General features: G+C 30.6%; 23 protein-coding genes, 1 long non-coding RNA gene and 1 other non-coding gene across 41 annotated transcripts; 11 read left to right on the plus strand and 14 right to left on the minus strand.

Moving 5' to 3' along the window:
• The first annotated feature begins 10,512 nt into the window (after window positions 1-10,512).
• Window positions 10,513-13,039, plus strand: LOC112779808 (protein LURP-one-related 12). Of its 2 annotated transcripts, XM_025824156.3 has the most exons (3): window positions 10,630-10,993; window positions 11,642-11,987; window positions 12,715-13,039. In XM_025824156.3, the coding sequence occupies exons 1-3, from the start codon at window positions 10,769-10,771 to the stop codon at window positions 12,834-12,836; spliced, it is 693 nt and encodes a 230-aa protein (XP_025679941.1). In that variant the 5' UTR covers window positions 10,630-10,768; the 3' UTR covers window positions 12,837-13,039. The 2 variants fall into 2 exon arrangements, with proteins under 2 accessions (XP_025679942.1, XP_025679941.1); XM_025824157.3 differs by lacking the exon at window positions 12,715-13,039 and having other exon boundaries at window positions 10,513-10,993; window positions 11,642-12,214.
• Window positions 13,040-14,248: 1,209 nt separating this feature from the next.
• On the minus strand, window positions 14,249-21,281 carry LOC112775671 (pentatricopeptide repeat-containing protein At4g20770). 12 transcript variants are annotated; one of them, XR_011877429.1, is made up of 4 exons: window positions 20,804-21,281; window positions 16,251-20,486; window positions 14,948-15,239; window positions 14,249-14,829 (listed from the first exon to the last, which is right to left on the minus strand). XR_011877429.1 is itself a non-coding variant. In XM_025819472.3 (2 exons), the coding sequence occupies exon 2, from the start codon at window positions 20,424-20,426 to the stop codon at window positions 18,108-18,110; it is 2,319 nt and encodes a 772-aa protein (XP_025675257.1). In that variant the 5' UTR covers window positions 20,427-20,486; window positions 20,808-21,281; the 3' UTR covers window positions 14,249-18,107. The 12 variants fall into 12 exon arrangements, 2 of the variants coding, with proteins under 2 accessions (XP_025675257.1, XP_025675256.1); XR_011877430.1 differs by having other exon boundaries at window positions 14,948-15,242; XR_003189643.3 differs by having other exon boundaries at window positions 14,249-14,490; window positions 14,779-14,829; window positions 14,948-20,486.
• Window positions 16,654-17,133, plus strand: LOC140181892 (secreted RxLR effector protein 161-like). The gene has a single exon (XM_072227553.1). The coding sequence runs from the start codon at window positions 16,654-16,656 to the stop codon at window positions 17,131-17,133; it is 480 nt and encodes a 159-aa protein (XP_072083654.1).
• Window positions 21,282-23,321: 2,040 nt separating the features above from the next.
• LOC112777247 (uncharacterized) lies at window positions 23,322-25,313 on the minus strand. The gene is made up of 2 exons (XR_011877156.1): window positions 24,963-25,313; window positions 23,322-23,874 (listed from the first exon to the last, which is right to left on the minus strand). It is a non-coding gene; the product is annotated as an uncharacterized protein (transcript).
• Window positions 25,314-27,796: 2,483 nt separating this feature from the next.
• On the minus strand, window positions 27,797-33,632 carry LOC112776639 (uncharacterized). The gene is made up of 4 exons (XM_025820862.3): window positions 33,402-33,632; window positions 28,759-32,119; window positions 28,453-28,625; window positions 27,797-28,183 (listed from the first exon to the last, which is right to left on the minus strand). Exons 2-4 carry the CDS (start codon window positions 29,359-29,361, stop codon window positions 28,039-28,041), a joined length of 921 nt encoding a protein of 306 aa, XP_025676647.1. The 5' UTR covers window positions 29,362-32,119; window positions 33,402-33,632; the 3' UTR covers window positions 27,797-28,038.
• Window positions 33,633-55,629: 21,997 nt separating this feature from the next.
• On the minus strand, window positions 55,630-57,593 carry LOC112777350 (26.5 kDa heat shock protein, mitochondrial). Its single transcript, XM_025821702.3, has 2 exons — window positions 57,249-57,593; window positions 55,630-56,254 (listed from the first exon to the last, which is right to left on the minus strand). Exons 1-2 carry the CDS (start codon window positions 57,508-57,510, stop codon window positions 55,842-55,844), a joined length of 675 nt encoding a protein of 224 aa, XP_025677487.1. The 5' UTR covers window positions 57,511-57,593; the 3' UTR covers window positions 55,630-55,841.
• Window positions 57,594-58,785: 1,192 nt separating this feature from the next.
• LOC112779259 (uncharacterized) lies at window positions 58,786-61,465 on the minus strand. 2 transcript variants are annotated; one of them, XM_029295998.2, is made up of 6 exons: window positions 61,295-61,465; window positions 61,085-61,195; window positions 60,089-60,348; window positions 59,716-59,806; window positions 59,195-59,261; window positions 58,786-59,101 (listed from the first exon to the last, which is right to left on the minus strand). In XM_029295998.2, the coding sequence occupies exons 2-6, from the start codon at window positions 61,087-61,089 to the stop codon at window positions 59,048-59,050; spliced, it is 477 nt and encodes a 158-aa protein (XP_029151831.1). In that variant the 5' UTR covers window positions 61,090-61,195; window positions 61,295-61,465; the 3' UTR covers window positions 58,786-59,047. The 2 variants fall into 2 exon arrangements, with proteins under 2 accessions (XP_029151831.1, XP_072083785.1); XM_072227684.1 differs by having other exon boundaries at window positions 61,085-61,107; window positions 61,295-61,436.
• Window positions 61,466-65,723: 4,258 nt separating this feature from the next.
• On the plus strand, window positions 65,724-69,352 carry LOC112776708 (F-box/FBD/LRR-repeat protein At4g26340-like). The gene is made up of 4 exons (XM_025820936.2): window positions 65,724-66,133; window positions 66,930-67,395; window positions 68,202-68,360; window positions 68,977-69,352. The coding sequence occupies exons 1-4, from the start codon at window positions 65,736-65,738 to the stop codon at window positions 69,241-69,243; spliced, it is 1,290 nt and encodes a 429-aa protein (XP_025676721.2). The 5' UTR covers window positions 65,724-65,735; the 3' UTR covers window positions 69,244-69,352.
• Window positions 69,353-81,217: 11,865 nt separating this feature from the next.
• Window positions 81,218-85,330, minus strand: LOC112776219 (phospholipase D alpha 1). The gene is made up of 4 exons (XM_025820283.3): window positions 85,198-85,330; window positions 84,998-85,097; window positions 82,239-84,135; window positions 81,218-81,891 (listed from the first exon to the last, which is right to left on the minus strand). The coding sequence occupies exons 2-4, from the start codon at window positions 85,088-85,090 to the stop codon at window positions 81,458-81,460; spliced, it is 2,424 nt and encodes an 807-aa protein (XP_025676068.1). The 5' UTR covers window positions 85,091-85,097; window positions 85,198-85,330; the 3' UTR covers window positions 81,218-81,457.
• A 2,671-nt stretch (window positions 85,331-88,001) lies between these two features.
• Window positions 88,002-93,326, minus strand: LOC112776220 (uncharacterized). The gene is made up of 8 exons (XM_025820284.3): window positions 91,544-93,326; window positions 90,786-90,898; window positions 90,499-90,570; window positions 89,770-89,805; window positions 89,082-89,124; window positions 88,825-88,912; window positions 88,534-88,591; window positions 88,002-88,302 (listed from the first exon to the last, which is right to left on the minus strand). Exons 1-8 carry the CDS (start codon window positions 91,620-91,622, stop codon window positions 88,252-88,254), a joined length of 540 nt encoding a protein of 179 aa, XP_025676069.1. The 5' UTR covers window positions 91,623-93,326; the 3' UTR covers window positions 88,002-88,251.
• Window positions 93,327-94,351: 1,025 nt separating this feature from the next.
• On the minus strand, window positions 94,352-98,543 carry LOC112775765 (DEAD-box ATP-dependent RNA helicase 15). Of its 2 annotated transcripts, none has more exons than XM_025819601.3 (12): window positions 98,311-98,543; window positions 98,064-98,174; window positions 97,521-97,621; window positions 96,909-97,081; window positions 96,558-96,789; window positions 96,321-96,439; window positions 96,006-96,062; window positions 95,703-95,887; window positions 95,220-95,364; window positions 95,003-95,086; window positions 94,827-94,890; window positions 94,352-94,644 (listed from the first exon to the last, which is right to left on the minus strand). In XM_025819601.3, exons 1-12 carry the CDS (start codon window positions 98,514-98,516, stop codon window positions 94,634-94,636), a joined length of 1,488 nt encoding a protein of 495 aa, XP_025675386.2. In that variant the 5' UTR covers window positions 98,517-98,543; the 3' UTR covers window positions 94,352-94,633. The 2 variants fall into 2 exon arrangements, with proteins under 2 accessions (XP_025675386.2, XP_029151377.1); XM_029295544.2 differs by having other exon boundaries at window positions 96,909-97,212; window positions 98,311-98,542.
• Window positions 98,544-99,167: 624 nt separating this feature from the next.
• LOC112776837 (O-fucosyltransferase 13) lies at window positions 99,168-102,352 on the minus strand. 2 transcript variants are annotated; one of them, XM_025821101.3, is made up of 6 exons: window positions 102,103-102,352; window positions 101,630-101,709; window positions 101,112-101,182; window positions 100,916-101,004; window positions 100,534-100,755; window positions 99,168-100,174 (listed from the first exon to the last, which is right to left on the minus strand). In XM_025821101.3, exons 1-6 carry the CDS (start codon window positions 102,237-102,239, stop codon window positions 99,442-99,444), a joined length of 1,332 nt encoding a protein of 443 aa, XP_025676886.1. In that variant the 5' UTR covers window positions 102,240-102,352; the 3' UTR covers window positions 99,168-99,441. The 2 variants fall into 2 exon arrangements, with proteins under 2 accessions (XP_025676886.1, XP_025676887.1); XM_025821102.3 differs by lacking the exon at window positions 102,103-102,352 and having other exon boundaries at window positions 101,112-101,223.
• Window positions 102,353-106,399: 4,047 nt separating this feature from the next.
• Window positions 106,400-109,675, plus strand: LOC112775496 (uncharacterized). Its single transcript, XM_025819135.3, has 10 exons — window positions 106,400-106,545; window positions 106,753-106,851; window positions 106,954-107,019; window positions 107,126-107,231; window positions 107,622-107,664; window positions 107,818-107,890; window positions 108,673-108,760; window positions 108,890-108,946; window positions 109,033-109,111; window positions 109,314-109,675. The coding sequence occupies exons 2-10, from the start codon at window positions 106,781-106,783 to the stop codon at window positions 109,325-109,327; spliced, it is 597 nt and encodes a 198-aa protein (XP_025674920.1). The 5' UTR covers window positions 106,400-106,545; window positions 106,753-106,780; the 3' UTR covers window positions 109,328-109,675.
• A 6,683-nt stretch (window positions 109,676-116,358) lies between these two features.
• LOC112775497 (uncharacterized) lies at window positions 116,359-118,356 on the minus strand. The gene is made up of 5 exons (XM_025819136.2): window positions 118,149-118,356; window positions 117,595-117,729; window positions 117,366-117,473; window positions 117,100-117,270; window positions 116,359-116,638 (listed from the first exon to the last, which is right to left on the minus strand). Exons 1-5 carry the CDS (start codon window positions 118,251-118,253, stop codon window positions 116,636-116,638), a joined length of 522 nt encoding a protein of 173 aa, XP_025674921.1. The 5' UTR covers window positions 118,254-118,356; the 3' UTR covers window positions 116,359-116,635.
• LOC140182061 (uncharacterized) lies at window positions 118,069-122,423 on the plus strand. Its single transcript, XR_011877915.1, has 3 exons — window positions 118,069-118,204; window positions 118,284-118,429; window positions 122,112-122,423. It is a non-coding gene; the product is annotated as an uncharacterized lncRNA (long non-coding RNA).
• A 4,280-nt stretch (window positions 122,424-126,703) lies between these two features.
• On the plus strand, window positions 126,704-128,292 carry LOC112775952 (expansin-A23-like). Its single transcript, XM_025819874.2, has 2 exons — window positions 126,704-126,707; window positions 127,638-128,292. The coding sequence occupies exons 1-2, from the start codon at window positions 126,704-126,706 to the stop codon at window positions 128,261-128,263; spliced, it is 630 nt and encodes a 209-aa protein (XP_025675659.2). The 3' UTR covers window positions 128,264-128,292.
• A 7,513-nt stretch (window positions 128,293-135,805) lies between these two features.
• LOC112775498 (uncharacterized protein At2g34160) lies at window positions 135,806-137,823 on the minus strand. The gene is made up of 5 exons (XM_025819137.2): window positions 137,467-137,823; window positions 137,263-137,311; window positions 136,381-136,443; window positions 136,211-136,275; window positions 135,806-136,092 (listed from the first exon to the last, which is right to left on the minus strand). The coding sequence occupies exons 1-5, from the start codon at window positions 137,581-137,583 to the stop codon at window positions 135,991-135,993; spliced, it is 396 nt and encodes a 131-aa protein (XP_025674922.1). The 5' UTR covers window positions 137,584-137,823; the 3' UTR covers window positions 135,806-135,990.
• Window positions 137,824-138,596: 773 nt separating this feature from the next.
• Window positions 138,597-142,068, plus strand: LOC112775499 (uncharacterized). The gene is made up of 10 exons (XM_025819138.2): window positions 138,597-138,818; window positions 138,944-139,042; window positions 139,143-139,208; window positions 139,311-139,416; window positions 139,718-139,760; window positions 139,921-139,993; window positions 140,682-140,769; window positions 140,906-140,962; window positions 141,046-141,124; window positions 141,666-142,068. Exons 2-10 carry the CDS (start codon window positions 138,972-138,974, stop codon window positions 141,677-141,679), a joined length of 597 nt encoding a protein of 198 aa, XP_025674923.1. The 5' UTR covers window positions 138,597-138,818; window positions 138,944-138,971; the 3' UTR covers window positions 141,680-142,068.
• Window positions 142,069-144,526: 2,458 nt separating this feature from the next.
• On the minus strand, window positions 144,527-145,462 carry LOC112776730 (uncharacterized). The gene has a single exon (XM_025820966.3). The coding sequence runs from the start codon at window positions 145,370-145,372 to the stop codon at window positions 144,608-144,610; it is 765 nt and encodes a 254-aa protein (XP_025676751.1). The 5' UTR covers window positions 145,373-145,462; the 3' UTR covers window positions 144,527-144,607.
• Window positions 145,463-161,660: 16,198 nt separating this feature from the next.
• LOC140181893 (uncharacterized) lies at window positions 161,661-162,434 on the plus strand. Its single transcript, XM_072227558.1, has one exon. The coding sequence runs from the start codon at window positions 161,661-161,663 to the stop codon at window positions 162,432-162,434; it is 774 nt and encodes a 257-aa protein (XP_072083659.1).
• A 9,375-nt stretch (window positions 162,435-171,809) lies between these two features.
• On the minus strand, window positions 171,810-172,673 carry LOC140181895 (protein FAR1-RELATED SEQUENCE 5-like). Its single transcript, XM_072227559.1, has 2 exons — window positions 171,943-172,673; window positions 171,810-171,858 (listed from the first exon to the last, which is right to left on the minus strand). Exons 1-2 carry the CDS (start codon window positions 172,671-172,673, stop codon window positions 171,810-171,812), a joined length of 780 nt encoding a protein of 259 aa, XP_072083660.1.
• A 4,467-nt stretch (window positions 172,674-177,140) lies between these two features.
• On the plus strand, window positions 177,141-178,113 carry LOC112777484 (uncharacterized). Its single transcript, XM_025821867.3, has one exon. The coding sequence runs from the start codon at window positions 177,215-177,217 to the stop codon at window positions 177,980-177,982; it is 768 nt and encodes a 255-aa protein (XP_025677652.1). The 5' UTR covers window positions 177,141-177,214; the 3' UTR covers window positions 177,983-178,113.
• Window positions 178,114-185,560: 7,447 nt separating this feature from the next.
• Window positions 185,561-188,176, plus strand: LOC112777462 (glyoxylase I 4). The gene is made up of 3 exons (XM_025821835.3): window positions 185,561-185,968; window positions 186,041-186,146; window positions 187,550-188,176. Exons 1-3 carry the CDS (start codon window positions 185,814-185,816, stop codon window positions 187,817-187,819), a joined length of 531 nt encoding a protein of 176 aa, XP_025677620.1. The 5' UTR covers window positions 185,561-185,813; the 3' UTR covers window positions 187,820-188,176.
• An 8,594-nt stretch (window positions 188,177-196,770) lies between these two features.
• LOC112777693 (peptide deformylase 1A, chloroplastic) lies at window positions 196,771-199,938 on the plus strand. Of its 2 annotated transcripts, none has more exons than XM_025822086.3 (4): window positions 196,771-197,242; window positions 198,068-198,212; window positions 198,572-198,653; window positions 199,437-199,938. In XM_025822086.3, exons 1-4 carry the CDS (start codon window positions 196,844-196,846, stop codon window positions 199,675-199,677), a joined length of 867 nt encoding a protein of 288 aa, XP_025677871.1. In that variant the 5' UTR covers window positions 196,771-196,843; the 3' UTR covers window positions 199,678-199,938. The 2 variants fall into 2 exon arrangements, with proteins under 2 accessions (XP_025677871.1, XP_025677872.1); XM_025822087.3 differs by having other exon boundaries at window positions 198,068-198,157; window positions 198,586-198,653.
• A 4,511-nt stretch (window positions 199,939-204,449) lies between these two features.
• LOC112779314 (uncharacterized protein At1g15400) lies at window positions 204,450-205,374 on the minus strand. The gene has a single exon (XM_025823557.3). It carries the CDS (start codon window positions 205,248-205,250, stop codon window positions 204,900-204,902), a length of 351 nt encoding a protein of 116 aa, XP_025679342.1. The 5' UTR covers window positions 205,251-205,374; the 3' UTR covers window positions 204,450-204,899.
• Between the last annotated feature and the right edge of the window lie 11,636 nt (window positions 205,375-217,010).

Below are 217,010 nucleotides of genomic sequence, written 5' to 3' on the forward strand. Positions count from 1 at the left end.
AACCGACCTCTATATATATTCCGTTCGCATAAAGAGTGCCAAATATTTTTAGGATCCATGTGATAACGTAAAGTTATAACTTTATAAAGACTATTCATATATATAACGTAATTTTTTCCAAGCCTATAACTTAAAATGTGTTCTCTTGTAGGATGCCTATCTAATTAAAAATAAGAGAAGGTATGAGAAATTAATGTATGTATTGTATAATATGTACAATGGAAGTTAAATTATAATTAAAATTAAATTATAGTCAATTAATTAATTTTAAATTTGAAACAAATTAGAATTGCAATCAATTATACCAACACACAAACTCTTTTTGTACGATCTTACTCTCTCTCTCTCTTTCTTTTCGGTTCTCTCCGCCGTGTGCAGAGGTCATCCACCATCATTACCTTCCGATAGTGTGCGTTGTTCTCGCCGTACCGCACCATTACAGTGACTCCAACCAGCACCTTTCTCACCGCCGTGCGCAAAGGCCACCCGGCCACCACCGTTACATTACGATCGTGTGCGTTATTCTTGTTGCACCACAGCAACCATCGCAGCAACTCTAACCAGGACCATAACCGGATGTTCATTTCAGTATGTATTGGTTAATTTATTAAACAAAATAGATGGTCATTCTGCGTATATGATACTACTTATTGCTTACATGATTATCTTTACGCACAAATGTCGGATATTCTTATCTACTATAGCTGAATGTTCACGATTACTGTACGCGTGGATGGTTGGTTTTGGAACTCCACCCATAAATTGAGACGACGCGACCGAGGAGGTTCGGTTCTGCAGTTTGCGTGACGACGATCACTGTTCCAGTTCACGCGGTGCTGCAAAGGTCGGATGTTGTAACATCCCAACTTTTTGAATCAAGTCATTTTTTTAATAACTATATGATTTGAAAAAAAAAAGTTGGGATGTTACAGATGTTCAGCCACTTCAGGTGCGAAGCAGTTCCTTCCCGCGACAGGAGTAGGCGCGCGAAAGCTGGGCACTGCAGTTCGGGTCGGGGCTGAGGGACGCGCTAGGTCGCGCCGGTTCACAGCGATGGGATGCAGCTTGCAGCACACACGTCGGGGTGGGGATGGGGGGGGGGGGTTTGTGGAGCGAACCGGGGGTGGATTCAGGGGACTAGGGAAACGGTGTGGGTGCAGAAGGGTTAATGATGGATAAATTTGAATTAGGGGTAAATTGGTGGTCAATAATACAAAACTGAATAGGTCATTTGGGATTAAGGTAAATGCATGAGAGTTAATTTGCATTTTTAATTTAAATTGGAGCAAACAAACAGCCTATTGTATATATTGTATAAATATCTCATTGTCTTCTTAGTAAAATTCTAAAAATAAATAAATAAAGTCAAAAACTTCATTATAAGTTAACCTTTTTTATAAGACAACTGTTACAAAATGCGATGCATGTAGCCAATTTCAAAAAATATTTTAGGATTTAACTCGTTTTCGGCTTGAAAAAAATTGGATCTGAACTCTTAAGTTATTTACATGTCCCTATCATTTAATTTGGATAGTGAAGATCTTCTAATTTTAGTAATGGTAGTTATATATATTTCAAGTTTTGGAGAAGTTAGGAAAATATTTTGGGTTGTAAACCAAACTTCATCTAAATTGCTTATCTAATTTCATATTTTTCTATTGTGGGTCCCAAAGCCTGACTAACTTTATTCTGTAAATTTTGTTTAGCGTAAACAGTTATGATTAAATAATAAAATATGGTTATTTTCTCCTTCAAGGTATATATATAAACATGGCTTTTATACATTATTGTAAAGATCTTCACAAACTTTTATCTTCAAAGACATCTAGCTACATGTTGACAAATTAAAAGTTTTTTTTTGTTAAATCGGTGTAGAAGTAGATTGATATTTTCAACAAGAGTTGACTTATGAACAACAATAAAGGCAAGAGTTGACTTATGTGAAATTGTCTTTTCTCTTTTGGCTTTTTTCTTATTTGTTAGGGTGGGGAGATAATAATAATCACATGGCATGGTTGAATAACTCCTTTTTATTAAGATTTAATTACTGTATTGATTTCTATAGTTTTATCAAATTTTTAATTATATATATATTAATTGAGTTTTTATATTACTTTTAATTTTGTAATTACGTTCTTTTCATGTTAAAAATGTTAAAATTAACATAATATTTTTATCATTTATAAATACCTTCAATTTGCGAATAAATATTCAGTTAATTCTAATATTTTTTATACTATGAAGGATTTAATTACAAAATTAAAGTAGTATAAGGACCCAATTAAAGGAAAAAAAATATAGAGACCTAATTAAAAATTTGGTGAAACTATAGAGACCAATAGAGTAATTAATCCTTTTATTAACTAGTATATGTGTATTGGTATTATGTACAGAATAATATACAAAAATATATAATTTTTTTAAATAAAAACACACATAGTAATTTTTCTTATAAAAAATTTATAAATTTATCTAGAACGATTTTATATTTTAGTATCATATTCATTCTTGAAATTAAAATAATATGATCAATATTGTTACCTACTAAAATTTATCAATATATTTTATCTATTCTTGAATTAAAATAACTGTATTTGTATTTAAAAATAGTTTAATATTTTTTTGTTAGTTTAAATACCTATTAAAACTGATAAAGATAAGATAAATGTATAATATCTTATCTTAACTCTTGTGAAACGATAAAAGAAAATGAGTACAATAAAAATAATAATATTTTATAATTTATAAAAAAAAATTAAAGAGTAAAAATAATGCATCATAAGAGAAAAAAATATTACCAAATAGAAGAGCAATTAATAAAAAAAAATAAAACTCTCTTCTAACATATATAATTTTTTACCGTAAATAAGTTATACAATATAAAAATAAGTAAAATAAAAATTGAAAGAATAAAATTGTGTTCTTTTAATAAACTGAACAAAAATATTCACAATCATATAATTAATGGGGGGAAAAATAGATATTAGACAATAAATTACAAAAAAAATATTAATAAAAATATTATATTTGATATTAAAATAAAAAAGAAATATAAATAATAAATAAAAATCTAAAATTTAAAATTAAAATATTTAAAATCAAAGAAAAAAAATTAGTAAACAACAACTCAAATATTAACATGATAATAAATTGAATAAAATAATATATATTTAAATTAATTAATTAATTAATTAATTAATTAATTAATTAACATATTTAAATAAATCAAATAAAATAAATTAAAAAATACATTTAAGAACATGCTACGTCAATTATGCTATTAATTGAAGAAATATAATTTTAATCAATGAGAAATTTAAAAAATATTAGAAATATAATTATTTATAATTTTTTAAATTAGTTTAAATTTTAGAATAATATTGTTACGGTGGGTAACCAAAGATATGTGGGCCGGATGGCGTTGGTTGGCCCAAACACGTGAGGGAGGCGGCTATCGAAGGCACATGAAACTCGGTGTTCCTCCGTCCGACTTGTGCGTGTGGAAGAATGGGGGGTGGTACCTGCAATGACACTCCAATGCCTAAGTTAGCAAGAGTGTGAGCAAGTTGAGAATGTATTGGGACTTAGTGATACCTGAGGGATGTCAGGGTATTTATAGTGGTGAACCAATAACCACCGCTGAAGTAGTGCCACCTTTTTAGGTGGATAACCGTTCCCATATCTTAGGGAGGTTAAGATATGGCTCTATGAAGTGGTTAGAGAGTTTCTAGGGGCGGTTACTCATTCGAATGAGTGTTATCTGCCAGCTAACCCTCGTATCCGACTTCTTTGGAGTAGGTCGTGTTCAGTACCGACTTCTGGGGATGAAGGCCGGTACTGGGGGAGGGCCAACCCCTTTGGGTTGGGCTTCTTTGCTTGGATCCTGGGCCCTATTTATTGGGCCAGGGTATGAACAGTGCCCCTACTCGAGCCCAATTTATTTTTAAGAGTTGGGTTCGAGTATTCAACTCGGGGTCGTAGCCGATTTGTGAGGGGACCGACGTGATGGTTTGAGAACCGACGTGATTTTTCGTGACCTTTTGGTTCTGACAGTTACGTCCAATCAAGCGTCGTGTCCGTTAGGGGTGTGCGTAGGGATTTAATAGCCTTGGTAACGGTGCATCTTCATTAATGATTGCCCCGATTTTACCGTTATGCCCCTAACATTCTTATAAATATTTTCCCCCTCTTTCGTTGTTTCGTTTCTGCGATCTTTCAAATTTTCCTTGCCTTCGTTCGTGCTGCGTTCTTGCGTCTTCGAAGGCTTTTTGCTTCCAACCCTTATTTCCGGATAAAGGTTAGTTCTTTAATATGCCTTTGTAGATAAATTTGATTTGTAGACTTTAGTTTCGCATCCTCCTCCCTTTAGAGACCGTGTTGGTGACATTTCTTTTCCCCTTGTAGGTTTGTTACCCCCCTTTTTTATAAAAAGAAATGGCTTCTGTAGATGCTCTCTCTCACTGGGTCGATGTCACGGTCTTAGGGGAGGAGCCCTCAGTCGATTCTGAGTTCATTACCAACCTTCGCACTCATCACAGAATTTGTACTTCTGAGGATGACGAACCAAAATACGAATTGGTAGTCCCGGGTCCTGAAGACCGGGTTTGTTTTGGAAGAGTCGATGAGGCGGCCCCTCATTTTTTCTTTATGTATGAGTGCATGATCACCCGTTTGGGTATTTTTCTTCCTTTTTCGAATTTTGAGATATCTGTTTTGCGTCACTGTCGAGTCGCTCCCACCCAGCTTCACCCCAACTCTTGGGGTTTTTTGAAAATTTATCAATTTGTCAGCCAGGCTTTAGAGTTCCCGACTTCTTTAAAGATTTTCTTCCATCTTTTCCATATGACAAAACCCTTCAGTGGGCTAAACAATAAACAACAGTGGGTGTCGTTCCGAGCCATACAAGGTCGGAGACTTTTTACCCTTTTTGACGAGTCCTTTCATGACTTCAAGAACTACTTTTTCAAAGTGCAAGCTGTAGAGGGTCACCACCCCTTTTTCCTGGATGATCATTCTTCTCCCCGATTTCCTTTATATTGGCTGGAGGCCTCCCCTTGCGAGAAATATGGTCTGGATGACTTAACTGAGGTAGAAGCAGCCATTGTGGGGTTCCTCCGAGAAGCGTGGGGGAGGGCCCCATACTTGGATACTAAAAAATTTCTCCAGGGGTCGCCGACCTTTGTCCAGTCACAATTAGGTAGCTTTTTGTGTTTCTTGCTTGTTTCCGACTTGTAATTTCTTTTACCGACTTTGTCTGATTTTGGCTACCAATTTGTTTTTTGTAGAGATGGCAAAGAAAAACGCTCAAGAGTCTTACCAGAGGGTTCAGGAAGCCAAGGCAAAGTCTCGAGCTAGGTCTGGAGGTGTTAGGATGGTTGTCTCTCCTCCTCCTCCTCCTCGGAACGTTGGGACTCCTTCTCAGCCTATTGTAATTTCTTCCTCTGCTTCCTCTCTGCCACCCCCTTCCGTCCGACCTACTCCCGAACCAGAGCCAAAGAAGCGCAAGACCTTAGAGTCTGGCGCTTCTGGTGAGGCGGACGCTCTTGCGTTCGTCCGAAAGAACATCTATCCTCATGCTCGTATGAGTATGGATGATGTTTCTGTTCGGCATTACCTCACTACTGTGGTTGAGGAGAGTCTCAAGACGGCGGGGGTTTGTGGCAAACTCTTGGATATATTTGAGAAGACTCCCATCAGCTCTTTAGGGACGACCTCGAGGGTCGAGGAGCTGGAGGGCAAGCTTCGTATATATCAGGAGCATGAGAAGGAGTTGGAGGGGAAAGTCGCCAAACTGGAGGGGGAGAGGAATAGCCTCCGAGAGAAGGGGCAGAAATTGCAAGCCCAATGCAACATGGAGGTGGAGTTGAGGAAGGCAGCGCAAGCCAGCTACAATAGTTTATTTGCTGATCTTGTGTCTGTAAAGAACGACTTACTGAACGCTCGGAAGGCCTACACCGAGTTGGAGGATTCTATTGCGGATGGTGCTGATGAGGCCTGGAGGATTTTCAAGGAACAGGTCGGGGTTATTGCTCCTGACTTGGACCTTTCTCCTTTGGACCCTGATAAGGTTGTTATTGATGGTGCCATCGTGGATCCTCCTGCCCCCATAGTGGAATCTGAGTCTGATTTAAAGACTCGGGGGCAGAGGATCGTAGAGTCCCCTCCTCGCTCTAAGGACGCTCCGAGTTCTTCTACCGTTCCTCCGATTTCCTCTTCAACTCCTGCTCCTGGCGTTCCCCCTGACCTTGCTGGTGATCTAAAAAAGTGATTTTTGGCTATCGGGGCCCGGCTTGTGGGCCCCTCTTTCTTAAACTCTTTATATTTGGTGTTTTGAACAATTTTTTGGCCTTTTGAGGCCGTAAACGAAACAGTAATGCCCCTTTTTTAATAGGGGTTTAATTTATCGTTAAATAAATGCCCTTTTTGGATAAGGGTTTTGAGTTACCTTACGCGCGCATGCTTTTCGTGGTTCATTTGACTCTTTGATCTCTTGTGGAGAAAAACCTTTTCTTTGGGACTTGCTTGCTTTTCTGAATTTCCTTAATTCTCAAGGCAGCCTTTTTCTTAGTTTTTCCTTAACCGACCTCTATATATATTCCGTTCGCATAAAGAGTGCCAAATATTTTTAGGATCCATGTGATAACCTAAAGTTATAACTTTATAAAAAGCTATTCATACATATAACGTAATTTTTTCCAAGCCTATAACTTAAAATGTGTTCTCTTGTGAACTTTTTATTTTTAATATTGGAGTGGTAGTGGTGTTTTTTCTTAAATGTGGATTGTTGGGGTGTTATACTCAAATGTGGAATTGTTTAACTAGAGAAACAGAAATCGGACCGTCCGATTTATTACAGGTACAGAAATCGTACCATCCGATTTCTAGAGGTACACAAATCGAACCGTCCGATTTGTAGAGGTACAGAAATCGGACCGTTCGATTTCTAAGAGGTACACAAATCGGACCGTCCGATTTGTGTTAAAAATAAAAAATAAAAAAATTTTAAGTACAGAAATCGAACCCAGGGATGTGTGTACTTCCACAGTTTTAAAAAATACCAAAAATTACAATGTTAATGTATATCACCACTTTTACTTCCATAACAAAAAAATTTAGCCTTCTCTTATAGGATGCCTACCTAATTAAAAATAAATAAATAAGAGAGTCAAAAACTTTATTATAGGTTATTAGGTTAACCTTTTTTACGAGACAACTGTTACAAAATGCGAAATTTTAGATATTACTTTAATGCATGTAGCCAATTTCAAAAAATATTTTAGGATTTAACTCGTTTTCTGCTTGAAAAAAGTTGGATCTGAACTCTTAAGTTATTTACATGTCCCTATCATTTAATTTGGATAGTGAAGATCTTCTAATTTTAGTAATGGTAGTTATATATATTTCAAGTTTTGGAGAAGTTAGGAAAATATTTTGGGTTGTAAACCAAACTTCATCTAAATTGCTTATCTAATTTCATATTTTTCTATTGTGGGTCCCAAAGCCTGACTAACTTAATTCTGTAAATTTAGTTTAGCTTTAACAGTTATGATTAAATAATAAAATATGGTTATTTTCTCCTTCAAGGTATATATATAAACATGGCTTTTATACATTATTGAAAAGATCTTCGCAAACTTTTATCTTCAAAGACATCTAGCTACATGTTGACAAATTAAAAGTTTTTTTTTTTTTTTTTTGTTAAATCGGTGTAGAAGTAGATTGATATTTTCAACAAGAGTTGACTTATGAACAACAATAAAGGCAAGAGTTGACTTATGTGAAATTGTCTTTTCTCTTTTGGCTTTTTTCTTTTTTGTTAGGGTGGGGAGATAATAATCAGATGGCATGGTTGAATAACTTCTTTTTATTAACTAGTATATGTGTATTGGTATTATGTACAGAATAATATACAAAAAAAAAATATTTATTTTTTAAAATAAAAACACACATAACATTTTTTATTATAAAAAATTTATAAATTTAATTAAATTTAAAATTTAATTATTTTTAATATTAAAAATAATGAAATTAATGTGTGATGAAATAATAATTACTTATTAATAATAATATATAGTTTGTAATTAAATTAAAATATTTATATTAGAATTATATCTTTTTAAAGATTTCTCTTTAAATAACTTAGTGGTTGAATTTGTAAATTTTTTTCATAATTTATGAATAAAAATTTAAATTTTTTTTACTTTTATGTTAAAATTGATTTGAGCAAATACAATCTAACACTAGATAAAATTTGTCCATGAATTATCTTTTTTATTATCATAGCAAAAAAATTATCATAGAGAACTATTTTTTTAATCAATCTAGAACGATTTTATATTTTAGTATCATATTTATTCTTAAAATTAAAGTAATATGTGTTAAAATTTATCATTATATTTTGTCTATTTTTAAATTAAAATAGCTGTATTTGTATCTAAAAATAGTTCAATATTTTTTTTTGGTTAGTTTAAACACCTACCAAAACTGCTCAAGATAAGATGATTGTATAATATATTGTCTTAACTCTTGTAAAATAATAGAAGAGAATGAGTACAATAAAAAATAATAGTTTTATAGTTTATGAAAAAAAATCAAAGAATAAAAATAATGCATCATAAGAGAAAAAAAAGTATTACCAAATAAAAATTAAAAGTAATTAATAAAAAAATAAAATTTTCTTTTAACATATATGATTTTTTACCATAAATAAGTTATAAAATACAGAAATAAATAAAATAAAAAATGAAAAAATGAAATTATGTTCTTCTAATAAATTGAAGAAAAATATTCACGATCTTATAATTATAGTGGAAATATAGATATTAGACAATAAATCAAAGAAAAAAATAAAAAAATTTGTAAACAATAAATCAAATATTAGTGTGATAATAAATTGACTCAAATAATATATATTTAAATTAATTAAATTAAATAATTTATTAATTAATTAACATATTTAAATAAATCAAATAAAATAAATTAAGAAATACTTTTAAGAACATACTACGTCAATTATGCTATTAATTAAAGAAATATAATTTTAATAATATATAATAGATTAATAATTTTCTATAAAATTTTAATCAATTAAAAATTTAAAAAATATTAAAAATATAATTATCCATAATTATTTTAATTAGTTTAAATTTTAGAATAATATATTTTATAATATAATATTAAAAATGTTATAATAAAAAATCTAAAATTAAAAATCCGATCATTATTAATAATAAAATAACAACTTTAATATTTAGAATTTGATTATTGTTAAGAAATTTCTTATCGGACAAACTAAAAAAAAAAGATTATCCTTTTTACCTTATGCATAAATTACATTTCAGGAGTAAAAGAAATTTTTTATTTGAAGAGTCATAATATCTTATTATTAATTTAAAATTTTTGAATAAATAATTTTATAACAAATTATTTAACTAAGAAGGAATTCTAAAAAAATAATGAAAAAGAAAAACATCTATTTCCCTAACCAGCTGTTCTTTCTCCAAAACACCTGGAGTGTCCAGAAACCGCACAAGGTTAGTCAAAAGCCAAAACCAAACTATTTAATATTCATTATTAAGTTAACAGCCAAGTTAAAAGGCAACCAATCTATATTGAAGAATCAAAGGGGTGACTGATGAGTAAGTAACAACTAACCATTAACTAAACCCTGTCTCTATCGGTTGTGTTTATATATATATATATATATATATATATATATATAATTTAATTTTAATAATATAACATTATATAATTAAATATGTATATAAAATTATTTTATATATAAAAGTACGTTAAAATTAAATTCTCCATAAAAATTCGTGTAGATTTTCATCATTAGTAGTAGTACCTTCATGCCGCTTGGAAATCTTGTAATATAGTAAAACAATAAATAAAAAATATTACAAATTAACTTGAGTGTACTTATACACATATATAAAAAAATTTAAACTGAAATTTTATTAAATAATTTTTTGGATAAATTATTAATACCGGCTTTGATGATAAAGAATACATAGTAGTGTCAGTGAATGATAAAAAATTATTCTATAAAATATATTATAGTAAAATAATAACTTTGAGAAATCCGTTGATTAAAATGAAAAATTTTCCTTTTCAATTTGTCAAAAAAGTTCCACATAAGTATACACTAGAGTATCAATATCAATCCAAGCATCCATATCTGTAGGGCACACACGCAAACCCCACCTTTTGCAATAATATTCATTATTTAAAAAAAAAAAAGGGAAAATAGTGAAGATAGTAAGAGCACACACATAATCAGGAGTCACAAACATTATAAACACCTTTTTCTTAAAGTGAAAACTCATGTGCAGTTGACTTCACGTGAAGTTGATAGCTGAGAGTTTGTTAGATGATTTGACTGATTTAACTAAATTTTTATCTAATAATTTATCAACTTCACGTGAAATCAACTGCACCTGAATTTTCACCTTTTTTTTAATATCTTTTTTTTTTCAAGGTTTATACATGATAACCTTTTATATATTCCATATTTCTAATGAGAAACCAATACCTCCCACTTTACAGCACATGCCAAATATAAAAGGCTTATCAAATTCTCCGAGTAACACATTAAAGTGTTAATTCCCTTTCTTTTTCTCTCACAAACCATATACTATATATATATATGCACTCCTCTCAATAACTTACTCATTTCTTCATCGCTCATTTGAATTATCACCGGTTCTCATAGAAAAGAGAATTATTATTATTATTATTATTATTAAATAATATTATTATTAATATTATGAAGGAAGAGTTTGTTGTGCAAGAAGAGTACGTTTCAGGAGAAGAGAGGAATCTGACGGTGCTGAAAACTTCACGGTTCTTTGCTGGCGATGGCTTCACCGTCTACGATTGCAAGGGCCAACTCGTTTTCCGAGTTGACTCTTACGGTCCCGATGCACGTGACAAGGATGAGCTCGTCCTCATGGATCCACAAGGTCGATGTCTTCTCACCGTAAAACGAAAGGTACGTTATTCATCATCAGTTTCTTTTCTTCTTAATTTACTTTTTGTTTTCTGTTTCTTCTTCCATTCTGATCCCGAGTGAGTGAGTCAGCTCAGTGAGTTCGATCGAGTTAGCGAGTCAGGTTCATCAGTTCATGTGTTACTACTTACTAGACAACATAAAATATCTAAATCATTTTAATTTTCCGTTTGCTTTATAATAAAAGAATTTGATGCATTATCACTTTTTTTGGTCCATTGTCAATTCATATATCTATTTATGTATTATTATATCAAAAGAATAATTATTTAAATAACTATTTTAGTATATTATATTATTTACATGCATGGTAAAGGATCAAACCAATGTAAAATATTTTTTACAATAAAATGAGTTTAATTAAATAATTTTTTCTATTAAGATTATTGAATTCTTTGAAATTACTTTTTATCTTAAATTTTTAAATTTTACATTTTAAATACTAAATTTAAAATGCTGAATTGTAATCTTAAATACTGTAAAAAATAAAAATTAAAAGAATAATTTTACAATAAAAAATTTAGCTGATGTTATCAAGTTAAATTTGTAGTACCCTTTACTTGTTCCAATAAAATAGGATATTTATTCATTTATTCGAGTCGACTCACTGAGTTTCTATTTGTGATACAGAGGCCGAGTCTTCATCAACGGTGGGAAGGTTTCAAAGGAGAAAGAATCGACGGTGATAAAGCATTGTTCAGTATGAAGAGAACATCTTTAATCGGACGGTCACGAGCGAGTGTTATAGTGGAGGTATACGATAAGCCCGGTGTGGAGTATCACATCGAAGGGTGCTTTTCGCAGCGTTGTTGCAAGATCTATAACGCAGCGAAGAAATTAATGGCTGAGATTCGTCGAAAGGTGGACTCCACCACAAGTGTAATGCTTGGGAAAGAAGTCTTCTCGCTTTACGTGAAGCCTGGATTTGATGGTGCACTTGCCATGGGATTGGTCTTGGTCCTTGATCAGATCAACGGTGAGAATTACTTTGAAAGTGGAACCACGGAGTCTCCGGTGCACCCTACTACAGAAGATTAAGAATTTGCATTTTCTCTCCTTTTCTTTAAAAAAAGAAATATTTGTGTTTGATGTAATTGACTAATCTTTTTTTGAGGTGTACCTTTTAATGAGTTCCACCTTTGCCATCTTGTAAATTTAAATTTTATGTGAAAAGGAAATAAAGATGAAATATACTTGTATCAATTTTTTTAGTCAAAAGCATGAATATTTCAATATTTTCTAAAAAATAGTCTTGGATTCAAGTTTTAAGAATATATACAACATATTAGATGTTAATCTATTTCCATTTAGATAGTGATATGTGATCCTTTTTATATGTGAAGTTATCTATGTCACCACTTAATTTTAGAATTGCATTAAAAATCTTTACCATGATAAGAATTGATTTAAACCATCTTTTATGGGTTTAGTTAAATTGTATTGTTGTGCTTCAGGTGTTAAATATAAAAAAAATTTTGTTCGAAAGCTAAAAATTATACGTTTTTAAAGCAATTATTGGTGTTCCCATTTATTGTATAAAAAAAATAAAACGTTCTATCATAAATAACTTTAATTAGCAAAACCAAACTTTCATTCTTAAGAACTACAATTTTGAATTTTTGATGTAATGTGATAGGTCTTATAAACTAATTTGAGTTAATAATTATTTTTCATAGACTAATTTGAATTATTTATGATTTCAGGGACTGATGAAATACAACTTCAGAGATTCAATCACTATTTTTTAAATGTTAGGAATGAAATTGAACGACAATTACAATTTCAATGTCTAAATTGGGGCTTTATTTCAAGTGACTTCAATTAAATCACTAATATAGTTTACTTTGTGTTTTTTTCATTGGTATCCTGATAATATAAATGTATATTTAGAATTCGATTTGTGCTTCAGTTAAATAAATTGTTGTCTGCCAATGAGTTATAACTCAAATGACATAGTCTCCCCATACTCAAATAAGAGGTTGCGGGTTCGAGTTTCCTATCTTTGGTTAAAAAAAAAAAAAATTGTTGTCTCCCTTCTTTTATCTCCTTTTTCTCCCCAGGTACAATAAGTTTGGATGATATATGAAGGAGCTTGTGAGAGGAGATATTAGTAAGTTAGTAACTACTTGTGTTCATTATTGATATTGAAAAGAATTGATGAAAAATAATTTATTATTTTAATAAATTAAAAAAAGTAATTGCTACATGAAAAAAATTGCCATTATTTTTATTTTATTATAGTAACTAGTAACTAATTTTTCTCCCCATGCATTATATGTTCTTGAACTTTTTTTTGTCTAGGAAAACACAAAATCTTTATATATGTGCTTATGTTCTTTCGGTAATATTTATAATGAGGACTTTTCAGGTGATATTCTTTTCCTTTAATATTTATAATGAAAACTTCTATCCGGAGTATAGAATGGTCGCGAGGGAAATGTGCACATTATTGTTCAATTTATTATTCCACATTTTATTTCAATTTATTAATTAAAACGTTTGAGAGAACAGAGAAGGTAGTCCGCACGTATCTTATGTATATATATATATATAATATAAAATATTTCTTTATATAAATATACGTATCGCATATGCTTAAAATTTCAGTGTTCAGAAAAGAGATATTTAAACAACACACAACGCATCAAATTAAATATTTAAATCATATCAAGCCAGCAAAGAAAAGACTGAAGACTATAGTTGGTACATTACGGTGATGGTAAGAATAATTAGATATATAATTCATTTTAGTTGTTATGTCTGTTAATAACTCTAGTAGTTTCTATAAATCCAATACAAATTTTATAGACACACACAAATATTTTACATTTGATTTTTTAGGCAAACGCACACAAATATTTTACGCACACACACTCACTAGTGTATTAACCTGTAATATGCATGGGATTAAGGAAAAATATTTGAAATTTGAATTTAAGTATTTTTTTTTTTGGTGTCCAAATATCAATTTAAGTATGCTATTGAATTTAGATCTTGTGTTTAGGGATGAACGTGAATTGGATCGAATCAAATTGAATATGACCAAAATTTCGATTCAATCCACACTAAAATCATCCGATCGGATCGGATCCAATATCCGCCGTTTTTAAACTTCATATGCTACTTTTGTATGTACATTGAACAAATCTATTAATTGTGTGAACATGAATGATGGTATTCTTTCTTTTCATATATATAGATATAGATTATAAAGCATGCAACAACAGAATACGGTGGTTTGAGAAAATAAATATTATAGAGATAAAATACATGAGTTTACAAAAAATTACTTAGTAATGGATAAAACCTTCTTGAACCTAAACGCTAGGAGCCTCAAGGGACTAAAATCTGAATCACTGAAAAGAAAACAAAATTTAAGGTAAATACTCCCAACATGCAAATAGTAGTGCACCCACCTTACTCCCAAGCTGAGACAACATTTGTTGTACCCTCTTGCATTGATTCCAAACCAAAAAGTCCTAAAGCCACAAATACCTTACCCAATTCATAATTCATAATTAGCAAAAACACAACACCCTGACCAGATTTATTTGCTTGTTGTCTAAAGTGTTATCTGGGAAAACAATAATTATAGAACAATCTTAAAATATTACTATGACAACAATATTACTATGATAACTATGAAAATCAAGCTATGACATTGTGGCCGGATAACCAGCTACTTAAATACATATATCATAGTAATATTGTTGTCACTAGTTCCCTTTTTCCCAGATCTTTAAATCCCATGAATCCGTTCCTTTTACCTCATCATACACATGAACTTGAAAATTTGTATGTTTCATCTTCTGAAGTTGCTGCAAAACAGAAAACATAAACAATAAATTAAACTCTTGTATCTACTTTCCTAGTTAAATTCAATAATCAAGAACTGAAAGCATAATAATTATCAAAATGGAAAATTAGAATTTCCACTTTAGTCTCAACAGCAACAAAGAAGGGTTGAATCAAGCAATCCACTCCACTGCTTCCAACTCCTAAATTTCCACCAAATCCAATCATCCATTGAAAAAGAAGCCACCACAACTTCAGAGATTCAAACAACTTATGACTGACTCAAGTTGCTGCAGAACAAGCCTTCAGAAGCACACCCGAAAATCCGCGTTTATGCCCAAAAAAAATTACCAAGAGAATGAAGCGGTCACCCCAATTCCATGGTCTGTGAAATTCTCATGGCCAAACCAAGTCATGAAGATGCTGTCTGCTCCTGCTTCATAGGAAAAAAAATTACCCCACTTTATGAGCATATATATGATCATAGCTTTCCAACCAATCTAGCTTTCCTCTTATGTTCCACATCCATTGCACTTGATTTTTTAAAAATCATTCCTTTAAATCATGGGGTATACATTACAAAGTAAATAATAATAGCATAACAAAACTTATTTGGGAGATTGGATCATAAAAGGTTGGAAAGTACAAACATAGATATGCACATCAAAATATAGGGCTCATAAAGGGGTGTTCGGAATTTGCTTTGTATTCAATCAATTTTATATTCATACACTTCAGGTCATAATAACACAAACCATAATGCCAATTATAACTAGATGAGGGAAAGTCCAAATGGAAAGATACTCCTGATGTTATAATGTTCACAGCAAAAGCAGAGAGCACAAACTAAGCTCTTAAATTTGGACAAAGAACTAAAAGCTTAAGTTCATAAATCTCTGTCAAAAGACTAAAATAAAATGACACAACTATCACAAATACAAATAAACAACCAAAGCAAGTCATTGTCAACATATTATTCATAGAGTAAAGTGACAATTAGATCCATAAGAATTTCAACCCTGGACTTAATTAGTCCTTAAAGGGAAAAAAAAGTATCAATTAAGTCCTCTACGATAGCAAACGGTGAACATGTATGTCCTTTTGTCATTAGATAGTGCAAAACAAAACGAAGTTGTCAATGTATTTCGTTATCTATTATGGTGCGCGTACCGTTGCAGCCACATAAGCATGGAAATGATTTAGTTTTGGACAGTGAAGCATTTATTATCTTGAGTTTATATATAACCTTCATCAACTACTCTCTATTTACCACGAATCCTATCAAAACAGGTGAAATTTCGCTCCAAAAGTTATTATCTACGTGACGATTTTTTATAAATAGACACATCACATTAGCAAACGGTATATATAATCACTACTGTTAAGATTGGGGAGCAAAGCGGAGGTGGTTGGAGCAATTATGGAAGAAGGGGGCCATGAATACCTTTGAATCCCATTCCGCCATGGAAAAGGCGCCGCTCTGCTGCCATCAATGTCTCTATGGATGTTTCAGTTCGCTATGGTTACCAACCCCATAAACGAACTTTGCTATTAATAGGACAAGAAGCAGCTTGCAAAGCAAGCTTACTGCTTCCACTCCCACCGCTTGTACGCATCAATTGAAAAAGAAGCCACCAAATTGGGAAAGAACTGCACCACAAACCACATGCCCGCACCCAATTTCACTCTCTAAAGAATTTGCAGTGCGAAGAACTCATGGAGTGATGAACCACCCAATTATGGTGTGAGGTGCTGCCACCTCCTACTTCAAGGCCAACAAAATGAGTGAGCTTTACCTGTATATATAGGATTTCTAATGTAGAGAATAGAGATGGCATTGATTTTTCATGGATCTTTTAAAGGAGACAAGGTTCGAAGAGTGCAAGCCTGCGACTACACCTTTAGACTATACAGTGAAGCTGTCCGGAGAAAAGGGAGAGCCATTGAAGGATCACTCGGGCTACAGAAAGCTAGTTGGGAGGCTGTTGTACTTAGCCAATACCAGACCAGATATCAGCCATGCAGTGGGGAAACTCGGTCAATTTCTGGACTGTCCGACCACTCAACATATGCAGGCAGCACATCATGTGCTCAGGTACCTGAAAGGAGCACCGGCAGCAGGGTTGTTCTTCACTTCAGAGGTAGATTACAATCTGACTGGGTTCTCAGATTCAGATTGGGCAGCATGCCCAGACACAAGGAAGTCAATTTCGGCTTATTGCTTCTATCTGGAAAACTCACTCATATCGTGGAAGAGCAAAAAGCAATTGACAGTGGCGTCTTCATCCTCTGAGGCTGAGTATCGAGCATTGGCAAGTACCACTTGAGAAGCACAGTGAATTAGTTACATATTAAGAGACTTGCAGGTTCCTCTTTCCAAGGCTATTAACATCTTTTGTGATAGTCAATCGGCTATATACATTGCATCCAATCCTGTTTTCCATGAGAGAACAAAACACATAGAAATAGATTGTCATGTGGTAAGAAATAAACTTCAAGAAGGACTGATTCACTTACTGCCGATTTCGACTCATGAGCAAGTGGCTGATCTGCTCACTAAGGCACTTGCACCCACTGTGTTCAGTGGGCTATGAGACAAACTTGGAATGCTGAACATATGTGCTCCTAACTTAAGGGAGGGTGTCACTTGACCTTTATGTTTAGAGCTATAGGTTGTTAATATAGTGTAAGTCAGGAGCTATTATATATAGTGCATGTTAGTAGCTTAGTTAAATTTATCAGGTGAAAGGCTCACCAAGTTCACTACTGTTAGTTAGCTAAAAAGGCTTTGTTCTACTACAGCTGAGGTGCATTGTAGAGAGTATATATATGTGTGTATGTAGACTCTTCTAATAACAGAGATTCACCATTTTATCCTATCAAGTTTCACAATTTTATCTTTTTCTCTGAAGTTCTCTCTCGAAGGTACTGTTGCCCACACCATCAACACCTTTGAGAGAGAACTTCAGAGAGAGAGATAGAATTGTGAAACTTGATAGGATAAAATGGTGAATCTCTGTTATTAGAAGAGTCTACATACATATATATATATATATACTCTCTACAATGCACCTCAGCTGTAGTAGAACAAAGCCTTTCTAACTAACTAACAGTAGTGAACTTGGTGAGCCTTTCACCTGATAAATTTAACTAAGCTACTAACATGCACTATATATAATAGCTCCTGACTTACACTATATTAACAACCTATAGCTCTAAACATAAAGGTCGAGTGACAACTATCACAGTGATATCATATTTCTTAATTGAACTTCTTGCCAATCAGGTGGAAGATTATAGTCTATAGATTGTTTTCCATAATGTGCTGAATATCATTCTTGTACTCACTCCAGCTATAACCAGGATCCTTGCGGACCCTATTATCACTCATTAGATCCCTAACAGCCCTTGCATCCTCCCATCTTCCCAAAGAAGAGTACATGTTTGCTAGAAGCACGTAAGATGCCGAATTTAGAGGGTCCAACCGGAAGAGTTCCTCCGCTGCTCTTTTTGCTAAGCTCAAGTTAGTGTGAATGCGGCATGAGCTTAACACCACTTCCCAAACAACTGGATCATCCTTGCATGGCATAGTATCTAGGATCACTTCTACGTCCTGGAATCGCCCTGCTCGGCCGAGGCAATCTATGATGCAAGTGTAATGATCTGACTTTGGCACCACTCCAAATCTTTGCTGAATTGAATTGAATATCTCAACTCCTTCGTCAATCAATGCAGAGTGGCTACAACCAGTTAAGACGGCAACAAAAGTAATATCATCGGGTTTTTCACCAGATGTGATCATGTCCTTGTAAAGGGAAACAGCCTCGTCACCATATCCATTATGTGCATAACCATGTATCATTTCGTTCCAGGTAACAGTGTTTTTACTTGGCATTATATCGAAAAAGTATCTGGCTTGATCCACATTTCCACATTTACAATACATTTCTATAAGAGAACTGCCAACAAATATGTCATCTTCATAACCATCTTTTATTATCTGAGCATGAACCTGGCGTCCCTGGGATAATGAAGAGAGTTTTGCACAAGAGCTCACAATGGTAGTAAATGAAAACTCTGAAGGATAGAAGCCGCATTGGCGCATCTGCTTAAAGAAAGAGAAAGCTTCATTGTCCTGAGAATTTATTGAGAACCCTGCTATCATTGAGTTCCAACAAACAACATCTACTTTGGGCAGCTTATTAAATACATTCTTTGAAGACTCCATTTTCCCGCATTTTGAATACACATTGATAAGACCACTTGAAACATACTCATCCTTGTAGAACCCGAACTTCTGAGAGGCTGCATGAACCTGTTTTCCAGCCTCAAGAAGTCCAAGTTCCGCAGATGAACTAAGAATAACTGCTAATGTAGTTCGATCAGGAAGCTGATATTGGAATTGCATTTTTCTAAACATTTTTAGTGCCTCTTCATGATCTGCATTCTGGCTATAGGCTGAGAGTATAGCATTCCATGAACTCAAACTCGGGCAAGGCATGCTATCAAATATATCACGCCCGGTTTTAACATCCCCCGACTTGACACATGCTGCTAGCATATTGATATAAGTAACATCATCCGGTTCATATCCACAACATTGCATTCTCTGGAGATACTCCACAGCTTTCTCACTGTTGCATTTGTTGCCATACCCAGCTATCATCACATTCCAAGAAACAACACTATGCCGACTCATATTCGCGAAAACTTTTTCAGCGCTATCCATGTCCCCTATTTTCGAATACATATCCAGCTTCGAGTTGCTTAAATGGATGTCTCCCTCCAATCCCAGTTTAATTGAGAGTAGGTGCACTTGTTTTCCATGACTCTGATTGCATAGACCAATGTCCCTTTCATCAAATCCTCCTTTTGCGCACACACCCAATATACTGGACAAAGATACAGAATCAACATGAACCCCCTTTTGCAGCATGAGCCTAAACATCTCCAAAGCTTCCTTGACTTGATTCATGTGTGCTAATCCACCCATCATTGTAGTAAAGGTAACCTCATTAGGCTCATCAATGTCATCAAAGACACGAATTACATCCCCAGAAAGGCCACACTTAGCATACATGGACAAAAGGGCATTAACTACATAAATGTTACCGTCAAGACCAAGCTTGATCACAACCCCATGATTTTTCCTACCGCATCCTGCATCCAAAAGAGCACCACAAGCACTAAAAACAGTAGTAAAAGTTATATGGGAAGGTTTAACACCTTGTAGCATAATCAAATCATAGGTCTCCAATGCTTGTCGTTCATAGCCAGCACGTAGCATTGTACTGATCATGGTGTTCAACGAGATGGTGTTCCTTTCAGGCATTTCCAGGAACAAACAACACGCGTCTTGCAAGTTGCGGTTTTTGCAGTAGGCAGCCAAGATGGCGTTCCAAGAGAAGATGTTCCTTTGAGGCATTTTAGCAAACACTTGATGTGCAGAGACAATGTCACCACAGTTGGAGTACAATTGGACGAGGTTGTTGGAGAGAAAAGTGTCGGAGAAAAGGCCCACTCGGAGGATTATCGCATGGAGAACCTTGCCGGATGATAGAGCTTTGCTGGCAATGCACGACTGAAGTAGCTTTGCCAAATAGGTACTCTTGCTTTCCATCAATAACTTGCTTCACTTTGAACTTCCCAAGTCAGACTATATAATCTATTATTGGTAGCACTGAAAATTAAAAAAAGGACTATCTTGAAACTAAAAATACAACAAAATGAATTCAATTTAAAAAAAAAAAAACGGAGCTGAACCTGTATTTCATCGATTCATGACAATGAACTGAAACTGAGGCGGCAAGCAATGAATCAATTATCTAATTCTAATCAATAATAACTAATTACATCAAATTAAACCAATTATCTAAACCCACATCAAAATTTATAATTGAAAAACTGAAAAAATCAGTATAAAAAATTGATAGAATAAAAAACTGAAAAAAATAAATAAAAAAACAACTCAGCGAATAGTGAAGTCAGTGAACTCACGCACAATGCAGAAGCATAAGCACGGCAACGGGAACGAGCAGGAATCACGAGCAGAGGAAGCAGACGCACGGAAGAAGCAGAGGCAAACTAAGACAAGCGGCGCCGGGGACGAGGCAGAGGAGCCAACGGTGACGGCAAGCCGGCAGAGAGAGAGAGAGAGAGAGAGAGAGCTTCGACACGAGCAGAGCAGAGGAGGGCTTTCCAGAGAGAGACGACGAGGAGGAAGGTGAGGGACTGCGAGGTAAGCAGAGGCCGGAGACCGGAGAGGCAAGTCGGCGAGGTGAGCGACGGACGGCAAGGAGAGAAGTGGGAGTGACGTGAGCTCCGTAAGGGACAGCGGCGAGGTGAATGACGCGGGCGGTGGTGATGCAGACCCAGAGGCACAACCATGGCAGCAACAACACCACTGCTGGCGGCCATGAAGACCGGAGTTTGATTAAAAAAAAAAAAAAAAAAAAAACAGGGGCTGGAGTTTGACAAAAAAAAAAAAATAAACTTTTGTTTGGGTTAGAGTTAGAGTATTATTGTAATTTTAAATATTTTAGTTTTTATTTTTATTTTAAAACAAATACGATAAGGAGATATAAACATAATTATATTTTTACATTAAATATAATATTAAAATTTATTTTAGTCTTAATTTTTTAATTTTAGTCTTTTATTATTAGTCTCTCAGTCAGTCTCTGTTATTTTTACAAATGCTATCTAAATACTAAATCGATTTATTGATTCAATCAATTTAATTGTAATTTAAATGAAATAATTAAATTATAATAAAATAATATATAAAATATAAATAAATACACAAAAAATTAATAGCCAAATTATTATTTCTAAGTACTTTTCTATTTATACTATTATTTCTAGCTCTCCAAACATATAAAATACTCCAAAAGTAAATCAAGTTCAGACATAAAAGTCATTACAAGTTAATTACACTAAATGAAATACTTCACATGATTAAAAGTGACAAAGCAGTGTTTCAAAATCACAAGAGTTTAAGCATAGACTAATTTCCCGGACGAAGAAAGCAATTTTAAACCCATTAAGTTCCTCCAACCAAAAGAATCCATTAAGACCCGAATCCAACTTTAAATTCATTTTTTTAATAAAAAGAATAATTAGTATTATAAAAATTAATAATTATATGCTTTTTAAATATATTTTTTAAATTTTTTATTATTTATTTTATTTTATTTTACACTTTATATATATATATATATTTAAATTATGTGATTTATTTCATAAAATAAAAATAATTTTATTTCTAAATATTATTTTAAATAATTTTATTAAAATAAAAAATTTAAAAAATTATATAATAATTTAATTATTTTTTATTTATAGTTAATTTTTTAATTATTATTGTTTAGATTAATTTTAATTAAATTTACTAATTTTGTTTTTAAAAAGTTAAGGGAACTAGTTTGTTAGCCCACCAACTTACTATAAAACATAGTGGACTAGCATTTTAAGTCAGTTTTACTTGGCTCTCATTTTTTAGACAGATTTTAGTAGGATAGAAGAACTAGCCACTTTATCATCTCTATTTAAAAGTTAGAATGAGTTTAAAATAATATATAATTTATCTAAAAAAATTAAAAATTAAAAACACTTAAAATATTAATTTACATTTTAATAACATTAAAATATTAAAATATAATTTATCTAAAAAATACTTTATATTAAGGGATAAATACTTTTTTCGTCCTTGACCTTTTTTTTTTATTAAAATCATCCTCAACGTTCAAAAACGCTTTAAAATCATCATTTTCCAAATTTTTAGACTAAAATACTCTCATCATCGTCATTCTCCTCTTCACCTTCCTCACCAACACCAACACCAACACCTCACTCCCTCACCGTAACCCCCCCTCTCTCACCCCCTCCCTTACCGTAACCCTCCTTCATTGTAACCCTCCCCACCCCTTACTCCCTCATCCCTTCTTCATGGTCATCATCATCATTAACAGATTTCATCAACAATAAATTTCATCAACAACAAATTTCATCAAAAATTCAGTTCGAAGAAGAAGAAGAAAAAGAAGAAGAAGAAGCAGAAGGCAGAAAACAAAAGCAGAAAAGCAGGGACGGCGGCGGGATGGACGCGGGAAAGCGGCGGCGGCGGGGTGATGGAGTGAGGGTTTGGGGGTGGGTGTAGGAGGAAGGGAAATTGTGTGGGGTGGGGGAGAGGAGAGAGACCAAGAAATGCTGATGGGTGTAGGTGGGGGTGGAGTTTTAATTTAATAATTTTTTTTTAATTTTTAAGGGTAAGTTGGTCTAAAAAAATAGAAAATGATGATTTTATAACGTTTTATAACGTTGAGGATGATTTTAATAAAAAAAAAGTTCGGGAACGATTTTGATTTTGACCCCAGACCTTGGAGACGAAAAAAATACTTATCCCTTATATTAATATCTCCATGTATCACAAAAAATATTAAAATTAGTATATCTACTTATTCCGTATCGTATCATTTTCGTATTTATATAAATATATGTTTTATAACTTCAACAATTTTTACTAAGAAATTAGATTTTAAATCTATCAAATAAGTCCTCAAGATTACAACACACATTATAGAATGCAAAATGAACCATACATCAATCAAACAATTTAAACACCTCCCTAACTCCCCACCCCAAAAAATGAAAACACAAAAATTACAAAACCTATCATAGTTTAATTTATTTGGTCACATATAATACATACTCCCCAAACACATAAAATTGACTCTATAACATGCTACATGATATATATACCTAAAAACCCATAAATGCCAAGATGAAGATCAAAGTGAAAGTAGCAGCAGTAGTAACCACCGGCGGCGACCGAGACGGCTGTGGAGAAGGAGCCCCAGAGGAGGAGCTAGGGACAATAATGGACAACTTCTGTCCTTGAATGCAATGTGTGCCAAAGCTGCAAATATAGTAAAATTGACCTTCCTTGTTGAGGATGAAGTTGGCAGGGCTATTCATTGTTGTGTTGATTGCATTTTCTGGACTGCAAATATCGTAGGAATCTTTTGGCACTTCAACCACATCATGTTGGTTCATAGTGAAATCAAACACTACAAAACCATACGGATATTAATTAATAGAAGACAATAATTAAATTAAGGATGAAGGGAGAAAGGAAAAATATAAGGTACCAACATATTATCTGTCAATTTATTGTTAACAATAATTAATTATTATATTTTAAACACATATATAAAGAGATACATCCAAAAAATATATTTATAAAGAGTTAAAGACACTTCCATTAAACACAGCCATAAAAAATACATTTTTATTAGACACATTCACAAAGACATTCACAAAGACATTTCCATTAAACACAGTTATAAATAGGAGTTGGAAGAAGTTGACAAAAATGTTGTTGATAACGTAGCGGAATTGAAGAAGAAAAGATTGGACTAGTTTAATTAGCTTTCAACTTTTCATTAATGTATTGGGTGATATAAGAGAAATTTTCTTAGTTTTTTATTAAATATTAAATTGTATTTATTTTTACTAGCATCAAAATTTTTTAAGTACTAATTTAATAATTTATTCTACTGATATTTATAAATATATAAATATTTAATTTAAAAATATAAAAAATAATAAATTATAAATATTTAAAATTTATTATATAAAATAAATTCAACAAAATTTTAACGCCAAATAATAGGCAGAATAAAATTCTCACTATGAGGAAAATTTTTTCTTTGCAAGGATTGAGATGAGGAGAACAAAATCCTCTCCAACTCCACATGTTTTCTCTATAAAATCTCTCATAGTTAGCTTAGGATCGACTTTTAAGATTGATTTGATAAATATTTATTTTTTAAAATAGATTATTAAAATTGATTTTTGAAAGATAATTCTTAAAAATTATAATTTTTATATCTGATAAACCAAATTAAAAATTACGTTTAATAAATATAAGCAATAATAATTTATATTTAATAAAATAATTTTGAAAATTTAAATGACCACAACATATATAAATACTTTAAAAAATACAAGCAACATCATATAAAGAATGTGTACGTAGTTTTACAAATAGTTGAAATTTGCATGTAATAACATCATATAAAATCTCATAGGAAATAAGTATAATCTATCTATGATATATTTAATGATATAGTAATTAAATTTTAACCTTGCTTACCTAAGATATCTCCGAGGGAAAATCTCTGGTTATTTGCCCAATCTTGGTATTCAGAATCATTTGATGGAATCTTCCAACCTTCACTGCCTCCAACAACATGACGTGTCTGCCCTTCTGCGAATTGAAGAATAGCTAACATACCCAAAACTGCACAAATTACTACGTTATTATTATTTGATCCCATAATTTTATTCATCTTCAAATTATATATATACTAAATTCTAGTGAGTTGAGATGAGTGTAATAATGCTAAAGCTGTGGTTTATTGAGCATTTGTTAATATTGGAAGCTTTTGGTGGCTATAAATAGGGAAGAACAAAGTGATGATAATTAAGTGAATGGAAATTGAGTGCATGAAATTTATATTTGTCCATTGACTATATGGACCATAATATTAAAGTGTGTGTTCGAAATACGTTGTGTTTCAACTCATAATGAACGTAGGGTTTGCTTTGACAGCTATGCTTTTAAATTAAGAAAAGTAGGGTTTTGCTTGAATTATATATTATTGATGCGAAAAATTATTTTCTACACATATTTATATCTACAACTATATTAAGTGTATATTAAAATTAACTACTAAAATTAATTACTAATAAAAAAATATATATTTATACACAAATAAATACATAGTGCTGATTTTAGTGGCCGTTTTTAATATACAAATAGAAAAAAAGTTAGATACATGCCAGCATGCGATTATATTTTTTTGGTGACCAAAAAGAAAACAAACAACAATTAAGAAAGAAAAAACAAACAACAAACTGCTTAATAAAGATAGTCCCGCTGAATATTACTCTCAAACTCCTTCTAAGACAACGAAATGGTTCTTATTGCAGTCTTTGTTATAATATCTGCTACTGTGTTTGCATCTTTTAAGATCAACTGGAGATCAGCATATCATTTTTAAGACATCATTCATTGGATTTTGAACACCAAATGATCAATAAAACCAGGGCAATCTTGTAAATTATTGACAATAATAAATGCTTTCACACAGTCTATCTCACATATAATATCTATTTGTCGCGAGTCTCAGGTTAAAAAAAACTCTCCAAATAATAAACAACTCTCCTTACAGAATACTATGATTCTCAATTATTTTTAGACAGCCTCGTTGCCACCTTCCTTTCCAAAAAAGTAGTTTTCATTTTTTATTTTTGAAACAAAGTTCAGTAAATGTGTTTGACATATAAATATGTTAACTCAACTAAATACTTACATGAAATAATACTATTTTACTTCATCTGAAAATTGGCCTTAAAATACATGTTATATTTTTTGTTTTATAGGAAGTATCTATATTGTGATTGTCTTTTACTTTAAAAAATACTTAAGCTTATAAATTTATAATAATTGCTGACAAGAGATATTCAAAGAGGATAACAAAAGAAAGTCTATAGGGTAGTACGTTTATTCAACAAGGCAGTTCCAATATGTCCTTCAAAGTTTGTCAAATTAAAAGAGAGTAAGAGAGACTTTGTCAATTGACATAAATGTGATAACATTATTAGTATACTTTTGTTAACTATATTTATGATTGTCCCAAAAAGTAACGGTTAATAACCATACACAACCGGCCGGTGATAACATTATTATTATGCCGGTCTTTCTAATTCTTGAGCTAATTTAATTCTGTTTTCTATTTTATCGGTTTATCAATTTAATTATTTTCTTAGCACAAGTCAACGAGCTTCATTGGATCAAGGTAACTTATTAGGAAAAGTCAACAATCATATTACTATATGTAATATGTGGTAGTGATTAATTGCAGTTAGTTGAAATTGAACCTAGCTAACTTTCTTGATTTTCCACTTCTCAATTAATATCATCAGACTTAAGTACTTAACTGATGAAGTAGGACTCATTTAACTTGTATTCAGGGTTATGTTAGATTGAACAGATTAAAGATATCAGAGTGGAATAAAAAGTAATCTAAATTAGTTGAATAAAATAATATATAATAGGAGACCAAATCAATATGTCTAGTTTGTATTAAGTAGTAAGTGAGAACAGTTTAAAGAATTAGTCTCACATTAAAGAAAATAAAAAAGAGTAACGAGTTTATAAAATCAGAGACTCATTAATTTGGTCAATAGTTTTTGCCTATGGTGGCTCAATAATTTGCGTGGTTTTTACCTTTTTTTTTTCATATTTTTTAGGAGAAAATATAGAAAGAATAAGTGTCTTTTAAGTTGGAGACTATGTTTATAACAGAATTTGTTGCAAGTTGAAGAAAATATTTTACAAACTTTTCATAATGAGGAAAGATCCTTGTTTAAATAAAAGACAGAGTTAGAATGAACAATTGTTAACCAACTTGGGTTGGTCGAGTGGTCAGCTCACTCGTTCACTTAAGTAAGTGTCGGGGGTTCGAATCCCGTCTTGTGCATGCAGCAACCCATTGGTTAGCGGCAGACCCTTAAATGGAGCTCCGATCCGCGACGGATTAGTCCTTGGCCTGTCGGGCTGGTGGATACCGTGGGCAACCAAAAAAAGAATGAACGGTTGTTGTTTCCAATTGAATAATCAAAAGTTGCCAATTTTGTTCTTACATTATTGAAACAAGATGTATCTAAAGAATAATTATGACAAGACCAAATTTGAAAGTGACAAACACTAAAAACACGAAATCATGATCACCTTATCACTAAGTTTGTAAGGCGAAAAAGACAATGTCTATCGGAATATAGAACATGTTGAACTTTCAAGACCTTCGTACATTAGTGGCCATAGGTTTATCACTATAATTAAAATCTGTTATCACTTGTTGGAATATATGAATTTATGCATCATGGGGTGGCTGCAAATTAAACTTCTCTGATCTTTTGCAATGTTAGAATGGAAAAATTGTATTAAATTCAAATAAAAATGACATATTCAAATAAATCACATTATTCGAATCAACTGAACACACCAAGTGAATTATACATCACTTTGAATTGCTATTATTTTAATTTAACATATATCTCACAATTCAAATGTAAAATAATTAAACAACTCTCTCTTATTAAGGTCTAAGCTATTTACATTTTGCAATACAAAGTCGTCTCTATTAATTTTAAGCCAACAATAGTTATGAGGCAGCAGTTAAATGAGTGTGATGTTTAGTTCCTTGAAAGAGATCCGGTGAATGTGTATGGTTGTCCAACTCATTCCGGCCGTCGTCGTCATCGTCTTCAGCCTCCCAGAGGAACTTAGCATATGAAGCCATGACATAACTACCAATGAACATTAAGATTTATAAATTGGCTTTATTGCCAAAGAGAAACAAGGACAGCATTTTTCTTTTGGGATATAATACAAGTTTGAACTAATTGAGCAAAACTATTCCCAAATATTATAATTTTCTTGTATGCTAGAATATGAAGTAATTAACTAATTATAACATAGTTTAAATCTAACAAGACATAATGCTCTTCTATAAAGGAAACAAATAATAAAGAATAGAAACTATAATAATCAATGTTGATTTATATATATATCATACCAATCTCCTGGAGAAGTATTAATAGCTTGATGAAAATATGCTTCAGCACGATCAGAATTCTTCTCTGTTTGCCAAATTAAATCTGCATAGAGTGATAAAATATGACCATCACCAGGAGTAGCCAAAATTGCTCTTTCAAAAAACTCCTTTGCTCTAGGGTAATCTCCACGAACCTATTTGTAAAAAACACAAATATAAAATATGAACTTTTATATAAGTCATGATATGATGCAAATAATTCCTCTGTCTTAGCTTTTACATATACCAAGTTTAAAACTAATATGTTTTTTCTTTTAATTAAATTACCTCTTTCAAAAACTTTGCATAATTTCCCAACAGAAGAGAATCATTGGGGTTAGCTTCAATCATTTGTTGATAATAAGCATCAGTTCTATCCCCACCATTATTACTATTATTTCCTTCAAAGAATTCCCATCCTCCTCCATCACCATAGCCTACTCTTCCACTACCATTACTTCCCATACCACCATCCATCACTAAAGTTTGCAATTTAAGACTCTCTTGCTTCCCCTCGCCGGCGCCGGCGCATCCTTCATGATTAAGGACTACCTTATTATCTAATCCGGAGCTCGAAAACAATCCTTGAACCGAAGATTTAGCTTCCATGCACATCTTTTGTTCCCGATCTTTTGCTTCGTCTATTTCTTTGATCTTTGTACTATGTTGAGTTCTTAGAACTTTACTACGCGGCGATGGTGGGACAGAACATTTTTTCTTAGGACTTGGTGTGTTACTATGGAGTTCTGTCTCCACCAAGTGTTGGCTTAGACAAAAAACCGATGTTGCCCTAGGAAGATGGACAACCAGTTCGGCCGGGTCGGTGGAAGACTCCATAGAGTATGGTAGCAAGGAACTTAGAATTGGTGCTGAAGAACTTCTAAGTAACATGTTTGCAATTCAAAGAGACAATGAAAAAAAATAGGGAGTTGTTTAGGTAATAATACAAGCAAGATTGATGGAAGATATGATGGATGACAAAGAAATGGTGCAAGTTGAAGAATACCACCTTAGGAGACAGCTAAGAATTGAAAAGTGAGAGAAAAGTGGAATGAAAAGAAATAGAAACACTGAAAACAAAGTTATTGAGAGGGAGTGGTAGAAGAGAACTCTCCCATATATCGGGACATATAGAATAGAGTTTAAGAAGGAGTGTTAAGTCTTTATATAGAGCATGACCTAAGAGCTCTAGTCTTGGAAAAAAGAGTTTTTTTTTTTTTTTCCTATGTGATATTTAATAATTCAGTCTTTGCATTATAAAATATGATTAAAACAAAGTGATAATAATATTATAACTCCAAAAAAAAAAAGATGTTAACATCATTTTTTTTGGGGCATTTGCTTCGTTTTTGGTTGATATGAAATATTATCCTTTTTGTAAGATTTTTTATGAAACATTATCTAAATTCCCATTTAGATTAAATTCGCATTCAATCTAATAGTAAATGATAAATACAAGTAGGAAAGTATGACCTCTGCCAGAGAGACACGTTTGCTTGAAGGATGCATGGCATGAGATTAGGGTGGTGACCCACAACGCCGTTCTTGTGTTGCTTTCAAATGCAAAATTGAACGGACACAAATTGGTCCTTGCTAGTGACACAAGTTGAGTCACTATCTAGCCTTAGCCTCTCACCAATTGAACCAACTATGTATTGACAACACCTTAAGGGGAACCATGGGCACATTTTGTTGTCATATATGAGTGTTTTCTAATAATGTACCAATACCTTCTATTGAATACTATCTAGAATGGGAGAGATATATGATGTTCTTAACTTTTTATAATGTGCATCACATCATTCACGTGAACTTTCATCGTCTTTCGCAAATTAATCCCTACCAAGGAAAAAATGAAGGCTTTGATTAAGACTAGTTTCCTAGTAGATAGTTTAGGTTAGAAATTTTACATTATCGTATTGTCAATAAAGGCTAGTTGCGTCTTTTTGAGATATAGGATAACTCTATAACAACCTTGGTCACACTCTATTCACTTTTAAAAGGTCATTTTATAGGGACCTATCTAAAATTTTCAAACTAAATATACAAAAGTTCCTATTTAGAATAGTAAATAGTAAATTCATGATTAAATACGGATTTCTCATTCGTAAGAGATACTAAAATTCTTACAACTTAGGTTATTTTTAAAAAAGTTCTAATTAATTGTATATTGTTGTTATAATATGTAAATCACGAAATTTGAACCTCACAAAACAAACCATTGTTTTTATATTATATAATAGTATGTAATAAAATATAATTTATGTAACTAATGCCACAACATGGGTGATTTGATCTATCAATCTTATATTGGATTATTAGCATAAAGAATCTCTAAATGGGATCTCCATTTTCGGCTTTTACGCTGTTATGTGGTCCCAGAGTTTCAACACATTAGTATGGTATTGTGGTGATAAGACACTCAGATTAATTTGAGTCGTTGTTGGTTTATATCTCATTGGTATTATTCACACCACTAAGACAAAAGTGTGCAATGTATTGATAAGTGCTATCAAATCCTAGATCCAAGCCCAAGCACCAAGTTACACAATGTGCATCATAATGAAAACTTTTCTATAGTATTAGTTCTGATTTTCAACTCTCTCATCCACTACTCTCGTTTAATAAAGACATGACATGACATGAGGAAACAAACAATTTCAAGAGTAAAAAGTTATTTGAGAACCAAGATACCAGCATAAACAACAATGATATGTAATACTGAGAGTAGCTCAGTGCCTCGGTTTGGTTAGTCAACTTAGTCTACTCCCTCCTCTTAGGTCTTGGGCTGGAGACCCATTAGTAGTAGTAGTAGTAGTAGTAGTAGTTAGGAATATTGTACTATAGACCTAAATATAAACAACTATTATTGACAACTAAAAATATAAAGATGTGTACTATAGACCCTATAACTATAACAAGTGCAAAATACATAAATATTTTACTACCTTCCAAGTTGTCTCCTAATTCTTACCCTTTTAAGAATTAGAAGGATAATTAGAAAGATGAGTTAGGAATTCTAATCATTACTCTTTCCAAAAATAAGTGCTTTGTGATTAATATGCGCACAAGAAAGAGCGAAACTTTCCACAAGAAGGGAGCCGATGGGAACTGCTTAGTTGACTTGTGAGACTTGAAATGTTATGAAACTATGGTTACCAATGGTTTTAGTTCATAAACAAGTTAAAAATCTCAAATGTAAAGACTTTTGAAACAAACTACTAAGTCCTATGTTACCTCTTATCTATATGACTACAAGCTCCTTCAAGATTCAGTACTAACCCAAAGCATTTAAACATTGAATATATAAAGAAGGAAAATGAGACCAGAGTGATTAATCAGATATGGTGTTTAGCGTAAAATTAATGGAGAAACAGAACATTCATTCCACAAATTATAATTTTTTTTCTTTTTCCCTTTTGTTTTGTTTTACTGTTCCTGTAAAAAATTGTCCCCCTAGATTATGATATGCTATCTATACAAATTAAATGCTTACTATTTCTTTTTTTAAATCTTCTAGATATTGATCACTTGTTTGGTCTGTTTCTCCCATCCCAGGCAGAAGCCCAAAAGAATAGCGACATCCAGAAAAGAACAGCAAAGAAGATCTGTGCTCTGTCTTGAATTTTCGATAAAGATGCCGCAAGATCTGCTTCTCAAATAAACCATAGACATTTATCAACACCAAAAGCTAAACCTTTCTCATAGAAGCACAATTGCAAATGCAAAATCAAAGTATACATAACAGAATTTGCTCACATGCTAATGACACAAAATATAGACATAATTCAGCATAATCATACTTCAAACTAAGACGAATTAAATGTATAACCCCAATCAGCTCCTCTCACTGTGGAAGCATACAGAATAACTATTTAGACCAGAATGAATGGCTATCTTAATTAATTAGAAATTGTGCAGCTAAGGGAATTTCTTGTTGCGTTACTTGCTTTCTTAAAAACGAATAAACCTCAATTCATCATAGCAGTGAGTTATCATTCATACAAGAATTCAACATACAAGACTTCATGATGCAAAGTATATACTATGTATGTCCTTAGTCATGAAAACAAAGATACAAATACTGATGTTAAATCAAAAGAAGATAGAAGGAAGAACTACTTAAAAGTCTATGATAGCAATTTATAATAGGATCCTATAGTGTCACCAAATCTACGTAGTTGACCTCACTTAGCGGTGTAATGAGACAAGACTAAGTTTTGTTGTTCTTAATGAATACAGCAGTTAATCATCAAATGCCTTGAATGGTGACAGAATATCATCAACCGTTTCTATAAAGTCTAACATTGTCTAAAATTGAAAACCTGGTGGCCTTTACAAGTGTGAGGCAATCTTCACCTTTTAAGCTAGCTCTTGAGGTTGAGTTAGTTCCATTTAATTTCTTATACTTTCTTTCCTTAAAAGACAATAAATATGTGCCTTAAATATCAAATTGATTTCATGAACCTATGGTCCTAAACTACACAACCTCTTCGAATCGGTTGCTAACTCTACTAAAACATACTCTGAATTCACCAATAAATTTCTCACAATGTCTTGATCATAATAATAAAAATTCCTTATTTATCTCCATAATTCCTAACTAACCCTTAACAATCCCTAAATGTGCCTAAATCTCAATGAGCTACCACAAGTGTTAGGCCTTATGGTGTATCATACTTAATAAACTTCCCTTAAACTTTTTCATCTTATATCACTCAATTGGAACCAACACCAAACAAGATAGAAACAGCAACTACTAAACTATCTAATTCTTTTTTCAATTATACGGAACAATATATACATAAACATAGAATTCAGATGGTAATAGAACATAGAACCATGGTCACGAACTTCATATAAATAACTCCAAACAATAAAATTCCAGCTAAAACATGAAAGATGCAAAATCAGGCAATTAAAAATGAAACCTCGAAGCATGCCGGAATCGTTTCCGGGAGGAGGATCAGTCCGGGGAGCTGGAGGTGGGCCGGGGGAAGCGGCGCGGCAGCTGAAACGGCGTCGCCGGAGGAGGACGATGGTGGAGAGTGGGTGAATAGAAGGAGTGAGTGAAGGAGAGAAGAGAAGGAGGTTCACGGAAGAAGAAGAAGAAGAGAGAAGAGCCATGTGGATGCATTTCAACAACATTCGCGAGTCGTGACAGTTAGATTCTGTATTTGCGTTTTGTAGTGTTTAGGGAACATCTTTTGGGCCTTAAGTGGGCTTCTTCTTCATGCATAATGGGCTACATCTAGGCACAGTATATGACCTGCCAAGCGCCACAGGCCCACACACAGACTACAAATTGGTACCAAATAAAAATAGAAAAAAAAAGTTCCTAATAGAGATAAATATAAAAATAAAGATAAAGTATATTTTTTATTTCTAAAATTTGTTAAAATTTTTAAAAATATTCTTAAATTTTATTTTGTTTTAAATTTGTTTTTGAAATTTTTTATTTACATCAAATATACTCTTAATAGCTAAATTTTCAAAAATTTTAAGATCAATCCAGTAATAATATATGATAATTATGTCTAGTTTGTTTGTGTTAAAATTTGTTTTGGTAAAATTATTGTTGAATTAACGTATAACTAAATCCTTAATTAACAATTCACTTAACCTTAAATGTTAAATTAGCATATAATAATAAAATTCTAAATCAACATGTAACTAAGTCCAAAATTAATTTAAACGAAGAAAAAGAGTGACAATGGAACCTGAGGAGCGAAGAGGAAGAATAACTCATGAGAGAAAAATGCAATGGCGGTGCTGGACGGCGGCGGCGGAGAGAGAGAGAGAGAGAGAGAGAGAGAGAGAGAGAGAGAGAGAGAGAGAGAGAGAGAGAGAGAGAGAGAGAGAGAGAGAGAGAGAGAGAGAGAGATGTGACGACAGGAGGGGCCGGTGGCGACAGAGCTGACGGAGCGGCAGAAAGAGAAAAGGGTTAGAGAGAGAGGTAGAAGAGAGGTTAGATAGAGAGAGAGCGGAGATTTCAGGAGAAGAGGGTTCATGCTTTCAATTTTAAGGCTTGTTACTTTTGGATTTATCGGCGGATAAATTCGACCGTAACGCATTGCGGTCACCAAAACGTAGTATTCCACTAAAATGGGTTTACTGGCAGATTTTTTTGCTAGTAAATCCCACGATACATTTCGCGCTTATTTTTTCCGTTTTTCTTCCAACTATTACCAGCAAAATTACCGTTGGAATAAAAAATTCGCTGATAACTATTTGATATGACGAATTTCACATAAAAACTGTCTATAAATACGTCGATAAAACTGACGCTAAATCGGACGGCACTCAACATTTTTTATAATAAATTTATGTTAGAATAATTTACCAAAGCCTTCATACTTGAGGTATATGTTGTGCAAAGTTATTGGTTAGTATAGATTTCTTATATATAAGATTGTATTTGTCTTATGTTAGTGTAGAGTTGCTATAGATGATATATACTTTTAATTAGAATTTGTAATTAAATTAGTATTTGTCGCAAATTAGATTAGTTTTAAAATTTAATGGTTGAATGAAATATTTTTTATGGTTTGAATGGTTCTTGTAATTGGACTAATTACGTATGGGATATTGATTGTAAAAAAATTATTGTGTGATGTAGTCAACTTGTTGTATTAAGACTATTAAAAGATAATAGATTATGTCTCTTTACGACTGCATCATTCTCTACGTGAAAACTGTCGAACTATATTACTTATTAAAAATAATTTATGTAGAGGTTGAAACTCCTAGTAAATTAATTTAAGTAAAATCGAATTTTACAAATATAAAGTCTCTAATAAATTGGTTTAACATAAATCAAATTATAATAAAATATTATTTTCTTACTAAATCAATTTAATTTAAAATAATTTATATAATAAGATAAATTAATTTAACTTAAAATGATGTACATGAATACATATTAAATTGGTTCAATTTATATCGATTTTTACAAAAAAAATTAAAAAAAAAATCAAAATAAGATAATAAAATAATATTAAATGTAAAATAATTAAAAAAAGTGATTTACTCCTATAGATACTTTTAATAATTTTTAGCAAAATCAATCTTTATATATATGATAAAAATATTTGATGTAAAGAATAAAAATATAGATCTTTGTAAGGACAAAATCACAAAAATTCGTTAAAAGTGTAAAAAAACGAAACAAAAGATCACATCATTCTACCAACCAAGGTAGCTAGGTAGGCTAGAAGGCTAGGATGGAGTTGGGGCCCTGATGAGTACTGGAATTATTTGCAGTGCATATGCCAAAAAAAGTCATCACTATCGATGCAAGGTCTTATTATACCCTCTATTTGTTTGGGTCCAAATTTGCTAAACAAATTTATTTACACCCATTTGTATTTACTCTGTGTCTATTTGCTAAGGTCCCCTACCTCCATATCCGCTGAGCTATACAACCCCCTTTAATCAAGTACATGCACCCATTGCAAACCGACATATATATAAGGGTATTAAAAAAGAGTAATATTATATATATATTAAAATCAGCCATCAAAATTAGTTATTAGTATAAAATATATGTTAAAATATAAATATATATTAAAAATAAATTAAATTACATATGTATTTATACATAAATATATTAGTGACTGATTTTAATAATTAATTTTAATATATAAATAACATTTTTAATTAAAAAAATAGTTCGCTCAATACCAAAAGAAAACAAAATAGTTTTAGCTGAAATTAGGTTTAATTAGTCTGTTGGTCTCTATAGTTTTACAAAATTTTTAATTAGTTCTCTATACTTTTTTTCTCTTTAATTGGATCTCTGCACCATTTTTTTTTTCAATTAGGTCACTCTTAATAGACTTGGTTTGGTAAAGCTTTTCGAAGAGGTGTTTGTGCTTTTTAAAAGCTCAAGCTCCTCGTTTTGTGTTTGGTAAATAAAAAAGATAATGTGCTTGTGCTTGCAGCTTTTAAAAGATCGGAGTACTTTTGAAAGCACATAAGATAGAGCTTTTCAAAGTTGGCTTGTGCTTTTTAAAATTTAAAAGTCTAATATAACCTCATATGTTAACTAATTTTCAAATTTAATGCTTGCATTTATGTCTATTATAGTATTTTTAAATTTTAAAAGCTATTTTACCAAATGCAATTATTGTTGCTTGTGATTATTAAAAGCAATTTTTAATTTGATTTATCAAACATAAATGCTACAACTTTTAAAAAGCCATCTTTTAAAAGTTAGCTTTTATAAGCTACTTTTGAAAAATAAAACATTTACCAAACTAAGCCGTAGTAATTGGCTTCATTATAAAGAGACTCAATTAAAAAAAAAATTGGTGTAGGGACTCAAATAAAAGGAAAAAAAAATGTAGGGACTCAATTGAAAAAAAATTTGGTGCAGGGACTTAATTAAAAGGAAAAAAGTATAGGGACCTAATTAAAAATTTCGCGAAACTATAGAGACCAATAAAATAATTAAACCCTAAAATTATTTTAAGTAAACTATTTCTTCATAGTTAAACTCTAAAATAATCTTTTAGATTGACTATTTGTATGAAAAAAATTATCGAAATCTCAATTTTGTCATAATTATTTCTAAAATTGAAAAGATTATATCATATTAATCTTTCTTTTTTTTTTTAATAAGTTACTTCTTATCTGTTGTATATTTTTTTTATGTTGGATTAGATGAAAACGTCATTTTAGTTTTAAAACTAAATGTTTAATGAAATAATATCATTTAATCTTAATAGTTGTACGTTTGTTTTAAAAATAAACTGCTTTGTAGTTAAGATTAAACGGCGTCATTTTATTAAGCATTTAGTCCTAAAACTAAATTAATGTCATTTTATCTAATCCATCATAGAATAGTATTTGCTAAATCACTTATAACGTAAGGAGTAATTTAATAAAAAAGGGTGAGAGACTAATTGGTAAAGTACAATTTTTTCAATCTTGTAAATGCCTATTATATAATTGAAATCTCAAAAATCTTTTCAGTATAAATGATTAATAGATCTCAAAAATCACTTTAGAGTTTAACTCATTTCTTCAAGTTTTAAATTCACAATTCGACCTTGTCGGCCGATATTTAATTTGTTAAAAATGTCAATGGTGTCAGCCAACCATACGACCAATTAACTATCGGATTAAACTGGTTATTTGTTTATAAATCGATTAAGGGTCATTTTGGATTAGCTTTTGAAAATATTTATTTTATTTTTTTAAAATAATTTTTTTTAATAGACAAAAATTATTTTATATTTAGATCAATGTTTTAAAAAAGCTTTCAAATATTAAAAATGTCTTCTATTTCTACATTTTTTAAAAGTGAGGTATTGTTATCTTTAAAAAAAATAAATATTTTTCTTTTTTAATAAAAATATTTTGCTTAAAAGATAATAAAAATATTTTATTTTTGATAAAAAATATTTTTTTACTCAAATAAATCAATCTAAACTAAGACTAAATATTTTTTAATATGTTACAAATTAATTTTTTATATAAATCAGTTTAAACTAATTTTTAAAATTAATTTTTTTGAATTAATTAAAATACGTACGTGCACCATATTATATATTAATTTAAAATCAGTTTGTTACGTGAAAGAGCAATTTTGTACAATTTTAAAATAATTTAGAATAGTTTGATATAATTTCAATAAAAAAAAATTTAACATGAACACCTCTACACACAAGAAATTTTACATGAATAACGAATTATGTATTGTCACGTTAATAAAATAACTAATTTTTAAATACATAAATTTGAGTAAATGACTAAATTAGTGTCTCAAATTTATATATCTATATATATAATAATAAAAAGTGTATATATTGACTACCTTCTATTGATTCTTATGCACAAAATAAAATGATTAAATAAAATATTTCTTTCACGTATTAAAAGCAAGCATAATATTAGAATCCACAACAATAAGACAATAGTTAGAATGTATAATCAAATAATTATAAATTATCATTATTAACTAGCTAACTACACACACATATCATATTATAATGTATATCAATATTATTGAAGCTCTCGAAATACACATTATTCCTAGAGCACATAGATAGATTGACATAATATAATATAAGGTTTGATATCTTATGCTTTCACTAATCAATTTATAACATCTTAAACAAAAACATATCCAACTTGGCAAACAAGCTAGAGCTAAAACCAAAGTAGGGTTCCTCATCCCTTTTCTTTCAATAATAATAATAATAATACATATATAGGAAATTGAAAAAATAAAAATATATAATAATGGGAAGTAATTAATAATAATTAAAATGAATATAGATGAGAAATCATGGTTGATACAACTTGTTGCCACATCTGCATTTCCAATGAAGCAAGTAATAGGTATCATCATCCCCATGAGATGATTTGATGAAATGGTTCTTGTTCTTGTTCTTGTTCCCTCTTGGATCATTGTTATTGGAATTAACAAGTGTAGCCATGCAAGGCCTACACTTCATGCACTTGTTCACACATGCAGGAGGACTTGATCCTACCTTGCTTTCCACCATTATTGCTCTCTTCAATATCAACATTGATCCATCTAAGATCATCAACACATACATGTATATATATACATCAATGCATATTCAGTTCAAAACCATGAAAACATGCATTATTATATTGAATCAACCACCTTCAGAAGTCCATAAAAAAAAAATTAAAATTCAAACTACGCTAACAAACTAAGAGAATTTGAATTTTAGACTTTTTTTATAGACTTCTGAAGATGGTTGATTCAATAGTTTTAAAATAATTGTTAATTTTATTAATAAAATACTACTACTTAATTTGCTAAAATACATATTATTTATTTTAAATTAATAATTATTTTGAAACAAAGTCAAGGTTTTTAATTATTAGCTAGCCAACCCAAGAACACTAGAATAATAAAAGGAAGAAGACAAAAAGAATTAGAGATATATGTAGAGATAGAGATTATTATAATAAAATTAAAAAACCCTAGAAAAATAATTAATTAAAACCATATGAAAATTAAACAGGAATTATTATATATCAACAGAAGCACCACATACACATAACAGTTCTTATTAATAACTAGAAAATAGGGTATAATTATTAATTATTAATCATTATTATATAAGAGTGATGGAATGCTTTTTTTTTTTTTTTTACCTGATTTGGGAGGTAGAATGGAGAGGGAAAAGATGAAAAGCACAGTGAGAAATTTGATGAGTCCATGTAGTAGTAGAGAGTAGGATCTACATGCAGGTGGAGCCATGATCAGTGAAAATATAGTGAAGGGTTTTCTTTACTACTACTCTAGGGTGGAAGAGAGGGCTTTAATTATTTGACCAATGTGTTTGATGTAAGTAACAGTAGCTATGAATGAAGAAAGTTTAATGTGTTTGAGAATGAAAGAGTATGGAAGCAGTGAAAGGGAATTGGAGTGGTTGGGACTTGGGAGTGAATTGATGATATGACTAGTGAATGGAAATTGGAAGGTTATAAAAAAAATTAATAAAAAAATAAATGAGGTTTTAATAATGTTGTAATAATATTAATTAATTATTAAAAAAATGGGAGATGTGTTTCCTATTTGAGAGACAATGGTCTGAATTCATGGCTTATTCACCAATCAAAGTGGAAAATCATACAGTGAATAATTTCTTTCATTTTGGTCCTTTTTGGAATATGCAATGGTGATGAATAGATTTTCTTCATTGGATTCATATTGTGTGTGACTATTTTGAGTTTGACTGACTTATGGTGATGAAAACCAAATCTTTGCAAACCATGAATAACCCAGCCCCTTGTTATTATTTTTTCTTACGGTTTCGCTATGGTACCAACAGCATTTCTGTCAACTTATGCCAACTTTTATTTATAATTGTATTTAATGGAAGTGTCTTCGTGGATGCGTCTTATAAAAATATCTTTTTTATGGCTCTATTTAATAAAAATGTCTTTATAGATATATTTTTTAGATGTGTCTCTTTATATATGTGTTTAAAATATAATAATTAATTACTGTTGACAATAAGTTGACAGATAATATATTAGTACCCTATAAGCCTATACTTTTCCTTTTTCTTAAGATAAATAATGGTAATTATTTTTTTTTTACGGATTGTTGCATAATAGATGTGTTTTATATATTTTTAATATAAAAAATAATCATATATTCAAGAAATTTAATAATATAATTAAAATTTGGATGAAAATTAAATTTTAGAACGGTATTTGTTACGAGTACACACACAAGTATTTTTTAAGTTTATTTTATAGACTCCTAACAATAAAAATAATTAATTTACTAGTTCATAATTAAATATCTCATCAAGGTGTAACTTATAAACTATTTCATACACTTTCAAAATCACAATTTATTAATTTATTCTCTATATTTTACTAAAAACTTAATTTTGATATATTATTAGTATAAAATAATTTTATACCTACATCAAATATCAAACTACATCATGTATGTAAGTCATACTCATTTAAGTAAAAATAACTTTTTTTTTTTTGCATTAATTACATAAATGGTTGGTCGTTTTAAATAATAAATATGAATTAATTGTAAGACAGTATAAAATATTTTATATTTTTATTAAAATATTAAAATTAAACTTATTTTATAATACCAATTGTTTCAAATTTTTTAATATATTGAGAAAAAATTAAAATGTATAATAATATATATATATATTAATTAATAATAAGAAAGTAAAAATGCTACGGTAGATATTATAAACCGAAAAAATGTGATACTTATTTTGTTAAATAAACATTCAAATTAATAAAATTTATTGTTAATATTAATTGAGTTCAAGTCAACAAATAAACAACCTTGGAAAAAAGATAACATTAATTTATTATATTTCTATTTCTCATTTTCTCTATATTGGATTGATTCATACTTCATATAGCTTGGATCAAATTGCTCCATTAAAACCCTTATCTTGACATTGGTACCATATTAAGTCATTTGGGGTGACGAGAGAGGATGAAAGTTCTGACTTTTTATGTTCATAGATTGGTCTTTGTTGAAAAAGATAAAGCGTTGTATTCAGTGCATAAACATTGGCCATGGGACACAAAATACTTTTACATTACTTAACTTCACGTAAACATTATCCAACTTTGAAGCATAAAAATAAATTTGATTATTTCTCAGTAATTAAAATGTGAAAACCTCATGCTTCACTCTATTTTTTTTGTTACTAGTGCTATACCATAATAATAATAATAATAATTATTATTTATTTTTAATAACATCACATTAATAAAAAAAATAACTATTTTTTATATTGGTATTATATCTAAAAAGAATACTTTTGATAAAGATGTTATTGAATTCTTTGACAAGTTAATATTCGACAAGTTTATACTTCGATCATTGCCAAGTGCCAAAATAATATTTCGATCAACTTCTAAATACATGTTACAATTAACTTTGGATTGGAGCCAATTAGGTACTCCGTTAAGTACTCTCTATTAGTCGATTGATTCAAGTGTGGAAATCCAAGAGGCAGACTCGACAGAAATTAACTATGTCTAAGAAAAGGTCAGCAGGTATTGAGACATCGAAGTCAAGGCTGGATAAATACTTTTCGAAAAATATAGAAGAGTGATAAGTGAATATAATTAATGGCAGTTATTCACATTATACAAAGAGTGAGAACAGATTGATGGACGTGGGAAATAGTACCGAAGATGGTGGTTAGAAAACTGAATCGAAGACTAGGGGCGTGCATGGCCTGGCCCGACCCAAAGACCCGGTCCGGTCCCAAACACTCTAGGGGTTAATTTGGTATGATTTCACCGGGTCTAGGGCCGGGTAAGGGTCTCAAAAATAGACCCGGTCATTGTTTCGTGTCGGGTCCGAGCCATGGCTCGGGTCGTCCAAACTCGGCCCGGTAGCCCGGTCATCATACATAATTAATATTTTGTGTTATTAGTGATGGATGATGACTATTCTGGAATTTAAGTATTGTAAACTTTAATATTTTATTTTATTAGTTATTATAAGACTATAAGTTAATGTTTTATGTTTAAAATGCATAAGATTTTAGACTAATGCATAATATTGTGTTATTTGTATTGATTTTCACATGCTAGCTTATAAGAATGTATCAAGGTAATGTAATGTTAACGGTCCGGTTTTTACCCGGTATAATCGTGGCCTGAAAATGTATAGGTTTCATTGGGTTTATGGCCGAGTTCGGATCTAATAAATAGGCCCGGTATATATTTCGGGTCGGGTCTGAGTCTCATCAAATTCTGTTTCACCCGACCCATGCACACCCCTATCGAAGACAAAGTTTCGATCTCTAAAGTACGTGAACAGTTATTTAGCAAAGCTAACTGACAGAATGACGTACAAATAATTGGATGGATTGACCTATAAATTGACAAGACGCAGATGAAGAAAGGGTTAGAACTTTTCTTCAGAAATACTCAAGCACACTCACATTTTAAAGAATTCCTAAATCTGCATTCGAGTTCAATTTCTATAGAGTTTCTTCCATGTCTTTAATTTTCCATTTAAAATTTCTGCAAAGTTTACTTTTCTTGTTCGATTTATTCTCAAAGCACATTTAAATTTCATTGTTAGATTTACATTCAAAGTCTTCTTTACTTATTTGCTCAATTTATATTTCAGTATTTTTAAATTTTATGCCAAAAGCCCTTTGATCCAGTCGAAGACATTTTAATTGTTTTCTTTAAGATTCAATGCAAGTCATTTCAATTTTTAGTCAAGTTTTTTCTTTCAAAATCTTTATTTTATGCTTTTCAATCTTTACACTTTTCGAATTCAATTCCTTTTTTAATGCCTATTTAATTCGAGAACCTTTGATATATTTATAAAAAAAACTGGTACCTGCAAAAAGAAGTAGATTTTGCTCTCAGACCATTAGAATCGAACCACAATCAATTTGTTAAAAATCGACAAAACAATTAATTACATAAATAATTATCTAAAAAAAACAATTATAATTATACGACCATTAATACATCCAAATTAAACTCTAATAATCATTTCTTCATAGGACAATCAAATTCTATTTAGTTTACTATTTAGTTTACTATGATAAGTGACATCTCATTACATGCAAACAGGTGTACTTATTATATTATTAACTTCCTAAAAGAAATGAAAGCTTCGAAGTGGATTTTAAAAATAAAATAAAGTCTGCCTTTAAATAATGAGTTGAGAGTTGTAACTGTTACTGCTGACATAGGAAACTTTAAAAAGTTTGCTTAATGGAGGATATGGGATGATTCTATTTTCAGAATTTTACCCACCCCATTTGCACTTGCCGATGAAGCAACATTTTCGGTGATGCCATTCAACAATCTAAAGAAACTTCAACAAGGTTCATTTTGAAAACAACAACACCATCACCCATTTCCCGAAAAAAAAAATTAATAATAATAAAACAAAACAAACACAAACTGACGTGTACTATTGCTCAATAGTTTATATGGAAATAGTGAAAGTTAATAAGGCGTCAAATCTATCAGCACACTTTGCGGTAAAAAAATAAATCATTATAAAAAATATGGATTATTTTTTATTTTAACAAAGTAAATATATGATTTGTGTGTGTAGAAGTGATGGTTGAAAATAGATGAATGTAAAAACAAGAAAAAAAGTTTTTTTTTTTAATTTATTGAAAATTTTAAATATATTTTTAAATTTTATTTTAAATTTTTTTATTATATTAAGTATATTTTTTATAGTTAAATTTTTAAGAAGTTTAGGACCTATCCAATAATTATGCTTGATAACTGACAGAACTTTATGTTTGACTTGTTTATATTAAAGGTTATTTATGTAAAGTTATTGTTGAAATTATGTTAAATTCTTGAAAAATTAGTTGTCAGATATAGATATTTATTTGATATAAATTAAAAATTTTTAGAATAAAATTAAGATAAAACAAAATTTAAGAATATTTTTAAAATTAAAAAAATATTTTGTAAAAAAAGTTAGAATACCTATTTTTTCTTACTATTACGTTTACAGAAGAAGAGTGTAGGGATGATAATAGATAGGATAAGATAGGGTTTAGATTCTATTCTAAATCTATTTGTGAGTTGAAAATTTTTTTAAAATTCAACCCTATATCATATCCGTGAGTTAAGAATATCTCAACCTTAATTCTACCCGCACCCTAAAGTTCTCAACCCTACTCTAACTAACTCTATCTGCAGAAAAATCAAAATTTTTCAAGCAAATATAAATTTTAATCATTCCATATTTCATACATATTAATAAAATAAAAAATAAAAAATTAAATCTAAATTAAAATTAAAAATAATAAAATCTTAAAAAATTCAACATAAAATTATAAATAGCATGATAATCATGTTCTTAATAAAATTAAAATAACACAAATAAAAATAAATGTATTGTCACTCTTCTTCTAATTTCAAATTCTTGCAACATTATTCTTTAAATAACAAATATAATAAATTAGTAATTTAAATTATTAGTTTAGTAGTTACTTTGAATTTTATAAGAAAAAAACCGTAGGTTCAATACCCGCTTCTTTCATTATATATATTAAATACCCATTTTGGTTCCTGAGATTCACATGATTACTCAATTTGGTCTCTAAAATTTAAAATTATCTATATTAGTCTTTCAGATTCAAGTCCGGGTACCAATATGGTCCCTCGACTTTTTTTGCCGATAACTAGGCAAACGTAGTGCTGATATAGCACCCTCCTTACTACACTGGATAATGAGTAAACGACGTCGTTTACGCTTGTTGTCCAAACAAGTAATGAAGAATAGTGAAGGTAGAGAAGAAGAATAATACTTTATTTTAGGTCTCCATCATTTCTTCTCCCTTCATATACAAAGCGATGACATTTCTGACTTGTTTGGATGTCAAGGGTAAACGACGTCGTTTACTCATTATCCAGCGTGGTAGGGAGGGTATCATCTCAGCATTCTGTCTGTCTAGTTATCGCCGGAAAGAATCGAGGAACCACATTATTGGTACCGGGACTTGAATATGGAGGACCAGTATAAATAATTTTAAATTTTGATGACAAAAATGAATAATCGCGTGAATTTTAGGGACAAAAATTGGGATTTAGTCAAATTTTACCCTACTGGCAAGCAAACCTGCACTATACACTATCCTAAATTAATTGACATAATAATTTAGTAAGGCACATGGGTAAAATTTAATTAAGGATGTTTAAATTCAAACCGATTTTAAATTAAACTGTTCATCTAATCCAATTCAAAACTAAAAATTGATTAAAATCGTACTAATTTGAATTTGATTGGATTTTATTTTTTACAAATCGCTGGATCGGAATGGATTTCGGATCTATTTTTCATAACCGATCCAATCTAATTCAAACCGCACAATGTGCTATAATATTATTATTTTATTATTACATTTACAATCATACTTATAACATGTTTAATTTGTTATATATTTTTATATTATTCATGCATTATTATTATTTAATAAATATTTTATGTTGAAAATGTTATTTATTTATTTTAACTAACCTATAATTTTATTTCTATTGTTATGTTATCGTTGGTTTTTAAGATATTGTTGAGACTTGTTATGTTATTTTTGGTTATTTAAAATTTGATGTTGAGACTTGTTATATATATTTAATTTTTTTAAATTTACAAAACAACAAATCCAGTCCAATCCAAATCGCTTGAAACTGAATTGGATCAGATCGAATTTTAAAAAAAAAAATCATCTAATTCAAACTGCGCTGCAAGTAAAATCAATGTTCGGTAGAGGTGCTCATGACTCGGTCCAACCCGAAGACCCGGTCCAATTCCGAATATTTTAGGGACTAATTTGATGATGTGATTTCACCGGGTTTAGGGCTGGGTAAGTGTTTCAAAAATAGACTCGGTCATTATTTCGAGTAGGGTCGGGTCAATGTGAACCCGGCTTCACACGACCCACATGCACTCTAAGGAAACTAAAAAAAATATGTTTTAAATTAACTTCAATATTATGTTATATTAATTATAAATTTATTGCTTTATTTTTAATCACACCTGTTGAGTTAAAAAATAGATCAAAGAAGCATCAAATTATAATTTATGGACAAATTCAAGTTCAAATATGGATATGAATTTTTCGGTAACAAGTTTCTTCTTTATAAATAAGTGCATCATAAATAGGTTTCTTTATAAATTATCGTTAAAGTTTTAAAGACTCGGTTTTCATTCGGTAAGTTGTGGCCCGAAAATGTTTAAGTTTCACCGGTCTAAAGCCGAGTTAAGAGAAAATAGATCTAGTATATATTTAGGGTCGGATTTAGGTCAGAACAAATTCGGTTTCACCCGATCTATAAACATTCATAGTGTTCGAATCGAATAAATTTTTGATTCAAGAACGATCCAAATCACACCGCAAATATCCCTAAATTTAATACTCGTAATAAGATACATGTTGCTGTCCTATATGAAGGGAGTATTAATTGACATAATAATTTAGTAATCTAGTTTTTTATTTAATATATTTATTAAAAATAGTAAACAAATAAATATTAAATTAATCAATAATATTTTAACTAAGTAATTTTGAATGCTTAGCCATACAACTAGTTATATATTATATTGGCCAGCGGCAAACCCTTAAATGGAGCTCAGTACCGCGACGGATTAGTCCTTGACCTGCCGGGTTGGGGGATACCGTGGGAAACAAAAAAAAAAAAAAAAAAAAAAAGTTATATATTATTACACTAATTACCTGCCCTGGCAATAAATTAAAAGCCAATTATGGCTCTAGTTTAACAATATAATATAACGTACACACACCTTAGGTAGATTTATATTGGGTGTTTGAATCATTAATATATTTACAAAAATAAAACTGCGTTTTTTCCATTGGGTTACAATTATTTGTATAACAACACGAGATTATAAAGAACAAATAAAACATATACTGACTTGGTTAATTAACATGTTTGTTGTACTCATTAAGTCATTATCTAAAAACTATTAAAATTATTCAAATTAAAAGTGGGAAATACGGAATGAGATCGAACGGTTGGTGTTGTAAAGTGAGAGATGTACGGATAATAATGGAAGAAAGTGAAGAAATCAGAGACGCACGTAACTGTTCCCTGTTAAGTGTTCAGTGTTTGAGATGATAACAATCACGTCATTGCTGTCCGTACACTATTTCTTCCATTGTCTAGTCTTTTCATTCTTGCTTCCCACTTTCCCCTCTTTTTCTTTCTTAAATCTACTCACCACCCTCATCATATCTCTTATCATATACTACTATAGTACTAATGTACTATATTATACTCTCTTATGTATATATGTTTGGACAATTGTATTTTGTCTTCTATTTTTAATCTAAATAAAATATTATTATCATTAATTTTACAAATGTACAAACTTTTTGTTGTAATTTATCATTAAATTAGTAAATTTTGGTGTGCAAATAACCTTTTTTTTGTTCTTATACAACATACTCACTACATTAACACACTAAAAAAAATTGAGTGAATACATCATCCTACTCCTGACAATTATCTCGAAAGGACAATGAGATTCAAAAAAAAAAAATACCCAATTCGGTCCCTGATTTTTTTGGGACAGATTAACTCCTATACAAAAAAAAATGACATTGACTTTTTTTTTTGCACAAAAACCTCGTTATCCTTTCGAAATAATTGTTAGAGATTGAGTTAGGTTTTTTTTTTTTGCCAAAAACCTCGTTGTCTTTCAAAATAATTTGCAGAGACAGTTTTGAAATTTTCTATATATTGCACTTTCTAATTTCTAGAATTTAAAATTTGGTACAACTTAATAAAAGACTTACAAATCTTTTATCTGTGTTAAATCTCAGCTGATAAATAATTTCTTTTACAGGAGAATACAAAATAATATTTTGTAAAATATGAAGCTAAACCCAAAAGAGGAACTTTCTTTTTCAGTGTGACCTATTTTTTTTGGTAAATAGTGTAACCCTTTTTTATTTATATTGGTGTGTAGAAGGGCCAAAGGCCCAACAGTTTCACTAGGTTTTCAGCCTAGTTATTAGGGCTTAAGCCCCATCACTCATATTCACGATCACTTTTGTTTTTCTCCGTAAAAATTTATACTAAAATTATTAGTTAAAATTTTTTAGATAATTAAATATATTTAACTAAATTATTATTTAACAATCTTCGACTAATAATTTAATATAAAAATAATTACATTTTAATTTTTATTTTAATAATTAAATTATTAATTTATTTAAATAAATATTAAAAATTATTTATTAACTAACAACAAATTTATAAATAAAACTCAAATTTACGTCTTTAAATTCACAATAAATTAATTTTTTAATATTTAATCTGAATAAAAAATTATTGTTCTTTTGAAAAATTAAAAATAGAGAGATGTTGTGATATGGATGACCACGTAGACTCACCTTCTCAATATTGAAGGAATCATTCTCAAGAGAGAATGGATTTAATGAGGTTTGAAAAAGCTAGTTTTGTATGCCTATAAAAAGATGTACGGGCAAAAGGAATAAACAACAATAACAACAGAACAAAAATATTATTCTTCCTTCCTTTTCATACAAATAAATCAATCCTCTTTTATGCAATCAAATACCCTTCTCCTTATATTACTATTACAATTCTTTCTCTTCTTTTATTTTATAAGTATTTTAAATTCTATTTTCTATTACTCTTTACATATAATATTAATAGCAATATTAACCATCTTTATTATATTGAGATAGTATCAAATGCAAATCTCTCTCTTTATTTTTAATACTTTTTCTTATCTTTGTATATATATACACATTACAACATATAATATTATTATATATATATATATATATATATATATATATATAAATTATTATTGGGCTAATTATTTTAATACTAGAGTCTTCTATTTATACATCTCTATTATATATATCTTTATTTCACAACACGTTATCAGCACGAGACTCTGATCAAATTTTTAGGAAGACTCAGGTAACAAATTTTCATTATGTCGAAGCTCTCTCATCTTGAATTCAATGTTCTTGATATATCTGGAAACAATTATTTATCATGGATATTAGATGCTGAAATCCATCTTGATTCAATGGATCTTGGAGATACCATTAAGGCTGAAAATAATGCATCCCAGAAGGATAAAGCTAAAGCCATGATTTTTCTCCGTCGTCATCTTGACGAAGGATTGAAAAATGAATATCTTACATTAAAAGATCCTGCAGATCTTTGGAAAGACCTTGAAGAAAGGTACAATCATCAGAAAACGGTGATACTTCCTCAGGCCCGATATGAATGGACACATTTGCGTTTACAAGATTTTAAATCTATAAATGAATATAATTCTGCAATGTTTCGGATCACCTCACGAATGAAATTGTGTGGGGAAAAAATAACTGATCATGATATGTTGGAGAAAACTTTCTCAACCTTCCATGCCTCGAATGTGCTCCTGCAGCAGCAGTATCGAGAGAAAGGATTTAAAAAATATTCTGAGTTAATTTCTTGCCTTCTTGTTGCTGAACGCAACAATGAGTTGTTATTGAAAAATCATGAAGCGCGCCCAGCTGGCGCTGCCCCATTTCCTGAAGTAAATGTGGCAAATTACCCCAGAAGAGGTAAATGGCAAGGTTTTAACAATAAGAAAAATTATGGAAGGAAAAAGAATTATGTTCAAAAGAGAGGATCTCACCAGAAGTGGGACAAAGAAAGGAATATCGGGCAGAATAAATCAACCGAGGAGAAGTGTTTCCGTTGTGGTGGAAAGGGCCATTGGTCACGTACCTGTCGTACCTCAAGGCACCTAGTCGATCTTTACCAGGCATCTTTGAAAAAGAACGACAAAGGAAAGGAAACAAATTTTGTTTCAAATGATGCTGAGAACTCCACCACTCATTATGATGTATCTGATTTCTTTGAGGATCCTGAAGGAAATATTGGTCATTTGATCAATGATGGAATAGTTTAATCTGTGGGATTGTGAAGTATATATGTAAATAAATAATGTAAAGAACTTATTGTTAAGTTTTATTTTCTATGTATTTAAGTTTCAAATGTGATGTACATAAATAATGAAATATTAATATTTATAAATTTTGAAATTATTAATTGTGTCAAATTTTAAAATAAAATTTCAGTATATGACATTATTTTATGTACAGTGTTTCTTAGAAAAATAATTCTGATCAAGTATTCAATTTAACTATACATACTACTCATTTTATTATTATTTGTTTTTGAAGAATGGCAAGGATATGTAATGAAGATGTATGCCTTGCGGATAGTGCAAGTTCACACACTATTCTCAAAAGTGATATATATTTTACCCATCTTGTGCCAAAAGAGGAATATGTTAACACTATTATTGGCTCAGGCAATGTGATAGAAGGCTCCGGAAGAGCTATAATTTTGTTTCCTGGAGGAACAAAATTTATAATAAATAATGCACTATTATCTACCAAGTCTCTGAGAAACTTGTTGAGTTTCAAAGATATTCGCCGAAATGGATATCATGTTGAGACGATGAATGAGGGAAATCATGAGTATTTATGTATCACAACTCATGATTCAAATAAGAAAGTTATATTAGAAAAATTACCCTCACTTTCATCTGGGTTGTATTATACCAAGATTAGTGCAATTGAATCACATGCCACTGTAAACCAGAAGTTTACTAGCTCAAATGAGTTCATAACTTGGCACGACCGATTGGGTCATCCGGGAACAACCATGATGAGGAGAATTATTGAAAACTCTCATGGACATTCACTAAAAAACCAGAAGATTCTTAAATCTAGTGAATTTTGTTGTGCTGCATGTTCTCAAGGGAAGTTAATTTTAAGGCCATCACCAGTAAAGATTGGATTTGAGTCCCCTGAATTCCTAGAAAGGATTCAAGGTGATATATGTGGGCCTATTCATCCACCATGTGGATCTTTTAGATATTTTATGGTCCTAATAGACGCATCTTCGAGATGGTCACATGTGTGCTTATTATCTTCTCGCAACCTGGCGTTTGCGAGATTACTGGCTCAAATTATTCGATTAAAAGCACAATTTCCAGAAAATCCAATCAAAGCAATTCGTCTTGATAATGCTGGTGAATTTACTTCCCAAGCTTTTGATGCTTATTGTATGGCTAATGGAATAAGTGTTGAACATCCAGTAGCTTATGTTCACACACAAAATGGGTTAGCAGAATCACTTATTAAGCGCCTCCAATTAATTGCTAGACCCTTGCTTATGAGAACAAATCTCCCAACCTCGGTTTGGGGGCATGCAGTTTTACATGCTGCAGCACTTATTCGTTTGAGGCCAACGAGTTACCATCAGTTCTCTCCTATGCAATTAGCTTTTGGCCAGCAGCCAAATGTTTCCCATTTAAGAATATTTGGGTGTGCGATATATGTTCCCATTGCGCCACCTAATCGCACCAAAATGGGACCCCAAAGAGAATTGGGGATATATGTTGGATATGATTCTCCCTCTATAGTGAGGTATCTTGAGATACAAACTGGTGATGTGTTTAAAGCCCAATTTGCAGATTGTCATTTTGATGAATCAAAATTTCTAACATTAGGGGGAGAGAATAAGTTTCCTGAAAAGGAACTTAATTGGAATGCATCATCGTTGATGCATTTAGATCCTCGATCAGCGCAATGTGAACTAGAAGTTCAAAAGATTATACATTTGCAAAGAATAGCAAATGAATTGCCTGATGCATTTTCCGATACAAAGAGGATAACCAAATCTTATATACCAGCGGAAAATGCCCCAATTCGAATTGATGTCCCAGTAGGACAAGTAGCTACTGAAGCGAATTCACGCCAGAAGCGTGGCAGGGCGAAAAATGTCCCAATTCGAATTGATGTCCCAGTAGGAAAAATAGCCACTGAAGCAAATACACGCCAGAAGCGTGGCAGGCCTGTCGGTTCTAAAGATAGAAATCCTCGAAAGAGAAAAGAGGTAAATACTATTCCTGTTGAAAAAGACATAGTAGAGACACCCGCAGTTGTCCAAAATTCTGATATAACGCCAGAAGACGTTCAGGTACCTGAAAATTGTGAAAATGACGAGATCTCGATAAATTATGTCTTTACAGGAGAGAAATGGGACCGAAATAAGACAATTGTCAATGAAATATTTGCATATAATGTGGCATTAGATATCATGCATGAAAGTAAGGATCTTGAGCCAAGATCAGTCGAAGAATGTCGACAAAGAAGTGATTGGCCAAAATGGGAAGCAGCCATGAAGGCTGAATTAGACTCACTTGCAAAACGTGAAGTCTTTGGACCTGTAGTCCGTACACCTGCAGATGTAAAACCTGTTGGATACAAATGGGTATTTGTGAGAAAACGAAATGAGAAAAATGAAGTTGTGCGCTATAAAGCCCGACTTGTGGCACAATGTTTTTCACAAAGGCCCGGTATAGATTATGAAGAAACGTATTCCCCAGTAGTGGATGCGATAACATTGCGTTATTTGGTCAGTTTATCTGCATATCATAAACTGCATATGCATTTAATGGATGTGGTAACAGCCTATTTATACGGCTCATTAGATCGGGATATCTATATGAAAGTCCCCGAAGGACTAAAGATATCTAAACCATCCAATGAATATTCGCAAGGGTTATACTCAGTCAAATTGCAAAGATCTTTATATGGTCTAAAGCAATCTGGACGAATGTGGTATAATCGTCTTACTGAGTATCTGGCCAAAAACGGTTTCAAGAATGATGATATATGCCCGTGTGTTTTCATAAAGAAAACTGCTTCTGGATTCATTATAATTGCTGTGTACGTTGATGATTTAAATATCATTGGGACTCCTGAAGAGATTCCAACAATTATAAAAATTCTAAAGGAAGAGTTTGAGATGAAAGATCTTGGAAGAACTAAATTTTGTCTCGGCCTGCAGATCGAGCATATAAAAAGTGGGATCTTTATTCATCAAACAACATACACAGAAAAGATCTTGAAAAGATTTTATATGGATAAGTCACATCCATTAAGTACACCAATGATCGTAAGATCCTTGGATATGAAAAAGGATCAATTTCGTCCTAAAGAAGAAAATGAAGATATCCTTGGTCATGAAGTACCATATCTTAGTGCCATTGGAGCGCTAATGTATCTTGCTAATAATACGCGACCTGACATATCATTCGCGGTGAATTTACTAGCAAGGTATAGTTCCTCTCCAACCAGAAGACATTGGAGTGGAATCAAACAAATTTTTCGATATCTTCATGGAACGGTTGATATGGGATTGTTTTATCCCTATGGATCCAAGTCACTACTAGTTGGCTATGCAGATGCCGGATACTTGTCTGATCCACATAAAGGGAGATCTCAAACAGGATATCTGTTCACATATGGTGGTACAGCTATATCTTGGAGGTCCACGAAACAGACGATTGCTGCAACATCCTCTAATCATGCTGAAATACTGGCGATTCATGAAGCTAGTCGCGAGTGTTTTTGGCTGAGGAGTCTGATTCAATATATTCTATCATCATGTGGACTGATTGATCATAAGATAGCTCCAACTGTCCTGTTTGAAGATAATGCAGCATGCATTGCTCAACTTAAGGGTGGATACATCAAAGGAGATAGAACAAAGCATATTTCTCCCAAATTCTTCTTCACTCATGACCTTCAAAATCAAGGGACAATTGATGTCCAACAGATCCGTTCAAGTGACAATCTGGCAGATTTATTTACAAAGTCACTCCCAAAATCCTCCTTTGAAAGATTGGTACATGAGATTGGGATGCGTCGATTTCGAGATATTAAATGATGTCGACAAGAGGGGAGACTGTACTCTTTTTCCCTTGGTCAGGTTTTTTCCCATTGGGTTTTTCTTGACAAGATTTTTAATGAGGCAGTCCCCATCACTAAAGGATATTGTACTCTTTTTCCTTCACTAAAGTTTTTTTTCCCCACTGGATTTTTCTTTAGTAAGATTTTAACGAGGCAATAATCCTGAATGGTCATCCAAGGGGGAGTGTTGTGATATGGATGACCACGTAGACTCACCTTCTCAATATTGAAGGAATCATTCTCAAGAGAGAATGGATTTAATGAGGTTTGAAAAAGCTAGTTTTGTATGCCTATAAAAGGATGTACGGGTAAAAGGAATAAACAACAATAACAACAGAACAAAAATATTATTCTTCCTTCCTTTTCATACAAATAAATCAATCCTCTTTTATGCAATCAAATACCCTTCTCCTTATATTACTATTACAATTCTTTCTCTTCTTTTATTTTATAAGTATTTTAAATTCTATTTTCTATTACTCTTTACATATAATATTAATAGCAATATTAACCATCTTTATTATATTGAGATAGTATCAAATGCAAATCTCTCTCTCTTTATTTTTAATACTTTTTCTTATCTTTGTATATATATACACATTACAACATATAATATTATTATATATATATATAAATTATTATTAGGCTAATTATTTTAATACTAGAGTCTTCTATTTATACATCTCTATTATATATATCTTTATTTCACAACAAGAGACAAATTGAATTAAAAAAAGAGATGATGTCACACTAACATCTTGATGATGAATAAACTATTGAAAATATTTTAAGTACACCAAAAATACTAATGCACCAGTTGTTTTAACCGTTAATCTAACTTATAAAAAATATATATAATATATATTAATTAAAATCAACAATTAAAACAACTAGTACATCAATACTCCCAGAACTAGGGAGTTTAATGTATGCTCAAGTCTGCACACGTCCTGATATATCATTTATAGTGGGAGTGTTAGATAGATACTTAAGCAATCCAGACATGGATCATTGGATAACTGTTAAACGTGTAATGCATTATCTGAAGAGAACAAAGGATTACATGCTCACTTGAAGAAGATCGAAAGAACCACAATATCCAAACTCTTCCAATCGTATGATTCATGTTTATGAATTCAGGTACACTTCCACATTATGATAGATATATTTTTTGGTGATTCAATATGGATGATCTGAATTATTGAAATTAATTTATTCCAACAAATTTTACTTGAAATGTTTCCTTTACTATTTAAGGAGTGGGTGCAAACAATTAGCAACAATACATTTTATCATAGACATTCAAGTTTCACATACTGTAAAACTATTTCAATCTATACATATCATGTTCACAAAACGAAGTCATAAATTTTATTTCTTTGTTCTCTTTAAAGTCCAAAACCACATCCTACACGTTATTAGTGCTATAAACCTCACACCTTCACAAATCCATGATCAAATTACAAAGAAAAAGGACATTTATTTATAATATTTGTCTAACATCATGTTAACATACTCCAACCAACAAATCAGAGTATATCAACACAAAACATGTCTCCTTCAATGGACACTAATTTGCTTAACATCCTTTTTTTGCTGCTGAGTCCTAGGAATGGTAATAGTTAAGACACCATCCTTCAACTCGGCCTTAATCTCATCAGCTTTAGCATCATCAGGCAAAACCAAATTGGTATCATAGTAGCCATAGCTACTTGAAGACCAATACTCATCATCATCCTCCTCTTCTTTTTCCTCCTTGTGTTCACCCTTTATCTTTAGCACACCATCATCAATAGTGATTTTCACATCCTCCTTCACAACTCCGGGCATGTCGTATCGCAGCTTGTAGTGGTCGTCGCGCTCCTTAACCCGGCCGGTCAAGGACCATGGTGTCAAGTTCATGTTGTCAAATAGCCTGTTGATGTTCTCACTTGCTTGCATCAATGCATTTCCAAGCCCTGAAGGGAAGAATTCTAGCAACCAACAAGCAATAATAAGTCATGTATGTATGTATTTACGGGTAAAGTATATTTTTTATCCATAAAGTATACTTTTTATCCCTGAAATTTGACAAAAATTTTAAAAATATCCAAAATTTTATTTTGTTTTAATTTTGTCCCAAAAATTTTTAATTTGCATCAAATATACTCCTAACAACTAATTTTTCAAAAAATTTAAGATCAATTCAATAACAATTTCATAAGAACAACCTTCAACACAAGCAAATCAAACGTAATTTTCATGTATTATTGTTAGATTAGTCTTAAATTTTTTGAAAATTTAGCCGTCGAAAATATATTTGATGCAAATCGAAAGTTTTTGTGATAAAATTAAAACAAAATTAAACTTAAGAATATTTTTAAAATTTTTGCCAAACTTTAAGAACAAAAAAAATATACTACCCATATATTTATGTTTACTTGTGTTTCAAGTCATCTACACATTTTTTTGTTTTAAAAATTTAAAACAGAACTAAAAATTTAAAACACATTTATTAACAACTTCTAACTATTAACTTCATGTTAATTTTCAGCATTTGAATTTTCATATCTTTTGCCCAATCTACCCAAACAAACATAGAGTCTGCTGTCAAAGTACTATTTTTTAAAAGAAAAAGTTGACTTTAAAATTAATTAAACTCCTTTTCTGAGAATAAATCTATCTGATCACTATTGATATAAGGCAATATTCACTATGATATCAATATCTCTTAATAATGTGTGTTATGTGTAAACCATTTTACAAAAACAGAGAATTATGATTGTTTTACTTACCAATAGAAGAGCGTTATGCATAATATTGCACAACTAAATTTAAAAAAAAAAAGCAGTATACATTATTCTCAATTATTTCATTCAACATACACATACTAAAATTTGTAGAATTTTGTTAGATATATTAAAATGAATTAAAACAAAAACTAATAAATTTGAATGTTAGGCAGAGAGAGGGGTGGTTGAGAATTACCATAAAGTTGAGGGGTGGTGAAATCAGTTAAATCATTAGTTTCATTCCTTCTCCAAGGCCATGATCTCCTGCTCCTCCTCCTAGGGAACAGCCTGGACCTTCTCCCACCAGATGATGACACAGCTATCTCACTCCCTTCAGATTTCTCACTTGCTGATGAACTTGCAAACCTTCTTAATAACTCATTCCCAAACCTCCGTGATGATGAACAATTAGCCACCCTTTCTTCAACCTTCTTCATAGCCAAACGTGCCAAAGCCATCTTTGCTAACTATCTATTCTTCAATAGAAATGGTTTTTGTTTTGCTCTAACTTCTCTTGTGTTATGTTGTTATATTGAGGAACTTAAATAGTTGGCTTTGGATGCTTATAGAACTCTCTAAGAGATTCTACCACACAATAGCAATATAGAACCGTCTCGAAGAATTTTCACACTAGTCTTATCTAAGTAATTATTAGTAATAGTTTGTCAGAAAAAAAATTTATTAGTAAATAGTAATAAATAATATGTTTATTATACTCATGTTAATATTAGTTTTTTATGTATTATTTATTTATTTTTATATTAATAGTTTAACATTAAAAAATAATTTATTAATGTGACTAATTTATTTATTAGAAATACTATATTTTCTATTCAAGTAGAGTAGAGTGTTCGAGATGGAAAATGCACCAGATTCCATGTCTTTCGTGATATGCAGAGAAAGAACTAGACGCTTTTTTTTTTCACTAAAATCTATTTATTGGATTTTCCAGAAACATCAGTTACCTCCACTTGTTTTTGGTAAGACAAATTACCTTCCCTTTTTTTATTTTGGTCAAGGATTACCTTCCCTTTATTAAAATAAAAAAATCTTTGGGCCAGGCCCAAATAGACACATTTTCTACACCAAAAAAAAATTGAACCAATTCCCATTGTCTTGCATGATGATTAAGATCTAATTTAACAGAGGAGCCACTCCAATAAAGACGTCAAAAATAATTTTTTTAAAGATGTTTTTTAATAATTAAAATTTAACACATATAATCGATTAAATCGTGTTATTTTTGCCAAAATTAGGTCAGATAAATTAATTTAACCAAAAAATAGTGAATCAAATTTTGATTCGGTCTAAATTAATATTATTTTTTATAAAAAATTACTACAATATCCTTATTATAGAACATGACTAAAATACTCTTATTATATATATAAATTTTGAAAACTCTAAATCCTAACTCTACGACAACAGAGAAAAAAAGAGCTAGAATTTAGAATTCTCAAAATTAATATATATAATAAGAATATTTTAGTCATTTTTTATAATAAGGGTATTGTAGTCATTTTTTATAAAAAAAATAATATTAATTTCGACCGATTCAAAATTGGATTCACCATTTTTCGGTCAAATTAATTTGTCTGGCCTAATTTTGACAAAAATAACATGATTTAATCGATTATATATGTTAAATTTTAATTATTAAAAAACATCTTTATTTAAAGATGTCGAAGCGGCTCCCTTTAACAAAAGATGGAGCAAATGTTTGCATGCTATCATCAACAAAGGGTTGATTTTTTTTTCAAAACTTGCCTCTAGATACCAAAGACACTGCCAGAATCATTCAACTAAACAAGAGTAAAAAGTATAATACGACTTTCTAAGGGATTTGATAGAGAAAAATTCCCTCCAAATTGGCATGTTGAAAATTTTGATATACAAACTGCATTTACTGCCAATCTTCCTCTTCCAACTGAAGCATATAACTCATTATTTCAGGGACTTAACCAAATAGGCGGCGCAACCTCAATCTTCGACCGGTCAGTCGTATAGGCCTTCCTGTTCCCAGACCTCCACAAGAAAATCTACCATTTCCTGTCAAAATTGGTGTAACCAATGTAACAAATTGTTATCAGCTAATCAAATTTTCACTTGAAAGATCCTGATGGTTTAGAAGTTTGGGCTTACCGCAAGAGAGACGGGCTGCCGGAACGGCTTGCTGGTTCCTAATAAACTCTCATATGTGGCATTCCAACTGCAAAGCCAAAAAATGTTGGCAAGGCACAGACAATGAGTTCTGATAAGATCAAGAAACAAAGAAGGAAATCACAATTATTGACAGAAGATAAAGTTCATCATTGGTCACTTATGGGCATCATATTAGACCAATTTGAATAACTTCTGCAATACGCAATGCCAGCATGGTGTGTTGCTGTGTGCCATAGGAGTTTCAACATAGAATAGATTGATTTTCTTTCTTCTCTACGGGTCGAAGAAAGGTAGAAAAGTAAACTCATTCCAATATTATCACACAAAGATGTATAACAATATGGATATAATATAACCTCAATGTGCAATAAGATTGACAATATGGTACAAAAATCAGGACAGAGGAAGGAATATAACATACCAAGAGTAGAATTACATTGATCCTAAGAGGAAATTATAGAAACAAGCAAATGGACTATGGACCCAACAAGGTAATTTACCTCAATTTAGGTTCGCGCGATTGTTGTGATCGGTTCTCAGGTCTTTTATCTCCTACCCAACGTTGCCGAGTCTGATTCCAGAGAATAAGACCTGCAACCAGAAGTATTTTAATGCACTATGGAGTAAAACAGATAATGATAACCAAAATTTGGAGTATTTTGCAAATAAGGATACTGCATTACTGTTCAAACTTCAAATAAGATTCTTGAATAATTCAATTTAGCCAAAATAGCAACATAGTCTACATTTCCTAAACAATATCTTATATTTTGTGTCATTTACTATCCATTAACAGACTCATTATGTGTTAGCTTTAGCATTGTTGGAAAACAATGTCTTTGGTTTTGAACAATAAAAGCTTTGAAGAAATACCATGATTTACAAATTCTTCGGGGTTACTGGTCTTGGAAGCACTAGGCAGAGCCACAGGTAGGTTTGTCGTACCAATCGAGGACATGCTTCGTTGCGACTGACCAATACTATTGTCTATGTCATGTGTGCTGGTGGTCCAGAAATCCTCTGAAGAGGTAGGTCTCTTTACCGACTCTGCGGTACCTTGATTTTGCAATTCATTTGATGGTAAATCCGTTGTAGTAACTACTACAGGCTTTCTATAGCATCCCACACAAGCACTGCACTGTTTCAATTAATTTCAGTTATGCACCATATAATTATACTCATAACATTGTCTCGAAGCAGCCATCGTAAATCGAAAACTGAAAATCGATTAGCACACAATGCAATCTAGTCATTCTAAGTTATAAACTTTTAGATCCATATAACCAATCAACAAATTTATACTAAAACATATAAATACACACAACACAGGACGACTAGTCTCGGCATAGCAATAAGATTGCTGTCTTGTGACTTGAACATCAAATTCATAGGTTCAAATTCTGAAAGCAGCCTTTCAATTTGCATAGGTCAAACTGTAATCAACTATATTGAGCCGACTTTTCTATATATACAGAAAAGCACAAGAACAAACATAAAAAGTTTCCCATTTTCAACTACTTGATATTGTTTCTGTGGTTGGTCTCAGATTTTATGAGGAAAGAAAATGAAAGTTCCACTTATTAACAATGGTTTCATCATATAACTAATCTGAGTTACCCTATTTCCAAAACAGAAATGCTGGCATTGGAGACAATAATCCTCCTTGATTCCAATTCATCAAATTTCTATACAATGCATGAATCAAATTCACAAAAAGGAAAAATTATCATAAATCCACATGATTATCAATCAATATAATGAAAAGTAGAGATACCCATTTAGGCATTTAGCATAAATCTAACTGAAGGGGAACGAAATCAACTTTCTTCAGATACTATGGTTGGATTGAGAAAAAGAAAAAAAACATACCCCATAGTATATGCATGCAGTATCTGAAACACCCCAAAAAGGAAACTTTAGAATCAGATCTAACACAATGAATTTGCAGAGATAAAAGAATCCACAGCAATCCTAACAATTCTGGAAGGAAAAAATTTCAGAACTTTCAAATAAGAGAGAAAAAAAGGAGTGATTATATAATAAGACAAATGCACAAAAAAATAGGGGGAAAAAAAAAACCTTTTTATTTTAATTTTATTTTATTTTGGCCTTTTCCTTCTGATGTGCAAACACAAAATAGGGATGGCTTTTTTGGATGCTTCTCCTCCTTTTTTTTTCTTCGTCCTTTTCCCCTTCTCCTCAGAGAGAGAGAGAGAGAGAGAGAGAGAGTAACGTAATGCAAAGAGTATTGGAATAAATTATGTAGCAATGTGTTAATTATTTGTTGTTAAACTGTAATAATGAATTGGATGATGAAGGTGAAGAAGGTATGAGATTTTGAATCAAGATTTTTTTTTTTTTGGGTGTCTATTTTGAATTAAGATTTCATTTGCTTTGTGGTTTTTGCATTGAGTTGCAATAAGAAATTGTTGTTTAGAATTAGATTTGATTTGATTCAACTGCTTTGTTTGTTGCTATTCCTATTAAGACAGTAAATTCAAACAATCTTATTAGGATCTTTACAATAAACTTGATATTTAAAAATAGTTAGATAATTTAATAAATTTAATTATAATATTATTTAATAATTTTTAATTATTAATTTAAAAAAAAATATTTTTGTTTAAATTTTGACCATAAATATAATAAATTCGAATTAACTTGTAAATTATACTATTGAATATTCAGTATAAGAGAAACGAATTAGATGGTAACAAAAAAAAATTGTGTTTGACTGAGTTTATTTTATTATTTATCGAATTTTTTTATTTTATTAGACAAAATTGCTGTCTATTAACATATAAACTTAGTATTCGTATTGGCTAAATCTGATCTTATTAACTGCTATGTATACATAATTTCCATCTAAATTAAAAATTTTAAATCCATAACTTGTGCCATTCACACCTTGGCCCCTGCTTCTTTCAATTTTCTTAAAAATAGCCCCTAGAACACATACAAACTACATAGAGGACCCAAAAAACAAAGAATTAACAGGAAAAGGATCCCTAGTTTTTTAACAATTGATAAAATACAATATAATTTATTATCTTTGATTTGAGTAAAACCAAAAATAAATAAAAGAGAAAAAACAATGAATGGTTAGATTGAATATTGAATATCATCCAGTTTTTTTTCCATTTGAGAGTATCTACTCCCGAATTAACATATCAGCCCAGAAAAAGGGTATCAATCACCCGACGGTCCCACAAACCGAGTTAAGTCTTAGAATAATAATAATGAGATTTGCGTTGTGCACTAAAATTATTATTAAAATTTTAATTTATTAATTATATTTTTAAAATTAACAAAATGTACTACATTAGTTTTTGATCATTTTTCCGTTAATGATATGCTAATATAACTTAATGATGTAGATTGTTAATGACACGTGTCATTCTATAGTTTAACTACTTGTAATATTACAATAATAACTCAAACAATGACACATGATATGATGAACGGTTGTACCATGTATTATAATACTATTTGGGCTGAGTTTGGTAAAACTTTTTGAAGAGGTGTTTGTGCTTTTTAAAAGTATAAGTACCTCATTTTGCCTTTGGTAAATTAAAAAGTCTAAGTGTGTGTTTGGATTACAGTTTGCAAACCAGAGTTTACATAAAATTGATTTTGTAAAATTGATTTTGATGATAAGTTAGTTTGGGTTAACGTGATTTATGTTTGGTAATCTTTGTATTAAAATTGATTATAGTAAAATAAATGTTGTTTGGATTATACTACTCAAAATCACTTTTAGATGAAAAATTACTAAAATAGACATCAATTTTATATACCTGCAAAATCAGAATACTATAAAAAATAAAAATATAAAAGAGAGTACTATAAATTTTATAATGTCACACAAAAAGAAAATATTCTATAATTTTTTTTAGTATCGTCAGTACTCTTTAATTTAGTATTATTTTAGACTATAAATTTTTATTATTTATGACTTTATTGTTACTTATAATTAATTTTTTATTTATTTTGTCATTTTTTATAGGATCATAATTTATATTATTCAAAATTTTGATAATAAACGTAGTATATAATAATTACAATTACAAATTTTATAAATTCAGAATAAAAAATAAAAAAAATTAATACAAAACAAAAATAGAGTACATCAAAGAATAGAAAAAAAATTATACAGATAAGAAATAATAAAAATTTCATAAAACCAACAACATATGTCATATGAACAAAAAAAATATCATAAAACGTAAATAAAATTCATATGAATAAAATCAAATAAAAATAAAAAAATTTCAATTTGTTAGTGATTGAAATAAATCTGAACTTTGATGAAAAAAAATGGAACTAAAAAATTATGAAGAAGTAGGAAGAACTATAAAGAATGACTGTGAAGATAATAGTTACTAGTATCATTCTTATAGAAGAAAATGAAGGGTATGGTTGGTAAAAAAGAAATATTTGAGCTTCTCCTAAACGTGAAACGTAAAACGTGAAACGCAGAAGCTACAAATTTGAGCTTCTCCTAAACGTAGGTTCAGAGGCAGAATCAGTTCTGCGTTCACAAAGATAAAATTTGCCAAACATCAAAGTGAAACTTTCAAGAAGCTCAAACGGGCTTCTCTCCTCCCCAACGTGTTTGCCAAACACACCCTAAGTGTTTGTGTTTGCGACTTTTAAAAAAGTTAGGGATGCTTTTGAAAGCACCTGAGAGGGAGCTTTTTAAAGTTGACTTGTGCTTATCAAAATTAAAAAAAAAATTAATATAATAAATATTCAAAATTACCATTATTAATTATTAACACCAGATTTCATTTATTTTCCCACACATATTTTTCGCCAGTATATTACTATTGAAATACTCATATATTTATAATTTCTCAACCTAACCTTCACAAATTCATAATTTTCATATATTTTTTATTTTTCAACACAAATACATCTCTATCACATATTAGGTATGAACTTCTATCTATTTATATTATTTTTTGTGCGTTATTTTTGTATTTTTTAGTAGATGTTTATTTTTCTCTATTCTTTAAAACGTGAAGAAGGAGACCTGATTTATGAAAACCAATCATAAAATTTTCGTACACCAACTTCATGAACATTAGTCAAAATTATAATAACAACATATATATACATATGTAAATATAGGTATATAATTTTACTTGAGATATGTGTCATATTTTCTGTTATTTGTAAAAGTGAGTCAATATATATAGATGGTAATGGACGTATCAGTACTAACATTGGATTACATACAAATTTTATTATTGACTAATGATAACTCTATTTATATTAATATAGAGAGTAAATCAAATAAATATTTAAATTATTGGTCTCTAAAATTTGAAAAAAAAATTATTCTTCGTTATAAATATGTTTATTATAATTTTTTTAATTTTTAAAAGCTGTTTTACCAAACACAATTGTAGTGCTTGTGCTTATTAAAAGCTATTTTTAACGTAATTTTACTAAACGCAAGTGCGGCCGCTTTAAAAAGTTGTCTTTTAAAAGCTTTCATAAGTAAAAGTAAAAGCTTTACCAAACCAAACATTGACTACATATCAGCTTGCACTACGTGTTACAATATTATTCATTCACATATCGTTTGTTATATTATCATTGTAGATATACTAAATCGGTCCTTAATTTTTCTTTTGACTCATTTTTATCTCTGAAATTGAATGTTATGCACTAAACTAATCTCTTCATCCATTTTTTAAATTTTTTTTATATAAATTTAAAATTTTCAATATCTTTAAATACACTAATTTTAGTTTTATTTTTTCACATGTTATTTAAATACAAATATTTTTATAAAATATCTTTAAATGTTTAGTTTTAATTATATAATCTTTTATAATAATATGATCAAATAAAATAAATAATTTATGATAATATTTTAAAAAATTATTAATCAAAATACATAAAATAAAAAATACAAACTAAAAAAATTAATTTATTCATTTTAATTAAATTAAATAATTAATATAATTGATTAGCTATAGTTAATATAATTAAGTAAAATAGATTAAAAAATACTTTCAAAATCATACTTATGTCAGCTAATCTGTTGATTAAAAAAATTGGTTTTAATAATATATAATAGATTTTTATTATGGACTTATTTAGATATTATTCTCAAAATTTTTTTTTTAAATTATATTTTTTAAAAAGATTTTTTTATAAAAATAAAAGTAATTTATATTTGGATATCTCATATAAAAATATCTTTTTATTTATCAATTATATTTGAATAAAATAAAATAAAAATATTTTGTTATTAATTTATTAAGTAAAAAACATTTTTTTAAATATTTAAAAAAAATATACAAATTATAATTTCTTAAAAGATATTTTTTATTTTTCTAATACTTTATTTTTATTATTAAAAATTTACCAACCGAACTTAAAAAAATAAAAAAAAAGATTTTCTTAAATTTTTTTTTTTATGGATTTAATAGGCTCCAACACAGGCTATACACACGCTATATAAAGTGCATTGAGTGACTGAAATAAAGGTTTCTGTTTTTTTGGCATGAAGATGAAAACGAAAAATGGGGACGACAAGATCAGCGCCTTATCGGATGAGTTGCTCCTCCACATCCTCTCCTTTCTCCCCATCACCGACTCCGTCGCCACCTGCTTTCTCTCTCGCCGCTGGCGAAACCTCTGGGATCGTCTCTTCGTCTCAGACTTTGACTTTGACGACGGCGACCGCCAGATTGATTTCGTGGAATTCGTGAACGCCGGGGTTATTATAACCCGCCGCAAGGAACCCAACAACATCTGCAAGTTTCACCTCTTGTCTACGTCTTCCACTGTTGACATTCAGAGCCCACTTGCCACGTGGATTTCTGCTGCTCTTGGGCCCCACTTGCAAGAAATCTCCATCACTCTCTCATCTCCATGTTTCTTCCCTCGCTGCATTTTCAGGTATTATTCTTTCATTCTTATTCAATGTTTTCGTGTCTTCAACGAGATGCAGTTTCTAGAGAGATGCATGCCGAAAATGTGTGTGAACCATCAAATTAGAGAATAAAGATTTTAGAGATTTGGATTTTAGGATCTAGGGTTTAACAGATGTGTATGTTGTTTTAATTTGTAAAATATTAAAAAACTAAATGTGTATTCGTTTTAAATTAAGGTGAAAATTTAGATGTAGTTAACTTCCACTTTTTAATTTGAATATGGAAGTAAAAGTGGTGGTGTTGGACTACGGGAAATATAGGTACTTCACACCCATGTGGTGTCAGTGCAACAGAACTCGGACCATGCGAGTTCTAAACGGACGGTCCGAATTGCGTTTGATATTTCATTTCATAAAAAAATTGACAACAACAAACAATTCGAGGGTCCGTTTTTTAGTTTCCGAAATTTATATTTGCCCAACCACAAGTCGGACCGGATCCTCTGATTTGTGTTCTCTAAATTTTTTTCAATTTTTTAAACACAAATAGGCAGATCTGATTTGTGTACTCCCACAATTTTAAAAAATATTAAAAATTACCATGTTAAAATATATCACTCATTTTGCTTTCATATCAAAAAAATTTTCATGTGAAGTTAATAACTAAAAATGATTAAATAATTTAAAAAATTAGACTAAATTTTAGCCTAACAGTTCTTTTCACCTTAAATTAAATTTACTTATAATTAGCATCTAATTCTTCTTCTTATTATTGTTACTATTTTTGTTTGTGCTTTATATTAAACATTTAATCATTTATAGATGTAAGTCGCTGGTGTCACTCCGCTTGGAATGTCGTCATATGCATGTTGAGATGATTGCCAATGCCTACCAGTTGCCATCACTGAAGAAATTAGAATTAAAAGTCTGCTCAGCAAGCTGCTTAATTTCACTTTTGTTGTGCTGTCCAAATCTTGAAACTCTTAAGCTCGATTTCTATAAAGGTCATACACCTCTACTGCACATTGGTATGCTCTCTTCATTGAAGAGTTTAACCCTTTTAGGTCTTGGCAAAGAAGTTGGTAGCATCACTATAAACACCCCACTTCTTGAGCACCTTAACATCAACCTAAAATCAACCAAGTGCGGCACCTTATCAGTAACAAGCAATTTGCACAGCTTGGTCCATGTGCATCTTAACATTGTTCATCCTGTTGGAGATGTTGTCAAGCTTCTCAACAAACTCTACATGGCACAAAGCCTAAGTTTGAATGTAGCAACAATCACGGTAATTTTTTATAATAAATATGTTTGTTTAGAAATTAAAATGACAATATTTATGTATAACGAAACAATTAGCCATCAAATCAACTACCAAGTATTACATCTATTCTTTAATATATTTTTAATGTGTATTTTAAGCTGATTTGGTAATTGATTTTCGATATATACAATATGATTGTATATGATATATATAATTAATACTACATTACAAGAATATAAATCTTTTAAAGTTATATTGAATTTATCTTGACATTACATTATAAATTATAGTACAAAAAATTTATAGAATTAAACTATTTTTACAAAAAAATCGTAGGATGGAGGACAAAAATTGTTGTTGGATAAAAAAATTATTAGGTTTCTGTCGACAAAAAATTAAATAATAAATTTTTTAGTTTTTAGTTATTATTTTCATGTGAAAGAATTTAATTTATTAATAATTAATTTTAATATTCATTATCTAAAATTTTAAAAAATTTAATGGGTATATTTTTATATTTGATTAGTGTTAATTTTATTGTACAAATAAAAATAATTAATTTATGCTTATTATTTAAAATTCATATTTTTTGATATACATAATAACATGGTTGTTATATGTAATTAGTATTTCAAAAATGTTATTCGTATATTAAATTAGTCATTAAAATGAGTCACTAATATATTTATATATAAATATATGTGATTTAATTTATTTTTAATATGTATTTATATTTTAATAAATATTTTATGCTAACAATTAACTTTGGTAGCTGATTTTAACGTATACTTAACATAACCATTAATTTTTGTTACTTTTCGTGTATGCAGAACTTTCACGAGGGTCGGGGCATGGAATTTCCAGAATTTCATCGTTTGGTTCGTCTAGAATTGATCGTAAATTATTTAGATTCGAGCTTCGTAATGAACGTACTTCAACATTGTTGTGTACTAGAATCTTTCCAAATTCATTGTTTGGAACATCGCAGGGTACGATATAACTACTTCTCTGTTCTCTCAACACGTTTCATCTTCAATATATCATACGTGTTATCTTTTTTTTTATGTAAATATATTTATTTGAGACGGTTGAAAACTTCAAATAATTTGATATGTTTGATTAAAATGTTTATCATTTAACTAGAGAACAAACAAATATTAGTTAACTTCAATCAATAAACAAATAAATTTAATCTTTCACAATTTTTAAATTTTTTTTTTTAATATCTTTTTTCGTTTTATTTTTTCTTTTCTTTCAACGTCACAATTTCATCCATCACAATCTCCTTTAATCACATCAAATTTTAAACCCTAAATTCAATTTCTAAATTTTAAAAAACAACTCTATTTTATTTTATTTTTAAATATTTTTTATTTAAATTTTAAATATTATTGTTGTTTTTAATTTTAAATATTTTTTTAGTGTTTAATTATTGTGAGCTGATATTCAAATTTCTTAGCTGAATTAGTGTTAGCTCTCTAAACTTTCAATTGCTTAACATAACATATATTATTGTATTAACTACATCTTAACTTTTATCTTATAAAAATAGTATTCATGTGAGTAACTATTTGTTAATTTAATTTGTTTTATTATTGTTGGCAGAAAAGAAAACGTACTTGCTGGACACAGCCAACTGTTGCTCCTTCTTGTGTTGAATCACACTTGAAAACCCTTGAATTTAGAGGATATTGTGATTTTGAGGAAGAACGTACATTTCTGGCTTATTTTCTTGAGAGAGGACTTGTTTTGAAGAAAATGAAAATCTTCCATGGCTTCAGAAACTTATCGGTAGATAAAAAACATCAAATTCTCAAGACATTATGTACTTTACCAAGAAGCTCTAACATATGCCAACTTATGTTTGATTGACCCATCCTGTTATTTCATACGAATATTATATACTTGAATAGATTTGATTATAGTATTGTTTAATAAAAATGCTGAAACATTTCATATAATTCTTAGAGGCATGTTACACATACAAGTCTTTTTGGTTTATAAGTCTTATAAATTGGCACAAATTCAACAAAAAACACGCATTACACTCCCACATTTAAGAGTAAATAAACGCACGTTATTCAATCACTTTTTGTTTCCAAAGCGTGCTACTCACCATGCATTATGAACGACTCATCTTCTTCTTCCTCCATGAAAACGAGTTTCTTGCCAAATTTGAAGATAATAGAACTTCAGAAATACACCCAAACGATTACAGAAATACACCAAAAAATTATAGAAATACACCCAAACGGTTACCTGAAAATTCACCCAAAGGATTACAGAAATACACACGATTCAAAGCGTGTTAACATAAATAATTTGTAAAAATTTGTATAAAAAAATACTTGTATGTGAAGAATTATTCTAATCCTTAATCATTGTTTTTTAATTTAGTTTAAAAGTTGAGATTCCATGAAAATAAAATTTCATATACAATTATTTTTAGTCTATTTTTTTTTTCTCGTATTACTAGTTGGAGTTTCAAACATTCACCTAATGCCAAGTTTGTTCTAAGAACATAGAAATTTACGTGTCGTGTACGTACGCTAGAGCGTACACGTGTCCATGATCACATTACATGTGTGAAAAGAAACAATGCAATAAGAGAAAATTTTCACACATTGAAACATTTTTGATAGTGTAACACAAAAAGGTAGTCCTAGATAGCCATCCACTTGTGAGAACTAAATTTAGTAATAAGGTTCATTCTTCACATGATTTTTTAACTTGCTAATTATTACACGTCTCGTCGCTTATGTGCGTTTTATTAAACCACAAAAAAAGTTGAAGAAAACATATTTAGGGTAGTGTTTTTGTCTAATCTATATTGAATATATATAATAAAAAAGGTGAAAACTCAGGTGAAGTCGACTTCACGTGAAGTTAATATCTGAGAGTCGTTAGATAAAAATTTAGTCAAATCAGTCAAATCATCTAACGGCTCTCAGGTATCAATTTCACGTAAAGTCGACTATACCTGAGTTTTCACCAATAAAAAATTGGAAGAATTTACGGCACAATTTTTATTTATAGTATGCATAAAAAATATCTATCTATTTATAAGATTTAAACGTTAAAATTCTTATTAAAAAATAAAAAATATTTATCATCTCTTGTGTAAATAAAAGTGTTAATTAATAAAAGTACCAACGTAAAAGAGAGAACACATGCGACACACACATATATATTCTTTTAAATCAATAAATTTGCAAAAAAAAAAAAAAAAAAATCAACAACTACTATATTGATAAGCGAAAAAAAAAGGTGCATATTCATCTATCAAAATGTGTTTTAAAAATATTAATATTTTTTATAGGACATATTTTAATTTTTTTATTTAATGTAAGAAGTTATATATTCTATCTTGTCTTTATTTTTTTTGTCATTTTTTTTTCAAAAACATCGTTATCCTTTTTTTTATAGTCTTTTTTTCATATTTCTTTTAAATTATTTTTTTCAAAAATTAACATTATATTTTTTTAAAGTGATCCCATTTTATAAGAATAAAAAAAATTATGTATGGAAACTACAAAGTGAAGATATATAAACATAACACTATTATCCTTTTCTCTTTATTGTTTAAGCTTCAAAGATAAGAAGACATGAATCATACTTTTCTACATATGTTGAGTACAATATCCCATATTTTAGGCTTAATATTCAATAACATATCCTAATTATACCTTCTCAAAAAATAGGGGGAGGGAGGGATTAGGGAATAGTCCATTTAATCTCACCATAAACTTGGCAGAATAAATTCATTGCATATTTAATTATGTTTTTAAATACTTATTTAATATGGTATCATGCAAATACTGTGAGGCTCGCATGCATTGCAGGCTGGCCAAGGAAGCCAATATAGAATTAAATCGTGTACTGAATTCGTTCTTATATTCTAATGGTATAAATTACGTCTCTGAAATTGATAAAAATACATCATATTAGTTTTTGACTTATTTTTTATTAAAGAAGTGATGACATGGCTTAATGATGTAGAATGTTAGTGACATGTGTCATTCCATAATTTGGCTACGTGTAATGGTATGATGATGTGTTGACCGATGACACGTGGCATGTTGATGTGGACTGTTGTACCACGTGTCGCAACAGTATTCGTTCACGTGTCATCCGTTATGTCATCATTGTAGATGCATCACATTAGTCCCTCATTTTACATTAAGTGACTCATTTTAGTTCATGAAGTTGAATGTCGTGCACTAAACTACTCCATTCACTAGTTCTTTTTCATTTTCTTTAAAAAAATTTAAAATTCTCAATATCTTTGAATGCATTAATTTCAATTTTATTTTTCCACATGTTATTTAAATACAAGTGCTTTTATAAAATATTTTTCTCTTGCGGGTACTTCTAACCGTAGTTTTGGAGTTGACATGAAGACATTTTAAGTATCTGCAGTTTGCACTACCATCTCCGACCTCTTTCGTCTAGACTGAAGAGGTCAAAAATGGTAGTAAGGGTGCTTGAAGTGTCTTCAATCTAGTCCATATATTTCATAAGAACCGAAAAAATGTGTTTTAATTCTTGATTTTTTGTTAAAAAACACATGTTTTTTTATTAAAAAATGTGTCTAATCAATCATATAATTCTTTTTTTATAATAACATACTTATGTATTACAAAATTTACCAATGTTAAATTATTATAAAAAAAATTATATAATTAAAACTAAAATCATAAATTTTTTTTATAAAAGCACTTGTATTTAAACGATATATGAAAAAATAGAATTGAAATTAGCGCATCTAAAATATTACAAATTTTAAAATTTTTAAAAAATAAAAAAAATAGTGAAGGAACTAGTTTGGTACACGACGTTCGATTTCAGGGACTAGAATGAGTCGTTTAATATAAAATGAGAGACTAATTTGGTGCATCTACAATGATGACATAATGGATGACACGTGGACGAATAATGTTGCGACACGTGGCCAAATAGCATTGTGACACGTGACACAACCATCGATATCAGCATGCCACATGTCATCAGTCAACACATCATCATATCATTACACGTGGCTAAACCATGGAATGACATGTGTCACTAACCAACCGCCCACGTCATCATCAAGTCATGTCATCATGTCGTTAATAAAAAATGGGTCAAGACTAACATAGTGCACTTTTGTCAATTTCAGAAACGTAAGTGGTGCAATTAGAATCTCAAAAACATTTTAGTGCACCAAGCCAATCTTAGAGACCATTTTAGAGTTTAACTTTGCCGATATCCATTGCAGAGATAATAATCTATAAAATTAATGTATTAAGCTACACATTAAACTCATTCAATGAATTTTCTCAAGAATGGTAATGCAATTAAATTTGATGAAAGGTTTGCAAGAAAAATAAAATTAAATATATGAATTTAATTTTAATACATTAATTATATAAATTATTTTATACATTCATTTAATTATATTTATTTCTTTAAAGACAATCATTTTAAAAATGTTATTATTTTTAATATATTATAATACACAATTAAATAAATACATACAAAAATTTATATCATCACTTCATCAAAATTATATATATATATATATATATATATATATATATATATATATATATATATATATATATATAACACTTTTAATTAATTTATATCAGTGTTTATATGAGCTCACAATGTTGTGAGATCCATCATAAAAATCTAAATTCCAATGTCCCATTCCATGACCACGTTACACTTCTAGAACAAGGTTACACTTCTAGAACAACCAGGGTAATTAAGCTATATGCATACACACAAATGACAAAACTATTAAATAGTGTACTATCTTTATTAATGTTTTTAACTTTTTAAAACCATATTTGTTGTTATAGAGAAATACTAGGTCATTCAAATTTATTGTTTTGATTATTATTTAGTTATTAACTTAACTTTTTTATTTTAATTTTTTTAACTTAATAATTTAATAATATATTTTATTCTATACTTTTAAATATTAATAATTAATTGATGATAAAAAATAATAAATTCAGATAAATTTTTAATATTTTTTGTTTTTATACATACAAAATTCATTTTTTATTTATGAAATTTGATAATATACACTTAACACTAAAAATACTAATTTTTTACTCATTTTTGTCTTTTATGCATTTAATATTTTAAAAGCATATTGAAAATATTTACCAAAAAAACTAAATTTTCAATAAATTTTTTTTGTTTCCTTTAATCAAGGACGACATATGTGTATATAAACGGCAGTCACAAAAAAAAAGGTAAAAATTCATGTACAATAATTTTTTTTTGAAATTAATAATTAAAAATTATTAAATAATAATTTAATCAAATTTATTAAATCATCTAATCTAACAATAAATATTAACTACACATAAAAACTACATATGAATTTTTATGGGATTTTTTTAATAATAAAATAAAAAAATCCATATTTTCACAAACATGATTTTTGAACTTTAATTCTTAAAATACGATTTTTTTTACATTTAAGCAAGTTCGCCGGAACTCAGGAAACTCTATAAAAATTGGCAAGTTGGCCTAATTCCGGCGAATTCTGCCGCTCAAATTTTCTGAAAAAACGCACTTTTAATTCATATCATTATCTAGAAAATAGTATATAGATCTACAAATAGTACATAGGAATACACAAAAATACACGGACAACAAGCATGAAAGAATTTTTTTAATTATAAAAAAAAAAAAAAAAAAAAGTCATATTTAACAATGGACCATTGTTATCGTCTTTAAAAATACATAGGTACACTGGATAAGCCATATTTAACAAGGATTTTTTAATTATAAATTAAAAAATAATTATTTCCCAAAAATAATAAGAATTGTTATCCTGGGTATTTTTGTGTACTCTTATGTATTCTGGAAATGATGATAATGGTTATCATTGTTAACTTTCTAATCTGATATATTTGAAGTGAATTATTTTTGGAAAATAATTATTTTTTTAATTTATAATTAATTTTTTTGGTTAAATATGACTTATTTTGGTGTACGGTGTACCTATGTATTTTTAGAGACGATAACAATAGTTGTCATTGTTAAATATGGCTTATTTTTTTATTTATAATTAAAAAAATTCTTGAAGAAGTCATGCTTGTTGTATAGTGTATTTTTGTGTATTCTTATATATTATTTGTAGATCTATATATTATTTTTTAGACAATAATATGGATTAAAAGTACGTTTTCAAAAAAACTTTAAGAGTGGAATTTATAAAATTTATAGAATTCGTCAGAGTCATTAAAGTCAAAAAATAATGTTTGGAGAAATATGAATTTTTTTTATTTTATTATTAAAAAAATCTGAATTTTTATTTATATAAATATACATATTATCCAAATAAATCTTCCTACTTCCTACTTACATGCGAAGCTTCGCAACTCTTCCCATTCACTAATATCTATATCTAATAAATAAGAATAAATAGAGCTCTTCATATTTAATGGTCAACATTTCTGTTTTATTATTCGTCACCTCCTATTCTGTCTTCTCTTCTTTTCTCTTTTCTATTTCTAACAAAAAAAAGAATAACAGTTATGGCTTCGATTTTACAGGGTATTGTACTCACAACCGTCATACTTGTTTCAGGCACAGTTCTTTATCTTGCTTATAGTTATAATAATAAGTGTTCTCCATCATCGTTCCGAGTTCCACATGATCACAATTCAAATAACAGTCCCACTAAACAGTTTTCACGCTCTTGCTTGTATTCAGGTAACTAAAAACCCACTTACATCTTTCAGCTCTCTTGTGTTTTTTAATTTTTTATATTTACTCTGTTATTCGTCACTCATGACTATTTAATACTTTATAAAAATTGTATATTATTGAATGTAATTGTTATTAGATATATTAAATTTTAGATAAAAATTTAAATATAGTCCTCGTAAAATTAATAATTGAAAATAATTAGATAATTTGACATTTTTAATTAAACTGCATCTAATAATTTTTTATTATTAACTTAATATACATTTGAGTTTCAACCTAAATTTTAAACCAATTTATAATAGTCGAGTAATCAACTTATTTTTTTCGCTTAAAAAAATGTGAAAATTTTAAATTTTATCTGCTTACCTGAATTTTAATTTATTTCATGATTTTTAGGGGAGAAAAAAAGGAATAAGAAGAAGAGGGTAAAGTTTGCAGAGAATGTGATGGTGAAGGAAATAAGAGAAGAAAAGAAAGAAGAAGAACAAAGGAAAAAGCAAAACAGAGAAAGAAGCAAAAATTGCATGAACCAAACAAAGAAAATGCCAGCAAACAGAATCGCTCTGTATAACGGGATTATGAGAGATCGAGGCAACAGAATTGCTTGTTGACTTGTTGTTAATGATTCTTATACAATTTTCCTTTAGATTTTCTTGTTTGATCATACCTTAATATTGAAAAGTTTAGGGGGTTAGATCAAAGATGTAGTTGTAGAAGGTGGAAACTTGCATACTGTTCTTTATTATCAATTTTATAAAAAAATAACTGCATGCGAGTCTTTGCAAACACCAAAATAGTTTTTTACATCAATAGCAGAAAATTAAAGGTCTTTGTAAATTCAGTGTTGAATTTTGATCAACTGTGTTAATGATATTGTGCTGTAAATCAGTGAGATTGGCTCTGTTTTTTTTTATATATATATAATTTAAAAAATGGAACGTATTTTTTTATAAGAACGTTGCTCATTTAAATAAAGTAATATATTAAAAATCAATGTATGTAAAGTTGTAATCTTAATTTATCATGCACTACATCAATATTAAAATTTAATTATTAGAGATATTATATGTATAAAAATATGTATTTTATATTTTAAAAATTATTTTATTATATTATTGTAAATATATTTGATTATTTATTCATTATGGTAGAATTAAAAAAATATATGAATTAATGTGTATAAATATATAATAATTAATTTAACAATTGATTTTATAATGTACTTAAACTTAATTTATGCCTAAAACTCTAAATATATTTATTTTTTAAGATCTTTTAGGAAGAAGAAAAATAGAAAATATTTAGGGCGTGGTTGTGGTTGTAGATACATGATTTACCCGTTCAATTAATGGTTTCTTCATGAGTTTTTAAGATTGTGTATTCTTTATTAAAAAAATATTATTAAATTTTAATGTATCATAAATGTGAAAAATCTTATACACTGCATTCTTATTAGTGATATACTGAGCATTTAATGTATTCAAATATATAGTGTCAATTACAATTTTTTTAGTGTATTATCTTTATTTCTTCCATGAGAAAATTATTAATAACATTTGTGATTAAATATAAATGATTAATTATCAAAAGAGAAGTTTGACCTCATAAAAAATGTCTATAATGAAATTTCCTTTAAGATTTTTTCTATTCATGGCACCATAATGAAAGAGATACTCATTTTTATAATCACATAATATGCATAAACAAGTTGGACTTAATTTATATGAAACCAAACCAAAATATTAATACTTTACATCATAGTAAAACATATAAAAAAACAAGCTATTAATTAGATTTTTTTTACCAAAGATATGAGACTCGAACCCGTAACCTCTTAATTGAGTATAGGGAGATCATGCCATTTGAGCTATTACTCATTGACTAAATATCAATTAGATTGATATACTAATATAATATTTACACATTAAAACATACAATATTCCCAAGAGAATTGTTTCTTATTTACTCTTGAAACCATTACTCCATAATTGAACAAAATGAATACAATATAACTGTTTTTCTAAAAATTTTGTGAGATTTCAAATGTAAAATTTTATTGCCTCTATACAAAAAATTGTAATTGAATCAAATATAGGGAGATAATTTTAGTTGTCACTCACATTGGACGAACAACAAATTGCACCAAAATCAATATTAAAAAAAGTAACACTTGCATCCTAAATACTTAAACAATATACCATTCCATTGCATTCATTAACACTACCAAGCATATTAACATGATACCTGAATTCACATGTTAATGTGGTGAAGAATGAGCAGCATGCAATGCAAATAAAACATGGACCATAAAACTAGTTTGGATGAATTGATTTGTCAGAGCTTGAATCTTGAGCACAGGAAAATTCGGGTGGTTTGGACATATGAGAAGAAGACCAATAGAACATCCAGTGAAGATGGTAGATGAGATGAAAGATGAAGTGAAATATAAAAGAATACCTAAAAAGATCATCATTGAGATTGTCAAACGAAATCTACACGTAAACGATTATTGTTGTATTCATTTATAAAATGTGCTTTAAAAAAATATTAACATTTTTTATAGGATATGTTTTGATTTTTTTTATTTAATGTAAGAGGTTATATATTCTCTTTTGTCTTTTAACTTTGTCATTTTTTTTTCAAAAAAATTATTATCAATTTTTTATATAGTCTTTCTTTTATATTTCTTTTAAAATGTTTTCAAAAGTTAACATTATATATTTTTTTAAAGTGGTCCAATTTTATAAGAATAAAAAAAAATTATGTATGAAAACTACAAAGTCAAGATATATAAACATTATTGTCCTTTTCCCTTCATTGTTTAAACTTTAAATATGAGAAGATATGAATCATACTTTTCTGCATATGTTGAGTACAATATCTCATATTTGAGGCTTAATATTCAATAACATCCTAATTATACCTTGTCAAAAAATAAGGGGAGAGGGGCTAGGAAATAGTCCATTTAATCTCACCATAAACTTGGTAAATTCATTGCATATTTAATTATGTTTTTAAATGCTTATTTAATATGGTACCATGGAAACCCTGTGAGGCTTACATGCATTGCTCGTCAAGGATGCCAATATATCTATAGTAGAGATAATAATCTATAAAATTAATGTATTAACTATTAAGCCACACATTAAACCCATTCCATGAATTTTCTCAAGAATGGTAATGTAATGACATTTGATGAAAAGTTTGCAAGAAAAAAAAAATCAAATATTAAATTCATATATTATATCGTCACTTCATCAAAATTTTATATATATATAACACCTTTGATTAATTTGTATCTGTGTTTATATGAGTTCACAATGTTGGGAGGTCCATCATAAAAATCTAAATTCCAAATATCCCATGACCACATTATACTTCTAGAACAACGAGAGTAATTAAGCTGTACCGCCTAAGCTATACCGCCTATACGCATACACACAAATGACAAGAGTATTTAGTGTACTCTCTTTATTAGTGTACTTTCTGTTATTCATCACCTCCTATTCTATCTTCTCTTTTCTTCTTTTATGTTCTTTTCTTCTCTATTCCTAACAAAATAAGAACAGTAGTTATGGCTTCGATTTCACAGGGTATTATAGTCACAGCAGTCATACTTGTTTCAAGCACAGTTCTTTATTTTGCTTATAGTTACAATAATAAATGTTCTCCATCATCGTTCCAAATTCCACGTGATCATAGTTCAAATAACCCCACCAAACAATTTCTACGCTCTTGCTTATACTCAGGTAACTAAAAACTCACTTACATCATTGCTCTTTCTCTTGTATTTTTTAATTTTTTATATTTACTCCATTATTCGTCACCCATGATTATTTGTTACTTTATAAAATTTGTATATTATTGAATGTAATTGTGATTAGATATATTAAATTTTGGGTAAAAATTTAAGTATAATTTTCGTGAAATTAATACCCGAAAACAATCAGATAATTTGAGATATTTAATTAAATTGTTATCTAACAATTTTTGAGTATTAACTTCGTGTGTATTTGAGTTTTAATCTAAATTTTGAACCAATTTTATAATAGTCTAGTGAACAACTTATTTTTTCGCTTGAGTAAATGTCCAAGATTTGAATTTTGTGTGCTTTGACCTGAATTTTAATTTATTTTATGATTTTTAGGGGAGAAAAAAAAGAATAAGAAGAAGAGGGTGAAATTTGCAGAGAATGTGATGGTGAAAGAAATAAGTGAAGAAAATAAAGAAGAAGAACAAAAGAAGAAGCAAAACAGCAGAATAAGAAATTGCATAAACGAAACAAAGGAGATGCCAGCGAACAGAATCGCTCTGTATAACGGGATTATGAGAGATCGAGGCAATAGAATTGCTCGTTGTCACTGATTCTTATACAATTTTCCTTTAGATTTTCGTTGTTTGATGATATTTTAATGTTAAAAGGTTTAGTTGGTTAGATCAAAGATATAGTTGTAGAAGGTAGAACCTTGCATGCAGTTATCTCTTGAGTATCATTAGACATTAGATAATAATTTAGTATTATTTAACTATTTTTGATTATCAACTTTACAAAAAAATAAGTGTATGTAAATCTTCTCAAATTCACTAAAATAGTTTCTCACATCAATAGCAGAAAATCAAAAGTCTTTGTAAATTCAATGTTGAATTTTTATCAACTGTGTTAATGATATTTTGTTATAAATTAGTGAAATTGGCTCTGTTTTCTTTATAATTTGAAAAATGGAACATATTTTCTCGTAAGAAGGTTGTTCATTTGATTTAAATAAAGTAATATATTACAAATCAATGTATGTAAACTTGTAAACTTAATCTATTATGCACTAATGAATTATAACTCAAATGACATAGTCTTTTCGTACTCATCTAAAAAGTTGTGGATTCGAGTATATATATAAAAATATGTATTTTATATTTTAAAAATTATTTTATTATATTTTTGTAAATATATTTGATTATTACGATAGATTAAAAAAATATATGAATTACTATTTTTATTTCTTCCATGAGAAAATTATTAATAACATTTATGACTAAATAGAAATGATTAATTATCAAAAGAAAATTTTGACCTCATAAAAAGATGTCTATAATGAAATTTCCTTTAAGATTTTTCTATTAATGGCACCATGAAAGAGATACTCATTTTTATAATCACATCATATGCATAAACAAGTTGGACTTAATTTATATGAAACCAAACCAAAATATTAATACTTTACATCACAGTAAAACATATAAAAAATCAAACTAAATAATTAAATATCAATTACATTGATATAATAATATAATATTTAGACATTAAAACATAAAAGATCCCCAAAATATCTAAAACCCAAGAGAATTGTTTCTTATCTGCTCTTGAAACCATTACTCCATAATTGAACAAAATGAATACAATATAATTGTTTTTTCTCAAAAACTTGTGAGATTTCAAATGTAAAATTTTATTGCCTCTAGGAAAAATTGTAATTGAATCAAATATAGGAATATATTTTTAGTTGTCACTCACATTGGAGGAACAACAAATTGCACAAAAATCAATATCAAGAAAGGAACATTCCCTAAATACTTAAACAACATACCATTCCTTTCAATTTCATTAACACTACCAAGCATATTAACATGGTACCTGAATTCACATGTTAATGTGGTGAAGAAAGAGCAGCATGCAATGCAAATAAAACATGGACCACAAAACTAATTTGGATGAATTGATTTGTCAGAGCTTGAATCTTGAGCAAAGAGAAACTCATTCAATTACTATTCTGAGCATGCTAAATTTAAAGGCACAAAACTTCTTCATGTTTTTATTAAGATAGCCCAACATATTTGACTAATTCAAGTCTTTACATATATTAGATATAAAGTACTATATTTCTTATTTGTTAATAAATTTAGTAAAAGTTCTCTTACAATAAATTTATATTCTGCACATTTAAAGACATTAAAAAAGTCACACTAAAAGATTTATTCCCTTTAGAAAATTGATTTGCATATTTTGATTATAATCAAAACCAAAGCTTAAAACAAGAGAGCTATAAATATTCCATATCTATATAAAAAAGCTTCTATTATTAAGAAAAAAATAAGATATAAATAGTAACTTTAAGTAGTATATTCTATCCATGACAGAACTATCTCTAAAATTTGCCAAGAAACAACAATAACATTGTTGTAGAAAGAAAGAAACATTTTACATTTATTAGAATAAGATAGCAACTATATTTGATTATGCAATTAAATCTCATAACAGTCAGATTAAAGTTCTAACAAGGCAAGACATCAAATGCTACATTAAGGTTATTACTCTAACATAAGAAGATTAGAATGCAAGCAATAAACTTGTTTTGAACATGGTAACAAAAGGAAACTAAGTAGTAAGGATAGGGGGAAGGTAATCTGCTTTGGCGCCAAGAATTCGCGCTTTCGTGTCTGGGAAGCATTCGAATCCCGGAAGAGTTGTGATGTGTCCCTCACTGGCAACGCTGATCGGGTACCGGAGCAGGTGGCCAGGAAGGTCATGCTCAAGTGACTCCTTAGAGAAGAGATCCCAATACTGATCAGCAACTTTGTTCACCCTGCTGATACATTCTTTGCTTTCTGGCCTCAGGAATGAGTCATGAAGCATACCAAGGTGTTCATACCACAATGCCATTCGGAAACCATGGATCTGGCCACGCGCCGGCTGCCTGGTTGCCAAGTGGTAAGGCTGGTAACCTCCCATGGCAATTTCGGAGTCCCTCGCGCCGTCCATTGATCTTTGGTTGATGTTGGCTGATCCGATAATGATGTATTCATCATCAACTATAGACAATAAGGCCAAAACAAGTAAGAAATTATGATGATAATGGTAAAAGAAAAGATAGGACTCTTAATTTGACTCACAAGGATATGTTGGAATAAACAGTTTAGTCAAATAGATCAAACTATCTAGTGATTGAATCGATATAAAAGAAATCCAATGATGTTTGCTGTTATGAGCTATGCAGGTATTTTAATTTAGACTTCAAACTCAGGTGCAGTTAACTTCATGCGAAGTTGTTAGCTGAGAGCTGTTACATGACAATTTAGTCAAATCTGTCAAATCATTTAACGACTCTCAGCTATCAAGTGCTCATGAACTTAACTGCACCTAAGTTTTCACCACTTACCAATCATCATCTTGGTATGAACATAAATCATGAAGCGGCGCGCCTTTTGGGCGTTCTCATAATCCGAACCAGGCTCTGGTTTTTGAGAAGGCTGATACTCTCCATCCTTCTTCACCTCGCGATTACCAAGGCAGAAGAATGTCAAATAGTTCCGAGGATCGTCCTCAATACCCTTGGCTTGGAGAGCCTCAGTAATGTCCTTGTACATCATCTCCATTGTCCTTCTTTGCCAGTCCAATATAGCCTGAACTGATGAACTCTCCGGCACACCTTCCGGCCACATTGGGACCACAACATACACAGCAAATCGTTCCCCGGCTTCAATCTTACTAACAATCTTAAGGGAAAGCTCCCTTGGAATTAGATGCAAAGCACCAATATCTTCAGGCTTAATATCCTCAGGCTTCCAGTTATAAGAGCTTCCAAGGAAGTACTGATTTTCGATATAGATGAAGTTCTTGGCACGGCGAATGGCATGGATATAAGCATCTTGAATACTACGGTCTATGATGTTATCCTTGCCACTAACAAGGCCTACTTTGGCAGCCTCTTCAGGACTATCAGGGAAACCGAAAGCAGCACCACCATCAATTGATCTGAATAACTGAACATTCCATGTCTCATGATCTTCAGGAAACATCACAGGGGAAGGGGGAACAATGGAATTTTCGAGCTCTCTCATATGGAGAAGTACATCCTTTCCACCTTGCCTCCTCCATCTCTGCTCAAAGTTAAACAGAACATCCCAAGCTACCGGCCCTTCGAGCCGGCAGTGGATATCATGCCAAGGCTCCCTAGGACCGCCTTTTGAGATATCAGCACCAGGAAAGTTAGGTTGATGAAAATCATCATGGTGTGCTGTGTCTAAGGTTCTGAAGAGTGAGTGGAATGCTGTATCATATCTTCCATCACAAAGATCAATACCCCCAACAAAACTCACAAGCCTTCGCATATGTGATCCTTTACCCGGCATCTCACTGTCCACAACAACAATCTTCTGGTGATGAGTAAACATGGTAGAAATTTGGAAACTCTGAACAATGCTACCTCCATCATCAGGATTTCGGGGGCATAAACAACAGTTTACTTGAGTGTTAGAGAAGAACTGTGCTGTTTCTTCATCATGAGTAGCCATCAATCCATCTTTTTTCAACAAACCAACCGATGTTCTATCGTCCCAAACAAGCATCAACACCTTAACACCTTCACTTGCCTTCTTCTTAAGAAGCTCGCCGAGTGTTGAATCTCCACCGGCCTTTGGCCTCCTAGAATCCCTTACCAAGGAAATCTCGGTATAAACAGACCAACCAGTAATGTATATCAAGTGTTTTGCATTTGTGATTGCATCAAAAATATCCTCCCAGCACCTGTGAGGCTCATAAGTCTTCCCTCCAGCAAGTGGAATCTTAGGGATAAAGTTTTCAGGCACATGAGCATCTTGATACAGAGATACCCTGCATCCTTGTCTTTGTGCAAAGAAGGTATAGGGAACTCCAGGAAACTTAGGACTCCTAATGCCTCGACCCCAGCATCGATCTTTCCTGATATCAAAATATTGCAGCCTCACATGGATCTTTGAATCACCTTGTACTGGTTTTTTGTTCACATCCAAGATTTCAACCCATTTATCAATCTCCTCACCCTGCAAGACCTCCTCCACAGGCACATATGCTCTTCCAATCAATGTCGCCCCAATAGGATTATCATCTTTCACAGTGAATATGATATTTGAAGCTGTATGGGCACAGTAAATGTGAAAAGACTCATTCCATTTTGGATTATGATCATTCAGTATTTTCCTAGTCCTTCCCACTCTTGCTTTCTCTAAATCAACAGTTGCATAGATTTTTGGAGCTCCCTTTCCAATACCAACAGTCTCCTCAATATTTTGCCTGATCTATAGTACAACAACATACACAAAATTAATCACTAAATGAATCAACAATAATGAATGAGGAAAACCAAAAAAGGAACAAAACTAAAGCAATTAAGTATTCTCTTTTCACTCTTATGCATATATATACACACTAAAGTAAACTCAAAAATAGAAAGACTCAAGTTCTAAGAAATAGATTTAGTTGAATGAATACAAGGCTATTTCATCAATGAACTAGGATTTTTTCTTTAACTAAGATCTGGTTCATAATCCTTGGATACAATTACAATTATGCTAAATGTTTAATTTCAACAAGCCTCACAAATCCATGAATCAATCACATGATTTATAATCTCAAACCTTGATTTTGTGGAGGATAAAAAAAGAAAGAAAAAATGAAAAATAAAAACCATGTTACTTTTCATCATGGACCAACCATAATTTGAAAACTATAAACCAAACACGTCCTATGATCTTACTATAAATCAACATTGTTCTGGTTTATTGTTAAAAAAAAAAGGACTTGCATAACTGCCAAAGTTCATTCCAGTTAAAATTTAAACAAAAGGATATTGAACAACTGGTTCTACTAGAACAGCATAATGAATCATAGAATCATCATCATCTTATTTTATTTATATTTTTATATATAATAAAAAATTTTGAGCTAAGATTCACTAGAACACAACCACCATCCATGGATTTTTTCAAATTCAAGAATTCTCAAATCAACAACAAAAATAGAAACAAAACAAAACATTTTCAAATCATAAACTACAGCAACTAAGAGCCCAAAATAGGATCATCTGATTCAACATGGATCCAAAAAATAAAAAATAAAAGAATGAAAATAAAACAACATTTTTAAAATAAAGAAAAATACCATGGTAAAAAGATTTCCACCCGAGGCACCACTGATCGTATCGACTTCGTAAATTGTAGCATGGAGAGTCCCATGAAGCATAATCATTGCCATCTTTTACCTACGAAAAGTTAAAAAAACAAAAACAAAAAAACAAAATCACACCATTTCCATTTTAAACCAACCACAAAAAACCATCTGAAAAAACACTTCAAATGTACCAATAAATCACGCGGGATTCGAGTGTTCAACACGAAAAGATACAAACTTTGAGGTAACAAAGAGTGTAGATGGAATTAAAAGGTTCAAAATTGAATCAACGTCACAATAATGGAGAATAAAAGGAATCGACAAACAGCTTTTGAAAACAGAGAAAAGATAAGAACTTGAACGGAGAATGCAAAAGAGAAGAAGAAAAGGATAAAAGGGTGTGTGAGAGATCCGAGAAAGGAGCAAGGAACTATGGTAATGGAGAGAGTGTGTGTGAAGAGAGAGAGAGAGAGAGTTTTTGGTGTGTAAGAGTCTCAGCTTTAAACGAAAGGCAAAGAAGAGAATCAAAACAATGGCATGCAAAATTATTAAATAAAAATAAAAATATTTAATATTTAATATTGATATTGTGTTTATTTATTATTATTTTTACAAAAACGTATCTAATCTCTTGGTAGGATTGCCAAGGAGAATCATGTCCTTGACTTGTTCCTCTTCTTTCTTCAGGTGGATTTTGTTTGCATTATGATATGGACTAAAAATAATCCGTTATTAAAATAATCAATTTCTTTATAAATATTAAATGGCATTATTATAAAAGTGTTTTTTTAAGTAAAGTCTCGTGTATAGTTATTTTTATATAAAATTAATAATTAAAAATAGTTAGATAATTTGACGTGTTTAACTAAATTATCATATAATAATTCTCAACTATCTATTCTGCACATGAATTTTTACTATATTTTTAATCATCTAGCATGTTGAATAATTTGAATTATATGAAGTGATAGGAACATAGGATATCATTGGATAATTAACACACTCATGTAATAACTAAATAAAGAGAAAAAACTCTAAACAGCCCTGACAATTATCTCGAATGATAACGAGGTTCTTAACAAAAGAAAAAATACCCAATCCAATTCCTGAGTTTTATTTTTATGGGATTGATTAGTTCCTGTGTTAATATTTTTTTTTTCATACAGACTAATCAATCCTCTAAAAATAAAATTTATGAGCCGAGTTAAATATTTTTTTTACTAAGGGCCTCGTAATTTTTTCGAGATAATTGTCAATTGTCAAGGTTCGAATTGGTATTCACTCCTAAATAAATGAAGTTGTACAATCCACTTAACTGAATTAGTAGGGTATTTCTAACTAAGACATTGAAAATATCATCTCTTCTTGACCAAAAGAAAGCAATACAAAAGGAGAAAGTTCATCATAAAAACAACTTTTGACAACAAACTTCCTAGTATTAGGAGTACAAACGAATCCACTTTGTAATGTGGTTGTAAATTGCAACTACTTTAACCCTTGATGTCAATTTTATAAAAGAAAACAAAGTGAGGAACCAAAATAAAGGATTGTTGTTGTAGAAATGTTGTGACCCATAATTGCTTCTTTATTTACTTAGCTTGTAATGTCAATGAGGTGATGATAGGATGTGACTTTGGCACTCTAACATGAGTTCTCACATTAGAAAAATGTGGCATAAAGAGCTACTCTCATTTGAGGGGCTAGTTAGAAACTTAGAATGGTTACATTGTTCGCCTCTTATTAAAATATTTCATTCTAATACTCGAGCATTTTTCAATTCATAGTGAAACAAGTTCACTCACAAACTAACCTAAGTTATCATGTTCTCACATCTCTTTTGTATGTATTCTATTATTATTAGTATTAAAAATAATTGACAATAAATGAGAGAAAATAAAATATTGATTTTTATATACAAAAAAGAAGATATACAATAAGGTGGTGCAAATATCATTTCTTATTTATAAGACTATTTTAATTTGCAAGTAACTTAGAAAGTTTGGTTCTTTTTCCACAAGAACGTGCGTTTTAGTCATGTTGACTTGGTGGTGCAACGTATAATCTTGTAAATCTTAAAAGAAAATAACATGTTCTTTTTGGCTTTAGTCCGGTAAATTATATAAAAAAAAAACAACAAAAAAAAAACTTTCAAAAGATAGTGTATTAGTTTAACAAAAAAATAGCAAAAAATATTTTTTTTTTCATAAATAATGATCAATTTATCAATTTATGTATTCAATCCAATATTTTATAAAAATATTTAGATAACTTTTTATGAAACCAATATAAAATTCAATCTCTAGATATATTTTCTGATTTTTTTTAAAAAATTTCATTCATTTTCCTTGAAATAAATCCCCCCTCCTACAAAAAAAAAAATCATTTAACATAAAATCACTAAATTTTAAAATAAAAATATCTTTTTTTTTTAAATATAACTATAAAAAATGCATCAAAATCCAATCTTTAAAATATCTTAATTTAAGAATATATATTTTTTCATATTTGATTGTTTCTATCAAACTAATACTATCTTTTAAAAATATTTTTATCGTTTTATAATTACTTTTATCATGGTATGAATTTTTCAATTGCAATTTTTTATAGTTTACAACATTTTGGTTGGATTACAACATATCTCTCCAAACTTTGGTCCAAAGAAGATGGGAACAAAAAGTAACATGATATCATAATTGCTTTCATTACCACTTCCCTTTGTGTGGATCTTCAGATGATGTGCCTTGTATAGTATGAAATGAAGGATAATGTTATGGTGAAAAGTGATGTTGAATGAAGAGTGAAAATCATGTTTTTTATAATAAGAAAAAAATAAAAAAAATTAAAGAAATAATATATAATACACACTTCTCTAAAAATTCAACAACAATCTTTCCTCTTCACCCAACTTTACCCTCCCTAAAATGAAATGTGTAAAGCTTAATTTAATGGTTGGGACTTGGGACTACTTGTAAAATCCATGGATTTAAAAGGTGAATTTCTTTAAACTTAAGATACTTGATTATATCAAAGGCAAAAACCACCAGAGTACAGTATAAAATCATGCTTCAATGTAACATTGCCAACCCATCAAGGCCTATAAAGTGGTTTATAAAAAGAAAAAGTCACTAATCTGATTTAGTTCTTAACATTAATTTTATCCACCATACTAATGAAAAGGGATGGCATCTTCTGAGACAGTATTCTTGGAGGTTTAGACCATTGACTTGGATTTGGATTCATTCATGTTAATCTTTTGAAGTTATCACCAGCAAACCCAATGCACCAATCAGAATATACTGCAAGAAAGGAAAAACAGCTTCTCATAACTCATAAAATACTATGAAAAAAAAATGCAGTTTAATTGCCAACACTTATCCATTACTATCTATGTTCTCATGTAGATTTTAAATGAAATCAAGTATATTGGAAAATGCTAGTTACCAAATAATATGCTATGCTTATTTTTGTAGAAGGTTAGAATAGTTTGAAGTGATATATAACAGAAGAATGGTACACGAGAAACGAACCTTGATGATAGGTTTCTCGGTCATAATAATCGTTACCCAACCGACATAAGGTAAGAACCTGCCATTGACATATATAAGAAAATAAGCATTGTTACAGCCATTAGATGAAATAAGCATAAATATCTTAGTTTCATACTATCTGTCAATCAAGCATGCTTTTTCATAATATTAGAAAACCGTCACACGGGTAAGCTAGGGTTAACCATTAGCATTGTGCTTCTTCATACATGATGCCGGAGGATGAAAAGTGTTTCAAATCGAGAACAAGTGTAGCTAAATTAAATGTCATACCCGACGGCTCTACCCATAATGTGGTGTCTTTGCAGCCAAAGCTGACCTTGGGCATAGAGTAGCCTGTCATCGCCATAATTGTTGTCACCTGTAATCAGCAGCAGAATACGCGACATTAGAGTAACAGATTAGTGTAAATTGCACAGATAATTAAACAACAATATGTGATATTAAATATTGGAGAAAGAGTGAAATTAGAAAAATGGAACTATAGATGGTACTCTATAAAAATCATCTACTCATGTAAAGGTTTCTACCTTTTGTGAGAATATCAACCTCGCCATCTTGCCTTTCATGAACCTACAAAATAATAGACACTCTTAAATAGGAAGATTTTAACCATCACACTACATGATAACAGAACCAAGCCGTTTATCTTTTAAGACGAAGAATTATCCTCAGAATCTTGGCAACTTTTCAAATGTTGACTAAATAACTTCTTCAATGACCATTGATCAGGAAAGAGAAGATTGATTTAATCAAATTATAATTCTTTGAAAGCAAAATCAGAGTGTGACAGACATCTTTAGGGGCAATAACATTGCAGAAACTAAGCCCCCACATGAAAAAAAAAAAACATGTTGAATTTCAATTTGTGCCCCTATGACTAACTTGATTTTGATTTCAACAATTTGAAAACTTGAATTATCATTATTTTACCAAAATTTGTCAAAGCAGATTTGGATCCTCTCATTTGAGGTCGGTATATGACTTGTCACATAAAGGGAGACTGATAAAAGTACACAACCACGTGTAAAAAATTTGGAGACCTAAGCAGTAAGCAGATATTGTGGTTCCGAACACTATTTTTTTTGTGATTATCTATCTCCTCAAAAAACAAGATGAGACCCTACCAACAGAATATCCAAACCATTTGATCTAAGAGTCACATTCAACACATCCAAGTTGATATGCATGTACCAACTGCAAAAGATAACTCCATACCTTAATTACACGGTGAACAATAGGGATCTCACGGCCCTAAAACAAGGTAAAACCAAGTAAAGTATGTAAGTCAAAAGGTATTGAGCAAAATATTAAGCAGCAGGGCATAAATATAGTAATTGCAAGAACAAAAAGATTCTAGTAATCAACTGAATGTTCATGTAAGTAAATAATTAAAATTTTCACTAAGCCAGGCATAAAGTTACATAAACGTGTGAGATAAAGGTAATAGCTAAACACTAAAATAAATTTTCAATGAAGTCTACAACACTTACCGCAACTTTGCTAAATAGGAGAATCTATTGAACATTCTCAGCAAATAACATAACATGAGCATGGATAAGGAACATTTCCATTAATTTTCCATGTACTTTTAGTAATAAACCCAATTCACGAATTATTCACCTCAAAATTTTACAAATGTACCAATCTTAACTAAATATCAGATTCCCTAAGTTCTCCAATATGATAAACTCCATTTGAAAAGAGCATGCTACCTGCCTGCCACCAACAGGGATCTATCTTATTGAAGATTGTAGCTATAAAATAAGATTTGGGAAAACAAGACATTGCTGAGTTGGAGAAATTAAGAACAACATAAACTAAGAAGCTCAGCAATGAACAAAGCCGTCTAACTGAGGAAGAACAGAGAAGTCACATACAATCACACATATAAATGTTACTGATATTGCAAACAATATATAAAGAAAAAACTGAGGAAGAACTTACATCCACATTAAACACAACAATCTCCCCTGCACGAATTGGATCTTTACTCATGTGCAAAAATAATATGTCACCCTGCATGTCAGATGTAAGACAAATATGTTAACTGAACAAAGAAAAGTATATTTGATGTGCATATATTTTTAGCAAATAGAAAAGTAAATTTATAACTAAACAGTGCGGAAATCGAATTCAGAAAAAGGTGGAACATTGCTCATTGCATATGTTTGAACTTTGAAACAGAATTGCTTATGTAACCCTACTTCCATACAATATATTAACTGACTCACCCGCTTAAATCCTGGTTCCATGCTTCCAGAAAGAACAACAACAACAGGAGATTCGCTTCCAGTTATGCACATCAATGCCTTCCATATTATCAGTGCAGATGTAACAATCATACCTGAGGCAGAAAAGGCGCATCAGTAAACAGAAGTTACTCGGATTAAGAAATAGAACAATGATCATGGTCTCAGCTTTACACCTAAACTAACATTTCACAACAACAGAATATCCCTATATACAACCAACCGATTTTCTGAATAATGTATTGACTAACCAAAGGTGACAATCATAACCATTACAACTCACAATAATCTCAGAGGAAACCATACGAATAAAAACTTCAATGGAGTAAGCTATTATTTCAGAACAAATTATTTGCAGTAAGCTATTAGTTAAAATCATCTCTGTTTGTCTCCTTTACAAAAGAATTAAGGAACACACAATTATCCACAACCCCTCTTCCAGTTCTACACTAAAAAATCAATGAATAACAAAAATCCCGAATCCACAAAAGACTCAGCTAAAACCCTCATCCAGAAATGCATTTGTTCTTATTGGAACAGTCAATTGCTAGAGGAAAAATTATCCATCCAAACAGCTAAAAGATAAGACTTTTATCCCCAAAACCCAATTTTCTGAAACTTTGGAACTGACCCACATGATTATAACTCCCAAAAAGTGCTTCAATAATTCAAAGTCCAGATTTTTTCGAGCAAAAGAATTATGGGTCAGACAGAGAAAAGAGAGTGAGACAAGAACAAACCAAGGCTAACAGCTTGAGTGAGGAGCTGACGGATCTGAATGGATTTGATGGAATCCATAGTCTCACCGATCCAACCCATTGTTTCTTTCGATTCTTCCTTGTTCTTCTGACTCAGACACACACACGAGACTGTGCAATGAAAGTGGGGGTGTGTGTTTGATTCAGCAAAATGGGGGTGTGTCTGAGTGTGTCAACCCTCTTTTCTTTCTTTCTTCTTCTTCTTCTTCTCCAAAGGCCAAAACCCGCCTTCAAATATATATTTCGCAATCTGGGTCGTTCCCATATTGCAAAGAACTCTCTTTTATTTATTTATTTTTTATGTTTTATTTATTTTATTTTAATTTAATTGGTACTCGCTCATGAGAATCATTATTGAATAATACGTAATAATTAGGCTAAACATTTTTATTACGGAAGATAAATGTATGCAATTCAATTCTGTTAGTGGTACATGTGATTTTATTTTAATACGAGAATAAGTAATCACAGGTCTGATTACTTTGTAAGTTAGATTTTCAAAATTTTTTTAATATCAAATCGGAGGGTTTGATTTTTGTTCTTAATAAATTGCATGGTTCGATTTTTATTTTCAAAAAAATCAAAAAGTCAGATTTCTATATTTTAAATAAAAAAGTTTCACATTTAAGAATAACACATTTATCATTCATAATCTTAAAAAACATTATCTTCACTCCAATATCAAAAATAATTTGCGTAATAATTAATATAGAAGTATATAATAATTAGACAAAAAAAATTCTATAAAAAACGATGACCATATCTTTTGAAAAATGATAATGTCACTTTTATTTTTCCTCACATAAATTTTTTGTATTGTATTTTATATGAATTTGTAAAAAAAAAAGTGACATTATTAAAATAAGAGTGACATTATCATCTTATTATTTTTTTATTTATAATTATATATGTTGTTTCATTTAATTTTTTAATAAAATAATTAAATTTGTTATAAAATAACAAAATATTAAATACTAAATGTGTATTATATGGTAATTGATTAATGGTTAATTTTGCATATCTATATAACATAATTGTGATTAAATAACAGTATTAAAAAGTTTGTCTTTATAATGAATTAAATTCATTATTATTTTTTTTTAAAATGAGAAACTTATAAAAGGATTGAAAAATCTTACACACACAAGTTTGGTTTTTAAAATATGAAAATACTGATAATTGTGGATTCAAAAAGTATTATAGCAAGTCAAACCCCAATTATCAATTACTATAAATGTATTACTAGAGAGTAATGAAGTAGACCAATGAAATAAAATTCTTCAATTTCTTTTTAAAAAGGGAAAAAATTGAATCATGCGGTGGCTATTTTTTTTATATACATAAATTGTTTTAGTATAAAATACGAGAATATTTAATTATTTTATTATTTTATACTATTATGATAATAGTATACATCATTGATAAATATTACAAAACATGAGTGACATTTTATAAAAATTTATAATAATATATAACACAGTTTAGATTATTTTTTAGAAATTCATCCCTAATAATTTAATATAAAAAAAAATTCTCATGCGGTGGTTATGCTGGTGAAAAAGAATATTAGGCTTTTCAGAAGTTTAGCTTGGGACAAGCACCAATGTCCCAGCAGATTTTTTTTTCCCTGAAAGAGATAATATATTACACCTAAAACCACTAAGAACATGTTTATAGCAATTAGCAGGATGTAAACCAACCACTAACCATGTCAACCCGCCTTTTTTTTAAATCAAAGATAGGAGACTCGAACCCGCAACTTCTTAATTGAGTATGAGGAGACTATGCTATTTGAGCTATAACTCATTGGCATATCAACCCGCCTTTGACATCAAACTGATCAAAGTAAAATTTATCCAGATTGTAGTCCACTTTTGGTATGATACACATTTCTACTATTTTTTAAGGTATTATTCAAAATGTAATTATAAGATTTTTTTTGTAGACACAATGCAATTATAAGATATATGAATAAATAAATAAATGCCCTTTTTGAATTTTGCCAGTTCTTTCTTTTCTACGATCGTTGTACTTTATCAATGGACTTAAAAAAGAAAATGTTTAATTAATTTAAATAAAATATTTTATCCATGGACCAACAACGTCAGAGTATTTAATTAATATTGTTAGTATATTAATAAACAGTTAAACACTAACGTGATTATTTAAACATCTTTTTATTTATTAAGTATAAATTGTAATAAATAAATTTGTAATTAGTTAAAATAGTAAACATCTTACCCTATAATAAAAAAGATTTTGACCTTGGGTTCAAATTATAAAAATTATACTCCAAATAAAAAATTGTAAAAATTATATTCACGGGCATTTTGGGAAACAAAAATGGTTGCATACCAATCTCTTGGGTATCCTATCAATCATCCTCATCTTGGTTCCCATTAGGATATTTGTGTAATTTTCCTCCTCTCTTCCTTGGCTTTTAGAAGCGTTTCTCAACCGATAAAAAAAATTCATCATCTTGGTTCACATAATATAATACATAATAAATTATGTTTATAATCACAATTACACCCGTCTTATTTTAGTTTGAGAAATGAGCACATATGCTTCAAGACCAATGTTGGTGTACCAAAAATCATTGCGGAAAATCAATATGATTTCCTAAATTAGAGGCAATTAAAAACTAAACATTTGATTCCAACCTCAACAAATATTCATTTTACTCACAAGATGCAATTTTAACTTTAAACGTTAAATCCTAACTTCTATGATGTAATATTCTCCAAAACACATGATAAACAAAATAAACATGTATCAATAATACCAAGATAACCTAAATCCAGTTAACTCTACTTTTTCTTAATAACTGACTGAATTATAAAGCATGCATTTAAGTGTTCAATAAATTACTGATTAGCAGTACCTTTATAAGCTATGCTGACTACCTGGGTATTTTCTATATCTTAAATAGGAATACAGAGACAACAAAAAAAGGATTCAAAGAATAATGTCTGTCAAATATTCTTTGTCTAAATACTCAAAAGACAGAGATGCTAACTACTCCATCTCCTGTCGCTCAAATAGATCCTTTCAAACACGCCACAAAATCGATCAGTTTGGCACTGCAAAAAAATTTTAAAAAAAAAATGTTACAGCACATCTCTATAAGCTTCACATTTGAGGTGTATTAATTAACCCAACCTTTCTGCATTAATTTTGTCACAAAAGGTGTTTATAAAGAATCTCTTATGCAAACATCATACTTATAAGTCAACGTGATACACAAAGGGGAGGATGATCTTACTATATGTGGAGGTGTCAATTTGTTCTGGAAGCTCCTTTATATCAACTTCAAACCTTGATTGCACCTGGAATAATATTACAAATTTGTTTAGCAATTGATTAAAGGAAGGATCAAAATTTTCCTTTTACCCTTTCTGGATGGAATTACGCAAGAAAATTCTGGAAAATGGTCCTAACCTGATTAAGAACTTCAGAGTCAGCTGTTGAAGAGACAAAAGTAATTGCAAGCCCCTTGGTGCCAAATCTACCAGCTCTTCCTACCTATCAGTTTAAAACAAAAATACAACCATGTAAATATGGATTGCATAATGGTTAAATTAGCAGTACATAATGAGGTAATTTAATTCATATCATTTTTCGAAAAAAAAAGTCGTAATGATATGCAAGCAATTACCCTGTGCAGGTAAGTGTCAGCAGAATCAGGCATGTCATAGTTGATAACTATGTTAACCCGTTCTATGTCGATACCCCTTCCTACTAAGTCTGTTGCAACAAGAATCCTTTGCCTCCCTTCTTTGAAGCCTTTGTATCGTTTCAACCTGAAATACAAATTGCATGTTGTCAAAAAGATACAATTCACTTGATAGGTAAAAATAAAAAAACACGCAAATATATCAAATAGATAAATAATCCAGTAAGCAAACTGCTAATCCCCTTGATTAGAGAAAGATCCAGCAAAGAGAAAATAAGTAAACAAAAAAAGGCTAGCTATTGGGGGAACTCAACAGTGTCATTACAAAATTCAAAATATTAGATAAATGCTCAAGAGTGGGAATATGATTTCATTGAATGTCATGCATACAGACATATCATAGAAAGCTTGAAACCGAAGATAGACAGGTCGGGGTATGTTATATAAAAAAGAACATGTAAGCACCTTTCTTCCTGTGACATTCCAGAATGTATACATATTGAAGGGAAGTTGCACTCCACAAGCAACTTGTTCAACTCTGCAGCTCTGCTAACACTTTTTACAAAAATAACAACTTGGTTGAAGTCCAGAGCATCAAGAAGATCATTCAACTTACGATTCTTCTCCGATTCTTGCAATTTGATATAGTGCTATAGGAGAAAAATAACTAGAAATGGGATTGTGGACAATATGAATTAAAACATAAAAAATATAAAACAAAATTACTTGACCTCAAAAGGAGGATTAAGAAAGTCCTATGAAACACACCTGAACAAGACCATGAAGTGTTAACTTGGCCTCATCATCCACATAAATTTCCATTGGCTGAAAGAAGAGAGTCATCAATAAGATGGCTAAGCCAAATCTCATTTAAGAAACATAATTCAGTTATTTGAAACTACAAAGCAGAATATTTGCAATAATAACAATGACCAAGATTCAAAGCTTTTAACACACATAACCACCCATAGCAAAGAACAAAATTGACACAATAACTTCAAAGTATTTCAAGGAAAAGGAAAAATCATATAGCATCTTGATTCTAGATTCAGTCCAATAATAACCACATAAATAGAATATTACATCTTGCATAAATTTCTTGCAAACAGGTCGGATCTCTTTGCTGAGTGTAGCAGAAAACATCATGACTTGCTTTTCATGGGGAGTCAATTTGAAAATCTCTTGCACATCTCTCCTCATGTCTGCAATGGTCAAACAGTAAACATGCTAATAAGCATGAAAAGTAGAATAAGCTATCAAATAGCTCTCATATAGCTAAAAAGCTAAAATTGCACAAAAATAGAACTGGAAGAGAGATACCAAGTGATTCAAGCATCTTGTCACACTCATCAAGAATAAAATGCCTCACATTCTTTAAGCCAAGGTCCTTATCTCTAGTCAGGGCAAGAATCCTCCCAGGTGTTCCAACCACAATATGAGGACATTCATTCTTAAGCAATTCTTTGTGAACCTTAATATTGACACCCCCATAGAAAACAGCAACTTTGATATCAGGAAGATATGTGCTGAACCTTTCAAATTCATGGCAAATCTGTACAAGTCAGGAAACAAATGAGGATTTTCTTAAGTATACATTCATTTTTTTTCCCACATGTTATTGGGTATTGGTGGAAATAGAAGTGATTCTTCAACATATTAAGGCAAACAGACCTGATAAGCTAGCTCTCTCGTATGGCAAAGAACAAGAGCTGCAACTTGACCAGGAAGAGGATCGATTTGCTGAAGTGTTGAAAGAACAAAAACTGCAGTTTTTCCCATCCCAGATTTTGCTTGACAAATGACATCCATTCCTAAAATTGCTTGAGGGATGCACTCGTGTTGCACTAATGAAGAAGCAAAGAAAATTGTAGTGGACGAATCCTCAGTAAGTATATATGATCTGCCAGATCCTTTTAATGGAAAGGTTTACCAACCAATTTTCGTGACCTATTCATAACATGGTAGTAGTGATTACCTGACATATCCAAGAAAGAAAACAATATATTAGACTCATACCAATGAAACAGAAACTGACATAAATGGAAGAAAAAGAAGAAGAAAGCATGTACTTGATCAACTATCTATTAGTAGAAAGTGATGGGACTAAATCAGGCAATGACCTACTAGTCATCCCAAACAAATAGATATAATTAAGAATCAAATGAGAAATTAGGTCATCTAACTAAAGTAAGTTGAAATTACAAAACATCAAGAGCAACAGCAAGGGGAACCAGTTATGAACTTATAATTATCCCAAGAAAACATCAAACTACTAAAACTTGCCTTCGGATGGATGCTCGAATCCTGAATCGACAATAGCTCGAAGAAGCTCAGGTTTCAACAGGAAGTCTCGGAATCCTGAGCTATGGATGCCAACATATCCCCTGCGTCATGTATAAAAGGTACAGCAAATTAGGATGATAGTTCCTCAACGACTGGATAGAGAACTTAAAAAGACTTTAAATCATTATATGCTTCGGGATAAATTAATTTTAGAATAAAAGATTAATGATGAAGAGAAATTGTGAAAAGTTCTTAAATTTTCCGTGAACAATAGTTTTAACAAGTGCTCTTAACCCTTAAATTATACTGTTTTGAAGCAAAAATATCTCAATCGAAATACACTCAATTAACGAAGAAACCGTAATTTATGAATTCCACTCATCACCCTAATCACCCTTAACTTTTTTTTGTTTTTGTACTTACTTCAGTGACGTAATAAAAGGATTAAGAAAAAACCAAAAATTTAGACAATCACGGATAAAATTTCAATTAAAAAAACTGCAGATTTCGATGAAAAGAGGGGAAATAAGGAAAGGAACTAACTTCTTGCCGGATTCAGCAGCAGGTTTTGCAGAATCGGGGGCTTTTTCATCTTCTTCTTCGTAGTCGATGAGCTCTTCCTCGTAAGCCTCGGTATCCTTCAATTCGCCCATCCTATTATTCCAAATCCGATTTAGGGTTAGGGTTTTCAGTTACTATAGTTCATATGAGAGTAAATTAGTAGGAAACGATAGGAGAAGGAAGAGGATGAAGATTTGAGAGCAGGGAGCAAGCAGTATACGTATGTTACCTTTGAGCTATTGCGTAGATTTGGGAATTTAAAGTTTGAAGCGAATTGAAGTGAAACAAAACCCTAGATCTGGGTTTTAGAGAGAAGCAACAGAGAGAGGAGAGAAGAAAAAGAAGGAAAGGAACGGAGAAGATATAGCACCCAGCAACCACCGTTATTACGAAAATGACCCTGTGATGCTCCACACTCCTTTTAGGCTCCAGCATTCTTTAATTCTTTCTTCGTTTCTTTTGCGATCAAGTGGTAACTTTAGATCAACTTGTATTGGGAATAAAAGTGATGCATTCTTTTTAATGTATTTGAATAAATTATTTTTTAATCATAAAATGTTTTTAAAATATTAGTAAATTCTTTTTATCATTTAAAAAATAAGACATAATTAAATTTTTTTATGTATAATTTGTCTTCGTGTAAAATTTATAATAAAAAATTATTCGATAATTTAATAAATTTAACTAAATTATCATTTAATCATTATTAATTATTAACTTTATACAAAAACAATTACATATAAATTTTTACTGTAATTAAATATGCCATGCAGGCTGCAGCCATGGAGGCCAAAAATGCAGAGACTTGTAAACCTCAAATTGAGGGCCTAAAAATTTTGGGTTGGTTTATTGTTTATTTTTAATTAATTTCTCTTTTTAATTTTGTATCCTAATATGAGTGAAAAAATATTTAAAGCAAGGGGACTAGTAATATAATATAAAATTACTTTTTCTTTATCGGTTTTCTCATTTTAGAAAAATTTTATCCTAGTAGAATACAAGATAGGGATGTATCTATTCACACCAAATTAGGGATTAGAGGGAAAGATGTCTATCATAATAAAGAGAACAAAGCCTAAAGGGTAGTTTGTTAAAATTATTCAAACTGTATAGATGGATTCTTGATATCTATCTATCCAAAAAACACAATTTGATTAGTTTGGTTAAACAAAGCTTGAGCAAAATAACATTTAGTGATATGATTTTTTGCTCAAATGAAAAAATAACAAGTACACAGGAATGAATTAGTTTACAGAAACTATGGTATGCCTTTGTGGAAAGCTAGGCAAAAGCAATTGCATATGCATCAAAATTAAATTAATATGCCAGAAAAGGAAAGTAATGAATTAAAGGCTCAAAGTCACAACTTAAATTCACAGAAACATTCAGGTAGAGCAGAGCCTCTTCCATTGACAAAATCATCTCTGTGAAGCTTCCATAGTTCTTGCATCAACTCCTTTCCCTCCAGACCCTTCGACGTGAGCTCCGCAAAGCCTTTTCGGCTCAAGAATAGGGTCTTGTACAATCCTTTGAAAGCTCTCATCGCCGAAACCATCTTATCCATGTTCCCAAAATATGTAGCTACATAAGAATCACTATTGATGGAAACATAATAATCCAAAGCAGCTTTTGTATTGCCATGCATGTTCATGAAGTCTTCACCACTAAGAAGGCTAGACTTGGTAAATATATTGGTGTAGACGTCTGTTAAGCCTTCGATTTCCATCAACCCATCTCCGGCTGCAAGGTATATATTTGTGGTTGGTGAGATAGAAAGTGATTTAAGTATTAAAGCTGTCTCATTAGGTGTAAGAGGACATTTCCCACGTAACCGCCATATCCGGGCTAATTCTCCAGTCCATGGTTTTCGGTCTATTTGAGCTGCTTCTATGGCTTTCATGGAGGTAGGTGAAAGCCCTGGATACTGGCACTGGCTGTATGCAACCATGTCAGGCTCAAATCGAAGATGAAGGGACATAAAGGGTTTAGGTATCGCATCCAGAAGCTGAGAGGCTTTCGTTTCCAAGGATCTGGTGAGACGCAGTGCCTTGTAACAAGCTTGACACAGAGCAGCTTTTGCATACAAAGGGTATCTGCAAAGTTATGAGAATATCAAAGTGCTACCAAATTTACAAAAGTGAATGAAATTGGAAAATATTACACACTGATTGAATTATTCTTGCCCATAGAACATAGTCGATGATTTTGATCATGGACAATGATGAGGTGTTCAGGAATTAATCTCACACTAAAGTTAATGATAAGAATTTTCTCATTATTAGTATTGCCATAACAAAGTGAAATATCCCTCTAAAAAATTGAAGACAAATAAGAATACATGGAAGCAAAACCTAACCCAAGTCACACTGAAATTCTGAGTCAGCAAATATCCCAAGTGTCTTTTATTTTAAAAGCAGTTAATTTTTTTATTATTTTAAAAGCATGGTCATACCTGTCCCTTCTTTGAGACGCCGCTGGTGTGATTGAAATGTATTTATGTTCTAGTAGGGATGGAAGAACACTTTCAATATAATCAAATTGGCCTTTCCGTTTGCTACAATCCACGTGAACAGGTTCTTTTGAAGCAATCTCCGGTGGTAACTGTTTGACAACTTTGACAAAGCCATTCATTTGTTCAATGAAGTAGTCTACATCATACACATCTGCAAAGCCACTGTTATTGAATCAAGTAAGTCAATTCAGCATGACTAAGACACATGGTATGTCGTAACTTCAAATACCATCGATTAAATGATAGCAATTTACCGGCCAACATATCATTTCTAAATAAAAAATTGGGGAATTAAAACAACCTCACATAAATTGAAGGTTACCTTGATTCATTCCAATATGAAGCCACTTCAAACTTTGGCAGGACAAGGGTTGCATTTAAAAGACGAGCAATGCCCACACCATCACAGAACTGCAACCGTTGCAAATTTTATCTCAATTTTAAGAAAGAAGCAAAATTGTTTCAAACAGTTTCTAAAGATCTGAAGTTGAAGTTCAAGAGTATCTTCAAGCACTCACATCTCTTCGCATCTGATTGAGGCCCCCATAGCAATCCACTCTGATATATCCATTGGTTTCTAATGGTAGAGCTGCACCATTTCAAGAATAAACAAAAAACGAAAGCAGTTGTCTGCAATGAAAGCCAATTAAGGTTGATTCAGAAAAATAAAAAGCCAATCCGCAACCCGACCCAACTTGACCCTATCCCTGTCCTTTGTAACTCTACTATCAAAAATCATAATTCTTGACTTTTCCACCACAACATTTCTACAACATTAAAATTCCAAAACAAAGCCCTAAATTCATATTATTTAATTTAATGAACTCCTCCTATACAAGTACCCTCATTCCAAAGTCCAAACAATTTCAAGCTATGGGACTAACACTATATTATGAATGCGAAATCAAACTAAAACTCATTTCACTGAATGAATCTAGTTTTTTTAATCCAACAGATTAATGGAAATAACAAACTTTTAACCTCCAAGCAGAAACCTCATGCAAACAAATATCATTTGATTATAAACATTAAGTACCTGTTTGATGCCCTTGTAGCCACCAATTGCAAGGTCTCCACTCTACTAATCTCCGAACACTCCATATATCCACCTCCCCTCTGCAGTCACACATATATACACACAGAAACACCAATTCTCAGATCAGTAACCACTAACCAGAAATTAGACAACAATAACAACAAAACCTTATGCCACAAGGTGGAATCAACTATATAGATCATATCTATATTTAGTCTATTTATACTTAAATCCCTTTAGATAATGAACACTGCCCAAAATTGAAAAATACCCATTTGGCAAGTTCAAAACTTTATGGCAGACCTAACATAAACAACTAAATAAACAAAATGGGAAGTGTGGAAGCCGTGGCCAAAATAAAAAAAATGCCATATTCCAAATTGATTATACCCAGTTGCTAAGTCCAAAACTTTATAGTTGATTAGGCAAAAATAAATGAAAAAATCGAAGGGATTGGAGATCAATGAACTTACAGTAGTGGTGGTTTCCCAGAAAGAGGAATTTGGGAGAAAGGGGAAGAAGAAGGAGGGGATAGAAGTGCGAAAAGAATGAGGAGTGAGAGCGTGGCGACGAGAATGCTGAAGACAGGTTTCACTGAGAAAACGAACATTTCATTTCACAAGAAACCAAGTGATCAAGCTGTGTGATCTTTGTCTTTCTCTTCGATTTTGTGATTTGATCCGCGAGAATGGCACAGCTCATAGCTCATAGATCTTCTTCTATTCATAGGGATTGTTTGGAGCTTCTAAGAAAAAGATTTTTTTAATTATTTTTTTTAAATAAAAAAATAAAAATATTTTTATATTTAAATATTTTATTTTAAAATATTTTTATTTATTAATTATATTTAAGTATAATAATATAAAAATATTTTTTATTAATTTATTATATAAAAATTATTTTTTTAATAAAAAATATAAATTATAATTTTTCAAAAAAATATTTTTTATTTTTTTAATATTTTTATTTTTACTATTACAAATTTGTTAAATATACTAAAAAATAAAAAAAAGATAATTTTTTTAAAATAATAACACCCAAACAAATACATAATTTATAGGGCAAAACACTACAATAAGCCAACATCACTTCAAATTTACGTAAATGAGCCAAAAGGAAAATCGATTCAGCAATAAGCCAAATCGTATTTTAATGTAATTCGAACAGGCTAGTTCGAACTGCATTTAGGAATAAATCGAACCAGGCCAGTTCGAATTAGGAAGAAAGAGTTGATAGTAAATCGAACCAGGCTGGTTCGAACTAGCATTGCATGTAATTCGAACCACCCCAGTTCGAATTATAGGTAATTTAGGGTCTTCAAGTAATTCAAACCACCCTGGTTCGAATTACACTTAAGCTGCGTTCTAAGTAATTCAAAACACCCTGGTTCGAATTACTAGTGATTGTGCTATATAAGGAGTTCGAATCAGCCTCATTCGAACCATTCTCACCTTCCCCTACCCCACCAAATCTCATAGAAAAGGACCCAGATTCTCTCCGACAAAGACCTGAACGGAATACTCTGCTGATGGGGGACGATCCGGCACGGTTATATCGCTTGGATGGAGTCGCCCATATAGCTGGGGTCATCAACGAGGATGTTAGTACGGATATAACTTTGTTCTACCGGTACATGTGAGTTAGTGGTTTTGCATGCAGGTTAGATGGTGGTTTATGTTATTGGTTTATGTTAGTGGTTTCTGTTAATGGTTTCTGTTAGTGGTTTATGTTAGTAGTTTATATTAGTGGTTTTGCATGCGGGTTAGATGGTGGTTTAGTTGGTGGTTTATGTTAGTGGTTTCTGTTAGTGGTTTATGTTAGTGGTTTATGTTAGTGGTTTATGTTGGTGGTTTATCTTAGTGGTTTGTGTAAGTGGTTTATGTAAGTGGTTTACGTTAACGGTTTATGTTAGTGGTTTATGTTAGCGGTTTAGTTGTTAGTGGTTTATGTTAGTTGTTAACGGTTTATGTTAGTGGTTTGTGTAAGTGGTTTATGTTAGTGGTTTATGTTAGCGGTTTAGTTGTGGTTGTTTAATGTTAGATCTTTCATGTCAGTGGTTTATGCTGGTTTCTTATGTTAGTTGTTTATGCAAGTGGTTCTCGTTCATGGATTTTTAAGCGCTTATATTTAGTACGATTTTTAGGTTTATCAATTATCGTGTTGATTATCTTTGTCATTGGTAATTAAGTTGGTCCCACTAATGCAGTTCATTTCTTCCGCAGCCTCAGCGATGCATCAGGAGCATGCGGCGGCAGCAGGGCATGGTCCTCGATGACAGATACGTTCCGTACCTGCAGATGGCAGGTCTTTACCATCTTGCAAGGCTGAACGATAGATGGTTCCGGTTGGACGAGGCCCTTGTCAGTGCGTTTGTCGAGGGATGGCGTCCGGAGACGTACTTGCCATACAGATGTGTGCCGTCGATGCTAACTAGCGGCTTGCAATGACGGAATGCCTCGATGCACGGTGGAAACGTCCAGAAAAGTATGTGAAAATAGGCTTGAGACTCGTCAACTTGTCCACCAACTCGAACGGGGCTCGTGCGTAGGACTGCAACAGTACTCGGCATCGTTAACTGGACTCCCAACACCCACCTAGGGAGCTCGTTGTATGACTCATCCCAGTCACCGTAGATGAGGGAAATAGCCTTCTGCTTCGCCATCCAGACCCTCCTGTAAGTCGGCATAAACCCAAAGTGTGCTGCTGTGGCATTTAGGAGCACCTTTATGCTGACGGATGCATCGGCCCTGACCATTGGCATAATGAACGCCGAAATCACATGATAATCCAAGCTCCTGTGGTCACTCGAGATGGAGGTCGCAAGACAAGTGTGAGGTCCATTGTACCGTTTAACCTCCCAAATGCCCTTGCGCTGCCTGAGGCTCAGTCGAATCAACCAGGTGCACCCATTCCCAAACTCAGAACACTTGCCCACATAACGGCGATGATCAGACTCCACTACCTTGTACTGTACCCCTCGCCGGATGCTGTAGGTCGTCACACTTAACAGGGCCTCATCTTTATCTTGAAATTGCTGACCAACCTGGAACTCTGTCAGACCAGCTGTCCCTTCCGCATCTCTAGCTCCGAATCCAACGGAATGCCCTGAAACACCCTCCTGCCTCATGGCGTCCAGGTCCAAAGAGGAAAAATATGGTGGATACTGCTGTGTGCCAGAACTAGAACCACCGACCGCCAATGCAGGCTCACTCGGTCCGACATCGTCGCCGCTGTCATCCTCAATCATATCCGGCTCGACGTCGTCCGCCTCTGCATCATCCAACAATCCGTCTCCGACGCCCACTGGTGGAACGCCCTGTAAACCGTTCGGCGGAACATCAAATGATCCTACCACGTCGCCTACTCCGTCATTGAGATCAACAGCAAAAGACGGGGAGGCGACCGGTTGGACCGCTGTCTCGTACACAGGGACGGACGAAGAAGCAACGGCAGGCCTGGAACTGGAACCGGCTGCCGTGGCTACAGTCGTAGTATTCCGGTTCGAACCCCCTGAGCTGGATACCACATCAACCAGCTTTGCCAACAATTCTGGTGTCCTCACCTCTGGGAACTGCCTCCGACAAAGAAACAAAACTTGCAAGTCCTCATCACTACCAATCGTGAAACAATCATACTTCACAGTATCCTGCAGGACCGTGACTGGAATGCGATAGAAAAACTTCTTAACCCGCTTCGCACCTTCCACACCGAGTTTCATCAGCACAGATCTAACAAGGTCATCATAGCTCGTCGTAGGACTGACGACAATACAGAGGGGATCCTTATCTGTGAACTTCACACCGGAACGAGTTTTCCTCTTAATGGATCCTCTGTGGTGAACCAAAACACCAAAACTCTCCTCACTAGCCATCTTACACCCTCTAATGAGAGTAACTCACGTTTACAACCCTATATATACTGCTCTGTATACCACTAAATCGAACCAAGGTGGTTCGAATTAGAAGTTGTGTAATTCGAACCAGCGTGGTTCGAATTACTTAATGCAGCATATTTACCTATAATTCGAACCAGCCTGGTTCGAATTATATGATACAGCTTCTCTCTCTGTAAATCGAACCAGCCTGGTTCGATTTACTTCAAGCTTCTTCTCTCTTTGTAGTTCGAACTGCAGTGGTTCGAATTATTAACAAATAGAGTTCGAACCACCCTGGTTCGAATTATATAAAAATACGGTCTGACTTATTGCTGAAACGATTTTCGTTTTGGCGTATTTACGTTACAGGATTCTTCACTTGGCTTATTAGGGTTTTTTGCCCTAATTTATATTTAAGTATATATATATATATATATATATATATTTGGGAATAATATACCTTTTTATTGTTTAAAATTACATTATCAAAAATTGAAAAGTAATAGAATAATAAAATTATTGAGACTTTAAGAGTATTGTTTTTTTTTTTTTTTTTGTATTGCTCTTTTAACAAATTTATTTAGATGGAATTTTTTTTGAGTATTTAAAAAGTATTAAAGTATTGAAATTGCATCAAATCAAATATTTTATGTTTACTCTCAATTAATTAATCATAATAATTCTTTTATATAAATTAACATGAAGTGTTTCTTTTGACTTAAAAATTAAAAAGTTATTAAATGCATTAGAGTATACTAACTTATTCTTTTATTTGCTAAATTTAGTTAATACTGATAATAATATGAAATTAATCAAAATGATAAATATTCTTTATAAATAATATTAAATTTAAGATATTAAAAAAAAAAGTTAAATTCTTTTATCTAGGTTAAGTATTTCTTTTCGGCACTACTATTGCCAATTTGCCATTATTTTCAGCTTCCATATTCGTCACTCAAAAACAGAACAGAAAAGAGAAAAAGAGAAGAAGACACTCGTAGTGGCGGCACGCTCTCTTCACCCTCCAAGCTGCGAATTTCCGGTACGGCCATGATTTCTCTTGATCTTTAATATCTTCTCTGTGTCCTCTTTTGCCGTTATTGTGATTTTGTTTTTTCATATGAAGTGGTATAAAAGCTGCACACCATGTGTTTGATGTTTTGCTTGATGTATATTATTGTAATATTTTACCTCAGTGAATATATACTGCCATATACTTAAAGCAACAAGGTTTTTTATGCTGTGCTAGGTTTTTGCGTAATCCTTATAGATACAAAATGGGTAAAGCTAAAAAAGGACCTAAATTTGCTGTGAGGAAGAAGGTTATTACCACCAAAGCTATCAAAAGGTGAGTTTTTCTATTTTCGTTTTCTAAATTTCCTATTTTGTTTGGTTTAGCTCAATTTCAAGTCCTTTGTTTTAATTCATATATTGGAATATTGGAATTCAGCTACAAGCAGGAGGTTTTGGACCCAAGAAAGAAGGATCATGACAAGGAAAAGCTACCCAGAAACGTGTAAGGCTTCATGAGGACTATCAGTTATCTCTTTCTTTTTAATGTTTTTTTTATCTATTTTGACTACTGTTTTCAATAACCCATGGTCCGAATTTGCTTCATTTAGGCCTCGCTATTCTTCAGCACTTTTCTTTGAATACAATACTGCATTGGGATCCCCTTATCGTGTTCTAATCGATACCAACTTCATCAATTTCTCCATCCAAAATAAAGTGAGTGTGCTTAACTTTTAATTTTTTATTTTTTATTTGAATGAAGTTCAATGTGGGTAGAACATAATAAAAATTAAAAATATGTATATATATATACCTACTGTCATATTTCTCAGGAAAGACATCTTTCTTGTCTCTTTTTCCAAATTTGTGTAACCTTATAACTTGGTGGCATTTCTTGTCATGGACTACTTTGTTCGTATTTGTGTGATATGTAGCTAATAATGTTTGTGACCATGTGTTGATGATGATAGTCATGATTCTGTCGTCATTCTAACATGTAACCTTGTTAACATGTGAGGGAATTAAAATCAATTACTATCAAATGTATAATTTTCGTGTTAAGTTTCCTAGTTGGTCACTCACAAATCTTTGGCCTTGTTTATGCAGTTGGAGCTGGAGAAGGAAATGCTGAAGTGTTTATATGCAAAATGTGAGTTAGAAGCAATGGTTACTTACCTAAGTTCATGCCATCATAGCTTTGCCAAGATTATAAGATTCTTTTCCCCTATTGGGCAGTGAACACATTAATTCCAATCCCACGTTATCTTCTTACCCTTGGTCTATTGGTGTTTTGGATTCTCAGGCACTCCTTGTATCACGGATTGTGTGATGGCAGAGCTTGAGAAGTTAGGGCAGAAATATCGTGTAGCTCTAAGGTAGATGTTTTGTGTTGTGCCTTATATAGTTGATTATGTGGCTATATCTTCATATGCTTGTGATGCATATATATATAGTCTCTGTTTTTGCAAACCTTCATCATCACCATGTCCTTTATTAAAACTTTGGTTGACAAAGAAACAGACCATTGCTCCTCTGAAATACCTAACTTTTCAAAAGAAAAGTAGATATACCACTTGAAATTTTACTCATTTATCAGTTTTGTTTGAAATTGAAAGAGACATATTGAAGCTCTAATTCAAATAGATTAAATCACATTGCTTGAAACATCTCTTAAAACGACACAGGTTTAGGTTGAAGAAATCATGGGACTCGGTGATTTTTTCCCCCTTTGAAACATTGTAGTTCTCAGCCTCTAGCTTGCTTGCTTATGCTACTATTGGTCATATTTCTTTGATAGGCCATTTCTTTGATTTAGATGAAAGAGAAACAACATTTTTTTTAAAGTAAACGTACCCGGAAGATGTACATTTTGACACCTTAATGAGTCCTCAAAAGACTATAATTTAAGGTATAACTTGTTTGAATACAGATCTTACTAGGTCCAAGGTGTAGTTTTACTTTTCTTCTCATTTCCTTTTTATGATAAATGATTATAATAGTTTCAGCTTCTTAGTATATTTTAAGGTATAACGTGTTTGGATACAAATCTTACAAGGGCTAGAGTGTAGCTGTTTTTTTTTTTTTCTTTCCTTTTTGTTGATAAATTATTACTATATTCAGCTTCTTATATACAAGTTTTTATTTTTGTACATGACAGGATTGCAAAGGATCCACGATTTGAGAGAATACTCTGTACTCATAAAGGGACCTATGCTGATGACTGTATTGTTGATAGAGTTACTCGGGTGTGGTTCTATTTTAATTATGTGTGATACTTTTGTTTGTTTTCAAGTATCTGTTAAAAATGTTTCGCAGACAACTGTTAATTTCTTTTCATCCCAATTTATTTACACAAACCATTTTCTTGTAAGCAGAATAAGTGCTACATTGTTGCAACTTGTGATCGGGACTTGAAGAGGAGGATCCGAAAGGTAAAGTCATTAGTCTCTTTTTTGCTTTGCTTGCGTTGCTTCTGAATGCAATTGTGTGATTCATGAAGTTGGTTTGTCTATTGCAGATTCCTGGTGTGCCAATAATGTACATCACGAAACGCCAGTACTCGATTGAGCGCTTACCTGAAGCAACTATGGGTGGAGGTAAACACTATTATATAATATATATACAACACAATATAATTTATTTTCTGTTTTCATTTTTGTTTTTGCCTTTTCCCTCATAAAATTTTGAAAATAAAATGTACTACATCGGAAATAAAATAGAAACGAATCTAACCCTTTATTTTTATTTTTTATTTTCATATTTGGTACTAAACGAACTGAACTATGATTCTTAATACAGCACCAAGAATATGATGGAGTGACAGAAATGGCAAAGCTCTGTATACTGATAATTCATGCTAGATCTTGTTACAGTTTTGATCCTTTTCTAGCAGCATGGAATTCGAGAAGCTTGGCATGTACACTGTTAGATTGTTTCATGAAATTTGCCTAGTTTAATTTCATAGTTATATGTTATCAAATTTTGTTAATATATGTAGGTTAAACCTAATGTCTCACATACTCCAATGTTCTTCGTTAAATCACTTGCTGAAGATTAGAAATCGTAAAGTTGAAATTCTCCGGTATAAGCTTTACAAATTGTATGAGAAAATGGATGATAGCAATAGTATATAAACTTCATCAAGAATTTGTTAATGTTGAGATACGTCTCTTTTAACTCTTGAATAGTTCTATCTTACACATTATTCTTTGACCAAAGCTCTATTTAATTTGGTCATAGTAATTATAGAATTCAAACTAAATTGACGGATTATCAATGACCTTTTTTGATAATTCTACTGCCAAGAATAATTTAAATTTATATTGAGTAGAGGATCGTTTTTATCTCCAAACGTTCGAGGTAAGTTTCAAAGTTGTCATTAAGATTTGAATCGTTTTATTTAAGTTTCTAACGTTTCAAAATTGACTCAATATTGTCCTGCCGTCAGGAATTGTGCCATCAACAATTTGTTAACGGAATTGATGGTGGGATAAATTGAGATGATTTTGAAACGTTAGGGGTTTAAATAGTTAGAGACTTAAATAGGACGAACACGGTGGGAACAAAAACAATATATAGAAATAAATTTTAATTTTATCTTTCAATAATATCAATTTTTTACGGTACATGGTTATTCAATTATTTTTTAATTACATCTAAATAAATTATACTTAATCACATTTAATTTTATTTTAAATAAATTTATTTTTTTTATAATTTTACTCTTAAAAATTTTTATTTATCATAAAATGTTTGTAGAATAATTAGTATATAAATTTGTGGGAGAAAAAAAATGATACACATACAATAAAACATTTGGACTTCAAATTCACCGAAATATAACTTTTGCAAATTGCATACGAAAATGTATTTTTCCAGTGAACTATGTAAACTGCGAGAGGGGTCCCACGGATTGCAAATATATATAAACTGCGGTAGGGGTCTCGCAGTTTTTGTGTAAGGTGGAAACGTACATAAATCGCGACAAGGGTCCAGCGGTTTATGCTCTAGTATAAATATGCGATAGAGGAGTCGCGGATTATTCAGTTTGAACCACTTTGATATTGTTAGAGAGAGAAAGAGACGTTCTGAGAGGGGGAGAGGAAAGTGTGGCGAGGAAGACATTCTGACTTTTTTCGGGTCAGGACCATGGTGGACGAACGCAGTCTTTATCGGCTCAACGGCGTTGCGCACATAATTGACAGCATCAACGAAGAGGTAAGTTTGTTTTCTTTATTTATTGTATTTCACTATTTCATATAACATTAAGTGTAGTATTCGGGTTTGGTAGTTAGAACACATAATTTAGGATTGGTCAGTTTAGGATTTCAAAGTTACGATGTAAAATTTAGAGATAGGATAAAATGTTTAAGTAGAATGATGATCCTAATTGTTGTATTTTACATTGTTAAATTTTAAAATTATAAGTTTAGTATTTGTTTATTTTAAATTAAAGATTTGAGTCTTATATTTAAGCTTTATTAATTTGAATTTAAAATGATAAGTTTAGTATCTGTTTCTGGTTAAACTTGTTTAGTATCTATGGGTTAAACTTGTTAGTGATGGAATTTCATTTGGTTTTGGTTATTTCTCTCACATGCTACAGCCTCTACATGACAGGATCATACCCTATCTGGTGAGGGTTGGGTTGTACCACCTGGCGAGACTCAACACGAGGTGGTTCTGGTTGGATGAGCATTCATTGAGAGGTGGTGTTCTGAGACGCACACCTTTCACATACCATTCGGGGAGTGCACCATCACGCTGCAGGATGTTGCATACCAGCTGGGGTTGCCCGTAGATAGTTTACCTGTATCCGGGTGCCTTACAGATTTCAAGAAGCTGATGGATGATGGTAGACCCGCTTAGGAGTGGTTTCAGGAACTATTTGGCAAGCTTCTCCTGCCGAATAAGGTAAAGCAGTTTACATTCCACTTCAGCTGGTTCCATGAGATTCAGGGTGCTGCCGAGGATGCTACCGAGGACACCGTACAGATATATGCACAGGCTTATATTATAATGCTGCTATCCACTCAGTTGTTCAGTGACAAGAGTGGAAATCGGGTTCATATACGGTGGTTGCCCTTTGTGGCAAGGCTTGACGAGATGGGCAATTATAATTGGGCTTCGGCAGCATTGGCATGGCTATATCGATGCATGTGTCGGGTTGCCAACAGAAATGTGACGAACTTGGCCGGCCCGCTCCAGCTACTGCAATCTTGGATTTTCTGGCGGTTCGCTAGTCTCAGACCGTAGGGATTCGACGTTTTCTCTTTTCCGTTAGCTTCCAGGTATCGATATATGGGCACTTAGACTTTCAGTTTTAGTTTTTAAGGTTCTAGTTATTAACTAAGCTATTCCCAGTTTATATATTCATATAACGTTGTCTTCGTTCAGGTGGGCCACGTATTTATCGACATCCGACCGCAAGGAGGAGAGAGTTATCCAGTGTCGCCTTGCATTGGACCGCTTAAGTGATCGAGATGTAATTTGTTTATTTTTGTTGCCAATTTTTTCTCTTTGTTTGCCTACATGTTTAGTGTTTAATGTATTAATGGAGCATTCTGTAAACATTTGCAGATTGTTTGGGAGCCTTATGCTGCGCTCGACGTGCTTGCTACATCTAGAGATTCTAGCCGAGGAGCATAGTCGGTTATGGTGCGCATGTACTAGCCTGATTTACTTCGCTGTCATTGAGTGGCACCAGGTGGACAGGGTGTTGCCACAGCTCGGTGGCGTTCAGCACGTGCCTCAGCCGGCTTTGAACATAGACTGGCTTCATGGCAAGGATGGTATGGGTGGCGAAAGGTGGTTCCCGAGCTACTATCAAGTGTGGCATTTGAGTTGGCAAACAGAGTTGATTCTATTTTGAGTATCCCCAGCCACCAGAGATTCTGCCTCATATGACTGAGTACCACCCATAGTTTCATGTAGACCTTAATGAGCCTACCGGCAGCCCGTATAATAGTTGGTTCAGCATGGAGGTACACCTCCATCTACATACGGTGTGGCCATGCCTGATGATCCTCCCACACAGCAGCCTCAGAGGCCAGCTAGAGTGAGACGGCCTACTCGGTGTGGTACAGGGTCGCATCTCCTTTGAGCATTTGGGGACGATGAGGACTACTAGGATCAGCAGTTGTTTAGTTTATGTTTATTTTCATGACTTGTTGTATTTCTTATTTATGGTTATTTATGGTTACGAACTTGTACTCATGTATGCCTTATTTATGGTTATATATGTTCATGAACATTAACTCATTTGTGCCTTGTTTATTGTCATGAACCTGTTTATAGTTGGTATGCTAACTCTAACAGTCGCTATTTATAGTTGGAGGGCAAATTATACGTTGATAGTTTGATATAATGAAGTCAGTTTCTTGTACTCAACAGAATCACAAACATAAAGACTTTAACTTTACTCAAGAGAATCACAACTACATAGAGAAATGTGGCAGATAATAACCATAGTACATCAAAACAAAATAACAACAAGGACTATACATTCAAGCCAACAACATAACACACTAAAACAGGACAAGAAAACAAATACAAAAAGAACAAGAAAACAAATACAAAAAGGACAATAAAACTTAATCACAACGACTTCATGACACATATGCATCGGCTCCAGCCGCGGATCCTCGCTGAGGGCAACTCCTATGAGTGTATCTCGTCTGCCTGTATAGCCCACAACGCTTCGGCCTATCAATATCGGCCTCATCTATGGTGTTGCGGATTCGGGTAGACCTCGGCCACCCTTGTCTGGCACGTCGCATGTTAGGATCAGGAACGACAGTCGGACCGTCATAAAGTGGCCAGAGCCCTTCTGAAATAAGTGGCAGAAACCCCATCCAGTATACACTAAACACCTTACTCATGGTATAAACTTCATGAACGTATGTGGCCCAGTCCAATCGGGACTGAGCACAACATGCAATCGCATGGCAGCACAGGTAATAGAGAGCTTGAAAATACCCGTAGTCACAAGCGTGATCCCTGAGAGAAACCCGATACGAACCAAGCAAGAAGTTACCGGTAGGAGTCGTCTTAGCCATAGTATACTCAGACTGATGCCTATCAAATAGAGTAACAGTGAAGCATCTCGAATCTCTCAAGTTGCGCTCTATCGCCTTATCCAGTGCCTGGCAAAATCGCTGCCCAGATCCCAACTGCGCCTCTGCTGTCTGACCTCAGATGACAAAAAGCTCTGCTATCCTCCCATACGTGGACTTCACTAATGCAGTAACCGGCAGATTCTGTGTCCCCTTCAATACGGAATTAACACACTTGGATATGTTCGTCGTCATGTGGCCGAACCGTCTGCCTCCATCCTGGTGCTGAGTCCACTTATCGTACTCTAACCAGTTGGCCCAATCACACATGGCACACTCAGATATGTTCGTCATCATGTGGCCGAACCTTCTGTCTTCATCTTGGTGCTGAGTCTACTTATCGTTCTCCAACTGGTTGGCCCAATCACACATGGTCGGATTCTTAGTCCTCATAATATCAAACCAATAGTTAAAGGGGTGCTCTACCGTTTCATATGATGAAGTTCAAAATTTGAGATTGGATAACTTCTTGGAGAAGGTGAAGTGGTGGAGAGAGAGACTAAGAGTAGTGGGAAACGTGTCAGGATAGGCGCGAGTAAATGAAAGGTAATGAATTTCATTTATGATTAATTAATTTCTTATGGCGGCATAGTAAGAGTAGTTAGAATTAAGTGTTTTCATTTTTGGATGATATCAAAAAAACACATTAATCCTAGGGGCAATTTGTTAGTCGAAAATAATTTATTTCGAGAAAAGGGTGTATTCGAGAGTTAGTAAGCGCGTATCTTCGAAGAAGGGCTTGCATCGAGAGAGAATATTTGGCAGGGAATGCTGAGCAAGAGTCAGAACTGCCACGTTTGGTTAATCAGCTGTTCGGTGTGTTAAGTCGAAGGATCCAAGTTTTAAAGGTTACTTCTAGCAGTTACTTTTGTCAAACAAAAGAAGCGGGAACAGTTACTGATGGATTAATATATGTGGGGGTTACATTTCAATCTGATTGGTTGAAGATTTTTATAAATAAGAGAAGACTCGAAGGCACAAGGGTTGAAATTTTGCTTCAGAAAATACTCAAGCACACTTATATCTCAGAGACTTTCTGAGTCTGCGTTCGAGTTACTTTTCTGTAGGTTTTCTTCAACTGTTTTTATCTTTTCATTTATATTTTCTGCAAACTTTACTTTTCTTGCAATTTTATCTTTCAAGCAACATTTAATTTCCTTGTCCAATTTTATATTCCAGTATCTTTATTTTTCATGTCAAAAGTCCTTTGATCTAATTGAAGGCATTTTACTGTTTTATTTAAATTCAATGCAATTCATTTTAAATTTAGTCAGTTTATTTTCAAAATCTTTTATTTATCTTTTCAGATTTTCTTAAGTTTCTGTTCGATCGAAAGGTCTTTGATGCACTTTAAGAAAATTGGTACTCACAGAGCAGTAGGTTTTCGCTCCCAAACCATTAGATATCGAACCACCTTCGATTTGCTAAAAATCCATAGAACACCCCTCTAAAATAACATGTAAGTTATCCTTCATGATGCGTCATATTTTAATTGGTCATTATCTTAACCATAGTTGGGTTATTTTGTAATTTATTATTTAAGATGGGTAATGATATAATTTTTTAGAATATCAAAACTCCACTCCCGTTAATGGAAGCATATTTTCACTCCTTCATACTTTCTTCATCTTATAGTTTCGGTCCTTCCAAGCATCGTCTTCGCGATCGTGACAAGAAGCGCCGACGTCATCGCAATCTACTGCCCTTTCACACAATCTCTCTTTCTTCAGCATCATCCTTAACAATGTCGTTGAATTCCCATTGCCCGTAATTTCACCATCCTTTCCGGTATCATCGCTATCTCCTCTCATTCGAACATGATTAATTATTAGTTTGGTTATTAATTTTTTATTAAAAAAATATATTTTTACTTAATTACATTATGGAACATATATTAATATATAAAACATAATATAATAAAATAATTCTATTCAGAGTACTTAAAAATATAATTAAAATCATGAACATACAAATATAATAATAAAATTTGCACGGTAAACAAGTAAACATATTTTTTATTATACGTAAATTATTTTAAAAAATGAATATCATGTCTCATGTTAAATCATTATAGGACCGGTACAACAATCTAATATTTTTGATGTACATTGTGATAGGGTAAAAAGATTTACTGATTTAAATTTAAAACACTTCACAAAATTAACAAATAATAAATAAATAATTTTTATAAATATTTTATTTTAATTCAAAATAATGCATTCTTACAAGTAATTAATTTTTACACCATTTAAAATTCTTGAGGAAATAAACTTCATTCATGATAAAATTATAATAAAATTACTCTCACTTATAGAATAGAATTGTGACTTTTGTATAAAAAAAATCTTGTTAAGGACATGAAGAACAAACAAAATGATCATCTTTAATTGCAGTGAAAATAATTGACAACGCATCACACAAAACATATTGATTAGAAAATTCTTCACACCATTCTTTCATCTACAATTCAAATTACAAATACCAGAAGTAGAACAAATAATTGAAAAATCACCATTCAAATAAAAATCACTTATATATTGAATGAATGATCAGAATATAATATATATAGACCATGAAAAAGCTCAAATTTTTTAAAATTGACAATTCGCAGCTAGTAAAACTTGTTGATGTTCAATTTTAGGGTCATTTATTTTATTGAAACAACATAAAACATTGTTAATTGATATTCTGAAAGAAAATTTTGAAGCACTTCCAGTCTAAAATCACCATTCACAAATCGAAAATTATATTAATAGAGCAAGTTAACGATAGAAGCTAGAACACTAACAAATTCCATAAATTCTGTAAATAATGCTCATCAGCTGTCAGTTATTATGTCTATCACTGTGCAATACACAGTGCACTATTTCATGAGTATTAAAATTATATAACAGCATCAGAGTTTTCCTTCTTGAAGAAACCATGAACACACAACTAGAACATTTACCAGAACTCAGATTCCACAACTTAGGCTTGAGATGTACCAGCTTCTTGAGATGTACCAATTTACTGGATAAATATATTGAAAGAGGATCTCAGCATGTTACATTAACTCCAATGCAAAATCAATGAAAAAATACTAATCACATGAAATATAAAAGGAAAATATTTGAATACAATAATTAATCAAAATTATGAAATACTTGATGCCAATTATAAAAAAATATATACAAAAAAAATGAAGCTAAAATTAAACGAGATATCTTGACAGAAAAAAAAAATAGAAGCAATAGCATTAATAGTTAGGATGATTTATGATAGGTAGCAGCTATAATTACTCATGCAAAGAACTTAACAATCAAATATAATTATGAGTCACAATCTAAGAACCTTATGATAAAGTAATCACAGAACAAAACCACATTATTAAAATAAAAATACATTCACACACACAACAACAAAGTCATAACTAAAATAAACAAATTAAAATGACAAGACACACCCTAAATATAAATAAATGATGATGGTACCTGCTTAATAACAATCCCTCTGACATGGAGGGTATTATCGAATTTGTGCCACACTTCGCCATAAAAGGTTTCAAATGCATTATCAGCAGAGCGTGCAGTAAAAGTAATGGAAAACGTAGGGCCACATTGCCTCTTAACATAGACAAGCTCATGAAACTCAAACCTCCTCTCCTACGTAGTAATAACAAGAATAAAAATAATCATTAGTGAATGAGATTATAGACATAAATAAAACTCAATAAAACAAAAACCATCATAGACACAACATTTTGGTCATTGTAGAGTTGCAAGCATCGCTTAGCCAAATTAGTCACACGTTGCTTATCAACCTCATTAAGTATAAAGGGTGCAATTCTGCCAAGTATTGGAGGTGACTGTAAACAAAATAAAAAATAAAAAAAAAAACTAAAGAGTTAAATTATGAGATTATATAAAAAAGCATAAAACAGAACACAGAGACAAAAAAAATAAAGCGTGTGGTGAATTTAAAAGCACCTGCTGGGGGCGTCGAAGATAATCACGAAGTTGTTCACGAGTAATCACCGGTATATTCGGTATACCATCCACACCGACAGAAATCACACGTTGTTTATCAACGGGTGCAATTCCGCCAGCAGGTAATGGAACTGACTATAAACAAAAAATAAAAATAAAAAAAACTAAAGAGTTAAATTATGAGATTATATAAAAAAGCATAAAACAGAACACAGAGAAAAAAAAATAAAGCGTGTGGTGAATTTAAAAGCGAGAAAAAGATAAATAAGTCCTGACATTTTGTCCTACGAACATTTTTTTTTGTTGACCATTAAAAAATACTTTTAAGTCTCTGATCTTCATAAAATTTGGACGAATCAGTCTCTGACGTAGGCATTTAAACGGGGGGACTGATCCGTCCAAGTTTTGTAAAAGTCAGGGACTTAAAAGTATTTTTTAATAGTCAGAGACAAAAATATTTGCGGGACAAAAGGTAAGAAATCTATTTGTCATTTTCTCTTTAAAAGCAGCTGGAAGCGTCGAAAATAATCATCAAGTTGTTCACTGAAAAGCACCTCGCGTCGTCGAAAATAATCATCAAGTTGTTCACGAGTAATCACCGGTAAATACGGTATACCATGCACACCATCCCAACCTCTTTGATCTCCGGCAGAATTCATATCTCTCTCTAACTATCAACCTGATTTCAGAATCAATCAATAAATAACAACGAAACAGGAGAGAAGCACACGGAGTTTCAATTCGGTGATGCACAAAATCACACATGTGAATCGGAGAAGAGAAGGCGGAGGATTTGTTATTTTTTACTGGTGCCTTCAATGTTGAATTCACGGAGGTAAGTCTTGTTTATTGGGCTTATACGTTGGGCTTTTTGTTGGGCTGCTTGTTGGGTTTATTTTCATGATTTTTACTACTTGGTACATGTTCTTGTAGCAAAAATAGTAATATACATATAAATTTAGTTAACATGTCTTCAGATTAAGTACTAAAAAAATTGTATAAAAAAATTTAAAAAATATATAAATTTCTAAAAATGATTAAAAGATGCTGAGCCTTCTCAATAATGTGAATAAAATATACATAAGTATATATTATATAACAAATCATTACTACTTTGTGCTTGCTCTTAAACTAATTGCATATATACACAATATAAATAATAATTGTGAATCTTAGTTCATCTCCAAATTTTCTCTTAATATTTAAAAGAATAAAAATTTAAATACATATGTTATTTTTTTAATATAATATATACTGGTCTAACGAAAAATAAAACGACGTAATAATAAGAAAAAAAAAGAGATCAAGATAAATTTAAATACATATGTTAAAGAAAGGTTGCGATTATATATTTAATTAATAAAAAATAATTAAAATTTATTTTATTTAATATTCATTAATTATAGTTAGAATTAATAAATATTAAATAAAATAAATTTAGACTTTTCTTTTCTAGCATTACCGAATTGCTTAGTAATTTAAAGTACAACTATTAACAATGAATCTATGTCATTATTAAAGGCATTACTAGCTACTACTAATATTTTGAATGTAAAATCTTTTTATTTGAAAAATAATTAGTACGATTTAATTTAATTTATTATTACCTCTCTTAATATTTATATTATTTTTAAAATGGAAGACAGAGTGCTTTGTAAATGTTAAAGCTGAATTAGTCGTAGAAATAATATTAGAGCGCAGTTTTGTTTGAATGTTTCATAATTAGAGGTAATTAGGTGGTTAAGGATTTTGAGCATTTAATTCACACTGCAAATATAGAAATGGTTTTCTCAAGTTGTAGGTGTAACAACTTTGACTTTGCATTGTGAAGAGTCAAGTCAAATTGAAATCCAAACATATGAACCATACATGGAGCTTACTTGTCTTTACCAAATCTAATGTCCTTGTCACATGCTTGTTGCATTTTGACATTGATAGTACCTCCTCTCAGGACGGATCCAGAAATCTAAGAGTAGGAATCGAAAATTAAAATATTATATAATCAAATATAATGCTATATATTTAATAATAAATATAACTATAATTAATTTTTTAATTTAAAAAATTAATAAATATTTATCAAATAAATAAATTATTTCAATTTTTATAATTTTTTCATAATTTTTTTATGATTTTATGTCTAATAAAATATGAAATTATATATATTTTAAATATTTTATTAATTAATTTACTTTATTTAATATTTATGTGACGGTAAATTATATTTTTATGTTTTATATCATTAAGAAATATGACATAAAATAGTATAAGTTAATTGCACTAACAATTTTGTTACGTGAATTTAAAATATATTAAAGTATTTTTTATATAATAATAGAGTAAAAATTAATTAAAAAAGAATAAAAAACAACTAAATAAAATTAGAAAAAAATAATATTATTATAAATAATATTAAAGTATTTTTATATGATTATAAATGTTAAAATTAATCTTAAGAAAAAAATGTAAAAAAAAATATGAATTAAATAAAAAATACAAATAATATAAATATATGTAGAAAAATTTAAATCCTATTACATAAAGAATAATAACTCTTTTTTTTACCAAAAATAGAGAGACTTGAACCCGCGACCTCTTAATTGAGTATGGAGAGACTATACCATTTAAACTATAGCTCATTAACAAAAATAATAATTCTTTTTACTATCACTATATTATTAAATTTTATTCTATACAAGATATCTATTATAATAGTATATGAGCTTTTAAAATTTGTTAGAGGGCCAAGGCCACTACTTGTCCCTTAAATCCATCCCTGCCTCCTGCCATTTACCTATCATTTTTATTTTATTTTATTTTATTTTATTTTAAAAAAAAAAAGAGAAAAGAAAAAAGAAGTTAACCTACCTTTTTTCATTAATATATATAAGCTTATATATACCTAATCATCTATAATAGTTTTTTTTTTATATATATTTATGATTCCTTGAGTAAAAAATGGTTTCAAGTTACTTGCATTGAATTTCTTATTAATGAATATTTATTTATTTATTATCGGGTAAATACCCTTTTCGACCCCTGATCTTTTTCTCGTGAGACATAGTGCACCCTAATCATCTTAAACCTCATATAAACCCTCGTCCACTAACATATATAGACAAGACGGCCCCTACAACCGGTTGCCATTTTGACGTGTTAGATTAAGACTAAGGTGTCAAAATATTAGTGCTAGAGGGACTAAAAACCCCCTCTTTAACATTCTCTTCACATCTCCATCACCATCACCATTATCGTCGAACTTCACTTTCACCACTACCACTGTAGTTCTCTCTTCCTCATTCTCTTTTCCTTCTCGCCCTAAACTACCACCCCCCTAAACCACCTTCCATCGGATCAGCACCGAAACTGCCACGAACATCCCTGACAGCAACCACATGCACATCCTCCTCCCTGCCATGATGTCGTGCCCAATCCGAGTCGCCTCTCATCCAAATCTCTCCTTCACCATAGACACCACCATGCTCAGTACCACCATTAGGTAAATTTCCAGGAACAAAAATATAAGTTTACAAAAACTTACTAATCATGAATAAAAAAAAAAAGAGAAGTTAAAAACTTATTCGAAGATTGCTCTGCTGAAATTCTCCTTCAAGGATCCTTGCAAATCATCCTTGTGTGCTAGGGTTTCTTGTTCGCAAAGCTTGCAGCAGCTTCTATCTCAAAAAAGGTCGATCAGAAATTCGGTCGAATAGGGTTTCTTGTTCGCAAAGCGCAGCGACGATGGAGAGAGAATCAGAATCCTCATAGGCTCCAAAAATCTAAACAATGTTAAGGTGTGGGGAAAGAAAAACCATGAACTTGGATTCGTTTTTGATGCAGGCACAAACTTGAGTTTTGTGGTTTTGTGTGGGTTTTCAGGGGGTTCTTTTCTGGTTTTTGGGTAGCCATTGATGATGGCTCTGAAGAAGAGGAAAAAGCCATTGATAATGGTTTTGAAGAAATGGAAAAAGAGGAAGAGAAGGAGGATGAAGAAAAAGAGGAAGATGTTAAAGAAAGGGTTTTTAGTCCTTCCAACCAAAGGAACTGACACCTGGCACTGATATTTTGACACCTTAGACTCAATTTGACACATCAGACTGGCAACCGGTTGTCATCCGGTTGCAGGGTCGTCTTATCTATTTTTATTAGTGGATGAGAACCTGGATGGGGTTTAAGGATAATTAAGGTGCGCTATGTCTCACGGGTAAAAAGTCAAAGGCCAAAAAAGGTATTTATCCTTTATTATCATATATTGATAGATAAGGTCATAAGGATACAAATCTTCTGACTTTTTTTATATTGTTTTTTTCTCAATTATTGCATCATTCTTGCTTGTTCTAAAAGATTTTTATTTTAAAAAAAATACAGAATATTGGAATAAAATGGGAGATAATATTGTGTAGTTACATGCTTATCCTACTTTAAAAAAATTAATAAAATAAATTTTATATAGTTGATAGTGTAATTTTGTGGAATAAAAAATTTAACACAACAGGTTTATGTATATGTGCACGCAGATGTTCAGATGAGAAAAACCCAAGAGTAAAACCCTACATATTTTCAAATCAAAGGCTCAGAGATTTGAGAATGGAATTCACCCTAGTGAACTTGTGTCTCTATGAAACTGTGAAGAATCTTCAGGACAATGGCCACCTTCCTCTTCCTCCAAATCACTTTTAAGGTCTATATATATATATATATATATATGATCCACGTCAAATATAATCAAGTATATTATATAGCTTTAAGCTAATTATATCTAATAATTATATCTAATTTCATGTAAAATTATATAATTAAGCTAAATAATAGTTCATAATGTTACTTAATTTGAGTCTCTCTCTCTCTCTCTCTCTCTCTCTCTCTCTCTCTCTCTCTCTCTCTCTCTCTCTCTCTCTCTCTCTCTCTCTCTCTCTCTCTCTCTCTCTCTCTCTCTCTCTCTCTCTCTCTCTCTCATTATATATAGTCCCATGTATTTTTTTTTCTATTGTTATTCTTTACCATTAAGATATGTATGTCATTATTTCTCATTTTTATTATTTTAATTTCTTGCAAAGTAAAAGGATTGATTAATATAATCCCTGTATTATTATAATATATATTATTGTTGATAAATATTCGTTTTTATAATTTTAATTTAATAGTTATTAATTAGCTCCTCTTGATGAGGCATCAAAATATAAACTAGTAAACTATTATATTATAAGAATTAAAGTTTCATAAAACTAAGAAAAATTAAAAAATGCTTATAAAAAATGAAGCATAAATTCAGAATTATAAGAGCTACTTCATAATAATTATTGTTGCCTTGTCTAAAAGATTATAATAATATAGTAATAATGGATTTTTGTTTTCATTTAGTTGGTAGAACTGAAAATGCCAGAAATAATATGGGAAAACAAAAATAAAATTTATTTTAGTAGTATTAAAAATTACTACAAGAATATGGCTGATTAGCTATTACAAAAAGAGTAGTAAAATTATCGCTAATCTGACGCAAAATATAATTTATGACGAATTAGCTACCGCCTAGCAATGAATGCTTTTCTCACTAATTACAAGTCGTAGATTAATGAGACAAACACTACAGTCGCTAATTCATCGGAAAGTTTTTAGCTACCGAATAGGTAGTCACAAATCCATCACTAAAATAACAGCAAATTCCATAGAATAAATAGACTAAACAGTAGTCGCTAATTAGCCACAAACTCTCCTGCATGCACTCATCACTAAATGCAAGCTAACTTCGTAGACAAAATGGAATGCTTAGTTGACGCTAATTAGCGAGAAATTTTTCCGAACCTAACTCGCCGTGAGTTGTCCGCTAATATGGCCGCAAATCTGTCACATTTTGTAGCAAATCTATAGCTAATCTTTGAAAATCCTTAATCAAATTCGTAGGAATTTTGTCGTTAAACCAAAGCTATTCTAAATGATAAAGTAGAGTTATGAAGTAGTGGCTAACTTGTTAGAAAATAATATGTCGTCAATTAGTTGCAATACTATCGCAAAATGTCATCACAAATTTCTTTTAAACTAGTAACAAATCGATAAGTATCTCGCACTACAAGAAAAACTGACTTTTATACACTTTTAAAGCGTGCAAAAAATGCAAAAAAGTGTAGCGATATCTTTTCAACACGCTTTATTTATCATTTAGGGGATTCGTATTTCAGACATATTTTCTCTTTTATTTTTTATCTTTTATACATAATGGCTACTAACTACGAGTCTATCAATAGTATTACCGCTGGTAGATTATGTGATGAAAAAGTTTGGAAAATAAAGGAAAAAATTATAAGGTTATGGAAAGTCTCATCAAAATTTGATAAGAGAAAGACGACTTACATAGAAATGGTTCTAATGGATGATAAAGTTAGTTGATTATTTTTCATAATTTTTTCAAGTGATATTAAGTCCAATTTATAAATATTTTTAATAGGATTATAAGTGCTAATAGCTTTTATATTTAATTTGTTTTACAGTGATAAAATTAATTGTTCAATCAAGAGTTATTTGACAAAGATGTTTGAGAATGAACCGATCGAGGGAAGGATCTATGTCTTCTCAAATTTTGTGATTGAGAAATCAAGCGGAATTTATCTTCCAACTGCACACGTGTGTAGAATAATTTTTAAGAAGGAGTCACGTATAGTAAATACAGTCAATGATCATAAAACTTCTAACAATCATTTCAATTTTCTTGCTCATGCTGATATATTAAAACAAACAAATAAACAGTCAAACTTATTTGGTACATAATTAATTTGTATTAACCTACACAAAATTATTTTTTTATGCAAAAGTTTAAAATTGTATTGTGGCTTTTTTAAAAGTATATCCTTTTATTAATATATTGTTAGTTTTATTATTTAGTATAAAATAAATTAATAAAATCTCTTTAATTTATAAGTAATTTATTATATTATTCATTTATTTGTCTTTAATTTAATACTTTTACTTCATTTTTTTTAATTAGATGTTATTGGATTTTTGACCGGAAAATAAGAGCTTATATCATGGTCAAAAACAGGGAGAAATGACCATTACATTGTGGTTGATCTTCATGATTTGCAGTATGTGAAATTTTAATATTTCGCAACGAAATTTTATTTTGTAACAATTATCTATTCATATGCAAAATATTTTATCCTTTTTATGATATATTACTACTTATTTCTCTTAATTTCCGCTTTTATTTAGAAATGAGAAAAAAAATAAGGTGCACAGTGTGGGATTAATTTGCAACCCAATTATTCTATGAGCAGTGTTAGGGGGCCAGCAACTTTTGGTATTTGTAGCCATCAAATAGCCATCAATGATGATTTTAATGGTGTGAGATTAGTATGAGATTTCATCCAATGGCTCACTTTTTCTTGCTGGTTACATGCTGGTCAAAATTTGAAAAAGTTGCTGGCCCCTTAGACTTTTCCTTATTCTATTATCTACATGATTACCAAGGAACCGAATATATACTTATTCTCTAATTTGCAAAATTTAACAAATGCATTGGTAAGCATATTAGTTTAACATTTTATTTAATATATTTGTTTATGTTATATCTATAATCATATTATATATTTTTTTACGTATATATCTTTTTAAAAAATACTCTTAGTATTAGCACATAGTGTATTAAATAAATATTTTAAAATTAACTGTAACATATGGTAAAAATAAAAATTAAACTAAATAGATATTACAAACACAAACACAGGCACAACCCATTTAGTGTATGTTTGGGCGCCATTATTTTGTTAAAAAAATATCTTTTTCAATGAAAAAAGATCTTTTTTTATGTTTTAACGTGTTTGGCAAATTTCTAGTAGTAAAAGTAAAAGCACTAGTAAAATAAAAAAGAGATATTTTTTGAGAAGCTGTAATTTACATTTTTTTTAAAAGATATTTTTCTTTAAAAAAAAGATGTTTTTTCATGTAATAAATAAACAAAAAAGTACTTTTATATTGTTATACCCAAACATAATTGATAGATAAAAAAACCTTTTTACATGAGATATCCAAATATAAAATTACTTTTACTTCTCTATAAGATCTTTTAAAAAAAGATAACTCGAAAAAAGATCTTTTCTTAAAAACTCACCCAAACAAACCCTTAACCTAACTCCAAACACAATGAGAGTAAAGAACTTCCTAACCCACCCATCATTTAACTACTTCACCTACTTTCATAAATCTATCTAGCAATTCCTCTCTTTCTCTGACCAGGATCATGAAACTCATCATAATTGGGGTCTAACTGCCACCTGTTACAACCAATTAGTTGCAAGCCCACAAATAATCCTAAACCTAAATAAGTGAACAAACCTAGCGGCCACTCAATGACATAAAGAATAAACCTATCGCGCCGTCACGTGCTCGCCATCTCCACCCACCCGTCGCGCCGTCACGTACTCGCCATCAGAGTAGATGAATAAAACCGATTAATAACTACATTAGAGTTGATACACTTAACGCTAAATTAAAAAAAAATAATAACGCATGATATGCTATTTTTTTATTAATCAAATGATTATAATTTAAATTAATTTTAAAAAAATAACTTAAAATTATAATTTCAATTTTATCATATGTATGGTACGAATTATTACACTTGTAATAACAAATTATTTGATATATGATAAATTAAATTGTGATTATATCATTTATTTTTAACAATCTTTTATTTATATTAGAATCAATTATGATAAATTAAATTTTGAACATACTATTATTCCACCTAATAAACTAAATATAATAATCTTGATTCACGGGTCGAAAATGCTATCTTACTATATATATGATCGACATATAAGGAAACAAAATAAAAAATATATATATGTTTCTTATATTAGGTCAATAAGAATCAAAAGTTATTGTTTTTCTTTACATACCATCTTTCTTAAATAATCAGAATAAATAGAGTGAATCAAACCATTTTTTATTATCATTATTATAGAATACAACTTTCACCTTTGTCATGTCTAAGCTCATCTTTTGCATTGCTCTGTTGGTATTGGTCCAAGCCATCATTTCAGTTGATGGCATTCTCCATCATTGGTATTCTGATGCCAATGCAACCTTCTATGGTGACATGGAAGGTAGAGAAACCATGGGTAAGTACAATAACATTTTGTAAAAACACTTTTTCATATTTAAACTATAATTTTTATAATGTTGATAAATTTATTTATAAAAAAATAAAAATAATTTTTATCTATAAAAAATGAACAAACTACCATTTTGATTTATAAAAATTCAGAACGCTAACTAGGGGTGAGCACCGGTAGCGGATACTCGATTATCCATCTGAATCCGAAACCGAACCAATTAAATTGGTTCTGAAACCAACGGGTAATCGGGTCCAAACCGATGACTTTTGTTAGTAATTGGTTTGGGTATCGGTTTTGGGGTGCGGAACCCGAACCAACCTGCGAACCCGATCATATATTAATTAAATAAAAAATAATAAAAAAATACATATGACTTTTCCATTAGGCAATGATTATTTATTATTAATATGTTTGAATTTTAATGAGTTTAATTTTTAATATATTTGGTGTTTAACATGTTCGGATTATTTCTATTGATGTTACATGTTTATTGTACTTGTTGAATTTTTAGGATAAAAATTTGGTTTTTTTTATGAATTTCAAAGTCATCGGGTACCCAATTACCCGAACCAAATCAATCCGTTCTTAATCGGTTTGGTTTGGTTCGAGTACATATACAAAAAAATACATATCCGAACCAAACCGAACCAATTACATTTGATCGATTCGATTCTAATTTTACCATAAATCCAAACCAAACCGACCTGTGTTTACCCCTAACGCTAACAAAATTATGAATAAAATTAACGAATCGAGTATCTCTGTACATGAAAACTTTTTTTTTAAGTACAAAGCTAATTTTGTTATTTTAGAATAAATGTATTAATATTCCAAAAATTTATAGATAAAATCGATAATTTACTCTTTATATTGTAATATTTCACCATCATTTTCTTCTTATTTATGTGTATTGTTATATTGTATGATATGAAGGGGGTGCATGTGGCTATGGTGATCTCTTTGAGCAAGGGTATGGTCTTATGACCACAGCTGTAAGCCCTGCCCTATTCAACAATGGTTACACATGTGGATCATGTTTTGAGATGAAATGTGTGAACAAGCCCAATTGGAATTATTGCAAAAAGGGCTCAAGCCCAATAAGAGTAACCGTAACAAACTTATGTCCACCAAATTATGGACAAGGTGATGGACATTGGTGCAACCCTCCATATAAACACTTTGATTTATCAATGAAGATGTTCACAACTATGGCAGAATATAGAGCAGGGATTGTACCTGTTTTATATAGAAGAGTTCCATGCCATAAACAAGGTGGTGTCAAGTTTCAGTTGAAAGGGACACCTTATTGGTTGCTTGTGTTGGTGTTCAATGTTGGTCATGTTGGTGATGTTTCTAGTGTTAGCATCAAAGGGCAAAATGGTAAATGGCTTACTATGTCAAAAAATTGGGGACAAAATTGGTTAATTGGAGTTAATTTGGTTGGACAAAGTTTGTCTTTTAAGGTCACAACTAGTGATCGGAAAACTTTGGTATTTCATGATGTTGCTCCTTCTCATTGGCAATTTGGATCAACCTATGAGGGCAAGCTTAATTTTTAGGATTATGTTGATTTAGAATCTTAAATGGTTTAGTAATGTTATATTTAGTTTCTAGTGACAATGTTTCATTTTTTGTATTTGAACTTGTACAATTTATGGAATAATTTTCTTTCGCAAATAAAACAATAATAATGATTTATTTATCTATTATTCTTAGCGTATATTTTAATAGTCTAAAAATTTTTAAATTATTTTTAATTTTTTAAATAATTTTAGTTTATATAAATATATTATTAAGAGTACGTAAATAAATTTTCATTAATATATAATTATATTAGTTTGTTAGCTTTGAAAGCAAAATTTGACTTTAAAAACGCATGGTTTTTTTATTTGTAAAACTCTTTTTTTTTTTTTCAAAAAACTTTACCAACGCCAGTTTAAATATAATAATCTTGCTGCACGATTCTAATTTCATTTTTTTTTCCAAAATTGCAATTTTACTATATATACGATCGTATATATAAGGAAGCAAAATCAAAAGATTATATGTTTTCTTGTAATACATCAATAAGAATCGAAAGTTATTGTTTTTCACTTTTTCTTTACATATCCCCTTAGATAACTAGTAACTAAATTAAAAGAGTAAGTCTAATAATTTATCTATTGTCATTATTATTGATACAGTTTTTATCTTTTATTTTGATACACTAACTTTAACTTTATAGGTGTATCCAATAGCATAATATTACATCCTCAAAAATAATTATTATTTTTAAAATAAATATCCTTTTCGATTCCTAATTATTTATTCAATGAACTTCGCACCTCCTAACAAATATAAAAAATTCAAATCAGTCCATATAACTATGTAGTAGGAAAGGCGGCAATGACCCTCCTAATTTTAAATTTTTACGTGTAAATTATATGTAAATTTCAAGGTTCAGAAAACCGGACCGGTCATCAAACCGCTCTAGTCACTGGTTCACTGGTTCACTGGTCTAACCGGTTTAACCAGTAGTTCAACCGGAAAAACCGTTTTAGAATAGAATAATAAATAAATTATAAATACACATCCTAAAACATATATGAAATCAAAAACAGCCACAGCAATAAACATTAATAACTCTATCTACACAATGAACATCAACAATTATGCAGAACAAATTTGAGAAATTCAGCCAGTCAACAAATATGCAAAACCAAGTCAGTTTCCAGCATTAACAAAGTACAAAACAGTAAAAATTTGAGCTACAAAACAGAAATTTGAGCAACACACAGAAATTGAACTACAAACACAAATTGAACTACAAACAGAAATTGAGCTGCAAACCAAGTTACCAACAACCAGAAATTGAGCTGCAAACCAAGTTACCAAGACACTCCCCTAACACTATCCCTCGTACTAGTCTCGTTTATGATGCAGGTACCCTTCTTCATTACTTTGTTTTTGGGGGCAAAGCTGTTTTTTTTATGGATTTCAATTATCATCTGCTGCCTGCTACCAAAAAAGATGGATCCTTTTTTCTTCTTTCTAACTATGCTTTATTGCTTTCCCAGTACCCTTTCCCCCCATTCTGCTACTGCATAATTCCCTTTGAACAAAATTAAACACTTCCATTCAACTACAGACTGCTCCAATTTTCTCATTCTTTCTTTTAAGTGTTGCCAAATTTCATGATTTTTCTATCATTATAAATTTACTCACAGAGGCAAAGAACAAAGATGAGCAGAGGAAGTCAGTTTACAGAGGCAAGTCGAAGTTCACAGAGGCAAAGAACAAAGATGAGCAGAGACGAGTTACTCACCGCGCGACGATGAAGACGATGGGACGGGCTACTGCCTGCTGGTGTTGAGAAGATAAAGACGACGCAGATGGATGGCTACTGGGCAGGGAACCAGGCGAAGAAGGAGGGTTACTTGAGCTGCCGACCAGGCGACGGCGGTTGCGCTGTTGACCGGTGACCGCGGCGACGAAGGAGGGCGCGGTGGCAGGCTAGGGTTCGGGCGTGGAGGGTTCAGTCTTCTCTGTTCTCTTCTCTCACGCAGATGAATATGACTCACTGATTCAGAATTAGGGATGCGGGGGAAGAAAGGGGGCTGGTTGGGGTGCAGGGTGCTCTACGGGTCGGGTCGGGTCGGGTTAAGGGTTTCTTTTTTTTAAATAATAAAACGGCGTCGTTTATGCAGAACCGGCCGGTTACCGGTTCGGTCCAACCGGCCGGTTTTTGACCGGTTCGCCGGTTTGTTGCCGGTTCTTTCCAGAACGGTTTCTGCAGGAGGACCGGACCGTTGGCATCGCCGGTTCGCGGTTAAACCGGTCGAACCGGCCGGTCCGGTCCGGTTTTCAGAACATTGGTAAATTTTAGTTTAGCCTCCATTAAAATTTAATTTAAATCTTATTTTATTGTGTAAATATTTTTTGTCACTCTCTAATATTTCATCTAACTCTGCTCTTGGTTCCTATCTACTTTGATATATGTACGTTCCACTGCAATCGGAGTCATTTGCTGATGTGTCAGCAACTTATCCACGTAGATTTCTCTCCTTCATAATTGAGACAAATTGCCCTCTAAACCTTTGTTGAAACGCTGCGTTTTATAAAGAGGTGTTATCATCTAAATATTCATAGTTGTTTAAGATTTTCTCTTTATTCTTCATTGTATGTAGAGTGAAGATAAGGGTTTTTCTCCCAAAACAAAACAAAAGTGAAAAATGTTTATCTTAAAATAAGAGCAACAAAAAAAAACCTGTTCAAATTTTCTGCGTATTAAATTCAAACAATATTGCATATATGTGACACAATGACATCTAGGTGCTACAAATCTTTTCCTCCCTTAGTTTGCCTTTTTTCTTATACTCCCAGTGGAACCCAGAGTCGGACTCTAGCACAAATTCTTTTCAGTTTCACTGCTTTTCTCCACGGTTCGTGAAAAAGAGTCTCTGATTTTTGTAGCCATAGTCTTTTTCAGGAGAAAAGTCCTTATCTTCACTCTACACACAATGAAGACAATGAAAAATAAAGAAAAAACCCTAAACAATTGTGAATATCCAGATGATAACACCTCTTTATGAAGCAGTATTTTAACAAAAGTTCAAGAACGATTTGTCTCAATTATGAAGGAAAAAAATTCACGTGGACAAGTTACAAATATATCACCAAGTGACCTGTTCAGAACTGGTTGCATGGACTAGAACGTACATATATCAAAGTAGATAGAGACCAATTTTAATTTTTATATTTATTAGGGAGTGCGAAGTCGGACAAATATTTAGAGACCGAAAAAGTCACTTACTCTTAATCAAACTTTTTTTTGTCCGGTCATATAACTTAGACACACTCACCTACATTCTAAGACATTCTATTTAAGGATTCTTCATCTAGTGTCTTCATTGAGACTTGAACCCGAGTGTGGTCAACCACCTTAGTCATGCCTAAACCTATCTGTCTTACTGTTCTGTTGGTGTTGATCCAAGCCTATATTATTTCATCAGGTTGGTATTCTGATGCTAATGCAACATTCTATGGTGACAAGCAAGGTGGAGATACCATGGGTCATCTCTTAATTTCTTTGTCTTAAATCATCGTCATCCTCATCAAATTATATCATCATCATCTATTTAATAAAATTGCAAAATTTTATTTTAAAAGACTGCAATTTGTTTCCTTGAACTTTGACTTATGTAGTTGGTAACATTTGTTGCTAGTCACGAGTTTAAGCTTTGGGTAAAAAACAAAAATAAGCCAAGGGAGAAAATAATTTACGTGAATAAGCCAAAACGAAAATTGCTTCATGAATCCACCAATGCACGTTTATATGTAGTTCGAACCAGTTTGGTTCGAACTCCATTTCTACATAATTTGAACCAGCTTGGTTCGAATTACACACAAACACACGCACACACATAATTCGAACCAGCTTGGTTCGAATTACACAGAAACACACGCACACACTAATTCGAACCAGCTTGGTTCGAATTACACACACAATAATTCATGGTATAATTCGAATTATGCTGTTAAAAAATTAATAATTTATTAAAAAAATTTATTAAAAAATTTATTAAAAAAATTAATAATTTAAAAATTAAAAAAATATATATTTTATTTCATACGTTAAAAAAAGCTAACAAAATATTTAATTACGAGACTTCTTTAAAATATTAATGAGCTATCAATTCGAATTCCATACAATACTTTTCTGTCCATTTTTAATAGTTCATGAATATTTTTTAATAAATTTTTTTAAATTATACTACAAAAAATATTTTATCCTATGCAAAACAATTTAAAAAAAAATGGCTTAAAAAATGTTAGGAGTACTATAAAAATTTGTAATGTTATAATAACTTAGGTAAATACATGCATGTACTCAAATTTTAAATAAAATACTCTACATAGTCAATAATAATTTAGAAATGAAAGAAAATATTTTATTCCATATAAAATAATTAAAAAATATATTTTATTCTATACAAAATAATTTTTAAAAATGGCTTAAAAGATGTTATGAGTACTATAAAAGTTTGTAATATTCTAGTGATTTAGGTAAATACATGATAAAAATATTTTTTCTTTAATTTCTAAATTATTAGTGACTACGTGGAGTATTTTTTTAATGTCCTAAGTCATTAGGACATTACAAATTTTTATAATACTTCTAACATCTTTTAAGCCATTTTTTAAAATTATTTTGTATAGAATAAAATATATTTTTAATTATTTTGTATGGAATAAAATATTTTCTTTCATTTCTAAATTATTATTGACTATGTAGAGTATTTTATTTAAAATTTGAGTACATGCATGTATTTACCTAAATTATTATAACATTACAAATTTGTATAGTACTCCTAACATTTTTTAAGCCATTTTTTTTAAATTGTTTTGCATAGGATAAAATATTTTTTGTAGTATAATTTAAAAAATTTTATTAAAAAATATTCATGAACTATTAAAAATGGACAGAAAAGTATTGTATGGAATTCGAATTGATAACTCATTAATATTTTAAAGAAGTCTCGTAATTAAATATTTTGTTAGCTTTTTTTTAATGTATGAAATAAAATATATATTTTTTTAAATTTTTAAATTATTAATTTTTTTAATAAATTTTTTAATAAATTTTTTTAATAAATTATTAATTTTTTAACAGCATAATTCGAATTATACCATGAATTATTGTGTGTACGTGTGTTTCTGTGTAATTCGAACCAAGCTGGTTCGAATTATGTGTGTACGTGTGTTTGTTTGTAATTCGAACCAAGCTGGTTCGAATGATGTGTGTGCATGTGTTTGTGTATAATTCGAACCAAGCTGGTTCGAATTATGTAGAAATGGAGTTCGAAAATTACCCTTAACAAGATACATTTTTCCCCTTTCAAAATTACCCTTCTACTAAGGTTTTTTACTAAATAAAAAACATCACTTAAGAAAATAAGTAAAGAAATTTTGCAGAGGGCATTTTTTCGTATTTCAATTTTCAACTACTATTTTTATTTATAAAAAATTCATAAAAATTTATTCATAAATAATAAAATTAGTTTTGTATCCATAAAAGATGAATAAATTTTTATCTATAAAAGTTTAAAACATTGACAAATTTACCTGTAAATAAAATCAATACTCTAAATTTTTATAGTTGAAAATGATAATTTAATCTGAAAAATAACTGGAAGTCCTAATTTGTTTTCTCTTTATTATCTCCATATTTTTTAAATAAAAAAAGTTTTTACATATATATGGTAAATTCTACTCTACTCTTCCTATAATAACATGTACATTATCCTCTTTGACATGTCACTCTCTAATTGGTAGTTATGTTAACTATGGTTAAACTATTGATAATTAAATTATAGCCCAAAGTGAATAATGGTATAATTTACTAAATTATTAAAAATCCAATTTTTGTTTCTTCCCCAAATCATGCTCCTAAACAATGAATCCTTTCTTTTCAATTGATGATGTTATATCAAAGGCATGCTGTGGCTGATCGTGAAGACTTCTTGCAAATGTTGATCCTTAGGAAGGAAATTCCAGCATGGTTTGAGCATCAGGAAGAAGATGACGGAGTATCAGTGTCATTCCCCCAGAATTGCCCTTCAATTGAAACCATCGCACTTGCTCTCTGTTTCCTAATTGAAATTGAAGAATATATTGACGCAGTAGAGCCATTGGTGATCTGCAACGGTGAAGAATTCATCAACGGTGAATTGAATTTTTGAACAATGATAAAAATATAACTTTACTTTTTAATGTTTATAGAAATTATATATTCATCCCTCTTAAAAAATATTTAATTACAAAATTATCCTACTTTAATTAAGATATTAACTCTTATTGAGTTAAATTAACTCAAATTAAAACTAAACATCCAATTAAAACATGTCACGTCACAAGGGGTAATTTACATGTTGAGTTAGAGGGGGTTGGGTAGAACTCACCTATATATATATTAAAAAATAAATTATGATTCCTAATCATTACTCATGTACTGATTTACTCTTTTATATAAAAGTTTGTACCTGTTTTATATAGAAGAGTTCCATGTCATAAACAAGGTGGTGTCAAGTTTCAGTTGAAAGGGACACCTTATTGGTTGCTTGTGTTGGTGTTCAATGTTGGTAATGCTGGTGATGTTTCTAGTGTTATCATCAAAGGCTGAAATCTTAACTGGCTTACCATGTCAAAAAGTTGGGGACAAAATTGGTTAATTGGGGGTTAACTTGGTTGGACAAATCTTGTCTTTTAAGGTCAAAAGTCAAAACTAGTGATGGGAAAACCTTGGAGTTTGATGATGTTGCTCCTTCTAATTGGCAATTTGAACTAACTTATGAGGGCAAATATAACTTTTAGGACTATGTTGATTTAGAATTTTTTTTTTTTTTAAAACAGAATGTTGATTTAGAATTTCAGTTGGTTTGGTAATGTTATGTTAAGGTGACAATAACATTTCTTTAGCCAATAAAATAATAAATTTTGATGTTTCCAAATTATAATAATAGAAAGTTAAATTTTTGACGTATTCAATGCCTTATAAATGTAAGAAAAATTATTTTTTCAACAAATTGAAATAAATTATTTTCTATGATCGTAATCATTATTTTGATCCATAATTCATCAAACCCACCATGCCAAAGTTAAATTCATCAAATAATTTTCAATTCAAGATGTTTACTTTTGGAGTGTCACAAAATCAAGAGTTAAACTTATGTCTGAAGACACTATTATTAGATGAAAAATTCAAAGCTACAAATGAAAATGATGCTATAAAAAAAAAAATTTCTCATTCAGTCATCACCTTTGTTGATGCCCGTTTGGCATTTCTCAGAAATACTGAAATACTTTTTTTTTTCCTTTTCTAGTAATAAAGTAAATTACATTGATCCATCTTGAAAAATATACTCTATCCATTTCAAAATAACTTTTGCTATAATTTTTGTTTATACATTAAAAAACTAATATTCAAATACAAAATAAATCTCGAATTCAAAATTCTAATTTCTCAACAAGCTTCTCAACCAGAGCATAAAAGCATAGATATGAATGTTTCCCAAAATAATCAAATGGCCAATGCATCATCTCCATATATTAGTCCCACCGAGAAAGAAAACACCGGGCACTCTTTTTATATGGATAAAAGAAATGAAGGAATTTAAGAGTTTAAAATTGCAAGTCACATTATATATAATGAATTCTATGCTTGTCTTCTACCAACTAACAACAAAAATGAAATTCTTTAAAGAGTACAAAATGTCATCACCCGATTCACGAGTAATTTCCATAACCCTTATGCATTGTTTTCTTCGACGTCTCCATTTTCGCCACCTTCGGCAGCCGCAGCAGCCATCAGCTCGTCAAAGTTTGCAGTCTTCCCAAGTAATATTTCAATCTAAAACACCATTTATCACATGTAGCAGTCAGAAATCAATGCAGCAGATCAGAAGAATTAAGACAACAATCATAATCTAAAATCAGCAAGCATTGTATTTAGACTTTTCCACTCTTACCTTGGCCTTTTGAACAGGTCTCCCTCTCGAATCATCTTTTATGTCGACAGTTGATGTCATGATTTCTGCATCATGAATTTAACTTTTCGATCATTTGAGCCAAAAGAAAGAGCGAAGGGGGAACAATTTCGCTCATCAACAACAACAACAATAATCATAAAATGTCTTACTCCTTTCAACGGCAAGCCCATTATTTTTCAATATTTCAGCAACGGTTACCACTGTGGCAATAGCTGCAGCAAAATAAAAAAAAACAAATAATTCAGAAATATCAAAATTGCAATCACGGAAAAAAGTTGAGAAATATTGAACTACAAAAGAACAACTCATAAATAAATCACTAAAGAAATCATGCATATATTCCTCATATTAATTTTGAAATGTAATTCTCCCATCCCAGGAAACAATGTGTTATACTTCAAAATCAGTGAAACAGCTCTACAACTACAAGTATTGCATTTCCAAAACACAGTGCTGTCTAATACTTCAATTAGCTTACCAAATTTGACAACTATTACACAAATTTTTCAAGTTCCATTGTGAATCCTTGCTCAAATATGCTAGTTGCTACGAATTATTAGTAGACTTCGGAAAAACAAGCACAAAAGAGCACATATCACAGCACAGACATTCATAACCCTTCTATAATCAGAAACTATTATACCGAGTTTATGAAAGGAGGAGATAACAAGATAATGCATCAGAGAAATGAATAACATCTAGATTCAGTGTCAAATTTTATTCTTAAATCACATTCTACTCATTATTATACCATTAGAACTAGTGAAATAAAGCATTTTCTTTTCAATAAACATATAAGAGAATGGATTTGATGTAAGATGATAAACATTATAAACATTGTGCTAACAAAAACATAACATCTTTGGTTTAATGAAACGTTTCATTATTTGTACCATTCTTCATTTTGACACAATACTCAACCTCACACAAAGTTCACAAACACAATTCACAATTCACAACCACCAAAATAAACAATCCTCATTAGAAATTTCCAAAATGTTGAAACAGATTAAAGTTCCAATATACATTACCCATTCCTAGAGCAGAAAGCTCAACCTCATTGTGCTGTTGCATATACCTCTGTTAAAATAAAAAATATAGAAACAAAATACAATAAATACTAGTAGCATCAATAAATACCGAATAAACTAATATAACCTAAAATCCTCAAAAGTTTCCAGCTTTATATAGAAAAAAAAAATTAACCTAAAAAATAATTGATAATTGATACATACCTTGGCGAGATTAACGTAGAAGAAAAGGGGTTTTTTGGTGTTGGAGACCTGAATGCGATTCTTCTTGTGGGATTCGGAGATGTTGATGTTGTTCACTCCTTCTGTGATTGCTTCCATTGTCTCTTTCTGTGAGCTGAAGAAGCGGTAAAAGATAGATAGAATACAAAGTACAGAAGAATGAAAACCCTAATTTAATGGAAGCGTTCCCCCAAATCCAATATATATTGAGATGAAATAATTATTCTTTTTATTTTCCGAGTATTTAAAAAGTGCAATATGCTGCTGCTTGTTTAAAATAGTATAGTGTGTTGTTGTCGCCAACGAAAAAAACTGCATGAAATCAAACATTGATACTCTTAATTAATTAATCATAATAACTCTCTTATATTATATAATAACTTAACATGAATTGTTGCTTCAAATTAAAAATAAAAAAAATTATTTATTGTAATGCATTAGTGTGGTAACTTTTTTTATTTACTAAATGTATTTAATAATAATAAAAATAATTATTATAATAAATATATTTTAGTAAATAATATTAAATTTAATTTCTTTTTTAAGAATATAACTACCTTCCACTTATATTGTATTATGAGTGATAAGGATTAATAGAAATGTTTATAGTTTGACCCAACAATCCAATTCGAATCTAATCAATTTAGATTAAGATCTGATCTTCATTAGATCTATTTGAATTATAGTTAAATGACGAAAATTGATTCTTATTAGTATGTATTCATTTATTTTAATTATAATATTTAATGTGTTGCTTTTCTAACTATGTGAATCTTTAATGGGTATACTTGATTTTTTAAATATGATGAACTAATATTGAGATTTTTTTTTTTAATTTTTAAAACTCTTTTTGGGTTGTTATACAAACTTAACATATTTAATATTTTAGTTTTTAAACTTTATTTAGACTCAATTTTATTCAATTTAAATATGATTTTATTGTGATCCAAAAATAACAAAAAATTGAAACGGGCCGAAGTGTGTACATGTTCCAAGGCCTTAAAGATACCAATAAGATCTCCTTCTAACAAAGTTCCAAAAAAGATTTCTGGCCCAATTTTAGGCCCAAGAGAGAAACAGTTGGTTCAGCTTCTGAGGTTGATAAAGCTTCAGTTGAAGGCAGAGACGGCCCAAGACCCCCCCCCAAACAAAAAAAAAAAAAGGCAGAGACCGCCGTTCATCTCAGCCGTTTCGAGAGCAGATGGCGTCTTGAGAGACCACCGATCCAGGGACAAGTTGGAGCGCGATTGGCAATCTCTAGTGACGGCGACGGCAGCTTCAGTCAGTCCTTGTGGAGGAGTCTTCGTGGTGGTTCTTTCTGTTCATGTAAAGTGGTATGAAAGTTGCACTCCATCTGTTTGATGTTTTGCTTCATGTATATTATTGTAATAGTTCACCTCAGAAGTTGAATATATAATGCCATATACTTAAAGCAGCTAGGAATTCTATGATTTGCTAGGTTTTTGCATAATCCCTATAGACACAAGATGGGTAAAGCTAAAAAAGGACCAAAATTTGCTGTGAGGAAGAAGGTTATTACCACCAAAGCTATCAAAAAGTGAGTTTTTCTAGTTTCTTTTTCTAAATTTCCTTGTATGTTTGGTTTAGCTTTATTTTAAGTCGTTTGTTTTAATTCATATATCAATATTGGAATTCAGCTACAAGCAGGAGGTTTTGGACCCAAGAAAGAAGGATCATGACAAGGAAAAGCTACCCAGAAACGTGTAAGGCTTCATGACTGTCAGTTAGTTCTTTCCTTTTTCAATTGTATTGATCTATTTTGACTTCTGTTTTCAATAACAATTATCTGAATTTACTTCATTTAGGCCGCGCTATTCTTCGGCACTTTTCTTTGAATACAATACTGCATTGGGACCCCCTTACCGTGTTTTAATCGATACCAACTTCATCAATTTCTCCATCCAGAATAAAGTCAGTGTGCATTACTCAGAATTTTTTATTTTATTTTTTGTTCGAATAAAGTTGAATGTGTTGATGATGATAGTCATATGATTCTGTTCTCATTTTTGCTTTACTTAGAATTTTTTATTTTTTATTTTTTATTTTTTATTTTGTTCGAATGAAGTTCAATGTGTTGATGATGATAGTCATATGATTCTACATGTAATGTTGTTAACATGTGAGGGATTTAAAACCAACTACTATCAACTGTATAATTTTCATGTGAAGTTTCCTAGTTGGTCCTCACAAATCTTTGGCATTGTTTATGCAGTTGGATCTGGAGAAGGAAATGCTGAAGTGTTTATATGCAAAATGTGAGTTAGAAGACATTGGTTACTTATCTAAGTTCATGCTGTGATAGCTTTGCCATGATTATAAAATTGTTTTTCTTTTTCACTATTGGGTAGTGAACATATTAATCTCAATCCCATGTTATCTTCTAACCCTTTCTCTATTGGTATTTTGAATTTTCAGGCACCCCTTGCATCACAGATTGTGTGATGGCAGAGCTTGAAAAGTTAGGGCAGAAATATCGTGTCGCTCTGAGGTAGATGGTTTATGTTGTGCCTTGTATTGTTGGTTATGTGGCCTATATCTTCACATGCTTGTGAAGTTGTGATCCAACAAAAAAAAAAGGCTGTCTCTGTTTCTGCAAGCCTTCATCATCACCATGTGCTTTATTAAAACTTCGGTTTACAAAGAAACAAACCATTGCTCCTCTGAAATACCTAACTTTTCAAAAGAAAAGTAGAGATACCCCATGAAATTTTATTCATTTATCAATTTTTCTTTTAAAATTGAAAGAGGCATATTGAGGCTCTGATTGAAATATATTAAATCACACTGCTTGAAACATCTCTTAAAACGATGAGAGTTGCGGGTAAAGAAATCATAAGACTCAGTGAACTTTTTCCTTTGAAACATTGTAGTTCTGGGCCACTAGCTTGCTTGCTTGCTTATGCTACTATGGATCATATTTCTTTTATAGGCCATTTCTTCGATTTAGATAAGAAAGAAACAACATTATTTTTTTCTTAGTAAACCTACTTGGAAGATGTACATTCTGACACCTTAATGAGTCCTCAAAAGATTAGAGTTTAAGGTATAATGTGTTTGAATACAAATCTTTACTAGGTCTAAAGTATAGTTTTACTTTTCTTTCATTTTCTTTTTGGTGATAAATTATTATTATAGTATCGTCTTAGTGTGTAAGTTTTTATTTTTGTACATGACAGGATTGCAAAGGATCCTCGATTTGAGAGAATACTCTGTACTCATAAAGGGACATATGCTGATGACTGTATTGTTGATAGAGTTACTCGGGTGTGGTTCATTTTTAATTATTTTTAAGTATATGTTAAAAATGTTGTTTCAGAATTATTTTTAAGTAATTGATTGCAAATAACTATTTATTTTTTTCCTCCCAATTTATTTACAAAAACCATTTTCTTGTAAGCAGAATAAGTGCTACATTGTTGCAACTTGTGATCGGGACTTGAAGAGGAGGATCCGGAAGGTAAAGTCATTAAGCATTTTGCTTTGCTTATGTTGTTTCTGAATGCAATTATGTGATCAATGAAGTTGGTTTCTCTATTGCAGATTCCCGGAGTGCCAATAATGTACATCACGAAACGCCAGTACTCGATTGAGCGCTTACCTGAAGCAACTATGGGTGGAGGTAAATAATCTAAATTTTATATACAGCACAGTATAATTTGTTTCATTGTCTGTCGCGAAGGGTTAACGTCTAACTTGAAAGAATATGTATACCGTCATCTATTCTTTTAGCTTAGGCTTTGTTTTGTGGACTAACTTTAACAAAGTAATAAACAAAAGATAAGCAAAGTTCCTTGTTTAGCTTGTATTCCAAATCTGTTTTGTTTCTAAAATAACATCCTTGTTTGTTGATGAAATTTACAAACACATATTGGCTTTTTGTTCCGTAAATTAGTTCAGATCATTAGCTCTCTGCCTCTCTTATATGTTTATTAATCTTTAGTAGTTAATATTCAGATTTCATCAGGTCTTGAAGCAATTGAATTGTTATTAGAAACACCAGTGAATAATCATTCTTCTCTTTTTTTTAACAGGACATGATTGTTTTATGTTTTAATTTTTGCTTTTGCTTTTTCCCTAACTTTTGAACACAGTCAAATCTTTTTTTCTTATTTATTTTCATATTTGGTACTAAACCAACTGAACTATGGTTCTTAATACAGCACCAAGAATATGATGGAGTGACAAAACTGGCAAAGTTCTATATACTAGTAACTCATGTTAGATCCTGCTACAGTTTTCATCCTTTTCCAGTGGCATGGAATCAAGATGAAGCTTGACATGAATTTGAAGGAACTGTTAAGTTGTTTGATGAAATTTTTCTAGTGTAGCTTCATAGTTATACTTTATCAATTTTTTTGCTAATATATGTAAGTTAAACCTTGGAATGTCTCACATACTCTCATTTTCTCAGTTAAATCAGTTGCAGACGATTAGAAACTGTAAAGTTGAAATTCACTGGTCTAAGCTTTACAAATTGTATGAGAAAATGGAGATAGCGTATAAGCTTCATCACGTTGTGCAATGTTGAGACAAACTGTATAAGCTTCATTTTTTTCTTTTCTATTCTCTCGGGTATTTCTTTAAGTTTTCATGCAGATTTTATTGGAATTATATTTTCTAGAATAATTTCTATTTAGTTTTTTTTTCTGGGTTTTATCCTCTGTTGTCTATAAAAAGAAAAAAACTTAATTCTAAATCTAAATAAATCAACTAAAATTTTAAACTTCAATTAAATTTAAATTTAAATGATATTAAATGCATTATATATATCTCTAATATCTTATACCAAAACTTGTTTTTATGAGTTTATATATCCTTGTATTAAATAATACCTTGGAACCTTTTTATTTTGGGATTTAATGTTTGACTCTCATCCTATCTAAATATTTTTTAAGAGTAAATTTTATTTTATTACCTTTTATTTAAAGGAAAAAAAAAGTCCTTAATGGAAGCCAACAACTAAAAATAAAAAACCACTAAAAGCTTTCATAGCAGAACTGGTGCATGTTGACTGGAAAAGCATGCACAACTCACTGTCAAAGAACTATCAAACAAATTGAATTCATAAAGTAAGTTTCTTTCCAGTCTTTTTTTTTTTAAAACCAAAACTTCTTATCAATTAGGATGTGGATTTGGCCTTTTCTGATCAATATGAAACCATTGCACTATACATTAATATTTAACACTAACAATAATTTGGATCACTCCGATGAAGCCAAATGAGAAGAAAAATGGGGACAACTAGCTAGCAAGCTTTGTTAGATGAATGATAAATAACTCAATTCCTAATAAGGTTAAGATCAACACAAGTTTATTTTTTATTTTATTTTATTTTATTACTATTATTTAGTGGTAGTTGGAAAGTAAGAACATCGTCTCCCACAATTTTACATATAAAAAAATATGATGATATGCATCATAGGTTCAAACATCATATATTGTCCTTTATGTACAAAAAATAAGAATACATAGTTTATTTTTGTAAAAAAAGAAAATAGTATTATTCCATGTATTTAAACAAATTTTTTATTTCTTAAAAAGAGGAATGCTAGGGGGCAGCAATTTTAGTGTTTTGTAACCATCAATTAGCCATCAATAATATTTTTAATGGTGTGAGATTACATTTAATGGTGGGAGATCACTAACTTTTGTTTTGATGGTTAAGTGCTGACTAAAAAATACAAATGTTGCTAGCCCCCTAGACTTTTCCTCTTAAAAATATGTTACCTAAATTTCAGAAAATTAAAATTATGTTATTTTTTCAATAAATTTTTACAGACATATACATACCTAGTATTATATTATGAATAAGTATAGGGAGCCAATGGTTTAAGCGTACAATGTGTACAATCGAGGTTTAGGAAGTATTAGAGATATGATCATTAGTGTTATATTGTCCTGTCAGGTTATGTTTTTGGGATGAATGGTTTCATGATATGGTATTAAAGTTTTACATTTAAAAGGTCAAGAGTTCGATCCTTAATGAATCCCAAAATCAGCTTGTATCCGAATGATTATATTTTTCAATTTAAACAAGTTTGATATCAATTAATCCACGAATAAAGACAAGTATACCTCCATATCTTTAAGCAAGGTTTCTATTATAATATTCGAACTCTATTATTAAAAATTTAATTAATATGTACGATTTGAAAAACTATAACTATAGCTAGCATGTCTCCACATGTTTAATAAGTGCTTATTATAATTAAGAGTATCAGAGTTAAGTTATAATAATAATAATAATAATAATAATAATAATAATAATAATAATAATAAAAGGAGGTCAGGAATTTTAGTTTAAAAAAAATTGATTAATATAAATACAAGACAAATAATAAAATATATTAAAAGTATGTTGAACTTATCCCTATGTCTTTTCTGAGGTGCACTTTGATTTTTTTTTTTTAAATCACTTGTGTGAGTTCTCTTTCACAAGGCGGTTCTTTAAATCAAAGGTGGAGATTTCAACTTTCATCAATAGCTTTATTTTACAAGTGGAGTTTTCCAGAAGTAGCTAGTTGCTAATTTTAAATTTTGTAGCAATATAACAGATATAATCACTTATTTTACATGTACCTTAACCTATCATGATGAGATGCATACAATAAATTGATTCTAATTAATTAATTAATTGAGTCGATCGTCAATGAGTTATAACTCAAATAACATAGTCTCTCCATACTCAATTAAGAAGTTGCGAGTCCGAGTCTCCTATCTTTGATAAAAAAAAAAATTAATTGAGTCGGTCAATTCTGAAACATGCGTGACCAGATTCTTGTTTTTCATCTGGTGTGCCACAATAATGAGATGGAGTTTTTTAATTTAAACTTGCTCTAAGAATTGAAGTAAATGTAAGTGAACACATGAAACGTTACACAAATAAGTATAACATATGTGCAATGGCAGCAATGCTCAACAGTCAAACACCACGTTTCATCTATAAAAAACATGCTTCTTGCTCAGTGCCAACAAGATCATATGGAATGCAATTGCTATCTTCGCCCTCAGAAACTGATAATGACGGAAACTAATAATGACATATTCCTGATATATTTACATGGCTTTATTATTACATATTCCTAATATTTACATTGTGCAATTAGAAGACATCGGGAGGGAAATGTCCTGGAAAGGGGTTGCTCTGTTGAGCTTGCTTCAAATGCATTGCCAAAGCATAGTTGTTCACTTCAAGAGTTCTGATCTGTTGTTGGTATTGAGAAGCTAACTGCTTCAACTGCTGCAACTCTTGGTTCTTTTGGTCATAGTCAGAAAATCGCTCATGTTGGATTCTAAATGCATTTTTGAAAGAATTCCTTTCCTTAATCAGCACCTGAATTTGCTCCTTTAGCAACAAATTCTCCTTCTGAACATTTGTTGCTTCAGCACGTACACGGCCACTTATTGATTTCTCCAGCGCTTCCAACATTGTAGCAGCTCGAGCTCTAGCATCATCAACACTGGTAGCAACCATCATTCCTCTTACGAAAAAGTCAACCCATTCTGCACCATCTTTAGGAAGGTTGTCCACTGGCGGCAAGTTATCCGATGCAGAAGCAGCAGCACGTCCATCATCTGTATCCTCGTTAACTTCAACTTGTGGTTCTTCAGCATCGGTAGTCCCCAAGCAAAGCTCGTTCAGCCTCTTGATGGCAGCATCTAGATCATTGCCATTGCCACATTCCTCAAGTGCTCTCTCTAGAACCACCTCATCCATGTGAGGGAAAAAAGTTCGAAGGCGATCAATGAGAGAAGGAGGAGCAAATCGAATTGATGATGATGAGTAACGTAGCTTCTTGGAGAGTGCCGGCGAAGAGGCAAGTTCGTCGAAGAAAGATCTCTTGATTCCGCACACGGCAGCAGACATCGTTCAAAATTCCGATCGTGCTTTCCCCGCTCGCTAATTCAGCTCCTCCAACAAGTGAAACAAATTAACTAAAAAATTTATTTATCAAAAGTTCTAAAAATTATCTCACAAGGGCTGTATTTATATAGATTCCTAACAAATTGGCTCAAAGAAAAGATAAGATAATATAATTTAATTTAAATTTTTGTAAAGATAAGATAACTAATTTAAATCAAATTTAATCTTATTGTATTAGATCAAATTTGATTTAAATTTAAAATCCTAAAGATATAATAATTAATTTAAATTGTAGTTAATTTTATTAGATTATATTATATTTGACGTAAATTTAAAATTTTTAAAAATACTACTAAACAAATAAAAAATAAATCAAATTTTCTAAAAAATTCTAATAATAAAACAAACTAAAATAAAGGCCTAATAAATTTGAAAATTAATAATTAATTTGTGCTGGATTTGAAAAAATACTATTGAACTTTTTTAGACAAATTTTTTGACTTCTTGATGTTCAAGACAAGACTATTATTTTTCTCCTTATCTTTGAACGTGACAAAATTATTATCTTTAAATGTGACAAGACAAACGCTCACTCTCTTCTCCAGTTTCTTTTCTCTTTGATCTTTTTTTAAATTGCTCACATTTTAAGAACCCAACCAATTGACAAATTCTATACTTTTGGATCCTCTAAGAACATATTTCTATCTATAACATACTCAACAAATTCTTTCACTTTTGATTTTGAAAAAAAATTAAAGATAGGTGTAAAAAAAATTATCTTCTTATGTCTGATCTATTATATTCTTTTTGAAATCAGAAAATTTTTCACTATTCTAAAATGGTAACGTTAGATTTTATCTGCAAGTTCTTTGTTTAATCCAAACAAAAATTCTCTCATAAGAACTTTAGAACTCCTTTTAATATTAGTCTTATTATCCATCAAATATAGAAATTTCGTGTAGTATTTCATCATTAATTGTGAACCTTATTGCAACATACGAAAATTTTTTAAAAATTCGTTGTGGTATGATAATGACACAAACCGATTCCTCCTGTGATATGATGATGGCACAAATTGATTTTTTATAATTTTCTTCATCTTCTTCTAACTATAAATTAGACTTTTTTTGTACCGCCTTCTAAATCTTCCTAATTCACCATATATGAACATCATCAAAAAAGCTGGCTTGTATCTATAGAAATTTTTTTTTCTCTTAAAGATGTAATTTATAAAAATCAATTCTACTCTTTTTTTTTCATTTGAAATAAGCTTTAGGATCACTTCTCTCTTTAAATGTAAAAATTTACAACCAAAAATCTTTTTTGCTTATGAGATTCGTCCCTTTAAATGATGAAACTTTTTTATTTACATATTTAATTATGTAAATAATGAAATTTTGTATTTAAATAAAAAAAACTATGTATATCCCATAAAATTAAAGTTTCCAAAACATAAATATAAGATAAGCACATCTTAATAAAATAAAATAATAGATTAATAAAAATCAAAAACTCGTTTCTTCATTTTTTTTTTTAAAATAGAATATTTGAAATTAAATTATCTAAAATACTAAAAATAATTAAAGAGACCAGTTTATCATTTTATTTTCTTAGAGGTCAATTTATCTAACATTATAAAAAACAGAAATTAATTTTGTCATTTTTTATTAACTAACTTTAAAAATATTTTTAATAAGAGAAAATTAAAAATATCATTCATTAAATAACATTTTTTGTTACACACGATATTTTTTAATTTAACAGACCAATAAATTACTGTATGCATAAAATAAAATTCAAATTCTCAGCATTTATTTAAACGGAATGAATTAGTTCACTACTCGACCAACCTATATTGGATTCATTAAACAACATGTATCGTTTATTAATAATCACATTCATATAGGTAACATTTATGTCTATGGATTCTCTTATCAGCATGGACATATATGATGGTGGATACACAGTAGACAAGCACAACAAAACTAAGTACCTCTGATTACATTGCTTTTTCTTATGTTCTTTAATAGTTTAATTTGTGCAAAGTGTGGACAAGTGGCTAAGATTTTATTTTCGGTTATTTTCCTGTTCATCATTTAGGCACGGTTTTTATTTTGTTTTGTTTTTGTTCGTAATATATAAATTATGAGACGGTACTTAGTTGGCAAGTTGTTGCACTATTGTAGGTAGGTTTTGATCCGAAATACATGTATATTATTGAACCTCGTTAGACATTTCTTAAATTATATATATCATAGCGCTTTAAATTCTTAAATATATGCTTTTTTAATAGTAAACTATAGATTTCGAGAATAGTAATTGTTTTGAGTGTTATCTGAAATTGGATTATATTTGGGTCTGAACGTGAGGTTCAAATTTTTTTGTGTGCAGCGTGCGATTATTTGCAGGGGTGGAACTAGATAAAATATTAAAGGGGGCAAAAAATATTTACACAATAAAATAAGACTAAAATAAAATTTTAAGGAGGGGCTAAACTGAAATTTACATATAATTTACATGTAAAAAATTAAAATTAGAAGGGGCCATTGCCCCCTTTTCCTTGTACCTGGCTCCGCCCCTGATTATTTGGTACCAAAATACCATCTGTTCGAATTTTTCGTGAAGAGATGAGGGATGGTAACTCCAATACTTAAATTAGCAAGGACTTTAAACAGATTTTTTAGTAAATTAGATCTTAAGTATACTTAAAGGGGTGTTAGTGTATTTATAGGTGATGAGTCAATAATTATAGTTGGAGTAGTCTTATTATTGGTGGCAGATAACAACCGGACATCGGATTCGATGGTCCCAGAAAGTTTGGACCATTAAATGGTCCCATAACAAAACATATTTTTTAAGTGTTTTTAATAACAGCTAAATAGTCTTTTTCTAATTTTAATTACAAATTAACCCCATATATTTTATTTAATTATAAAAATTATTTTTTATTTTATAAATTATTATTTTTATCATTCATCTATTATGTTTATTAACAATTAAAAACAAAAATAATAACGAATTAGATCTTTCATTGATCATAATAATTTTTTAGCAATTCCAATCGATTAAAAGTTTATCTTTGATCCATTACATCCGTTGAGGGTTGTGATTTGGGTGAACGGTTCTCCTTCTGTCATTTGGGTGACCCTCCGGCCACATCGGAATCACAACGTACACAACAAATTTGTCACCCTTTTTAATCTTGCTAACAATTTTAAGTGAAACCTCAATTGGGATCAGATTCAATGTCTCATAAACAGTGTCCTTTTGTTCCATGTCATTCACAGCACGACTCCAATCAATTCACTTCCTATGAAATATTGACTCTCAATATAGATGAAATTATTTGCTCGCCAAATAGCTTGAATATAAGCATCTTGAATCCCCCGATCTATCATCTTGTTCTTCCCATTCACAAGCCCAGCTTCAAACGCTATTTAATCGATTGTTTTGTGATAACCTGAAGTTCAATTGATATTTCACAATCCTCGACAAATGTAACATATCAAAGATAAACTTTTAATATTGGGATTGCCAAAAAATTATTATGATCAATAGAAGATCTAATTCATTATTGTTTTTATTTTTTATTTTTTTATTTTCAAAGATATATTTTTTATTGCATAAAAGAACTTTATACCTGGAGTACATTATATTCTCTTGGAGTACATTATGTCAAGACAAAGGAATTTTTCAATCGAGATGTTAAATAAAAATTATCTAATGGGTAAAAGAGAGAAAGAAAATAATTAAGAAGGAAAGAAAGAAGTTCTAAAGCGCTAGTTACTATGTTCATAGAGAAGGTGGTTTGAGAAAATGATGTCGCCGGTATTCCTCCTCCAACAATATCGCCTGAGACAGAATTTTTCCAGGTTCTTGGCATTGGTCCTCGAAGACTAAAGTGTTCCGCGCCAACCAAATCTGTCATAGAAGGTAAGCCACTTGAGCACTTCTGATTCTGAAATTGGGTTTGGATTTTTCAGCTTCCATGAATTGACTCCACCAATCCCAAGCTTTTAGGTTAGGGTCGCAGAGAATAGTGCTAGCTACTGGAGAGCTGTTCCAAATTTGAAGAACTTCTGGGCAGAAGACAATGGCATGCATCGGTGTCTCCGGCGCCGATTGACAGCGGGGACAAAGGCTGCTAATTTGTGGTAATTTCTCGTTCAATTTTGCTTTAACTGCAATGCCTTCATGGGCTAATCTCCAAGCAAATAATTTGACCTTTGGTGTTACTCTCATTTTCCATAAGGTCTTCCACATTTCTGAGTCTGCATATCGGGGATGGAGTGAATTCCCTGGAGGGTGAAAGAATTGGTATGCTATACTATACCCAGATTTTACCGAGTACTCCTCTTAGTTGTTATTGCACCATATAATCGAGTTTTCCTCTTCTGTGATAGGAATTTGTTGAATTTGCTGAGCTGTGTCTAGTGGGAAGGCTTCCATAAGGAGTTGTTGATTCCATTCTCCCTCGGCTGTGATTAGCTGTCTAACCTAGGTAAGCGATTCATCTCTGCATCATTAACCGCAATGCGAAATGGTGGTTAGTCCCCAAACCATGGGTCTTCTCTGATTCTGACAGATCCCTGAATTGAAACTTTGCACTTAACTCCTTTCTCCAAAACTTTCCTTCCTTCCAAAAGACTCTGCCAAGCCCAGGATGGTCGATTTCCTGGTTTGGCTTCTAGATAGGAACTGTATCTGAAGTACTTATTCTTGAAGATTTTGTAGAAAAGAGAATGTAGTTTAGTCATCAGCCTCCATCATTGTTTAGCTAACATGGCTAGATTGAATGTCTTTAGGTCCTTAAACTTCATACCCCCGAAATTCTTTTCTCTGGTCATAGTGTCCCAACTGATCCATTGCATCTTCTTTTCATTCTGTTTCTGTCCCCACCAAAGTTGCATCATCATTCGGTGCAGTTCATCAAAGAGGGTATCTGGGAGTTTGAAACAGCCCAGAGTATAAATTGGTATAGCTGAACCCACTGCTTTGATCAACACCTCCCTTCCACTAGCAGATAGAAATGATTTCTTCCAATGCGAGAGCTTCTTCGCCACCTTCTCTTTTATAAAAGCAAATGTTTCTTTTTTGGATCTGTGTACTATGGAGGGTAGCCCCAAATATTTATCCCGTGTCCCAATATTTGGGACTTCCAAAGATGCTGCAAGTTCAGTTCTGATGGGTAAAGGGGTATTTTTGCTGAAAAACACAGCAGATTTGGAGAAATTAATTTGTTGTCCACTTAGTCTACCATATAGTTGGAGAATTTGGGACAGATTAGAGCAGTTGTATTGGGTAGCTTTACAAAATAAGAGTGAATCGTCGGCAAATAGGAGATGATGAATAGTCGGACATCTACTGTTCAATCGCAGTCCTTGAAAGAGGTTGTTCTGTTCTCCTTTGTGGAGCAGATAGGATAGATCCTCTGTGCAAAAAAGAAATAGATATGGTGAGAGGGGGTCTCCTTGTCTGAGACCCCTACTTGGTTTGAAAAAACCAGTTATTGTACCATCCACAATAACAGAATAGGATATAGTAGAGACACAAGCCTTCATCCATTCAATCCACTTTGAGCAAAAACCCAACTTCTTCATAATAAACCACACAAAACTCCATTCTACCCTATCATATGCCTTACTCATATCAACCTTTATCGCCATGTCGTTTCCCCCATGTGTTTTATTCTTAAAAAAATGCATGCATTCATGAGCCATAAGAATGTTGTCGCTAATGAGTCTTCCCCGAATAAAAGCACTCTGATTGCCACTTATTAACATACTCATAAAAGGTTGAAGTCGATGAACTAGAACTTTCGAGATAATTTTGTAGAAGACTGTGCTGAGACTAATTGGCTAAATTTGATTCATAGAAGTAGCTTGAGTCACTTTAGGTATCAAACAAATTTGGGTGTGGTTAAATCCCTTTAGAATGCTGCTGCCACTAAAAAAACTTCTCACAGCCTTGCATACATCCCCTATAATCCTGCCCCAATAGAACTGATAAAATTTTGTGGTGAATCCGTCGTCTCCTGGGGCGGCTTCTGCATTAATGAAAAATGTAGCCCTTTTAATTTCATCATCTGAGACTGGTTTAGTCAGACTCCTATTCATTTCAGAAGAAACTTTGACTCTAAGTTCGGTGAAAAATTGAGAGGGATTTTCTGGGTTATTACTTTCAAATAGATCAATAAAAACCTCTGTGCCCTGTTGCCAATTGCCTCGGGTGTGGTGCACCAATTTTTCTCTTCATCCTCTAATTTCCATATCTTGTTTCTTCTGTTTATGGACTGGTTTTTTGCATGAAAGAACTTGGTATTTTGATCTCCCCATTTTAGCCAGCTCACTCTTGATTTTTCTTTCCAGTAGCATTCCTCACTAATGTGGGCGGCAACTAGTTCATCTTCTAATAATAGAATCTGTTCTTTGTCTGCTGTTGTTGGGTCTGCCTTGGCCACTAATAATAGTGCTTTCAGCTCATCTATCTTCTTTTTAGAGTTACTTGTTCCAGTTGATTGCCATTTAACCAGTTCATGTCTGCACTTCTTTAATTTCTGAAACAGTTGGTACATTGATGAACCTGGAAAAGAAGTCAGCCATGCATCAGATACAATTTTATCAACCTTTGCCATTCCACACCATCTCTCTTGAAATCTGAAGCGCCTCTTGCCCTTATGTGTTGTCTGGTTAGTGCACGTCAGGAGCGGTCTGTGGTCTGATCTTGTGTCTTCTAAGTGAGTAACATTGGCCCAAGGATACTCCTCTCTTAGTTTAGGAGATAGGAGTCCTCGGTCTAGCCTTTCTCGAATAGCACTATCTTGGCAACTTCGGTTCTACCAGGTAAACTTATCACCATTAAAACCCATATCTATCAATTGTCCTCTGTTGATAAAGTCTTGAAAAGATTGGATTGATTGAGCTTATTTATCCCTTTCTCCCTGTTTTTCTTGATTAGACAAAATTGCATTGAAATCACCAATTATTAAGTGTCGTTCTCCCCTATTCTCCATAAGATTTAGCAGCACCTCATATTGGTTATTGCGAATGTGATCAGAGCTGTGTAAATATACTGCAAAGACTTCCCAAATCAGCTGTCTTTCTTGATCCTCTATGGAAAAAAGGATGAAAAACTCCTCAGCTTTTACCACTTCCACCTTTACACCCTCTTTCCATGCAAGCGCTAGTCCATCAGCCGTTCCATTAGGATTCACAGTGAAGATTTCCTGATAATCACAATTTCTCAACTGCCTTTCAACATAAGAGGGTTGTTATTTAGTTTCACACAAAAACAACACCTCTGTGGAATGGGAATTCTTAATCCCTTTGATGTTGTGAACTGTCAGGGGTTTTCCCAAACTCCGACAATTCCACATGAGTATCTTCATGGCCCTTGGGGTGCCGCTTTTGGAATGGCACCCTGTAGCCCTTCAGAAACCTCAATTGCATAACCAGTTCCTTCATGGTCTGTCTCCTTTTCTCTTTGCTCAGAGCTCCTTTTTGCTCCAATGATTGGTTCAATAGAATTCCTCACCTCCATCCTTCTTGCTAGCTGTTTGATTTTCTGTTTCTTCTTGCACCTTTCTAAACTTTTATCATTGGTTCCTAGTTGAAAGCTTCATATTCCTCCTATTTTCAGCTCTCCCCCAATTTCTCCTAGGATCTGGTTAGCTTCAGTACCAGATAGCAGTGGTAGATTTTTCATGTTATGATTCTGCTTTGTGGTGTTATAGGAATTGTGTATAGGTGGTGGATTTGTGTGTTCTTTTGGGGCTATGTTATTGTGAGAGAAAGAAGTATATTTTGGATTGGATAGTGATAGTTAAGAAAAACTCTTCAATAGGCTCACTGGTGTAGACTTACTATCTGGGTGAATTGACCTGACTTCCTTTCTTCTATGATTAGGGTATGCATTCTCCTTAGTTTCATCAATTCTCTAGCCAAGTTGATATGCCCTTAACTCCTTATTCCATCTCTCTTCCACTTCTTGGTTTATTTCTGAGATCTCCAAATAATTAGCATAGTTTCTAGTTTCATGTCCAATGTGTCCACAGAAGCCACAGTAAATCCCAATTTTCTCGTACTTCAGCATGATTTCAAACACAATTTTGTCAAGGCTTGATACCTTAATTGACTGTCAACGAGTTCTCGTTACATCTAAGTTGACTCTCACTTTCATAATCCTATCCCCCTTCCCTCTCATCAAGAAGGAATCCACCTCCACTACCTCCCCCAATCTCTGCCCTATCCTCATCGCTGTTGTTCTGATTTTGCAAAATTATGGCATTCCCCACATTTAAATCCATACTGAAATTCTTGTATAGTCCTCTTCTTCCACCTTCATATTAGGACTCCACCGTTTTAAATGTATCATAAATTGTCTGAACAACCATGGAGACCCCCTTTCCACCCGGATAACATCAGCTTTTTTATTAAAAAAAATTGAAAAATATTCTCTCCGTGTGATTTAACTCGGAATCCCTCTAGATAATTCCAAATTGCAGTAAAAGCACCCTCCATTGTACCACTACTAAATTCCTTATCCGCCATTAATCTCCCTATCAAACTTTTTGCACAAGTTTCAATCCCTTCCCTCACATCTTTCACTTCAAGGTTCACGATCTCTTCCACTTCTTCTCCTGGAGAATTAGGATTTTGAGTTCCACGCACCTCCCTTACTGCCATGTAGAATTTGTGTAGAAGAAGATAGAAGAATCAAAGAAAAGAAGATCCTCACAATGATTTGTGCTTATGACTTACTGATTGAAGAAAATTTAAGAATCACAAAAAACTCTAGCAGATTCACAGAACCCTACCAAAGCACAAAAAATCCTAAAAGAACATTTTTTTTGTTTTTGTTTTTTATTGTTAATAAACATAATAGATGAATGATAAAATAATAATTTATATAATAAAAAATAATTTTTATAATTAAATAAAATATATGAGGTTAATTTGTAATTAAAATTAAAAAAGATTATTTAGCAGTTATTAAAAAAACTTAAAAAATATGTTTTGTTATGGGACCATTTAATGGTCCAAACGTTCTGGGACCATCGAATCTGGTGTCAGATAACCGTCCTCTTTATCTAAGAATTGTTGAGATCTCTCTTTTAAAAGTAGGTAAGAGATAATAAAAATTTGTTATAACTCTTTTAGGAGAGTTATCATTTTGTAACATTCTGTCTGACTTTTTAGGAGGTAGGTTATTCGATAACTGCCTTTTGAATTTTTTCTATTTTAGATTTGACAGATGCTTTAGAATAGGATATGAACAGTAATAAAAAACTTATTAAAAAATTATTCGTACGAAAATTTTATAATAAACATATAAATGAGTATATATTTATTTTAATGTATTTCTCACACATAGAAAATTTTTTTGGCCGTATGCTAAAACATTTTTCCTTTAGAATAATAAAAATAATCAAACTCAAAATTATTAGATACCATAAAATTTTTAATATTATATTATAAAATTATTTATCTTAAAATTTAAATTAATAAAAAAATATATTAATAATTATATTTCTAACCAAATTTAAATAAGAATGTATGTCTTTTATCACCAACACTTAGTCTGAATTGTTCATTGTTCTTTTGTGAAGTAATAGAGCTTTTCAGGTATTAAATATAATAGCATTATTTCAACACGCATGTCGTCATGATTCATGAATAATAATTAATTAGGCATTCCTAATATTTAAGTTAATTTCAGATCATCACCTAATAAATGACTGAATCACATACATGTGTCACAATATTCTCTCTTTTTAATTTCTTCTGATTTTATTTTTTTATTATATACAATAGAACAGACAACTACTACTATTGTACACATGCATGATGAAGTGGATATAGGTACCAACAAGCTAAGCGATATATATAGATTATCAATGTTAACTTTTGGTCGGATATATATTATTATATTCAAATAAAATGATCAATTTGAAAGTGATGATGATGAGTTGTTGTCATATTTCTTAGTTAATTATTAGTTTAACATATAATTAAATGTGTATTAATTAATTAGTTACTTTTATTTAGAGGTCTTTTTCATTCGTTAATAACTTAATAAGTAGGCGACTGATTTTAATTAAAATGGTACTAAATTTCATGACACACAGTCGCGTGTATATATATATATAGGGACAAAGTAACCTAGTTAAATTCATTTTGAGAGAGTTTAATTTGGTATATATGAATTCATAAAGATTATCTTTAATAATATTAAATTAATTAAATTCTTTGGATTTATCTTGTATTATTCTGATGAGGTCTGTTACACATACAAGTATTTTTGGTTTATAAGCTATACAAGTTGGTTCAAGTTCAAGAAAAAAACATGCGCACCACTTTTTTAAATTGAGCGTCCAACGCACGCACCTTACAACACGTTCATTATGCCGCACTCTTCCTCTTCTTCCTCAATCAAAACGCAAACCATCAAGATTCAAGCGACATTCGAAACAAACTACGATTCTACGAAGAGTAGAAGAAATTAAGAAGAAAAGATACAAATCTCCATAAAAAAATTACCAGAAAAAACGAAGAAATATTATTCAAAGTATTGTTTTACTATTCTTCTAGGTTTTTTTTTCTAGATTGTCTCTGCCATGTGCCTCATCCTTAACCAACAAAACATTAAAAGATTTCAAGAAGAAATATACTGTCTCCCCTCTAATATTGGATGTATTTCTTAAATCATTTAGGTTTATTTCTGTAATCTTTTGGGTGTATTTCTGTAATCCTTTGGGTGTATTTCTATAATCGTTTGGGTGTATTTCTGTAATCGTTTGATGGGTGTATTTTTGAAGTTCAATTATCTTCAAAAGAATTTCAAAGCTTAATTTCGGAAACCATGAAAATCGAAAAAAACAGAAGGAGATCGAAGGTAAAGAGAGAACGCACAAAGGAGATCGAACAAATTTGGCAAGAAACTTGAAAAAAGAAACAAAATCTTTAAAAAAATGGAAGTTATATATTCACACATTAATTAATTTGGATTGATTTAAAAGTCTATTAAAGAGGTCCGTAACATAAGCAGCGTATTTATGGAATTTCGTTCCCTTCAGACTTGTAAATTTTGTAAGCGCAAAACACTTATATGTAGAGATTAATCCTATTCTGATATGTTTGGTTGAATTATGGTATACATTATTAATATTAATGGCAGAGATATATTGTCTCTGGTATTATTAGATTAGCTGTGTTAGAAGTTAGTTAAGTTGGTTATAATTAGTTTCCCACTTAACTAACATTCCTTCTATTATAAGTTAGTTATAACTAAACAAAGGTAGAGACTCATATATATAAGATTTATTTTTTGAATTTAAAATTTAAAAATTAAGATTTATGATGGTAAAAAAAAAAAGCAATGACAATGAATGTAGTTGTGGTATTGAAAAGAAAAATAAAAAAATGTGAAAAATAATGAGTTTGCGAATATAAAAATAATTTTTTTTAAAAAAATATTGGTTAAAATTAACTACCAGAAATTAGTTTTTAATTAATGAGATTTTTGTAGATTTATACATCTAATTCGATCTAATAATAATCTATTATATTTATAACAAAAAAGGATTAATGTCATTATTATGTAAATAATAATGAAAGCGTATAAATATGTTTAAAAAGGATAAAATCGTATAAATATATAAATAATTAAAAAATTATTTAAAAAATAGATTTGGATTAATGCAAAAAAATTATATAAAAAATATTTTGACTCTTTCTATGATAATGGTAATAACTGACTAGACTTTTTTAATTATAAAAATTATTAAATTAAGTCTTTGAAATAAAATAAAAGATAATTTTTTAACAAATTATATAATTATATATATTAAAAAAGAAAATACTTTAAAATTCATTTTAAATGATAAATTGATCATTTTAATTATAAAAAATATCATAAAATAAATTTTAAAATTTCAAAATTCTAAAGTATATAGTTAAATATTGTTTTTTATATAATAATTAATTATATTTTTTATTTATATATTATAAATTATATTTTATTATATTGATTTTTTAATATATTATATTTTAATTTATTTTATATTTAATTTGATTCTTTCTTATAAAATTTTTTAATCCACTACTAGATGTTAAAGTGTATGTTGGATAAGAAACTAGAGCAAGGGATGGGGTATGACTTGATGAATGATTTAGATAGATTTGAGCAAATGGCACTGGTTGGATTGTGATGTCTTCATCCAAACTAATATTGACAATGAAAAAAATAGGGTAGAATTTAAGTTCAATCTTAACTCTATTTTCAAATTAAAATTGTTTTAAAATTTAATATTATTTTATTTGTAAGTTAAAAATATCTCAATTTTAATTTTATTTACATTTTATAATTTTTAATTCGACTTTATTCAATTCTATCTATAATAAAGTCAATTTTTTTAACCAAATATAATATTTAATCATTTCATATTTTATAAACACATTAATAAAATATAAAATACAAAATTAAATTTAAACTAAATTAAAAAAATAAAAATTATTTTATCAATTAAAATTATGCATAAATATTATTTTAAATATAAATTTTTATTTTATTTTAAATTAAATACTATTAAAAAATAAATAAATAAACTTAATAATATTTATAAATAATTAATTTATAACATAATTTTTTAATATCGTATTTAATTTAAATTTATGAATTTTATACAATCTAAAAACTTAAATAATTTATAAAATTTTATATTTATTATTAAACATTTTTTATTCTTAACTTTTAAATTATTTTATTAATTTTGTCATTGTAAAAATAAAAATAAAAATTAACTCTTACAAATAATAGAAAAACGGTTAACTCATGCATGTTGAGCCGTTAGCTTTTAAATAATTGAAGTAATAAAGCAAAATAAGATTAAATGAATAAAACAAATTAAGTAAAATAAAAAGGCAATAAATAACAAAATATTAATTCAGCAGAGATGTGTCTACATCTATTACTGAACAATAATTAAAATTTTTAAAACAGTGTTACAAGATATTAATATCTTAAACCATGTTAAATTAAGTAAGGACTAAGATAATTAAAGGATCTAAAATTCTTTAATATTATTCTTATGTCAAGTCTTTTTAGTAATGGATAATGTTTCGGTCCGACCTAGTTGGTCTTTTGTCTCGGTCTGAATGGACAGCTCGACGAGTATGCCAAATCCAAATCGGGAGAAAATTCAGCACACCTCTTCTTCTCCAACGAGGTATATGACAACTGGGGAAAGAAAGTTTTTTGGAAGGCGGTCCTGCTCCTGTGGGATCCGCCTTAGGTGTAGACTATATAAGGGGAGGGTCCTACCCCCTCTCCCGAGGTACGCACCTAACCCTCATTTTTTCTGCCACCTGGTACGGATTCTGACTTGAGCGTTGGAGTCCCTTTTGCAGGTGACTCCTCCTCTCATCACTCCAACAACCCGGGAGATCGTGAAACTCCACTCCTCTCTCTCCAACGTCAGTCCGGGAAATCCACCCATGCACCAGTTACTCAGATCCAGGTCCTCTCTCAACATCACACACATTGTGTCTCTGACCCATTCAGGAACCGACTCCCCGAATATTGGCGCCGTCTATGGGGATTCTTGGCGTGAATGGATTTTCTTTTGGGTCCAGTGAAAGGGCAAGAGGGAAGCGAACCGCACGTAGAGGAGAACGCTCATCGAGCTAGTAGGGGGGCCTCCTTGGCTTCCTCCCGTGAACGTACGAGTAGGAAAGTTTCACGACCTATACCCCCATAACAGCCCCGATTGTTGAGGTGTAACAGCAGATAGCCAACAAAGACATCCTGTCAAAGCCTCGCTAGCTTAAAGACAAAACTGGCGGAAACAAGAATCTCTGCTGTGACTACCACAAAGATTTTGGCCATAAAACCCAAGATTGCTTTGACTTGAAGGACGTTTTGGAGAAAGCAATTCGTGAAGTCAAACTGACAGAGTTCTCATAGTTCATAAGAGAACCTAGGAGGCGAGAGCGCGACCGATTTGACGACGACAGAACCCGTGCTATAAAGCCAAGGCAAGAGCCTGAAGAAAATAATGACTGCGGCCTCACTGTCGTGAATGTCGTAATCGGGAGAGATGTGGCACCGAGATCGAAGTCGGCAGCGAAGAAAGATGCTAAGGTCCTGGCCGTATCATCAGCTAACCATGAACCCTCCCCCAGAGGAACCTCAGCAATATCATTCGGACCGGAGGACCAATGGTTCCACGACATACCAGAGAACCCTCCTATGGTAATCACGTCAAGAGTAGGAACAGGTCTGGTTAAGCGGATTCTCGTTGACACCAGCGCCAACTCCAACATTATGTTCCGAAACGTGTTTGACGCTCTGGGCCTCTGAGAAACTGACCTAAGAACTCATCAGCACGGGGTAGTCGGCCTGGGAGATAATTTTATAAAGCCAGACGGGATAGTCTTCCTCCCGATCTCCATAGGAGGAGGCCAAGGAAAGAGGTCACTTATGGCGGAGTTCGTCGTTCTGAGGGACTCCACAGCATACAACTTTATCTTGGGGAGGAAAATAATCAATGAGTTCTGTGTGGTAATATGTACCAAGCTGCTAATCATGAAGTTTGTAGCCGACGATGGATCGGTAGGGTCCATCAGGGGAGACCTGGAAACGACAGTCGCGTGTGACAATGCTAGCCTCTCCTTAAGGAAGAAGTCAAAGGAGGCGTCTGGGATCTTCCTAGCCGACCTAGACGCTAGGGTTGACGACAAACCAAGACCAGAGCCTGAAGGAGATTTGGAAAAGTTCACCTTCGTGAACAGAAACCTCCCCCACAACCTGAAAGAGCCTCTAATAGAGATGATTTGAGCAAATGGCGACTTGTTTGCTTGGACACCAGCCAACATACCGGGGATCGACCCCCAATTCATGTCGCATTGTCTGGCCGTGAAGACAGATACCAAGCCTGTAGCCCAAAGACGAAGGAAGATGTCCCAGGAGAGAGCCAACAAGGTGGCCAAGCAGACGGCCAGCTTACTAGAAGCAGGGTTCATCCGGGAGTTAAACTACTCGACTTGGCTGTTAAACGTAGTCCTAGTTAAGAAGGCCAACGAGAAGTGAAGGATGTGCGTGGACCACTCAGACCTCAACAAGGCATGCCCTAAGGACTCCTTCCTCCTTCCCAACATTGATGCTTTGGTTGACGCGCCCTCGGGATATCATTTTCTGAGCTTCATGGATACGTATTCTGGCTATAACCAGATACCGATGCACCGTCCTGATGAGGAGAAAACGGCGTTTATAACGCCAGGTGGTACGTACTGCTACAGGGTATTGCCGTTTGGATTAAAGAATGTGGGAGTGACCTATCAAAGGCTGATGAGCAAAGTTTTCAGCGACCTTATAGGGAAGTCGATAGAGGTGTACGTGGATGACATCCTGGTAAAGACCAGCCAATCAGAAGACCTAGTTGACGACCTAAAAACCATGTTCGCGTCCCTCCGACGACACAATATGAGGCTTAACCCCCTCAAATGCACTTTTGCCATGGAGGCCAGGAAGTTCCTGGGTTTCATGATAACCCATAGAGGATTTGAAGCCAACCCTGAGAAGTGCAAGGCAATTTTGCGAATGACTAGCCCAGGATGCATCAAAGACGTGCTGAGATTAGCCGAGAGACTCACGGCCCTATCCTGTTTTCTCGGTGCATCAGCGGCCAAAGCCCACCCATTCTTCAGCTTGATGAAAAAAGGAATAGCTTTCGAGTGGACTCCAGCGTGAGAAGAGGCATTCAACCACTTCAAGAGTATACTCTCGGCACCCTCAGTTCTCGGCAAGCCTAAGGATGGGGAGATACTGTTTCTGTACTTGGCAATAACGAACGAAGCCTTGGCATCCGTTCTGGTACGAGAAGAGGGAAAAAATCCAACAGTCGGTCTACTTTGTTAGCAAAGCACTGCAAGGGGCAGAGTTAAGATACAGTAAACTGGAAAAGCTAGCGTATGCGCTCTTGACCTCGTCCCAAAGGTTGCGGCAATACTTCCAGGGACATCGGATAATCGTCAGGACAGATCAAGCAATCTGCCAAGTCTTACAAAAACCCGACCTGGCGGGACGGATGATGACTTGGGCAGTCAAGCAGTCTCAGTATGATCTGCAATACGAGCCCCGACACGCAATTAAAGCTCAGGCAATGGCCGATTTCCTGATAGAAGTGACTGGAGACCCTCACGAGATCCCGAACATGCGGTGAAAACTCCATGTGGACGGAGCTTCCAACCAAACGTTCGGGGGAGTGAGGATAATCCTATAGAGCCCAACCGGAATGGTATACGAGCAGTCCATCAAGTTCGGGTTCCAGGTCTCTAACAACCAAGAAGAATATGAAGCTCTAATTGGTGGCTTGCTCTTAGCAAAAGAAGTCGGGGTGACTAGAGTGGAAGTGAACAGCGACTCCCAAGTCGTCACGTCCCAAATCAATGGAACATACCAAGCCAGGGACTCCCTGCTGCAAAAATTCTTGGAAAGGGTAAAAAATTTGAGTGAAGAATTCGACGAGGTCGTAGTGCAGCACGTTCCAAGGGAAAGGAATACCCGAGCCGACCTCCTATCGAAACTTGCTAGCACAAAGTCAGGAACGGGAAACCAATCCTTGATCCAAGGATTGGTGAAAGAACCTACAGTCGCCATGTGTGCGACCCGAGCAGACGTCGTTCCCTCATGGATTGACCCAATCACCGACTTCTTGAAAAACGGCAAGCTTCCTGATGACCACAAGGCTGCAAAAGCGTTAATGAGGGAGGCGGCAAAGTACGTAATAGTACAGGGCCAGCTATTCAAGAGAGGACTGAATCAACCCCTCTTAAAATGCCTACGCTCCGACCAGACGGACTACGTGTTAAGGGAAGTCCATGAGGAGTGTTGCAGCCTCCATATCAGGGGAAAGGCTTTGGCCCGGAAGCTCGTTAGAGCCAGTTACTTTTGGCCCTCGATGATGTCGGACTCCCAAGAATTCGTCAAGAGATGCAAGAAGTGCCAAGAGAACGCTAACTTTCATAGGACCCCAGCAGCTGAGTTAAGGTTACTAATGGCCTCGTGACCTTTCAGCCAATGGGGGATTAACCTTTAGGGACCCTTCCCGGTAGGCCCTGGACAGGTTAAATACCTTATCGTGGCCATCGATTACTACACAAAGTGGGTCGAAGAAGAACCGATGGCTAGCGTTTCATCCGCAAATTGCTGTAAGTTCATGTGGAGACAGGTAATTTCCAGATTCGGAATCCCAGAGTCCATGATATCGGACAATGGGATGCAATTCACGAACAAGAAGTTTGGGGAATTCTTTATAGGCCTAGGGATAAAACAGTGGTTCTCGTCGGTAGAGCACCCGCAGACCAATGGCCAAGTGGAAGCAGCTAATAAAGTCATCCTCCAATGCCTTAAGAAACGACTTGACCAGAAGAAAGGAGCATGGGCTGACGAACTCATGTCAGTTTTATGGTCGTACAGGACAACACCACAATCCTCCACCGGGGAGATGCCTTTCCGGCTTACCTACGGGGTCGATGCGGTGATCCTTGTGGAAGTGGGAGAGCCGAGCCCACGACTACTCCTTGGCGGAGTGGAGGAAGCAGTCAAGAAGGATCTGGTTGACGAGACTAGGGAGATGACCCACTTTTCGAAAACAGCGTTAAAGCAGAGGATTGCCCTATGGTACAACGCCAAAGTGCTTAAAAGGAATTTTGAACCAAACAACCTGGTCCTACGATGCAACGACGTAGGCCTCCCAACCCCAGGAGAAGGGAAGCTAGCGGCTAATTGGGAAGGTCCATATCGAGTAAAGGAAGTGGTCGGCAATGGAGCTTACAAGTTGGAACGTCTGGACGGGAAAGAGGCGCCCCAAACATGGAATGTGGCAAATTTGACAAAGTTCTACCCTTAGAATCCACGACAATCCGTGACGACCACCCGTTTCCCTGATTCAATAACACCCGTTTTACTTCATGTTGAATTACATTGTTAATTTTTGTCATTACTTAACATGTCTCAATTTTTCTCTTTTTCATTTTAATTCCCATTTTTATCTTTATCTTTATTTAGTTTGTCAACTAACCAGTTCGGCACAATTACGGCCTCACGGGACTGATCACCCCGGAAGCCAATGATATCGTGAACGCTACACTAAACGGTTACCAAAGTAAAAGGCATAACTTGAACTCTTAATCATGAAAGCCACGAACCGGCTTTGTTAATTCACAACAAAACGGTAAACAACTCAAATTACCAATGTCAATACAAAACGGTAAACAAGTCGATAATTACCAAGATCGAACAAAGCGGTAAACAAGTTCACTCAAACTACCAAAAAGTTCAAAGTAAGAAATCACAAAGTAAATATACATCACTTCTTCGGGATATTGTTAATCTGCCCATCCCGAATAGTTTTAAAAGCTCCAATGGCGGAGGTGTCGAAGTCGGGAGAAAGGAGCTTGACCTGGGCTTTGATCGATTTTAATAAGCAAGGAATGTAAATAACAAGAAAATAAACTAATAATTGAGAAAGCTCTTAGCAAGGAAAGAGAATTAGAAGTCTTATCCTCATTATCATTGTCAATTGTGATGGTAATTTTGAATTGCCTTCACTTAGTTAACCTCTAACCAATGGAGGAAGGTCAAGTGCATACAATCAACTTGAGTTCACAAGTTCTAGTCAACTCAAAGTGAGAGACTAGCATTGGTGAAGTTCAAGCTAACCGGCAATCTTCTATTACCAATCAACCAAAGAATTTTTATAACTCAAGAGTCTCTAATTGATCAATCCAAGTTAAGAATATAAAAATCTAATTTAAAATCGAACTAAGCATTTCATCAAACACTTGGAAGGCATAAAATAAAAGCATAGAATACTAACAAGACATAGCAAAATCTAAGACTAACCAAAGCAAAGGAATAACAATAACAAAATAATTGAATAGTAAGAAACATGAAACATAAATTGGATTAATGAAAATTGAGAGTAACACATGAACTCATAAACTAAATTAGCAAAATAAAGGAATCAATAAGAGAAGTAGATAAACTAAAGTAATAGAACAAATAAAAGTAGAAGAAACCTAAATTAAAGCAAGGTAGAAATCTGAAATTTAGAAGAAATAAACCTAAAAACCCTAAAACCTAGAGAGAGGAGAGCTCTCTAGAATTCTACATCTAAAACCTAAAATTATGAATAATGAAAAGTGAATGATTCATTTACCCTCCAGCTCCACTCTTTAGCTTCTAAAGTGCATTTTTGGGCTTGAAACTGGGCCAAAAATAACCCAGAAATCGCCCCTAGTGAGTTCTGATATCTACATGACGTGGCACTTTGTCACACGTACGCGTTCGGCCACGCGTACGCGTCACTTGGAAATTTCACTGGCCACGCGTAGGCGTCAGCCACGCGTGCACGTCATTTGGTTATCTATTGGTCACGCGTACGCGTCGTCCATGCGTTCGCGTCACTGCTAGATTCTGAAATCCTTAATTTCTTGTGTTCCTTCTACTTTTGCATGCTCCTTTTCCATCCTCTAGGCCATTCTTGCCATGTAAACTCCGAAAACACTTAACACACATATCACGGCATCGAATGGTAATAAGAGAGGATTAAAATTAGCAAATTTAAGGCCAAAGAAGCATATTTTCAATCATAGCACAAAATTAGGAAGGAAAATGTAAAACATGCGAATTATATGAATAAGTGTGAGAATAGTGGATAAAATCCACTCAATCCAATACAAAATAAACCATAAAATAGTGGTTTATCAATCGCCTCCTCGGTCCCGGAGATCACTTCACGAGCATTCTGCACCGTCTCCTTGTTCTTTTTCTTCAAACCAGCAACCTCCCCCTTCAGCCCCGCGACCTCATCCTTTGCATCCTTCACCGACTTCGCGGCCTCCTCAACCTTGGCCTCTAAGGCAGCAACCTTAGCCTGGGCCGCAATGGTTTCACCATGAGCAGAGTTAAGCTGACTCTCCAAGGTCATCTCCTGGTCGGTAATGCGGGCCACTGCCTCATCGGAGGTTTTTAATTTTCCCTCCGACTCGGCTAATTTCTCTTTCAAGACCCTAACCTTGGACCTCAGGCTCTCGACCTCTCGCAATAACTGACGGTACTTCCCATCCAGCGCCCCGGCTTGGGTCAAGATGGGTTCCGCCCTCCTTGCTATGGTCGCTGCTCTCAGCATACACCGGTAGATCCACCTGGCCTGGGCGCCAAGATCCCCATCGTGGAAGAACCCATCAGTGCCCAGCATAAGCTACGAGTTGATCAAACCCCCAGCATCAAAGTTTTTCTCCATAACAGTTAGCGACCCTTCAAGACTGGAGGTCGTTTTCCGCTTACGAGGGTTCTCGACTATCGCCACGTCGGGACCTCCCCCGGTCGTCTCTATCTCAAGAGGGACCGTGCCGCTGCTACTCGGAGCGACCCTTGCACTAGGGAGTTAATTGTTAGGGACCAATCGAATAATTAATTTTAATTAGGGACTAAAGTGTTTGGTCCAAAATTCTTCGAGGACCAAAATGGGTAAATACTCATTAAAATATGTTGGATGTTCAATTCATTAGATATGCATATGATTATTTTTATCCTGAGTGGATGGTTATTTTTACTAGGTGTGAGCGACGCCGATGGCGGCTGTGGCAAGCCAAGCAGTGACAGTGAAGTAGGATGATTATTGATGAAAGTGTGGGTGGCAGCCGGTTGGAAGAAAAAGAGGGTATTGGAGTGAAATGCTTTGGTAAATTAAGGTTTGTGATGGTTATTTTTTTGGAAGAACTAAGTGAATTTTTTATTCAGGTAATTTGTGGAGTGTTTTTATTTTTTTACATGTATTGAGCTAAATCTGCAGCCCATTGTTCAAATTGTTTAAATTCTTCATTGTCTCCCTAGAATTTTGTTAGGTAGACAACGGAGAATCTGAACAATGAGATGAAAATTTAGCCTAATGAAGGTAAAAAAAATACCACTTGAAGTACTCAAACAAAAAGTCTCATTCAGTTATTCCAAAATTTTAACCCATCTCCTCTACCCTAATTTACCAAATCAACATCTTCTTCTCCAAACTCTCTGCCGCTGCGTCTTCATCAACCATCCCCTTCATTGACATCAATCTCTCTCTCACCAAACATCACCGAATCAAACAAAATAACCATTCAATTAAGAATTAAAATAATCATTTACATACCTACTGAATTGAATATTCAGCATGTTTTATTTGTATTTACTTAAACTAACCATTCTCGTAAGAAATACAATAACCATCCATCAACCTAGTAACTGAACAACCGGCATATTATTCGTTATCAATGCATGAACTTTCGCTGCTTACCTTGTTAGATTGTTCATCCTCCAAATCAACAGACACGTGAGGGGAAAGGCATCGGTGACGGTGTCAGCGGGGGACTGTGGTGGCGTCGGCATGGGCCGGGGAGTACAACGGCAAAGGCATACATGGATGCGGATGCGGAGGGATATGCCTTTGCTACGTAGAGATAGCGGCGCAAGGTAAGGCTTCGGCGATGTCAATAGGAAGTTAAGGCAGCGTTGGTACGGCTGGGGGAGGGGGTGCAGTGGCGCGGGGTTTGGAGGAAGACATGGATGCTTCTTGTTTTGGGTGTTGGTGTTGTTGTAAGGTGACATGAATAAGTTTAAGGGAGGTTTTGGATTTGGTGGTTGGATTAAGAACAACGATGTTGACGAGAGAGAGGAAAGGGAAGAACAATAGAGGCATAAAGTCATGTTTGGGTGTTCTGTCTTCTGTGTTGGACATGAAAGGTGCCCTGGCTGCAGTGTTTTTGCCATAGACTGGAGATTGACGACAATGAATTTTAGGTGTGTAGCGGATATTGAGAGGTTATGATGAGATTAAAAGTAATCGTAAATAATGTGAATGTATTTAATTCTTAATCTTAATTTTTAAAATTTTAATATTTGAAATTAAATAAATAATTAATAATTTAATTTTAAATTTTAAATTAATTTTTTTAATTCATTATTTATATTATTCACCATTACCATTGTTTCTTTATATTTTTTCAAAAATAAAACATAATTAATCCTTGATAAGATAATCGCACTTAGATCATTTAGATAATCGTTTCATTGATAAGATAAATTAGATATAATAATAGAAGTGAAATCATTTAGGTTCTATAAAGTTAATCCAAATAAATAATTAAAATCTTTTTAGATAATTAAATCATATGTGGAATTAATGTGAGAACAAGACCAAGTAGGACAGCCAAGAGTTACAATAGTTGAAGCAGTTAGTATCTCAATACCAGAAACAGATCAGAACTTTTGAGATCAATAACAATTTTATCTTTGTTTCACACTAGACTCACATTTTTCTAATCTATTAGAAAAATGTTTTGGAATAATTGTTTGATTTAAATTCTTTCATGATAACATGTATTCTAATATAACTTTGTTAATTTTATCATCTTCTTCTAAATTTCTCGTAACTTATTTCGTAATTTTAAAATAACTGTCTATCCTTATAAAACTACACGCATTAGTAGTAAATGGCAAGTCCTTTGACAATGCATTTGAAGTAAACTCAGCAGATCGAACAATCCATTTCCAGGGCATTTCCCTCCTGATGTATTTTTTAAATTGCACAATTTAAATTAAATCACTTGAAAAAAACCAATTTCAAATAAAAAAATTTAAACCAAATTGTATTTTTTTTAACATTAGTTCTTTATTTTGCATGTAATATAAAAATAAATAAATATATTTATTTAGTAAATTCTATTATGTAAATTTTTTTGGTCATATTATTTGACAAAAATGAATAATATATTTTTAATAATATTATTAATGCAAAATAATCAATTTTAAATATTTTTTAAATAATATATTTTATTTAAAATAATATATTTTAAATATATAAAGTAACATATTTTAATAAAAAATTGTTATTGTAAAAATTATATCAATATCTTTTATATAATTTTTTTTGGTTAAACTTCTTTTACTTTTGCAAGAACAACTATAATATATGAGAAAAATAAACATAAAAAAATTTGACTATATTTTATATTTAGTTTTTAATTTGAACTGTAATAAAATATGACATATATATATATATACATATATATAAATTGAAATCATAAAATATAGATTATTTAACCTAACCTACTCTATCATTCATATGAGTATATGAATAATAAATAAATAAAATATTTAAAGTATAAATTTTGTGAAATTATGTCATGACAAAAATATGTGTTGTGTGAAAAAAAAAATCAATATTAACTCTTCTGTTTTTTATTAATTTTTTTAAAAACAAATTAATTAAATATGCAATACACTTAATTAGCTTTATCTTTTTATGCATATATTTTTTTAACAAAAATTATGATTAACATTAATGTAAATTCAAATGCTTTTAACTTTACAAAGATTTTACAAAATGATTCAAATTTTTTAAACAAAAAAATTATAGTAATTCCGGCATACAAAATTTTAACTTTTAAATGAAATTCTAAAACTCATCACGGTCTTTTCGAGTTACTTATTATATTGTTTAATTTTATGTTATTAATTGGTATCATATCAAAGTTTTTGACGAACTTAACCTGCAAAATTTGGTTTAGAAATGTTACTTTATATATTTGATATTTAATTTACAGAAAACACTATTTATATACCAAGTACTTCTAAAATCTGTATAAAAATATAATTATTATTAATTAGCTATGTATTTAAATTATTTTTCTATTAACAAACTAAAGAAAAAATGTATTAATTTATTGGCAAAACGTTAGTGTCAAAATAGTATTTTTTTAGTATTTTTTAAAATAAAAAAGCTCAATACAGTAAGGTAGTAAGGTAGAACAATAAAGTACAAGAAATACTAAACAACAAAAAATAAAGCAAAATTTCAATTCATAATCATCTCTGAGATTGCCGTTAATAATTATAAGGATCAAATATTTATTTAATTTGTTACTTTATAGCTTTACTAATCTTCTTATTTTAAAGAGGTTTAATTTATACCACAACAAATAGGAGGGTTAATACTCAAATTCGTCCCCAAAAGATTACACGATCTTCATTTTCGTCTTCGAATGATTTTTTTAATCAAATTAGTCCTTAAAAGATAAAAAATAAGTCAAATTAATCTTTATGTCAGTTGGACGATGACGTGACACGCCATGTGGCAGGTCAGTGCCACGTAGCAGGTCAGTAACACGTGGCATACACGTAACATGCCACGTATCACTTGACATGTAAAAAAAAAATTTATAGTCAAAATAGTCCTTGAAAGTCCAAACGTAAGTCATTTTCATCCCTCAAATTTTAAAAATTAGTCAAACTAGTCCTTATATAATTTTTTTTATTTTTTCTTCATAATATTAAATTTGAAATATTTTTTTTATACTACTAATTTTAATAGAAATGTAATTGATAAACAAAATATTAGTAATTGTATCTTTTCTTCTTAAAAATTTTTTTCAATAAAATTATCTCTCTCCTTTAATTCTTCTCAAAATCTCTCTTATTCAACTTAGAAATTAATACACTAGACGAATCGAAAAACTGCATATATCAATATAGAATTTCACTAAAAAAGTGACTATTCATTAAAGACTATCAACATTCAGAAATTAAACCTGCTATAACCATGGTGAACCGAAATTTGCTCATGGGTGAACAAAAATTTACATTAATAAAAACTAAAACTTGTACAATCCTCTCTTGGATAATTCATATCTGGTATATTGTAAAGAGTGGAGCTTGACTGAATTGATGATCCGGAGTCTAAAAGATTCAACTACAAAAGACATAATTGTGTATTAGCAAAATGAACATTTGAATTTTTAACTAATTAAAAGCAAGTCAATTTTACCTCGGTTGGAGCTGTCTTTTTCTTTTTCTTCATGGCATTTGAGATCTTTTTTTCCAGGTTTGATCCAAGTCTGTTCTTGGGCCGACCTCTTATTTTGACACGTGGTGGGCTTTAAAGGTCATTCACATTGCTTAATGTCACTTTTTCGTGGGTTAACAAACTTTTTTCCTTTGCTTATTCCTTGATATTCTTCCATCTCCACCATGACCTTGTCAAATGCTCGGTGCAAAATTCCAATCAACTCTTCAGACACAGATGCAAATTCACATATATTGTGTGACCGAAACACCAATTCGTCAAATCTCTTACTTCTTGGCTCCAGTAGAGGTTCATCTTGGCTGCTCTTGATGTGTGTATGCATCTTCTTTATGTTCTTGCTCCAGCGTTCTAATATGTATTTCAGTGCCAGGTTATCCACTCGCTCAAAGCTTAGAACGCTTAGCGAATGGCGGTACAATATGCCCCTAGACTCAAACAGCAAGCAATCGCACTTTACATCTCGTGATACTACGTCGTAGGTGACGACAAACTTGTTGAATGTGGAGTTGAAAACCTGCTCTATGACTTTATATGTTGTGAAACCTAGGGTGGAATGCATTGATCTTGTGATACAATTCACTTTACCTCTGAATTGAGCTTGAACTTCCCTGAACTTCTCATGGGTATATACACGCTGAAACTGTGCCTCTATTGCTGATTTTGTTGTGCACGGTATCACGGTGTGAAAATCTGCAGCATTGAATTCTCTCTCTGCTTGCTCTCTGCTTGCTAGGCAATTGTCATATTGCTTCACGAATTGGCTCAAGGAGCTATTCCGTGTGATGAACTTGTTGAAAAATGAATTCATACTCTCGTTCCTTTGCGTGCTTCTCATCCCGACCCAAAAGTAGTGATCCAAGTAAACCGGAATTCATATATGGTGATTCTCGTACAGCTCTGCATACCAAACCGAAACTATAAGGTCTGGTGAACCGAAAACAGTGCATGCTTTTGTGAAAAAAATATAGTATAAAAATAATTCGAATTAAAATCTCAATTACCTAAAAGCCACTTGTTGCCTCTAAGACCATACTTTGTGAGGAAATCGTTTCAATTTCTGTCAAATGTGTCTTTTGTGTAGAGTTTCAAATAACATGGCTCATCTCTTGTTCAATATCAATGTCCCTTGTAGTCGTTTAGTTTGCTTGGGATCTTCTTCATGATGTTCCAGATACACCAGCGGTGAATTGTTGTTGGCATGCACAGCTTAATTTCCCTTTGAAACGATGCGCATTGATCAGTAATAATACATTTTGGTGCCTTCCCTCCCATGCACGTAGCCAACACTCAAATAGCCATTTGAATGATTGGATGTCCTCATTTTTCATCAGCGTGCATCCAACAAGTGTTGACTGGCCGTCAGGGGCGGAGCTAGAAGAAATATTAGAGGGGGCAAAAAATATTTACACAATAAAATAAGACTAAAATAAAATTTTAAGGGGGGACTAAACTAAAATTTACATATAATTTACATGTAAAAAATTAAAATTAGGGGGGGCCATTGCCCCCTTTTCCTTGTACCTAGCACCGCCCCTGCTAGCCGTGGTGATTCACGCCAACAAAAGAACCTAAAACCAAATTGTACCTGCATAAATAACAAACACAAGGTGGTGAATAGAAATATATACATGCACTGAACACCCAAAATATGTTTGAAAGAATCAAATACCTGTTTGTATTATAGGTGGTGTCAAATGAAACCACGTCTCCAAAATAATCAAATGCAGTCCTACTTCTTGCATCAGCCCAGAATGCATGTTTAATGCAGTGATCGTCTTTAAGGTTGAGCTCAAAGAAGAAATTTTGGTTCTTCTCTTTCATTCTAACTAGGTACTTCCTAAATTCTTTGGCATCGTCTTCTTCGAAAATATTCCGTACTTCCCTTGTGATGTAATTTCTTACGTCTTTTTCTATAAAATCTAGTTCACGGTGGTTGCCAGCTGTTGCCACAAATGATTGGTAAGTTTTGCTCAGCCTGATTCTGGCTTCCTCGTGGGTTTCGATGGTGCGACGCACGAACATGCTAAGCTCCCTGTGTTGTTTGAGCATCTCGGCCTGGTCTGCACAACAAGGATGTGAGTGATTCAAAGCAACTTTGGAAATTGTCCAAAGACTAACATCCTTCATTATGTGTACGTAAATTCTGACTGGACAATTTAACCCAGCTGAAGGGTTTGTCTTTAAAGTTGGAGATATCTTTGATTTCCACCTCCCCTCTCTGGAGCATACAATTAGTTGATTCTTAATCTTGTCTCTGTCTCGAGTCGTGTTCCTTATTTTGGTAGAAAAACCAGCAAGTTTGAAATAATATTTGTAGAACTTTCCAGCTTCTTCTAATGTCTTGAAAATCATTCCCACCTTTGGGACAAATTTTTCATCCACAACACAGCTGGTCTGCATGGTGAACCGAAATCTTAATTATGGTGAACTGAAATCTTAATTACGGTAAAAAAATTATATAGTGCTTAGGGAACAAAACAGAATATATTCGTCTAATTTTTTTAGACTCCTTTTGCTTACCGAACCGAACACATGCACATGGTGAATCAACTCTTTAGTACTTACCGAATCGAAAAGTTACTCACAGTTAGTCACAGTTACTCACACTCACAGTTACATATTATCAATTTAATTCAATTCAATTCAGATATATATAGATCACACCAGTCCATTATTCAATTCACTTCAAATAAAATTAGCAATTTCATTCCATTGAATTAAATTCAAAATTCAATAGTCCAAACCTCGTCAAATTGATACGTTTCAGAAGAATTATCCAAATCGCACTCATTCAACTGATTTGAAGTTGATTCATTCATTGTTCCAATTCAGAAGTGCAAATCGAAGAAGAAAACGAAGAAGAAGATGAACAACGAAGGTAATTACGTTGAAGTCAATCTAAATCGATAATGCAGAGAAGAAAAATGCGAATAAAGGAGAGCAACGAATTTAATTAGGTTGAAGAACGTGAAAAAGGTTGACGTTGTATGAAAAGGTTTACGTTGAGAAATGTTGATCACGCAAAATAAGGATTATGTTATATACGTTATATGAGGCACGTGTACACAAACGAGTGTGTGGGGCGTGGAATGGAAGGGACTTGGATAACATCCATGTAATTTTTACATGCATGTAGAGTTTTTTTGTTATATATAAAGAGTGACTTAGATAAAGACGTCTAAAACGTTTTTTTAAGATATTTTTTAATAATTAAAATTTAACACATATAATCGATTAAATCGTGTTATTTTTATCAAAATTAGGCTAAATAAATTAATTTGACAAAAAAAATAATAAATCAAATATTAATTTTATAGAAAATAACTATAATATTCCTATTATAGAAAATGACTAAAATACTCTTATTACATATATTAATTTTAAAAATTTTAAATTCTAACTCTTTTTTTTCTATAGTTGTAGAGTTAGAATTTAAAATTTTTAATATATATATATATAATAAGTATTTTAGTTATTTTTTATAATAAGAATATTATAGTCTTTTTTATAAAAAAAATTATTAAGTTAAAAAAATTAAAATTTAATTTATTAATTTTTTGGTTAAATTGATTTGTCCAATTTAATTTTAATAAAAATAATACAATATAATGAATTATATATGTTGAATTTTAGTTATTAAAAAATATATTTAAAAAAATATTTTTAACATTTTTATATAAATGGTTTTCTTGTGTGTGTGTGTGTGTGTGGACATGAAATTTGGTACCCATTTTAACTAAAACCAGTGCCTGCCTATTTATTAAGTTATTAACGAATGAAAAAGACCCCTAAACAAAAGTAACTAATTAATTAATTAATACACATTTAATTATATGTTAAACTAAGAATTAACTAAGAAACATGACAACAACTCATCATCATCACTTTCAATTGATACTCATTTTGTTTGAATATAATAATATATATCTGAACAAAAGTTAAAATTGATAATCTCTATATATATCGCTTGTTGTTGTTGGTACCTATATCCATTTCATGCATGTATAATAGCAGTAGTTGTCTGTTCTATATAATTAAAAAAATAAAATTAGAAGAAATTAAAAAGAGAATATTCTGACACATGTATGTGATTCAGTAATTTATTAGGTGATGATCTGAAAATAACAAATATATTAGGAATGCCTAATTAATTATTATTCATGAACCATGGCTACATGCGTATTGAAATAATACTATTATATTTGAGAACTATTTATATAAAGATGTTTAAAAATATTTTTTTAAAGGTATTTTTTAAAAATTAAAATTTAACATATGTAATTAATTAAACTGTATTTTTGTCATAATTAAATCAGACAAATCAATTTGGCTAAAAAATCGATGAATCAAATTTTAAATTGATTTAAATTAATATTATTTTATAAAAATGACTATAATATCTCTATTATAAAAAATAATTCTATTTTATATATATATATATATATATATATTTTTGAAAAACCTAAATCTTAAGTCTTTGTCGGCTTAGAAATAAGAAAATGTCTAGAATTTAGGGTTTTTAAAATTAATAATATATAATAAAATTATTTTGTCATTTTTTATAATAAAAGTATTGTAGTTATTTTTTATAAAAAATATTAATTTAGACCGATTCAAAATTTAGTTCAATAATTTTTTTGCTAAATTAATTTGTCTAATTTAATTTTGATAAAAATAATACAATTTAATCAATTATATATATTAAATTTTAATTACTAAAAAATATCTTTAAAAAAATATTTTAAACATCTTTATCTAAATAATTCTATTATATTTAATACCTGAAAGCTCTATTACTTCACAAAAGAACAATGAACAATTTAGACAAATTGTTGGTAAAAGACATACGTTCTTATTTAAATCTGGTTAGAAATATAATTACTAATATATTTTTTATTAATTTAAATTTTGAGATAAATAATTTTATAATATAATATTAAAATTTTTATGGTATCTAATAATTTTGGGTTTGATTATTTTTATTATTCTAAAGAACAAATATTTTAGCATACGGCCAAAAAAAATTTTTGTGTGAGAAATACATTAAAATAAATATATAATTATTTATATGTTTTTTATTATAAAATTTTGGAACGAATAATTTTCTAACAAGTCTTTTACTACCATTCTCGAAATTTATAGTTTACTATAAAAAAAAACATATATTTAAGAATTTAAAGCGCTATGATATATACAATTTAAGAAATGTTTAAAGAGGTTAAATAATATATATGTATTTCGGATCAAAACCTACCTACAATAGTGCATCAACTTAGTGTCTCATAATTTATATATTACGAACAAAAACAAAATAAAATAAAGTGAGATAACATAAGATGAGAAGACATGATATTTAACTCAAAATTTTAAAGTATTAAGTAAATAGATTTTTTATTTTATAAATTTCTCATTTTTTCTTATTTTCTTTGATAGCTGATGTGGAACTAATTTTATATACTCCTCACATTTAAAACATTAACAAAAATAACCAAAAATAAAATCTTAGCCACTTGTCCACACTTTCAACAAATTAAAGAACATAAGAAAAAGCAATGTGATCAGAGGTACGTAGTTTTTTTTGTGGTTGTCTACTCTGTATCCACCATCATATATGTCCATGCTTATAAGAGAATCATTAGTCATAAATGTTAGGTATATATATGTGATTATTAATAAGCGATACATGTTATTTAATGAATCTAATTTAGGTTGGTTGAATAATTAACTAACTCGTCTATTTAAATAAATATCTAGAGTTTGAATTTTATTTTATGTATGCAATAATTTATTGGTTAATAACAGACTAAATTAATTTTTTATTTATTTAGTAGTATTTTTAAAAATTTTAAATTTAAATTAAATATGATATAATTTAATAAGATTAAATATGATTTAAATTAGTTATCATATCTTTAAGATTTTAAATTTAACTCAAATATAATCTAATGTAATAAGATCAAATTTAATTTAAATTAATTATATTATTTTTAAAAAATTTAAATTAAATTATCTTATTTTATTTTTTGGCTAATTTATTAAGGATCTATATAAATATCCTTTGTGAGATAATTTATAGAACTTTTGATAAATAAAATTTTTCAAGTCCACCACAAATTAATTATTAATTTTCAAAATTATTAAACCTTTATTTTAGTTTGTTTTGTTATTAGAATTTGTTAAAAAAAATTGATTTATTTTTTATTTGTTTAGTAGTATTTTTAGAAAATTTAAATTTACATCAAATTTGATATAATCTAATAAAATCAATTATGATTTAAATTAACTATCATATCTTTAGAATTTTGAATTTAAATTAAGTATGATCTAATACAATAAGATCAAATTTAATTTAAATTAATTATTTTATTTTTAAAAAAATTAAATTATATTATATTATCTTATCTTTGAACTAATTTGTTAGGAATTTGTATAAATACTCTTTGTGAGATAATTTGTAGAACTTTTGATAAATAAAATTTTTCAAATCCAGCACAAATTAATTATTAATTTTCAAATTTATTAAACCTTTATTTTAATTTGTTTTGTTATTAAAATTTTTTAGAAAATTTGATTTATTTTTTATTTGTTTAGTAGTATTTTTAAAAATTTTAAATTTACGTCAAATATGATATAATCTAATAAAATTAACTACAATTTAAATTAATTATCATATCTTTAGGATTTTAAATTTAAATCAAATTTGATCTAATGCAATAAGATCAAATTTGATTTAAATTAGTTATCTTATCTTTTAAAAAATTTAAATTAAATTATATTATCTTATCTTTTCTTTGAGCCAATTTGTTAGGAATCTATATAAATACACCCCTTGTGAGATAATTTTGTAGAACTTCTGATAAATAAAATTTTTAGTTAATTTGTTTTACTTGTTGGAGGAGCTGAATTAGCGAGCGGGGAAAGCACGATCGGAATTTCGAACGATGTCTGCTGCCGTGTGCGGAATCAAGAGATCTTTCTTCGACGAACTTGCCTCTTCGCCGGCACTCTCCAAGAAGCTACGTTACTCATCATCACCGATTCGATTCGCTCCTCCTTCTCTCATTGATCGCCTTCGAACTTTTTTCCCTCACATGGATGAGGTGGTTCTAGAGAGAGCACTTGAGGAATGTGGCAATGGCAATGATCTAGATGCTGCCATCAAGAGGCTGAACGAACTTTGCTTGGGGACTACTGATGCTGAAGAACCACAAGTTGAAGTTAACGAGGATACAGATGATGGAGGTGCCGCTGCTTCTGCATCGGATAACTTGCCGCCAGTGGACAACCTTCCTAAAGACGGTGCAGAATGGGTTGACTTTTTCGTAGGAGGAATGATGGTTGCTACCAGTGTTGATGATGCTAGAGCTCGAGCTGCTACAATGTTGGAAGCGCTGGAGAAATCAATAAGTGCCCGTGTACGTGCTGAAGCAACAAATGTTCAGGAGGAGATCAATTTGATGCTAAAGGAGCAAATTCAGGTGCTGATTAAGGAAAGGAATTCTTTCAAAAATGCATTTAGAATCCAACATGAGCGATTTTCTGACTATGACCAAAAGAACCAAGAGTTGCAGCAGTTGAAGCAGTTAGCTTCTCAATACCAACAACAGATCAAAACTCTTGAAGTGAACAACTATGCTTTGGCAATGCATTTGAAGCAAGCTCAACAGAGCAACCCCTTTCCAGGGCATTTCTCTCCCGATGTCTTCTAATTACACAATGTAAATATTAGGAATATGTAATAATAAAGCCATGTAAATATATTAGGAATATGTCATTATTAGTTTCTGTCATTATCAGTTTCCGAGGGCGAAGGTTGCAATTGCATTCCATATGATCTTGTTGAAATATTATCACGCGTCAATAATATATATAATATTAAAAAATTATGTAAAAAATTATATAATATAAAATGTATTACAAAAATATATTGATAGAAAATATATTTTAAAATATAAAAAATATGTATATATTTTTTTATTAATGAAGTAGTCGATTGTTCGTATCATAAAATTCATCGATAATAGAATTTGTGTCAATTTTTTCAACAATTTTCTTTTCAATATAATTAAAAGACAAATAGTAAGAAATTTATCTTTCATTTTGTTTCTGAGTTATTCTTCACAATATTCATAGATGAAAAAGATTTTTCAATTGTAGTAATTAAAACAAAGAGAATTAATACCAAATGAATCAAAAAAGATACTCACAAAAAAAATTTTCACTTTATAAGATTAGAAGAATTTTATTTAATTAAAAAATATTAATAATAATATCTTTTTAAAATTTTTTAATATTATTACTTATTTTTTAGATATTAAAAATCATTAATATTTAAGTTAGACTGAATTTTTATTTATATTAAATTAAATATTAAATAAATTTTTAAAAAAATTAAATTATATTTAATAATTTATTATTATTAATTTTTTTTTAAAAGAATTGGGGGAGGCCTCCACCTGTCCTCTATGTCCGTCCCTGCTGAGTTGTTGGCACTGAGCAAGAAGCATGTTTTTTATAGATGAAACGTGGTGTTTGACTGTTGAGAATTGCTGCACATATGTTATACTTATTTGTGTAACGTTTCATATTTTCACTTACATTTACTTCAATTCTTAGAGCAAGTTTAAATTAAAAAACTCCATCTCATTTTTGTGGGTCAGCTACTCATTCATTTTAACCTTTTTAAAATTATTAAAACAAACTAATCCTGTTTATGTGCTCAGTTTGTCCTAACTTCTAACAGTGAATAATGAGGCAACGGAGACATTACCATTTTAAACTTTTTTATTTTATTAAGATGTACTTTATCTTATATTTATGTTGTGGAAGCTTCATATTGGATGAGATATATATAATAGAGATATAATTATTAATTTTATTTTTTTATTAATTTAAATTTTTTAAATGACAAATTTTATGATAATATAATCTTAAATATATGTAGTCATTGAATTAATTAAGTAGGAGCGACCAATTCGTTCAAGGTCGAAAGAAACAAGACCCTTTTCAACTATAGATCGGATCGTATTCCTAAATTTGTGGTAAATATCGACATCTGATTTAAAAATTGCAGATACGATTCAATCTGCACTCTTTACGGATTGGATTGCGAATATCAGCTCTACATCTGCAGATTCACAGATTCGCACAATAATAATTAAAAAAAGTAAATATATATATTTAGTATTATATTTACTTGTTTGTATGTTTTAGTTAGTAGTTATTATTCATATATTATTTTATTTTATTTTTACTATTTAAAAAAATTGATTAAAAATATTTTAAGAATAAATAAGTTTAAAAGTGTAAAAGAAAATTTTTTATTAAATTTCTTTTATATAGAAATATGATTAAAAAGATAATTTTCAATTATGCGGATATACCTAATATCCGATCTGATCCGATAAAAATTATGCGGATCAGATTGAATTTTCGACCATATCCGATCGATCTGCATACACCTATATATATATATATATATATATATATATATTGTCAGTTGAAATGTTAGTCAATGAAACTGGTCAGATATTGAAAATTAGACATTATATAAAAAAAACTCATTTTCGGAAATAAATGACAACGATTGAAACGATGAGAATAATTAAGATGTCACTAGCAAATATCGTTAGCATGGACCCCTCGAGCTATATACACACATGGCACTTTTTCATGCAAGACATCATATAATCAGTGATGTGATTCTTCTTATATATTAATAATATATATTATTATTATTTTACACATACTATAAAACTCGTGAATCTATGGTTTATTAATTAAGTAATGAGTGGCTTGCTTCCAGCTAGTGCTATATTTAAAGTAGTATATATTATTATTAATTTATACACCAAAAAATATTATTATTAATTTATTATTATTAACCAATCCGAGGTATACTCAATTATTGGTCATCATCTCTACAAAGTTATTACAAAAAACAAAAGAATAGTTATGACCTTGTGGAAGTTTATAGAAACTTTATTTATGGTTTTTTTTTTTTTTTGGTGGGGTGGGTTTGGATTCAAATAATGAATACTAGATATAATAATTGTTTACAGTAATATAAATTCTTAGAATTTCGTTAGAGAGCTAATGGAGTATCTGTATAATGTATATAATGGACTATTTATTTAGTTTAATATGAGTTAAAAAATAAACATTCAGAATAAAATACTACTAATTTTTCAAACATAATACATCTATACTATCCAGAATAACTATCTGGATACCAGGGATAATAAACATCTGTTATCATATTGAATCGAACATCCTTAACACTTTGTTTGGATGGAAGATGGAAAATGAAAGGAAATAAAATAGGAGGAAAGAAAATGAGAGAAAAGAAAATAAAAAGAAAAGTTGATTTTTTTTTTATGTTGTTTGGATGGAGAGAAAATGAATGGAAAGAAAGTTAGAGAAATTTTTTTTGTTTGGATGGAAGAAAAAGTAAAAAGAGAAAAAATGTGAAATTACATTAACATCTTTATCTATTTTATATATAAATTATAATATATTAATGTATTTAAATTATTTTTTAACAAAAAAAAGTGATTCTAATTGTATTTCAGAATTTTAATGTATTATTTTTGTTAATAATATTTTTTTTAATTTATCTTTTTCTGATGTATTTTAAAGGACAACATTTTTTAATGTATTTTTAATTATATTGAAAGGGCAAATTTGTATTTTTACTTAAGTTACCATTCCAATATTAGTTTTCTTCGCTATTTTGAGGAGAAAACTTTAAGTTGGGCCCGACATGCACTTTTGTATTTTTCATCCAATTTCACATTTGATCCAAACGAAGAAAAATCATATTTTCTATCCATTTTCTTCTCTCCTGTTTTCTTTCCGTCCAAATTCATCAAATCCAAACAAAGTGTAAACTCCATTGTACATATTGTACATATACTCTATTGGTTCCTTATACTTTCTCAAATTCTTATGTTATATTATTTGAACTTCAACAATATTATTTAGAACAATTCCGCTACGGATATACTTTTTATAATAAATGTTATTTTGATGCTAATATTTTTTTAATAATTACAATAAAATTTTAATTTATTAATTAAAAAATAATTTAAATACATAATTAATTAATAATAACTATATTTTTATACAAATATAAAGAGTATTTAATATATAAATATTTTTATTTAAAAAAGTGAAAATGGTTAACAACTCGTTTTCGAAACTTTCAACTTAATTTTAATAAAAGAGACCTGCTATACATACAAGTCTTTTTGGCTTACAAGTCTTACAAAATACACGCATTACATTTAATTAACGCATTACACACTTCCACATTCAAGAGTAAATAAAACGCATGTTATTCAACAACTTCGTGTTTCCAAAGCGCGCTACTCACCATGCATTATGAACGACTCTTCTTCTTCTTCCTCCATAAAAACAATTTTCTTGCCAAATTTGAAGATAATGGAACTTCAGAAATACACCCAAACAATTATAGAAATACACCCCAACGATTATAGAAATACACCCAAAGGGTTACAGGAATACACCCAAAGGATTATAAAAATACACCCAAATGATTAAGAAATACACCCAAAATTCGTTGAAGTACACCTTATGCATATTTCAGAATTCTTTCTCTTTCTCCTCCTCATCTTCTGCTGCTTCTTCTTCAAAAACGATTTCAGAACTTGATGTCAAAAAACAATGGAAATTGAGAATAACGAAGAAAGAAAACAGAGAGAAAAGCACGTAAATGAAGAAGAAGAACATAAAGAGGAAGAAGAACGAGTAGAAGGAGAAAGAGAAGGTAAGAAACGAAAGAAAAGAAGAAGAAGAGGAAGAGGAAGAAGAACGTGCAAGAAGAAGAAGAACGAGAAAGAGAAAGCAAGAAACGAAGGAAAAGAAGAAGAAGAGGAAGAGGAAGAAGAACGTGCAGCAAGAAGAAGAAGAAGAAGAAGAAAGAGAAGGCAAGAAACGAAAGAAAAGAAGAAGAGGAAGAGGAAGAGGAAGAAGAAGAACGTAGACCTTGTATCGCATTTTTTAGGTTTATTCGTTAATTAACTTGTAAAGCATACAAGCCCTAATGACTTGTATGCAGAGTTTTTCTGTTAATAAAATTACAAGTTATCTACTTAAGTTGTCAGTCAAAGTTATCTAGTGAAAAAAAATTTAATATATATTGAAATAATTTTATTTATACTATCATCTTATTTTAGAGTTGAGGTAGTTGATTTAGTTGTCCAAAAAAGATAGACATTCAACACAATATGGATACTAATATCAACATGTGAACACATCAAATTTTTAAAATGATAACACAGACATATATAGAATATGTACGTTCATATATTTTTAAGGTTCATATAATAATAACCAGTGTCTAAATAAAAATGTCAAATTAAAATATTTACTACTATTTACTTTTTTTAAGAGTAAAGTATTGTTTTTGTTCCTAACGTTTGGGGTAAATTCTATTTATATCTCTAACGTTTAAATCATCCTATTTGTATATCTAATGTTCGTAAAAGTGATTCAATGTTATCCTGCCGTCAATTACACATCATGAACGCTTTAGTTTGAGTTTTAAAAATCTCTTCTTGAAGTTAGAATACAAATGTTTGGGATAAAATCGATGATCCACTCCGAAAAATAGCTCATCAAAAATTGAAACTAATTCTTACAATATTTATATAATTCACCTTTCTAGGGACATAATTGAATCTAAACACAAATAGTGGGTATAATATTAAAATCGAACACATTCAAATGAGACCTAATTGAAAATGAATACATCCAAGTGAGAATAATTGAAAAATATAATCTGATTTGTTAGTCTAATTGATAGTAGGATAACATTGAATAACTTTTATAAACATTAGAAATACAAATAGGATGATTTAAACATTAAAAATACAAATAGAACTTATCCCAAACATTGAAACAAAAACAATACTTTACTCTTCTTTTAATTATTGGCACATTGAGGGAAATGTCCAAATAAACTACAAACAACAACTACAGCACTTGCTTACCCAGCAAAAACAAGTTAAAGAGGTACCACTAGATATTAAAAGAAAAAATTCTTTCTTTAAATTTATGTTGGATATATCAAAACGGTTAAAAATATAACTTATATATATTAAAAATATTAAAAAAATTAATTTTATATGTTGTGTATTATTAATTATAAATTTTTTACATATTTCTTTCATTAAAATTATGGTTAAGTATGATTTTGGTCCCTAACGTAGAGGTCAAAAATTTATTTCGTCCCTAATTTTTTTTCGTTACAAAATGATCCCAAAAATTTCAGTTTATTTTAAAATTATCTTTTTTACCAAATTTTTTATTTTTATTACCAAATTATTTCTAATTTTAAAAAATTATAAAATAAAATAAAAAGAAAAAAAAAAGAAAGAAAGGGAACGACGAAAGAGAGAAAGAGAATGGGGGAGAAAAAGAATGGGGGAATGGGAGGGAAGAAGGGGGAAGGGAAGGTAGTGCCGCCGCGCCGCCGCCTGTGATGGAGAGAACGGAAGGGAAAACCGCCACACACACGGATGAAGAGGAGGGAGAAAGAGAGCAAGGGAAAAGAAAGAGATCGGAAGGGGAAACAGAGAGCAACAGAGGAGAAAGGGAGAAGAGAGAGATCGGAAGGGAGAGGGAGACCGCGCTTAGCGCTGCCGTCGCCGCTCGCCGTTTCTGCTCCTCTTCCTAGTTCGGTCGTCGATACTCCTCGCCGTTTCTACTTTTGCTTCTTCTTCTGTTTTTGTTTTTGCTTTTGCTTTTGGTTTTACTTTTGTTATTATTCTGATTTCATTATCCATTGTTGTTGTTGGTGTTATTTTTCTAGTTGTTGTTGTTTTATTGTTGTTGTTGTTTTACTGCTTCTGCATTCTGCTTCTATTTCTGCATTTGCTTGTGCCTCTGTGCCTCTGATGTTTCTTCTTATGATTTCATTATTCATTGTTGTTTTTCTTCCTTCTTATGATTTTATTATCCATTGTTCTTCTAATGATGATGATGATGACCATGATGATGATGGTGGTGAGGTGGTGGGTTCTGGTTAAAGTTCAGTATCTGTTTTGTTTTTTGGTTGATTTTGGGGAATAAGGGGGAATGGTATTTTCGTTTGAAGGACGATTTTAAAACTAAGTTAAACATTTGGGACCATTTTGTAGTGAAAAAAAGGATGAGGACAAAATAAATTTTCGGCCTCTACGTTAAGGACCAAAATCATACTTAACCCTCAAAATTATATATAAAAATGACTATTGTATTGGATGTCTCCGGTACGGGTTGAGAGATGGATCGGGAACTTGCGGGTCGAGGCGGACGTCGGACTATTTGACTGGAGCGATGGGGTGGTACCTGAAAAGACACTCCGACGCTCAAGTCAGAATGGATCTAAGAGGTAGAAAGTGTGAGGAATGAATGAATACCTGGGGAGACTTGGATCCTTTATTTATAGGTGATGGTGGTTATCTTATCTTATCTTGTTTGGGTAAGATAAGGGGGACGTTCGAATTCGAAAGTCGGTTGGGAGTTTCTAGAGGGCCGGTTTCGGATCTTCCAGAAGAGTGAGGCGGGTTGGACCCTAAAAACCGGAATTAGATTCGATCCTGGGTCCGGAATCTGTGGGCCGGATCCGTAACAACTATAAAATATATATATAATTAATCCAACTTACGAGTTAATGAGTTGAATTTATTTAAATTTAAATTCGACTCATTTAATTTATGAGTTTAATTTTATGCTCAAATTCGTGTGAACAGCTCATGAATTCAGTATAAAGTTATTAACGAGTCAAAGAGCTGATAATTCCAACTCTATGAGTAACTAACATCAAATTCTAAACATCATTTTAGCCTTTCATCCATCATTTCACAAATTTCTTTAATATATATATATATATATATATATATATATATATATATTATGAGTAACACTTAAATTTTTAGAAAAAATTAAATTAAAATTTTATTTTTTAATAAAATTTATTTATTATTTTTGAGGTCTTTAAATGAATTTATTTTTTTAAAAAAATATTAATTTATTTTAAATAATAATTTTAAATTCAATTATTTTATAATAATATTTATTAAATAAAATTATTTATATAAAATACACAATAAGAATTTTATTAAAAATATTGAGAAGGAAATCTGTCTGACTTGGAAACATTTATAATAATTGAAATATTTGTTGACAGATAAATTATTATTCATAGAAAATAAATAAATATAGATGGAAGTTGACGTGGCCCACCCTACCTAAACAGTATCGTATGATCCTAATCAGCAACGTGGAGCTGATCTGACAAAAACAAAATACGTATCTGACACGTACATTTAAAGTATACGGACACGTGGCACTGATTGGTGCAATCTCAAGTTCTATATAGAGCACCAACACCCTGTCACTTTACTTCCGTGAATCATTCACTTTCATGCATTTTTTTTCTCTTCTCTTCTTCAATTTTTCTTCAAAAATTCACAAGCTTGAGTTTGGTTTTTGATTCTTAGGAATAACATTATTATTCAATTCTCTTAGAAGAAAATGAAGGAAAGCATGGGAAATCCTTTGCAGCTAAAGTCTCTTAACCACATCTCGTTAGTGTGCAGATCAGTGGAACAATCCATGGATTTCTACCAGAATGTTCTTGGCTTCTTCCCAATAAGGAGGCCTGGATCTTTTGATTTTGATGGGGCATGGTAGTAATTAACACATTTTCTATTATTATTATTATTTGATTTTTGTATATGGTGATTAATTTTGAATAATAGGTTATTTGGATTTGGGATCGGAATTCATTTGCTACAAGCAGAGGATCCTGAGAAATTACCGAAGAAGAAAGAGATTAATCCAAAGGATAATCACATATCTTTTCAGGTAATATATAATTAATCTAATTTCAAATTAAATTTTTTACTCTCACTTTTTTTTATCGAGTTTCTAACTTACTGGAATTGTTCTGGCATTTTATACGGTAGTACAGTTATATTTGTTTTTTTTAGATAATTATTTTTACAATTATGTAATTAATATAAAAAATACAAAATTATGTATTAAAATTAAATTTTTGTTTTTAATAAATTAAAAACGAAAAACATGATATTAATGTAATATGCTTCAAAATGATAAGATATTTTAAGAGAGATGGATCAATAATGCGTACAAAGAATACGGAAATGGATCTCTCCAGTGAAAAAATATTTAAGAGAATAAAGTGTGATCTCTTATCTTTAATTTTATAAGTAGCAACAAAATTAAATAAGAGAGAGAAAGCAATCAAAGGTTAGATTCAATACTTGACTCGTATTTATTTTTTTTTACATTTATTATTAATTATTTTTCATGTCACTTTCGTGGCTGTTGAGAAAAAGTTCAGAAACAATAAATTCGTGATTTTTCAAGCAATTTTGAAACTGATTACTTGTACGTGTCTTGTAAGTGGATGAGGCAAACAAGCACTTGTTTTGTTTTCATCATCATGATATGATTGACGACACAAAGGGATATACATAATTGAACATAGAAACTTCTAGCTACCTGCAATTATAGAAATAATAATTGACACCACCCTCACCTAGCTCCATTGTTAACCATATAGAGCGATACATATATCTAACCAGTTCAGTTATCAAATTAATGAGTGTGTCTAGATCTCATAGATTATGAAAGTTTATCCTCTAAAAACATGTGCATTGACCAAGTCAAACAATCTATCTAAACTTTTCAATTAATAATAATGATAACAATTATAAAAGATAAGAATTTAACTGTAATTATCTTCGTGTAAAGTGTAAAATTAATAACAGATAATTATTATTTAATTGTTTTTAACTATCAATTTCTTTCTTTTTTTTTTTTTAAGAATCGTACTTAAAAATTTTCTATATCATACTGCTCAGCAGTCAATTGTTTTGTTTTTTTAGAATTAACCAAAAAAATAAAATAAATTAACTACATAAATTTTATATTTGATTTTTGATTAAAAAAGGTTTCATCTCTTTTTTTATATAATTGTTTCTTGTTTTTTTTTTACTTTCCGAAGAATAATAAAACTACTATAATTTATTGTTTGTCTAAATATAAATTTTAAATTCATAATAAAATAGTCTTTAATTTTTTAAAATTAAAATACTATAAAAAATAAAAAAATGAGTAACTACTTTTTCTGATCTCTAACCATTTGTCCGATGGACTTTTCACTCCTTAAGAAATCTAAAAATCTAAATCGGTTTCTAATTAAAAAAATTATTTATAATTTTTATTTGATATTTTGTTGCCAGTGTGAGTGCATGGAAGCAGTGGAGAAGAAGCTGAAAGAGATGGACATAAATCATGTGAGAGCAAGAGTTGAAGAAGGAGGAATCCAAGTGGATCAGTTATTCTTCCATGACCCTGATGGTTTCATGGTTGAGATTTGCAACTGTGAATGCCTCCCTGTCATTCCCTTGGTTGGTGAGGTGGCAAGATCTTGCTCACGTGTCATCATGACTCAACCACCACAAATTCAGAACGTGGTCCCCACAGTTGCCAGCTGGAAAAACCTTAACTGATATAATAATATCTTGATCATCACTTGTTTTTATGTGTATTTATTAAAAGATTTAGTAATTTATCATTTCCCTATGATAATTTAAAAATCTTTTAAGTGAATACATCTAAAATAAGTAGTTATAGAAATTTCTAGAATTCGGACCTGTGGATTCTTTTGATGGGGAGAGTTTGAGATGATGTAAATTAATAAACCCTCTTGTCTAGTTTTCATTACGTTTTATTATATAATAATAATAACAATGATTAAACAAATTCAATTAATCAATTGTTTTGTTCATAATCAATTAATCAATGTAAATTAAATTGCTTCATTTGGGTGGAAGCTTAATGAGAAATGATGAAGATCAAAGAGCAAATTTAAGGGTTTATTTTAGAATTTTGCTTGGCCGGGTGTTTCGAATAAGGTGGAAATTTAGGTATAGTCGATTTTACGTGAAATTAATGAAATTGATAAAAGTTGATAATTGGGAGTTATTAGATGAAAATTTAGTTAAATTGATGAAATTGATAAAAGTTGATAATTGAGAGTCATTAGATGAAAATTTAGTTAAATTGATCAAATTATTTAACGATTTTTAGTTATTAATTTTACGTGAAATTGATTGTATCTGAGTTAGTTTTTACTTTTGAATAATGTTAAATTGATGAAATTGATAGAAGTTGATAATTAAAAATCATTAGATAAAAATTTAGTTAAATTGATCAAATTATTTAACGACTTTTAACTATCAACTTCACGTGAAATCGACTGTACCTGAGTTTTCACTTTTGAATAATGTTGCTACTTTAATTTTCTCGTATAAAGCACCTAGCATTATTTAAGGCTGGCCAGGTAGTAGTGACTCAGATTTAGTTGGCAGTTGCCACCACACCAAAAAAATGTGTCATATGATCTTATCATCCAAGTACAAGTAGATAGGTACATTGAATATTCCAAAACCGAACTACATACATATAACATGTGAAAAAGACTCCTTATTTTTAAGCATATGATTAATAAAATTTATCTTTTTGTTAATAAAAATATTAAATTTTAAATTTTAATATTAATATCATGTATACAAAATATTTTATATTATTAATATATTAAAATTAAATTTAAATTCATAAAAATTAATTTTAACATAGTACTTATAAAATTATTTTAATATATATAATTGCATAACCTTAAAAAAATAATTATTTTATATTAATAATTTAAATTATTTAAAAAAACAAATGTAATTAAATAATTATATAAAATATTTTATAATTAGTATATTAAAATTAAATTTTATTATAGAAGGTAGTGATTTTTCAACATTTTTCTTCAATTAATTATTTTCCGCCGACTTTTTCTAACGGTTTTCCTTTTTTTAGTTATAGTGAACAAGCTTAAGTAGTAAATTAGACGCATATGCACTTCAATTGGACATATTAAATAGGATAACCAACGTGAAGAGCTTTATGAATTTCAAGTAGAGAAGCAAGAAAGAATAGATAGTAGAGATAGAGTCGGTAAGATAATGATGTTAGGGAAGATATGGACATATGAGTAGTAGCAAGCTAAGAGAAAGTGAAATTGTTCTGGAAAATTCTTTATATGCCAAATCATCAATAACCAATCATGTAAAAGACATGAATTGAAGTGACCAAATTAAACATAATTGTATATATGATTAGGTGAAAGTGGCGAACCGGCACCCTCTTTCTTGCTCACCTTACCACCATCACTATCTAATATCTATAACTGCTAATTAAGGAGTATTTTCGGTATTTACTAAAATTGGTAAATTAGGGAGAGATTCGATGCTAATTGATGGAGTTTTTCGAATAATTAGAATTGAGTTTCACTCAAGACTCTGATTCATTAATAATTGAGTATATTTTTTAAATTTAAATTTAATTTATTAAAAGTTTACAAGTTAATTTAAATAATAAAAATATAATATGTAATTTTATATCAATAAATTATAATTTATATATATTAAAATATTTAAAAAGATTAATTTTATATATTATTTATCTATCAATTATAATTTTTTATTTATATCTTATATAAAAAATATATATAGATTAAAGAAAAATGCTATTTGTACAACAAAATTTAGTCTTTATTCAGTTTTTAAATTTAATATTTTATTATTTTAATTTTTTAATTAATTATATTTCCTATTTTTAAGGAACTACTTTTATTTTGAATACTTATCACCGTGAAATTTATAACCATTTGTAATACATTAATTTTTTGCAAACCAAACCATAAAACTCGTAACAATTTTTTGTGTACTAATTTTTAAAAAATCAGTGAAGTTTTCAAAATAAATTAAACTCACTTCAATTATTTTTTTTATTCAAAACATTCAAAACTCATGTCAAAAACACATCTAAAATTAAATAAACAAAATAAACACATTCAAAATTATGTATTAACATATTTAAATTATTGTCATTGTAGTTCTAAATTATATATTGAACATAGACAAAATTAAACTCAAATAAACATCCAAAATTATAAGAATGCATTCTAAATATTTTATCAACACATCTAAAACTCATGTAAAAAAACTTATATATGTACATAAAAACATAATGAACAACATAAACACATCCAAAATTAAGTATTGACACATCCAAATTAGGTTAACATTACAACTCTCAAATCAAACATACGAGTGCAAAAAAATATTATAATCACAAATACATTTAAAAAAAGAAAAAAAAACACAGACATTTTCAATATTATACATAAATTTAAAAAATTAGAACTTTTTATTAAGCGGAAAATAAAGGGATAACATATCTTCATGAATGAACTCAACCAAATTTTTTTAGAAGTTTGCAAGCAAAACTACCAGAGACAGAAGGAGTGCGACATGGGAGAGGAGACAGGGGGAGGCGCGGGAGAAGGGGGCGGTTGTGCGTGGCGCGAGGGAGGAGACCAGGGACAGGGAGGAACCCATCGATGGAGGAGGCGCGGGGGTGCGCGTCGCGGGGAGGAGCGCGTCGCCGAAGGAGGAGATCGTCGTAGAGAAGTGCGCAACGCGGGAGAAGACGAAAGCGGCCACAAATGAGGAGGAGGAGGCACCGCAGCTCTGGATCTTTACAGGGTGAAGATTTTACCATTGATTTAAGATGGTTTAAGATTTATTTTAAAATTTTAAATTCGAAATTTTGAATTCTAACTAATTTTATTTTTGGATGTATATTTAAATTGTAATATATTAATAATTAAATATATTAAATCTGAAACAGAAATTTAAAATTTAAATTTAAATTTTAAATTTCAGTTTTATTTAGTTTGTATTTTGAATATGTATTTAATTTTAAAAAGACACTAAATCTATTTATAATTTTTAGATGTGTTTATTTTAATTTTTTTAAATTATTGTAATAAAAGACTGAATATTGTACAACTTTTAAAGGATACTTAGTTGAATTGTAGTTTAAATAATATATGTATTAAAAATAATTTAATATATATATAATCGAGTTAGCTCACGAACTAATGAGTTGAATTTATCTAAACTCAAACTCGGCTCAGAAACTCACGAGTTTAGCTTATTAAACTATTAGCCAACTGAGTGGAAGAACGTATAAAGAATAAAAGAATTGGCATATTTTAGTGTAAATTCGAATTTTTTTTTTAAAAAAAGTGTAACTCTACATTTGGCAGCGGTTTTAAATTCGCTACTATATTTTAATAGAATAATTCAACGGCTAGAATTTTGCAGCGGTTAACAACCGCTGACATCTCCAAACAGTCATATTCTTATGATTTTGTAGCAGAAAGAACCGCTGCAAAATACTATTTAGCAGTAGTTGTTATTAACCGCTACAAACGGTTTAGCTGCACGCTATCTTTCAGCGGATATATCAACCGCTGCTATCTGTTTGACAGCGGTTAAAAATCACTGTTAATCCTGTGTATAACCGCTGCTATTTGCCGAATATGGTGTAGTGGAGCTATATATACGAGCATTTTACAGTTTATGTGTATTATATTCCACTGTAAAATTTATTATTAGCCTTCCAAAATTTATGTGTATTTCTACCCACTCAATTTTTTAATAATTTTGACAGCCTAATTAAACAAACTCATAAAGTCATTAGTCTGTCATAATGTATATAGACAAAAATCGTGATATATCAGTACGTTGTAATCATTTACATAAAATAAGGGGAAAAAAAAACAAATATAGCCAAATTTGTTTTGAATTTTTTTAAAACTTATTTTCATATTACGAGATCAATATCTTTTAATGATAAAATCTCTAGAGAATTTATAAGCGTACCTGAACATATATCATCTCATGAGCTAATTTTTTTGTGTTAAATTAACTTCTCACGATCTCAATTTTAATATAGTATAAGAACTTATTCATTATACTTTAGACAATTATTAAAAATTTAAGAATGAATATTGGTTTTTGATATTTCATAGAACTTTTTCTCTAATAATAATAATAATATCTTTGTGGCGGGTAATACTTTTTAAGTTTTAAGGCAAATGTATATAATGATGTTTTGAATGAAAGATTAATTAATCATTATACAGTGTAGTTATTGATAAAAAAAAAATAACTCAAAATTATAAATAACCCTTTAATCTCTACATACAAGTATTTTGCGCTTACAAACTTTACAAGCCTGAAGAGAATAAAACCCACTAAACACGCTGCTTTACATGCCTCTTTAACAAACTTTTAAATCAATTCAAATCAATTAACGCGCAAATATATTACCTCTATTTTTCAAAAAATTTCGTTTCTTTTTTCGAATTTCTTGCTAAATTTGTTGGATCTCCTTCTTGCTTCATGTTTTTTTTTTCCATGGTTTCTGAAATCAAGCTTTGAAATTGTTTTGAAGATAATGGAATTTTAGAAATATACCCAAACGATTACAGAAATATACTCAAACGGTTACAGAAATACACCCAAATAGTTACAGAAAGGATTACAGAAATACACTCAAACGGTTACAGAAATACACTCAAAGGATTACAGAAATACACCCAAAGGATTTAAGAAATACACCCAAAATATGGGAGAGATAGCTTTTAATGTTTTGCTGGTTAAGGATGAGGCACATGACAAAGACAATCTAGAAAAAAAACCTAGAAGAGCAGTAAAACAGTACCTTGAATAATGTTTCTTCGTTTTTTTTTGGTGATTTTTGATGGAGATTTGTATCTTTTCTTTTTTATTTCTTCTACTCTTTGCGACGGAGTTGGAATGTTTCTGCAGAATCGTAATTTGTTTAATTTCGATATCTTGACGCGTTTTGATTGATGAGGAAGAAGAGGAAGAGTGCGGCATATCGAACATGTTGTGGAAGGGTGATTAAGGAACGCGTTGGACGCTCGATTTTGAAGGAGTGGTGCGCGTGTTTTTTTTTTGAATTTGGACCAACTTGTATAGCTTGTAAGTCGAAAAGACTTGTATGTGTAGCGGGCCTCATAATATAAATACATAGCCTTATTATTAGAGACATGATGACATGATCATATAGTATATATGAGATTGAACTATACATCTTTATACTATTATAATAATAATAGTAATTAATCTTTATTAGTTATCAATTTCTCACGAGCATAGATATATAAGGTAGAGTCACCTTGGAAGCCATTGGTCATAATTATATATTATGAATGGATTATGATTGGAGCCTCTGAAGGAGAAGATGGTGCCTGAAATTCTTGATGAATGCATCAGCCTTAGCATTCACATCTTCATTGGTTCCCACCCTCTCTAGCTTCTTCTTATTTGTCTCATTATCATGATGATGAGACTCTATTTTCTTCTTCTCTAACCCATATGGTGATGATGATGATGTTGATATTGCAATCATTCTATTATTATTATTGATGTTCTCTTCCATTATTGTTGGAAAAGCTTGGTGATGATGGTTATTATTTTGTTGTGAAGGTTGGATATAGTAGCTACATATACTACTTCTCATTCTTCTTATTATTTGCTTCTATATATGTAATTTGTTGAATGGATTCGTGTGCTTCCTTTATATAGATTTCATAATAATATAATTCAATGCAAGCAAGCAAAAGGGAATATTGTTTCATATGATATATATTTTATTTTTATTTTCGTGATATATATATTTTGTACTATTCCACCTTTCAAAGTTCAAAGCAAAGTCAGAGATGGTGACAAGTATATGAAGGTACTTGGAATAATGTCTAAGCATCGAATCTAATAATATACTTAATTTTTCAATTTGTCGAGTGCCATGCAAAATAGTTTCTTCTTGATCTTCTTGTATATATCTTACAGAAGAGGTATAAAGAACAATTTTAAAGTAGTCAATAATAATTAATTTTTTTATTGTACATTTTTTTAACCTTTATTTTTAGAAAACTTAAGGATTATGATTAGATTTTTAGGATATAGAATTTAAAATTTATGATTTAAAATTAAAATAAAAAAAGTTGATTAATGTAAAAAAAAAAAAAAAAGTTAGCTTCTTTGTTAAACTTTAATTTATAAAGACGCGAACTCAAATTGCTTAATGTTAATATGAAAGCTACTTAATTAGTATATATGATCACATCATAAAGTTATTTATCTCAAAAATTTAAGTTAATAAAAAAAAAATACATAAATAATTATATTTTTAATATGCTTTTTAAGTTTGTTTAAATTTTTTGTATATATATTTTTTTAAATTTGTCTTATGCTAAATTTTTTTTTTTGGTTTAACAGTGTGTTATGAAACTATTTTTTTTAAAAAGCTTAAACTAGTATGAAAAAATAACATAAATAATTATATCTTTAATATTTTTCGTCAAACAAAAATTTTTTTTTGGATTTACTTGATTTTTTCATATACTTTTTTGTTATTTGTCCTATGCTATTTTTTTTAGAATCACTAAAAATCAAATTTTAGACATTTCGAATAAAAAATTCGAATAACATGTCATGAAATTACTTATCTTACAAATTTAAACTAATAAAAGGAGATATGAATGTTTATATCTTTAATATATTCATAATTTTTTTGTAAATATTTTTTTTAAGAAATATGAATGAATTGAAAAATTTTGTAAATATTAAGTAAAAGATATGTATGATATGAAAAGTACTAATAACCCTCCAAAGCGCCAAGTTTGGCCAGTCAAGAAATACCGCAACTGTGTTTGTGGTGGAGTTTGTATACAAAACAAGAAGAATTTTTTCTTAGAATTTTATTATCGAAATAAGAAGCCAATAATTTATCTTTAGCTTTTGGACCGAAAAGTAGAGTTTATTTAGTCACTTTTTAATTTTTTATACAAAGGCATTTTCCTAGAATTTAATTAGAATCTTATGTTACTAATCAATAATAAAATATTAATACTTGAGAAAACCTCGCATCTATACCTAACAATACAACCTAATAAATTTTGATTATTAAGGGAAATAGGTGCAGTTCATGCACATGCATGTTCTTCATGAGATCGAAGTGGCATAAAAAAAAATAACTAGTCTGGAAAGTATTGATGTCTATACGTGGCATGATTAATGTTATATCCACGTAGGGTTTTTAAAATTAGGGCTAATAAGCTAGCTAATATTATGTTACTCTATATATGGTAACACATTAAAAAAAAGGTTTCTTTTGGAAAATTCTAGAGTTCCTTTCCTAATTCATTTTTCTTTCTCTTTTGGTAAAACCCTGCCTAATTATTCTTTAATACTCTATTAAATAATATCAAACAATATTAAAATATTCTGAAAAAGGATCAATATGCTCTTAATTAATTCATTACCAGCTGCAATATATAGCTACATAATGAAAAGATTATTCTATGTAAGGAAATGCAGGTAGGGGTCACATGAAACAATTCTTTGAATCAAGACATAAAGCACGTTATGAAAATAGAATATTAATTTTATTAATTTTTTTGGGATGATTTTTGATAGCATGCAGGTTATTATTATAAATTTCCTTTGTAATATGGATTTTTGTCTCCGGAAAGTGAGCTGGATTTTATCGTATGCTGGATAGGTTCAATTTATATAATCCGTGACATATTACATGTAAGAGTTTAATTTTGATACTTACCGTACAATTAGAATTATTCCGTTGGAAATTATTTATGCAATCAATATAAAAGATAATTATTTTTGCTAATATGATGTTATATGATTAGATGTACGTGTAAAACAATTTTATATTAATAATGCATTAAAATTAAATTCTTACCTATAAAGCTACACCATTCTACATTTTTCTTCATTCGATATCCAGACCTTTGCCTCGGTGGAAAAGTAGGGGTGTCTGCGGATCGGATCGGATATCGAATATATCCGCATAATTAAACCTTCTCTTTTTAATCATATTTCTATGTAAAAGAATTCGATAAAAATATTTCTTTCATACTTTTAAATTTATTTATTCCTAAAATATTTTTAATCAAACTCTCTCTAAATAACAAAAATAAAATAATACAATATATAAATAATAATTACTAACTAAAACATACAAACAAATAAATATAATACCAAATATATATATATATATATATTTATTTATTTTTTAATTATTATAATGCGGATCCGCGGATCGGATACACGGATGTAGAGCAGATATCCGTGATCCGATCCGATCAATTTGCGGATCGAATCGTATCTGCAATTTTCGGATCGGACGTGGATATTTACCGCAGATCTGCGGATACAATTCGATCCATGGACACCCCGGTAAAAAGGATAATTTTTATATTTTTGTATCTTTATCTCAGTATTTCGTACTTACAAGCAAAGGCAAACTTAAAAAATGGACTTAGGACATGATGATGGAACATTTTTTATTTTGGTCATGATGTTGGAATATTTCAAACACAGTATACTAGTATAATTAGTAAAAGCCTAAAGTAAAACCCTTAAGCCCAATCCAATATGGTTAGGATCTTAGGATTTGTCCCAAAAACAAACTATAAACCCAATCCATAATCAAAACCTAATATCTCACTCTGACCAAAAAAAATAAAAGAAATTATAATAGTAATAAAATCAGAAAAAGAGAGTTTGGAAAAGAAGCCCATGGAGGCCTTACAGTTGCAGAGTTTGTTTCCCAGAACATTATCCACACTTTCATCATCTCCAAGAGCAAGAACATCATCATCATCATCATCATTGCAACTCAACATCTTCATCAGCAACCATAAAGCATTGAGCTTGACCTCATCATCTTCTGGTTCTTCAACCGTGGCTGTTAGAGCAGGATGGTTCTTGGGCCTCACAGACAGCAAGAACAAGAAGATGGGTTTGCCTGAGACAGTGAAAGCAGGTGACCCAGTTCTGCATGAGCCTGCAGAGGATGTGGATCCCAATGAGGTTAGGTCTGAGAGGATTCAGAAGATCATTGATGACATGATCAGGGTCATGAGAAAAGCTCCTGGTGTTGGCCTTGCTGCTCCCCAGATTGGTGTTCCATTAAGGGTTTGTTTGTTTGTTTCATTCATTCTTCATGCCCCCATTTTTCTAAAGTTTGTATCTTGCTTGCTTATTTGCTTTGTGTGTGATTGTAGAAAGAAATGAGCTTCTACCATCAAAATGTCTGAACAATTGAAACTACTTAGACAAAAGATGTCACATTGTTTTTTATTCTGTCTATGTTTTCATTTCTCAGGATTTTATGATTAACTTTGTAGATTGATCATGAATTGAATGACATTGTTTATTGGAGTGATAGGCAGGCTTTTAGTTGATAGAGTAAACGAGAATAGGTCCTTGACTTTTTATCTCCAACACAAATAAGATCTGACTAATTAAAAATACAAAAACGTCTCGACTCTTATTTTCTAAAATGCGAGACATCTAAGTCTTTCTTATATATTTTGGAGGGACTTAAATGTCTCGTATTTTAAAAAGTTAGGACGTTTTTGTATTTTCAATTAGTCGGGGACTTATATGTCTTCGAATTAAAAAGTTAGGGAACTATTTGTCTAGTTGAAAAGACTTAAAAGTCTCCTCATTTGGGGAAAAAAGTAGATAATTTATACTGTAATTACATAATTTTTGCTTGGAAGTTGTAACAATTGAAGCTCAAGTTGTGCTTCTAATTTACACTACACTACAACACCATATCTTTCTATGATCAAAGTGAGTTTTTTATTAGCATTTAGCCTTTGCAATTTGGGTTGGAATTCAGAATGTTGATTCTTTAAAGTATATATTAGGTTAAAAACTTACAATCTTCTAGATATTATTGTGCAATGTGCAGCTGTATGTGGTTTCCATCCTTTTTTTTTTTCATGTATGCAGATAATTGTTTTGGAAGATACCACAGAGTATATTGGTTATGCACCAAAGGAAGAGGTCAAAGCTCAAGATAGAAGACCTTTTGATCTTTTGGTATGTGCATATGCAGGGGAAAAAAAGAAGAGCATTGAACATCAAATAAATAAATGTGAGTATTCTACCATTTGGCCCCAAAAGATTTAACTTTTGACAAAGTAGCCCTTGAAATAAAGAAATAACAGTTTAGCCCTCTAAACATCGAATTTTTCCTCGATTTTTGTATGTACCTCCTAAATAATTTTCCAAATGTCCTTAAGAAAAAATCGGATAAAATGTATGAGCTGTTTGCCATTAATGATGAAAAAAATTGTGCCTTTTGTCAAATTGAGATCATCATGGAGAGTCAAAATTTCATTTCTTTTTTTGGAGGGCCATTTCCTCAAAAGTTAAATCATTTAGGAGCCAAAAGGGTAGTTTACTCCAATAATTTTGCCTTTAAAGTGTGTTATTTGCTACATATTTCATTAGTTTTCTTGAGGCAGGTGATCCTGAATCCCAAACTCCTGAAAAAGAGCAACAAGACTGCCCTATTTTTTGAAGGATGCCTAAGGTTTGTCAATGATTGAAGTTACCTTTTTTTTTTGTTTTCCTTCTTAGTTGCCTTATTTGGTTTTGTTGACTGATAGTAATGGAGGAAGAGATGAGAAAACAAGAGAAAACTAGAAGTGAAAAATTACTAGAATGCGAAAAGTGATTACAATTAATCTACCATTTGGCTTATATAGTAAGAAGAATGTGACTAATTACTATGCCTTCTAACTAGTTAACTAGTTATAACAAGTTATCAAACTTCTATATACTGTAATAGCTTTGCTAGATCAACAATTCACTTGTTTTTGCTCATAACAATTCAGTAGCTGAGATGAGTAGTAGACACTTTTCGATACCTCTTTAATCATTACCTCCTTCTTTTAACAAGATTTCCTAAACCATTGATGCTATTTTGATATTAACAGTATTTCAAAGTTTCAAACCTTGGAACCACCAGAACACACTATTTTGTATATATTGATCTGAATGTTTGATTCATTACCTAAGTCTAGTAGTTGTTAGTTGTTACTGACCAAAATGTGTTCTGATTGTGATGTGAATATGCATTTTTTGTGTTTCACTGTTTCTATAATTTAATGTCCAGCATCAATTATAACTTGTCAAATTACACATTTTGATAATTTAGATAATAAAGTACATAAGGGTTAATTGTGTAATGTTATCTAGTAGTCCATTTGAATGACATTTTTGCTTCTAAATTCTAATCTTATTTCTATATTTGTATTCAGCATTTTAGTCCAGGAAACCACTAAATAACTTCAATTATCATAAAATTTTGTAGTGTTGATGGATTCAGAGCATTGGTGGAGCGACACCTTGACGTCGAGGTCACCGGTTTGGATCGATATGGCGAACCAATCAAAGTAACAGCTTCTGGTTGGCAGGCGCGGATTTTACAACACGAGTGTGATCACTTGGAAGGAACTCTGTATGTTGACAAGATGGTGCCTAAAACTTTCAGAACAGTAGAAAACCTGACCCTGCCTCTTGCTAAGGGGTGCCCCAAACTCGGCTCTCGCTAGCTCCGGTTGCAACCATCCTCGGCGGCTGTGGCCACGGCCGGCCGTGCACATGTTACTAGTAGAAGAATGCTAGATCAATGTCATTTCATCTACTTCTTCCACCATGATTTCTAATGAAAATGTCCTGGTTACATTATTCTAGTTGTATATCATTGTTGTAGGGTATGAAATCAATGTCATTTGTAGATCCTAAATGCTATTTACAACTAAATCAAATCAAATAAAAATCTATATGAATGAGCATTTATTTTATGTTTTAAATTTTGCAATGAATTATGACAACGAAATATTACCTTTTTATTCAAATATTTCAGGTATTCTAGTGATTCTATCTTTTGATATAATTCATAATAATGTGTTAAACCCTATAACTTTTGAAATCTATGAAGCACGGACACTTCGTTGAGTTATCGTGTCTACGTATCGGACACATTTTGGACACGACACTCACCGACACGCGTGTCTGCTATGTCCAAGTCCAACCGTGTCTTAATAAAAAATAAAAAAATTTTCGCCGAACAGGTCCAGACACACCTAAATACCATCACGTGTCCGCGTGTCCAGTCTTATTCTTAACATATATTCTTAAAATAAATTTAGATATAGTATATATTATTATTTATTAAAACAAAAAAAATTTAAATACTTGATATAATTAAAATAAGACATTAAAAATAATTAAAAATTTTAATTTATATTTTAATATCAATAAAATATCAAAATATTATTACAATTTATTTAAAAAATACTTTATATTTTATATATATGTGTGTTTCCGTGTCATGTAAGATTTTAAAATTCGCGTGTCAGCGTGTCCCGTGTCGTGTTGTGTCTCGTATCCGTGTCAGTGTCCGTGTATCATAAGTTGAAATGCTCCCTATTGATGTGTTAGGAATTACTTAGATAAATTATTTGAATGGTTGAAAATTAGATAAAAAATTTGAGTTATAAAAAATTGATTCGATTTCCTGAAACTTGTTTATAAGAATGAGCAACCCAAATTAATTTACGCTTTTTTTGTTGATAAAATAAAAAATATTCATGTCTATGTGCCTGTTGGTCCAATTTGGCTGCAATGGGAATTGGTAATCTGCGTGGCCCACGTTTTCTGCAATCCACCGACTTTGCAATATATCACAATTGTGCAAATTATTTTTAATTTATTCATAAATAAATAAATAACCATTTAACGATTCGATGCTTCTGATAAATTGTATATATCTCAATTTTATCTAAACATATAATTGAATATATGATATGATTCCTCAAGAAAAAACAACGTTGTTCTAACAAGTTATCATATATAAGAATCAAATTTAGAATTTTTTTTTGTTTGACTAGTTGTCACTAAGGATTATATGTTTTATAATTTAGAGATGAATTTATAACACCCCAATATTCTTGGGAACAAATTTTAGTTTTACTCAAAGTTTGAAATTAAAAAGAAAATTATATAAATATTATTAATTAAAAATTCGACTAGAACTCAGATTTCAACAAACATTAATAATACTATTTCTACTCGTTTTAATGAAGCAGGACGAAAACTATGGACAAAATCAAATTTTCAACTTTAAAGTCATCACAATTATAGACTTGTTAGACTTATGTGAACAATAATAATAATCAAATCCTCTCCCATTATATAGAGGATTAAACTATCAAATTCTTGTTTGATTATTCTTCTTCTTCTTCTTGATTGTTCTATTGGTATAGCAGTTGCTATCGTACTGAGTTGTTGTGTCGCACCATTTTACCAATTAAATTAACATGTTTATTTTGACCAGAAGAAATAGTAGTGTTGATTAGATTACGAAGAATATCATTGATCGAAATGCAATTATATGAACAAGAAATAATATATATTTTTTTTATTGATAAGCGGATAAAATACCAAAAAAAAAAAAAAAAAACCGAAACATAGAGAAATGGGTAAATTTAAATCCAATCGGTATAGGTATATATTAAAATTAATTACTAACAACTACTATAAAGTATATATTAAAAAACAAAATATATATTAAAAATAATTAAATAATACATAAATTTATACACAAATCATAATAAATAATTTTAGTGAATGATTTTAATATATATATATATATATATATATAAAAATATTTTAAAAAATTGTTGAAGACTCTCTCCTGTTTAAAATAACTATTTATACAGTATTTTTAAGTCCAACAGCTTAATAATTAATTCGTGGTGAATTAGAGTTTTGTTTAAAAATTTATTGTTGGTTAATAATTATTTCACGCATAACACAAAATTCGAATTCCAATACTTATTTAAGTAGTTTAGTAATTAATTTTTTAATTTGTAATGATTATTAATTTCTTAGCATAATGTATATTAAGGGTGTTCGCGGTGCGGTTTGGTTCGGTTTTAAGGGAAAAAGTCATCCGATCCGAACGCTTAATTTATATGCGGTGCGGTTTGGATTGGATGAAATTTTTTTGGAAATCCGATCCGATCCGATCCGATTACAAGCGGTTTAGATCGGTTTGGATTTACGGTTTTTAAAATAAAAAATTTAAATACATATAACAAGTCTCAACATCAAATTTTAAATAATCAACAATGACATAACAAGTCTTAACAATATCTTAAAAAGCCAACGATAACATAACAATAGAAATAAAATTATAGGTTAGTTAAAATAAATAAATAAATAACATTTTCAACATAAAATATTTATTAAATAATAATAATACATGAATAATAGAAAAATGTATAACAAATTGAACATGTTATAAGTATAATTGTAAACATAATAATAAAATATTAATATTATGGCACATTGTGCGGTTTGGATTGGATTGGAATGGTTATAAAAAGTAGATCCGAAATCCAATCCAATCCAGCGGTTTATAAAAAATAAAATCCAATCAAATCCGAATTAGTGCGGTTTTAATCGGTTTTCGGTTTGGATCGAATTAGATGAATGGTTTAATTTGGATCGGTTTGGATTTGAACACCCCTAATGTATATTATTCAAAAGAGCAACATTAAAGAGATAATAATATAAAATTATCTTATTTAATTTAATATCTATAATTTTATGTATATAATATTTAAAATTATATACTTATTATATCTAATATTATACATTTATATATGTAATAAGAGGTAATTAATACATATAAAATAAGAGAGATAAAATCAATTTAGTACTTAACTTATATGCAAGATAGACTTTAATTTAGTCTTTAACTTGCATATGAGATAGACTTTAATTTAGTCTCTAAAATTTTAATTATTTTTATTTAATTCACAAACTTTGTAAATATGATGCATATTAGTCTAAAAATAAAACACAGTTTATTTTAAATAATTTAAACACGTGATACAACGTTATTTTTGAATTATTTGATGAGCACTAAAACTAAAATTGACATTATATTATAATTTTTAATATAATGTTGATACTCTGTTAATATTTATGTATCGAAATTATCCCAAAAACTAAAACTGACATCATATTATAAATTTTAATATAATGTTGATACTCCGTTAATATTTATGTGTCCAAATTATTTCAAAAATTAATATGAGACATATTTACAAAATTTAAACTCGCGTGTAAAATTATGAATTAAATTGGATATTATTATCCAAAATAAAACAACTTTTAACTAATTTTAAATGGATTTTTGTTCCATATTCAAAATCTCATACCACCGGTTTGCATATTGATTACTTGCCTTTCATAAGAAATTATTATACATAAGCAAATTGCCCACAGGGTCTGTCGCTGACCAATGTGTTGTTGCATGCACAAAACGGGATTCAAATCCTCCGATACTTGCTTAAGCAGACGAATGAGCCGACTACTCGACCAACCCAAGTTGGTTTCCAACAGTAGTATTTGGCCATAATACATATAATAAATAAAAGGATTAGGATTTGTGGTGATTATGAAATGGTGGGTCATTCCAACATTTAAAAGAAAAAGTTGCTCGTTTATTCATTGCCATTCACTAACTATTTAGTTTATTAATTAAAAATCATTATTGTATGTTCAATGTAATTTAATTATTTATAGAAATTAAAACTAACTTAAACTTATTTTATAAAATTATTCTTGTGATAACTTTTTCTTTATATATAAAAATTCTTCCACTATATATCTTCTCTTCTGCTTAATAAGAGCATATTGTTGTTAAATTATAATACTACAAAAAGTACTTTATTTTGAAAAAAAAAAGGGAAAAGAATGATGAAATATTTAAACATAATTACATTTTTTCAAGCTTTAATGGCAGTTCTCCTTATGTTAGTAGCATTATCCTAAGCTGGAAATAAATCCCAAGTTCATAAAAGCTTCACATTCAATGCAATAGCTTTTCTTATGAATTTTCATCACAACATGTATATTATGCATAATGTACACAAAAACTAAAAAATAAATAAATAAAAAGGAACGGATTATGTATATATAGGTAAAAATTCACATGTAAAGTTTATTTTTAAAAATTATAAAATTTAATAAATCTAACTAAATTATCGCCTCATAATTATTATCTATCAATTTTACGTAAAAATAAAAATAAGATAAAAATTCAGGTGGGGTTGATATCTGAGAACAGTTAGATGAAAATTTAGTTAAATCAATCAACTTTACGTGAAATTCACTGCACCTGAATTTCCACCTAAAAATAATTACACGTAAATTTTCACCGTATGTTAATGTTTTTATCAAGTAGACCAAAACCATAAAAAAAAGAAAGAAAAGTCCAACTTTTCTTAGCAATACCAACAATCTCAAATTGCAAACCATCAAAATTCTTTATGAACCCAACAAATATACACATAGTTACAAGTTCAACAACCCACAACTCAGCCACATAAACTACCCTATTAATCTAAATAAAAGTAAAACTAAAAACCCAAAAGAGAAGAAACTAACAAAGGGGATATAGTAATATCAATTCACATCTTTCTTCCGTTTTTTTGGGGAAATTCTTGCATGTTTTTCGAAATATTTCAAAATAATTTACAATTTTTAACCAAAGTTCTTATTTTAAATAATTGAAAATTTTCTCTTCTATAATCTGTTCCAAAAAAACATGCAAGAATTTTCTAAACTACTCACCCTTAGCCAGTGCCGGAATATCCCATCTCCGGTGCCGGAAAAGGGGGAAAAAGTACAACACCACCAACAACAAGACGATCATATTGAATTGAAACGAAGAAACAAGTTTATCTAATTATTATCTCTACCTTGACCGTTGACCCTTCTTGTTATTAAGTGGCTTTGACCGTTGACCCTTCTTATTATTATTGTTCTTCGCTGAACCGCCACTTTTTCCAAAACCGCCACAGAATCCGCAGCCAGATAACTTGGGAGACGGAGGGTCTACCGCCGCCGGCTCTTGTTTTCTGGTGCGAAATCCAGCAGAGTTGGTTTTGATGGATAAGGCATGGTCTTTTTGATTATGATCTTGATCTTGTTCTTGTTTGTTGATTTTGTTCAATTCACCAGATACGAGCTTATCATCCCAAACAAGACCAGAAGAGCCTTGTCTTCTGAAAGATACTGCGGATCTTTGAAGGCCACCCATGTCCATGATCTCTCTCTCTCTCTCTCTCTCTCTCTCGATGTTTCTGGTGTGTTGTTGTAGGATTTGAGGAATGAATAATGAAGGTTATGATTTGTATGACTTTGATATATATATATAGGGAAGGAATTTAATGAAGAGAAAAAGATAAGAGTTGGTGAAGTAAATTAGGAGAAAGTGGTTATTACTTATTAGTTATTAGTACTAGTAATATTTTATAAGTTTAATTTTAAAAATTTAATTTTGATTGATGTATCGGGACGCGTGTTTTTATTTATATAATATTATTTAAATAAAAATATTTTTTTTAATTTTTTTAAAAAATAATTTATATAATTAAGATCAAAGTTAAAATTTACTAAAATATCCATAGACTGATATACTTAATTTTTTTTAAATATCTTTTATGTTAATCACATAACTAATTATTTAAATGATTAAATGTTGGTATAAATTTTTTTTTTGTAGTCAATGAATTAAAATTAAATTTTTAATTTAATATAATAGAATTTTATATAATTATTTAATCAAATTTATTTGTTTGAATTTTTTTGAGTAATATATTTAAAAATTATTTATTTTTATCAATATAATTATATCCAGTTGGTTATTTGTATAAAAAAAACTATTTTATATATATTGACAAAAATTAACTACTAAATTAATTATTTATATAAAAATATATTAAAATATAAAATATATATTAAAAATAAATTAAATATATATTTATATATAAAGATATGAATTTAATGGTTGATCTTTTATTTGTACCTAATCTTTTTATTCATATTTTATATAACTTCAACCCAAACTTAGTCAATTCTATCTCTTTGGATTTTCTTTTAATTATTATTTTTGTTTTTTTAGTTAATTAATTAATTAAGACTAATAATGATAGGAGCATGTTAAATTTTATCTTTATGTATTTTTAAGTTAATGTATTATTTAAATTTTGTTATGGTTATTGTGGAATACATTTAAGATTGTAGCAAACTTTTAAATCAAATTAATTAAATACGGTCAGAGAGTATTAATTCTTAGACAAAAACCTAAAACAGTTCTGACAATTAATTCAAAAGATAACGAGATCTTTGACAAAAAAAAATTTAATTCGACCCTGATAATTAACTCGAAAGGACGAAATTTTTGTGCAAAAAAAATTCAATGTTATTTTTTTTAGTACAGGACTAATCAGTCAAAAAAAAAAAAAATTAGAAGTCGGATTGAGTGTTTTTTTCTTGGAGTTTCGTTATGCTTTCGAAATAATTGTCAGATATTTTATTAAAATTATAAAGAAGTATTAATTTGTTTGCTCTCGTTCTCTTGTATAATCTTTTTTTCCCTTCTGTTTTTGTTATTTTTGCGTATAATTAGTTTATCAAATTTTGATAAATATTAATTATGTGACTAACTAAATATTTTTAAAATTAAATATTAAAAATGAAGGGGAGTTTTCAAATACTCATTTTAATAATATTTTAATAATATATAAAACACACACAAACAAACTTAATTTTCAATTATATATATTAAGATAATAAAATATTTAAATTTTTGACGTTATTTAACTAGATAAGTGAATTAACTCAAACCATATAAGTTAATTGTTGGTCACTAAGTAGTAACTAGTTTCAGATATGTATTTTTATTTTATTTTATTTTTTTATGGTCATAGTATTTTAAAATGTTTAAATATAATTTTAACATGTGTAACCGAAAAAGAAAAAATTCAACGACAGTCAATAATTATATATGGATTTGTTTTTGTGAAAGTTGGTCTGACAATATGTACTCTATTCGTAGGTATCCAATTCGATCCCACCTGTTCGGGTAGGGTTGCCAACTTGATTCGCAGTGGGTAGGGTAGGGTTCTCGTGCGGGTCGGATAGGGTGCGGGTTGAGCTTCAACCCTACCCGATCAATCCGCACTCTATATATGTTTATATTATATACTTATATAAAAATATGTTTTAAGTGGATATTGAATCAAAGACCTCTCACTAAATGTAAAAGATCCTTAGCCACCAAAAGAAAATCATTAATTGATAATTTAATATTTTTTTACATAAAAATCAGTTCTATTTTAAATTATCATAAAGTTATATAATAATGTTGTATATTTTTTGTAACTCGCGGGTAGGGTCGGGTACCCGCGGGTTAAGAGTTGGTAGGATTAGGGTTGGGATATTCTCAACTTGCGAGTAGGGTAGAGTTGAGTTTATATAAAAATCTCAACCCGCGGGTAGAGTTAGGGTTGGATCCAAACCCTACCCTACTCTACCCATTGCCACTCCTAAGTTGGTCGTGTATAACTCATTTGCCAGTAAATAATAATAAAAAAAATAAGAGGTGGATACGTCGTTAGTAAATAAATAATATACTTTATAAATTGCAATGTCTTAAATAAATGTTTTACTTCTTTTTTATATCTGGAATAAAGTGGAATGAAGTATCAGCAGTTATATCTTTAAATAAATAATTCATTTTAATAGAAAATAATGACATATCGAATGTTATAATATTTCTTTTGATGCCCGTTATTAATAACTAGTTTATATCGTATATAGCCGAATTATAACATTTAAACGAATAATAATTCTCTTTTAATTTTTTTACACTTTATTAATATTCAGTGCTCGTAAATAGCCTACTAAAATTATTATTTTTATTAGCCATTAAAAAATGCTCATTTTTCGTATAGTGTATGTCCTAATATATAACAGCAGAGAAAGAAGCTCCTATTATTATATGGTCTATCGAGTTGAGTAAAACCAAAAATATTATTATTATTAATTTTGTTTTTAATCCAAAAAGGAGCAATATAGAGTGTGATTGAAGTTTTAATCAACCCATAATTAATAATATACCTGGACCACCATGCTGACCTAGTTTTGTTCATAATTTACACACTCCCAACCGTTCTCAATCATGTCTTTGAGCATTTGAAATTTTCTTTTCAACATATTTATATATATTTTTTATGAAAATATATTTATATAAATTGATGTGAGAGAATGCAATGTGTAACATTAGTGTGTAGCCCATTATTCAACATTAATTAGATTGCGTAGCTATGACACACAAGCAAACCCTTTTAGAAATAGAACATCACATGCATAAAAATAATAGAGTAAAGTATCGTTTTTGGGTAAGTTTTATTTGTATTTTTAACGTTTAAATTATCTTATTTGTATCTTTAACATTTATAAAAGTGACTCAATATTATCCTACTATCAATTATACTAACAAATCAGATTATATTTTTCAATTATTCTCACTTGAATGTATTCATTCTCAATTAAGTCTCACTTGAATGTGTTCGATTTTAATATTATACCATCTATTTGTGTTTAAATTCAATTATGTCCCTAGAAAAGTGAATTATGTAAATGTTGTAGGAATTAGTTTCAACATTTGATGAGCTATTTTTTGGAGTAGATCATCAATTCTATCCCAGACATTTGTATTCTAACTTCAAAAAGAGATTTTTAAAACTCAAACTAAAGCGCTCATGATGTGTAATTGACAGCAGGATAACATTGAATCACTTTTATAAAAGTTAGAAATAAAAATAGGACGATTTAAACGTTAGGGACACAAATAGGATTCACCCCAAATGTAGGGACAAAAACAATACTTTACTCAAAATAATAATAACAATGAGAGTGATTTATTTAAGCTTGTTAGCATAAGCCGGCACGTAAATAGAATTTTTATTTTTAATCCAACTAATTATCAATTATATGTCATATAATTAAATAATGGGTGGACATTTGGAAGATAAGTTCAGAATTCTCCAAACAGTGATAGATTGATTATCGAAGATGATGGCCAAATTTGAGCCCCAAAACATGGGGTATCTGCACTAATTATAGGTATGTTATGTAGAATATTTCATATTTTAATTTATATTTTATCCTAAAAAATTGATAGATAAAAACATAAAAATGATTATATTTAATAATTTTTTATGTTAAAATTTTTTTGGATTTATGTGAATTTTAAATATTTTTTATTTGTCTTATATTAAAATTATTTTTTATGACAAACAAAAATTAAACTCTAAACTTTTTTGTTATAAATGTTTTAATATATTATATATTATAAAATTATTTATTTTAAAAATTTAAAACTAATAAATAAAAACACAAAAGTAGTTATATGTAACAGTATTAATTCTAATAAGAAGTATGTAATTGATAATAAATTATTAGTATAGCTTCTATATTGATGTGTATGTAATATTATTGTTTTAGTTTTAGAAGGTTGACGATACAAATTAAAGGGTCAAAATAGGATCCGAAATTTTACAAAAATCATTGGATGAAGAATCACTTAATTAAATATTATACTTATTAACCAGTCAAATATAACAGTATTATAAAAAATTATTTAGGGTTATATATATATATATATATATATATATATATATATATATATATATATATATATATATATATATATATTAGTGTGATGTAAGCATTAATAATTAAGAGAATGATGTTTAAACTTTAAAGCATATTTTATTTTGATGTAGTTTTATGATTCCAACCAGCTTAATAATTGGTCAGACTGAAAAATTCCTAACTTAATATTAGAATCAATCCACTTATAATTTTCATTTTAGATTTTAGACCAGGTTTGGTCAAATTTGGTGCCAAAATAAAAGGGTCAATCTCAACCATTTAATTTTGACAAGTCATATACATATATATATCGATAAGTTCTAAGAAAGATTAAAAACACTTATCTATGGCAATCAACAAATAATATCTACTTATCTGGGAAAAAAATGAACGCCTTTGGAAATAATAATTAAATGCTGCACAAGAGAATGTGATGGTACACTTAAAAGAAAACATGCCTTTGGAAATAATAATTAAATGGGATATTGCCTATGATATTATTCTTTTAAAAATATATAAATTTTTATAAAGCATGTGGAATTGTCTTATTGGTGTGAAGAATATTTATTTAACCACCTTCTTGTCAAAAAATTCTTCTTTCCTGCTTGGTGTAATGATAAGTTATCATCTTATTGACCAGATTGGTCGTAGGAAAAAATATTGGTAGATAATTATTAAATTATGCATATTTAATCACAATTTTAATTATTATAAAAATAGAATAAAATAGAATATTATGAATAAAATATAAAATATAAAAATATTAATATTTTTATATTTAATTTAGTAATAAAATAAATATAAAATGTAATTTATGAAAAATGGTTTTGTTATAGTTGAGTAATTTACTTTTTAAAAATTAAGTTAAATAGATGGTTATAGTTAATTATGAAATACACTTAAATAAGTCATATTTAATAAGAATTTTTTATTATAAATTAAAAAAAATATTTTTTAATAAAAATATGATTTATTCTTATGTACTCTTGTGTACTCCTATGTACTCTGGAAACGATGATAATAATTGTAATTGTTTATTGTGAAGTTTAAAAAATTGAGATAGTTATTTTTTTAGAATTAAAAAAAAAGTTTGCCATGATGAAGTAAAAAAATTTGTCGGGAGTGCGATAAACTTACTTTGAACAAAAAAAATTGTATTTGAAAAATTAAAATTAAAAAAATAAGATTTTAAAAAATAATAATTTTTTTATATTTAGATTCTTGTTGGGCTATAACCATTGCTGGTGTTATAGAGGCACGTTTTAATCTAAAAGATAAATACAATAAAGAAGAAGAAATCGCGATTTCTCCACAAGATCTCATTGACAACTTTTTTGATGATTTCTCCACAAGATCTCATGGACAAAGAATATAAGAAAATAAAGGAAGTTCCATATCCCGAACTAGTCTGTAAATTTTATATTTCTAAACTTAATGAAATGTGGCTTTTGGAGCGAATACTCATGATGCTTCGTTTTGGACGTGAGAAAATGGCTGTGTAACTAAAAAAAAAATGTCAATTTGTAGCAAAAAAAAAAAAAATAATTAAATATAATTAAGAGAAATGTATAAATTTAATTAGATATTATTATTAGTAGATGGTTATTATTAATTATGAAATATACTTAATAAGTTATATTTAATAAGAATTTTTTATTATAAATTAAAAAAATATTTTTAATAAAAATATTATTTATATTTTTATGTACTCTTGTGTACTCCTATGTACTCTCGAAATAATGATAATATTTGTTATTGTTTATTGTGAAGTTTAGGAAATTGAGTTAGTTATTTTTTTTTAGAATTTGAAAGGAAATTTCGGGATTAAACGAATTCTATAAAAATATCAATAAAAAAAATATATACCTCTATTTCAATTCAAATAAAATATAATAAAAAACTAAAATTTATGTTTTAGTTCAAATTCAATAAAAATTATATTTTTTATAAATTTATCAATTTAAAATAAATCCATAATGATTTCTTAAGTTTAATTATAAATTATCATTTAATTTATCATCATAAAATTTTTTTATTTTGAATAGATACACCTAATATATTGTACATATCACATATGAATTTAAAGTTAGAATTTTTAGAATTTGAATTAACATATAATAATATCTAAACATTTGTTGTACTATATTTATTTTACAAATTAAATAGTAATTTAACTAATGTTATGCTTTAATTATTTTCAAAATCATAATTGCATAAATTTAATTAGTATTCTTACTTTATTTTATTATAATTATTTGTTATCGTAAATTTTTAAGTTTAAATTCTTATGCCACCTTAAAAAATTATATATTAAATAAATTATTTTAAAATTAAAATGAGTAGTTTAAAGTTATAGATTTATAAAAATACAATTTTACAAATAAATTTGATTTAGAATAAAAAAATTTAAATTTCAATTTGTATTAGTTTTACTTTTTATTTTATTTAAATACAAATAAAAATATTTTTTATTAAAATTTATGATTAAAATATCTTTCACTATGATTTTGCTTATATAACATGCAAAATTAAGAATATTTTTTTTTGTTTCATAATTTTGTAAGTTATATTTTTAAAATACTCATTTCTTTCTTAATTCTTTAGTTTGTACAATAAATTCTAAAAAAAATAAAAAATACTTATCTGTGGCGATCAACAAATAATATCTACTTATCTGAAAAAAAAAATGAACGCCTTTGGAAATAATAATTAAATGCTGCACAAGAGATTCAGAGAATGTGATCATATACTTAAAAGAAAACATGCCTTTGGAAATAATAATTAAATGGGATGTTGCCTATGATATTTTTCTTTTAAAAATATATAAATTTTTATAAAGCATGTGGAATTGTCTTATTGGTGTGAAGAATATTTATTTAACCACCTTCTTGTCAAAAAATTCTTCTTTCCTTCTTGGTGTAATTATAAGTTATCATCTTATTGACCAGATTGGTCATAGAAAAAAATACTGTTAGATAATTACTAAATTATGCTTATTTAATCATAATTTTAATTATTATAAAAATAAAATAAGATAAAATATTGTGATAAAATATAAAAAATAAAAATATAAAAATTAATATTTTTATATTTAATTTAATAATAAAATAAATTATAAAAATTTAATTTATTTTTTTATGTACAAAAAAATTTATAATAAAAATAATAAAAAAATAAAAAATAAAATGTCATCATTTATTTATAAATTATGTATTTTATTAGTATTTTTAGACACAACTTTATTTAAAATTCTCTAATCTTTTTGTGACAATTTGGGCATTAGTTTTGCCCAGATAATTAAACTAACTAATTATTTTTCGTTAGTTTATAAATGAGTGGATATAAAAATCTCTCAATAAATTCAATCTAATTTCTCATCTTATATGTTTTAATTAAAGGTAATCACGATGAAACAAGAATATAATTTTTGCCATACAAATGAACATATCTCTAAAATTCCACTAGGAATGAAGAACATAAAAAAAAAAAGGACAGTTTAGATTAATTTTTTTTTAAAGTAAAGAGCTGAATACAATATGATAGAACATCAAAAATAATTCAACAAAAATTAAAAGCATAAATAAATATATTAAAAAAATTAAATTTTTAGTCATCTCTGATATTATTATTAATAACCATAAGAGTCAACACTATTCTACTCCGACTTATTAATAATTTTCACTATACTCAAGTCTTAATTTTTGAAGGTCCTTTTATTTTTTTAACCAAATATTTTATATAACAAAAAAAAAAACTAATCAACCAATTCTTCTCCTCTTCTTTTCTTTGAGGCATTTCAGTCTAATTTTCATAATATTGTTTTAAAATATTTGGAACAATTTATAATCTATTAGAAGTAATAAGTATCCAAACACACTATATCTATCGAATAAATTCACAACTAATGAATAAATAAAAAATACTCTCACTACAAACCCGGCAGATGGCGGCGGTTGGAATCATGGATGGCGGCGGTTTTTTGACCGCCGCTAGACATTTTGCAACGGTTGTCTGACCGCTGCTAGTAAGGGCGCTGGTAAACCTTTAGCGGCGGTTTTTAACAACCGCCGGAATAACCGCTGCAAATCTGTTTTTAGCGTCGACAACATTTCGCAGCGGTTAGGAACCGCCGCTATCTTCCAGAACTAATTTTACGCAAATGTCGCGGCGGTTAGATAACCGCCGCTATTTAATTTTGTTAAAATTTCAGGCTATTGCGTCGTCCTATAGTAACCGCCGCTAAAACTTCAATTTTGTTTTGATTTAAATTGATTATTTGAATTGTGTTTTCATATCACCATCAATATTTAACAAATCTTTTAAATATATAATGTTACGTATAAAATTAACGGATTATGTTTGCAACTACAGTAAAAAAAAATAATTGATTTAAAACACAATGAAGTGGAATTCTATTCTGCTCAAAAAAATAATTGACTTATATCACAAACGAAAATAGTTAATAACAAATACTTCTCAAAGTATACTATTCACAAAGGAAAAGAAATTGCAATTAAGATCCCTATTCTGCTCCACCCCCCAATGACTTAAGCTGTGCATCAATTTCAAGTGGCAAAGTATGTCCTTGCTGTTGTAAGATGTATTTCACCAGGTTCTCCATGATCTGTATCTTTGCCTTGTCTTCTGCTTTTTCTGCCTTCAATTCTGTAATCTCCGCCTTTTGTTCTGCTGCCACTTCCTTCAATTCTGTAAGCTCTCTCTGATACTCCTCAATTTGCACTCTAGGGGTCGATTGTGGAGTATTATGAATAATTTCGCTTGGACATGGTCCAAAACCTAACCCCCGAACTCGTCCTGAATGCTCCTTTCCAAGGACTTGCGCAAGTGAATCAGTAGCAGAAATCTCCTTCGAGGTTTCACCTTGGCTCTCGATACTCTCAATCGCTTCCTACACACATACCAGAGTTAAGTTTAAGTGTTTTTGAAGTTAGCAACATGAATAGAGTAACACATGTAAATCATTCTTAACCACTACTTACTCCAACAACACGCGCATCATCATTCATATATGAGCCATCCCTTTTTTTATGAGTCATAATAAACATCTCTCCTCTGCTGATGCGTCTTTGCTGTTTTTTCTCCTACAACCACATAAAAAATTTGCCCAATCATACATCTTACAAAAGAATATAACAAAGCAAAAATATATGTATCAAACATAATACACACATAATTACCTCTTCATCCCTTAGTCTTGCTGTTGTCTTAGAGCCCCCAGTGTGTGTATATAGTTGCTTCGACCGATTCTGAGAATTTTGTTTGCACATTTTCTATACATAAATACACAAATACATTTTATCATGCAATGAATTGTATAAAGTAATGATGCCTTCATAGTGTCACAGATTTTATTTTTTAATCTTTGAAACTAATTCGAGAGATTTTTGGCTCTTTAATTATACCACTTTCTATAAATATTTTATTCAGGTATAAAAAATGTTAAAAACTGCAACATTAAATGGAGTACCAATTTAATATTACTTACCTTTGTAGATTCCTTCAAACGATAGTTAATGAACCATCTCTATTGTTGTGCATCTATTCCTGATGGGTTACGCTTGGCATTTACTTCGAAACTCTCTTTCTCGTCGTAAACCTTGTGAAACAAGTGGTTTCTTGCTTCCTTCCAGATTTTTCCCAACCTTTTAATCATTACCCGCTTTATTTTTCCCTTGTCATCCTCCTCATACAGGAAGGTGCGCTAAAAGTTTGAGACACAATGTGATGCACGTCCACAAATGCAAAAGTAAGAATTTGATCTGATTTTAATTAACATAATAAATTCTAAATTTTAATATCATACCTTAATTGTCTCATATGCATGTTCCTTTAAAGCTTTGTCCATTGTCTTCCAACTGTCTTCATTGATGGGAAAATGTTGAAAGTCATCACCCAGATTCCCTAGAAACCCACTCAATAATCCAGCTGCCTGACCGATCGGTTGCAACTCTTCATTAAACTCCAAAAGTATTTTTCTGCTAGGTGGAAGAACTATGGCCTCTCTGACGCTCAAACTCATCGTTCTTGTGATGCCATCATCTAAGAAACAAAATAGAAGGATTAATTGCATTAGTGTTACCTTAAAATAAAAAAAAAAAAACAAAGTCCATCCAATTATGATTAAACAATGCAGACCAATGACAGATATTTTACCGCTTACAACAACATTCCAATAATCTGTATTCTTGCGACCGTTGGACTTGTTCCGGGGTACAGCTTCTTCTTCAGCATATAAGTCATCAACGTAATCATCCCATGAGTCAACCTCATCAGCCTCGGGATCATAATCTTCATCCTCCGAAGAACTTTCGGCAGTCTCAGCAACATGTTCAGTGGCAGCGTTGGAGATACAGTTGTACCGCGGTTTCTTAGGCATATTTTCAAACCTTCAAGCAAACTACTAACCCTTATTAGAGAGTAAAAACATACCAAAAGCCAATGATACAAATGTAATTAATTTAAAAATTCAGTGTAACTACACAAATTACATGCCTTAAATAAAAATCACATCTATTATTGAAATTTTGCATATTAAAATGTCACCATAGATTTTACAACACGACAACCGTAGAAGGGAGCACACAAGATGAGCTTCCTAACAAGATTTTAAATCGGATGAGAAGTGCTTGAGAAAAAAATATAATCAAAGATTGCAAACAAAGGTAGTTAAGGAAGGATTGTGATTTGGAGCACACCATTTATGATATGTTATTCACAGTTTTCTGAATATGTGTGTGTTCAAACATAAGTAAATTTCTTAGTAAATGGGTCTCACCGTATTTAAACAAGCATCCAGCAATACAGCAAACTCTCTATCTATCTTCTCTTCCTCGCTTTCTGCAAAGTATATATTCATGTGAATTTTGATGTCACAGGAAAAGAAGAAGTTCGGTAATTGATTTTTCATTCAAACCAGGTGATTCCTATGGTGCCTAAAAGGTGATGTCTAGTTTGCAAAAAAACTTTTAAAAATATTTAATTATAAAAAAAAAATAAGTCATTTTTAAATAGCTAAAATTTAATCTGAAAAATAAATTTGGTAAAATTTAGCCCCCGTAGAATTCACCTTGAATCTAATTTTCTGTCAGAGGAACACTAATTCAATAAAAAAAAACCACATACAAATTTTTGCAAAGTCTTCTTAACGAGAAAGAGAGTATATAAACTTAGAAAGAGCAATTCCACACAGTCAGCAAAGTACTATCAGAATTACTAAGAATAAAGTAGTCTAATCCACTATTCTATCTATCCATTCAAGAGATAAGCAACGTGCAAGGTAATTCTAACAACCATATCCTCATAATATTTTGTACCACTTATGGGATGTTACAATGGAAGTGTA

Source organism: Arachis hypogaea, chromosome 19 (assembly GCF_003086295.3).
Source record: "Arachis hypogaea cultivar Tifrunner chromosome 19, arahy.Tifrunner.gnm2.J5K5, whole genome shotgun sequence".
Taxonomy (NCBI): domain Eukaryota; kingdom Viridiplantae; phylum Streptophyta; class Magnoliopsida; order Fabales; family Fabaceae; genus Arachis; species Arachis hypogaea.

Excerpts from the sequence above, each read along its gene's own strand:
- LOC112777462 (XM_025821835.3), top strand. The coding sequence starts at position 185,814 with ATGAAGGAAAGCATGGGAAATCCTTTGCAGCTAAAGTCTCTTAACCAC. Across the intron at positions 185,969-186,040 it reads TTTGATTTTGATGGGGCATG|GTTATTTGGATTTGGGATCG; the intron begins GTAGTAATTAAC and ends TTTGAATAATAG. Across the intron at positions 186,147-187,549 it reads ATAATCACATATCTTTTCAG|TGTGAGTGCATGGAAGCAGT; the intron begins GTAATATATAAT and ends TTTTGTTGCCAG.
- LOC112779808 (XM_025824156.3), top strand. The coding sequence starts at position 10,769 with ATGAAGGAAGAGTTTGTTGTGCAAGAAGAGTACGTTTCAGGAGAAGAG. Across the intron at positions 10,994-11,641 it reads TTCTCACCGTAAAACGAAAG|AGGCCGAGTCTTCATCAACG; the intron begins GTACGTTATTCA and ends TTTGTGATACAG. Across the intron at positions 11,988-12,714 it reads GGTCCTTGATCAGATCAACG|GGACTGATGAAATACAACTT; the intron begins GTGAGAATTACT and ends TTATGATTTCAG.
- LOC112775765 (XM_025819601.3), bottom strand. The coding sequence starts at position 98,516 with ATGCTGGAGCCTAAAAGGAGTGTGGAGCATCACAGGGTCATTTTCGTA. Across the intron at positions 97,622-98,063 it reads GCTGCTGAATCCGGCAAGAA|GGGATATGTTGGCATCCATA; the intron begins GTTAGTTCCTTT and ends TACATGACGCAG. Across the intron at positions 96,063-96,320 it reads GCAAGAAATTTATGCAAGAT|CCAATGGAAATTTATGTGGA; the intron begins GTAATATTCTAT and ends CTCTTCTTTCAG.
- LOC112776730 (XM_025820966.3), bottom strand. The coding sequence starts at position 145,372 with ATGTCTGCTGCCGTGTGCGGAATCAAGAGATCTTTCTTCGACGAACTT.
- LOC140181892 (XM_072227553.1), top strand. The coding sequence starts at position 16,654 with ATGGATCTTTTAAAGGAGACAAGGTTCGAAGAGTGCAAGCCTGCGACT.
- LOC112779314 (XM_025823557.3), bottom strand. The coding sequence starts at position 205,250 with ATGGACATGGGTGGCCTTCAAAGATCCGCAGTATCTTTCAGAAGACAA.
- LOC112777484 (XM_025821867.3), top strand. The coding sequence starts at position 177,215 with ATGTCTGCTGCCGTGTGCGGAATCAAGAGATCTTTCTTCGACGAACTT.
- LOC112775496 (XM_025819135.3), top strand. The coding sequence starts at position 106,781 with ATGGGTAAAGCTAAAAAAGGACCTAAATTTGCTGTGAGGAAGAAGGTT. Across the intron at positions 107,020-107,125 it reads GAAAAGCTACCCAGAAACGT|GCCTCGCTATTCTTCAGCAC; the intron begins GTAAGGCTTCAT and ends TGCTTCATTTAG. Across the intron at positions 108,761-108,889 it reads TTGTTGATAGAGTTACTCGG|AATAAGTGCTACATTGTTGC; the intron begins GTGTGGTTCTAT and ends TCTTGTAAGCAG.
- LOC112776220 (XM_025820284.3), bottom strand. The coding sequence starts at position 91,622 with ATGGGTTGGATCGGTGAGACTATGGATTCCATCAAATCCATTCAGATC. Across the intron at positions 89,806-90,498 it reads TTGTTGTGTTTAATGTGGAT|GGCCGTGAGATCCCTATTGT; the intron begins GTAAGTTCTTCC and ends ACCTTGTTTTAG. Across the intron at positions 88,592-88,824 it reads ATTATGGGTAGAGCCGTCGG|GTTCTTACCTTATGTCGGTT; the intron begins GTATGACATTTA and ends TGTCAATGGCAG.
- LOC140181895 (XM_072227559.1), bottom strand. The coding sequence starts at position 172,673 with ATGCAGACCAGCTGTGTTGTGGATGAAAAATTTGTCCCAAAGGTGGGA. Across the intron at positions 171,859-171,942 it reads ACCACCTATAATACAAACAG|GTACAATTTGGTTTTAGGTT; the intron begins GTATTTGATTCT and ends TTATTTATGCAG.
- LOC112776639 (XM_025820862.3), bottom strand. The coding sequence starts at position 29,361 with ATGTTACTTAGAAGTTCTTCAGCACCAATTCTAAGTTCCTTGCTACCA. Across the intron at positions 28,626-28,758 it reads ATGCAAAGTTTTTGAAAGAG|GTTCGTGGAGATTACCCTAG; the intron begins GTAATTTAATTA and ends TTTTACAAATAG. Across the intron at positions 28,184-28,452 it reads AATACTTCTCCAGGAGATTG|TTATGTCATGGCTTCATATG; the intron begins GTATGATATATA and ends GTTCATTGGTAG.
- LOC112776837 (XM_025821101.3), bottom strand. The coding sequence starts at position 102,239 with ATGTTCGTTTTCTCAGTGAAACCTGTCTTCAGCATTCTCGTCGCCACG. Across the intron at positions 101,183-101,629 it reads GCTACAAGGGCATCAAACAG|CTCTACCATTAGAAACCAAT; the intron begins GTACTTAATGTT and ends GAAATGGTGCAG. Across the intron at positions 101,005-101,111 it reads TCAATCAGATGCGAAGAGAT|TTCTGTGATGGTGTGGGCAT; the intron begins GTGAGTGCTTGA and ends CAACGGTTGCAG.
- LOC112775671 (XM_025819472.3), bottom strand. The coding sequence starts at position 20,426 with ATGGAAAGCAAGAGTACCTATTTGGCAAAGCTACTTCAGTCGTGCATT.
- LOC140181893 (XM_072227558.1), top strand. The coding sequence starts at position 161,661 with ATGGTATACGAGCAGTCCATCAAGTTCGGGTTCCAGGTCTCTAACAAC.
- LOC112775497 (XM_025819136.2), bottom strand. The coding sequence starts at position 118,253 with ATGAATTCTGCCGGAGATCAAAGAGGTTGGGATGGTGTGCATGGTATA. Across the intron at positions 117,730-118,148 it reads ATTATTTTCGACGACGCGAG|TCAGTTCCATTACCTGCTGG; the intron begins GTGCTTTTCAGT and ends TTTTGTTTATAG. Across the intron at positions 117,271-117,365 it reads AACTCTACAATGACCAAAAT|GAGAGGAGGTTTGAGTTTCA; the intron begins GTTGTGTCTATG and ends ATTACTACGTAG.
- LOC112779259 (XM_029295998.2), bottom strand. Across the intron at positions 59,262-59,715 it reads TCGCGCGAACCTAAATTGAG|TTGGAATGCCACATATGAGA; the intron begins GTAAATTACCTT and ends TTGGCTTTGCAG. Across the intron at positions 59,102-59,194 it reads GGCAGCCCGTCTCTCTTGCG|GAAATGGTAGATTTTCTTGT; the intron begins GTAAGCCCAAAC and ends CAATTTTGACAG.
- LOC112776219 (XM_025820283.3), bottom strand. The coding sequence starts at position 85,090 with ATGGCAATGATTATGCTTCATGGGACTCTCCATGCTACAATTTACGAA. Across the intron at positions 84,136-84,997 it reads GTGGAAATCTTTTTACCATG|ATCAGGCAAAATATTGAGGA; the intron begins GTATTTTTCTTT and ends GTTGTACTATAG. Across the intron at positions 81,892-82,238 it reads TCATACCAAGATGATGATTG|TTGATGATGAATACATCATT; the intron begins GTAAGTGGTGAA and ends TATTGTCTATAG.
- LOC112776708 (XM_025820936.2), top strand. The coding sequence starts at position 65,736 with ATGAAGATGAAAACGAAAAATGGGGACGACAAGATCAGCGCCTTATCG. Across the intron at positions 66,134-66,929 it reads TTCCCTCGCTGCATTTTCAG|ATGTAAGTCGCTGGTGTCAC; the intron begins GTATTATTCTTT and ends AATCATTTATAG. Across the intron at positions 68,361-68,976 it reads ATTGTTTGGAACATCGCAGG|AAAAGAAAACGTACTTGCTG; the intron begins GTACGATATAAC and ends TATTGTTGGCAG.
- LOC112775499 (XM_025819138.2), top strand. The coding sequence starts at position 138,972 with ATGGGTAAAGCTAAAAAAGGACCAAAATTTGCTGTGAGGAAGAAGGTT. Across the intron at positions 139,761-139,920 it reads GAAGTGTTTATATGCAAAAT|GCACCCCTTGCATCACAGAT; the intron begins GTGAGTTAGAAG and ends TTGAATTTTCAG. Across the intron at positions 139,994-140,681 it reads AAATATCGTGTCGCTCTGAG|GATTGCAAAGGATCCTCGAT; the intron begins GTAGATGGTTTA and ends TGTACATGACAG.
- LOC112775498 (XM_025819137.2), bottom strand. The coding sequence starts at position 137,583 with ATGGAAGCAATCACAGAAGGAGTGAACAACATCAACATCTCCGAATCC. Across the intron at positions 136,444-137,262 it reads GCTTTCTGCTCTAGGAATGG|CTATTGCCACAGTGGTAACC; the intron begins GTAATGTATATT and ends ATTTTGCTGCAG. Across the intron at positions 136,093-136,210 it reads GACCTGTTCAAAAGGCCAAG|ATTGAAATATTACTTGGGAA; the intron begins GTAAGAGTGGAA and ends ATGGTGTTTTAG.
- LOC112777693 (XM_025822086.3), top strand. The coding sequence starts at position 196,844 with ATGGAGGCCTTACAGTTGCAGAGTTTGTTTCCCAGAACATTATCCACA. Across the intron at positions 197,243-198,067 it reads AGATTGGTGTTCCATTAAGG|ATAATTGTTTTGGAAGATAC; the intron begins GTTTGTTTGTTT and ends TCATGTATGCAG. Across the intron at positions 198,213-198,571 it reads TGAACATCAAATAAATAAAT|TTTTCTTGAGGCAGGTGATC; the intron begins GTGAGTATTCTA and ends ATATTTCATTAG.
- LOC112777350 (XM_025821702.3), bottom strand. The coding sequence starts at position 57,510 with ATGGCTTTGGCACGTTTGGCTATGAAGAAGGTTGAAGAAAGGGTGGCT. Across the intron at positions 56,255-57,248 it reads CACCACCCCTCAACTTTATG|AATTCTTCCCTTCAGGGCTT; the intron begins GTAATTCTCAAC and ends GTTGGTTGCTAG.